This window comes from Xyrauchen texanus, chromosome 36, assembly GCF_025860055.1.
Source record: "Xyrauchen texanus isolate HMW12.3.18 chromosome 36, RBS_HiC_50CHRs, whole genome shotgun sequence".
Classification (NCBI taxonomy): domain Eukaryota; kingdom Metazoa; phylum Chordata; class Actinopteri; order Cypriniformes; family Catostomidae; genus Xyrauchen; species Xyrauchen texanus.
The window spans coordinates 15,953,315-16,232,814 of NC_068311.1; the positions used below are offsets into that span (position 1 = coordinate 15,953,315).

Here is a 279,500-nt window from a genome sequence, read left to right on the forward strand (position 1 = left end):
TTTATTTTATTTTTTTTACTTTCCTGAATACTGAACCAATCCTGAAATGATATACCATTTGAAGGCATAAATCAAACTATACTGTCCATAAACATAAAAAAAACAAAAAAAAAAACAAGATGAAATTACAAGTATAAACACTAGATGGCTGCAAAGAGCAACTTATTCATCCCTGGTTGAAGAATTGAACTTTAGCATATTGTTTGAGGTTATTGTTGTCAGTTTTTGCATACCCGAGTAGAACACATAATAACCTAAGGTATACCTGGTTGTAACAAGATGAGTGTGTGTTCAGCATCGTAGCTGTTATGGTCTCACCAATTAATTTTGGTGTTTGTTCTGCATTGTGGCTGATTTGTTACTATGGTGGCATGCTATACTGAACATGGCCATGCACTCCATTTGTACCATAAAGGCCCACATAGCATCACGGACATCATCATATGGCAGCATTACAATTGCTCAGAGTAAATTATGGGTGCTATGCATTTGCTCACCAGCGATAATCATTACTCCTCGTTGCCAGCAATTCTGAACTATGACAGCCAGAGGACAGCAAAGATTGCAGTTGTTGTTGTGAAGCCATCCTTGAGGGAGATAATATTCCAGAGTGAGGTTTGGTTTGAGTTGAATGATGAGAAGTAAAAGGTCGCAATGACAGTATTTACTAGAAGTGTTTAGATGCGGGTTTACGCCACTGCCTGCCTCATAAAAACGAGAATGCTCTCACTTGGGGTTTAGGCAGGAATTTAGTTTAGTTCACACAATTTTCCTTTTCTGCTAAACAAACAATATAATAAATAGTGTGCACACTGCTTAAGGACCTGGATGTGTTCACTGGCAAACAAACAAAACTTGTTTTTGTCTCTCAGAAGTCAATTGAAGTCACATTTTCAACTTGAGGCTATAAACCAGTGGTTCTCAACCTTTTTTTAGATGAATGTTCCCCTAACATCCCCCCACACAAAACTCAATATTTGTGTTATTTGGTTAATTTGCTCGATGCATTACATCATTTTAAAGTTTTAATAAATTCAGCAGGCTTACGTGTTATGAATGTGAGATCAATTGCATTCTTGAATTCAAGCAGATGGAGGGCTATATCTGGGGCCTGAAATGAAAATGCGAAGACAGAAACTAATAATAAATGTGATATTGTTAATATATTTCAAAAATAAGTGAAGACCAATAATATTGCATATTTTGTCCCACTGAAATGCTCGTTCTACATTACAGCATTGATTTTGAGTTGGATGTAGATGTAAATGTACTCGTATCAACAACAGTAAGGTTATCTATAACATCTATAAAAAGTAAATCAGTTAGTTACCAGTTAAAAATATTTTAGCCAATTTCTTAAGATTTACACATTTCTATTTCATCTTAAAAACAAGTGTATTTTGAATTTGCCCTTTTGAAAGTTTTTATTCATAGTAGGCAAGCACATAGAAGCATGAATCTTCACTACCATGGTTAGATGTAATATGATTTCTATAACACAAATTATGGCATTTTTGTAATTATAAACAGTAGACCTACTCTAAACACATGTAAAAACTATAGTTACCATATATATTTAGAAGTTGTATCAAAAACGTATTCAAATGGTTTCAACTTCTCATGCCTTGCTTCTCACAGATTCTTGCAAAGCTGCGCATTTAAGAGCTCGAGACCGCTCCGAGAGTAAAAACGCACCTTTGCGCTCGACCTGCTCTGTCCATTGCGCCATATCCATCTACAGAGCCATACAGGTGCATTAGCAGAGGTTGTGCCTCTGCCTGTGTATTTGACGCTGCTAAACCAGATACTTCAGATGATTCGCTAGACATCAAAATCAGATGAACCAGTACAAATATATACAAACCCATATAATTGAGAATAAACTGATTTAATCTAAGTCTAGATAAACATTTTAATGTAAAGAGGAACTTGATGATAGATTTGATAATTATGACTGAAAAATGCCCCCCCATTTGTAAGCAAACCCCCCAACTAAGTTGCTCTCAGGGCCCCCTGGCATCCTTATGTTCCCATTGAAAACCCCTGCTGTAAATAATAGTTTGCACTGACATTTGTTTAAAAAAAAAAAAATCCAAGACTTGCAGTCAGATTGCCTTAAAAATAAATTTACCATTGGATGTTAAACCCTCACACACTGGAAGAAACCATTTTCACTTTAGTGCATGTTTGCCATCTAGTGGCCTCTAGAGTAACTTCACTAGATCTTTCTGGAGTTTCATAAACCCTTTTTGGAAAATGTTGTTTTAAAAAAAAAAACTTTACAAGCACAGAAATTATAAAGAGATGTTTAATTCTGTCAATTAAATACAGTTTTAATATCAGAGTAACCTGTGGCAAGCAGTGAGTTTCATATAGTTTTCAGTTCATTCATTTCCTATCTCTACTCCATGTCGATGTCATGGAGGCCCTCAGGCTCCTCTCTCTTGACCCAGGGTAGAGGGACAGGGACATAGGGGTCGTAGGTCCAGTGAGGAAACACCCTCTTATATAGGTTCATCAGCACAGTGTCCTGAGAGCGCAGTTGATCGTCAAATATACACTTCATGTGACCGTGAGTACCTGCAAATTCACAAATAGACAAGCAAGTCAAATGTATGTCATAAGACACCCCACGAGGCCATTATATTTTGGCTTCGCTATAGACTATGCATAATTCCATTTTATTTAAACCAACTGATTTCAGTTCAGAAGATTCTGATAAATTGGTTAAACTTTCGACGCAAAAAATCATGTGATAAAACAACATGGCACTGATCTCACCGAAGTTTGTCTTTAGGAGAAACAGCAACAAAGTTTTGTTTTATCACATGATTTTATCACAAGTCTTGCTGTTTCTACATCCAGCAAGAAACCTAATTTTTGTGATTAACATTTGATAGATTTTTCAAAGCAAAGAAAACACACACACACACACACACACTAAACATACAACTCTAAACTATACCTCATAGACCCCCTCCGAGAGCCCCCCAAAACATCAAAAATCTACCCCATTTCCCATTAAAAGAATAGCATATCCCCAGCCTTTTACACGTTACCTCTTCAAAGGCTGCCACCCTTCCAATCTCCTCGCACCACTCCTGAATCGAGGGTGCTCCCACAGACTTCAAACAGCTTATAACAATCTGCCTGCCTATCATTGCACTGGTGAGGACCCAATCTTTTATGTATTTGTCACCTACGTTGTTGACTGCCCCTTCACCCAAGACACAGAGTCTGAGGCAAAACGCAATCCAAATGCCCAACACACAAAACACTGTACCTTCAACCAAAATTCTTGAATCTCAGCACACCACCAGAAAACATGGGCTATGTCTCCATCCTCCAATTGGCAATGCCAGCAAGTCATCCATCCATAATTTCTAATTCCTTTTCATAGTCTAAAGGGGGTCCAATAGAATGTATGTAGAAACTTGAATTGTACAAGTTTGCATCTCTAGATACAGACTTGACATATTTTAGAATCCCAGCCCACACTCAATCGTCCAATACTAAATTAAAATCTCCATCCCCCAGACTCCGAATTAGCAGGGAATAATACACTACAGCTTTTGGAAAAGGTCATGAGGCATCAATCACCTCTCCCAAAGTATCTGCTGCTTTAGGGGGGTGTATGCTACTCTAAAAAATATTACAGAGCAGGTGGCGCAAATGTAAATACCTAAAAAACTAAGATCTGGGAATCCCAAAATGTTGAGCCAAATTACCAAAGGATCTCAATACTCCACTCTCATATAGGTCACCAAGTGTAGTAACCCCCCTCCCAATCCACTCTGACCAGCAAAAGGGACTTCTCAATACATAATTTTGGGTTCAGCCATATGCTCAAGGCAGCATTCAAATAAATGTCTGAATTAAACACGCTGGACACTTTTGTCCATAACGAGTGCAAATGCGATATAACAGTGTGTAAAACTTAGCTTCTCAGGTTAGTTTGATAGAAAAATGTTGCAATGGCGAAATAGGGGCAAGGACTTCTTGTTCAATACGAAAGCAGGGAGGGCTCTTTCAGGTAGAAGCGACCAATGGGCCAAATGCCCGAGATGCATAATAATAAAACAAAATCTTGAGAAGGCCTAGCCCACCTTTGTCCATCGGCCTATGCAATTTGTTGAAATGTAGTCTGGGACATTTACCATTCAAATAAAAGCCTTCGCTATTTTATCAAATTGCTTGAAATAAGAGACGGGGATATCTATATGGAGTGACTGTAGCAGGTAGTTGAATTTTGGAATGCAATTAATTTTAATAACATGGACCTTCTCAATCATTGATAAAGGTAATGAAGCCCACATCGATCGAAAATATTTTTATTAATAGGGTCAAAATTAACTAAATCAGACAAATTTGCTGGAAATAAAATACCTTAATACTTAAAGCCCTGTTTGGGCCACTGGAAGACACCCGATTGGATGGCCGCTACTGGACAGTATGCTGTCAGAGCCAAAGCTTCAGATTTAGCCCAATTTACTTTGTATCCTGAGAACTTGGAAAAGGAATTAATAAATCTGTGGAGGCAAGGTATAGATCTAATAGGGTCAGAAACAAATAATAAAATATCGTCTGCATAAAGCAGCAGCTTATGCGCCACACCTCCCACCATCACCCCGGAAAACCATCCTACTTCAGTAGGCTAATGGTTCCAGGGCAAGACAGAACAATAAAAGGGAATGTGGGCAACTGTGCCGAGTGCCCCTATTCAGAGTAAAATAATCTGAAATTAGACACTGTTTTATATATCTAGCCAAATGCTTCCCTGCTTTGTATGACTGTCTCTCCCTGAATAACCAAAATGTCCAACTTCACAAGTTCTCGCGCTTTGGATTTTTTTTAATGAATGATGCATGCTGTATGATCCGACCCCTAAGAACCGCCTTAAGTGCCTCACAATCCACGCTCACAGAGGATACTGAGGACCAGTTGGTCTCAATATAAACATCGATTTCAGTCTTTAACATTTGCTGGAAATCAGGTTTTTGCAAAAGGTATACATTTAAGTGCCGACTATATGATTTATATTTCTCTGTATGTGGCAACATCTCTAAACTCACCACTGCGTGATCCGAGACAAAGATGTTTCCAATTGAGCAATCCAGAACAGATGAAATGAGGGACTTGGATATAAAAAGAAAATCCATTCTAGAATATATTTTATGGACTGATGAAACAAAATGTATAATCCCTACCAGATGGGTTCAAAAGTTGCCAAATGTCTGCAAGACCAAGATTTTTACACATCCCATGAAGCGTCAATGTTGCTCTAGGGAGCTTACACAATTTTTGATTCACTATGATCAAGGACAGTGTCCATCAAAAGATTAAAGTTTTCTCCCAATATTATATCATGAGGGGTGCCAGCGGCTTGCAACATCCCTTAAATATCAAATAAAATAGCCCTGGTTATCAGCGTTAGGTGCATTTACATTAGCTAAAATCAACCTTTGACCTGAATGTCTGCTTAAACAATAATGACTCATCCTAATTTATCTTCAATCTGTTTGAGATATTTGCATTGTAGAGGTTTATTTATCAATATAATGACTCCCCTGAACTTACTTGAGCCAGCACTAAAGAAAACATGTCCACCCCATATTGCTCACATTTCAGCTTCCTGTGAGGAAAGACATGTTTCTTTTCTCACGCTTAAGAAATAGCCTTCCACCTTTTTATGGTGTGCCCAACCCGTTCACATTCCACATGGATATAGATAACCCACTCATATTAACATTTTGATATAATAGAAAAAAATAAATTGTGTGTCAAAAACAAGACTATACAGACCAAATTCCCCACTAGTGAAACAATCAAACCCCGACCTGACCTCTAAATAATACACCATGATTTAATCCATCAACTTTATAAAAAGACATGCTTTGTGTGGGCATGTAGATATTTTGCGGTCATCCATAGTGTCAATTCTCAACCTGGCTGGGAACTTCAGTGTAAAAGCGACATTCCGTCAATGCAAAAGTTTTTCTTTAAGGAAAAGTGTTATTCCACAAAAAACTCCAGCCGCTAGTCGGAGCCAACACAAAAAGAAAGAAAAATGGCACCTAGCTTCCATAGACAGTCGAGTCAATGTACAGTGAGTCAATCCACTCACATGAGAAACCCCCAATGGTTTACACACCCATTGTTTCTATGAAGGACAGTGCTTATTTGGGGCATAAAAATACTTTGCGGCCATCCTTGGTGTCCATTCTCAGTTTGGCCGCAAACATCAGTGCAAAAGCGATCTTCTGTTGATGCAAGAGTTTCTTGCATTCCTTGAACCGATTGGCAATCCTCTCGTCGATTTCACAAAGTCTGGGAACAAGAAAATATTGAGATTCTTCCAAGAAAGCTTTCCTTTGCTCCTTGCCTGGCGCAACATGAAATCTTTATCGGATGATCTCAGAAATTTGGCCAGAATTGATCGGGGCCTGTCTCCCTCAGCATATCTGCGAGCCAGGACTCTGTGAGCTTGCTCGATTTCCAGCTTTGGCCAGTTATGTCGAGCAGACTTGGAAAGAGCTCGTCCAGGAATTTCATCATATTTCGGCCTTCATGCTCAGGAATCCCAACAAAATCTACATTGTTCTTTCGGCTCCTATTTTCACGTATTACAGCGAGATCCTCCAAGTCAGCAACAACCTTCGTCAGCATCACCGACATGGACAGTCAATGCTGAATTTCCCTGGCCATGTGGACTATAGGCTCTTTTTTAATATATACAGTATATTCGATTATCACTGTGCATTATCATATTGAGAATCAATGGATGCTTCAGAAAGCTAGAAAATTTTGCTTCCAGAGGCCGTTTACAGAGTTAGGATGAAAATAAGGTGCATTTCAAACTGTTCTGAGACCAGTACAGACTAATTAGGGAGCAAGGAAGCATTGTATAGCTTTCCTATGCAATCAAGTGCATTCACTACTAACATCTGGTCAAATGTTCAGTTTCAGGCTGCAGATGATGTTCAGACCACTCAACATGTTTAGCAGACAAGGGACAGCGGTAATCAGTACATAAAGAATTTTTCATTTAAAAATGTATTTTAACATGGTTGGCAGTGATTGGATGATGCTGGACATTACATTAAATAAGAATTATTTATACTACTTTCTGATGTAATGTCTCAAATACATGATTAACCAACACTCCTGGAAACAATTTGATAAAAAGACAAATCTGACTTTCTATATGGTATTACTGTCCACATATGTTGCCATACATTTGTATTTTAATTATATTTATTTTTTTCATGTATCTTAGGGGCTACTAGTTACAAATAAAAAAGGGGAATGGTAAATGCACACAGCAGTCACGCTTGGGTCTCAGCACTCGTTTAAGTAATATTTCAGAAGCATGTTTTTTTAACAATATACTCTCTTCTAGCTCATTACTCTACCAGTACAGTAATCAAGTCTTCCTCAAATTAAAATGTTTAATTAAACCCCAGGATTTTGTTCCATTTATAAAATAAATTGTCACCCAGATTGAAAGCCCTTTAAATGTATTTCCAGTAGTGTTTGTTTTTCTACCTAAAGCCTCCTTGATATGTCCTCTTCGTCCCCATTTTGAACGCAGTTCCACTGGTTTAAACCACAGAATATCATCTGCAAAAGAGAAATGTTTTAATGTCGGCTCTCAATAGTATGATTCTTTTGAAACACTACAAACGCATTTGCAGGAAATCAGAGGATATAACAAAGGCTTTCTCACTCACCCCTGTTGAAGAACATGTAGCGGACCACAACGGAGCGGCGGTTTATTTTAAAGGGGTGTCCACTCAGTACAATTCTCTTCAACACAACACGCCGAGGATCACATCTCAACAGACTGCCTGTGGCCACTAAGTCCTGCATACCTGCAGTACAAGTAAACCAAAAAACCTCAACACACTGGTCTTTTTTCCAAATTGAACATTGTGTCAGTTTGCCATTTCACCCCACCATTGCCTCTCTGTTTGAAGACCAGGACACCAGCTGTGGGGAAGGTAATGGGGGCATAGACAGACATCACTGTGGGGGCATCAGAACGCAGGAACCGCTCCATCTTGTGTTTATCAGCTGAGGAAACAAAATCTCAATATAATACATTCAATGGCCTTTAATGAGACTGAACCCTGTCAGGCACATCATGTGGAACTGCTGGACAGAGTAAAAAGGGTATCATGGTCTGTCACTCAGTCACAGATAAACCCTAGTCCTGGACTTGATAGTGCATTCCTTTTAAATTGACTAATCCATGTATTCATTTAGAACACTCTTCTATTCAAAGCAACTAACAAATTAATAAAACAAAAGTGAATCATTCTAAGGAGGTATTAACATGAGAAGTGCTGCAATACAGTTTAAGACTTTTTTTCTTCTTTAGAAAGAGTTTGAGAAAGTGCAAGTGTTCTCTATGGGCTGAAAATACCAGAGGTGTGCTGTGAGAAGATGGCTGAAGCTCTGAAGCGTCTAAATCCGCATTGAAACACCAGCTCTTCTTTAGCCTTGATTGGTTCTGTGTTACTTGGATGTTGTCGCACCAACATGTGCATCACTGACATCTGCAAAGAGATTAGGATAGTGATTTTACCAAAGCTGAACTTCCAATTAGCAGCTTAATTACAGCTAAAATTCTCTCATCATTTACTCACCCTTTTGCCGTCTCAAACTCATATGACTTTCTTCCACAGATCACAAATGAAGATATTGTAATGGAGATATGATGTCCGTTTGTCCATACAATGCAAGTGAATGGTGACCAAATTTTCAAGCTCCAAAAAGCAAATAAAGCCAGCACAAAATTAATCCATATGACTCCAGTGGTTTAATTAATGTCTTCTGAAGCAATCCAATCAAATTTGTGAGAGAACAGACTAAACTCCTTTTTCACTGTTAATTTTCTCATTGTGGTATCCTTGGCTATCAGGATTTTAGGCTAGTTTACACTTCCTATAGCAGCATCTAGCACTCGGCGCATCAGTCAAGCACTAGAAAGTGTAATCAAGCTTGATATCATGATACTGCCTAGAGACTGCAATGACAAGATAAACAGTGAGAAATGAGGTATATTATGGTCTGTTCTCACCCAAAATTGATTAGATTGCTTAAGACAACATGGATTTAACTACTGGAGTCTGCTTTTATGCCACTTTTATGCTGCCTTTATTTTCCTTTTTGGAGCTTAAACAATTTGGTCACCATTCACTTGCATTGTATGGACAAAGAGACATATCTCCATTAAAATATCTTTGTGTTCTGCAGAAGAAAGTCATACAAGTTTGAGACAACATACGGCTGAGTAAATAATGAGAATTATAATTTTTAGGTCAAGTCAATTTTATTTGTATAGCGCCTTTCACAACACACATCGTTTCAAAGCAGCTTTACAGAATATCAGCATTAACAGACGATAAAACTGTAATGTCTATAAAGTTGATTAATCATCATTGTGTAATTTAGATAAAATAAAATTTTTAATAGGTGTTTAAAAATAATTAAATGATAATTGTATTAATAACCCCAGTGAGCAAGCTGTAGGCGACTAGGTGAACGGTTCACTTAAAGGTAGTTCACCCAAAAAATGAAAATACTCTCATTCACTTACCCTGATGCCATGCCAGATGTGGATGACTATCTCTGCTTCTGGATCTCTGTCAGGTTCTTATAATGCAAGTAAACGGGTGCCAGCACTTTGACGGTAAAAAAGTCATATTTACGCAGCATAAAAGTAATCCTCACAACTCCAGTCGATCAACGAATGCCTTCTGAAGCAAATAGATATGTTTGTGTAAAACATATCAATAACTAAAACGTTATTACATTTTTAAAAGCGCTTCCTGCCAGCAGCTGACGCAAGCATATCAGAGAGTTCACGTGAGAACTCGGAAGCAGTGCTTATTTACAACAGAAGAACTAAAGTCATGCAAGTGTTTGGCCATTTCAAACAGCATCAGAACCCTGGATGAAAGCCCAGATTTAAAGTAAATAAAAACCTTTTAATTATCAACTTGTTTCTTACATAAACCTATCAATTCGCTTCAGAAGACATTCATTGATCAACTGGAGTTGTGTGGATTACTTTTATGCTGCCAAAAAGTAACTGTTGGACAGTTAAAGTGCTGGCACACATGTACTTCCATTATAAGGACCTGACAGAGATCCATCTTCTAAAAATCTTCATTTGTGTTCTGCTGAAGACAGTCATATCTCTGGGATGGCAGAGAAAGTGAATGAGAGAATTTTCATTTTTGTGTGAACTATCCCTTTAAGAAGTGACTGAATTGGAATAGAACCATTTAAAATGAGCAGTACAACATTTTTAAAAAACAACTCCCTGTTAAGCATAGCACATTTGGAACAACATATTAATGATCCTATAACTTGTGTTTTCTAGAATGTTCTAATTACCTTCTGTTCGTGTGGTAGGAGGGACACCAGCACTAATGGTTTGCCAGCCTGGAAGCTCTCCATTACTGAGGGAGGAACATCCACAATATGAAGAGTTACATACCAGCCCACCTGCATGGAGAAAAGAGGAATGACATGAGTGAGCCTGACACAATTATAAAAAAAAACAAAATCCTAAATAGATTCCTTGGTTGCACAGTAAAATGCCACAGTCTCTGTGATAATATGAAGATATTCAAGAGAATTTTGCAACTCTTTTTACCATTGCTCCTTCCTCCTCGCTCATAGCCTCTGCCAGTATTCGCCGACGCATGCGATCAAAGTTCTGGAACTGGTAGATGCGGGAGTAGTTGGGAGGCAGGTTCTCCATGGGGTCCCATGGTGAGGAGCGGAAACTCTTCAGACCTCTGTACCTCTGGAACCTGAACATACAGAACAGACCACTGAAGCCATCAGCAAGAAAACAGTGAGCACAGTAGAACAAATCTGTAGGAACTTTTTCCTACAGAAAATTGCGAACAAAGTTCGCAATTTTGTAATAAAAAATTAAATTCTTTAAATTACAAGGTTTTAACAAAACCACACAATTACATTCAGTAAAACTGAAAGAATGGTGATTAGGGCTGGTAAAACAAATCTTGATATTTTTTAATCTTTTGATGATAGTACATTTTATAACAGTGCGATAACAAATTTCAATCCTTTAAGGATCCGCAGCCATACCATTTCAAATGACAAATGAAAGACCATTTGGCCTAGAAGAGCAATCTAGTAATTACAGCCACATTGCTGAGCACTTGTCCTTTATCTTACCGTGTCTTGGCTGGTACATCTAAGGGAGTGTCCACCTCATCTGGGAACATCTCATTGGCACGTGCCTCTCGATATCTCCTCAGCCCTTCTCCCTCCTCAGCCTCATCCAAGCCTTCGTCATACTTCTGATCGGCTCCAGTACGTCCGGTGGAACCGATCTCCTCCTCTTCCTCTTTGTCATCATCTCTTTCAGAAGCACATTCAGACCCAGCATCCTTCGTGAGGAAGACGCATAATGAAAACATTTCTCTAGACATACATCCACATAAGAGTCAGGCAAATCCAAACAAAACACTCCATTTCTTTGAAGTCCACTAAATAGACAGTGCAGTGACCGAGATGGGAAAAGGACAAGACATACCGCTGGGGTGCATTAACCCCCCCGTGGGTTCAACCTGTAGAACAATCGCAGGTGCCGTAATAAAAATAATCTCAGTAATCATCTGTAGTACCACTTCCCCCATTGTTAACATCTCGCATTGAAAACTCCGCTTTGGTGCTCACCAAGACATCAAACACATCCTAATTATGATTCAAGAAAATAAATGGACCACAGCTTCCATGCATGTCCAGTTTCCCCTTGCTCCTTCAAGCCCAGCTGGTATAAATAAATGGCCGCCCACTCTGCAAGTCTCGACAGGAAGTTCTGTCCAAAGAGCAGGAAGATGGGAGGCTTCTCTCGGGACTCCCTCTCCAAACACTATTGTTGCGTTGAGATGCCTGGCACTGAGGCCAAGCAGCAGACATTGAGAAAACAAACAGTGCCTCTCCACAACACCGTGCACAAACCACCAGTCACGTATGCACTGTTCCGCCCGCTCCATGTCCACCTCCATCTCCACCAATCAAGCCATCCATTACTTCATTTAGACCTTCAATCAGTATGACAATGCTCAGAGCATATGCTGTAGAATGTATTGCATTCTGGATTTCACAAAGGTAACCTATTTTTGCAAGGCTCACTTCTGATTGGTCACTTCTGCTGCCATCTTGTGGGGTGCCATAGCAAAACTTAAAACAATCCACATTCCTCCCCGGGTGTGAGATGTAATTAAAGATATATAAAACCTTTGTTTTTATTCTAAATTATTTTCAAGGTCATATTTGTTCACAATCCCCTTGTGATTTGTTGTAGTGCACCACACCTAACAGTTTCCTGCTCATAAGCATTTGGTTATAGCAGGGGATGATACAACTAAAAGGAAATGCTTTATCAAAAACTATAAATAGTGGTAAACTTTTAGAATGAGACAGCATGCTCAAAAAAAAAAAAAAAAGAGGCAAAACTCACCTGAGATTCATTATCACCATCCTCTGCATCCATTCCACCTTCCATTATTTCATCTTCATCATCACAGGTGTCCACATCATCATCATCCTCCTCCTCCTCCTCCTCCGCATCATCAATGATCCATGTGGCCTGGTAGTCAGATGTACCCTTTGGCACTTTCATTACTTTCTGGTTCTTTCTGGCCTCTGAACATGCCAAAAATTAATTATGTGATGATCCTTCTATTTTGCAGAATATCATTACTATCTTTCCAATATTGAAGGATTTGTTTACCCAAAAATGAAATTTTTTTTTCATCATTTACTCACCCTCTTGTCATCCCAGATGTGTATGACTTTCTTCTGCTGAACACAAATGAAGATTTTTAGAAGAATATTTCAGCTCTGTAAGTCCTTACAATGCAAGTGAATGGTGACAGAACTTTGAAGCTCCAACTATACTTTTTTACCTTTATTTCCACGTTCATTTTCAAAATGTGAAAGAATGTGAGAGTGGAGATATATAGTAAAAAAGGACTTAAATATTGATCTTCTCACCCACACCTATCATATTGCTTCTGAAGGCAAGGATTAAACACTGGAGTCTTATGAATTACTTGTATGATGCCTTTATCTGAATTTTGGAGCTTAAAAGTTCTGGCCACCATTTAATTTAATTGCAAGGACCTACACAGAGGAGATATTCTTCTAAAAACAAAACTTCATTTGTGTTTAACAGAAGAAAATCATACACGTCTGGGACAACATGAGAGTAAATTAGAAAACTTTTAATTTGGGTGAACAATCCATTTAAATGTCTCTTTCTGGCTGTATGATAGTGGCAGCACATTAATCTAAGAGTCAGTACCTTCCGCCTCTTCCAGCTCGGCTTCTGTGGGCCACGTCTGCTCCCCGTCCATGGGATCTACTTCTGCTTCTGCCTGCAGGCTCTCCCTCGCTACAGGGTCTGCTTTCATCAACACCCGTACTCCACTGTCCCCATTCATACCTCCATCACCACCATCCTACAGGACGCATACCCAGTCAAAGGCATAACACTCAATTTTGTAGTTAAGTCCTACAGAGATCCTGTTTCCGTCTCACATTTTAAAAATAGTGACATTTCTATTGTCACAATTATATTCAAGGAACTCCTCTACCTGTATGGTAGAGAATCTACATAGATTAGGTAAAATACCTTTTACTTTGTTCAAAAACATTTTTATTTTTCTTATGCATAAAATTCCCCGATATTGTCAAGTTTTTCTTGACCGTGGAAACCCGGTGTATAAATTAACAATAATGAATCCTCCTAACCATCATCTCAACATCTCCTCCTCGTCCTGGCTTAACTGAGTGGGGGGCTGCTGTTATGATAGGCAGAGGGTCTGCAGGAGCATCAATCTGGCTGAGCTGAAAGTCTCCATAACCTGCTATATGCACAAGCCTGTTCACTTGCAGTGGACAGCCTCGAACATATCCAGACACACAGAGAGTCCCTAACCCAGTGGCTGGGCCCTCTGTTCCTTTCTGGCTGGTGTTCGGGATGTAAGTGGCTTTTTGAGCAAACAGATGTGAGCGGCGAGAGCGGAAGGCCAGTCGCCTCTGTTTCTGTGCCGACAGGTGCCGAAGTAACATTGCGGCATTCTGCTCGCTGTCTACAGGAAAGAGACGTGCATCTGGGAAACGAGACTCCACCAAGCGGGACAGCGCTCTCCGAGATTCTGTGCGTTTCTTCACCACTAGATCAGCCACTCCTTGACACACCAGTGCTGCAAAGCACAGAGGGAGAAGCAAGCAAAAAATGTTTTTATTTTTTTTGTTATGGCTAGAATTATCTGATTTGTCAAAAAATAAATTAATATTTTGCATAAACTGATTTCCTACAAAGTTGTTCTAGTTTCATGTCTCTCACTCTAGTCTCTTCTCCCATAACAATTTAAACCATTTAAATAACTTTTTTTGTTTGCGGTTTACAGTCTAGTGTGGTCACAGACACCAGTGGGATATCTCATAACAATTATTTCAAATCACGTTATTTATCAAATAAATTCTTGTCCATTATTGTTTAGTTTGGCAAGTAGCCATTTAATAAGCAAAATAAACATGTATTAAAGGGGATAAAGTACATTCAGCCAGTCTTTATCGCAAAACAAACCCCTTCAGTTTTATATAAGACGCAATGTAGTTGATTTGGCTTGAACATTTACATGTTACATGATGCATTTACATGTTTCCATTGATCATGGTATAAATATTGGGTGTTATACTTGCTTGTTTTGATTACTGGGGGGGGTATGCCCCTGACAAGACCCATTCACCATGTTGAGGGTTATTTTTCTATAACAAATGGTTAACTGTCCATTATCCCTTATCTACTTAAATATGTTCTCACCATGACTTGGTAACCCCTGGGCAAAGAGACAGGACAGGCAGTAGTCTCCATAACCGTCCCAGCCTTCAGTTGACTCCAACACAAACACCAAACTGTCAGCAATCTTTGCCACATCCAGTAGGGAATGCAAATCAGCTGAAATTGGAGTCAAAACGAGAGACAACAGTACTATTAATAGGTAAACTTTTTCTTTCCAATTTTACAAATAGTGGCCAAATAAGCATTTGGACACTTAACTCTAAGCTGCCAGGCCAGCAAGAAAAAATTGTCAAAATATGAATAACTACAGTTCTGACCAACACAAAATGTGTATCATTTGTAAGTATAGAAGCTGTACTTTCCAATACATGTAGGCATTATGACCAAAACTGAACAAGTCCTTGGAAATTGCAATAAAGTGTTCCGTTTTTAGAATTTATGAAAAAGTTTGCTTATAACTTCACAAAAAATAAACAAAACATAACATCACATACCATTACTTGTGGTATGTGATGTTATGGTGGATAATCTTTCAAATGAGCCCACACACACACACGCATGCATACACAAGGTTCTCAGATGCATTGATCATTATATAATTGACACAAAACACAATGTGCAATCAGCATCTGGCATCTAGCAATCTGGCTGAAAACACATTAGCTTTCCTGGATCAGATAACGTCACTGGAAATAATGTAGCATCATGGAATGCCTAACCAATCGAAGATGTCTGCATGCTATGCAAACCTTTAGTTGTAGTGTTTGCATGTGTAATTAGTTCTTATGTACAACTAATACAGGGGTTATCCAATCAGAATAGGCTTTCTACCACCTCAATCACCGCGTGCATGATTCATTAGTAGCTTTAAACCACTAAGGGGCACCATTACCATATAATTTCAACAGTCCAGAGCTGAATGCCTCAATGCTCTTTCCCCCAACATTACCATTAAGTTACAGGTGGTAAAGGCAAGTTAAGTTTGTTTTGCCAACCGACATGAAGAAAAGAAAAAGAACAATAAACAAAAACATTTATTTTCTGGCTAAACGTTGTAATGGAGACGCATGATAACGTTTTTACTGCAGCAATCAGTGTTCATAAGGACGTCCACTCATGGAAGAGTAATTTGTTTGCATTTATTCATTCATATTTCATTAGTTATGATTTTATATTTATACATTTGCACAGACGTTATGAGCAGGCATAATTAGACTGCATATTCAAACAATTGTGACTTCCAAAAACTGATTAGACTCTAAAACCTGTGCTCTCTTTTAATGCCTATAAATGAAACATTTGAAAAATAATCGCAATCTTCTATTACATGAATTAGGGAGGAAGTTATTACTGTGACCAATATACACTGGGGGCAGTGGTGGCTCAGTGGTTGAGGCTCAGGGTTACTGACCAGAAGGTTGGGAGTTCAAGCCCCAGCACCACCAAGATGACACTGTTGGGCCCTTGAGCAAGGCACTTAACTCCAGGTTGCTCCGGGGGGATTGTCCCTGTAATAAGTGCACTGTAAGTCGCTTTGGATAAAAGCGTCTGCCAAATGCATAAATGTAAATGTAAATGTAAATGTATATATGTTAGGAGTTTAACGCTACATGACATAACCAGAAACGCTACGCAGTTCAAACCTGCAGGTAACGTGCTTTGTTATGCATTATCTGTCCTAGTATTTTATATTTGCTATTAACCAATGTTGCCCCAAAACTTGATACCAGTGATTATTTTTCGGAGTGACTATTTGGGTTCAGATGTAACCCCAATTGTCTACAGGCAACATACACTCACCTAAAGGATTATTAGGAACACCATACTAATACTGTGTTTGACCCCCTTTCGCCTTCAGAACTGCCTTAATTCTACGTGGCATTGATTCAACAAGGTGCTGAAAGAAATGTTGGCCCATATTGCTAGGATAGCATCTTGCAGTTGATGGAGATTTGTGGGATGCACATCCAGGGCACGAAGCTCCCGTTCCACCACATCCCAAAGATGCTCTATTAGGTTGAGATCTGGTGACTGTGGGGGCCATTTTAGTACAGTGAACTCATTGTCATGTTCAAGAAACCAATTTGAAATGATTCGAGCTTTGTGACATGGTGCATTATCCTGCTGGAAGTAGCCATCAGAGGATGGGTACATGGTGGCCATAAAGGGATGGACATGGTCAGAAACAATGCTCAGTTAGGCCGTGGCATTTAAACGATGCCCAATTGGCACTAAGGGGCCTAAAGTGTGCCAAGAAAACATCCCCCACACCATTACACCACCACCACCACCAGCCTGCACAGTGGTAACAAAGCATGATGGATCCATGTTCTCATTCGGTTTACGCCAAATTCTGACTCTACCATCTGAATGTCTCAACAGAAATCGAGACTCATCAGACCAGGCAACATTTTTCCAGTCTTCAACTGTCCAATTTTGGTGAGCTCTTGCAAATTGTAGCCTCTTTTTCTTATTTGTAGTGGAGATGAGTGGTACCCGGTGGGGTCTTCTGCTGTTGTAGCCCATCCGCCTCAAGGTTGTGCGTGTTGTGGCTTCACAAATGCTTTGCTGCATACCTCGGTTGTAACGAGTGGTTATTTCAGGCAAAGTTGCTCTTCTATCAGCTTGAATCAGTCGGCCCATTCTCCTCTGACCTCTAGCATCAACAAGGCATTTTCAGCCCACAGGACTGCCGCATACTGGATGTTTTTCCCTTTTCACACCATTCTTTGTAAACCCTAGAAATGGTTGTGCGTGAAAATTCCAGTAACTGAGCAGATTGTGAAATACTCAGACCGGCCCGTCTGGCACCAACAACCATGCCACGCTCAGAATTGCTTAAATCACCTTTCTTTCCCATTCTGACATTCAGTTTGGAGTTCAGGAGATTGTCTTGACCAGGACCACACCCCTAAATCAAGTCAAGTCAAGTGGTTTTTATTGTCGTTTCAACCATATACAGTTAGTACAGTACACAGCAAAACGAGACAACGTTCCTCCAGGACCATGGTGCTACATAAAAAAACAACAAAGGTCCAACATAGGACTACATGAGACAACACAACGAAATAAAATACCTATATAAACTACCTATATATACCTATATAAAGTGCACGTGCAAACATGTGCAAAAAGTACAGGACAGTACAACAAATTACTGACAATGAACAGGACAATAGACAGTGCAGCACCGACCAGTACTCAGTAGTGCAAAAAGATGACAGTTTCTAAAAATGTAAACATAACATACTATGAGATAGTGTTCTATGCACATAGCAGTTATTGAGGTAGCAGACAGTTATAAAGCGACAGTTATTAAAGTGCAACTCAGGACACGTGTGTGTCAAACCAGTCTCTGAGTATTGAGAAGTCTGATGGCTTGGGGAAGAAGCTGTTACACAGTCTGGCCGTGAGGGCCCGAATGCTTCGGTACCTCTTGCCAGACGGAAGGAGGGTAAAGAGTTTGCGTGAGGGGTGTGTGGGGTCAGTCCACAATGCTGGTTGCTTTATGGATACAGTGTTTTTTGTAAATGTCTTTGATGGAGGGAAGAGAGACCCCAATGATCTTCTCAGCTGTCCTCACTATCCTCTGCAGGGCTTTGCGGTCCGAAACGGTGCAAGTCCCAAACCAGGCAGTGATGCAGCTGCTCAGGATGCTCTCAATAGTCCCTCTATAGAATGTAGTGAGGATGGGGGTTGGGAGATGTGCTTTCCTCAGCCTTCGAAGAAAGTAGAGACGCTGCTGGGCTTTCTTGGTGATTGAGCTGGTGTTGAGGGACCAGGTGAGGTTCTCCGCCAGGTGAACACCAAGAAATTTGGTGCTCTTGACGATCTCCACAGAGGAGCCGTCGATGTTCAGCGGAGTGTGTTCACCTTGTGCTCTCCTAAAGTCAACAACCATCTCTTTTGTTTTGTCGACATTCAGGGACAGGTTGTTGGCTCTACACCAGTTCGTCAGCCGCTGCACCTCCTCTCTGTATGCTGACTCGTTGTTCTTGCTGATGAGACCCACCACGGTCGTGTCATCGGCGAACTTGATGATGTGATTCGAGCTGTGCATTGCTGCACAGTCGTGAGTCAGCAGAGTGAACAGCAGTGGACTGAGCACACAGCCCTGGGGGCCCCAGTGCTCAGTGTGGTGGTGGTGGAGATGCTGTTCCCGATCCGGACTGACTGAGGTCTCCCAGTCAGGAAGTCCAGGATCCAGTTGCAGAGGGAGGTGTCCAGGCCCAGCAGGTTCAGCTTTCCAATCAGGTGCTGGGGAATGATTGTGTTGAATGCTGAACTGAAATCTATGAACAGCATTCGAACGTATGAGTCCTTATTGTCTAGGTGGGTGAGGGCCAGATGGAGGGTTGTGGTGATGGCATCGTCCGTTGAACGGTTTGAACGATACGCAAACTGCAGTGGGTCTAGTGAGGGGGGCAGCTGGGTCTTAATCTGCCTCATGACGAGCCTCTCGAAGCACTTCATGATGATGGGTGTGCAATGCATTGAAGCAACTGCCATGTGATTGGTTGATTAAATAATTGCATTAATGAGAAATTAAACAGGTGTTCCTAATAATCCTTTAGGTGAGTGTAGAAGTGCGTTGAGTTTCGCACCAATTGCCGTGGAGTGTAATGTCTAGGGCTGCCCCTGACCAAAGATTTTCCTAATAGACTAGTAGTCATTAATTTAAGCCATTAGTAGACTAGTCGTTTTAGACATTTATGATATTAATTGAATTGCTTATATGTTTGGGGGCATCAGAAAATGGTTTGAGTTCCAGGGCTGAGAATGTTATAACACTGCTACACACAACATTGCTAACACTGTTCTACATTACAGAGAAATACTAAACTGTAATAATGAGCCTTTAAAATATATGTTTTACAAGCGCACGCATGAAGCGAGCCGCAGTGACACCGGCAAAAGCTGTAATGATCCTGAATGTTTCGGAAAATACAGCAAGAGACTGTCTGAACATTTTGTAAATTTATAGAGAGAAATGCACATTCGGGTTGATCAAACTGACGATGATCTCGGGGATCGACGATGGTAAGAGTGATTGTCAATAGCTGATGCCTTTGACGATGTCAATATGATATTTGGCTCGTTTTCCCATTAATCTATTAAATTATTATTATTAGACCATTATTATTATTATTATTATTATTATTATTATTATCATCATTATCAACATCAAGTTAATATTACAATAATTTGCCCGTAGACACACTTGAAGAAACAATTTATTATATTAAGTACAGATGACCGAAAATCCGTCTATGCGCATATACGACAAGCCAATACGAGGCATCTAACGGTCTCACTCTTTGTTTGTCTTCTGATTTGTTTTATTTTTTTAGGAGTGTTGCAAATGACCTCAGACATCTCACCTCAGGAGGTGCTTTGAGTTCATTTCACTTTATTTCCACAGAACAGTTTATTGTGAACGCAACTCAGCCTGTAAAATAACACAAACTATATAAAATACATTCACCTCGAACCATGATTTATATTTCAGTGATTATTATAATAATAATGATTATTTTTACATTTATAATTGTTTTTGTGTCTTAATTTGTGCAAGTAATTTTCCGCCTGCATGTTTAGAAGGATTCTTGCCTGATGGTAAATGGAAAGGTGTATACATATATATATATATTTAAGTGTTATCACTTTATTTATTAGCTTTTCGTTTTGAGTGTAATTTGAATTTAGAAATTTAGAATTTAGAAATGTATTTGATTCAAGTTTTTCATTTTTTTTATTATAAATTATAAAATTTTCAATGCAAAATCACCAAAGCAAGAATATTCACCGATCTCTCAGCCCCAAGGTTTCCGATGCAATTGTGTGTGTGTGTCTAATATATATATACATAGAGATTGAGAATGCACAGATGAAGCTTCTTTGCCAGAGAGATGCCACTATTGTAAAGCCATCTTTCAAAAAGTTGAACATTTTAAATGCACATTTTTTTTTCCAGTTTCATTTGAAATAAAGGTGTCTTGCTTTATTGTGTAGGCTTAACCCAAACCCTGCTTAACAAAAATTACACCATAGCGTCCAACCAGCAGTAAAACTGGTGTTCGTCGTTTTCCTGCATTTTAATTTTTTTCCTCGACCAACCAACCAATCAAAACTTCGCAACCATGACTCTTCTCATCGACTAATGGTTAGTCGACTATCAGAGGGAAGCCCTATTAATGTGGGTGTGCCGGTATCTGTACGACCAGGGTTCAGTTCTGCATTTGGCATATTATTTTTCCCATTACGTTTCTTGACTCTACTCTTTATATTTTTTTATTATAAATGGTAATAAAGAAACTATTTAAAAGGTGTTTTACTATAGTAATATTTTAGTAACCATGGTTTTATGGCAGAAAACACATGTTTGACGATATTAACAATGGTGTTACTGCAGTAATATTGTGTTAATATAGTAACCATGCTTAATTTTTAGTTTGAATTATTTTACTACAAAAAACCATGGTGATATTTAAAACATTTATCTGTTAAAAATAGCCTCTTGAAAAATGACCCTAGAAAGTTCAGAGCAACATAGCAGTCATGTCTCATCACTGTCATGACTGCTATGTTGCTCAGAACTGCACCCAAGACCCACTGTTGCACTTGTGCATATGGTTGTGTGACAATAAAAGTGATTTGATTTAATACTATGGTTATATTATCTGTAGAGGATGTCAGGACAGATCGGAGTTCCAATCGGTTTAGTGCATTATTCAGAACCATTTTAATATTTGTAATATAGTTAGAAATGACTTCGCATAGCAAGAGTGAGTCTGATAAAACATGTTCTATTTTACAATTTGCAGCGTTGGGGAACATCATTTTTAAAGTGTTCTTACGTTACTGATATTGCTGGATGAGAGCATCAGCGCACGTCCGGCGAATGGCGATCTCTTACCCACACTCACAGCACAGGCGTGTGGGCAAGACAGTTAAAAAAAGCACTTTGAAAGAATGCACGCTGCTGCTCTCAGCCAGAATAAATCACATGCAGGGACATATATGTGTGAAAACTAATCTGCAGAATATCAAACGCACAGAATGTATGATAGTACAAACTGTAGAGAGCACATCATTATGAAGACAAAGACAAATCCCAGACATTTAGAGGCAATTTTAAAAACCCGGTCGGAGGCTTTTTTCAGGTCTGAAAAAGATGACATATCTGGGGAAAAGTGGATGTATGGTCACCCTATGTAAAGATGGTTTCTGATTTGTTTGTTTTTCATTGCATAACAAATGCTATGGACTCGGCCATACTCTGAAAAAAATCCCAAGTCTGAAAGGCTTGAGTCAGAGTCATGTCTGAGTAAAAATGCATCAAAGTCTGTGACAAGTCCAAGTCCATTAAAATTGGACACGTGACTCAGATTCAAACTAACAATACACAACTAACAATGTAACATGGTCCATGGATGATGTTGCAGCCCCTCCCCCTAATGAGGGTGAGGAGCGCGCACTGGTCATTGATACATGAGTTACTCGGTGACACTGTGCGGCGGTCCTGTACACTGACCACTATCAAAAAAAGACCACGGTTTGGAAAGCAGTGTCGTTCTTCCCTGAGGTTCACACAGAGCTTAACGAGACCTGGTGCGCGCCCTGGGGGGGCTGAATTCCTAAGGCATATTTTAGCATCATTGTACTGTTACGCAAATAGCGCCGTTAGTCCCCAGAAGAATCCCCTGGAAGAAAAGTTTATAGGAATCTAGAGCTCCTGGCTTTCAATTATGTTTCGACTCGCCCTTCCCTGCTATTCTTGCTGGGAACAAGTCAGTTTTTATTGCACTTCCTTGCATTGCCTGAATAGCGTGCGTACCTCATAGTAGCTGGTCGACATGCACTGAAGGCTGAAAAAGCCATTTCTTCCTCGCCAACCAAACTCACTCACCATAATAATCACGAGAGATTGGTGTCTATTGTTAGCTTGCTTGAGCCTTTACACTATTAGCGCTGTGCACGGATGTGTGACACGCTCTAATTGAGAAGCTCCCATCTGATAATTGGCATAATCTTCTCAAGAGAAAAATCATCCCCCACTCCACACAAAACATGTCCATTCTGCACTGAAAGGTAGTAAATATCCTAGTGAGAGATGCAATGGGGTCGTTCCCCATACAGTGCACAGAAAGAATGTCACAGCCGTTATTTTCTCATCAAAATGCAGAAAGTCGGTGGCCTCTGGCCTATCTGCATCTGTGACATTTCAATTAAGATCTCTTTGGGATTTGTTCATAATGATCACATACAAACAATTCTCTCTCTTCTGTTTTCACACTCATAAACCAAACCTCAGTGTACTTATTAACTTTGGCTTAGGCCATTCTTTTTTCTTTTTGAAATTCTCCCCAATTTGGAATGCCCAATTCCCAATGCACTCTTAGGTCCTCGTGGTGGCGTAATGACTTGCCTCAACTTACCACTTGGTTTGACATTTTGTTATCTAGTGCGATACAATTCATGCATTTGTAATGTGGCTTATGTGTCTAAATATTTTTGGGACCACTGTAAATAGTATTAAAATTTAAATTCCCTTCATTAGAATTGATTCCTTTTCTGAAAGTGTTACCCGTGTCTGGCCTGTAGAAGGTGAATCTCTGTTTAAAGCGAGGGAGAACTAGACCAAAACTGTCCTTGGCACCAGTGACTCCCTGTTGTTCGTGCATCACACCACCAGCTCCTTCTCTTATTATCTTTGTCACAGCTCCAGCATCTACTCTTGAGTGCAGTGCTATGACAGCCACCAGATGAGGAGGTCCATCTCTGCTGCCCAGCTTCCGTTTTTCTGTAAGCACCTGTTAAGAACATCCCAAAGGAGATGGAATAAGTCACCTAATAAATAATCTGTTAAACCTATAAAAGACTATGTTACTTTACCAAGTCTTTTTTGTTGCGGCGCAACTGGTTGGCTTTGTTCTTGCGGTCCATTTTCCTCAGCTCTCTTCTCTGTTTCTTGGTGAGAGCCATGACAGCAACCCTACCTAATATAAATTATAAGATGTACGGTTATTTGTCATGTTTAAACCCCTGCTGAAAGAAAAATGGATAGCTAGTTTTAGTTGGGTTTTGGGCACTTTTTAGCTGGTCATCTAGGTGACAATCTTAAACCAGCTAAGGAATGTTTTAGCCTTTTTTTCACAGCTATTTATTATTTGAAATGTTACAGGTGAGGCTTTCGTGAACAAATGCAATGCATGGCGATTATGGCGTAAACATGTAAATACTTTTAAGTATTTCAAATATTTTAAACGATAAAGCTTTAGAGCGCTACTTGGCAAAATTAAATGTATCATTCGTGAACATGTTTATAAAGATTTATAATATTTTGTTCATTAATGCCTCGTTGATCACTTGTGTCAACACGTGTTCAGTAAGACAGGCATTGCCCACGTGACGGTGTATCTGTTTCTGAATAAAGCGATCAGACGTACCCTTGTTTTCCCGGCCAACCTCGCCTTTAGTTCGATGTTTTCCATGCTTGTGGTGCTTGTTTTTCTGTTTATAAACACCAGGTCTGTGCGCTTGCTGCTGTTCACCTTCTGCAGCCATTTTCTGTCAATCCGCACATGTACGCTTTAAAAACGTCATATTCCTGCGTCTGCCTTTCCTTCTTCAGAATCAATAGTGCGTAATAAAGTGCGCGGCTGCCACCTACTGTTCAACTCCGAAGTCATATTTTATTTGGCTTTGGAAAATTACTGAAGCAGACAAAAACTGTCTAAATATTTTAGATAAAATTCCGTGGTGGTGTTGTAGTGGACTAAAGCACATAACTGGTAATCAGAAGATTGCTGGTTTGATCCCCACAGCCACCACCATTGTGTCCTTGAGCAAGGCACTTAAGTCCAGGTTGCTCCAGGGGGATTGTCCCTGTAATAATTGCACTGTAAGTCGTTTTGTATAAAAGAATCTGCCAAATGAATAAAATGTACAATTAAATTAGTTTCATGTCAATTAGTACCACCCCCATTCTCTGTTATCTACTATGATGCACAATTCTTATTTCTGTAATGCGATTTAAAAAAATAAATCAAATTAAAAACGCTTTATGCATTGTAATAAATATTATGATGTAAATATTATATATTTCAATGTTTAATTACATTTTTGAAGTGCGACTGTGAGTACACATCATGGTTGTATTTTTTATTCTAAGCTTAATTTCTGCTAAATGTATTTATTTAAAAAGATATGTGTCTAGACAAGATTTTCAGTAATACGAATGAAATTTTTGGAATTATGGTAATGATTGAATTCTGTAATTTGCAGAAGAAATGTACTTCAAAGGATAGTTCAAAAATAAAAATTCTCTCATCATTTACTAAATTAAAAGCATAAAAGTAATCCATAAGACTGGTTAAATCTTTCTCTTCAGAAGCGATATGATAGTTGTGGGTGAGAAACAGATCAATATTTAGTTATTTTTTACAATAAATTCTACCTAATGCCCAATAAGAGGCAATGTGCATGAAGAATGTGAATCAAAAACAAAAGGAGAAGAAAGTGAAAGTGGAGATTGATAGAAAAAAGGACTTACATTTTTATCTGTTTCTCACCCACTCTTATCATGTCACTTTTGAAGATATGCATTTAACCTCTGGAGTCAGATGGATTACTTTTATGCTGTCTTTATGTGCTTTTGGAGCTTCAAAACTTTGGTACCCATTTACTTGCATTATATGGCCCTACAGAGCTGGGAAATACTTCTAAAAATCTTAATTTGTGTTTTGTGGAGGAAAGAAAGTCATGCATCGTGGGTGGCATGAGGGTGAGTAAATTAAATTAGTATGGCACAAGGATAAAGAGTAGCATTTTTTGTTCTATAATAGACAGACAAATGTAAATGTACACATGCTTGTTTACATATTAAAATGTAATTGTGAGCTGTCAGAACTTGTTCCAGCTTTTGTTTTAACCTGATTCTATTTCACACTTCTCTCTCTCTCTCTCTCTCTCTCTCTCTCTCTCTCTCTCTCTCTCTCTCTCTCTCGCTCTCTCTCTCTCTCTCTCTCTCTCTCTCTCTCTCGCTCTCTCGCTCTCTCTCTCTCTCTCTCGCTCTCTCGCTCTCTCTCTCTCCTGCTTTGTCTCACTATACATGTTTCTATAAATAAAATGCACAAAAAAAATAAATAAATCTGACTGTAAGCTGGGTAGAAGGGCTAATTCTCTAATTTCCCCAGGAAATGGTAGAGACAAAGCACAAATGAACTTCTCATTACCCTCTGGGCAGGACAGGCTTGCCTCACATTTGCACTATTTAAATTTAGCACTTTCTGGTGCAAGCTTATGAACATTATTGTCTTATATTTTCATTTCAATAAACCCATAAAACAAACAAATCTGCCCTCCAATGAGGTCTAGCTAAGAGTCTGTTTTAAAAAAAATAATTATATGAGGAGATCATAAATCATTCCCTCCACAAAAAGCCTATTTTAAATGTTCCATATCCATATTCAATGAGATGTCAACTGGGTCATGCAGCCCCTAGACAATTTCTTTGTTGTTGTGTTAAATCATTATACCACAGTGACTCTTTAATGAAATCAACCAAATGAAGCATGGCTCTTTAAATCCCATTCATAAAACAGGCTCCATAAGCCTCAAAACCCTCTGTTCGCCTGGATACAGTGACAGCCTCCTGTTCTCCCATTGGCTGGGAAAGATGGTGGCTTCTGAACCAACCCAGAGCTCTGATTCTCTGCTCTGTTTACCAATTGGTTGCTTGCAGGCTTGTTGACATCACAGTAATAAATTTGCCCAGGGATCCCCTTTAACCTCTGGTCCATAGCAGTGGTGATTACAATACTGAACAATACCAAGAAAACCTACTGCTTTGTTCATTTTAGGCTTAAATTCTGCTGATATGCATTGTTATGCAAGAGGCAAGCTTTTTTTATTTGAATTTTGAGTTCTGCTCCACTTGTCATCTTCATGTCCATCCAGTCAATCTGAGTGTATGTTGGTGGGTTTTCAAACTTTAGACTGTAATAAATAAATAATCATTACAATTTATTTGAGAAGAAATCATCAAATGGTGACATTGTTTATTTTAAGTGTCAATTTAACTTAAAATGGGTGCATTTAACAATTTAAAATAATGCACAGCCACTTATATTCCAGGAATCATGTTCAATTACATTTTCTCTCTGATTTCATCTGTGTTTACCTCTTCAAAACAGCCATATGGCAGTTAACATTATAATGTATCAAATATTTTCATGGAATATCACAATACTAATACTTCTCCAAGAAAATAAGAATGGCATTCAGTGAAAGTGCTCAACTTTGCCTTTTTGGTTTTGGCAGCCCAACAAAAATGGATACACCCAGCAATGGTGCAGAGAAGTCTTCAACATTGCTACACCGCATATATATATATATATATATATATATATATATATATATATATATATATATATATATATATATATATATATATATATATCTTAATAGATATTTATTATAGTCTCTTGTGGCCAGTGGGAGTTTTTCACATTTGGAAGAGCGGAACTGGCGTTCCAGGAACCAGGACGAGAGGCGAAGGGCAGCGAATCATTTTAGCGAATCGGTTTGGTTTAATGAACCGGTTCAAGAAGACGATTTATCGAATCGTTTGAGCAGTAAAGCTGCGTTCACACTGCCAGCTACTTTGTCGTGTAGTGGTGTGTATGGAGAGTCTAAATAGCACTGTTTCTTTACAATTAATATTATTATTAAAATATTAGGATCACATGAGCTCTACCATCTTCTTTCATGTTGGCTGTCGCTCCTGAAAGTCGCTCTTGATTTGCATAAAGTTAAACATTTTTCAACTTTGTCACGTTGCTGTACACGCCCACATCCGGTCACCGTCGTTTTTGTTGCTGCGTGTCGCTGCAGTGTGAACTTAACACATGGAGCCGTTTGATTCCATAAGTGCTGTTTTTCAATTGTTTTTCTATGGTGAGCTAGACGGACGACTTTGACTTTTGTCTCGTGCAGGACAGCGTAACGTTTTTAGATGCTGTGTCAAGTTTAAAAGGAGATTTAGTCGTTCTGGAACTTCTACGAGATTGAGCCATTAAATTAGACACGCCCCCTTCTTACAGAAGAGTTGAGATTTCACCAAAAACTTGAGCAGCAGCGCATTGTCTCATGGTTATCAAACATAACAATAGAAAAATAGCTCCCTCAGTTGACAGCTGATGAATCTGAATATGAAATTAAAATGTAACGTTCCGATTCAACTACAACACTATGAGACCTCACAAAATGATCGACAGTCAGAAAGCCCATCAATGTGTTCTGATTGGCTGATCAAATATATGTCTGTGTCAGCGGACACATTTTTATTTGCTGTTTACACAGCTGTAACAGAGACCTGTGGGATGTCATAGAACATTTATTTCAATGTTACCTTTCAGGGAGAATGAGCATTTTATGCATACCATTCCATTAAAAATCGCTTACTGCACCTTTAACATTAAAAACAACATGTATCAATACACCTGCACACAGTGCCAATCGTTGTTACATTTATTTTTGTGTGTGTTTACAAAAGCACCCCTCGCTGCATTTTCCACCTTTTGTACTAAAATCTTTTTTTATATATATTTTTTAAATTATATAGATTAAATCAAATGCTTTTTTTAAACATGAACAAGCTTTTTCTCACAGTCGAGTGATTCATAAACGCTTTGCGAATCGGTTCGAATGAATCATACATAGAATCTTTTCACATGAATGACTCGATTGCGAATCGGACATCAGTAGAGGAGGGCATAGAGAAAAAAAAAATCACAGCCACCACCACAACATGATCATCACCCAACTGCTCAAACACACTGAATCAAAAACAACAGCGTTCAACGTTTCACACAGAATTTGATGTGCGATCTCGGTGTATGTTCGGGTACGGCGTTTTAAGGGATAGTGTTGTAACTCTGTTTTTAAGCCGTCAGGGAGTGGATCTGTCTCGGACGCCATCTTTATCAAGCAGCAGCAGCCCGGGAGGGTGAAGATCTGCGGGGCCACCGTTAACCAACACCGGGCTGGAGGAGTTTCTACACCGAACACTCATGCTTGACAGAGACCGATAAGTTGTTTTGGGACTGATTCTGGTTCGATAGGCGTGTTTCTGTCTTCTGGGTTTGTTGTTGTTGTGCTAGGAGGAGTTTGCTCTGGCTGGCTGCTCATTCTGGCCTATTGGAAGGGTAAGTGAGCTGTTAGCGCATCTGCTAACTTTAAAGTTCATGTCAAAATAAACAGTTCGTGTCTTTAATAACACAACCGAACTTTATGTTAGCTGTTATCTGTAGGGTGTCACCCATTTCAGTTAGTAAACATTAAACATGGTGGCACAGTTTTGAGACAAGTTAGTTTCCACCCAAGTTGTAGAAGTTTCGGCTGCAGGTGATGCAACTTCATGAACCCACTGTTAACAGCTAATCCTTATATTTCATCTTGTAGAAAGGCACTTGTGTATGTTGTTTAAGTATTTATTTATTTATTTATTTTAGCGCTGAGATTATTTAGTGTTAATAAGGGCTCACCCCTGCTGTCAAATCTAGAGTTGGTCATAACACTCATTTACATTATGATCATTTATGTCACTAAGATTATATCGATTTAATGGTCTTAGACTACTTAAAAGCACACTCATCCTGTACAGTGTGACGTACCTGGTTGTACACTATGCTGATGTATTGGTGTAAACAGCTATTTAATTAGATGATGTATTTGTACAGTTGAGTCATGCAGTTGAGATGTATAGACAATGATTATGATGGATAGCCCTGTTGTTTAATGTCAGGAAGTTTCCTTGTTGTAGGAAACCTGTCTTTCAATTGCATGCTGCATTTATTGTTGTCGATATGGTGATTCATTAAAGGCTCACATTGACATTAATTGCCATTGCTTTATCTCTGGTCTTGTACATTATTTTAGGTCTACATTTTCCTGCTGTCATTCTGAGCTTGCGCTCCCACGAAGGAAATGGCTGCAGTGATTCGAATGCAATGAAGCTCTGCCACAGTGGCCTGTTGCATTTGTTTATGGCTTTGAATTGCGCATAAACATGCAAACTGGTGGTATGTGAACGAGAGCCTGAATAGTGCTTCTGTTGTTGAGAGACACTGACTGCTTTCTCCACCGTGATTGTCTTTCTCTGACCTCATTGCTGCCACTTAAATCTGGGCCTCTGTCCTCTCGCCACATAGCATCCTTTACGCTGAGCCCTTGGGGTCTCCACTCCCACGTCCATCTGTTATCAGACTTCTGATTATCACTGATGTCATCAAGTGACTAACACAAGTTTGTCTCCAGCATTGTGTTTTCTCCGGTCTATCACTTTTGGTGCTTTCCATGCATCCCATTCTCTTGCAGGATGGTGATTGGCTCAGATTTCTTAATATATAGCTGGTTAGGGAGAGCATTAAAATAAGCAATAGCGCATTCGCAATCGTGTTGTTGTATTGAATATCAGCAGTGCCGTTCACAGAAGGGGGGCTGCAGGGGAGCTAGCCTTTGGACACTGGGGGTGCCTGTTACAGTGCGCACTATAGCATGTAGGGGTGAATTCCAATTGAAAGTGAACATCCCTATTCCGTACTCACTCCCAAGGACAGAGCCTTTGAAGTAGCTACTATAAAAGAAATATGTCACCATTACTGGCTTCGTTTACATGGACAGAATGCAGCGTTCCTGTATACATGCACTATTTAAGTAGTGTACTCTTTACTACCAAATACATGTGGGTCGGTAAGTAAGCAGCTTTCTCCACAGCAATGGAATTTCTCCACAACGCTTGTGTAAATAACAAACATGGCATCTGGGGAAGACTTCGCTATTTCATTCTCCGTTGCTTCGCTTCATTTCCAGAGTTGTTGCTGTGTTTGTTTCCGTAACTTTCTATCACAACCTGCAGCGGAATTGCGCTGCAATAGTTGGGTTTCCCTCTTAGGAAAAGTCTGGGATACCTAATGTACAAGCGAACGTGACGGACAGTAGATATTTTACATTGGTGTCTATAATTGGCTATTATTTGTGATGATAATGAAAAAATTAGGAAATGGAAATAATAAAAGAAAATGCTTGAATACCAATAAGTACTACTAATAAAAAAGATCAGTTTAATTTGTATCCTCCTTCCCCTGCTGATGGCTGTGCATGTCATTGAATATCAGCACAGCTGATTTGTACCCATGGCCGAATCACAACTGTGCTGATATTCAGTACAACAGCATCGTTTTGAGTGTGATATTGATTTTATAACTTAAAATCGATAACTTGCACTATAGACACCATGTAGACAGTTATTTGGTCTATTTTCTTTTCTCTGCTATGAAAATAGTTCCATAACAGATCCAAAACTGTAGTGTAATTATGATTATTAATATTTAATGATTATAAATATAACAAAATAGCCAACTTGTATCTTTTTAACACGATACATACATAAACTTCCTGATTTCCAAATGTGGGAAAGTCAAAATTTGAATATGGAAAACTACACGGTTTAAATAGATTTTTTAATAATTTTATTAATTACTTGACTTCATAAACATTATATTAATTACAAAGAACAATTGCTGTTTGAATGGTCAGCTAAATTGTCTGTGGTACTATTTAGGATTAAATTATCTACACAGGTGCAGCAGCTAGAACACAGGGCCTAATCACTAACAAGGTCATATTCTGTGTTTATAAATACACAGCAGTGCACTGGCAACACAGGACAGCATCTTTAAAGCTCTGTCCTCATAAAGGGTCTGGGTCAAAGCTCTGCTGTTGTTTGTCTAGCAAATGAAGGAACTCCCTGCTTGGACAGTGGAGTTTCCCAAGACATTCCTCCCATGTACATTCTAAATGTAAAGTGTGATGTAATACTTGATTAAAGAGAGCATAAGTTATTTCCTAAGAATAATTCCATAATCATCATTCCTAGTCAAAGCCATAGTCTAGTACTTATAGTCTTAATTGTAATATAAATGTCTCTCGAAATATTTAGTGTAGGATAATAATAGGTTGGCCATCAATACTGACTATGTTTACATGGACACCAGAAAGCGGCGTATTGCAGGACAGTGGCATTCCTGTTTACATGCACTGTTGAAGCGGTGTACTCTTTACTCCATTATACATGTGGCACGGTCAGTAAGCAGCTTTCTCCACAACAAGTAATTTCCCCATGATGCTTGTGTAAATGGCAAACATGGCATCTGAGGAAGAGTTTACTATTTTATTCCCCTGTTGCAGTGTTTGTTTCTGTAACATTCTATCACAACTTGCAGTGTAATTGCGCTTCAACAGTGGAATTTCCCTTTTGTGTAAAACTCCAGGATTCCCCAATGTACTAATGCATATAATCAGATGTGAGGGACCATCTAACATTGCTGTGTATAGTTTATAGTGCAAGTGCTTTTCCCACTGTACTCCCAGAAATGTTGAATTCTTTCCAGTGTGTTAACTTGTTGGGCTCCATCCTATGACGTTGTTATCCGGTCTGTTCATGCACATGCACACTCCTTAAAAACCTGTTAGAACGGTGCTTATGTGTTTACATTACATAGTGTCTCTTGGAGAAACCAGGGGGTGTAAAAACGCTTTCTCTTAATCCCTTAAATGGCGTGAAGAAATAGCCATTCTTGTTTACTATGTATTTCCTTATTTCACCGTAACAAACACAGGTTGTAGTACAGCTTTTCATACATTCCTGATTCTAAAATTGCTTTGTTCGCCTTGCTTGGCTTTTGTAGTTTTTTTTAAACTTGTCAGAGCATTGGAAAATAAGAAATTCTAATGCTGAAGGAAATGAAGAAAGGAGTTAATAATGTATATGTTATCTTAAAGAGCTGATTAGCACTGGAATAAGTTCATCAGAGATTTGAAGCACAATTAGCACACAAACAGAGTGAACAGGAACTACATAATCACTGAACAAAGCAAAAGATGCATTGGGAATTCCTGGCCTCCTGTTGTGTTGTCCTGTCCTGCCACATTCCTGCTGTTTGTGTCTGTTGAATGGCATGATGGGGTGTCATCTTGTTCCTTCTTTCAAAGTCCTGCCCTTAACAGTCTCTCGTCATGTGTCACATGCTAAGGATCTGGCAGCTAGTAGCATCAAGAAAGGCTGTACTGTCAGAAGCAAAGCTTTGTAATGTGTTTCAATATAGAGGAAACGCCTTGCATTCCGATCTGTGTTTCTTTATTAGTTAACAGCATCAAACTATAGAGTGACTTTGGAAGCCACAAAGTTAATTTCAAGCCCTGCTTCCTGAAAAAGCAGTGTCCTATTTGGCTTAATGTGCCTTTTCAAATCATGTCCAATCAACTGAATTTACCGCAGGTGTGCTCCAATCAAGTTGTCGAAACATCTCAAGGATTATCAGTGGAAACAGGATGCACCTGAGCTCAATTTTGAGTGTCATGGCAAAGGCTGTGAATACTTATGTACATGTGATTTTTATAGTTTTTTATTTTTAATATAAAGATTTCAAACAAACTTCTTTCACATTGTCATTATGGGGTATTGTTTGTAGAATTTTGAGGAAAATAATGAATTTAATCAATTTTGGAATAAGGCTGTAACATAACAAAATGTGGAAAAAGTGAAGCGCTTTGAATACTTTCCGGATGCACTGTGTATGTGTGTTTGTGTGTGTGTATATATATATATATATATATATTAGTCTGGATGTGCTGCATGCTTCACAGTAAATACGTGCTCTGCTCTTTGTCATCTACACATTCACAGAACGTGAGTGATGTTTATAATGATGTGTTATAAGTGTATAAGCGGCCGGCTTCACGCTTCACTTTAAAACATGCAGACTGTATATTTAATTAAATCTTCTGTGGTTTAATCATCATACTAGGGCATATCATGATTTTATTTTTTTATTTTTATTTATTTTAAATTGATTTTATGACTGGATTTCATGATTCCTTCCATGCTTTCCACATCGCGGAAATCATAGGGCCCTAAATGTCTGGGGTTGGAGATAGAGAACCAGTTCTTTCCGCTTCCTGAACAAATGAATATTATTAGCCGGTTCCTTTTAATCTATTGTACGAAACACACAGTGTGAACAGTGTAGTTTGTTTCCCGAACTAATGACTCTTATGAGCCGGTTCCTTTTGAATCTATTGCACAAAACACACAGCATGACCAGTTCAGTCTTGACCGATTCTTAATATATTGCCTTTTATGACCTTTTTTTGTGTGTGTGAATCAAAAACACTTCAATCAGAGCAGTTACTGAATTAATCTCACTGACCTGGAAGTTATGACTTCCATCATGCTGAGCTTGTAATGAAACCATTCAGAACCACTATTGTTAAATTCCTTATTTGACCTCTAAACTGTAACTGTAATAATGATCACTAAACCTTATAATTCACTGTCCTATACTGTTCAAGTTTCATGTCTCTCATAACAATCTAATAAAAAGCACTCTCTAAAGGCCTTTTCACACCAATTGTGAAGCTATTATGAGAGGTGAATCACAGACGAATGTTCCTTTCCCATAGAAAGCCAAGCGAATGTTTGCCATTGCCATCCCTCCCCCTTAGATTGGGACATTCACGCAACTCATAGAAGAGTCACTGATCACACAGAAAAATACCAGTTTCGGAGTTTGTATTTATTTGCATGATCTGCTTCCGTATTGTTTGAACTTTAACGCTATAACTGCATTTAAGATGTAACGTCGGGGTGTTTCCTTTAAAGACGGTCGACACTCAAGTTTTGCTTCAGGTCCACTTATTCCACAACAAGAGTGCTTCTGTGTTTACTTACTTTCTATTTTTGCATTATAATTCCCTCATAATTTGCGATCTACATCACTTGAAGCTGTTTGGAAAGTTTAGAATGCATCTGGACTGTGAACTGTAATTCTTGCTCTCCTCATTCAGGTGTGAGCTGCAGTGCTGCTCTCTTCATTAGAGTTTAATGTGATCTCATGTTACATGAAATTTTATCAAACGACTATTCGACAACGAAAATTTTTGTTGACAATATTTTTATTGTCAACGTTGTTGACTAATCATTTCAGCCCTAAAAAAAAACATTTAAGTTTTTAAGGCATTTGATGCAAATGAGCTTAAAATGCACATCCACACTGTTTGAGTTACTGCAACGTTTAATGCTGTTGGTCAAAAAATCTTTCTGTGCTTTATTGGCACCAGTTGCTCTGGGTCTGGTAACTGTAACGTTTTCTGACACATGTTCTAAAGCTTATATATTATTGGTCAGGGTTTTTCTTATCGACACTTTCACCTTAAAAAAAAGCTTTGTTTTGTCACCTGACCAATGGTTGCTCCAGGTGTGAATTGCTTGTTAGGTCCTATTGTTTCAATTCAAAATGATGATCACGGCGAGGAAATTAAAGGCCTTAAAGCTAGGTCAGACCTCTGCTATTGTTTGACTTGCAAATGAGGGAACTACCTGCTTGGACACAGGACTTACCTTAGAAATTCCTTGTAATGCTTAAAGGAGACCTATTATGCCCCTTTTTACGAGATGTAATATAAGTCTTAGGTGTCCCCAAAATGTGTCTGTGAAATTTCAGCTCAAAATACCCCATGGATCATTTATTATACCATGTTGTAAATGCCTCTTTTTGGGTGGAATCAAAAACACAGATTATTTTATTTTTATATTTTTATTTTTTTGTCTCTTTTTTTTTTACCGCCCCTTTCTGAAAGAGGGCTGTGCCTTTACAGCTAGGGCTTCTGATATTACAGCAACAACAAATCAGAACAAATATTACTGACAGCGTAAATACCGGAGTTCATCCATATATGTATGAATACCTGGACTCTGTGAATACAATCAGAGACAATGGTAACTTTAGCTGCATTAGCCGTGGAATCAGCAAACAAGGACTTTCAAAAAGGCAATTTGCAAACATTCACAAAATATTAAGTGTGATACTTACATCTTCAGGATATAAAGCTGGAACACAAAAACTTGGTACTGATCCATGCTTGAGAAACATTTTTTTAAAATCCTGCTTTATTTTGACCCTCGTTCACAAAGCAGTCTGGTGTAAGATGATTTGCACAAACACACAGATTTTGGTATGTTTTGGGGCACATTTCCTTCAAAAACAAAACTTGTCCACAGCATCTTCAGTGGCTCTTATGCAGAGAGTACATGAAGACTCTTATGTTCACTTTTACAGCCAACAACACTTATGTCGCTTACGAAGCTGAGACATTTTTCTTCTCACTGTATCTGCTCCAGCATGGAAAAAAATGCTGGACTGTGTATAGATCACTCAGGGGAGGATCAATGATAATAGGGTGGAGTCCGTCACCAGTCGTGGGTCGAGGCCTGCTCTAACGTGACATCACTTTAGAGCAGAAACAAAAACCATTCATTTTGACACACTGTTTTTGATTAATAGAAATATAAGAAAGAGGAGTGGGTGGACTTTTTACATTGTAGGGTGGTTGTGTACACACACATTTATGTTCAAACACCATGTAAAAGTGAATTTTGCATAATAAGTCCCCTTTAAAATAAAGAAAGATTAATTAAATGAACGTTTATTTTTACATCAGAATTATCTCAAATAATATTTATAAACATCCATTACCAAGGTCAGAACCTTTTGGAACTGGCACGAAGGCCAACTACCATTTCTAGTAATCAGCCAAGCTGGCATTGTTATCAACGATGCTAATAATCCCAAAATGGCCAAACACTTGGCTAATATGTCTGTCTACAGCCACTACAGTTATTGCACAATGCACAAGTGCATTGAATGTAATTAGTGTCAGAATATATAGACCTACATATAGACATTTTCCAAGAGTCCAGACAACCCTTAAAAGTGCCTGACACCCAAAATAGTGCACGATTTTGCATACATGCAGAGCAATTTCAGATATAGTTGTTGGCACTTTATTTATAGTCCTGAAGTGTGTGTAAAGGTGTACGGCTTGGTGTGATTTGAGTGGGTTTACTGGTGCATGTTTGTGCAGGCAGAGAGAGTGTAGTGGTTGTGTGTGAAGCAGCTGGTATGGTGGGAGGCCGGAGCTCTGGCCAGTCTTGTGACTGAGACATCAGCCCTGTGCTTTCAGCATTGTGTCTGTGCAGCCGATCATCTGAGCAGTGCTCTGAGGGGGGAGCAGCAAGCTCAAGCAACAAACAAAGCACTATTTTAGAATGAGGTCATTCCTGCGTGGCTATAGTTTGATGCTGCTTACTAATAAAGAAGCAGCTCGGAATGCAGGGCAGTTGCATTAATTAATTATAAAAAATAGGTTGTGTCATTGTAGAGTTCAAGTTAAGTTGTAATGCTGTGATGTTTAGTGTTATCATTATAACTGGCTCAAGCATGGACAAATTTGTGTGTAATATCCATTTCGTGGATCCCAATCCAGTCTTTTGTTTGAGCCGGCCATTCTTTTGCTCAATTATGTCTAATCTCACTTAACCAACAGATGTAATCATTGTGTTTTATGATGGTGGCGTATAGCTTCTTAAAGTTTGTTATTTTTGCACCACTAGTGTCACCAAACGAAATTGCTAAGGTAATAACTGTTATCAGACAGGTTTCCCAGGTATTCCGGCATCTCTCATTGTTCAGAAAAACGGCTAGCCCACACTAAGCTCATGCCATTGGCTGAGCCAATGTTGCTATGTCAGGCAAGTTGGGATGCTTAAAAAAAAAATAAAAATTTTTTTGATAGTTCCACAGTGTTTACATTTTCTAGAAAATCAAACTACGAATCTCTTGCTCAATGTTTCCCAACCACTGTGTGCCGCGAAAGTTTGTCAGGTGTGCCGTGGAAAATAATCAAATTCCACAAAATATTTAAATTAACAGAAAGGTGAGAGAGGGTAGATATAAGTATTTAAAACTCCTTTAACAAGGTACATTTTAAATAGAAAACAAGACAAAAACATTCGATAATAACAAGATTTTTTGCAATTAATTTCTTTACTGAATTAAACTTAATTCCTTTAGCCCTTTAAATTAGTGAATGTCATTTAGAGCTATTTTTGTCCTCTTTATTGTTAGTAAGCACGTTTAATACAACCTTTTATGTCAGGGCACAAGCTGAATAATCGGTTAAGAGCTAATAATTAATCGTTGCAATAACCAATGAATGGTCGAATAATCGTTCTAACAATCGATTATCAAAATAATCGTTAGTTGCAGCCCTACTCTGCATATTACACTGGAAAAGGGAATAAGTATTTTAATGCCCAAATAATTACACATTACTTTCAAGTTTAGATTTTAGTCTTTCACTTTGTCTGTGTGTCAATCCAGGAGTCTTGCTAACTCCAGTGAAGGTGACATAGTTATGCAAACTCATTGGGTTTGCATTTGGAATAGTAATGGGGCCAAATAAATCCACAGCACAAATGCAGAGAGATTTCAAGGCATGTGGCTCTTATCTCAGTCTGAAATGCTTCGTCCAGATCTGTACAGCTGTGGACCAGTTGTCATGATATATCTCATTATATTGCTCTGTCAGATAGTCAGTCATGCACGTAAGCCGATAAATATCTTTTGAGAGTGCATTCTGAGAGGGTAGTTTGTCAGCCTTATGGCCATTGGCTCAGAGATGCTGTTGTCATGGAAACTCATGTGCAAGTTGTTGCTGGGCTTCAGATGGTAACCAGTGCTGGAAGCGATCACTCTTCTGAGTTTTGGCCGCTTATTTCTTAAACCACCCCACCTACATCAATGAAGGACATTCCAGCCTATTTTTTATCCATATACTGTATAACATCATCTGTATTAGACATGAAATCTAAACATAAAATGTTGAATCTTTGGTTGGTGCATTTATCCAAAGTCCCATACAGTAGATGTTTTTAACTGGGACAGTCCCTCTGGAGTAACATGAGGTGCTAAGGATTACTCAAGTCAAGGGTATAGTGCCTCTTCTTGGGTTTGGGGTAGTGGTTGACCGATATGTGTATTTCAACGACTGATGCCGATATCTAGAAAGCATGATTGCCGGTATAAATGACAGGATGGTTACTGAGATTAAGCGAGTATTATTTGGCTTGTCATGAGATTCTTACATGGCAGCCCCCATGTGCGGACCATTTTATAAACGGCTGCAGTCATCATCCACCAAATTTAGCTAACAGTAGGGCTGAAACGATTAGTCGACATTAGCGGCAACGCCGAAAATAAAAAAATGTCGATTTTCATTGTCGAATAGTCGTTTGATCTCATTTAACGTCAAATGTCCTGATCTAAGGGGGAGAGATTGAAACTGCACCCGGCTGAGAGAGACTCTGCCTCGGGGTCGCTCATCCCTCGAGCGCGGACGCTTGATGCAGCTAGATTAGAACGTCGATTGCTCGCAATTTATTTAATCATAATATAAGCCACTGTGCATTTCTTATCGTGAAGAAAAATGGCAATATGCAGTTTTATTAATACGAGAGCACTTTGCACATTAGTTTGGAAATTGTTTTTTATTCTTTCTATTGTATGCTTGTTTATTTCGGGTTTATTTTTTAGTACTTGGTAAAAACTTAAAGTAATAGTTGCAAAAGTTGAAGCAAATCTTATATAAGTGTTCAAAAATACTTTAAGCATACATTGTACAGTTTTGTTATAATTCAAAAATTATTCAATGGCATATTTATTTTCTTAGTTCTGCTGCTAATGTTAATGATGTATATTTAAGATACATTCTCTTAAAGCAAGTCTAAATATCTTATATGCTGCTTCTAAAGTGAATGCATCTTTTTATTTTTTTTTTAAATTTTTAGACAATTGTAAATGGAAAACAAGACAAAAACACTTGATAACATTAGTTGTTTTTTTCTTTACTGAATTAAACTTAAAGTATTTTTCCCTTTAATGCAGTGAATGTCATTTAAAGGTACTTTTAAAAGATAATTTTGTCATCTATATTGTTAGTAAGCACATTTAATACAACCTTTTAAGTCGGGCACAAGCTGAATAATCGGTTAAGAGCTAATGATTAATTGTTGCAATAATCGCCGAATAGGCGAATAATCGATCTAATAATCGTTAGATTAATTAATTATAAAAATAATCATTAGTTGCAGCCATAGCTAACAGCTATTGATAAAGCTGGCTAACTAGCTAATGCCGACATAGGCTGTCGTATAAATGCAGTCAATGTATCATGCAAAGAAAAGTGATTACTTCAAACTACAGTCTCGAACAGTCAGCCTATATCCACACTTTGTTTTAACCCTGTTCCAGCACTGGAGAGTCAAATATAATACAATTATATTATATTTAATTATCTGTATAATATACAGTCTTAACAATCATAACTTTGTAATTTTAATTATGGTACCTCATCTGTCAGCATGATGCCGGTGAAACACGTTCAGCCTCTTTGTACGTTACGTCATTGTTTTGGTCGATGCTCGTGTCCCTATGGAGTGTGTGCACGAGCACTAGATAGCTGGCTGCAGTTCACTTAATGAACTTACATACTGCACCTTTAAGCAGCACTTTTGTAACAAATGTATTGTCTTTGAGCAATACATTTTGAGTCTTCTTTCAGCCTTCAGATTGCCTGCTCTGAACAATGTGGGGACAATGATTGATTTGTGAAATAAAACGTTTTTTAAATGTTGGTACACATACAGAAAGACATATTTGGCCATTGTGTTGTGTCTTGGATAGTGTCTTGTGCCATAAGCATGGTGTGTGAAGTTTTAGCCTAATAATCGTTAACAACACTTAAACATTTAATAATGTGGCTCAAAACCACTATGTTTTGAACCATTTTATTTTTTTTGCTATGTGAAAGAATGCCCCATTAGAAAACCTACCAACAAGATGATTATGAAAATATATCTAGATTTGCACATCCCTTGTCCCTGTATCCTGTGACACTAAAAGAATAGCCTGGATAGGGTTCTGGATAGGACATGTCTGGACATGGTCAGAGTCATTTTGAGTAAAGCAGAAGACTTGACCACAGGAAGCTGTGGGCTGTGGAGACAGAGCTGGAGTTGTGAGATTGGGAGGGCCAGTGGTGTTGTGACTGCAGCTCCCAGGTGTCTCCTGACACTTCCTTTCTCCCTCTCTCTGAGTAACAGAAGAGGAACTTGCTGTTCTGCACAGTGACCACATATGCTGTAATGCACAACGCCAGTGCATCAGCCTGGGCAGTTTTGCTGCATACAGCACTTTGAGCAAGTCATTTCTTGTGAACAGAATATTTCTCCCACTGTCAGTAAGTCATAGCAGAGTGTTAAAGATGACATGTGTTACTTTATATACAGTACTGTGCAAAATTTTAGGCACATAAGATGTTTCACAAAAGCATTTGTCTTAAGATGGTTATTTATATCTTCAGCTTTAGTGTGTCAATAGGAAATATAAATGTTAGACTCCCAAACAGAACATTGTGTCTGTCTGAGATTACATAAAGAGACAGAAGCAATTGAGACAGCCTAAATTGATAGAAGAACTATGGCAAATTCTCAAGAAGGTTTGGTTTTGAAGGCAAATGTGGTCACACTGAATATTGATTTAGCTTTTGTTTATGTTTACTGGACTTTGTATGACATTAAGTGATAAATTAAAACTATTTATTTCATTTTATTTGAAGACATCCTCACTATGCAACATTTTTCAAAAGTGCCTAAAACCTTTGAAAAGTACTGTGTGTGTGTGTGTGTGTGTGTGTGTGTGTATATATATATATATATATATATATATATATATATATAAATATATATATATATATATATATATATATATATATATATATATATATATATATATATATGCACGCACACTACGCAGAGACAACTATAATAACCTGTCTACACCAGACATGTCCGTTGATGGGACTTGAGGCTGTCTACACTGGATACGATGACACAAACGTTATAAACTGTTTATTTGTGGTATTGGCAGTAGTAGCGCCAGCGCGTGCAGTAGGTCTGGACAAAAAGCAAATATTTTTCTATTAGTCTTTTTTTTTTTTTATTAATTGTCCATTCGATATCGATTCTCAAAAGCAATTGACCGAGAGCAAATAACTCTCATTTCCAACCAAATTTTGCTTTGTGACTAAAAATCATATATTTGGCAACTGGCAGGGAAATGTCTTCACGCATCGCTAATTGATTAGTATAGTGGTTGTGATTGGTTAATGTTCTACCTATACTGTACACCTATATACACAGAATGGCAAAAGGTCCGGGAGTTTATTAATTCTTTCTTTTATGAAGTTATTTTTTTTTAGCTTACTTGCATGTAGACATATAATTTGTAGTGTTCTATAGGTTCGGTTTGAATAATTTTGGTTTGCTTTTGTGTCTTTTCTATAATCTCCTGATCATTTTAGTGTTGTACTGCACCCAGAGCCACTGAGCTCAGCATGAGCTGTGTGGCAAAAATAAATAAACTATCTGCTCACTACCGCGTCTGGGATTTTTCTGAGACACGTCAGCTCGCACCTCACGCAGTGGGAACAGAGTAATCGGACCAAAACGAAAACGCGCCGCTCACGGCCCCCTCACAGAGAATATGTGAACACACCGTAATCCACACAACACATGTAAACTATATATTTATATAATTAAATCCCAGTATTTGTGTTTTAATCTCAACTTTATTTATATAGCATTTAAAACAACAGAGTTGATCAAAGTGCTTCACAGTAATACAATTTAAAACATAAAATGTATAGATAACCATATACACAAACACCAGTAAATCACCAAATACAAACACTCCAAAACCTTTGTCCTACATTTCATTTGTCAGACTCAAAGGCCAGTTTAAAGAGATGAGATTCCAGACATGACTGAAGTCTTCATTGATCACACTGGACCATGTCTCGAACTGTTTATCCAGAAAAAGCTTCCGTCAAAAAACACACATCTTAATAAAAGCACAGATTCAAAATAAAAGCTAGAAACCTGAAATTGAAGAAACTGTGTGAGAAATATATTACAACTGTATAGTAAAATGTAATAATAATAATAATAATAACAAAGAAATATATCACAAATAAGACTGCTGTTGAATTAAAGTTTTGCACCAAAAAAAATCTATGACATGTTGAAAAGTTATGTTTTCACTTCTTGTTAAAAATGTAAGAATTAATTGATTAGACACATTTTGATTTTGCAATTAAATTAAACTTAAATATGGAGTTCTAAAAAATAATCATAATAATAAAAAGGAAAAGATAATTTGGGAAACAATGAAAACAGATATCAGTAGGGTGCTTCTTAAAAACATTTAAGCAATGCATACTTGATTGAGAAACACTTGAAGGAAACGTGCATTACTTTTACTTTATTATTGTCATTGAAATGTAACATTTAAATATGCTAAACGGATGTGATTAATAGCACAATATCATATTAGCATATTTTTGCTGTGAAATCGAAATTGGTATTGAGAACTGTGAAATTTCACTGGTATCGGGACCGACTACTTAAATAAATTTTGGGTCTGTGACAACACTTCTGTGTTAGTAATCAATTTATTGTACGTTTCTTCAAGACTGTAAACATTGTCTATATGGTGCTATAAAAATATACTTTGTTTGAGCATCCCGACCATCTGACAGAGTAACATTTGTTCGACCAATAGTTTGGGGTAGAAATATATGTTTTTTTTGATAAATAAAAGAGGGTGGAGTATTCGAGAAATCTGTTTGAAAACAATGTCGTTTTTTTACAGTTCCATTTGGTGGCATTATTGGCATAGAATTTTTCTCACCCACATTTATCCATGACAATTAATCTCTCTCTTTCTCTCTCCCTCTCTCTCCGGTCAGGTGTTGGTCCATATGAGGCCGCTGTCTTGCAGATGAGCCATCAGTGGGGGCTGTCACGTCGCAGACCCAGATAGTGACTGGCGGCTGCGGCTCAGGCCCTGCCCCCTCCCAGCATGCCCAACGCTGTTCGCGCGGGGAGTCTGAAGGACCCCGATATCGCTGAGCTCTTCTTTAAAGAAGACCCGGAAAAGCTCTTCTCAGACCTGAGGGAGATCGGTCATGGCAGTTTTGGCGCTGTATACTTTGTGAGTGTCATTGCATCTTATTCATACCTTTTGAAGTACATTTAAGCATTAAACAGCAGCTATTATCTAAGGCAACATGCAGTGCATTGAAGGTATACATTTGATCAGTTTGTGTCTTCCCTGGGAATCAAACCCATGATCCTGGAGTTGCTTGCACCATGCTCTACCAGTTGAGCTATTTTAGTAAGCATGAATACAATGCATTGTAGAGTTAAACAAGAACCTACTTATTTTCTCTTTATTTCAAGGTATTACTTTTATCTCTTGTTCCTTTGGGAATCGAACCCATGACTTTGGCATTGCTAGTGCCATGCCTCTTCCATTTAAGCTATTTACAGATTAAAGTATGATCAAATGAATTGTTTAGCAGTAGCAGAACCCACTTATTTTCCTCTTCATGCCATAAAGAACTGAGTGAACAAGTTTGAGAACTTCATACAAAAAATATTCACTCTTCTCTTAATGTTTGTATATCTGCTCTTCAACCATTAATTTAACCACCAGTTCACATTTTTAGAATGGACAGCAGATATAATAACAACACTTTATTCTTCCAAAACAAACAAATACCATTTGTGTACTTCAATATGTAAAGAAATCTTCACTTTGGAAAAGACTGAATCATTTGGATAATTTTTAGGCTGTGAGAAAACACTACATATGAGAAAACTTAATAATTCTTTACTTATTTACGTTTTTACAGGCACGGGATGTGCGGACCTCAGAGGTGGTGGCCATCAAGAAAATGTCATACAGCGGGAAACAGTCCAATGAGGTAAAAATAAAAAGTTCCCCATAAAATTTCTCATGTTATTGCACAATCACTCTTTTTTTATTTATTTGATTGTGTCTTCCTTCAGACTGCTGCCTGATGCATATATCCCATGATTCATTATTTAATCAGAGCTCTGACGCACTATGTCTTTTTCTATACACCAATGGGTGTGTTAAAGGTTTAGTGAGGTGACCGCAGAGGACCATAACTATCTTTCGTCTTCGAGGCAAAGAAGAAAAATGAGGCTCAATTGATTGTTTATACGAGCCTCATCTTTACATAATAAGACTGGCAACTTTTTAAAGTTGTTTGATGATAAATTGCCTTATGTCTTTGTAACCTGATCTTCTAATCAGGGTTCAAGTATTTTTCATGTTCATGCCAATCAAAAAGGGAGTTTTCTTTGCGTAGCTGAATGCAGGTCTTGTTGTATTGTGATGTGTTCCATATGTGGAACTTATTCTGTTCTAATGAATTCTGCCTTGAATTTTTACAGAAATGGCAAGATATAATAAAGGAGGTGAAATTCCTTCAGAGGATAAAACATCCAAACAGTATAGAGTATAAAGGATGCTACCTGCGAGAGCACACAGCATGGGTAAGAAATCCAACTCTTCCAGCAACATTCATGATCACACAAACTTATGTAAACAGAGTAAATCACAGGCAATCCTGAAAATAATGTGTTTTATTTTTTTGTTTCCTGTATTTATTACATGGCACTAAGGAATACTTGATTCTGATTGTTGCAGCATTCTGCAGTCAAATACACTGCCTGGCCCAAAGAAAGTTGCCGTTTGGATTTAAACAAGCAGATACTTAAGAGCCTATGATAGAACTCACGGCTATGTTTAATAGTGAAAGTAAGAGCATTTCCACTTGCACAGTACGATGAGAATTTACAGGACTGGGACTAAACGGCTTTGTGGCCACAAGAAATCCACTTGTTAGTGAGGCTAATTGGAAAAAACTACATAAATTCACTAGGGAGCATAAAGATTGGACTGTGGAGCAATGGAAAAAGGTCATGTGGTCTGATGAGTCCAGATTTACCCTATTCCAAAGCGGTGGGCGCATCAGGTTAAGAAGGGAAGCGCATGAAATGAAGCACCCTTCATGCATAGTGCCCACTGTCCAAGCCTCTCGAGGCAGTGTTATGATCTGGGGTTGCTGCAGTTGGTCAGGTCTTGGCTCAGCAACATTGTGTGCTAGGCAGTCATATCACCCTGTAGCTCAAGACTGGTTGCCTACTGAAGCTAATCAGGGTTGAGCCTGGTGAGTACCTGGATGGGAGACTTCCTGGGGAAACTAGGTTGCTGCTGGAAGAGGTATTAGGGAGTCCAGCAGGGGTGCTCACCCTGTAGACTGTGTAGGCCCTAATGCGCCAGTATAGTGATGGGTACACTATACTGTAAAAAGGCACCATCCTTCGGATGAGATGCTAAACCAAGGTTCTGATTCTCTGTGGTCATTAAAATCCCAGGACACTTCTCGAAAAGATTATGGGTGTAACCCTGGTGTCCTGGACAAATTCCCCCATTGGCCCTTATCAGTCATGGCTTCCTAATAATCCCCATCTATTAATTGGCTCTATCACTCCACTCTCTCCTCTCCACCAATAGCTGGTGTGTGGTGAGCATACTGGCGCACTATGGCTGCCGTCACATTATCCATGTGGATGCTGCACACTGGTGGTGGGTGAGGGGAGTCCCCTGTTCACTGTGTAAAGTGTTTTGAGTGTAGTGTCAGAAAAGCACTTTATAAATATGATGTTCATTCATTCAGTGAAATGAAGTCATCTGACTACCTGAATGTACTGAATGAACGGGTTATCCCATCAATGGCTTTTTTCTTCCCTAACTGCATGGGCTTATTCCAGGATGACAACGCCAAGATTCATCAGGCTCAAATTGTGAAAGAGTGGTTCAGGGAGCATGAGGAGTCATTTTCACACATGAATTGGCCACCACAGAGTCCTGACCTTAACCCTATTGTAAGTCTTTGGGATGTGCTGGAGAAGACTTTACGGAGTGATTCGACTCTCCCATCAACAATATCTTGGCCAAAAATGTATGCAACTCTGGAGGGAAATAAATGTTGTGACGTTGCGTAACGTTGTCGAAACAATTCCACAACGAATGCGTGCTGTAATCAAAGCTATAGGTGGTCCAAAGTAATATTAGAGATTGCAACGTTTTTTTTTTTTGGTCAGGCAGTGTATTTTGTGTGATGGCCGCTAAACTGTAGAATTGACTGTTGTCCTTGGCTGTACTAGTTTTATGTCTCTCGTGGACAAGAAGTAATGATTTGAGTTTGTTATTTTATGCGAGAAAAAAGTCCACAGATTGATTTCTGTGGCCTTTTCACATTACATAATTTAAACTCTTCACTACTTCTTGTCCATTTATTTTATGACAAGTAACCAACTAGTAATTAGAAGAGGTAGAATGATATATCTGTTTTACCGATTTAATTGTTGCAGATAATTCAAGGAACTATCAGCTATCTGCAAAATTCTGTGCCAATCTATTACCCCACTGACAAACAGATTTTTCTAGATTTAAGCATAAATCTCACAGACTTGATTAGATTTCTCTCAAAACAAGACTTAAAATCTTATGCCAGTTTGCTTGTCAAGTAAATAAATCATGTTTTAAGAATTTCTTGATATTTTTACTGGAAAACAAGACACATTTTTTTTTGCAGTGAGCTACATTTGGTAAATACTTGCATTTAGTGCATTACAACGGAGCCAATTCTCTGTCATTTCAAAATAAGATTCCCTGGTGTATTTTAAGCTTGTTTATAGTTAAAAGTCCCACATTATGCACCAGATCTTAATTTAAAATAAATAAACCCCTTCGGGGATATAAGACTTTGTGGTTTATTTTGCGATAATGACCAGCAGGCTGTACATTATTCCTTACATGTACTGTATTTAAAATGTACTCATCTCACGATTCTGTTCAGTTCACAATACTGAACTCACAGTTCGTTTTGTTTCACATTTCTTTAAACTAAGCCTGAATCAAGAAAAGTTACATTTGAAAGTCACGCTGACAATGCGTGTCACTCCCGCTCCTGGTTTCACTTTCAGCCGAACTCATGGTACAACACCTGTGGATGCTAGTGTGCAATCGTATTTTAGAGCTCCTTGTGTCCAGTGTAGGACGTTTCGCGCATTGGATAGAACAGACGCATTTACATTTAGAAAAAAACAAAAAACAGCCCATGTCCACATTATGCATCTTCACATTTTTGTACCACGATGCATCGCGCCACGATAAACCGTTACACCCCTAGTACAAAACGTACTGAAACACATCTCTCACTATTTTTCTAGCTGGTTATGGAGTACTGTCTGGGGTCCGCTTCAGATCTTCTAGAGGGTGAGCTTTGATGTTTTTGATGCTTACTAAATGTGCTCATTAGCTGTAAAAATATGTGGACCACATACACGGCCCCTGGTTACAAACACAAAGTAGCATTTGTTTATGGAAGTATTTGTTGACAGAGTTTATCTCCTGAGAGGCATCTAGAAACCCTGTTTTTGCTTTTCAACTCTGCTTCTCATAGTACACAAGAAACCTTTACAAGAGATGGAGATAGCAGCGATTACTCATGGTGCTTTGCTGGGGTTGGCGTACCTCCACTCCCACAACATGATTCACAGGTGAGTGTTAGTGTAGTGTTTCCAATATTAGTACCAAACCTGGCCTTTGATCTCACTCTTTTCTTTGCCAATTGCACTTGTATTAAGTGTACAGAACTAAGACTTGATTTGATTTTGTTGGTGATATAAAATTAAGCAATATTGTGAATATCCTGATGATTGTAGTGTGCTTTTTATTTGGCCACTACGTTTCCTAAAGAGTGCATCTTTAGACTAATTTAATGTTTCTTCAGGGCTGCACAATTATTAAATTACATAAACTCTCAGTATTGTCATATCTCATTATTAAACCGCAAAAGGCTGCAATTTTATTCAATGACTATATGGTCTGTGGGGAACCATTGACATGCTGTTTTGTTCATGCAGTAATCATGATATAAACTTTAAAGTTCTCTCAGAGAATTTTATGTGCATTGTGAAAGTGTGTGAACCTGCATCGTATTATTCACGCATCTCCAAACATTTGAACTGCTACATAGTTTTTATACAAATTTTAAAAGGGGCATGGTATCAAAAAATAAAAGGTGATCAATAAAAGGTGATTTTAATGAGCAACAAACTGTTAAATACACAATGCACTTTCAGCTTTCCACCAAAATAAAGGCTCCAGGGTAGGGTTGGACCAGCTGTGTGTAAGGTCTCACTTAACTTGAAATGTAAAGTTCACACTAAGGGTTAAGTCAGTGCTTAATTTAATGTGGTTACACCACCTGTTCTTAAGGCAAGACTTAACTAGTAGGTCATAAGCTCTCCGTAAAGTGAAGCGTAGTTGCATAATATGATTATCAAATAAACAGCCTTCAAATTTGTACACAGAAGTGTTAAAAAGCTGTGAATTTAAGTTTGATCATGTTACAGTTGATGTTGAAACCTTGTTTGCTCATGTAACTGTCAGCTGTAATAAATTATATGAAATATAAATATAACGCTCAAATATTTAGTGGTGCGTAAATTGCAACTTGTGCCCATTTACGCCACAACTAAGGCTAAGTTGAATCTTGCGTATAGCTGGTGCAATCGGCCTTTCAGCTTTTCGCAAAAGTAAAGCTCCAGGTGAAGTACATATGACAAAAATATTGCTATTGTACAAAACATATATATAATCCTCATAATAATAATAATAATAATAAATCATTAAGGATTACTTATCATAATAAAGTTTAATGGGGTTCCAAAAATGTTGTGAACTTGTGGTTTTTGCAGACCTTGTTCATTATGCAAAAAAAGTATGTAAGTATAAGTAAATATGACTTTTTATTGTTTTATTAGTACATCTAAATGAAAATGATTGAAAATCGTTCTTCTGCTGAAAAGCAAACTGTTACAAGTTGACTGAAAAGCTATTTATGTGTTTGTCTAAAATAAAAAGACCTACCATTTGAGTTAATGACACAAGTTTCCCATTTCCTCCTTTTCCACCCAATGAACCCCTTTACACATAGTAAAGTCTTAACTTGCATCTGTGGATGCAGTGAAGAGTTGTGTTGTCTAAAAAAGGTTTACTTAAGTTATCCCAAACCCATATTCGTGATATCCATTTCAGATGAATGATGTTTTTTAAAACCGTGATGTCTGAAGGATCGGAGATCACGTGCATTCAGAAGCGGTTTTCGTCTTGCCCTTTACGCATCAAGATTTGACCAGATTCCTTGAATCTGTTATCTATATTGTGCACTGTAGAGTGTGAAATGCCCAAAATCTTTTCAATTTGTCTTTGGGGAACATTGTTCTCAAAGTGCTGGATTATTTGCTGAAGCATCTGTTGGCAAATTGACAAGTTTCGAATGATCCTTGCTCTTGAAGGAATAGGCTGTTTTAGGAGGCTCCTTATATACCATGACACGATTACCTCACCTGTATAACATCTCCTGTTTCACATAGCCTTGTTATTTTAACTCGTCAAAATGTTTTTAGTCTTAAACTCTGCCTGTCCCAACTTTTTTGGAGTGTGTTGAAATTACTGTACCAAAAAAAAGATCACCAGGTAAAACATCATATAATGTGTAGTTGTGGTGCTTTCGATATTGCAAAGGGTGAATATAATGTACATACACGTCACATTTTTCATACTGTCCCAACTTTTTCGTAATTGGAGTTGCATATTAATTTATAAGGGGGAAGCATATATCTCTTGATAACATTTTGCATTATTAATACATGCATTGCATATAAAACAGGGCATTCTGTGCTATATATTGTAGCTTCTATGAATGTGTCAGTAGGATTTTGTAAACTCACCTTTCTATCTGTTTGACAGGGATATCAAGGCTGGAAACATCCTGCTCACTGAGCCTGGACAGGTGAAGCTTGCAGACTTTGGTTCTGCTTCCATTGCCTCTCCTGCTAATTCTTTTGTCGGGACTCCTTATTGGTGAGTTACGCAACAGAAAAGCTACAGTCTGTTGCTGAATAGCTTATTACAGGTTGTCCCACCCCAAACATGACAGAACGCTCAAACAAACCATGCCTTGTTTAAAAAGCCACAATGTTCACATTCTTCCAGAAAATCAACTTATGAATGAATTGCTCATTGTTGTCATATCGAAAAATTACATATTTCACCTTTAATCAATCATATTTTAGGCTGTGAAGTCCAATTATTGATATTTATGATTGAAATAATTTACAGTTGAATAACATGATTCTAAATCCCATTAATTTCTCTCAGGATGGCTCCAGAGGTGATCCTGGCTATGGATGAGGGCCAGTATGATGGAAAGGTTGACATCTGGTCTCTAGGAATAACCTGTATTGAATTAGGTGAGATGGATTGATATGATTTATAGAGTATATTTTGCTCAGTTTTCCTTTCTCTTTTTCTGATGAACCTTTTCCTCCTCTAGCTGAAAGGAAACCTCCGCTCTTTAACATGAATGCAATGAGTGCCTTATACCACATCGCGCAGAATGAGAGTCCGACCCTGCAGTTCAGTGAATGGTGAGTGCAGTACTGGAGTAATGGCTTTTCTCTAGTGTTTTCTTTAGCTCCCTACAACTACAAGCTGAATATTGTTTGCAATCCTCCTCCTCCTCCCCTCTCTCTCTCTCTCTCTCTCTCTCTCTCTCTCTCTCTCTCTCTCTCTCTCTCTCTCTCTCTCTCTCTCTCACTCTCACTGAAGGACGGACTACTTCAGAAACTTTGTGGACTCATGCTTACAAAAGTTGCCTCATGACAGGCCCAACTCTGAGGAACTGCTGAAGGTAAGTCAAATAACATGTACTGCTCAAACAGACCGTGCCTTTGCGGTTGACCGTGCCTTTGCGGTTGCTGGACCAAAGCTATGGTACAGTTTGTCTATGTCTTACTGACTCTTTATACGAATTCAAGTCTAAATTAAAGACTTTTTTATTTTCTCCCCAATTTGGAATGCCTAATTCCCAATGTGCTTTTAATTCCTTGTGGTGGCGTATTGACTCACCTCAATCCGGGTGGCGGAGAATGAGTCTCAGTTGCCTCCGCGTCTGAGACCATCAATCTGCGCATCTTATCACTTGACTTGTTGAGCACGTTACCGCAGAGTCATTGCGCATGTGGAGGCATCATGCTATTCTCCACGGCATCCTCATACAACTCACCACGTAGCCCACCGAGAGCGACCATGAGGAGGTTACCCCATGTGACTACCCTCCTTAGCAACTGGGCCAATTTGGTTGCTTAGGAGACCTGGCTGGAGTCACTTAGCACGCCCTGGGATTCGAACTTGCGACTCCAGGGGTGGTAGCCAGTGGGCATATAACTATATTTTATATTTATATTTTGCTGGAAAGTGATTGCATATGATGCAAAATATTACTGTTTGGTTTGAAATATTCAACCCATTCTTTCTGATGCTTTCAAGATTATATTAAGTCAGTCTCGCAATTACAACAAAACTGCATTCATGCCAGCCAGCTAGATAACATTATCTTGGTGATGACAAATTTAAATCTGTAGAATTTGCAACAACAATTTTCAATGCATCATCAGAAAACCAAATATGTATTGTTTCTAAAACAAAATCACATGTACAAGATCGATAAACGCAAGATGTGGTGATAATGGAGCACTGGCCTGTAACAGTTCCATCAACTGGCTTGAAACACTCTCACATTGGCCCTGGATCAGTGGGACATTAGCTGTTTTTCCATTATCAGGCCAGGACTTTCAACTGGCCAGACGAGGCCAATTGCCTCAGACCTCGAGCCACGAGACCAAAATCTATCTACATTCCCATTGGTCAATAGACACGCAGTGTTACCCTAAAACCTGCCCTTAACATGTCGCCCTGGTGCCAACGTCATACACCCCCGCCAATTTCACAAGCAACAGGGAAGCTTAAACTTGAGGTATCATGTTATCTAGTTACCTAGAATATCTAGTTTATATCGTTTGTAAACACTAGCTAGCTAGAGAGATAAGTTGACATTGACAGCTCACCAACTGTAACTGCCATGGTGTCCCGAGTGGTCTCTCCATAGCAGCGGGACAATGTCCCAGCACACCATCCATGATCTCGAACCATGGAAGGTTTTTCTTTGGGCACCGCTTTTTTGCAACTGGCCCTGGCACACACTAGCACGCCCTCATTTCTTTAGCCTTGTAATGCGTGAACCCAATTTGCTCAAAAGTAACCTGGTATTATATTGAAGTAAACATTCTCACTTAGTTTGTTTTAGAGGATATTATCTTTTTATGTTCACCTCTGTAACTTTCTCTTGCTGTGTGCAGCATGCATTTGTCCAGCGCGAGCGACCAGAGTCGGTGCTTATTGACCTGATCCAGCGCACCAAAGATGCAGTGAGAGAGCTTGACAACCTGCAGTACCGCAAGATGAAAAAGCTCCTATTCCACGAGGCCCACAATGGCCCTGCAACAGAGGTCCCAGATGACGAAGAGGTCAGTTATTATAATTGTATCTTGACCTGTTTTGACCCTTGCTGCATGGCCAAATGTGTTTTACAGTCTCCCTGCAGGAGGAAGTGGTGTTTTGTCCGGCTTTACAGAAACACACTGCCTCAACACTTAGATATTTTACTAAAAACATTGTATCTAGTCCACACTGCTAACTTCTACCATATAAGCCCTACTGATGTCATTTTTATTCATTTAGTGTATATACTGTATATAGTGTATTTACACTATAAATAAACCTTCATGATAAGGTTATTGTGTCAGGTGTGATCTTAATCTTGGTTATTTTTTTTACAATTAATTGTGCAGCTCTATATTGGCCCATCACTAGTCTCATTAATGTGTTGTAGGAGGTGGAGCACAGTGTTGGCCATACAGGCACAGTGAACAGTGTGGGTAGTAATCAGTCCATCCCTAGCATGTCCATCAGTGCCAGCTCACAGAGCAGCTCAGTCAACAGTCTGCCTGACGCCACAGACGCCACTGACGACAACAAGAGTGAAGTGGATCTCATGGAGAAAGACCAAACCATCATACCTAACAGCTCCATAATTCACGTCAAACCGGTTTGTGCATTTCTGGTGTATTTACATTTATTTTCTTGCCAGATTCCAAAGCTAATTGCTTAGTAATGTATGCAAAGTGCATTTATTATGTTTGTGACAGTTATTTAATCAGGTAGACCACAAGTTGATTGCCAACACAAAACTTCAGTGTGCTAATGATTAAATTAACTCTTGGGTGCATTCATTATTGAATGTAATGCATATTAATTATCTATATATATAATTTTTTCATATTTAAAGATAAATATGTATAATTATTTCATCATCATATATTGAATTATTGTTATATGAGGGGCTTTCTCAGCAAATATTTGTATATACGATTAATTGCGATTAATCGGGACACTGTGTAATTAATTTGATTAAAAAAATGTAATTGATTGACAGCCCTACTTCATACATATTTCTCAACACAACTTTGGTAATGTTTGAGAGGCAGGGTAGCTTAAAGGGGGTCACAAACTGAACACGTCTGGCAGACGACATGGTGCGTTTTAAAATTTGAAACAATTATAGTCTTTGAAGGTATGCACTCTGCCAACAGACAGCCCCACTGTGTCTCTGGACGCTATTAACATTTCTAACTTGCATAGTTTTCCATTAAATTAGACCCAAATCATTATCAAATGACATGGATTGTTTACTCTATGAAATATTGTGTATATGTATTTATATCAGTTACATATGTCTTTTTGTGGTTTGAGAGCTTGAATAAAACCTATTCAAAATTACATACTGAGAAATTGCATAATAAACGTTGCATTACTACTCGTTCAGTTTCCAAAGTTAAACCGTTTCATACACTAACCTGCAAACTCGAAAAAATTTATTAATAACTTTGTTCATTCTTGTGGTACAAAAACCTTTGTAATTTTTGTATGTATTGTGACTAGACTAACAAATTTGAACTGTCCCCTGCACCGCACTGAGTGTGATACCTGTGCCTTGCCCTATCCGTGACATGGAGCTACTTGTTTGGTGTCTGACTGGCTACAGTGTTGAGTACAGTAAATGTTATATCATACCTGTGGTCTCCCAAAGCAACTACGCCAGACTACATTAAACGGAATACCAACTAACAGTGAATTGGAAAGCACACAAATTAATTATATTTTAAATGTTGGATAATGTTAATATATTGATGCCTCAAAAATGTATCAATATAAAAATTTACTTGCAACAAGTGTTACAAGTTAAAAATTGCTTTTTAATGTCTGTGTCAAGCATAGCATAAGTGTTCTTAATGTTTTGTCTTTGTTTGCTGAAGGAGGAAGAGAGGTATCCAGAAGACACAGAAGCTCAAAGACAGCCATCAGAACCCCAGTCTCCCCCAGCACAGACACCACGCCGTCAATACCGTAACAGAGAGCACTTTGCCACCATCCGCACAGCCTCCCTGGTGAGAACCAGATCACCACCCCAGTTGAAGGGTAAAAGCTGTTGTCTGTTTTGTTACATTGGTCAAAAGTGTGCTTGTTTGTATGTGTCCTAGGTTACTCGGCAGATTCAGGAGCATGAGCAGGACTCTGAGGTGCGAGAGCAGATGTCTGGATACAAACGTATGCGCAGACAGCACCAGAAACACCTTCTGGCCCTGGAGAACAAGCTGAAGGGTGAGATGGATGAGCACAGACTCAAACTGGACAAGGAACTGGAGAACCAGAGGAACAGCTTTGCTGCAGAGATGGACAAACTCATTAAGAAGCACCAAGCAACCATGGATAAAGATGTACTGTAACATTATCATATAAAACCAAAAAGCTAATTCTAACAATATAGCTTGCAAGTTAAGATGTAATGTAAAGTCTGTTATTTCATTTTTCATGAATTATTATTGTTTGATGCTAAGACTAAAGGCATTTGCCATTTAACAGTTCAGGGTACCCATGGTCATGGAAAACCTGAAAATATGAGGGAATTTTAAAATGGTGTTTTCCAGATCTGGAAATGTCATGTAAACTTCTATAGTGAATATACATTTTTCTAGTTATGCTCTGCTCTTAAATATTTAATCACCTAAATATTGCTCTTGGTTAGAGCTTGTATAGAGTAGAACTTGCTCGCAAGCCATAGTGATGTCCGTTTTGTGAGCAAATCCTTTTTTGAGTGGGTTGAGTAAGTTAATTGGTCAAAATGATTCTCAAATTGGATTCACAAACGACTAGAAAGTCCTAGAAATTCATTGGTCAAAAATATTTTTTTATGTTTGTGCATGTCTAGTGTTGAAGTTTTGCATCACTCTGTGTTGCAGGCCAAGACTTTTACCAATGATGAGAAGAAGTTCCTGCAGCACATTCAGAGTCAGCAAAAGAAGGAGCTCAACAGCTTTGTGGAGTCTCAGAAACGCGAGTATAAACTGCGCAAAGAGCAACTCAAAGAGGTCAGAAAGTCATTCAATCATAATCCAGTCTGGACTATTCTTAACATGCTGGTTTTCATTTCACAAAATCTCACTTTTTAGACTGGATCAAAAACTGGTGAATATTCATATCCCAGTCTACATAGATAGAGCATGTTCCTCTCAATAATATTCTATTACACATTCACATGATTTGCTTCTTCTCCATATGTGCAGGAACTGAATGAGAATCAGTCCACACCAAAGAAGGAGAAGCAGGAGTGGCTGTCCAAGCAGAAAGAGAACTTCCAGCACTTTCAGGCAGAGGAGGAGGCCAACCTTCTACGCCGGCAGAGACAGTACCTGGAGCTCGAGTGCCGTAGGTTCAAACGACGTATTCTCCTCGCACGTCACAATGTGGAGCAAGATCTTATGAGAGAGGTTAGCAGACCGCGAGCTTACATGTACACTAAATATAAAAACTGTGTGTTTTTCGCTCAATAATAGACATGTTGACTAGTTTATCTAAATTTTTTTACATATATTTTTTATTTAATTTGAGATTTGTAGCTACAGCACTTTATTTAATCTCCCTTTAAGGGTTGGTTCTCCCAAAAATGTAAATTCTCTCACCATTCAACAGAATTTACAGATTGTCATGCTAAATATATCAGTCAGCTGAACCCAAATACAGCCTGTGAGTTTAAGCAAACCACCCACCATTTTTAAAATGGTTTTCTACATTCCTAGTATGTTCAATTGTTGTTGATTATGGACCATTATAGATTATGAACATGATTGATTTTGTTCTAGGTGATACTGTACTATGACCTCAGTTTTTTTTGGCATTTAAACTTAACCTAAAATGAAATTGAATTGGTCCTTATCTACATTATCCTAGCTTAGTACCGTCAGTGTAATGCAATTTGTTCCTGTGTATGTGATCTCAGGAGCTGAACAAGCGTCAGACACAGAAGGATCTGGAGCATGCCATGCTGCTTCGACACCACGAGTCCATGCAGGAGCTGGAATTCAGACACCAGAGCAACATCCAGAAGATGCGTGCAGAGCAGATTCGCCTGCAGCACCAGACCGAGCTTACCAACCAGCTTGAGTACAACAAGCGCAGGGAGAGGGAGCTCAGACGCAAACACGTCATGGAGGTCCGACAGCAGCCCAAGAGCCTCAAGGTAACACCATGCAGGTTATTCCATTTCCAGAGTTGTAGTTTAGTATTAAGTAGTTTAAAACTGGCTGCTCAATGACAAATGAGAAATTAGGTTTCAGATTAATTAGGGCATGAAAAATTAGTCTCGGCTCATTGCATTATTTATTCACACTGCTCATCTGTGTTTCTTGCACAATTACAATTACTGATCTTCCTGCCCTTTCATTGATTTCTGACAGTCCAAAGAGCTTCAGATCAAGAAACAGTTTCAGGATACATGTAAGATCCAGACCCGACAGTACAAAGCCCTGCGGAACCACCTGCTGGAGAGCACACCAAAACCTGACCACAAGACCATGCTGAAGAGACTGAAGGAGGAACAGACGAGAAAACTAGCCATCCTAGCCGAGCAGTACGACCACACCATCAACAACATGCTGTCCACACAGGCAGTGAGTGCTTGGTAGAAATAAGACACAAAGTTTTGTCACCTTCAATGCCTGATTATATGATAAATAATGATCTCCATCTTTCTGTCTATCAGTTGCGTCTGGATGAGGCACAGGAGGCCGAGTGTCAGGTGCTACGAATGCAGCTGCAGCAGGAGTTGGAGCTGTTAAATGCATATCAGAGTAAGATAAAGATGCAGACAGATGCACAGCAGGAGCGAGAGAGAAAGGAGCTGGAGCAGAGAGTATCCCTGAGGAGAGCCCTGCTGGAGACCAAGGTCCTGGAAGTCACTTAAAGGGACAATTGACTCAAAAATGAAAATTCTGTCATCATTTACTAACAGCCATGTTGTTCCAAACCCATATGACTTTCTACCTTGGAACACAAAAAAAGAGATGTAAGGCAGAAGGATATTTTAGAAGAATATCTTATCTCTGTTGGTCCATACAATGCAAGTTAATAGTGGCCAGAACTTTGAAGGTCCAAAAAGCTTATAAAGGCATCATAAAATAATCCATATGACTCCAGTGGTTAAATCCATATCTTTAGAAGCGATATGATGGGTGTGGGTGAGAAACAGATCAATATTTAAGTCCTTTTTACTATCAATCTCCACTTTCACTTCCACATTCTTCTTCTTTTGTTTTTGGCGATTTGCATTCTTCATGCATATCACCACCTATTGTGCAGGGAGGAGAATTTATAGTAAAAAAGGACATAAATATTGATCTGTTTTTCACCCACACCTATTATATTGCGTCTGAAGATATAGATACAGGAGTCATATTGATACATTTTATGCTACCTTTATATGCTTTTTGATCATTCCAAGTTCTGGCCACCATTCACTTGCATTGTATTCTTTTAAATTGTAGCCTACAGAGCTGAGATTTTCTTCTAAAAATCTTAATTTGTGTTCTGCAGAAGAAAGTAAGTCATACACACCTTGGATGGTATTGTGGAGAGTGAAAAATTAGAGGATTTAATTTTTGGGTGAACCATCCCTTTAATCATTAATGGTAAAGTAAAATTACTTAATGATGTGGCCCTCTGATTTGTATCTCACAGATTGAGGAGGAGATGTTGACCTTGCAGAATGAACGCACAGAGAGGATCCGCAGCTTGCTGGAGCGTCAGGCCCGAGAGATCGAGACCTTTGACTCTGAGAGCATGCGCTTGGGCTTCAGCAACATGGTGTTGGCTAATATCTCTCCTGAGGGCCTCAGCCACAGCTTTCCGGGGGCCCCAGGCAGTTGGATCCCTCATCAGCACCACTCTGATAGCTCTCAGGGTGCACAATGGGGCAGCAGCACTGGTTCAGGATCCATTCACCACTACAACTCCAGTCAGGGAGGATCACAGGCGCAGCAGGGCTGGGGCCAAGCCATCCCAGGAGGTGGACTTCCACCGTGGGGCCACTCCTCCTCAGGCCCTCCAGGGGCCATGCCAAAAAGCAGTGTGGGGATGCGTAACAGCCCCCAGGTGCTTAGGAGGACCACCTCAGGGGGGCGCACTGAGCAGGGCATGAGTAGGAGCACCAGCATCACATCTCAGATATCCAATGGTTCACACCTGTCCTTTACATAGATACCAGTGCATTTGTGCCAACCCTGCACACAAAAACAAACACAAACAGGGTTGGGGAACGCACTGGCCCAGACTAAAGAGTGGCACAGAGAGCAGAATTAACTGCACTTGTCTATCTCTCCTCCAACTCGTCTTTTTTTTCTCTATATCTCTTCCCCTTTTCTCTCTCATTTCACTCTCTTTCTTGCAGATATTTAAACTAGTAAATATTGCTCAGGTCAAAAGGTAGTCTAACTTTGCATGAAACATTTTTGACAACCATGCAGAGCTAGAGTCAAAAACACTAGTCTAATAATTCAAAGCTCACTTGAGGAGATCTATGTAGTGCTAATATTATAAATATAAATATAAAATAGATGTTTATTTAGCTTTAGTCCGCTTAATGTGTGGATTCATAAACCAAACTGATGGAGAAGTTGGCCATAATTCTCAATATTTGCAAATAAATGAAATACTAGATGTTTATTTAAGAATGCAAGGGATATGGATAACTAGACACAGTTACAAATGCTCCTGAACTATCAGCCTGCTGTCATGCTCTAGGAAAAAGAATGGTTTAGGGTTTTAAAAAAGAAAGAAATCAAGATGACTTGTGTGCAGTGAAGGACTGTGTTAGGAAGAGAGTCAGCCGAGTAAATGTTTTTTAAGTATTTAATTTGTCTGATTTTAAAGTTGGTTGATTTAATTGCAGTAAGAATCTGAACGTTTAAGCACTACATTTTCCACCCAGAATTTTCTTGCGACTCAAAATAAATTGTATTCTGGTGTTTTTTTTTTGTTTGGTTGTTTTTTATGTGAAAAAAACAATCAAACTTGACCTTTTATAGACCTTTTGGTTACATGTTTATTGGGCCGTTAAAGATCAATGGGGCTGTGTTGCCCAAGCAGTGTGTCTTTGCAGAGTTTAGCAAGTAAGCACTGAACTGTTCAAAGGCATTATAGAAGTAATCCATACGACTCCAGTGCTTAAATCTATCTCTTAAGAAGAGATATGCTATTTGTAAAAATTTTTTACTATAAATCTCTACTTTCACTTTCAGAATGTGACAATGTGAAAGTCGAAGTGGAGATTTATAGTGAAAAGGGACTTAAAAATGTTTCTGTTTCTCACCCACACTTATCATATTGCTTCTGAAGACATGGATTAAACCAGTGGAGTCTTATGGGTTACTTTTATGCTGCATTTATATGCTTGTTGGACCTTAAAATTTATGATATTCTTCTAAAAATCTTACACAAAGAAAGTCTTACACATCTGGGATGGCATGAGAGTAATGAGAGAATTTTCATTTTTGGGTGAAAAATTACTTTTAAGCAACATTGTTTTAGACAGGAAGTCTTTCTTTATTCTTCTCAGCATTTGAATTCAAATTAATTGTATTATGTAAGCTAGAATTCATCTGGGTTGTGTGTCCAGACATATGATATAACAAAAAGGCAGTATATTTTCAGTATATATTTTTTACATAAAATATGTTCAGGTTATATGTATCAGTTAAGCAGTGTCACTACAAAACTAAAGAGTTAAAGGATGTCAGATGTGTTTTCCGTGCCTTCATAGTTTTAGTTTGAATACTTAGTATAGATATGCCAAGATATGTTTTAATGTACATGAAAAAAAACAGTCCCACATTTAGATTTATCTAATACTAATCTCCTGTCACGACAGGATGTAAATAATCAAAAATAAAGACGTATATATATCATACTAGAACAAAAAGAGTGTGTGTTGGTATAGGAGTGTGTGCTTGCCTCCTACATGCATGTAGTGTGCGATAGGCTTATATTTTCCCACAATGTAATACTAAACACTTATGCTAATATTCTTTTGAGGTGCCTTTTAATATCTGCAAAGCAGCAGCACTTTATGTAGAGTGTCATATTTTGAGGGATATTTTTACAAAGGTTTGTAACTATGGAAATGACTGATGCAGTGTGTGATGGGGCTTGGGGAGTGACTGAGCTGGAGTTCTCCAGAATATTTGTTGTTCATGGTTCAGTCTATTAAAAGAGATAAATTCAATTCAAAGTGCTTAATTGGCATGACAAAATAGTTTTGTATTGCCAAAGCAATTACATAGGGAAAAGGAATAACAGAAATTGAACAAGGACTAGACCATACACAGGAATAACTATGACTCCGTTTCCACCTGGTCACTTAAATGCATCAACTTTAACCAATTGTGTTCGGATTAAGAGGGGAGGGTCTGTATGGCGTACATCAATCACTATGTCAGTGTGTTACTGCGTGATAATAAAGCGCAACAAAATCAGAAAAGAAAAAGTGTGAAAAAACTGCCAGATTCGGTTGAAATATAATCCAAACACAAATGCAACATGTCAAGCAGAATTATCTGTTATTTTAGCGGATTACCTGTATTAAAGGAGCTTCAGGTGTTCGTGCTTGTCATCTGTGTTGATATCAGACATGTTAGAAGATCCGTGAAGCTCTCGTAATTGTGTATGCATTTTACGCTTTTTTTAAATTTTCCATTCGGATGGTAATTTCCTTTTTAAAGCCACTGATAAACGTCAAAGTTTAAACACTTGTCTTAGTGCAACTGTTGATTGACAGGTGAGGGGTGGCACTTCACCGCTGCCGGGATGCATACAGGACGGATTAGCATTTACACCTCAAATGCGATGTGGTCACATGTGTTCTTGAGCACATTCGTATGTGGTTTTAGTGATCCGATCACAAATCGTTTTGGACGACGTTTAGATCTGTATTTAGGGCTGACCACATGTGATCGGATCACCCGAAACTCATCTTAATACCTGGTGGAAATTGAGTCTATAAAGAAATAAATATATAATAATAAACAATACACTATTATTGCAACATTATCTATATGATCACTTTCAGGAAGAGAAGATATGAAAGTGCAGACTTGTTTCGGGGTCAGTGATTTTTCAGCCGTATCTTTATGATGTCTCAAAGGAAATCAATGAAAATGCAGAACCTTTTTTAATGTACTTTGTCCCCCATCGGGTTTGAGTCATGTTTCTTTGGCACTTTGGGACTATTAAAACTGAAGGAGCTTAAACGGCTCTCTTTTTTTCTTAAGGCCATGACAGCAGGCTTTGTTATGGGATTCAAAACAGGCTCTTGTGGAGCAGACAAACACTTTTATTTGGTACTATGTCCTCCACATTAACATTTTGGACACACCTAATCATTCTTTATTTGTATTTTCCACATACAAGAAAATAGTATAGTCATCTAAAGAATGAAATATATGGATGTGATTTTCTTTTTTTCTTTTTACTTTTTACAAATAATGCTAAAACGTCAAAATCTTATATTTTAAATTCATCAAAATAGCTAAACTTCTGCAATCTCTTAACCAGCTTCATGAGGTATCCACCTGAAATGCTCTTAAAATAGCATTGAACGAGTCAAAAACACACTTTAGTCAAGTACCAAACTTTTTAATGGAATTGACGGTTTATGAAGTGCAGAAGATGTATTTAATAACTCAATAGCTGCCCCAAAGATGTAACAGCCAAAAGATGTAATAGTATTTTTTACGTTAAAGCAACTAAGAAGACCAAGCACATTAGTGGAATTTCCTCTTTAACTGACAGGGAATCTTTTGATCTCTTTATCCCTGCTCTCTGTCTGTCCTCTGCGCCAACCGTACCGCAGGTGTCAGTGCCTAGTATTGAGAGGATATGAGATGTGCTGCCGATGCCCCTGCCTGCCCTCACTCTCCCCCACTGCTTTAGCTGCCTCTTTGCCATCACTCCACGCCAAGCTCTACCTGGATCCAGCGTTTGAAAGGATTGATGCCTGAATGCACTTTTTGGCGTGGGGGTATTTTTTTCAAGCTATCTTTTCTTCCAAGTGAGATAGTCTAGTTGGTTTTGCTTTACAGCACTTTGACTCCAGGAATCACAAACCATTGACTTATCCTTGTGATATTTTACTCACATTTTAACACTTCTGATGGAGTATGTTTCCCCCCTTTTCCCTTGTGCAATCATTGGTGAAGACAAGTATCATCAGGTGGAACATGTCTCTCCCTTTACGTTCCACTATCCCAAAAGAGCTTGTGTGACTGCTGACCTAAACACCTATTATTATTATTATTATTAAATGGATCCAGCTCTAATGTGAAAGAGCAAGTAGAAAGTGTACCTAACTAAACTCTAGTTGTCTGGGGAGAGTGTTCATATTGTATATTTGATTAAAATAAAGATTTTAAATGCATAGAAATTAACATTGATGGCGGTTTTCCCCCCATCAAGAAAACTAAAAAGAAAAAAAAAGAAAACTATTTAGAAATGTAACTATTTTCCTTGAGCTTTTAAAGGGATAGTTCACCCAAAAACGAAAATTCTGTAATGGTCTCACATTCATGTTATTCCAAACCCATATAATTTTCTTCTGTGGAATAAAAAAAGATGTTAGGCAGGATGTTGGGGACTGAAAGCCTGTCACCATTCACTGTTATTGCATCTGTTTTCTATACAATAGCTGTTTTTCCACTATTGGGCCAGTGCAAGCCAGGACTATCAACTGGCCAGCTGGGGCCAATAGCCTCGGACCTGCAAGCCACAAGACCAAAATCGATCTGCGTTCCCACCATCGGGCCAATAGCCCCACAGTGTTGGTCTAAAACCTGCCCTTAATATGCTGCCCTGGTGCCAACATCACACACCTTGCCCATTTCACAAGCAAGAGGGAAGCTCAAGCTGAGGTTTCATGCTATCTAGAATATTGAGTTTATATTGAATTTAAACATTAGCTAGCTAGCAAGATAAATGAGCGATAACAACTCACCGACTGTAACTGGCATGATGTCTCAAGTGGTCTTTTTACTAACAGTGAGATGATGTCCCAGCACACCGTCTATAAAAGTTCACCGACCCATGGAAAGTAATTACTTTGGGCACCGATTTGCCCATTGGCCATTTTAACGGATTTGTACTGTGAACAATTTTTTTTTATTATTATTATTTTTCCTGAACGTGTATCATTGTGCGCTGGATACATATCCTGACAAGTTTGGCGAAACTTGGCCATTGGCCCCATGAAAGCCCAGAGGAAGCACAATTAAGTGACTGTGGAATGCAATTGGCTCTGGCACGCACTAGCACTCCCCCATTTGGCCCGATAGTGGAAACGCAGCTAATGAAAGTGAATGGTGACTGAGGCAATAATTCTGCCAAGCATCCCTTTTTGTTGTTCCAGAGACAAAGAGTGTCAGACGGGTTTGGACGTGAGGGTGAGTAAATGATAAAATAATTTTCATTTTTTGGTTAATTATGCCTTTAAGGGGTTTTTGGCCTGTGTACAATGAGACTCACTCTGGGACCTCAGAGTTGAACTTCAGGGAGTAGTGTGTGTTTACATGTCACCTCTGCACACTTTCTGTTTTCCATTTGTATTTGAACATTTGTCTGTTGATCACAGGAAAGCTTCTGTACATGCCATGGTCCACTGTATTCTCAAACGCCTTTATTCTGAACCCTACATTCATGTGAATGTCAGAAGGTGCAGTATCATCCAGTATATATATCCTACCATGAATTCAGTTTAAAGGCACAAATGTGCAAAACAGAGCTGTTAATGGACACAGTCAATTTTTTTCTATTTTATTCCTCTCATTGGTCTACATTTTGATATCAAGGTAAACCTTTTGTTTTTAACCAACAAATGATCGGTTTAGTCCAATTATCATGTTTTTTAATCATTGCTTTTGTTTATAAGAATACATTTTGGGTGAGGTCTGTTTGAATTAGGTTGGCATTACTGATAATTGTGATAACCGTTTATTTGTCATCCCTGCCACCAATATAGATTTAAACATTATATTTTTATCCTAGTTTTAAACTCTTGTCCTACTGACTGAATTGGGGGATATGTAAGTAATACTGATAGATGAGAAATACTAGTTTGAAATGCAAATGTTTTTTCTAATGGAGGTTTAACCTCTTGTCAAACACTGTGCCATCCCACAGCTGCCAAGCCCGGTCACTACTGCAATGTCTCCTCTCCAGAGGAACCCCATTGACAGGCTATAATGGAGTGGTGATTATTTTAGTTCTACTGGGCCTAAACACTCCTATCGCCAACACTACAAACAAATGAAATGGGGAGCGATAGAGAGGGGCTGGCCGAAGGGGAAGGGCTACATTTCTGTAAGGAACATAAGTATTAATTTGCTGTGTTTGAAATTGCATACTAACACACTGCATACTGAATTCTTTAAAAAAAAAAATAGTACTAGTAGTGTGATAGTATGCCATTTCCAACACACCCATTGTCCTCTGGCTCAGCATCACCACTATAACTCATATGTAACCTGTATCAAAATGTATAGATTGTGTATCATGTTACTGAATGTCTAAAAAATTATACAAAAAGTTTAAAAATACAGAATAAATGGCTTGAAATTGTATTAAAGTATTCCTGAATCAGAGAAAACAAGCTAAGGATAAATTAACTTTTTCTTCTGTAATTACTATTGTTTTGATGGAGGAACACTGGTCAGAGGATCCGCTGTAATAAAATTAAATTTAGTACATTTAGTCTGGCTTTTTATTTTTAAAAAAATATGAAGTTTTAACTGTTCTTTCAGCAGAGATATTAAATGTGCTCTCAGTAATTTTTTGTTTATGTTGTGCTGGTCATTATTGCAGTCCTCTTGGACTTACACTGAAACCTATGGGTGTGGATTCAGCATCATTCAAATGCAATAGTTTTCAGTTTCTATTGTTGTAGAAATGTACTCTTCACAGTCAGTTATAATCCATGAGTGAAAGTGTCCAATAATATGGCAGTTACTGAGATTAAGCGAGTAGTATTCGACTGGTCATGTGATCCTAACATGGCGGCCCCCATGAGGGGACCCTCTCAATGAAGGAAAAAACATATTTTACATTCTTTGTGCATATCGCCACCTACTGGGCAGGGAGGAGAATTTATATTAAAAGAAGGACTTAAATATTGATTGGTTTCTTGGGGGCTGGGTAGCTCAGTGAGTATTGAAGCTGACTAACTCCCCTGGAGTCACAAGTTCGAATCCAGAGTGTGTTGAGTGACTCCAGCCAGGTCTCCTAAGCAACCAAATTGACCCTGTTGCTAGGGAGGGAAGAGTCACATGGGGTAACCTCCTTGTGGTCGTGATTAGGGGTTCTCTCACTCTCAATGGTGCATGTGGTAAATTATGCATTGATCGCGGAGAGTAGCATGAGCCGCCACGTGCTGGGAGTCCGCTGTGTCTTGCGCTTTCAATGCCTATCGCAAGTGAGGGACCATCAGCAGGTTCCACCCACTACACTAAAACAGTTTAATTGCGTTGATATGCATGTTATACAGTAAAAAGCATTTTCACATTCCAAAGGTTGCAGTAAGCTGTTATTGGACAGAATGACAAACTCCAAGTGAAATTATTACAGTATGCTTGATCGTGTGAGTACAGTAATCAAATGTATTATATATTATATAATTATATTTTTCTAAAATAATTGATTAGTACTGTACTCATATAAGGTATTCTGTAATATTTTCACCTGTAGTAGGCCTAAGTCAGTCTATCCAATTTCAGCTTACTACAACCTTTGAAATATTAAAATAATATTTTGGGCATTTCTAAAATAGTTGATTACTGTACTCATACGAAAGAACATACTGTCTTAATTTAACCTGTATTAAGCCTCGATAGCAGTGTTTTTCACGATAGAACATGCAAGTCCAGTGACTGAATGCGCAGACGCCCGTGACGTTTTAGCAGTGTGTGGAGTTTTCAGACGGTCCCTTAAACACCATAGGGATTATCCAACGAATATCGAATTTACAACCAACTTTACCTCGCTAAGACTTCCTATTTGGCAAATGACGTGACGGAGTCCGAAAGGGTGAAAACTACTTTCGATCCATCTGAGCCACCGTAGACAAAAACACTCGTATGTGTTTTCTGAACGCTACCATATTAAATATTTACAGTACATGTGAGTTTAGATTGTACTCAACTATTGTGTATATAACAGCAAATTATACGTGCCACGGAGGGTGTACATGATGTTTGGCATTGATGGCTCGTAACAGATCCACAAAGAAACTCCGCTGTTTACCAAGTGGCACCTTGGATTTAAAACATCCCTGATTATTCAGACCTGTTTTAATATGAAGACTTTTTTATGACCAAACGCGACCGTTAAAATTTGGTTTTGTGTTTCTTTGAACAAACTTTCCAGTGGTAGTTGTAAAGATTGTATTCCTCAGATGAGCATGGATCATGAGGCGTGTGTAAACACAGATATTTCTAAACTCGTACGAGGTGATTTGAGGCGCAGGTGTCCGATGATCTGGCAGAGATACAGTAAACCTTACCGTATTACATTTTGAATGTATTTTGAATGTATTTAACTACGCCTCGTGGAAACAGTGATGACTCGACAAGTGAGCGTCCTGTCAGGACTGATTTGGCTCGGGCTGACACAATGTTGTCACTCCAGATTAACGCACAACTGCGACAATGGCAAGGTAAACACTTTCGTTTTGTTGTACTCAATCTAAACCATTGATCATACATGTTAGTATCTTAACTCCTACAATAAAGGTTACTTGGTTTTTGCACTTACTGTCATAATAGTTTGTGTTTTGAAATTCAGACTTCGGTGTTGCATATTCTTCATGTATGTGAATTCAGGTGACATCATCCTCTGCAACGCAATCAGTCGTTTTAACGTTGTGACTATTTTATAATGCAAATATCTCCATAGGTTGAACACCCTGAAGAGTGAAGCCACTCTCATCTTGACAAGTCTGATTTGTGAAAAGTTTTCACAGCTGTTTTTTGTTGTTGTTTGTCAACTGGTGCAGGCTGATCCAGCAGATGGACAATAACTCCTTGTAGAAGGAATAACAATTTGAATTGGTAAAATTTAATTAATTACATAAAATCAGTTATACTGAAAACTGAATAAATGCAAAATAATAAAACACATTTAGAATATTTAGTAAATTGTTCTTAAAGGGGACTTATTATGCAAAATTCACTTTTACAAGGTGTTTGAACATAAATGTGAGTCGGCATTGTGTGTACACAACCACCCTACAATGTTAAAAGTCCACCCACTCCTCTTTCTTATATTTCTATTAATCAAAAACAGTGTCAAAATGAATGGTTTTTGTTTCTGCTCTAAAGTGATGTCACGTTAGAGCAGGCCTCGCCCACGACTGGTAATCCTCAGCAGTACAAACACAACCAATGCCAGATGTTCAAGTCAGTTATTTAATTTCAATTAAACAAGCAGTCTGGTTTCATTCAAATTCACTTGTTTTAGATAGAGCCTGATTTGTGAAAACTTTTACGGAAGACCTTCATGATCTGTGAAATGTTTCACAGTTCAGCTTATGCCTCTTAACCCTTGTTTAGGTTCATGTTTCAACAGTTTACCTGAAAAATCAGTGTCATAGGCCTTGGGAGGAATAACTTATGACAGAAAATATTAGTGTCAGACAAAACTGGATTTGTTTCACAAATGGATTTTACTTTTCACACCAGGTTTAAATAGACCATCCTGATCTGTGAATTCTTTCACAGTACAGTTTTTTTCATTTAACCCTTTTTTGAGTGCGTGAGTCAGCAGTATGAGAAGCCAGTGTTACATGTTTGATAGGGCATATTCTTGAAACACATGATAATTATGAAAGAAAAACACTAGTTTCACACAAAATTTAACAAATTGAGTTTACTAATTTCATTGGCTTCTCACATATTGGCATTGTGAAATATGAATGATCTAAGCCCTAAAATGAATGAAATTCTTATCAATGACAGCACACAGGCTCAAATTGACCTTTATGATTTGTGATTTTGTTTTTCACATTTAACAAATTTTATTAGTTCTTTGGTCAAGAGTGGAAAGGGTGTTTTTTCCATCATATTTATCAAGTGTTTCAAGAATATGACCTCTCAAAGACTGTAACACTGATTTTCAGGTAAACTGTTGACTCAAGAGCTCAAATTCACAAATCACCTGAGCTCAATTTTTAGTGTCATGGCAAAGGCTGTTATTAAACAGTTATGTGCTTTAGCCCACTACACCACCACCACTGGCATAGGGGGCTAAAAGCACATAACTGTTAATCAGAAGGTCGCTGGTTCGATCCCCACTGACACCACCATTGTGTCCTTGAGCAAGGCACTTAACTCCAGGTTGCCACGGGGGGGATTGTCCCTGTAATAATGCACTTTGGATAAAATAATAAATGTAAGAAAGACATTCGCTGAGTGCTCGACGGGAAGAAAATGCTGGATTTTCGTGAGGTTTGTGAATTACATCTGTTTATAGGAGATATTTGCAAATGGTATATTTGAATATACCATTTGCATTATTATACCATACCATTATTAAAAATAATTATTTAATTTTTTTAATAAATTTGCAAAGATTTCAAACAAACTTCTTTCACATTATCATTATGGGGTATTGTTTGTAGATTTTGAGGAAAATAATGAATTTAATCAATTTTGGAAGAAGGCTGTACCATAACAAAATGTGGAAAAGTGAAGCGCTTTCAATACTTTCCGGATGCACTCTATATATATATATTAGGGCTGTCGATCGATTAACATTTTTAATCAAATTAATTACATGGTGTCCTGATTAATATATATATATATATATATATATATATATATATATATATATATATATATATATATATAAAATACAAAATATTCAGAAAATTTTAAAGCATTACATTCTTGTGGCAGAAGTTCATCATTGATAAGACAATATAAAAAGCGGCTTTAGAATACAATGTATTGTTTACTACCATATTATTGATCATAAGTCAATCATTGGCACAGTTCACAGCGATCCATTTCACAAGTGAATTTGTCAATCAGTTGGAGATTTATTATGAGGGCTTCTTTAAGAGCCTGTCAATGTACACCTATAAGGTGTTGGAAAATAGAAAAAACACCAATGTTGTTGCTTGGCTCTTAGCGTTAAAGGTGATAATCAATTGTGAAAAAGCACCTAAAATATACACTCCCAATCATACATTTATATACATTTTAACCTCAAATCTTGTTGATGTTAAGAAAAAATTTCTAGTTCATGTTATTTGTTAACTTCTTAAAGATTCTAAATGTTTCTTCCACTGTTTAAAGGAGATCCCATATTAATATTCTCATGGTTTTATGGTAATAACAATAATTGCAATATCTATGGTAATTTGGTACTTTGTGACAAAGTAATAAGATTACAGTAACAATTACTTTGTAATCAGATTACATCCAACTCTGGTTGTGTATTTCATTGTGTCCAAAAGACAAATCTTGTGACAGACCTACCAGAACCTGATAAGCTCATCTGTCAAGAGCTCTGGCCACAGTCACAGATGGTAAGTGAGGTTGTCTTTTTTATACAGTGCAGAAGTCATTGCAGATGGAACTTCTCTGCACAAAATATCCACTGCTGAAACATTTATTATTATATAATGTTTACATGTGATTTGAGCAAATACAGGTGTGACAGGTGTTCCTTTTCTTGTTGTTGCAGCATATACCTGATATTGACACAAAATATCCCATAAAGGTAAAGGAGTCCTTTTTAAATCAATATTCCAGGTTCAATATAAGTTAAGCTCAATCAACAGTATTTGTGGTGTAATGTTGATTTACAAGAAACATTTCTTAATAAAATAAAAAAGCAAAAATCTGAGTTACAACGAGGCACTTATAATGGAGATGAATAGGGCCAGTCCATAAATATTAAAATACTCACTGTTTCAAAAGTATAGCCACAAGACTTAAATCATATATGCACATTAACATGATTATAGGGTGATTAAAACACTTGTTAAACCTTTTCTGTTTAAATTACAAGTCACAGCTCCGGTGAGTTTGTTGGTTTGTTCTATGTGTTTTGTTATATTCTCTCCCTCATGTCTCGCAGGCGTTGCCGGCATGCACAGTGTTCAGCTGGTCCTGCGCCATGACCCTTCCTCCTCATTGCCCATACAAATGTGCGATTTAATTGCTTTCTGGCACCTTGCCTCCTCAGGGATGGCTGTATTCGCTCTCGGCTCCTGAGAGGGAGGCCATGAACCGGTATATCAATGATTCTCTGGAAACAGGTCTCATCTGCCCTTACTCATCACCGGCATGGTTCTTCTACATCTATGGCTCTCTTAGGCCCTGTATAGATTATGGGGGCATTGATTGTCCCCAGGGGAACGCTGATCATGCCACTAATTAGCATGCTAGCAGCACCTGGTTCTCCACTAAATCACTCCCTTCTTATGCCCTTCATGTTCTCAGTATCTTTGCTAGATTGTTGTTTGATGTGAAGTAACTTACCTCACTATCTCTGCGTAGTTGGTCCTGTTTTGTGTATCGGCTTGGTTGCCCATCTCTGCCCACGTGTTGGGAGATTGATTCCCTTCTAGTCTGCTGGGTGTTGTTCTCTGCACCTCACTACGCTTCAACATAGGATTCCTCCAAATCTGCTCCTGACTTCCACAACGCACACACTCGCCTACGAACACACACTTCATGGATTTTCCCATTGCGTGGCCATCGCATCCTCAAACCCCTCCCCACAACTGCAGTCGGTGCCTTTATCATCCGTTTTCGCCAGCACAGTGATAGTTCATATGTATTGTTAATAAATCCTTTGAACTGTTCCCCTGCTCTTGGGACTCTTTGTCTCGCTCTGTGACATTGCATTAAATTTTACAACTTTGTTGCCATGACAACACTAAAACGACTGCAAAAAACACTTTACAGCTCAATTAATTCACAAGTTTGAACAGAAGATATAATGTAAGTGCTTTTATAAAATTATAAGATTCACATTTCTGCCCTCCATAAATTGGCCCCATTCCATTGTAAGTGACTCACTGTAACTTCAATTTTGGCTTTTTTTTTTTTTTTTATGAAAAGGAGGAACGAGTCAAATTATTTTGAGGTAATCAACATTATGCTACAAATGATGTCAATTGATTTGAACCTTCCTATGGTCTTCTGTCATTTTTGACCAGAATCACTTTTGCTGATTTAATAAAAAATGGCTTCCTTTATCCGAGTGATACAAGACTTAGTGACTTTTACTCTGCTTGAAATATGAAGATTTGAAAATCTAAGTGGTCGTGTAAAAAAAAAAAGAAAAAAAAAAAAAAAGCAACATCTATGGTCTTTGCGGTCGAAATTAACCGACCATTGAAAATGAATGGGAAAGACCTGTTTGTTCTTTATGCATTTATTGTTCATTTTTGCTGTTCACCTCACTGACTTGAAAATGTTTTCAAAATAAATTGTTAGTATAGAAAGTAAAGATTCTTCTGTTTTACAATCTTAATTCAGTGTTCACAATTTTGCAGTTAATTCCTGTTCCAAATGCATAACTTGTGATAGAATATAAAATTAGGTTACATCAAGCAATCAAGGCGGTCACACTCTGGATGAGAAGTGCCACGTCATGTCGTGGCTAGGACATGGCACAGGCATCAAACACCGGGTACACTGATGCGGTTCAGTTGGCAGACAGCGAGCGACGGTGCACATACATTCATATAAAACAATTGTTTCGAATTTTAGAATGCACAATGTTGTCTGCCAGAAGCGTCCGGTTTGTGACGCCCTTCAGACTACATAGAACACTGCAGCCATCTACTGGTTGTTATTGTCACGACATGATTTTCAAGTCATGTTATTTATATTTTGTTCACCAGATGGTAGCAATCTGCCTCTAATATACTGTGTCACATTCTCATATTTTCTAATAGAAATTTTTCATAAATTTTGAATATGCAAATTAAGGATAAAATTGATACATTTACATGTGAATAAGATCAAAATATCATAAAATCCCAAAAGAGGTGCATCATTTTGTTGTTTTTAATTCAGGGAAGTAGAAATGATATCATTATCATAATAAAAAAATTACACCTTTGCTCTTTCTGGTCAAAAATGACGGGAGGACCAAATGTAAAGCACATTTATGAAGACCATAGGAGGGTTAACTTGTATTTCTTTAACCATGTTGACAACAGCTGTCACTTTCATTAATATTATTTTTCCCATGAGCATTTCACTCGCATTGTAATGATGAATTTGGTTGAAATAGCAGGGTATTTTTTGTTGTTGTTGTTATTCTGCATTAGATCCAAAGCAGAAGAATAAAATGAAACTCGCTTGCTTGCAAAACTCATTTTCACTGTCATTTTTGCCTTGTTTAGCCTGCTGATTATATCTGCATGGACACACCTATTATATACAGTGACCGTATACCCACCATGTAAGCAATGGCACTCTCTTATACATAATTCTTTATCTTTGTGATTCCTTATCTGGTTTTACTTGTAATATGTGTAGAGTTGCCTTTTCCATTCTACTTGTTTTATTTGTTGTCTTTCTTGTTTTCTTTCCAGTGGTCCTTATAGGCCAGTTGAGGTAGAGAGTGGAGAGTACCTGTATTGTCCTCCTCAGCGCTGGCTAAACAACCTCAAAGTAATGGACAGTCTCCATATACCTGTAGTTAAGCTTGTTACTGAAGCCAATCTCCAAAATTAATCATGAACTTGTTATCTTTGGCAGAAAGGAGCACTGGTGCTTCTGTACCACCCGTGTGTCTCAGCGGAAGCTCGCAGGAGTCTGGCAATGTTGGCTCACTCTTGCCTGCCTCATTTCATCCTCACATCTTACCCCTGGCTAAGCCGACATAGAGTGAGTCATGCGACAGTCACGATTCACATAATTAACTTGTGTACCACTTCTTTCCCTTTTGAGCACTGGATGATTGTTTTCTCACCTGTGTTGTCAAAAGTAAATGTTCTTCGGTACCAATTCGATACTAAAATAAAAAAAATATTTTCAAAAGAAAAGTCTGCTGTACCGAGTCAAGTCGGCATGCTATCTGTTTGACGAGCAGCCTGAATGTCAAAGCACTTATAAATGAGGTCATTTGGTCTGAATGAGGCAATGTTAGCACGGTTGTTTCTTTCTTAACCCTTTTGCGCTGTTCAGGTAACTTTGGACTTAATCCTTTAACTTTTCCTTTAATAAAAAATGGTATCCTTTATCTGAGTGGTACAAGACTTGGTGACTTTTGCCCCACTAGCTATCTGAACAAACAAAATAAAATCTGGACATGATTCGATAAGTCTAAGGCAGGGGTCGGCAACCTTTTTGATTTGAGTGTCATTTTTTTATTGTCCTGGTCAATGGCTGTGCCAAAAAAATAAAACATTCTCACCTGTGTTGTGATGTATGTGATTTTCTGAAGTTTGAGTACACTTGTGAAAATGTTTCTATTTTGCATTTTTCAAATTTAATTGCTTATTTTTCATTACAAATGATATTATCAGCATAACAGTTAGTGAAAACTTTATACACAAACCAATGATTATGATATGTGAATTTTCACAAAGCATCTTGTGAAAGTTCTTTAATGAAAGAAAACCTGTCCTTTTGTACAAAACGAGTTAACACAGTTAATGTCACAAATTTGCTTATTTGATTACTGATCACGAAATTGTGTGGAATCTTAAATAATTTTTATATCATGTCATTGTAATCATGTAATCACTAGCATGCAAGCAACAGTGAGAGAGGAGCAGGCTGTTTTATTTATATGAAGTTTTTCGCACAAACATTCCAATCTACATCTTGATGTAATCCTTCCTCATGATCACTCAGCGTGTTTTTATCAGCTGAATGGGAGACTAAAACACTATTAAAGTGTGAGGAGTGAAAAGTGAAGCGCTGCCGGCTCATGATATGCGAATGGCTTGCATGTGCTGCACAAGTCTGTTGGGTATACTGCAGTCTCGTCACATTTAAAAAATGTGTTAGCCTCCCATTCAGCTCATGAAAACAGGCTGTGTGATCATGAGGAAGGATTACATAAATATGTAGATTGGAATGCAGGTGTAGAATTTCATATGAATAAAAGAGTCTACTCCTCTCTCGCCGTTGCTGATGTGCCAGTGATTACTCCTCCGTGTGGCACTCTGGGTCATTTTTGACCCGCCATGGAAAATGAATGGGAAATACTAAAATACAGAGATTTTTATTTTTATAGAAAAAAAACAATTAAATAAATAAAAACCAATAAATCAGACACAATGCAGAACACAACCATACATAAATGTAGGAGTGAGACTACAAAACATTCACAATGCAGAAAACACCCACCCATATACAGGTTTGATTTTATTAGTGATCTCTCATTGACTTCCATTGATTTCATATCAGACAAACAGTCATTTCTATTTCCAAACTCTACCCCTAACCCTAACCATCACACAAACACTTGCACGTCAGTAGATTTGAAGATCAAAATCATCTGACCAATTCAAGATTTTTTTTTAATTATTTTTTCTTTTTTTTTTTTTAATACTGATGAAGACATTTGGCCCTCACGGGTGTAGACAAACGTGTTTATATATACCAAACAGGTCTGTGTGACAAAGTTTCTTCTAGAATTTTGATGTTTGGAATAAATGACAAGTAACAAAATAATATCTCTGCCTTTTCTTTGTTGCACTGTCATGTTTGACAGCATATTGGAGCGTCATTGCAAAATCTGATACTTCAACAGAAGCGGTTTAGAAAAATGCTGCAATTTGAGATAAAAGTTTTTTATAATGTCTAAATATATATCAAATACATAACTTGTGATAAGAAATTAAGTTTGTAATAATATGAGCCAATGCATGGAGCACTGGAGCCATCTACTGAAAATAGTAATTTCATTTAATATATATTTTTTTTATTCCAGCAGATGTCACCAGAGACCCCCAATGCTTGACAAATTGTGATGTTTTGACTTCAATTTACTAAAATGAAGTTTTTTATTGAAGTGAAAATAACATAAAATACCCCCTCTCCCAAAATGCACAACTTAAGTATTGTTACTTAAGTAAAATGAGTGTTATAATATATCTTTAAAAGAAAAGGATTATGTTTATTATGTAATGGTAGCAAGTATTTTACCTTTTACATTTTGGCCCCATTCACTTTCATTGTAAGCGCCTCACTGTAACCCAGATTTTTGCCTTTTTCTTTTAAGAAAAGCGACAAGTCAGAGTTTTTGCTGTCGATTGAGCTTAACTTGTATTGAACCCGGAATATTCCTTAAAGAAATTAGTATTTGTTTTACTGTGGTATTGGTATTGAAAATTGGTATTGAGAATCATTACATTTCGACTAATTACATTTTGGTAACATGACAGCACATTCTGTTGGAAATTAGATGAAGGCCCACAGGAAGTAACGAAAATGTAAAATTGATTTCACTGACAGAGCACCATTTTTAACAAATATTTTATGTCTGTTATCTGTCTTTCTCAAAGCCTTTAGCTGTGGTCTCTTTGGGTCGCTCACTTGAGATGTCTCACATTACACTTGGGCTTTGTGATTGGTTGGTTTCCATTTCCTCCAACATTAGTCAATACAGCACAAGCCAAAGAGCAAAGTACAGTCTGTATTTGACAAAACCAGCACCCGTGGACAGACTCATGAATATCAGTCAAGAGATGTCCAAAGTAGAGAGATCAAAGGTAAAGTAATTGCACACTGACCTCTTTCTTTCTTTCTTTCTTTCTTTCTTTCTTTCTTTCTTTTTATTTACTTTTTTTATGATGATGATGCAGTAATTTTATGTACATTTAAATGTTAATGACAACCTTCATTCTCATCTCTGAATGCTAGTCTCTAAAACACTGCTGCATGGAGGCTCTCAGTCTCAGTGTGGTACAGAGGACCAGAGGAAGAACCAGAAAGACCAGAATGGCCACCCAACAAACATCAGAGCAAGTGGAACTGAAAACTGAAGTCAAACAAGACAAACTTGACAGCACAGAGAGTGCAAACCTGACAAATACAGACACACTACCACAAAATGTTACAAAGGAGATGGCCTCCTTGGCGGCAGTTAATGCTACCCAATCTCTCAGTTTAGTTAAGGACTCTGAGGAACCAGAAGTGAATGCTAAGGACAAAGATAAGAAGATAATCGATGCAGAGAAGCAATTTGTACAGAATAAAGTGGTTAACCGGCATAATGACCAGACCGACAGCAAGTCACTGAAGAACACTATAGTAGAAGGGAGGAGGCATCGCATTAAGTCTGACACAAAGGCACAGAGGTCTGGATCAGAATGTGGAGAGCTTGGACAGTGTGGTGTTACAGACCTAAAGTCTCTACATTTAGAGGGACCCATGAGGGGGGAAAGAATCCCCATTCCACGCACTGACGAGGCTGTGTGGGCAGCAGCCGCTCTGGGCTTCCTGTTGGTGCTGCTCACCCTGTCTGTGCTTCACACGCGCCTCTATCGGCACTGTCGATCTTCACCCAGTCTTTACTGGCATGATAGCCAGCAAGATTATGAGAACGTGGGTGGTGTGTACATCTAAATTCTTCAAGTTGCATTGACAGATTATTATGTCACTTTTCCATAGATTTAGACATTTGCTCAGTTCCAAAACATTGTGAGGCTGAATAGATCACATATGTGCTCCGATGCTAATGATTCATTAAGGGGTCGCAAACTGTCCTATATTAGCCAGAATGTCTCGTATGTTGGCCAAAATAATACCCAAAATGCTTGAGGGTGACCTATAACCTGGTCTGACAATACAACCTTTATCAAAGCAAAAAAAATTGGCAGTATTAGTTTCATTCACTACTAAAAAGTAGGTTTTAATCGAAGAATGGATTTTATACTTAATATTTTTGTGTGCAATGAATGCTTATTAGAGTGTTGTATTGTTAACAACATGCTAAAGTCAAACCAAAGTCCCTTTAAGACAAGTCCGGTCACTCTGCTGCCGTTTTCGATACGCTTCCCAGTAGTTATTTTCTGTGAATAGAAGTACAGCTTTAATCAACTTAATTGGGGAAAGAATCTCCAAAATATTTGGTCAAGATTACTGTCAAATAATCTTTTTTGGGGGCTTCTTTAGCTCAGATCACAAAAACAAAATCAGGCTGCTCTAGGTAATGCACATCTCGTGTCGTTGCGATGTCACAATTAAAATGGCGATTGGCTCTTTTAACAGTAAGGCAGCACTTCATTGAGTGCCGCCATATTGAGCGTTACAATTTTTCCCATTTCCCATATATCAGTGGACCCGTCTTATCTCATACGGCCTCTGGCCAAACTGTATTTCAATTGCGAGTCGAGTCTACCATGCAGTGAGCTACTTGTGTGGGGCACTACTGCCTACGTTGCTGCTTATGTAGAGCGTTAAACATCAGTCACCTATGAGGTTCCGTGACCGTTAGGATGCTACCTATGTAGGCAGTAAGCAGCAAGGCAGCTCACTAGGTTTCAAAACAGAACTGTTGTTGGAAAAGACTTACCAGCGATGTCATGTGTGTTCTAGATATCATCCGGCGGAGGCTGAGGATTGTTGGCCGGAGAAAGAGGAGGAGCAGCCAGAGCAGGAGACAGGAATGTGCGTTGTTGTCCTTCTCCAGCACTGAAGAGAACTCTGAGTAACTGTCAAGATTGTTGAACACTATAAATCATGACGATTGACTCCAGTGTATGCACACTTGGATACTTGTTAGAGGATCTACCTAATCATATGGTACCACTCAAATCAACTATTATGGAAAACTTTAATCTTTTATATACTGTACAGACACTGCTAGGTAGCACAAAAAAAAGACAATGTTTCATTATTCCCTGGTGTCCTGTACTGAGACATAATTAAGTGATAATACTTTTTTTCCACAGTCTTGTGTACCAGTTAATATAAAATGTCAGTATAAACCTTTTACACAATATCTATCTGTGGTATGTCAAGAAATTAGCTGTTTGCTGTTCCCTGATCTGCTAGGTTGTTATAGGTTTTTAGTAGTAAGTGTAATTAATTTAGTCAGAAGCCTCTTGTTAGGGAAGATGCTTTTTCACTTTATAGCCTCATCTGTTGGTCTGAGTGCAAGTTTGTTTATCTCATGACCTGACACATTGAGATAGATGGCAGCAGAGAGCTCTCCAGTTCCATTGGCTCTTTATGAATACCAGTAGTTTTATGCAACTTTAGCAGCACTTTAACTGAACTGATGCTTTTTCATCCAAGAATAAACTTATTGCAGGGTCAGTATCCTTGCAATCTCTGGTCATCCCAAGTAGAGGTGGAGCAAATAAGGACTAAGATTATGATCGTGTTTGGATTTTAACCCATAAACGTTTTCTGAAAAGCCCTGATTCCTAACCTTTATGGCAGTGATTTTCAACTGGTTTTGCTTCAGGACCCAGAATTTACATTGGACATCAAGTGGCAATCCAATGCATTAAAAACCTTTTATATGATGTAGGCTTGGTCACATTTTATTTGATTTTGTATGGTTTTCAATTATAAGGGCATGTATCAAGTGGCATTATTTTTGTAGTTGATGTAAACAACAAAAGATATGGGAATTTTATTTCCCTATAAGTTGATAAGCCTATTATATTTTGTATCCTGTGTATTTTCTAATATTATACATCTTTCAAACAGAAAGTGAGACAAAGTGACCCAAGAGCAGAGGAACAGTTCAAAGGATTTATTAACAATAAATTGTAACTTCAACTGGGCTGGCAAAGAGTGTAGAACTCAGCACCGGCTGCAGGTGTTTGTTGATTAGTGCATGCCATGGCCACACAGTGAGCAGATCCGTGAGGAATCCTCAGTGAAGAGTGTGTTAGTTGAGTGTATGCGTTGTGGTAGTCAGGAGCAGATCCATGAGGAATCCTCTGTTGAAGAGTTATGGGTGCAGAGAACAAATGCACAGCAGACTGGAAGGTAACTGCACTCCCGACACATAGGCAGAGAAGATGAATCCTCCGTTGATAAGTCGTGAGTGCAGAGAATAAGCGTACTGCAAACTGGAAGGTAACCACACTCCCAATACGTGGGCAGAGTCAGAACAGATGGCTGTACAGACTGTACCAAACAGGTACATTACACGAGACAGGACCAAGTAGGCAGAGAGACTGAGGTAAGTTACTTCACACCAAACAACAATCTAGCAAAGATACTGACACAATGAAGGGATTAAGCAGGCAGAGAACCAGGTGCTGCTAGGATGCTAATTAGTGACATAATCAGCGTTCCCATGGAAACACTGATCATGCATGCCAGCAGTGCCTGAGACACAAGAGGGAGAGAAATAACAAAACAAACAGATCAAATCCATGAACTCATCTGAACCATGACAGTACCCTCCCTACGTCGGGCTCTTTGGTGTGGAACAGAGGGGGCTGGTAACTGAGGCTACACTGGAAGGGTGGCAACCCATTAGACGACGACTGCAAGGAGTTGTGGACATACTCGACCCAGACTAAATGATCATTCCAAAAAGACGCCTTACGGGAGGCCACAAAGCAAAGGGTCTTTTCAGTTCCTGATTTGCCCGCTCCGCCTGCCAATTGGTCAGGAGATGGAGCCAAGAGGACAAACTCACCATAGCCCCCAGCTGTCAGGTGAATTCAGCCCAAAAATTAGACACAAATTGGGGGCGTCTGTCAGAAACCACATCGACCGGGAAGCTGTGAATGCAGAAGACATGATTTATGACTGCCACCGCTGCCTTCCTCGCTGTGGATAATTTGGGCATGGGAATGAAGTGAGCTGCCTTCGAGAACCGGTCCACAATAGTCAAAATGATTGTGTTGCCATGGGAGGAGGGAGACCAGTTATAAAACCCATGGCTATGTGCAACCAGGGTCTAGAAGGGACAGACAGCGGCCCGGCCAGGGGGTTACAAGAGGTCTTATTAGTCGCTCAAATGGGGCAAGCGGCTACGAACCGGCATACATCCTGCGCTAGCGATGGCCACGAGAATTGCTGTCTAATGAGCATCCGGTACATGTCGCCCCTGGATGACAAGCGACGTTGGATGAGTGACCACTGTATTGATCTGATATGATTTGATCCTGTTGATATCCCAGTAAAGATTTTTTTCCTGCTGTCTGCGAACCAATCTGAACAGACCAGTTGAGAAACACTGCTTAAGGGTATCATCACTCCAAGTTTGAACACAGAGTCTGTATATTAGGTGCTCAGATTATATGAGTGGTTTCAGCAAACAATATACAATAACAATGCTTAGAATAATTTTTCACATTTGTTCATTTAATTTCTTTTTATTACAAATTTCAGATTTAAAAAAGAAACACAGTAACCACAATTTCTGGCCCCCGCCCCCTTGTAATCAAGTTACAGTGGTTTTATTGTAGGAACAATAGCTGTAGTAACTGTAGTGTTTTAACTGAAACTATGGTCACCATGGTAAATATTTATGTATTTTGTGTATTTTTATGTATTTATTCCTTTCAGTGCTGTATTCAAATGACATTCTGTAATCACATAAAGAGTGCAATAATTTTTCACTAAGGATTAAGAGAGTCATTGTCCAGATCATGTTTTGGATATAGTCTTTTGAAATGCTTATCCATGCAGTCACTGTGAGAAAAGGGCCTGGTGTTATAAAAACATAATATAACAAGTTCCAACAAACAATTTGCCAATTCTTAATCCTATCATGACGAATGTTGTTGTCGTTACAGGTTCTGACTCTGCTACAATTACGAGAAAGAGCTAACCTGACTTTTTACAGATTTTTGAGTCTTGTTGAATCCAATTGTCTTTCCATACTGTATGTTCTTCTTAAACCTCTTAATACGAGACTAGAATTAGTTTTTGTTTTGTCTTTACTCTTTTTTTCTTTTATTTTTCTTTTTTCTTCAAAGAGTCACCATGAATTGCTCACTGTTCAAAAGAATTAACTGTATGATTACCTCAGTGACAATTTGGCTCCTCTTTTGCAAGTGTGAGTGGTTGTTAGTTGTGCAAAGGTAGTAATTTGAAAGCCTAATAATGAATACAGTGCAATCTATGGATCATTGGCCCGTGGATATACATTGTGAAACCATAGCAGAAAGCAAATAATACCACAGTGACATACGATGCCAGTTGTTATTTGTGTATATTTGCAGAATGCAAAATGTAAATTTACAAACTAAAATCTGGAACAAAAAAAGATTTGTTATGAATGTTCATGTTGATTTAAAGAGGTTGTAGACCATTACTGATTGGTGTATTAAAGGGATACAGTATTCAGACCCCTTCATTTTTTAGCCTTAGGCTAAAATAATTTAAATAATAATAATAAAACAAAAATTCACATCAATCTACACTCCATACCCTATAATGACAAAGCAAAAACAATTTTTTTGATAACTTTGCAAATTTATTCAAAAGAAAAAACTGAAATATCACATTGACATAAGTATTCAGACCCTTAACTCAGTACTTAGTTGAAGCACTTTTGGCAGCGATTACAGCCTCAAGTCTTTCGGGGTATGATGCGACAAGCTTTGCACACCTGGATTTGGGGACTTGGCCATTCTTTTCTGCAGATCCTCTCAAGCTCTGTCAGGTTGGATGGGGACCATCGGCTGACAGCCATTTTCAGGTCTCTCCTGAGATGTTTGATTGGGTTCAAGTCCGGGCTCTGGCTGGGCCACTCAAAGACATTCACAGAGTTGTCCCTAAGCCTCTCTTGTGTTGTCTTGGCTGTGTGCTTAGGGTCATTGTCCTGTTGGAATGTGAACCTTTGGCCCAGTCTAAGGTCCTGAGTGCTCTGGACCAGGTTTTCATTAAAGATATCTCTGCTGCGTTCAGCTTCTCCAGTATCATTTTCACATTCTTCTTTTGTTTTTAGCGATTTGCATTATTTGTGCATATTGCCACCTACAGGGCAGGGAGGAGCATTTTAATGGTAAAAAGGACTTAAATATGAATCTGTTTCTCACCCACACCAATCATATCACTTCTGAAGACATTGATTTAACCACTGTTACAAAAAGATGTAATACCACTGTTATTATGGATCACTTTTATGCTGCCTTTCTGTGCTTTTTGGACCTTCAAACTTCTGGTCACCATTCACTTGCATTGTGAGGAACTACATAGCGGAGACATTTTTCTAAAAATCTTTATTTGTGTTCAGCAGAAGAAAGAAAGTCATGCACATCTGGCATGTCATGAGGGTGAGTAAATGATGAGAGATTTTTCATTTACTCACCCTCATGTCTTTCAAAACCTGTAGGACTTTATTTCTTTCATGGAACACAAAAGGAGAAATTTATAGCAGAATGTCAAAGCTGAACGTTTCAATTCAATGAATGGTGGCCATGGCTTTTGAGCCATGATTTTGAAGTCAAGATTTTCAGTGAATACATTTCAGTTTATTTCTATCTCATAAATATCACATGGCTTTGTGTAATGTGTTTTTATGATGCTTTTATAGTGCTTGTTACCTTTCTGGCATGTTTGACATACTCTAGTCCCATCCCCTTTCACTCTATGGAAGAGAGCAGCTCAGACATTCTGCTAAACTTCTTTGGAATGACATGAGAGTAAGTAAATGATGACAGATTTTTGGAATGAACTATCCCTTTAAATGTTAGATCTGGTCAAACAGGTGACGCTTGATGGGTTATTAAAGATATTTGTAAAAGCTTTGAGGTGTTAAACAATCTGTTTGAAATTACATGAGCTACTTCCTTTTGCTTTAAGAAACCTTGGCAGGGCTCTTGGCAAGCAAATGAGGTTTAGTGCGTACAAGAAGGGCAATGCTGCTGCATGTTTCAAGATGTGTTTTCTTTTCCCTTTTTGGCCTTTATGTTTGATGAACGTGAGAAACATATTCCACCCCGCTACACCATCCCTCTGCGGGTTGTCTGGGGTCCATTTGTGTTGTACTTTTTCTTGCTACACATCAAGTCTGACTGTACAAAGAACGTTTTATTTGCCTCACCACAAACAATTTTTCAATTAGCCACTTTAGCATTTTACGACAGAAAGACAGTGAGAGCACAATTACATCTACTTGAAAAATTCCTTTGCTGCTATTTTTCGGACCATAACTTGAAATTACATGTATCTTTAAAACTATCATCCTACTCATTGAGTCACCCATTTTAAGCACTACACTCTAAAAAAGCAATTTTACAGGGGTTTATGCAATGTCTGCCCTTTGCAGAATCCTACACCACAGGATGTTTTGTGACGAAGAAACTAATTTAATTTCACTTGAAAGTTATGTTGACCAAAGGCGTCAAATATTGAGTATTGTTGCAGTTGATATAATAATAACAATTTGGTCATTGGAACATTGAATGTACAACATGAAATATGTTACACTTTGCTGAAACTCATTGTCTATTGCATCAGAAAGAAAAAAGTGAACACTTGGAAATCAAATTCCTGTCGCTTAAAAATATTTACACAAATGGTCTTGCAATAAATCATCCACTGTATAGTATTATGCTCCATTCCCAAGTTAGGAAAGGACATACTTTTGCACTCTTGAGTAAGTGGTGCAGATCTCAGATATAAGTAGCAATGCACAATTTAAAACAGTGCAGACATTAGTGTTTTTTATTTGGGTGAATGGGGGGGGGGGGTTCTCCAGATGCTTTTCAAGTCTAATTCTATTCTCTCTAACACAAGGGCAAGATAATAGAAGAGACATTTCACTGGCCAATGAGTACAGAATGAAATATGATAAATACCACTCAGACAATCCCATGTGAAATTTAGGAATTGCTTTTTGAGGTAAATGTCTTTGCATATAATTTGACACATCTTACACAGGATACCTCTTTTCGTGTGACCAGAGCAAACCACTCCCTAAGCTTGAGGTTTTCCTGGTCTTGGCAACGTCTGAGTCATAATAACACGTTAAAAAGCATTCCCATCAGCTTAGACTTTCAACTCTATGTCTCCTTGGACTGGCCATTTTCAGAAGCTGCAGTGGTCTGCAAAGAGGAGATGCAGGTTTTGCTCTGTCTCGTTTGTGCCTTTGGTCTTTTTGGTCAGTTTAGGCAAACACCTTTACCAGATATCAGGGAAGATAATGGATCAGTCCATCCAACAACACCTGCTCAGAATGACCTGTCTCTGGCAACTGTAAGTCCTTCAAATGTTCATACCTGTCTGCCATTACTGGGGTCGTACATACACTGTCGTCACAATCTACTGTATTCACTGTTACTATCATAATATGATATTTGAATTGCTCTAATGAGGAAAATTCCAGAGATATGTCTTTGTTGGTGAAACTTTTACAGTCATCTTCTAATCTCACTATCAAATATTTCATTAGTAGTAACCTTAGTATTTTATTTTCTATATTTATTCAGTCTTCTTTACTTACATGAGTGAATATATATATATATGGTACAAATGATAATTAAGTACAAAATAACAAATATCAGTTGTCTGTTATCGTGTCAAGCAACATATCTTTGAACTACTGGCATTATAAAATGAAAATTATATCAGACAAATCCAATGTTTCTGCAACCAAAATTATTAGTTCACCCTCATGCAATTCCAAAAAGCTGAGTGACTTTCTTCTGTGAAACACAAAAATAGACATTGCGCTCAGTCACTATTGAAATTATCTCATCATTTATTCATCCTCATTACATCTCCGATGTGTATGAATTTCTTTCTTCTGCAGATCACAAACTAAGATTTTTTGAATATTTCAGCTCTGTAGGTCAAATGCATTGAATGCGAATGGTGGCCAGAACTTTGAAGGTCCAAAAAGCAGCATAAAAGTATTCCATTAGACTCCAGTGGTTAAATCCATATCTTCAGAAGTGATATGATATTTAAGTCCTTTTACTATAAATTGTCCTTTCTGCCAGTAGGTGGCGACAGGCACAAAGAATGTGAATTGGCAAACAATAAATGTAGTAAAACAAGACTTGAATATTGATCTATGTCTCACTGAATGGTGACAAGCTTACATTACATCTCTTTTTGTGTTCTACTGAAGAAAGGAAGTCATACAGGTTTTGAACAACATGAAGGTGAGTAAATAATTTTTGTGTGAACTATCCCTTTTAAACAGATGACTTTCTTTTGAAAAGCAAACAGATGACAGGGCTAAGCTTATCCAGCCTACCAGGTGGATTAAACACAGGATGGAGGGAAAGCTGCAAATTGATACTTACTGTGGTGGTTCCTGCTTTTTTTTTTTTTTTTTTTAGAAATACCTGCAGCGATTCTACAGTTTCCAGGCAGATCCCACAGGCCGCAGGAGGAGAAGTCGTCCCTCTTTCTCTTCCAAACTGAAGGACATGCAGAGTTTTTTTGGGCTCAATAGAACAGGTACCCTTAACCCGGAGACGCTTTTAGTGATGAGGACACCCAGATGTGGTGTCTCAGATGTGGAAGATTACAGTCACAGACGTGGTAACAGGTGGAGGAAAAACCTCATCACTTATGGGTAATTACTATATTTATATTTAATGAGTTAATTAAGCAATATCACACATCAAGAGTGCTGTTGTATTGACAGTGTTAGGAGGTTTACTTTTAAAATGTATTCCGTTACAGATTACTGAATACTGAATACATGCTGTATAATGGCATTTGTAAAGTATTCTGTTTATTACGCAAGGTAAGTAACCCAATAACAAGTTAATAACAAGTGAAATAAAAGTCAGTACAGTAAGACTCCATACACATATATTAAAAATATACTCTCTGAAAAAAGCCCCAAAATCTTATGCAGTGTTGCTTATAGAACAAGTTCATGAAAATGTATCTTGTTTTGAGGATTTTTATAACTTTTTACAGGAAAGCAATACAACAATTATCATCAAGAATATAATATATTTTTGTAGTACATCTGTGCCCTAATATCAAAGGTCTCTTCATTAATCAAAATACTTTTTGAACATAACTGTATTCTGATTACCAATTTTCATTGTAACTGTAATGGAAAACAGCTACTACAATTTAGCATTTTAAATACTCAATCCTGTTACTTGAATTCAGTTACTCCTCAACCCTGTATTGATAGTCAGCACAACAGCACAACTGAAGATGTTACTATTGAGTCATTTACATTTCAGACACAATATAATCAGTTACCTTGCCTTTTTTTTCCTCCTAATGAAAATAGTTCCAAATAAAGCCAACCAGGATCAACAGCAAGCGGAGTGACAAAGAATCATCATAGCTGTTATATTAAATGATTTTTTAATAAAATGACAAGCAGAAAATTGCCTTTCTGAACGATATGAATGAAATAGGTGCAATGAAATATCACAGCTGTCTACTGTTGCTTTTTGCAATGTAAAGTTCTAGAACTGTTAAAATCACTTACAGCGCCTATAAATTTCAGCATTCTTGGAAAATCAAATAAGAGCAACAGAAGTAACAGTAACTGTTGTATAAACCATATGAAATACTCATATTTGTGATGATGACTCACCATGTACGGTAATGTGAGGGCTGCATTCTTACAGTGTTGGGAGGTATACCAGTGACTTACCAGTGAATACAGTGGACACTCTGATAGCATTGGCTTTGGATGTATGGGCAAAGGCCAGCCCTCTTACCTTCCTCAGGTCATACTCTCACCAGGCAGATATCATGGTGGAGTTTGTCAGTAATGGTAAGCTAGCGTCTCTGTTGTGTGCACATTCTTACTTGTAGGAGATTGTTTTTCATGTGTTTATTTGGCCATGTTCCATACATATAGAACATGGTGACTCCTTCCCTTTTGATGGTCCTGAAGGCACACTGGCTCACGCTTTCGGCCCAGGGGAAGGCATTGGTGGGGACGTTCACTTTGACGAAGCTGAAGTGTGGACAGCTGGGCCTAAAGGTTGTATTTTTTATAATTTTTCAAAGTTAATAACTAACATTTATTGTACAAAAGTAACCAAAATGCCTTTTAAATGCATTAATATTGCCATGAACTGCATAATGCATATAATGCTAAACTACTAACACTACAATGGCTGAATTGGAAAATTGACAATTTCGGTTTTTTTTTTACAATTTTCATGGTCTCGTCAGTCAATAATTCACTGTGCAATACACATTGTAGTTAGGACAAACCATGTCTACCCTCGGAGCAAAGTAGTCTGGGTCGTATTTTCTTCCCTACTTTTTGTAGTTCTACAGTCATGGTTTTTAAGAATAAGGGGATGTCAGGGGGCCCTGGGTAGCTTAGCGAGTATTGACGCTGACTACCACACTTGGAGTCGTGAGTTCGAATCCAGGGCATGCTGAGTGACTCCAGCTATGTCTCCTAAGCAACCAAATTGGCCCGATTGCTAGGGAGGGTGGAGTCACATGGGGTAACCTCCTCTTGGTCGCGATTGGGGGTTCTCTCTCTCAATGGGGAACATGGTAATTCGTGCGCGGTTTGCGGAGAGTAGCATGAGCCTCCCGTGCTGTGAGACTCCATGTTGTCATGCATAATGAGCCACGTGATAAGATGTGTGGATTGGCTGTCTCAGAGGCAGAGGCAACTGAGACTTGTCCTCCGCCACACGGATTTAGGTGAGTAATCGCGCCACCATGAGGACCTACTAAGTAGAGGGAACTGGGCATTCCAAATTGGGAAAAAAGGGGATAAAATAAAAGAATGAGTGGATGTCATGCAGCCTGTTCATGTTGGCATCTGACTAATTTTGCTAGCTGCTACCAAGTTACCGATGCATTTAAGGCAAAATACCATAGATAATACCATATCATCTTCTCACTTTTAAAGGGGTCATGACATGGGGAATACAATTTTCCTTGATCTTTTGACATACTAGATGTCATTGTTCTATAAAAACATACTGCAAATTTCATAACTGAAAACGTCCTCCTTAATAGAAAAAGACGATTTATTTAAACCATGGGTGTCAAACTCATTTTTGCTCACATGCCGGTTTGGACCTTGCAACATTGCTTGGGGGTCGTAAATTATATATAGAAATTATATACAGTACTGTGCAAAAGTCTTAGGCACATAAGATGTCTCACAAAAGCATTTGTCTTAAGATGGTTATTTGTATCTTCAGCTTTAGTGTGTTAGACTCCCAAACATACTTTTGCAAATAGAAATGATTAGAATAGAAGAACAGGGAGCCCTGCAACAGATGTCATGGCCCCCACAAAGCCCCCCACTGAGCATAATATCAGTCTGAGATTACATTAAGTGACAGAAGCAGTTGAGACAGCCTAAATAAATATAAGAACTGTGGTGAATTCTCCAAGAAGCTTGGAACACCTTATCTGCCAACAACCAAGAAAACCCGTGTCCTGTTGTATTTAGGAGAATTGGTGCTGTTTTAAAGGCAAAGATGGTCACACCGAATATTGATTTAGATTTTTTATGTTTACTGGACTTTGTATGACATTAAGTGATTAATGAAAATTATTTATGGCATTATTTTTGAAGACATCCTCACAATGCCTAAAACCTTTGCACAGTACTGTATACCGTATATATATATATATATATTTACTTTAACTTTGTTGATATCACTTTAAATAATACACTTTATGAATTAAAATGATTATCTTTAACAAAAGACATGACATGGGTGCAACTTACAGAAAATCATATTCATTCTGCCCCTCTGAGTAATTCATTAAGTTCATTGACCATTCACTGATTTATAACAAGAACCCGTGAGCTGGTGAATAACTGTTTTAAAAGTACCGGCTCATAAATGTAACTTAGTCATGAATCGGACCAAACCAGTCACCATGTTTGTTGTTGAGTACAGTAACACAACGCTATAGAAAGGTGCACTGTTCGTCCTCCACCACCTGTATTGAGGCACGTCACTACGCCACCATGAGGACTTAGAGCACATCGGGAATTGGGAAGAAAAGAGGAGAAAATCCTATTTTCATATGTCATGACTGTGTTGACACCGGGCATGTTGAGTTTGTTTACACCGGGCAGGTTGACACAAAATTTCTAAACCATTTATTTGCGTTGTTGGCAGTAGTAGTGCCACTGTGTGCAGTGCAAAATGGAACGGGACATCCGTTTGCTGTTGACGCAACACAACGTGCCGCAACGGATGCTTCCATTTGTAGACAGCATCATTGATTATAATGGGTTCTATTAATTTTGACGTGACTCTTGCATCTGGTGTAGACAGAGTGTTAACAGTTGTGCTAATATATTCAGATGCAATGTGTTGGATGTGAGTTGTGTGTAAACTCTGACATTTAGTTTTATAATGTTGTTGAGCTGGTTCATCTCTTCCAATTTAGTTTAAAAAATGGCTGTATTCAAGCGGCTGCATGATGCTATCCAATCATTACAGTGGCCGTTTACATTGAAGTTTTAAGGAGGCGCTTATGCCAAAACCAAGCATTTCAGACAGAGGGCCAAAAAACAGGGTGGAAACAGGGTAGATAATAAAACTATATAAAAAAAGAGCATAATATGTATAAGAATTGCTTATTTATAAGTCTATTTTTCTTAGCTATGCATGATTGTATGGGTTATTTGCATTTTATTACTTGCATTTAGCATTGTTTTTTCCATGCTGTCCAAGTCCCTATAAGATCAGACCTGTCACTCATTATTGGGTTGTGACCAACCAGTTGAAAACAGTTGATGGACAAGTCAATAACAAAGGTTTTCTCACTTTTATCTGCAGGATTTGACCTGTATCTGGTAGCCGCACATGAGTTTGGTCATGCACTTGGTTTGAAACACTCGCAAAGCCCAGAATCAGTGATGTATCCAAAATACAAACATAGAAAAACATACAATCTTCTCTCCAGTGAAGATATCATAAATATCAACACACTCTATGGTAATACATAAATCACATCTCACAGTCTATGACCGTGAATTATTATAATGTCACAGTTTTCCACATTTCTGTGGGAGATCACATTGATATGTTCTTTGTGTTCAACAGGTCCAAGGAACAAACAGCCCTCTCCATCTTCAAGATTTAGTTGGAGTTATCCCAGTAACCCCTGGTACAGTGGTTCTTATTTCCCTGTACCATTAAAGGACATGTGCAATCCCGACTTGACTTTTGATGCCGTAACTACTGTAGGAGAAGCTATTTTCTTTTTCAGGGACAAGTAAGTTCATTTCTTACTTGAGTTGGCTGCTTTTACAACTATATTGAAGACAAAAATAAGATCAATTATATAGAAGCTTTTGAAACAGTTATTTGAAATCAGTTTTTGTCTGTGAAGATTCTAAGTTATGATCATCGTTAAAGGTCTTCTAGTATTAATTTAGAAGCAACTGGTTGTGTTGCTATGAGTAGCATTTTATTATTATTGTTTTGTTTAGAAACTTATTGTCCAAAATGTGTGCATCTTTTACACTTCAAAACAAACATGTGTTATTAACTAGGCAAACATACAAACACAACAGTATGAAAAACATAAAAAGTGTCAAATATATAAAACAGGAATATTAATGAAATTATTGCTCTTGAATAAATGCCATTAGACTCTCACTTATCACATGCAAAGACATTATGATACTGTATTATAATATAAAATATAAATATAAACTCTAATTGTACTCTTTCAGGTACTTGTGGATCAAGCACAATAACCAAAATGATATAAAGGAAGGTCCCATCAGCAATTTTATGCCAAATATTGATCGTAAGATCGACGCTGCTTATTGGGTGCCACAGCGATCAACAGCCTATCTGTTCAATGGTACAGAGATTGTTAAAGTAATGCACTTCAAGATTACTTTCAAGATTTTAAACAATACATGAGTCTTTTATTGTCTTCAACACAGGGACCAATTTCTGGACTGTTAAAGGATCCCAAGTAAAATGCAGAGCAAAAAACATCAGCAGCTTGGGATTCCCATCATGGGTACAGCAGATAGATGCTGCGGTCCACATTCACAAAACTGTGCACACTCTGTTCTTCACTGAGCACTTGTACTGGAGGTGATCTATAAAGATTCAACAGCAAATTATAGCTTAAATCACTTCTAATTGCATGACTTATATTGGAGATGTTTTACCCCAGGTATAATGAACACTACAAGACTATGAACGACTCAAGCCCTCGTAACATTTCTGATGATTTCCCAGGAATTAATGGACCCATAAGTGCAGCGCTTTATAAAGATGGTGGGTACTAGATTAGGGTTCATATTGCTATACATTATTATAATCAGTGAAGGTTTATTTAAAGGTGCACTCAATCATTTTTTGTTTATGTTCCACTGGCAAATATGCCGCCTTCAGCTTGTATTAATACTAAGCAGGATGTGGATGCATCATTATGCTAGAGCAGGAGTTCTCAACAGGGGCATTCAAAGGATGCCAGGGGGTGCTGAGAGCAATTTAGTAAAGAGGGGGGCGTTATGTTACAAATGGGGGCGTTTATCAGTCATAATAATCAAATCTATTATCAAGTTCCTCTTTGCATTAAAACATTTATCTAGGCTTGGAGTATATCAGTTGGTTCTCAATTATATGGGTTTGTATATATTTGTACTGGTTCATCTGATTTTGATGTCTAGCGACTCATCTGAAGTATCTGGTTTAGCAGCGTCAAATACACAGGCAGAGGCACAACCTCTGCTAATGCACCTGTATGGCTCTGTAGATGGATATGGCTCAATGTACAGACCAGTGCGAGGGCAAAGAAGGTGCGTTTTTACTCGCAGACCGGTCTTACTGTTGTTGATACGAGTAAATTTACATCTACATCCAACTCAATATCAGTGATGTAATGTAGAACGAGCATTTCAGTGGAGCAAAATATGCAATATTATTGGTCTATTGGTAAGGGAATGAAGTAGGGGCAATTGATCAAAAAAGTTCACCACTGTGAAAAGCAAACTTTTTCAGTTACCAATGCCATTATATAGAAATGCACTATAAGCATTTCAGCTAATGAAAGGGTCAAATAACAGGGGATTTACCGAGATAATGTGAATAGTTTTTGGCTGGTCATGTGATCCCAACATGGCGACTCCAATGAGGTGACTCACTCCATGTAAAATAAAACAGTTTTTATGAAGCTATTGTTATGACTGGAGCCTTCTACTCATGTAAGTGTATTTTATTATAAAACAAAATCGAAATTCCTGTTCATTTTGTGTAAAATGTTATTAAATGAATAGTTCACCCAAAAATGAAAATTATCTCATCATTTACTCACCCTCATGCCACCCTAGATGTGGATGATTTTTTTCTTCTTCTGACGAACACAAAGAAAGATATCAGCTCTGTAGGTCCATACAATGCAAGAAAATGGTGATCAAAACTTTGAAGCTCCAAAAAGCATATAAAGGTAGCATAAATGTAAATCATAAGACTCCAGTGGTTTAATCCATGTCTTCTGAAGCATTCCAATTGATTTTGCTAATCTTGTAGGCTCCCTTGATAGAAGGGCTCTGCGCATGCACTTGATGGTGCTAGGAAGTGTAATCAAGCTTGAAATCAAGATTGCGAGGAGACTCTTGTTGTCAAGATTTATAGTAAAAAAAAATATATATATATATATATATATATATATATATATATATATATATATATATATATATTACGAGTTATATTTTGCTCTGTTCTCACCCAAAACTGATTGGATTGCTTCAGAAAACATACAGTAGATTAAACCAATGTTTCACATGGAGTCACATGGATTACTTTTATGCTGCCTTTATGTGCTTTTTGAAGCTTCAAAGTTTGTGTTGCACAGAAGAAAGAAAGTCCTACACATCTGGGATAGCATGAGGGTGAGTAAATGATGAGAGTATTTTCAGTTTTGTGTGAACTATTCCTTTAATTAGGTGCACCTTTAACACATCTTCTTTCCTTGACCTTTTATTTATGTAGTTTAAGTTAAATCACAACTTTATTTTAAGATTTTTTCCATAATCCTGTTTTCTTTTGTTTTGTTTTTTTTTAGGCTCTCTTCATTTCTTTGTTGGTTCAGATGTGTACAAATATGACTTCAAACAAAAGGAAATTATTGGAGCTGATAAAACCACTTCCTGGCTTGGATGTTAATAGACATTCTTTAGACTAATAGCTGCTGAACCTAACTCCTTTTTAATGGTGCATTGAGTAATTGTTCAACGTAATAAATGCTGATGTGTTGACTTCCTTGAGTGTAAACACTGTGTCTCTGTGGTGCTTTCAAAACATTGCACTGGTTTAGCCAATAATGTCTGTAATGTGTGTTTGAGAGGTCAGACGTGGCTTCTGGCACAATTGACTTCTGGCTCAGCCAATGGCATGAGTTTGGGACAGGTCTACCTCAGGAAACCTGTTTGGAAACAATCTTTTTTGTACAGTATATACAAATTTCAAACATGCCACATGTGTTTGTATTTCTCATGATAACTGCTATCCTCTTTAGAATGCTGACTGTATGCAAATATAGCCGATGTGCCAAAATATGATGCAGATTAAAATAAAGATTTTTCAACCAACAATAAAACATTTGTTTAGATTTTGATCTCCCTGTGTGTAACATTACTTCTAATGAAAATGACTTGTTTGGCATTCAGTTCAGTACTTGCATGACTGAGGTAAACCAAAGAACTTCAACCTGAATACGCACTATATGATGTACTGTATATTCATGATTATAATAAAGAAAAGCACAGAGGAAATGTAAACTCCTTTTCATGCAAAATAAAACCTATGCATTACACTAAAGCTTATTAAGGTAAACTCAATTCAGAATATAAAATAATTTCAATTAAAACATGACACATTCATTACTCTTTCTATAACCCCCAATGACTTATGATGAAAGGCAAGACATGAGCTCATATGGGTTTTTGTGGATATAGTAACCACTAAATGCATGTCAGTAAATTCTGGGTTGGGGCACGTGATCACTTATTATCATAAAGTATGCAAAGCTGTATAAGCCACAGGTAGCATAAAAACAAGAACGTGATTGTGAGATGTTAATAATGAGCTGGTTGTGGCCTTGGATCTTGTTGTGTTGGACCGTGAATACAGACAGCGTAAGGACTTCATCCGTGACTCTTGAGAGCGCAAGCCTAGAGGACATCCAACATGCTCAGGTTTGTCTGTTTCTCTACATTTTCTACATATTTTATTTTATTCGGCTCCTTTGATTTGTATTAGATGGCATTTATAGCTATTTTAAAGATCTTCTGCTTATACAGTTATATAAGATGTTCAACGTCTATCTGCTTGTCCATCAAGAATATGTCATCAGACTCTGTCATTTATGTTGAATGTCCATTAGAGTCCACATTGAAAATCTGGGGTTCAAAATGTAATTAAACATAGAAATAAACAAAGTTGAGAAATATTCTGCCGTATGTTATGACATTAATCAAATAATCAAATATGTGACATTAAATACCTGATCTACGTAGTATGAAATGTCAGATTTCCTGCCAAATGCTAGAAGAAATTCTGAAATTCATGTGCATTTTTCAATTCAACTTTTCTCTCAAATTGTAATGCTGATGATATACTTTGCAATAATACATAAAAAAATTTTTTTAAATAAAGCTATATAAAATAATTTCACAAGTGTACTCTTGAACCTCCAAATATGTTTGGAAAGTAGACACTGTTACAAAAAGGGAATTTAAAAAAAATCATTCATTGACTGTCAGAAAACAGCATATTCCATTGAAAACCATTGTAACTTTACGTTTAGAAAAGTCCATGTTAATTTGAAACTTTTTTCCACTGATTTAAGCAAATATTAATGCTTCCTAAAATTGATCTCCTTATTGACAGGAATACCTGCAGCAGTTCTATCGACTGAAACTGAGCGGAAGCCGTCGCATTAAGAGGCATGCTGATCTCATGAAGGAGAAGATCAGAGAAATGCAACATTTCTTTGGCTTGAAGAAAAGTGGTCTTCTGGATCAGGAAACCTTGGCTGTTATAAAAAAAGAAAGATGCGGCATTCCTGATGTGGAGAATTTCAGCTTGTATCTTGGACGTCCAAAATGGAAAAGCAACACCATAACTTACAGGTCAAGCCGAGATACATTTTACACCTTGATGGATTTTGCAGCGATATCGTCCCTTAATAACTTATTATTCCTTTAATTTTAATGATAGTTTCTTAAGTTAGAATAAGAGTATTATCCTTAATGAGCTTATCCTTCCAGTTTGTCTTTGTTTTATTGGGTATTAGTGTGTTTAGTTGACTAAGAAAAGCCTCAGGCGTTTGTTTGTTTGTTTGTTATTCCTCCCACTAAAGCTCTCAGGTTACTACATGTCTTTTTAAGGTGTGGCTTTCATTAATCCTACAGGATTGCGAGGTATACCCCTGATCTCAGTCGTGAAGAGGTGGAGAAGTCCTTGCGTATGGCCCTAAAAGTATGGAGTGATGCAGCTCCTTTGAGGTTTGTCCAAGTAAACGACAGCAAAGCAGATATTACATTATCCTTCAACTCCAAAGGTACATTTTAATCTTCAGTTTCTTACTTGGAAAACAACTTTCTTGAGGTTTTTGAAAACCTTTTCAACCTCCTGAGACCCGAGGATGCTGCTGTGTGCATTTTCCATTCCCCCTTTTAATTTGTAAGTAGTAGCTCCTAAGAAACATGCAAAAAAGAGTGTTGGTAATTAATGTTTTTGAGATGTTACAGACATCAGAAATTTGCATAATTAATTATAATTCAAAGTAATGGTCAGCATAAAAATTCTGAATAGAATTTCTGAATCTATGTACTGATTAAGTACTGATTATCATTGTCCCATGTCTGCCAAACATGTTGAGCAATAAAAACATCATCTGCAGCCTGAAACTGAACTTTTGTCTGGATGTTAATAGGAAAGCTATAGGATGCTACCTTGCTTCCTAATTAGTGAATGACTTAACCTCCAGTGTGCAGTTTGAAATGCACCTTATTTTCATCCTATCTCTTTATAAAGCATCTGAAAGCAAAATTGTCCAGATTTTGAATAAACACATTGATTCTCACATAATATAGTGAATATATGGTATTTTAAGGAAAAAGAGCCTATATTACATGTACGTGGTCATTGGGTTTAACAGTGTGCTGTTTTGCTGATGACATTTTTAATGTTATGGTTAGGTTTAGATAAGGGGTTTGGGTAAGGGCATAATATTAATAAGCATATCCTTAACACCTCGTGCGTGAAACTAACAAATATTTCTGCATTAGACATCCGGCCATTTGCACGTGATGAAAACGTACAAATTTATACAACAAACTCGTACGAAATCATCCGAAAAAGCCAACTCATAAAATATGTCAAACTTTTCATAATATACATATTTTCATAATTTCAAAACATAATGTCCACACATGTGGACTCAGGGTCTCAGGAGGTTAAAACACAATAGGCAACTGCTCAAGAACGTCTAAAATTTGCCATCTTGTTCTTTTGTAGCTCATGGAGACTTCTTCCCTTTTGATGGCCCAAGCGGGGTGCTAGCTCATGCCTTCGAGCCTGGAGACGACATTGGAGGAGATGTACACTTTGATGATGATGAAAGGTGGACAGTGGGATGTAGCAGGCCAGGTAAAGCAACATTGAATCATGTACATGATGCAACACCTTTATTAGTTAAATGGAACCATTTCAATTAATAAGTGCATGGGAGTAACCTGATTTAGTAGTCCATATTTGTAATTCATAATGCTGTTTATTAATTTTGATGATTTGGATGACACTACAGGTTATAATCTGTTCTCTGTGGCTGCACATGAGCTTGGTCACTCTTTAGGACTGGCACACTCAAGGGACCCAACTGCTCTTATGTATCCAATGTACAAGTTCATCAATGCTGCCACATTCAAACTTCCAAGAGACGACACACTGGGGATCCAAGCTCTTTATGGTGAGTTGCTTCACTAATTGTCTCTAAGTGCAGTACTTTGAGGTGTCATGGTCAAGTGTCCTTTTTGTAATGACAAACGTTTATTGTTGATAGGAAAGAAAACAAGACAACAGAAGCCACTTGAAATTCTAAATAAGTGTGATCCAAACTTTTCTCTTGATGCAGTGACGGTACTCGGAAAAGAAATAATTTTCTTTAAAAACAGGTAATTGTAATATTGCAACAATAACTGTAGTTCATGTAGAAAAGTTCAAGTAAAGTTCTTGAGCTTCCCCTCATTAAGTGTAAGGACATCTTGTACTTGTAACCTCACTAGTTACATGTGGATGAGAACAATTTGGAAGACATATTGGAACAGGCTGAAAGAAGGTCCTCAGAGTGTTTTTCTGCCAGGCATCCCATCACATGTAGATGCGGCCTATGACATTCCATCTAAAGGGGTGGTTTATATCTTCACAGGTAAGAAAAAAGTAAATAAAAAACTGTTCTAACATTACATAGTTCATATTATCACATACATATTAGTGTATGCTGATTTAATTTTATGGGTAATAAATGCTCAATACAATTATTCAGATTGAGGAGTTGTTAAAGGGATATTTCACCCAAAAAGGAAAATTCTCTCATCATTTACTCACCCTCATGACATCCCAGACGTGTATGACTTACTTTCTTCTGCTGAACACAAACAAATATTTTTAGAAGAATATCTCAGCTCTGCAGTTCCATACCATGCAAATGAATGGTGACCAGGCATTTGAAGCTCCAAAAAGGAGATGAAGTCTGCATTAACATAATCCATCTCACTTCAGTGGTTTAATCAATGTCTTCTGAAAGGATCCATTTGGTTTTGGATGAGCACAGACCAAAATGTAACACATTTTTCATCAGTCCATATCAGTCCTTTGCAGTCTCTAGGCATGATCATTATTTCAAGCTTGATTACACTTCTTAGTGCTTTATGCATGCACAGAGCTCTAGATGGCGCTATTGGAAGTGTAATTGAGCTTGAAATCATGATCGCAAAGGAGACTGCTGTCAAGATGTACAGAGAAAAGGGAGTTACTTTTTGGTCTGTTCTCGCCCAAAACCAACAGGATCACTTTAGAAGACTTTGATTAAACCACTAAAGTCTTAATGATTACTTTTATGCAGACTTCATCTCCTTTTTGTAGCTTCAAAGGCCTGATCACCATTCACTTGCATGGAATGGACCTACAGATCGGAGATATTCTTCTAAATAGCTTTGTGTTCAGTAGAAGTAAGTCATACACATCTAGGATGTCATCAGGGTGAGTAAATGATGAGAAATTTTCAGTTTTGGGTGAACTATCCTTTTAATGAATTGATTAAATTAGACAATTCGACAAACAAGGATGAAAACATTTATTTGAATGAAAAAAAAAAAACACTTTTTTACCCTCATAAAAAACTGAAAATCAAATCCATGAGCGCAATCGGATTATGAAAATGTCATTTTCAGCATGTCCATCACTTTTGTATTTGCCAGGTCCTAAATATTGGGTGGTTCAGAAACTGGGAGCCAAGAGCTTTCATTACGGTTCTATTTATGAGTATGGATTTCCAAAAACATTGAAACACATAGATGCTGCTGTTCATATCAGTGAATATGGAAAGACCTACTTTTTCACAGGAGACTACTATTTCAGGTAATACCATATATTTTTTGTTTCAAAACTGCAAAAGAAGCTTGTTGAAAATCCTTACTGAGTAGTCTCAGTGAGGATAGAACTTATTTCAGACATTGCCACAAAGACTCAAATTCCCTTTTTTATAGTTTTAATGAGAAAAGTGGTGTGATGGATCTTGGATTTCCAAGGAAAATTCGTAAGGACTGGCCCGGTGTTGTTGGGAAAGTGGTTGCAGCTTTTGAACTCACAGGTAATAAAATACTTTTTATGTTGTATTTTCTTTTTAAATCTCTTTCTCCTGGAATGATATATGTGTTCTCCAACAGGAAATATTCATCTCTTCTGTAAATCAAAAGCATTTATCTTCAGTCATGAGAAGAGACGTTTGCTGCACACTATGAATACAAATATTTGGCTTGGCTGCAGAGCTGAAAAATGAACATTTACACCTGTGATAAACAAGCACAGGAAGGATATGTGTACATGACTTTGTTCCCCAACCCTGTAGCTGTACAACTTCAAGAGCTGGAGATTTGAATCTGTTATGTGGTTATAAAATTATATCAATGACCCAGTTTTATACAAAAAACTGCAGCCACAACATTAAAATCACTTGCCTAATATTGTGTAGGTCCCCCTCATGCCACCAAAACAGCACCAGGAATAGCTGAGATGATATTCCTCTCACCACAATTGTATAGAGCGGTTATCTGAGTTACCATCAACTCTGTCAGTTGAAACCAGTCTGGCCATTCTCTGTTGACCTCTCTCATCAAAATCGGAATCAGAAAATATTCAGACCAGCCCGTCTGGCACCAACAATCATCCAAGTGATCTAATCAGCCGATCATGTGGCAGCAGTGCAGTGCAGTGCATAACATCATGCAGATACGGGTCAGAAGCTTCAGTTATTGTTCACATCAACCATCAAATTGGGAAAAATGTGATCCCTGTGATTTGGAGCGTGGCATAATTGTTGGTGCCAGACGGGCTGGTTTGAGTATTACTGTAACTGCTGATCTCCTTGGATTTTCACACACAACAGTCTCTATAATTAACTCAGAATGATGCCAAAAACAAAAAACATCCAGTGAGCAGCAGTTCTTGTTGATGAGAAAGGTCATAAATGAATGGACAGACTGGTTCAAACTGACAGAGTCTATGGTAAATCAGATAAACGCTCTGTACAATTGTATCAGCTATTCTGAGATGCAGGTTGGTGTTGTTTTGGCAGCACGAAGGGAACCTACACAATATTAAACAGGTGTTTTTAATGTTGTGGCTGATCAGTGTATATTCAAATTCTATGAAAACAATCCCTGCATATGCAATATATATATATATATATATATATAATCTCAATGCACTATGAAACCTCCTATACATGGTTCTTTTAAAATATATTTTAACATCAAGCAACAATTATTCAACTGCTGATTACAATGAACTATTGTATGTATTTTTTTTTTTAAATATGAACATATAGCTAAGCATTTTCAAATGAACACCTTAGAAAAATACATTGAAAGGTTGAAGTCCTCATATGGCCTGGAAATCACTTGAAAAAAGACAAAAAGAGGTAAAAGCCCTACTAAGCAAAACTGTGTTGATATGGCTAAGACATTGTGTCTCTGATTTAAGCTGATATGGCTATAGATGTTATATATTGTGTAATTACCTAAATAGTTGGGATTAGCAATCAAAACAAGATTGGTTGGCAACAAATAAAAACATGAAAAGTCTAGCCGGCTCATTCTCAAAATTACTGTTGTTAACATGTCATTATAACTCTGTATACATGTATAATGCGAAGCAGTTGGGCTGAATGATTTATCGTAGCCTGCAGCCTTGACAGGACTTTGCTTGTCCTGATTTCAATCTAAATGCCCTCATTTTACTTTAAAAGACACAAGACATTTCAAATATGTTTACGAATGCATTCTCTTGTGGAATCACAAATTTATTTGGCTTTCATGAAAATATATTTCTAATTAGTTTCTGAAGTCTGTAATGAAAATTTCTACAATGACTTCAGTCATTAATGATGCGATGACAAAAATATAATGGGTAATATGTTTTGGGAGCTGTGAATAAAAGGTAAAGGTGTTTATAAATGTATACCAGTGAAGTTGGTCATAATGTATGTGCAGTAACTGTAGCAAGACTTTTTGAACTTAAAATGCTCCAAATAAATCACTTGTGTGTGTGTGTTTGATTAGAGCACTTTCACATTAATCAAAAATACATTCAATATTCAAACACTGATTTATTAAAACAAGTCATAAAATATAAACCATCTAATGGACAATATAAATCCCTCCTCCTGACTGTAAAGGAAGAATGCCACCTAGAGGCTGTACAAAGTAAATCACAATGGTGCAGTTGATATTAACAAGGTCCAATTAAAGAAAAAGATGCAATTAACTGAATAACAGCTGTTGCAATGGAGCAGCTGAACTGACACTCTTCACATATACAATGGACATTACAGTTATGTTTAAATTATTTCGCTTTTTTATTTGCTGTGAAGAGTGCTAAATTAGTCTTTACATGTTTAAAAGCATGTTAAAAAGTGACACTTTCAGCATGAATATGACTACTAGGTAGGTTAATCAGGATTGGTATTCTTCTGAATAGATGGTATCTCTCCGATTTATCACTCTCAGTAGCGCACCTGGCTTGATATGTCCCTGATATGGAGGCTGTCTTAGCTTTATTACTCATCATAGTGCAGGGATGAGAGAAATTTATCCACGTCCAAGTCATCCGGAAAGGAGTCCAGCAGCTGCTTCGGTTTCTAAAAAATAAAAAAAGGAATTCAGCTGGACAATGTCAGCAATATATGGACAAGGGTGGTCGATTAATAGACTACAGCCATGGCCAAAAGTATATTTGGCAGTGACATAAATTTTGTGTTTTGCAGTTTGCCGCTTCAGTATTTGTAGATTATTTTTTCACATGTTTCTATGGTATACTGGAAAACAATTATAAGTCTTTTATTGGCAAAAACATTAAATATATGCGGAGACAATATTTACAGTGTTGACCCTTGTTCTTCATAACCTCTGCATTCACTCTGGCATGCTGGATATCAGCTTCTGGGACAATTCCTGAATGATGGCAATCCATTCTTGCCTTATTAGTGCTCGGAGTTGAGGATTGACCACAGGTTCTCTATGGGATTAAGATCCAGGGAGTTGCCTGGCCACGGATCCAAAATTTAAACGTAATGATCTCCGAGCCACTTCATTATCACTCTTGCCTTGTGACATGATGCTCCGTCATGCTGGAAAAGATCATCACGGATCATCACCAAATTGCTCCTGGATCGTTGGGAGAAGTTGCTCTTGCAGGACATTTTGATACTATTCTTTATTTATAGCAGTGTTTTTGGGCAGAATTGTGAGAAAGCCCAATCTCTTGTATGAAAAGAAACCCCACACATGGATGGTCTCAGGATGCTTCACTGTTGGGACGACACAGGACTCATGGTAGCGTTCACCTTTTCTTCTACAGACTATCAATTTTCCAGATGTCCCAAACAGTCAGAAGGGGGCTTCGTCAGAGAAAATAACTTTGCACCAGGCTTTGCATAAGGCTGTCCAATCCTTGTACTTCCTGCAGAATTTCAGTCTGTCCTTGATTTTTTCTTGAAGAGAAGTAGCTTCTTTGCTGCCCTTCTTGACACCAGGCCATTCTCCAAAAGTCTTCGCCTCACTGTGCACTCACACCAAACTGTTGCCAATATTGAGCAAGCTCTGCACTGGTGGTGACACGATTCCGTAGCTGACTCCTCAGGAGGAGATAGTCCTGGCGCTTGCTGGACACTTTGGGACTGCAGTTGAACCACTCTCCTTGAAGTTCTTGATGATCTGATAAATGATTGTTTCAGGTGTAATATTCTTTCCAGCAATTTCTTTGCATGTGAGGCCATTTTAATGCAAAGCGATGATGGCTGCACGTCTTTCTTTAGAGGTAACCATTGCTAACAAGAACACAATGATTGGAAGCACTTCTTCCCTCCTTTTATAGCAAACAGTCTGCTCTTATAATGATTTGATTTCACCTGACTAGTACTTGTTCACACTTTCCCAGGTGCTGCTGATATGATTAGTGAAGTGATGTTGGCGGGTCATTTTGTGCCAGGACCAAAAAACTGTGAAATTTGGGTTTTTGTGATAAAGTTCATTTTTTTTGTTTTGGCCGATGAAGCTTTTTGCAATTATTTAAAATGCATCTGATCATTCTGCACAATAATCTAGAAACAATGTGAATCAACACCACAACAATTGAAGCAGAATCATTTGCGAAACACAAAATTTACATCACTGCCAATACTTTTGGCCACGGCTGTAGACTTTAATATTTTTAGTAGTGGTGATGGTTCTCAAATTAATTGTGAAACAACCCTTCTTGGAAAGCATTTTTTGTGTTATGAAAGCTTGCTGTGCTTTAGAATAACAGTCACATTAAAGCACATTAAAACACTCTTCAAGTTTAGTAAGTTTAGTCCTGTAGTGATGTTGAACCCATCTGCTCCAGGGGCGCTGTATCATGGCTGACCCTGCACTCTGACCCCAGTTTAGCTTAGCTGGGATATGTGAAAAATAAATAATTTCATGTATAATGAAATGTATAATGTGTGACAATTGATCAATTAAATTAAATTAATGCGCTGTTGTGCAAAGTGCCGCATTAACAATAAATTTCAAGACAAGCACTGTCGGACATTAAATTATCTAATGTGAGTTACACTCCCGTATTTGTGAGGTGCGGTGGAGAGTTTAAAGTCTTTTGCCGATTCTGTCTGACACTGCTTAAATAAATAGATTGCTTGATGTGATGAACTGTTTACATACTATTAGGGTTCCCACTCTTTTCAAGGTACAATTTTCCAGTACATTTCCAGGACATTTTATGCACCAAACAAGTGTAATATTTAAGTAAAAACACAAGCGTCTATTTAAACTGAGCTTTATTTTGGCGTTTCTGTGTATTTTGACGGTAGTTTCACACCTCCAGATAAGCAGTTCACTACATGGTGTGTTCACTACACTGGGTGTGATTATTAATCCCTGTAAAGCTGTAATTCAATTAAATAAATACATAGTCTGTATGTGCTGCTCACTTCATAGTGCTCTCTGTCTGTCATCTCACTCACACACACACACACACACACACACACACACACACACACACACACACGAGCACGCATGATGATCATGATGAGGTATCTGCCGGCTCTACACATTCATTTTGATGAACGCATCACTTGCATTTTATTTATTTATTCAGTCAAATCTGCTACTTTTTAATTTAATTATCACACTAGGACATCTAAAACATGCATTTTATTGCTAATGCAATTTGTATGACTAGATTCCGTGTTTCAGATAATTGAATTATTGAAAATTAATTCACATCCCTTAGTATTAAGGCCGAATCACCATGTTACCAACTCAGTATGAATTAATAAAATAGTTTTAAATGTAGTCCAACCCTCGTTGTAGTCTTAAGTTTATAACTTTCTGGGATGCAAACTCATGAGGGTCGAAAAAGTAAAATAAATAATATTTTAAAAAAAAAATTGATCCATGAACACGGTTTTTTTTTTTTTTTAAGCAGAAGATAAAAGCACCAACTATAGCTATTTTAATGATTCAAATATAGAAAATTATCTGCACAATTAGCTGCAAAAATAAAGGGTGTTTTGGTGTGGCTTGTGTAACGGGAGCCAGCTGGTAGATAGCTGTGCAGTGTGTAAACCTCACTCTCCTGACCTCATGAGGTGCACTAGCAACTGACGCTAGAGGCTGTAGCCTTTAGCCTCCTTGTTAGCGCACCCGCCTCCCACGCCGGTTCGAGTCCCGTTTGGAGTGGTGATTAGTTCAGTGACCACTTGTCACTAGGTGGCAAAAAATGAAAGTCTAATGTGCTAAGAGCGAGTCATTGAATAATTTTGAGATGTTCACGAATTTAATCTGCCAAGAGACTTTATTTTATAATGCTTTAAGCATTATAAGAACAAATCAGATCTATAATTTCTATTCAGTTTGTGAACTGCATGAGCATCCAAAATACAACAATAGTAGTCTAATAATGCTTATCAGAAATGTCCATACATTCTACATGATTAAAATTTGCATGTCAAATTTACTGACTTCAGTTGAATGTTTAAGCATTATAAGAACAAAGCAGATCTACTGTATCATTTTCCTACAGTGTTAAACTACTGAGCATGACTTATCAGAAAATATGATAATAATAGCCAAATAATAATAATTTTGAGTTTCAATGATGTCCTTTCATCATTGTTAAGCACATCTCACATGATTTGAGTCAAGCGGTGCTTTGCCCTCCACATGACAAGCATTGTAGGAAACAACGTGGAGGGGTGAATTTACTAGATTGCCACGCAAGAAAACAGGAGGTGTGCAGAATAAACATTGAAAACATTTATTTGGAAGGATAAAAAATAGAAATTGTTTTGATTGCAGAAAGTAAAAACAGGACTCGCTTATGTTTAGGTCTTAGCATTTGCGTGTGTGTGTGAATTGATTTACTGTAGTTCAATAACTGGGGTCTCTGGATACTCGTAAGTGATAAGGTAATAAATAATTCATTAAAATAAATTGGTCGGTACATGTACCAGGTCATTCAGTTTGTTTATGAATAAGAAGTTTCATGAGTGCCGCTTCTCACTGTGGGGTGCTGTAGCTGACACAGATTTGGCCCGTTTTATTATACTGAAATATTTTCCAGGACATTTAAGTGCTTTTCTAATTTTCCATGACTGGAAAACTGCACAGCAAAATTCCAGGTTTTCCAGGATGCGTGAAAACCTTAGCAGCTCTGCGATTTTGAAAGTGCAGCGAAGATCTCCTTGAAGTCAGTCCATCTCAATTGGTCCAATAACTGTAAAGTTGGTAGCATGATCATTTTTAATTTTTGTGATTACCTCTATGTATTGGTATTGCAAAACCACCAGTTTTTTATTTTACTTGGTTTACCCACGACGGCCATCTTTGTGACAGCACATGACAAATTTAGGTTATTCAGGTGTTTACATAAACCTCAACATCTCGGCTCAGGATGGTCCTAGCTCCTTGAAACAAACACTGATCTCTAGAGCACATTACAAGGCACATGGAGATATAAAAATCATTTTGCACATTCTTGTTCCTTAGACATAGAACTTAAGTCCTAATGTAATGCTCAAGATTGTTCAAAGTTCCACTTTTAAAGGTCAATTTATTATGAGATGGTTCGAGTCTCAGTCTTAATTTTTTAGGGGGTACCTAGGTAAGTATAGTGTGCATGCAGAACATTTCATGTTTGAGACTTCTCTCTCTCTTTTTTATTATGGGGATGAGAAAGTGCCATTTTTAATTTTTAATTTCTCTCACTTTTGGGTTGAGTATCTCTGGTGGGGGACCAGATAGGAAACAGACATAAGTCCTCTATAGTAGCATTCTGCTGATTTATGGGCAAGAGCCTATACATTCAAACTGAATGGAAACTCATAAGTAACTGATTTGAGATGCTATTAATAGGTGTCACTATATGACTCAAAAAATGGTCAAAAGTTGATATGTAGCAATGAGATCAATTCCATAGAGACAATAGGAAACATAAATACATAAACATATTAGGTGAAATAAAACATTAAAATTAACTATCCCCTATCAGTACCAAATAAAATGACCAATGAAAGATACATGCAATCGTGAAATTTGGCGAGTCATCTAAAGGCTAGGGTATACTTCATTTTTCCGCATACCATTCCGTCTTGTGTGAGCACTCAGACATTCAAAGTACACCATTTGAGCTGCAAGCCCATATGGACACGTTTGCATTATCACTACAGCGGCTTTGTGATACTCTTTATTACGGCAGGCACATACAACGCGCACATACGCATATGGTCTAGAAAAATTGTGCTGAATGCAGACAGTCCACGTTTACAGCACTGATGACGAAATCTGCATAATGGGCAATGTGCACAATACATAGCAACACCCGGAAAAACTGAGTATACTTTGGCCTTAAGAGGCTAGTATAATTTTGCTACCTACGATTTAGGTCTTCACGTTGTGAATGTGCTAATGTTGCGCAAAACGAACGCTATTGAGGTAAACAGCACACTGGGTGTTGACACTGCCAATCTTGGTTTTGCACAAGATAGATTCGATAAGATATAGCTACACACTCTCTAGATAAGATAAGAGATAGATAAGATAGAGCCGATACCATTATCAGACAGACAGACTGAGTGATAATACTTGCTCACCTTCGATTTCTTTTTACTGTCCGAGGAGCCAGAAAGCTGTAACCCATTCTTTGCAGGAGGGCTTGGTTCAATGTGCTTACGCTTCTTTCCTTTAGGGGCAGAAGATTTCCCAGCACTGGCCTCTTCCTGACGCAAACTGTCTTTTAGAGGACCTCCTGTCCTAGCAGCACGAGACAAGATCATGAGAGTGTGGGCAGCCATGTTAATGCTGTTCTCACTGCCCGCCTCACTGGCCGGACTGCAGGAGGGGATATCTGGTGTAGCAGGAAGGGCGAGACACCTTGGCGTACCTTCACACTCCCGTATGAGCCTCTGTCGAGAAGGGGTTCTCAATCCAGCTGTCAGCTCCTCTGTGGCCCGCCCTTGTCCAGGTGTTCTTGGGATTGAGAGATCTGGACAACTGGGCCCCTGCCTCTTTGGAGGAGTAGCCATGGGAGCCTGGCACTGTATGTCCTGCAGCATCTCAACTGCCCGTTTCATTAATGGGCTCGTCTTGCATAAAGGTTTATTGGAAGTGCCTGATATGGGTGCAGCAGATTTAACTGTAGAAGCTACAAGATCTTCAGTTGGTGGGCAAGAAGTTGCCTGACGCTGCTCTCGCTGAAGGCCCTCCAACTCATTTTCCTTGTTTGCAGTGACACCAGGAGACTCTTGTGAGGAGATCTTCTCGGAGGATTGGTCGGATGGCTTTGTCAACCTCCTTTCATGAGATTCTTCTTGTGTACTATTCTTTGTGTTGTCTAGTGGTTTCTGCTTTTGCCTCCGTGCAGACAATTTTGTACTCTTTGAAACCACTCTACCATCAACCTTGTCTGAAGATTTTTTATGTAAATCTGATCTATAGAAAGACTCTGGCTTAGTGGGTGATTTGTTAGCAGTTAGATCTGTTCCCTTTTCAGACATTTTACTTTTTGGGGCTTCTTTTTGCTGTTGAGATATGGTAATTGTTGCAGAGTCCTTTATACCTGCACTGTGATTTACTTGAGGCAGCCTAATCGTTTCTATCCGTCTTTTACTGGTGTCAGAAACTAAAGGTGGGTTCGGTTCAGTCCGTTTGATTTCCTTATCAGCCTGTTGAGTGGGGGAAGATGTAGTAACAGAGGATGTGAAAGTGCTTGTCTCTGTAGAACTCTGGCCAGCTGCAGTGTTTTCAGGTGTGACATCAAAGCAAAGTATCCTCCGATGGCTGGGGCTTGTTCCACTGCCACTCTTTTGCAGGTCAGAGGTCTGGGGATGTACTTTTGAAACTTGGCTGGGTCCAGATGTGTCAGGTTTGCCTGAAAATCAGTAATTACACTGAAACACTGATGCATAATCCACAAAAAAAAAATGTATGATAGAAACTGTAAACTTATTATAGAATGTTAAGGATTTCTTTAGATGTTTGAAAAACATAGTAACACATGGTAGAATATAAGAAATTTAGAAGAGCACAAATCTACTGAAAAGTTTAAAAACTCTTTAAGGACATTCATTAACATAATTTTGTGTTTTGATTTATTCCGAACTTTCAGAAAATATTAAAGGAATATTCCGTGTTCAATACAAGTTAAGATCAATCTACAGCACTTGTGGCATAATGTTGCTGACCACAAATTTGTTTTGTAAAATTACAGCGAGGCACTTACAATGGAAGTGAATGGGGCCAATTTCTGGAACAAAATGTGAAGCTTATAATTTTACAAAAGCACTTACATTAATTCTTCTGTTAAAACTCATGTATTAGTTGAGTTGTAAAGTTGTTTAAATATATTTTTTATATATTTGTTTAAGGCTTTGTTGACATTACATCGTCTTGGCCAAAATTGGCTATAACTTTACACAAAAAATTTTAGTAAATGATGTTATCACACTAAAATCATGTTTTCACACATATTGTTCATGTCTTGTGGCTATACTTTTGAAATAGTGAGTATTTTAATGTTTACGGATTGGCCCAATTTAATTCCATTGTAAGTGCCTCACTGGAACAGATTTTTGCTTTTTTTAAATGAGGGATTTGTCAAATACAATTTTTATGGTAATCAATATTATGGCACAAATGCTGTTAATTAATCTTAACTTGTATTGAACCCGAAATATTCCTTTAAGAAATAGAAAAAATATATTTTTATTTTCAAATAAAATAAATACATAAATCAAGGACTATATGCATCGGATTGAAAAAGCTGTCTTACCCATGTCAGTGTTTTCCTTAGGTGCCAATTTAGGTTGAGATATAACTTTTGCAGGTTGTCTTACAGTAGTTGAACATGGCAAAGACAACATCTGTATAAAAAAACAGAAAAAAAAAAAAAAAAACATCTTAAATTGTGTTTTCTCGGTGAACTTTGACAGAGCTTGTACGTTTAATTACAAAAGTTCAAAAATACTAGATATCTCTAACCTGATTGGGACGGACCACATGTTTTCCAGTATTTTGCCCCATAACTGACACTGGAACCATCACATTTTGTAACATGGTCTGAACTGGTGAAGATATAATGATTGTGGATCCTAATTAAAAATAGAAGTGAAATTTCAAACAGTGCCATATTTCAACAGTCCCTGAGAAAACTATAAGCATTGAAAAAGACACATGCTATGAGTATTTTAACAAACTAACCATAGCAACATACCAAAGTAAAATATTCACCCCAAATAAAGGTATAAAATATCTTCTATAATCTGACTATACACTCACCAGTCGAGTAGGCCTGAGAGACATTTGGACTCATGGACACAACAGTCCTCTGGCGAGGTGGCGTTGCTACCACATGTGGCATAGAAGACACAGTTCCTTGAGGCATGTTACTTGGAAGCAGCACTACATTTGACTGCTGATCACCAGCAGCAGGATCAGTTAAAACAAAATAGCCACCTGACGACCCAAAGGTTGGGGTAGTAGGCAAAAGCTGAATAAAACCAGTTTCTTGACCTGTGGGACATGCCGGCGTAGTCTGAGCTTTACTCTGAACAATCATTGTAGGTATTCCGAATGACCCAACATCTTCTGGCCCCTGCAAGCTGCTCACCACCTGAGCTGTTTTCTCCTGCGTTATGACTGATGTAGGCAGAGTCGTGGCAGGAGATTTGGCAGGGGAGGACAGGAAGATGGAAGGGATGTGGTCACCTGTGATGCTTGAAACAGCCTGGTTCAATGCCACATCATTGGATTGCTCATCCTGTTCATTACTGATGATGATGTTCAGAGACACAAACTTACTGGGGTCAGGATCCTTGGCTTGGGCATGAGAAACACCTGAGGTAGATAGTGTAATGCTGGCTGCAGATGAAGCACTTGCTGTAGAGGGATTGCTCCTGACATTGTTATGCTCAGTGTGTTTGAGGGCTGAATCTTTCTGCGGTGTGCATGATGGGGTTAAATAAGATTTGTTTGAGGTTTGTGAAGCCATTCTGGCAGATATGTCCATGTCAGGTTGGGGTAGATGAGGTGAGGGCAAAGCCTTACTTTGAATAGTGGATACAGAGATTTTTGTCATATCCAAATTCAATCCAGAATGTCCACCAGGCATTCCTGCTAACCTCCCAGTCTCATTTATGGATTTATTAACTTTAGCTGTGGAAGTGGTTTGTGGTGGCTTATCTGAAACAGTAACGTGTTGGCTGCTTTTATCATTAAGAATTTCAGTAGTGTCAGAGCAACCTGGAGGGGTCAGCAATGGATGCTGAATATTTAAGGTATCTGAGGTTTCGATTTGTGGTTTATCTATCTCCATGATTGCTCCATCCTCCAAGAAAGATGAGCTTGATACGGTTTGGTCGGGTGCAAGTGAATCTGCTTCACCGTTCAACTTTGGAGTTGAAATGGCTCCTCTGGTTTGTTGATTTCCAGATAAAACTCTGGTCCTAAGTAGCCCTCGCTTGGCAATTGAGGATCCTTGTCCAGTGGATGTTTGTTTGGTTACTGAACATGGCTGTGGAGTTATGGCAGCAGATTTTGACACACTACAAACGGATGAAGATTTTTTGCTATTTGTCTCAGATGCATTTCCATTCCTTAATTTGCTTGCACTTCCTTCTCCCCCTGATGTGGAACCCTCATGTCCAGTGCCTTGTATTAAAATAATAAATGTCAAAATCAACACTTCAGTTATAATCTAAAATAATAAAACACAGGAGAAGCCAAAAGCAAAGTAACTAACTGAGGCTGGCCAATATCACCTGTCTCAGAGACACTATCAACATGGCCCATTTCGTCACTCTCCAGTGTGCTTGAGCTGAAACTCCTATCAGCCTGTTCACTGCCCTCAGGTGTCTTACTTTTCTCTTCAAAAGAGATGAAAGGTTATCTATTAGACTTATTCCAATAAAGCACCAGTTGGACTTGCTTATACAACATCAGAAAGCCGCCAACAAAATGGATAATGCATTTGATATATTTCAATAGTTAAGAATTCTCCTTTTCTATTTGATCAATAATGATCTATCACTCAAATTTACCATAATCAAAGAGATCAAAGAGTGCTTGAAATGCCGGGTCTGATTCCGTCTGTACCAGAATGTCTTGAATGGTATCATCTGTCATATGAATTTCCCCCTAAACACAGATGTGGCACAGCTCGATAATGACAGTCTCATGAAGAACGGAAACATGGCTGGCAAGATTAAATTTGCTCCAAAAACAAAATGAACTGTAAAAGATGATTGAAAATACCTGGAGGCCCAGGATTTCTTCGATCGACTGTTCTTGTTCCACAGTACTGCAGGCAGCTTTTGATGTCTGGGGACTATTATCACTGTTAAAGTGATATTACAATATTATGAACTCAACTGTCATGTGCAAGGTTGTCTCAGTTTTATTTTTTGTTAATTTAAGTTGATGGTTGCTTGATATTAAACATTTACCTTGCCAAGATTTTGTTGATGTTTTCAGCAAGTTTTTCTTGTAAGGATCTATCATTCAGAATTTTATCTCTGGCATTTTCTATGACTATTTGCTACAAAAAGAAAATTGACATGATCTTGATTATGCATGCGCATAGAAACGTATAACATAGAAAACCATTTAAAGCATAAAACAGGCAAAGGAATGCATCAGTCTGACTTACAGATAAGTTCTCAGCCACCGTCTCATCACACTGAGTTTCCACAATAAGAGTGCTGGCCACTACCATACTTCTGCTGGTCCCACTGGCACCCAACTGACCACCTCCCCTTCGTCTTGGTGAGTCACTACAACACAGAACATGGCATTTTATTTAAACATACTATATTAGAAGTCCTATTTAGTCTTAAGGTGGAAAGATCTTTTAAATCTAAAATGTGTCATTTCTGTGCCACCAGCTTTTCCATCTTCCATTGATCAGGCAAACAGATAGTTTTGGTCCAAACTCATGCCATTAGTCAATGTTGCGGTGTCTGGCTGGTCAGGATGCTTAAACAAACAAATCAAATTGATTCCGACACAGAACCTGTCTTTATAGTTTTCAGGGTAAACAACCAACAAATGGCTTACTTACAGTTGTGTCTGCATAGTAAGCCAGGACAGTAGAAAGTATTACAGTATAACATGGAAAATATTATCAGCTTTAACTTACATTTCTTTTAAAAGATACAACTTATGACATACTACCGAGACATCAGCTTTTTAGCCTTACCATTTTCTGCGGGCAGGAGACAAAGGTCCTGGATTCAGTCTTTGATCGGGGACCAATATCTGCAATGATGACTCTCCTATACAGATGCAAGATGCCAGAATGTAAAGCAGCTACTTACAAATCTCACAATGCAATCAACCAATCTAACTGCATAGATAGTTGATAGTGCTTGAATTCAGGTCTCACCTGACTGAGCAAGGCAGAGAGTGGAGGGTCTGGTATGGTGGGAAGTGTAAGACACTGGGGTGGAATGTCCCAGCATACCTTGAGGGGTTGATACAGGACTGGGGAGACACTGGCCTGCTTGAGTCACTGGCAGATTCCCAGACAAGGTAGACTGCGATGCCGACAAGAGTCTCTGCTGTGGTCTCATGCTTTGAATGCTATTTATAGTCCGCACTTTTAATGACAAAAAATAAAGTAAATGTATGCTAGAGGCTTTTTAAATGTTTTATATTTCATATATTAATGTTAAACTAGTTAATTGAAATGTAAATTTTTACTTGTGCATTAATTACAATTTTATGCCAAAAAAATGTATCCAAGTGAAGCACTAACACTCCTGTTTAATCCATCGAGATCGCAATTTCTCTTTAAAATTATGCACAAAACTCACATCGCTGATTAATTTGCACGGTGGGAGAGTTCTGCAAAGACCTGTGTAAAATACAGCAAGATTTTCATAAGGAGGGTTTTATTCAATATTTTTATTAGATTACATTTTATCCAGAAATGAAACACTCGTGTAAGTGTAAAAACATATGCATTCACTTGATCTGGTTGAGTGTGAATTCAAGCTTTTTCCATAATGATGTCATCACTGCTGGTATTTGATTTTCTTGATTTGTCTCTGCAGCAGAAAAGACAAAAGCATGTTACAGTATAATGGAAACAGCTTGATATTTCAACCAAAATGTTTCATTTACTGTCTATTTACTGTATATGGCTCTCACCTTTTGTCTTACCAGCAACATATTCATTTAAAATCGTGTTCAGGTTTTTTCCAAAAAGAGACTGGAAAAGAATGTAGATAAATACATCAACAACAACATAATACATGTTAATAACATGTTTTGTTAATAATAATAATAATAATAATAATAATAATAAAGAAGAGAAGGGTGAAAAAGAGCATAACGTATTCATAGCAGAAGTAGCAGTATAAATATAAAACTTAGCAATGAAAAAGTTAAACTAGTTTTAGGACAGTCACTATGAAGTGCACTTACAAACACACAGGCAGGGATTGGCCCATCCTCTGAACTGTGCTCTGCATACTCTTTCAGGTTTGGACTTTCAAAGATGAAACATCGACTTGTGGCAGTGTGCCCTTCTTGCTGCAGATAGCCTAAAATTGAAAGAGGGCCACGAATAATTTCAGAGATAAACATGTTATTTTCAGAATAGTTATTGTCCTTCTATTACAGATCCATCAGTTCACTTAAACACACGACTCCCTCACATAACAGCACAATTTAATAAGAAAGATGTCTCTAAGCCATACTGGTCGAACAATGTATAACTACAGAGCAGTTTTGGAGATGAAACACATAGAAGTAGAAATATTAATTCAAACAAATTAATTTTGCACATACTATTAGCTCGCTAGCTGCAGCAGAAATACCAAAACAAATGTCTGAGAACTTACCCAGGACAAGTCTAGCAACGTCAGACGGAAGCAACATAATTCTTGATCTTTATCCTTTGTCACCAAGTCTTCTACATTTGAAGTACAAACGTTAAAGTTGAGTTTAGTCCATGATTTGGTAGTACTGTTGAAGTCTCTTGCAGCTTGTTTAGCTCTCAGGTCTATTCCGACAGCGAAAAGGCGCGGAAATTCGCCTCCTCTGACCCGGATATAGTTTGTGTAATATTGGAGAGGAAATTCAGGGAAATGTAGTTTTATCAGAATCCCTCTAACAAGCGAGAACCTTCAAGGTTAGCTAGACAGAGCGGTATACTGGCGAGGAGACCACAGTTGCCGTTCTTTTGAATGAATGTGAATGATGGTACAAATCTGGTACACAAGATGTGAGTTTTCCTAGTGCTCTCCCTCCCATTACTGCTACATCTGCCTGTAGAGCACTCAAGACTTTAGTTCAGTGATTATGAGACAATTGAACTATGGCTTGGTTTGTAAAGCATCTCTTTTTTTTTTATTGTTTGATAATTATACATAATCACATAATTTTGTCATGTGTCCCCCTGTCATCCCACTGTGGTATATTACATGCTCTAATTAAAACATACTCATAGATTTTATAATTTAAAATGTTTAAACATGTCAATTTAGAAACTAACCAGAGAAGTTAAGTTACACCCCTTTTTCTTGCATTTGCACGCGGTATATGTTTATGTTTAAGTCTAAGCATTTTCTTGGTGAATTTAAATTAGTTCAATAACTGGGGTCTCTGATATTCATAAAGGATAAGGTAATATTTAATTCAAATAAATTATTAGACACTCAGTGTCTCTTCACAAATTTGGACAGTTTTTAAATTATTCGTGTTGCTTGTTAGTACTCTCAAAGACATTATTGTTTTTTTTTTTGTTTTTTTTTTCTCAAAGACATTATTGGTGAAGCAGAAACGTGTGTGTGACGTCACTTCATAGACTTCGATTTATTCATTCTGCAGTTCTGATGAGAGTCAAGTGAAAGACCCTTAATGCGTATAAATATCACTCACTTTTGCACATTATTTTTTTCCTGCATTTATTTATTTTGTGGAATTTTATAATTTTCCATGGCACACCTGACAATATGACAAGAGTTTGTGTGTGTGTGTCTGTGTCTCTATAATCATGTATGACCACTGGGATGTTGTTGAGGGCCAGGTTGGGGATTGGGAGGGGGAGGAGTAATAGTAGGGGTTACAGTGAGGCCTGTAAAATTAAAGTCAATGGGGAAAAGGTGGAGGGTTTAAAGGCAGAAATGTGAAGCTTATAATTTTATAAAAGCACTAGCATTAATTCAGTTTAAACTTGTGTATTATTTCAGCTGTAAAGTTGTTTAAATGATCATTTTTACAGTCGTTTTAGGGTTAACAGTGTTACGTTGTCATGGTAACAAAGTTGTTAAAATTGGATAGAACTTTACATAGAAAAGGTTAGTAAGTGATTTTATATATGTTAACATGCATATTGTTTATGTCTTGTGACTATACTTTTGAAACAGTGATTATTTTAACATTTACGGATTGGCCCCATTCACTTCCATTGTACATGCCTCACTGTTATACAAGTTTTTGCTTCTTTGAAAGAAAAGTAAAAATATTTTTTTTTGGTAATCATCATTATGCCACAAATGCTGTCGATTGACCTTAACTTGAATTGAACCCATAATATTCCTTTAAAGTGTCCCACTTTACCTTTATTTGTCCTATTATTTTTCCACATATTTTAAAAATACATGTATAATACAAATACAGGGGAAAACACTATGTTACTTGTTTTAAACATTTCTGATTTCAGACATAAGTGGTGCTTTCTGTTCATTATGGTTGATAATGCCCGCAGGGACTCTTATTTTGACATCAAACGTTCATATAAAGGTTTCATTCGAACCCCCTTTTTTAGACCTGACTGACACAAACAACCAGTAGACGAGAGTTTATTCTACAGGCGATTCAAAGATTGGAGATACTATATTCGGTTTGCAGCGATTTCAGTGGGGCAATGGTGAACTCTTCGGGTAAAGGGTAAGGCATTGTATCTTTCTAGAGTATTTTGAAGAGACATGATGTATGGAACGCATTATATTAGCAAAGGTGGTAAGCGAGTAAAGCAATAAAGGGGGAAGAAGATCCTCAGACGTCGGTCGACATGTGGCCTTAAAGTGCTGTCTGTGATCAATATTGCCATTGACTTTGGTTCATAATTGATAATGGCATTTTCTTTTAACGTCTGTTTTCATATTAGGTGTTGCTTGGATTGGAGAGAACCGAATCACCCATATATATATATATATTAGACTATTGACCATGGAAAATAGGCCATGTCTATCAGTTTTCTTGTAGGCAGCTTGCAAACATAACATTTACAATAATGTGTCTCAACTAAATATCTTTCTCTTCACAAGAGCCACTATGAAATAATGTTAGTAGTTAACTATTAACTAACTATTAATAATGTTGTTGTATCTGAGATGCAGTGAAGTCTAAAAAAGTAAAAAAAAAAAAAATATACTAATATCAATATAAATATTAATAAACTGCTTGAAGTGTAGGGAATGCTCTTGGTTTTGTTTTGCACAAGTCAGAAGAACGACAATGTCCTTTAAAGGCACAGCACCTTTGTTTTTGGAGAGTATAAGCATTTGCAATCCATGTCATGGGCTATTTGTTTATTATAGTTGTCATTTTCTAGATAAACATGGTAAACACTCACATTTTCAAGTGTGCTAGTCAATGAAAATAAATGATAATGAGTTTTAGATACTGTCATTTACTGTTTAAAAACACATTTTACATTATATTTTAATGATTTATTTATTTGTAAGATGGCATAGTAGGTTATGAAAAGTGCATAAAATATGCTGATAATGCAAATAAACATATTTTGGATTTTGAACACTTTAAGGTGTTTTAAAGCCTCACTAGGGTAAAGGGTGAATATTGATATGATATTAGTAAAAATGTTGTTTGAATAACCAAGAAACATACAATTTCCATCTATCTTCATCCTCTTCTTTATCTATGCCAAAGCTGTTAGTTAATTCCCTGCTGAAAAAAAGCTTAAACCAGCCTAACCCGGCTTCATTGTCAGATCATTGTTTCTTCTTTACTCAACAACAATAGATAACGTACTGTACGTATCTGAAATATGTGAAGTAAACACTTTCAAAATTAAGTAAATAGGTCGGAGTACATTTTGTTCTCTATTGTCTTTATATAGCAGAGACTCCTACCTTGAATCTCATTGTTGGCACAGTTTCCACAGTCTCCCCCTCCCGTCACCGTGCAAACGGACTTAGCTGAACCTCACTCACACAGACAGGAAACGTTGTATGTCTGAGCAAAGAAACTGTAGCGGGTCCAAGAGCCTCAAATAATCATCCCTATAGGAAACAAAGATCCCACAGCATTCGCTTGACACACCAACCTTAACTGCGGTTTCGACGATTGATGATAGTACAATTATTCTGCCTATCCAAAAAGAATTCAGAGAACACCATGTCCCTTCAAACGATCAACAGCACTAGAGAAGTTAAGCTTTCTTTTGCTCAATGGATGTGCACGAGCATGCGAAATTCCAGGACCTTTTCTCAAACGAGTGAACGCTTTCAGTATCAATTGGTAGACTGAATGTTGTCATGTATGGTTAAAATACTATTTTTATGGAAATTTTGGGTTAACTGGAGTTCAACACGGATTAAGACTCACATACTTTTAAAGAAAAGGTTAGGTGTCCTGCCTATTTGTTTGTGTATTTTGTAAACTACCTACTCCCTATTACAGCAGCCAAAGCCTGTCATGATGCCATTTGAACTGTGTGGTTCAGATCAGTTAATTTAAATGGGCTGGAAGGGTTGATATTTAACCAGAATACATAATAATCTTGGTGAATTCTCAACCGTGCAAACAGCATAGAAGTTGGGCGTGACTGCCGTGACAAAGCTCAAGGACAGTGTTTCTGCAGTAGTTTATATTTACAATAAAGGAAATTTAGCACAAGACTGCAGGCGCTCTTTAAACAAGTTTACATTGTTTTAATTTTTACCTAAGGTTTACACTATTTTTATTTAAGGTTTACATATATATTTTAAAGTATGTTTAAGCCACAAATGTATATAAAAAAAATTAAACATTTGAAAATTGCACTTAATATAAATCTGACAAATTGTTTATAATAAAAATAAAAAAGCACTTACTATGGGGCCAGTCCATAAGTAATAAAATAAAATATATGCTGACCACTTAAGAAAATGGTTTATTCCAGGTTTTTTGCAGTAAGCGGCATTCTGAAACGTTATGTAAACAAGAATGCGATTTCCTTACGCCATTTAAGTGATTCAGAGAAAGCGGTTTAACACACCCAGTATTTTCCTGAAAAATGCAGCTTATGTGGCCATGTAAACACATTAAGCACTGTTCTAACAGGTTTTTAAAGAATGTGCATGTGCGTGAACAGACCGGATAAAACACGTCATAGAATGGCGCCCAACAAGTCAACCTAGCGGAAAGAATAAAACCATTCTAGGAGTACAGTGGGAAAAGAAAATACACACCTATGTGAAATATCGACGTGCCTCTGCATATATAGTACATTGGGGGAATACCATAGTTTTATGTAAGAGGGACACCCCACTATTGCAGCGCAATTCCGCTGCAGGTCGTGATAGGAAGTTACGGGAAAAAAACAGCAGCAACTTCGGAATATCTGGACATAAAGCGAAGCAATGTAGAATGAAATGGGTAATTCTTCTTCATGGATGCCATGTTTGATATTTACATAAGTGTTGTGAGGAAATTATGTTGCTGTGGAGAAAGCTGCTTACTTACCAAGCTGCATGTATATGGCAGGAAAGAGTACGCCGCTTATACAGTGCATGTAAATGGGAATGCTGCTTTCTTGCAATAAGCCGCTTTCTGGTGTCCATGTTAATGTAGTCACTGTTTCAAAAGTATTGACACAAGACATAGACGTTATACATGATCATCATGATTTAAGTGTTATAAAATCGCTTACTAACCTTATCTGTGTAAAGTTATACATTTAATATTACAAATATTTTCATGTTGACGTATCGCCGATAAACCCTGTAATCTGTTAAGTGCTCTAACATCAGTAAATCCCTGACTATAGCACACTTGAATCATGTTAAAAATGTATGTTTATGTCTTGTTGCTATACTTCTTAAACTGTGTGTATTTTAACACTTATGGACTGGACCCTAAACTTCCATTTTATTATTATAGTTTTTGCCCTATTTTTATATAAATAAGGGGTGAGTCAAAATAATTTTTGTGGGAATCAACATTATGCCACAAATGCTGTCTATTAAGCTTGAGCTTGACCTAACATTCCTTAAAGGCAGAGGCTCTCAACCTCTTTTTTTTGATGAACGCCCCCCACTTAATTCCGAATTTAAATGGTTTCCACTTCTCGCGCCTTGCTTCTCACTGATTCATGCAAAGCTGTGTGTTTAAGAGCTCCAGACTGACTGGTCTGCGAGTAAACGCAGTAATGCACATTTGCGCTCACGCTGCTCTGTTTATTGAGCCATATCCAGCTACAGAGCCATACAGGTGCATTAGCAGAGATTGTGCCTCTGCCTGTGTATTTGACGCTGCTATACCAGATACTTCATGCGCCGCTAGACTTCAAAATCAGATGAACTGCGGTACAAATACGTACCAACCCATATCATTGAGAACCAACTGATATACATTAGATGTCTAGATAAACATTTTAATGCAGAGAGGAACTTGATGATAGATTTGATTATTATGACTGATTAACGCAGCCATTTGTAACCTAATGCCCCCTCTCTACTAATTTGCTCTCAGTGCCCCCTGGCATCCTTTGAATGCCCCCATTGAGAACCCCTGCTTTAAGGCATTTTATAAAGCCCCTTCATTTACACTCGGCAACCTGTTGACTGCCGACTTAAAGCCATCATTACTTGTTTAAGATGTTGTTACTATTGTATTATGTGTTAACATGCATCTGGGTTTATCTCTTTGGATAAGGGACATTTGAGTCACCCCTTGATCTCCTTATGTAACAAATTGGATTATAGTGTCAAGTACAAAAATAACCTAGTCTGTTCTCATGTTATGACTTAGGAAAAGTAAAATATATATAATTCATATAATGAATTCCCATATCCCAGTTGACCTCTTTCATGTTATCATTGTTATCATACATAACTCTATGTACCACAAAACAATAACTGATTGTGTTGTTTGGAAAATGCTATTTGTGCCCTTTTTATATACTATTTTGGAAGGGTTTGTGGAAGGTGTTTTGTAATGGTCATTCTAGGCAAGTTTCTCCCACAATGAACAATGGCTGAGAGCAGATTATAGTGTAAACTGACATGGTCGCCTGGGGCTTTAAATTGGATACAGTGGCTTGCTTCAGCTTGTCTTAAACATTTAACTTTTTGTTCTGACCTGAAACGTGTTGTGGCTTTGTGCTATCTTGAATTTTTTTTTATTTGATATTACTGTACATGGTTATCATAATTGGATTAATTGTCTCCGAGCTAAAAAAGATGGACCAGTTTTTTGTTATTATAAGTTAAGGTAATTGCTGGTTGCAAAATAAAAAACATGTTTTTCTGCATGTAATTGAGAATTACAAAATGTTAAAAGCTTGTTAAATTTGTTATGGGTACTTTAAACTACAAATTTGCTTTGGCAATTTTCCATTGGCTGTTCTTCTCAAGGACTTTGTATTGCCATTTCAACTTTTCACTGATTGGCTATATATCATATACACTCACCTAAAGGATTATTAGGAACACCTGTTCAATTTCTCATTAATGCAATTATCTAATCAACCAATCACATGGCAGTTGCTTCAATGCATTTAGGGGTGTGGTCCTGGTCAAGACAATCTCCTGAACTCCAAACTGAATGTCAGAATGGGAAAGAAAGGTGATTTAAGCAATTTTGAGAGTGGCATGGTTGTTGGTGCCAGACGGGTCGGTCTGAGTATTTCACAATCTGCTCAGTTACTGGGATTTTCACGCACAACCATTTCTAGGGTTTACAAAGAATGGTGTGAAAAGGAAAAACATCCAGTATGCGGCAGTCCTGTGGGCTGAAAATGCCTTGTTGATGCTAGAGGTCAGAGGAGAATGGGCCGACTGATTCAAGCTGATAGAAGAGCAACTTTGCCTGAAATAACCACTCGTTACAACCGAGGTATGCAGCAAAGCATTTGTGAAGCCACAACACGCACAACCTTGAGGCGGATGGGCTACAACAGCAGAAGACCTCACCGGGTACCACTCATCTCCACTACAAATAGGAAAAAGAGGCTACAATTTGCAAGAGCCCACCAAAATTGGACAGTTGAAGACTGGAAAAATGTTGCCTGGTCTGATGAGTCTCGATTTCTGTTGAGACATTCAGATGGTAGAGTCAGAATTTGGTGTAAACAGAATGAGAACATGGATCCATCATGCCTTGTTACCACTGTGCAGGCTGGTGGTGGTGGTGTAATGGTGTGGGGGATGTTTTCTTGGCACACTTTAGGCCCCTTAGTGCCAATTGGACATCGTTTAAATGCCACAGCCTACCTGAGCATTGTTTCTGACCATGTCCATCCCTTTATGGCCACCATGTACCCATCCTCTGATGGCTACTTCCAGCAGGATAATGCACCATGTCACAAAGCTCGAATCATTTCAAATTGGTTTCTTGAACATGACAATGAGTTCACTGTACTGAGATCACCAGATCTCAACCCAATAGAGCATCTTTGGGATGTGGTGGAACGGGAGCTTCGTGCCCTGGATGTGCATCCCACAAATCTCCATCAACTGCAAGATGCTATCCTATCAATATGGGCCAACATTTCTAAAGAATGCTTTCAGCACCTTGTTGAATCAATGCCACGTAGAATTAAGGCAGTTCTGAAGGCGAAAGGGGGTCAAGCACAGTATTAGTATGGTGTTCCTAATAATACTTTAGGTGAGTGTATATATATATATATATATATGCCATGCCATTTTTTTTATGCTGAACACAAACAAATCTTCTATACTAGAATATTTCAGCTCTGTAGATCCTTTCAATGCAAGTAAATAGTGACCAGAACTTTGAAGCTCCAAAAATCAGAAAGGCTGCATAAATTAATTAATATGACTCCAGTGGTGTGTACTCTATGTCTTCTGAAGCGATGCAATCACTTTGGGTGAGAAACAGATTGATATTTAATTCCTTTTTTACTATAAATCTCAACTTTCACATTCACAGAATGTGAAATAGTTTAAGACACTACAGCAAATGGATCTGCACACATACAGTAAGCACAGCAAGCTACACGTGCAGGATATTTATTTAAATAAATCGCAGCCCTTGCAGTTTAAAAATGGCACCAAGTAAAATTGCGAATTCAATCTTATTTTGATTAGTTGTTCAGCAAAATATGACATTAAAAGCAGCCATTTAGCACTTTAAAGTTGCTCTCTAGTACGGATCCAGCGATAGCAACTGACCGCTTCCAGTTTACATTTGCTACACTAATCGGTGGGAAATGGGAAAATGTATCGACCGATGCTGATAATGAAAAAATACCAGATATCTGCTGCTGTGATCTATCGTTCAAACTCTAGTTTAATGCCCTGTTCTCTAGCTGATTTTATGTGGTTACAGATTATAATTCAGCCTAGATCTAGATCGGTGATGCATAACATTTTTGTTTATGTTTTATGTTTATTTTAACAAATATCAGTCCTTATACTTATGACCACGGGATGTGTTCTTCAGTTGGCTACACACCATTTGAGTTGATGTTTGTCTTTACTAAAGTACACAGAGCTTAAGCAGACATTCTGTGTCTGCTTCTTTCCTGTTTACTGTACCGTAAGTACAATAAAGCAATAAATCAATGCTGTTAAGCATAGTAATTAAGATCTCTTAGAAAAGCAGATTCTGTAATGTTTATCCTGATATGACATCTAAAGAAATTTTCAAAAACTCTTTAAAGAAAAAGTATGGCAACTCTTCATTAGGTCATTTTGGAATTTTAGAGGTCACCAGAGTTTAGTCATGTTTTAAGCACAAAGGAGGTCAGAGACTCTGAGGGAGGGAACTCTATCAGAAACCAAGCAATGGGAGGGGGAGCATGCTGTGGGACATGCTTTAATGTCATAAATGGCTCCAGATCTCCTCTGAATGCTTCAGGCAAGTGGAGGAGGGGAAGTAAAGCTTTCCCCCAGTTACTTTATGAAGTTTATCTGGCTCTCATTATTTGGCAACACTAGGATACACCAAGCATTAGAGCAATAGAAATACTGCTCGGAGACGTTGAAGCAACAGAGAGAAACATGTAAGAATTTTTCTGTTGTCGTCTTGATTTCTCTTATGGACAAAAGTAGTTTGAGAAAACAAAAGACAGAGGAGAGCAGGAATGTAATTGCTTCTTTTTGCCTTTTACTAGATTTCTTCTGAAACTCCTTATGTGTGAAGAACTTGATCTTGTTGTTATTACTCTCTCTATTCTCCATGCTTAGATATTCTTTTAGCCAAGCCTGGCTACTGTTTCATAGGCCTAAACTGCTCTTTTCTCTCTCTCTCCTGCTCTCTCTCTCTCATTTCATTACAATTAGGCCCAGTTTGGAGCAGAGGAAGGTGCGTTCGCGAGATGCTGCGCGCTGTAGGAGGAGTCAGGAAACGGAGGTGTTCTATGAGCTGGCCCATTCTTTACCCCTGCCACGACGTATCGCCTCCCACCTGGACAAAGCTGCCATCATGAGGTTGACTCTCAGCTATCTGCAAATGAACCGCCTGATCCATTCCGGTGGGTTCAGCTGAAATCAAGCAAGAGACTGAATGATATTTAGCAGTAGTTCTCAACTGATGGGTCATAGGTCAGTTCTGAAGGGTCACAGACAGCAGGGGCAAAATGCAAATAATAAAATGCAGCTAACCGTATAATCTTGCATAGTTTGGATAGCAAACTGAATGCGTCTCAACTTTTAAAATAGAGGATGAAACGCTTCCCATACCTTTTTGTTGTTGATGTCAAAGGTCATGTTTCCAAACAAACTCAATATTTTGGCACTAAAGCTGGTTAGGCAGATACCAACATGGACCGGTTTTGAAACATCTTTGAAAACCATTAAACTGCACAAAACAAAAACGTTTTCCTTTGGGTAATGCTAATATTTGATTAATGTCACATCCAGCAGGTTCTACCAAAACACTATCTCACGAGGAAACCGAAAATCCCACTGATGGGTTTTATCAGCAGGCATTAGCTGGTTTTGTTATGGTGATGACCGAGGAAGGGGACATGGTCTTCCTCTCAGAGACCGTCAACAAATATATTGGCATAACACAGGTGAGTGCAACACCTATATGTTAAAGTACTTCATAAAACCTGATGTAAATTTCATACAGTGGTGAAATTGAATCATGCTGGTCACAGTATTCAATGAATTGTACAGCAACATGTGGTGTCCCACTTTATATTAGGTGTCTTTAATTGCTATATACTAACATTAAAACACATGCAATACAATGTACTTTTTGTGTAACTACATGTTGTCCTGCAAAATTCTCACAAGATTCACATTTGGTGCTGCTACTGAGGTTAAGGTATAGTTAGGGTTAGGTTAAGTGTTAGGTTTAGAAGTAAGGTTAACTGAGTAACTACAGATGTAATTAAATGTAGGTTAATTAAATGTAAGTATTATTATGTACATAATAAGTGCATTGTATAATATGCTTAAGAGTATAGTAGTTAAATACATCTAATATAAAGTGAATCCACATGTGGTCTGAAATTTGCATCTCTGTGGATGTTATTGGGCATAATGTTCATGTTACATTTGTCACCAGACCCTCTTAGAATAGGTCAGTATCTGAGGGTACACATCGCAGTCTACTATGTGTTCTATAATTAGCCAGGATGTATGATGTATTTTTGTAGTTTACCATTGAGTCATCGAAGTTTAGTAGATAGACTGACAGATTGGTTGTTTGATGGATTCAATAAATATGACATTTAACATTGTTGTTTTTGTATTCATTTATCTGTTAATGAAGTTTTCGTAATTGTTTGATGTTTGAGTGAAGGCATCTGAAGAATGGTGGTGGGTTGATGGAAAGGGCATGAAATCCCATACACATGACCTACACTAACATGCTTTGAATAGCAATTTTAAATAGTTATTATACAGTATCTATTCTAGTTCTACTATAGCAGTAAGGTTATCACCATGTTCAGGTGACTCATTCCTAAGAGGCATTCAAATGTATGTGGGGGTGTGTTTGTGTGTGAAATCAATTATATGGTTTTGAAGGTATGTTGATATTATTTAATGCCTGATTATTTGTGTTGGTTTGTACAGCTGGAGCTGCTAGGACAGAGTGTGTATGAGTTTGTTCATCCCTGTGATCAAGAAGAATTGCGAGACATCCTCACCACTAGACCAGGTTAAAAAAAAAAATACAAAATTACTAGCACAAGATTTTCACTGGTACAGTCAGTTATCGACCTCTAAGTGAATATCCAACTACTTATTGAGCTCTGTACGATGTTTGATATGTTGCTGAACAAGTTTGAGACTTAACAGAATAATTGCTTTTTCATCCTCAGGGCTTTCAAAGAAAAAGGCTGAAAAGTTGACCGGACATAATTTCTTCCTTCGTATGAAGAGCACTCTCACGCACACAGGAAGAACCGTTAATATCAAGTCTGCCACCTGGAAGGTATACATAAACTACATTGGCATATATCATGGGCTGTTTGCCTTTATTTGGGCAGTCAGGAGGGACAATAAATGTTAGGAGGGGGTGTAGAATCATGAAATGACACAAACAGTATTCATGCAATGTGTTGGAGCAAACCTGCTAGGCCACACCTCAGACTAAAATCATTTTATTTTTACAAAACATTTGTTGGCATAGCAAGGTTTAATCAATACTTGTGTAGGACCTCCTTTGCTATTTTTACATGCAACACCTGTTAACTCATCTTTAGAGGGTGTAGATGGCTCTGAGGGGTATGCAGGACTGTATCAGCATTACCACTTCCCATCAGCTTGGCTCTTTGTTTAGTTATGTGGTCAAGTCCCATGAGTACATTAATCAGGACACAAATACGCACAAACTTTATTCAGTGCCAAAACACGAGGCACTGGTCCAGCTTGACCGCTTCCAGATTAGTTTGCACGTTGTGTTGCGCAAGAGTGTGTTTGCATCTCAGTCAGCTGTATTATGGTGAGAAACGAACGGTCTGTACGAAACTTGATTAGGTTGTTGAACTTGAAAAAATACAGATTTATAAGTTGTTTTATTTTTATAATTAAAAATGTATTGTTTGTTAGATTTATTCAAACTGCCAACATCTACACTGGTTCCTTTTTTCTGTAAAATGTTTGCATTTTCTTTTCCCAGGTCCTTCATTGCACAGGACATTTACAGACTCTCAGCAGTGAGGATGAGAGTTCGCCGTCTGGTGGCAGCTTCCTTACATTGCTGTGCGAGCCCATTCCCCACCCCTCCAGTGTTGAGTTCCCGCTAGATAGCAGCACATTCCTCACACGCCATAATATGGACCTGACTTTCACACAGTGCGATGGCCGGTAAGACCATAAATTCATGTTCATACATTTTTTTTGGTGAAAATGCATACATGCTTCTACACACTGAAAGGCTGCTATATCCTGAGTCAAATTCCTCGTATGTGTACACATACCTGGCAATAAAGCTGATTCTGATAAGTTAACATTTATTCATTTCAAATGAAAGTTCAAGATGAAGTGTGTATTTTGTAAGAAGTCTGCCCCACTAGCTTCACCAAACAGTTTTCCTGAACTCTCCTCTATGCCTTCCATTGATCAGACAAATAGTCCTGACCCAAATTAATGATATTGTTGCTGTGTCAGGATGCCAAAACAAACAGAGCAATTTTAGAGATTCCAATAGCCTAATAACTTTAGAGTGTTGTTTACATATTGTAGGAAAATCAACCTATAAATGGCTTGCTTATAGCTGGCTCTGCATATTAAGCTAGGATAAAGTGTTTTAACATTGAAAAAATTACATCACATTTAAAATACAGTTGTGTCCAAAAATATTGCCCTTGGTAAAGGATGTGAAAATGTGTCTGTTTATCCTTTTGACCTTTTCTTCAAAATATTCACAGAAATCTCAACTTTAATTGAAGGAAACTAATTGAAAGGGTGGGGGGTCTCATAATTAAATATTTATATTATATTTTTATAACAGGTGTATAAATATGAGGTAACGCACAAGCCAAATTCCCTTAGTCATCCATCACAAGGGGTAAGACCAAAGAATAAAGTTATGATGTGTGGCAAAAGGTTTTTGAGCTTCACAAAATGGAAAGTGGCTATAAGTAAATAGCTAAAGCATTGAAAACACCCATTTCCACCATTAGGGCAATAATTAAGAAGTTGCAATCAATTGGAGATGTTTAGAATCAGCCATGTCTCCACGCACGGTGAGGAGGATGGTTCACATGGCCAAAAATTCTCCAAGGATCACAGCAGGAGAGTTGCAGAAATTAGAAAGTCAGAACTACAATCAGACATCACCTACATCACAACAATTTGTTTGGGAGTGTTTCAAGAAAAAAGCCTATTCTCATTCAACAACAAACACCAGTATCTTCAGTTGAAAACTACTGGAACTTCAAATGGGACCGGGTTCTATGGTCGGATAAAACAAAAATAGAGTTTTTTTGGAAGCAATCACCAGAGATGGGTTTTGCGCACACAGAGAGGAGGAAGCCATTTGGAAAAGTACCTCATGTCCACTGTTAAATATGGTGGTGAATCTTTAACCTTGTGGCGCTGTTTTTGTGGCAGAGGTCCTGGACATCTTGTTCGGATACATGCACCATGGACAAATAAAAACCTGACTGCCTCTGCCAGGAAGCTTAAAATGGGCCCTGGTTGGATCTTCCAGCAGGACAATGATCCAAAACACACATCAAAATCAACACAAAAATGGTTCACTGAACACAAAATCAAGGTTCTGCCATGGCCATCCCAGTCCCCTGACCTGAACCCCATAGAAAACCTGTGGGGTGAACTGAAGAAGAGTGTCCACCAGCGTGGACCTCAGAATTTGAAGGATCTGGAGAGATTCTGTATGAAGGAATGGTCTCAGATCCCATGCCTTGTGTTCTCCAACCTCATAATGCATTGTAGGAGAAGACTCTGAGCCGTTATCGTGGCAAAGGAAGGTTGCACAAAATATTGAATAAAAGGGTGCCAATAATTGTTACACATATATATTTGACAAAAGATATTGGGATATTTGTTTTTTGATAAAACTTTTGTGTTTGCAATTGTTTGATATCCATTAATGGATAGATTTTTGTGAAATATTTTGAATTAAAGATGTAAAAACATAGTTTTCACAGACATCTTTGCTCATATATACCAAGGGTTCCAATATTTTTGACCACAACTGTGTATCAAGACAGCACAGTGCCAGATATTTAACTCAGAAGGTTAAGAAGGTTAACTCAGATTCTCTATACAAGAGCACACTTCACAACTGAGCTGTAACGTAATCTACCTAAACCAACACGCAGATAACATCACTCAGGGCTGCAAGAGCCTGAAAAACTTGTAGCTTTTGACGTGTTTTGTGCAAGTGTGTGCATGTGCACGTTTGACAGTTAAAGACAGATTTCATTCAAGGTGTACGAATTCCTGCGACTCAGGTTTCCTGCTCTTTACTCACTGGTTGTAATTAGAGCATGAGATATTTATAGTATCTCACCATTGGGGTTGAATGCATTACAACAATCACATTTCCATCAGTAAAGATCTTCATAAGCAACATTTGAAATAGATGCAAATATAAATAAACTTCAAGTGTTGATTGTTTGCATTCTGTGTCCACAGATTCACTGAGCTTGTTGGATATGAACCAGATGATCTGATTGGCCGGTCAGCCTATGAGTTTTACCACGCCCTTGATTTTGATCATGTGACCAGGAGTTTACACATCTGTAAGTATTTTTTCCCCCGATTCATTCTATTCTTTGACAAAGTTAACTCTCTTTCTCTCTCTGTCTGACTCTGTAGCATGAGACTGACTCCAAGACTATTTTAACCATAATGGTTGACATCACCTGCTGTTTTCTTTTAGAATAAAAACTTGCCATTGGCATACTGGAGTAGACATGCAAATGCAGTCTTTCTAAACTTTCACATTTGTTACAATTAGCTTTTCGTTATTATTTGTAACTAGGATTGGCAACTTTCTAAAAGCCAAATATGGAACATTCCAACTCTAAATATGGGAATTTTTTCCAGCGGGGTTCTGACGTGAGACAAGCGCACCGGTTAAAGAGGTCCACCTAGGGCTTGTTTACATGTATTTTTTTTTTCTTCTTTTTTATTTTTACACCATTAATGGACACAAAAACGCTTGAAATGAAAACTGCTTTAATACAATGACCAAGAAGAATCACATTTCTATCTATTTTCACTTTTAATAAACAGTACTATTTGCCTAATAACGAAACTGCAATCAATGGAGGAAGACCATATTTTTTTTGTCTAACGCTTTTTTCCCCTCCTATAATTAAGCTAAGCTTAAGCCTTTTCCATTTTGTTTTTAAAGCTCAACGAAGCGGCTTTCTGTTTAAAAGGGGCGTCACCAGTTTATAGATCGCAGTGTTTCCCCTAAGATTTTTTTCAACCGCAGTGCTGCTGTGCACGTGTTCATGAGCCCGCAACGCCTGGCATGTATTAACATGCATTGGTGGAGAAATAGTTTAAAATGTGTGTCAAAACTCAATTTCAGCCTGGGCCACGTCAGGGTTCATTTATGCCCTTAAAGGGCAGAACATATTTTACACAGAAAGAAAAACTGATTGCTTGGTCCAAATTTTTGAAAATGTAACATAGTTCTTCATAGTGTTGTCACGGTACCAAAATTTCAGTAGTCGGTACCAGTACTATTGAAATTTCACGGTACTCGATACCATTTTCGGTACCAAAGCAAAAATGGGTTACTAAACAACACTCTTTTATTAACAAAGTCTAAGAAATATGCCATTGAGCAACACTTTAATTTAAATATTATTTTTGAATTATAACAAAACTGTACAATGTATGCTTAAAGTATTTTTGAACACTTATATAAGATTTGCTTCAACTTTTGCAACTTTTACTTTAAGTGTTTACCAAGTACTAAAAAAAAAACTAAATAAACAAGCATACAATAGAAAGAATAAAAAACTATTTCCAAACTAATGTGCAAAGTGCTCTCGTATTAATAACAAGCTTCACAATAAGAAATGCACAGTGACAAATATTATGATTTAAATATGTCGCGAGCGATCGCGTTCTAATCTAGCTGCATTAAGCGTCCACGCTTGAGGGATGAGCAACCCCGAGGCAGAGACTCTCTCAGCCGGGTGCAGTTTCAATCTCCCCTTACCACACAGAGAAATGCCAGTTTCTGAGTTTAAAGTTATTAACATGAGTTGCTTCTGTATTATTTGAAGTTTAATAAAGCTATAACACATTAAATATAATTGATTTGTAATGCCGGGATGTTTCCTTTTAAAGAGCTCCGGCTCTGCTTCTTCCACAACGAGACTGCTTCTGAATTTACTTTTTATTTATTTATTTTTATATATAATTCCCTAATACTTTGGGATCTACATTAAATGAAGCTGTGAAAGTTTAGAGTGCATCTGGACTGTGATCTGTGTAATTCTTCTCCTCCGTCAGGCGTGAACTGCAGTGCTGCTCACGCGTCATTACAGTTTAATATGATTTCATTTTACGTTAAATGAGATCAAACGACTATTAGTAATTTTTTTTATTTTCGACGTTGTCGATAATGTCGACTAATTGTTTCAGCTCTAATGCAAATGATAATATGCTTTTAAACTAACCTGCTTTGGTTGCTTGAATCAATCCGGGTGTCTTGTCTTTCAGGTTATTAAGTTTGATTTTTGTTTTTCTCCTTTTGTCAGAAAATTGCGAAAGCAGCGTTTACAAATAGGTTTTTGCTGATCTATGATGTTTCCCTTTTCTTCAGCTTCAAATTCAAAGAATTTCCAAACCTGTCTTTTTCCACTTTTCTTTTCGACAAGATTCAGTTGAGACACCGCAGCAGCAGCAGCTTTGCTTGTCATGAGAGTTCAAAAGTTCCCGACTCTGCATGGGTACCATGTAGACCCAGTACTCCGGTACCTTCAGAAATTCTGGTATCATAAAAAAAATTGTTTCAGTACCGACTTGGTACCGGAGTACCGGTATTTTTGACAACACTAGTTCTTTAATAATATCCATATTTTTAACAATAAGATGATCATGGCTCCTCACTACCATGATTATTAACACTGGTTTCTATATAAAGAACCATGGCATAATAGTCTAAATACATTTAGAAACATTTTCTTCCACAACTACCATAGTTATACAGTACAATTAGTGTTAATACAGTAAATCCATTTTTGTAGTGAGCTGAGAATTAAAAAGACTTATTTATGTTTTCACCTGTTATGTTTGTCAGTGCCATTTAGAATGTGGGGGCTGTTTGTTTTAAATTAGTTTAATCACCGAGACAAGAGTTTTGCAACAGACAATTCTGTACCGCATTCAAATGGGTTTCGCAATCCCCGCTGCGCATCTCACTGCTTCACAAGCGCGCTTAAAATGGTCTGTTCTTAGTAGTCCATTGAGTAGTCCATCTATCCATTGAGCAGTGTTGATAAATGGTAAATATGTAGTGCTGTCATTCCGCTTTTGAAGTGAGCAAAATGCACTCCAAAACATAATAGGCTTGTTTGAGATGCCAAACTTCTTCCCTTGAAAGTAGACGAGGGTAGGCGGCTGCAGTCAGAGCAGGAGTGAAATAAGTGCTGTCAAGTCAGACAGTTCTCACTCCTCGTACTGGCGCAGACACCTTCGGGATCAGAGGCGGATATCACGGGATTCACGTTCATGTGCTGTTGCTGCTTCTGCTTTATAGTGCCACTGCAAAATGCATATAGGAGAAACACTGGACCGTATATGACTAATGTGTTAAAAATAGTATATATCACAAAAAATGTATTTGGCCTTCCAGGGCCAATGTCTTAGTTCTACTATTGGTGCTGTTTTAAGCAATCATGCATTACAATAGATTTTATGGGAGAGAAAACGCTTAACCTAACATTACAGTGTAGTTATTTTGGCAGTAAATAATGTTTATCACCAGGGAAATTTTAATTTGAGCATTTTAACTAAACCTGTACTGTACTAAAACTGCTGTCTCCTAAAACAAGCGCTGACATATGCAATGTACTGTAATGTCAATAGTAGTTGCATTTACTGGTGTTTTGGAATCACAATGGTGAGAAACAATTATCATGCACACGAATGCTGTGTTAATAATGCTATATATTTAACAAAATTCGGCTGCTTCTGACCAAAAACCTGAAAGAAAATGTGCACTAGTTGTTATTTCTCTTTTTCCCCACTTTTGTCAAGTGTGGCACCCGTGTATCAGCCAATGTCTCGCATACTCATGCGAAAGGTCTGTGTTTCAGGTCCATTTTTCTCCATTTGTAAAATGTTCTCATCCCATATTGATTTCATACGGAACACAATTTTGTTCCCTTAAATATGGAACGATTCTGTATTATACGGGATGATTACCCACTCTATTTGTAACAAAATTCATAAAACAAAACAAATACATTGCCTGGCCAAAAAAAATTATATTATATTTTAATTAAATTATAAATATTATATTTAGTTTGACCGCCTTTAGCTTTGATTATGGTGCACATTTGTCATGGCATTGTTTCGTCAACCTTATGCAATGTTACAACATTTATTTCCCTCCAGAGTTGCACTTTTTTTTTTTTTGGCCAAGATCTTGTATTGTAGACAGCAGAGTCGAACCACTTCGTAAAGTGTTCTCCAGCACATCCCAAAGACTTTCAATGGGGTTAAGGTCAGGACTCTGTGATGGGGTTAAGGTCAGGATTCTGTGGTGGCCAATTCATGTGTGAAAAGGATTTCTCATTCTCCCTGAACCACTCTTTCACAATTTGAGCTGGATATATCTTGGCATTGTCATTGTTTTCCACGACCATGGGATACGTCTTCAGACATGGTTGTTTAAAAAAACGAGATGCTACACACTGCATCCGTTAGGGTTAAAAGAATTGTTGCCAGCTGAAACATATTAATCACTGCAATAATTAATCCAATCATAGGCTCTTAACCATCTGCTTATTCAAATCCAAACTGCAACTCTTTTCTTTTTTTTTTTTGTTTCTTTTTTTTTGTTAAATGTTTAAAATGTTAAAATATAATGACATTAATTTGTTACAATAAACATCATCTGTCCCTTTTATTGACAGTGTTCTCCAAAGGCCAGGTGTGCACCAGTCACTACCGCTTCCTGGCTAAGAATGGAGGGTTCGTCTGGACCGAGACCCAAGCCACTGTCCTCTACAATAGCAGAACTTCTAAGCCTGAAGCTGTGGTCTGCCTCAACTTTATTCTCAGGTTACACAAACTGGCTCAGTTTGACGTATTTCTTGTTTTCTTTTTGCTAATCAAAAGATTTTCTAATCAATAGATTTTCTTTTCTATTGTAGTGAGTGAGAAGTAACTTCTTTCTCTCTCTTTGGCAGTGGAGTGGAACAGGCAGATGTCGTGTTCTCATTAGAACAGACCAGTGATAAACCAAAGCCCAAAACTGTGAAGCAGAGCTTGTTTGAAGAAGAGGACTTGGACAAGGAGGTGAGCAGTACTGCTAAGCTCTTCCTCCAGATGAAGAAGAATCCCGAGGAATTACTGCAGCTGGCACCTCACTCTGGAGACACCATCATTTCCCTGAAAGGTACTTGCAGTCAAACTTGCATCATGGCTCATAACTTTTTACAAAGCATAAGCATTTGTGATTTCTTAAAGGTGCACTTGGTAATCTTTTAGGTATGTTGCACTGACACTTAGTGCCATAGATTCGGCATCATGCAAGAGCAAACCTTTTCAGTTACCAATGCCATTGATGTGCTATTTGCAGTCAGTCATGATTAATTTAATTGGAATAAAAAAACGTCTGATTACGTTGAATATCAAGATAACGCGAGTAATATTCGGCTGGTGATATGATCTCGACATGGTGGTGCTCCTGAATGTGCATCCAGCACCGTATGAAAAATAAAGCAGGTTTTAAGGGCCCTATATTAAGAGCGCTATGCCTTAATTGCAGCGCTCTGTGATACGTCCGATGTGTAAAGTCTGTGGGCATGGCCGTGAAGTTGTTATTTTTGTGTAGGCGCAAGTGGGTTTGGCAAAATCACGCTTGCAAATTGCTAATGGGCTGGGTCAAGTGCAGTATAAGTCTGAGGATCTTTCATCATCTGCATCCTATTATATATGTCAAGCAACAATGAAATAAATTAAGACAGCCCATTCATAAGACGTAATTAGTGTAAATGGGCTGTATGCGTTGCTCCGGGATGTGATGTGTATATTGTATGTTTTCTGTCAGCGTATTTGGGATTGTTGGCTATTGTTAATTGTTTTTTAATGTATATTTGCTATATATTTCTTTATTTTTTTAGAAGCTTGAGTTTTGGAAAGGCGTGATACAAAATATACATTATTAGTATTTTTGTTATTAATAATTGTATTGATCAAATAATGCACAAATCATTGCTAGTTTTAAAAGGTATTAATCACTATTTAATATCGTCTGCTGGTGGAATCCCCATACTGCAAATGCAGGGACTTATTTTGACTTTGCACTGAGATAATACGTGCTTCTCAAAGGTCTTATCGCAGTTACCTATTTTCTCAAAATGGCAACATTAGCAAATTGTGCTTTGCACCACTTCATTAACACCCACATTAACACCCACAGATTATTAACACAAACATTGCCACTTGCAGTTTTTACATTAGAAATAATACTATTCTACTATTCCTATTTCTTGCTTTTTAAAAGTTTAGCACTTAGCAAAAATCTTGACTGTCTTAATCTAAAATAACACTTACTAGTGTTGTGTATTGTTGCAGGTTGTTGAATCTTGCTGATTCTTGCAAAAATCTATAAAATAAAATGTTTCATGTCATTCACAGAGGATGTGGATTTGTCATTTGGCTGTCCAACTAGTCCCAACAGTATCCCAGAATGCCCTCAGGACTTCTGTACACCTGAACTCCACCAGCTCCTTTCTCCAATATTCGACAAACCTTCCAATTCCCCACCTGCTGCGGTGAGCATAAAAGAGTCTGTTGATCTTTGTTAGATTTAAATGGTTTAACTGACATCAAGGATTTGTTTGTTTAGAGCCCTGCTGAAGAGCTGCCTATGGAGATGGATGGGGTGGAGAAGTTCTTCGCCCTTAAACCTGAGGAAAGCATAACGATGAAAGGCCAGACAGAGGTACTAAAACAATAGCACACAAGCGAGAATATATTTGCACAGCTTTTATTTAGTTGTAGGCATGAGGCCACTGGCTGAGGTAGCCTATGTTTCAGACAAAATTTGGCCAGTAAGTTATTATTTTCCTTTCTCTGCCAATGACAATTGTTTCAAAAGAAGCTTGCACCAAGGAACCCACAGACTGAAAGTCTGAATGCCTCAAATACGTACTACATAATACATACAACAATCAGCCACAACATTAAAACCACCTGCCTAATATTGTCTAGGTCCCCCTTGTGCCGCCAAAACAGCGCCAACCCCAGCTATTCCTCTAACCAAAGTTGTACAGAGTTGTTATCTGAATTATCATAGACTTTGTAAGTTCAAACCAGTCTGGCCATTCTCTGTTGAACTCTCTCATCAACAAAGCATTTCCAAGGTGCCTGGGTAGCTGACTACCACCCCTGGAGTCACCACAAGGACTTTGAGTGCATTGGGAATTGGGCATTACAAATTGGGAGAGAAAGGGGGAGAAAAAAAACAAGGCGTTTCCATCCGCAGAACGTTCCAACTGTTAATCTGACATTACACATTCTTAAAATAGTGATCCTAACTAATCCAAGACAGGGAATGATTTCTACGATTAAAGGAATTGTGGAAAACTGAGTTTATATGTATTTGGCTGAGGTGTATGTAAACTTCAGACTTCAACTGTAAACCAGCAAGTGGTTTTAATGTTGAGGCTGATCGGTGTAAATAATGCAGAGATTTAACATTTTAAAAATTAGAATTTTCAGTGATGTCAGTATTATGAGAAGTTAAAGTTTTAGAGACATGTGTTTTCTATCTCTCGTTCTCTGCCAGAATATGGATGAACTTGATCTGGAAATGCTGGCTCCATATATCTCCATGGATGATGACTTCCAGTTGACCTTCCTGCCCCAGTGTCCTGAGACCATTACATCTTCTTCAGAAATTCTAACTTATACTTCAAGGAAACGGTAGGCTGATGCACAGGCTTTCAGTTGATCATTGGGATCTACTGTTTGTGTATTATCTTTAAAATACACAGTTAACTGAGTGTAGGTGGCAATTTGTTTACGTTTCTCAAAATATGAGAACTATTGAAGAGCAGCAAGCAGGACTTAAAGATCTGGCATATTTAATGTCCCATTTTGGGTCCTCCACGACAGATGTCTAGAAGATAAAGAAGATGATGACATTCCTGTTCTGGCTGCCAAGGTGGAGAAGAGAGAGATGAGTAGCTCCATAGAGAAACAGCTTTTGCTCAGCCACACCTTGCTGGTAAGTATTAAGGGCAAATTTGCCACTTTTGGACCAGCTCTAAATGCAGCTTTGGCTTTTTAAACTTTACTTGCAGAAAGACATCTTAGACCATATGTTTCAGTATGAGATTTATTTATTTTGCAGAATGGCCTGTCCGATAGTGATGGTTCAGAAGAGTTTGAGTCGCCACCTCAAAAGCGAAGTCAGCTTTTGACCGACAGAGACCCTTTGCTGGGGGCAGCTCAGGCTTTGTGTGATACAGCAGGTACACAACTAATGGGAAATTTGTCTTTTTGTAGTTGTTACATGATGTAGTGCATATAACATTCATTAAAGCATTGAAAGTCAACATTAATCCAAATTTAACCTACTTGCATTCCTAAAGGAATATTCTAGGTTCAATACAAGTTAAGCTTAATCAGCAGCATTTATGGCATAATGATGATTGCCACATAAAATACATTTTGACTTCTCCCATCATTTTCTTTAAAAAAGCAACAGTGAGGCACTTACAATGGAAGTGAATGGGGCCAATCCATAAATGTTAAAATATTCACTGTTTCAAAAGTATAATCACAAGTAGTAAAAAATTTGTGTGTAGAGGATTACGTAGTGAGGACACGGGAGGCAGGTTTCTCCAAACAAAGGTAACACTCTTTATTTCGTCAACTCAAATTCGGCTCTTTCAGTCTCTGACTCTCTTCCCGTCTGGAGGTTCTGTGGCTGTTTATATGCCGCTCTCCCCATGCTCACTGAAATTAGAGACAGGTGTTAGACGTAATTTAGCACAGGTGCAAGCGCCCTTACCGCTTTCTCTCCCCGGACGGCGCTTGACCATGCCCCCGCTGCCACAGTGTGTTAACATGATCTTAGTGTGATAAATTCTGTAAGCAGCAGGGTACATTAAAGGGACAACAGATGTGTCTGGTGAACGACATGGCGCATTCTAAAATTTGAAACGATTATTTTCTAGGAAGGTACACATACACCGCCAACTCTCAGCGTCAAAATTCTGAAGTGCCATGGAGCACAACTCGCATAGTTTTCCATTAAATTCGACCTAAAGTGTTATCAAAGGATGAAGATTATTTACTCTAGCCATCACTGTGTGATATAGTTTGTATATGTACACTGATCAGCCACAACATTAGAACCACCTGCATCATATTGTGTAGGTCCCCCTCGTGCTTCCAAATCCGTGTCAACCTGCATCTCAGAATAGGATTCTGAGATGTTATTCTTCTCACCACAATTGTACAGAGCGTTTATCTGAATTATCATCGACTTTGTCAATTCGAACCAGTCTGGCCATTCTCTGTGACCTCTCTTATCAACAAGACATTTCCATCCCCAGAACTGCTGCTCACTGGATGTTTTTGGTAGGTCTACAGAGATTGGCCACACTGGTTTGAACTGACAAAGTCTACGATAACTCAGATAACCACTCTGTACAATTGTGGTGAGAAGAATATCTATTCTGAGATGCAAGGCAAGGCAAGGCAAGGCAAGTTTATTTATATAGCACATTTCATACACAATGGTAATTCAAAGTGCTTTACATAGAAGAGATTAAAATAAGAATAAAAAAATAAGAATAATTGAAACAGTTTAGAATAAAATAAAATACAGTACAAACAGTTGGACACACAGTGGCACAGTGCTCATTCAGTAAATGCACAGCTAAACAGATGTGTTTTGAGTCTGGATTTGAATGTGACTACTGTAGGAGCACATCTGATCTCTTCTGGAAGCTGGTTCCAGCTGCGGCTGGCATAAAAGCTAAAAGCAGACTCTCCTTGCTTAGAGTGAACCCTTGGTATTTCTAGCTGATGTGATCCTAATGATCTGAGTGATCTGTTGGGTTTATATTCAGTGAGCATATCTGCAATATATTGAGGTCCTAGCCCATTGAGTGATTTATATACCAGTAATAATACTTTAAAATCAATCCTAAATGTAACTGGGAGCCAGTGTAAAGACCTGAGGACTGGTGTGATATGTTCATATTTTCTGGTTCTGCTCAGAATCCTGGCAGCAGCGTTCTGTATGAGCTGCAACTGTCTTATGGTCTTTTTGGGAAGGCCAGTGAGGAGTCCATTACAATAATCCACCCTGCTGGTGATGAAAGCATGCACAAGTTTCTCTAGGTCTTGACTGGAAACAAAGCATCTAATTCTTGCAATATTTTTCAGATGATAGTATGCTGATTTAGTTATTGCTTTGACATGACTACTGAAACTAAGGTCTGACTGTAGAGACACACCAAGATTCCTGACTTGATTTTTAGTTGTTTGACCCCTAGCGTCAAGGTATGCATTCACCTTGAGAACGTCATCTTTGTTTCCAAACACAATGACTTCAGTTTTGTCTTTGTTTAACTGAAGAAAGTTTTGGCACATCCAACTGTTAACTTCATCAATGCATTGGCACAGGGAGTCAATGGGGCTGTAATCGTTAGGTAATAGGGTTAAGTAGATCTGTGTGTCGTCTGCATAGCTGTGGTAAGCAATTTGGTTCTTTCTCATTATTTGGCTCATTGGGAGCATATACAGGTTGAACAGGAGTGGCGCAAGAATTGAGCCTTGAGGGACTCTGCATGTCATGGACGTCCACTCAGACTTATGGTCTCCTATACTCACATAATAACCTCTCCCTTCTAAGTATGACCTGAACCATTTTAGGACCATCCCAGAAAGCCCCACCCAGTTTTCCAGCCTGTCAAGAAGTATGTTGTGATCAACAGTGTCAAATGCAGCACTGAGGTCGAGTAGTACCAGTACTGATAATTTGCCTGTATCAGTATTTAAGCGAATATCGTTTATTATCTTTATGAGCGCTGTCTCTGTGCTGTGATGCGATCGGAAACCAGATTGAAAATTGTCAAAGTATCCATTTGAGTTCAAGAATTTGTTCAGCTGATTGAAGACAACTTTTTCAATGATCTTGCCTATGAAAGGAAGATTTGAGATCGGTCTATAGTTGCTTAATATGGTCTTATCCAGATTGCTCTTTTTCAAGAGGGGCTTGACAACTGCAGTTTTCAGGGAGTTTGGAAAACTCCCAGAGAGAAGTGAGGAGTTTATCACTTCTAGGAGATCTGCTTCTAAACAGTTGAACACACTTTTGAAAAAAGATGTGGGAAGTGCATCAAGGGCGCAGGTTGATGTTTTAAGGTGCTGTACGGTTTCTTCCAAAATTTTGCCATCAATTTCTTTGAAATCAGACATAGTAACTACTTTCTCAGGTTGTGGTTTGATTTGTTTGACCCCAGCACAACTCAAGGATGTGCTGATCACCTTTCTGATATTATTGATTTTTTCAGAGAAGAAAGAAGCAAACTCATTGCACTTGCTGTCTGAGAGCAGTTCACTGGGAATCTGGCTTGGGGGGTTTGTCAGTCTCTCTACAGTCGCAAAAAGAGTGCGTGTGTTGTTTAAGTTGCTGTTTATAATATTCGAGAAGAAAGTCTGTCTAGCTTTGCCTAGTTCCATATTAAAAGCATGGATGCCGTCTTTGTAGATGTTATAATGGACTACAAGTTTTGTCTTCCGCCACATGCGCTCTGCTTTTCTGCATTGTCTTTTCATATTTTGCACTGCTGTTGAGTTTCTCCAAGGTGCTTTTTGTCTGCCACTCTTCTTCCTGACTTTCGCAGGAGCAATATCATCATATCATCTGGTCAGGAGATGCGGGTTGGCGCTGTTTTGGCGGCACAAGGGAAACCTACACAATATTAGGCAGGTGGTTTTAATGGTGTGGCTGATCGGTGTGTATATAGCCTACACAATGTATTTTCAGTTAGAAGTATGTATTTTTGTGGTTTGACAGCTTGAATGCTACATACAGAGAAATTGCATAATAAACGTTGCAATATCTAATCGTTCAGTTTGCGCAGATAAACTATTTTCATACACTAACCTGCAAACTCATTAATGTCACTGTTCGTTCTTGAAGTACAAAATATTTTGTACCTTTGGACTGCCATCTGCTGCGACGCATCAGCTCGGTGTGAGTGTGTGTGATAGTAACCGAACTGGCTTCAGTACGTTGTACCTCTTGTGGTCTCCCAATGTTATTACGCCACACTGTTAAACAGAGGCCACTAAAGCATGCAAATTAGACTTCTAATTGAATTGTCAGCAATTTGAATATATTGATTGATGCCTCCAAAAACCATTGTTTATGTGCCAATCAATAATATATACATTGATATTTTATGACATCCCTATCTACAAAACCTTTCTGTTAAAAGTCCAAGTTTACAACTCCATTGCCATGATTGCGTAGTGCCGTAAACCCTGTTATCCCGCAAAAACAGCGATTCAAACAACTTTAAAGCTCAAAAAATAAACTGATTTTAACAGAAGAAATAATTAGTGCTTTTGAAAATGGTACGCTTCCCATTTCTGCCTTTTTCAAACCCTCAAAATTTGGCCCCATTCAATTCCATTGTAAGTGTTTCACTGTAACCTTGATTTTTGATTTAAGAAAAGGACAGATGAGTCTAAATACATTTTTCTGGTAATCAACATTATGCCACAAATGCTGTTGATTTGAGCTTTTGTATTGAACCTGAAATATTCCTTTTAATACATGTTCCTAGTTTATTGTGCACAATTCATTTAATGACATTATTCCAAAGGGAATTTTTTTTTTACCTATGTAAACTTTTATTAAAATATATGTAATAACTTGCTCTGCCTCGTCACTAATCCCGCTTATATGTCAACCACGTGGCTCCATTCTGGAACAACTTTTAACTCTCTAATAAATTCACAATGGGTAACATTAAGTCCCGCCCTTGTTTTGTTTTTTCACGGAATATCCAGTTTCTCTCAGCAATATGTCCGATCATGGAAATTAAATGGGTTGCGAATGCTGTTTCATGTTGACTTGAACAAGTCAGGATCTTTGGTATTTTAAAAGCTTTTCATGATGTGTACAAAGATCAGGTTCATGATTATTTCAAGCCAACTCATGTATTAACTGATTTGTTTTATTTTATATTAACAGCGCTAATGAGAAACACCTGTTTGTCACGCCCACCTGATTTATTGAGGCCAGTTGCTGAGATCATGTCATCCCTTACTTGAGGAGGAGACGATACAGATTACCACACAGCTTTCAGCGAGTATAATGACTGGTAACTGGGAGGAAAATGAATAATCCACATACTCTTCAAACTCAACATGTGTCAGTGTAACATGTATAACATAAAGTGATGATTTACACACAAAGATAATTGGCCTAAATATTCTGTATACTATATACTCATACTTTTTTTTTTTCTTAGCTGATTCTTTAGCAAAAAGTGTAGTTGAAATGGACCCTTGTTTGTAACCTAATAGAATTAGAGTAACGTAGTCAAATAAAACTTTTGGGTATGGGATCTGCCCCATCCTCGGCAGAGATCTTGATTTTAGAATGGACATAGTTAGAGGTTAGCAACTTTTCTAAACATAATTTTGGTGCTTTGATCACCATTTGTCTTCAGCCGTTAGGTTTGAATTCGTCCAAAGCACAAATGCGGCCAAAGGAGTTTGAAATAAATCGAAGATAAACTGGTCAGGATATGTTAGGAATAGAGTAAACGCACTGTACCACACTTAGCCTTAATCGAAATCTATAATTCTAGAAATCTTCAAGCATAACCTAACTTCACTGTAAGTTTATCTGAAAGATTTTACTAGACAATCCTCTACCAACTCATTTCTTTAAAAAATGAGTGGTTCTGTCTGTTAGAATTATGGGTGCGAGTGGAAAAGGGCTTATTATAAGTGAATGTAATCATGCTCTCACGTTAATGGATATATCACTGAGGCCATAGCTGACAAACGCAACAAATTCTCTCAGTGACATTTTTTTATATAGCATTTTATATTCTTGTAAGTGACTCTATACTTGGGTCTTTTGGTGTTCAATTATAAATATTAATGTTTTCTGTTCTTGTTTCACTTTGAATTACTTCTGTAATGGTTTTCAAAGTAGCTGTGGTGGTTATGCTGAAAGCCTTGTCTCATGTCTTTTGAATCCTACAGTGACATGCTAACATGGCAGCTGTATTGATCAATCGATTAAAAGGATTGCAGTAAATGATCATCATTGTCTCTAAATTTTGATCTTGTTTGTTGATATTACAGTCTGTTTCAAGATCAACTTTTTTGGAACATTTAAGGAACATTATTTTTAAATGGTGACAAAGGACTAGTTGTGGTGCTTTTCAGTTGACTGTGAATCAAATATGTTCCCCTGATGTCTGTAAGTAGTACAGATGTGATTCAAGGAGCCTTATTCAAATGGTGTTACGTTAAAAAAAAAACTCATGCCTTTCTCAAATGGCTAACCATTCTTTGAGTACTCCATAGACTTTCTGTATATTACCTTGTGTATTTTTGAATGTATTTCCTATGTACCTTGTATTGACTGATACAGAAATAAAACATGGTAAATGTATCCAAGAGAAGTGTGTCCTGTTGTAACCATACAATGAATATCATGGAAATAAAACATCCTGCCAAACACAGGATATTTTTTGAATGCAAGGCCAGTCAGGGTCTATTCCTTGATTATTTAAAAGCTTTACTTGTTTTTCACAAATGGTTTTAAGCCATTGTAAAACCCTATTTGTTGCGTAAATTTGTTCTTTAGATAGATGGAAATGCTTATCTAAAGGTTTAGAAGTATTTGTTGCCATCAGCTGCTATTGTCTGATGAGAAAATTACCAATGTTCAATTGCTATTAAAAAAAAAAACATCAACACGCATCCAATAAGAACATTTGGGTTGAATACAAATTAAGCTCGACTGACAGCATTTGTGGCATAATGTTGATTACCACAAAAACGTATTTCATCCCTGCTTTAAAGAAAATGTTTTTGTGATATTATAGGCTTTATGGCATTATATTGTCACAATATTAGTTCAAATTGGTTAAACTTTGCACAGAAATGGTTAGTTAGCAATTTTATGACACCATAATCATGTTAACACATTGTTTATGTCTTGTGGCTATACTTTTGAAACAGTGAGTATTTTAATGTTTACAGATTGGCCCTATTCACGTCCGTTGGATCATAGTTCAAGTGTGCATGTCCTTTAAAAGCAAACACAACAATGCTTTAAATATTAACCACAAATTTGATTATAACAGACAATTATTTGTTGTTTAAAATAGTTGAATTAAAAGAAATATTTTGGGTTAAACTCAATTGACCGCATTTGTGGCATAATCTTGATTACCACACAAATTAATTTTGACATGTCTGTCCTTTTATTAAAATAGATATACAAATTTATAAATTAATTCTGTGTTTGATTTATGCCAGATATAACAGGACCCTTGTCTTCCAAACAGTTCCACTATCGACTCATCAGTCCACAGAACATTCTCCCAGAAGGTTTGAGGATCATCAACGTGTGTTTTGAAAAAATTCAGAGAAGCCTTAATGTTCTTCTGGGTTAGTAGTGGTTTTCACCTTGTCACTCTTCCATGGATGCAATTTTTGGCCGGTGTCTTTCTGATCCTGGAGTCATGAACAGTGACCTTTATTGATGCAAGAGAGGCCTGCAGTTCCTTGAATGTTGTCCTTTTTTGTGACATTCTGGATGAATCATTGATGTGCTCTTGGAGGAATTTTGTGCCAAGTTTTTCCCATTTGGAGATAATGGCTCTCACTGCAGTTCTTTGGAGTCCCAGAGCCTTTGACATAGCTTTGTAACCCTTCCCAGACGGATTTAATTCAATCACCTTTTTCCTCATCATTTCTGGAAATTCTTTCAACCTTGGCACAGGGTGCTACAGGGTGAGACTTTTTAGCCAACTTCATGCTGCTGAAAAGTTCTATTTAGGTGTTTATTTCTTTGAACAGAGCTGGCATTAATCAGGCCTGTGTGTGTCTAGTCCAGCTGAGCCCCGTTATGAATGCTGTTTCATAGATTTGGGGATTTAGTAACTAAGGGGCAAATACTTTTTCATACAGGCCCAGTTGGTATTGGATTACTTTTTTTGTTTAGTTTTAGTTTAGCTGATAACATGATTCCTTAGACTGATTCTTGACCTGCAATATAATTCATTTCTTAGAATGGTCTAGTATTTCCGCTCAGCCTTTCACCCCATTCAATGTTTTGCCAAGGATTTAGCTGGAATTAATGTGTTCCCCATGGCATGAAGCCAGACTGAAATTGTGCCTATTGATAAATGGTTTATGATTTTAAACTTAAAAGGCATAGTTCACCCAAAAATATAATTTAGGTTTTCATTTACTCAATCTTATGTTGCTCCAAACACGTTTCTGGGTGAACTATTCTACTATGTAGAACAGGACTTGAAGTATGTTTGCTGAATTGACGTTGAATGTGTTTTTTATGTTCTTGATTTTACTTTCTTTTTCCAGATGAAAACTATCTTTCATTTTATTTATTTGTTCATTTGTTCATTTTTCTTCCATCTGTCGATTGCATTTAACCCAAAATATTGCTTTCAATTCAACACTTTTAAACAACAAATAATTGTCTGTTATAATCTAATTTGTGGTTAATATTAAAGCATTGTTGTGTTTGCTTTTAAAGGACATGCACACTTGAACTATGATCCAATGGACTTCATGTAGATTAATATTAAACAAAACATAAACAGTGTTTTCCCACTACATATGTGCAGTACTCAAACTGACCTCAGGCCGGGGAAAGATTTTTTCAAACATCTGTGAAGTTGGTACCCCAGTTGGTTCGGTGTTTGAGATATTGGACACAATTTTTTGGCACAAACGATGGAGACATTTCACGGCTCCCAAAAGCTATCTTGTTAAATGCAAAGAAAGAAAACACTTTATGATGTTTCTTTTAACAGCACAAACCGGCACAAAAGAACGACAAAGGTTCGGAGCTATTTGGAGTGAAGTCACTACTCTACACTAATCCCGAAATGTTTCAGGCTATCAAATTGATTTTTCAGGCAATTTTTATCAAATTGTTTATTATGTTTCCATGAGTGTTGGTTATTCATGTTTTTCTATTTACTGATTACCATTGTCCCATGACTGCCAAATATGTTGAGTGATTCAAACATCATCTGCAGCATGAAATGGCATATCAGATGAAACTAAAGACTCTACTCTTTTCACTCAAACAGGTTTTAATGTAAAAACTTGATTAGGTTTCTTACCAGATGTAGTTTTTTTGGCATTTCCCCCAAAGACAAACTCAGCTGAGATCAGCACCATGTTGTTTTGCTACATGACTCATTGTGTTGAATGTTTAAACCTATGATGACAGCCCAGCCTTCTGAACTGAGATCAGTCTGTTAAAATGAAATTAAATTATGCATAACCTATAGGGAAGCAAAAACGGAATGTCCACGCATGTGGACACGTGGTCTCAGGAGGTTAAAATCATGCACACTCATATATGATGACTCCAGCCTTATCAGCAGCCTATTAAAAGCTGCTTCATTTTACATGAAGCATGTAGTTTCATTTGGCCGATACTGAGATCACATGATCAGCCAAATACTTTTCATTTTATCTCAGCAAACCCTCTGGTACTGAGCATATATGTATACATATATATATATACATATATATATATATATATATATATATATATATATATATATATATATATATATATATATTGAGCACAATTTTAAAGACCACATGAAATCAAAATTAGAGGCTTTGATGGTGTGTTCAAGTCATATTGGAATTATCGTATTTATGAGTTGAATGCAAATGAACACCACCACAAAGTCTTAGCTACAAGTGGGAAAAGGGATTTTCTTCTATTTAAGAATCATGGTGAATTGTTATTGGTAGTAATTCAGTTTTACTTGAGTAAACTGTGCAGTTTAGATTGTAGGCAATAAAGTTTTATTTAGTTTGCAATAAAACTACATTTCCCATCATTATATGTGGCCACACAAGAATGATAAAATACACAAAGCATTCATTATTCACCTAATGCATGGCTTTGGTCTTCATTTTGTTGCATTGGTGCTTAAAAAGCCACCTGCCTTTGCTAGTAAATGAAAAATAGAAAAAGGAATATGAAAATGGAAAACAGGTCTGTTCTTTTCAACTAAAATTGCTTAAATACACATCACATCATGTTTAAGATTTTTACATATATATTTTTTAAACATGTCTTTCTTTTTTTATTCGAACTTCTATACTACTTCAGCTATGATCAGAATCTAGTTGTTGGCTTTATATGACAAGTATTGTGAATGTTTCTCATTTTGTAAATTGCTTTGGCTAAAAGCTTCTGCTAAATGATTAAATGTAAATGAAAAATGAAACCAGCTTACCATTGCATGATCATGTCCAATGAAAAAAAGCACAAAGCAAGCCTATTCACAAAGGGTGTGTATGTAGGTCAAATGTGAGTGTGTAGGTGTCATGTTCTCTGTAAATAAATAACTCCTCATAGATATTATAATATCCCTCTTATAGGTCATGGCTTCTAACCAGCATTAATCTGTCTGCTCAAACTAGTGTGAAAACAACTTTAAACAAACTTGACACTGTATAAGAACACACATTGGCCTCTTTAATGAACATTTGAAAGTCTGACTACACTATTACACCATTAGACTAAACATTTGGAAATGTTGGTTTAAGCAGGGATCATCCTGTGAAGGAAAACGGGTGTGTGACCAGCTCAGAAAAAAACACCACTTGTAAACACATTGGTGCAGATTAAAATGAGTTTTAATAGCAAATATTTCATTTATAAAGTAACATTTTTATTTTTATTTTTTTGCATTATTACTTATATATATATATATATACTCTATGTGCACAGTTCTATATATGATATAAGAATGTAAATATTACATATCATAAAATGAAAGATAGTTTTCATCTGGAAAAAGAAAGTAAAATCAAGTACACAAAAACACATTCAGTGTCAATTCAGCAAGTCAGCAAGTATACTTCAAGTCCTGTTCTACATAGTAGAATAGTTCACCCAGAAACGTGTTTGGAGCAACATAAGATTGAGTAAATGAAAACCTAAATTATATTTTTGGGTGAATTATACCTTTTAAGTGAAAGTAACTTGCAGATTAAGAATCAGTATTATCAGCTAAACTGGTTTCAAGGATCAGAGTCTGCTCAAGGTCAAATAAAAAGTATTGTTAGAGAAATTATCACCCACAATCAGCATCTCATCTTCACTGATGTTCTCGTTAAAATTAAAAGGCTGTAAAGTGACTATAAAAGCTTGCATCCCCTAATGTAATACCTACGTCTTTAAATAAAAGTCATTCAAAAAATTCCCTTGAACATTATGATCTAATTCCCATCACTGAGGGAAGATAATAGCTATATTTCCAGCTTATCATTAATTGACATAAGATAATCAATATTGCAGCACTTTACCTAAAAAAAAAGACAATTTCTGACCATTTAGGTCAATAAGACACCCTTTCAGTTGCAGAATTTAACTAAAACCCTATGTAAGAAAATTAACAGTCAAAAGTCAAAGGGTGAGTTAAAGTCCAGTAATTAGTTGCATTTATCAACAGAAAGTGCACTTTGCAAGGTCTGCTCATCACTGTCAGTTGTACGGTCTCTCGATTGTGATTGGACCTCTTCGTAAGGAGGCGGCATAGCTTCTGTGCTCTGATTGGCTGTATCGGTGCAACGATTGGAGTCCGAGTGTATGAGGGATGTAAGTGGACTGTGCTCTGATGCATCCTGGGCCAACAGGAGCTGAGTGGGTCCACAGAAGGGTGAGAGTCGCTGGCCCCAACTGCTGTAGATTGCCTCCTCATATGTGGGAAGGGACACAGGTAAGCCATCTACCATTAGGTCCAACTGATCCGAGGATCGCCTGATGAGAGAGCAAGATGAACCAGTCAACATATTTTCTCATGTATGCAATGCATCGTTTCTAGTCTTTGCAACATACACTACATTGCCAAAATATGTGGACACTTTGTGCACAGGAGAATTAAAATGCTAGATCAGAATAGGTACGCACATTTTATCAAACATATATTAGTCTTGGGAGATTTCAGAGAAGTATGCTTGATTTTATGCATATTCTAGTAATTAGTGTAGATAAAATATTCAAAACTTGGGGTGTCCATATCATTTTGGCCACTCTTTATCCACCCTTTTCCTGAACACGGAATTGTTCCAATGGTTAGTCAGGAAAACTGTGGGTAATGTAGTTCATTCCATATGATAAAGCGAGCAAACTGCAAACCTTTGTGTATGACAGGTGAATAGACGGGATTTGATAACCAAACAGGCTGTTGTGGTAAGAAGGAAGATGGACACCCCAATAGCTGTCGTAGCCACACTTGGGATAGAGTTGACTATATTCTCACGATGTTCGGCATGGCCCTCTGTTAAGAAAAGAATGCACACCATTTAAAGACTTTTAAAGAGTGGGTTAGTTTGTCAAAGAACTTGAAAACTAATTGAACTACAAATTACAGCCAAAAGACAAGCAAGTTTTTGGAATAAGTGTTTGGGTAGTGGTTTACATCCTGTAATTTTGATTCAATTACGCAACTGTTTTCAGAGGCGTTTACATGCATTACAGAAACAGTAAGATTGGTTAGTTTGGTGACTTTGCTAACTTCCTGCTCAAGCTGTTGGTTTCCTCTTGTGACAGGTTTGAGCTTAAATGAGGAAGTGAGCAGCCTGAATGTGAGCTGTCTAAGTTTATAGTTCTCTACTGGGGCCTGGGGTTTAAGTAGATCATTTATTAATGGTAATGCTTGAGAAATCCAGGCATCCTGCACAGTTTCTTCAATCAAAATGTAGAACTATCTAAATGACTGATGCAAGAAGAGAAAATTTGAGTTGTCTGGACAGTAAGTACCTTCAGAATTTCACATCAATGTCTTACTGTGTATGACAGTAAATTATTGCAATATCAATGGAGAATTACGATCGGAAAACCCACATTTTCCCATTGAAACAAACATCTTACTCTTTTTACATTTAACATTTTTCAACCTGGCAGACTATACATTTTACCATTTTCCATGTACCCTGGGAAACAAACCCATGATTTCGCCATTGGTAGTACCATGATCTACAAGTTGAGCTATAGGAAAATTATGACACTCTCAATGATGCCAAGCATCGAACTACAAACCAAATGTAAATCAGTTTTGTTCCCTTCTCTTACCTGGTTGAGGTATACAGGTGGGAATGCTTGGTCGCCATTGCCCACGAAGACATCTAGACCGATGGTGGCGGAAGAGTAGAGTGTAGCCCGGCTCGCAGAAGAAGCGAATGGTGCTCTTTTGAGGGAAACCACGACAAGGAGAGGGATCACAGTGGAAACCTCCATGTTCTGGTACAATTGGGTGTGAGCAATTTTGACCTTAAAACAAAAAAGAACAGAGATATGAACCTCAATAGAGCTAATCAGTTTGACCGATTTTTAATCAGTTATTCACACATTTCCACTTCATTGGTTAGCAGTACTTAAAGGTGCACTTTTCATAGTTGTACTATTTTAATTCCGATCAAGAAATTCATTGCGGATATAAAATCATGACCACTCACATAGGATGAAGACTCCAGTCATATTAGTAACCTTATAAATTTGTTTTTTTTTCTACATGAGGGTCCCCTCATGGGAGCCGCCATGTTAGGATCACATGACCAGTCGAATACTACTTGCTTAATCTCAGTAACCGTACTGTTATTGGACACTTACACATGGATTCAATTAATCATGGCTTATTGTGAATATGGAGTTTATTCAATAATTCACTTTGAGGTATGAAAATGTGTAATTCATGTTGTAAAACAGAACGTCTATGTATTTTCAAGTTATGTTTACCACAGATCTTATTTTACACACAAGTTCAAAAAAAACATTATAAAAGCCAATTGGAAAAGAGGGAAATCATGGCGAATTAGACTTCCTGATTTGCCTACAAATTGACGTCACGGCTGAACAGGTCTCCTACATAACTTCAGGTTTAATTGCACAGACTTTTGAAGGTAACTATCGCCCCCTTGATTACCATTAACATGTTCAATGCGTTGGCTAAATTCATCAAATCTGCATTTGCATATTTGCGTAAAGTATGTTTTTGGCAGGCCATTCACGTTCAAGGGGTTAGTGATAAATCATTTATTTACTATTGTGTCAAAATGCAGACATAAAACAGCAAATTAAATATTGGTTACTCATGTCAATTATTGGAGCCTTTAACATAAAAATAATCTGAAACCATCAGTTGATCTCTTATTAGAAATTACATTGAGGGAAAGATAACTTTCAGACCTGGCACATCAGCTAAATATTGTCAAAACTGGCACCTTTACAAGTCCTTGTGGCAGATTAAAGATTATGGCTAGTGTGATCATTAGCAAAATTGTAAGCAAACACACACACGTTTTATTATTGTGCTTGACAAAAAGGGAAAAACAATTCAACAAGTCGGCACACCATTACTTCAAAAATAGATAATTTATTGTATTCATACCTTGGTGGCGTTTCAACAAACTATCTAGTTTTGAGCAGTGGTTTGCCGACTTTTATTCTTGTTCTACTGAGATACGGTAATGAAACAATATTTTCTTAGTGGGTTTCAGAGGAAGCTGGTGGCAAGTTATCTGGAAGAGGAAGATGTGGCATGCTGAAAGGAAGCTTTCATACTTGTGGTTTTGACTGGCAGAGCTGCCAGCACGAGAACACCATAGCTCAGGGCAGTTTGCAGACATGGCCAGAGAGACAATCGCTGTGCAGACATCAAAACACCTGTCCTGCTGACACAATGAACAAAACAAACAGACAGACAGAACTCATTATGGCCAATGGCATAGCAGCAGTTTGCATATATCTAAGCAGTGGGTCAATTACAGAATAGATCTACAGGCTTGGGTCAAGACTCCTAATGCACTTTTCTGATAGGGAGCTTTACGTCAGATGTGTTGACACAGGCTATTAAAGCATGACTCAAGAATAGGAAATAGATGCATTTCTTAAGTGCATTACATGGTGTGAGTACATGGGTGTTTTAAAACATTAACCACATATTGGTTTGGTTTACAGCAAGCATAGGAGCGCATCCACAGCTGGCATACACCACACCCAACCCCTGACCCCAGAATAATGCACCTGCACTACACGCCCGTTCAAAGGGAGTTAATTAAATGTCAGGGCGTCGATCATTTCAATAGTGGTCCAAAAATGACTGTTGGCATCCGCAAACTGGAGCAAAGAGAACAGAAAGTTGTAGCAAAACATCTCAGAAACCATGAACTCTGAATGCTCGCTTTGATTGCTGCAATAATTTAGTCATCAAACATGCTGGATAGTCCCACCTTTGCATCTTGACATTTTCACACATACGCTTAGAACAGAACTGACCGCAATGTAGGCTGCTCCCTGTCACCTTTACTACAGACAGTACATTATTATACATTGTACAATTGTTGTGCAACTAAAAAAAAAAAAAAGGTCACTATTACGTGCACTTTGCAAAAGGAATATGTGTCCTGCAATCATCTTCCATTAGAAGTAATGACAACAGGCAAACCAAACAATGGAGATATTAGAATAAATTGATGTTTTAATATTATGCACTTTTCCAATTAGACAGCTAATAATGGGTATGATGGTGAACATGACTCATACACATACACACTCATTGGTATTATCATGATCATCACTTCCAATTGACTTTTACAGTTTTTTAATGAGTTAACAATATCCCAAGTCTCACAGAATCCTTTTGGAATTTGAACTGAATTAAATCCTAATTTAGTGAAGAAAGACAGTTGGGATGTCCATAGAAATAGGTGATTTCAGGTTATCCTTCATTATGATGACATCAAAATTTAGTTCTCACTATGTAGGACCACACACACACACACACACACACACACACACACACACACACACACACCCTAAAAGACAAATTATCTCTGAAATGATGCTATGTTAATAAAGCCATTAATTTATTAATCAACTATGCTGATTCTGTTCGTCAGTGCGCTTGACATTGGGATATAAATATACCACATACAGGCATGTAGCCAGAAAAGACTGTACAAAACCCAAACGGGATTAATTGATGGCTCGTGTAAAGGACTATTCACATGCATACTTCGGCCATAAAGCGTTTGTGAACAACAGAACAGGTGTACACAAGCTCTATTGTGTCATTATATTCTGCGTTCACTTAAAAAATGTGTAATGTAACACTGATGGAGTGCATGAGATCATGCACGTGTCTAAAATGAAACTCACCTGACAATTCAGCTTGCCTTGATGTAAGATCAGAAATCAGCCGGTTTTAACACAGTCGGTCTTTGGTGTGTTCTCTTTTACAAACGGGACAGTCAAAAGCTATTTCAGATGACTTAGCACGCAACCCTGCCGTCTGACCTTAAGCTGATTCAACAAGTGCATCTATTCTATAGCAGCTGTCAGATGACTCACCGCACAGCTGAGTTATCATGCGTTCTGATTGGTCGCACGAGCTGCGCGTGCACGATAGCTCCGCCCGCAGCACGAAGTCATATTCTGGAAACCAAAATGGTATTGTCAGTGCAATTTTTTGTTATTTTTTTTTTTTTGCTGTATAACAGTAATAGTATGGTAGTAAGGCATTTAGTACATGGTTCATTTGATCCGTGGGAGGCGCCACAGCACATCATCGGAACGACACAGACTGAACACATACAGTGGATCGGCGCCCCCCAAGTAATGCCGCCCTAAACGCTCGCCTTTTTCGCCTAATGGGTTGACCAGCCCCCTGGGTATGATTTATTCAAATACTTTTTACGACCCCACCTATGGAACCGCTTCCCCATTTAGATTAAGAGGAAAACGAAACGGCAGACAAACACAAAGTAACCATTAGTGACAAACTAAAGATGGATTAATATAGCTAAAGTGTATATAAGAGCCAAAAAGCCAAATACTACTGGAGTGAAGGAGGTTGTCTCAAAGCCTAGTTTTGGGGCATCACATAGGTGGACATTGTGTGTCAAACGTTTAAAGGAATATTTTGGGTTCAGGTCATGTATTGACACTGCCCACCACCCCTGGAGTGGCGAGTTGAAAGGTAGAGTCACACGGGGTAACCTCCTCGTCCTGGGAGTCTATGCAGTTTGGATCACATCATTTATATGTATAAATGTTTACCATCTGAAAGGACTAAATATTAAATGAAACAAATGACAATAAAATGCAAAGTTATCTCTTCAGTAATCAAAATAATTTTTGAAATGTAACTGTATTCTAAATATCAATGATTTATATTGTAACTAGTGGAATAGTTACTTATATTGTGTATTTTAAATATGTAGAGAGCCAGGTGAAAAGATGTGTGGATTGACTGTCTCAGAAGCGGAGGCAACTGAGACTTGTCCTCCGCCACCCGGATTGAGGAGAGTAACCGCGCCAACACAAAGACCTACTAAGTAGTGGGAATTGAGCATTCCAAATAAGGGAGAAAAGGGGATAAAGAAACAGAAACTTTCAATTATCACAAGCCTACGAAGAATTATCACACATCATCAAGAAATATGCCCACAGAGGCGAAAAGGATTGTGACACCATATTCAAATTTGACAGTTCTGCTTGTCTCAAGTGAAATAAAAAGGCAACATTTCAAGCTCCATTTTTTTGTACTACAATTGGCCTAAGAGTGAAACAAGGAGTCGAACAAGAATGTGTTTGAAAACTGTATTTGAAAAATCTTTTTAAAGTCCATTTTACCACCAGTAAAAATTCACATATCGTAGAGATAACTGACAATTGGTTGTCCGTTAAAATGACTAATGAACAGGCAAAGAGCTAAACAAGGGCAAAACAGTTTTACAAAGATGCTGGCCTGTCAGTAGCAGTTGTATATTCAAAAAGATGATGATATTTTTAATATATTAGTCCAAAATGATGTTTGTCAGGTTTTTGAGAGCGCAGCATCCATGTCAGATTGCCAGCAGTGCTTCTTTTTCACCTTTAATACAAAAACAATGTCTCTTTAAAACTATCCACATGCTGACAGAGTAAATAACGGTTACAGACAAAGTTTGTTTACAGTGCAAGATTAATTCGAAACAAATAAGACTTCAAAACAGCATGAAGTCAACAGCAGAATATGGGAGATCCATTAGGTTCAATGCAGTGACAATAAGAAATGGAGCTAAAGTAGAAAAAACAAATGAAAGCCACATGTACCCTTCCAGAGCGCATTTGCTAACATTACTCTAATTCAGTACTACATGCGAGCACCAAATGAAGAACAATCAGAAACATTAAACAAAAAAGCAGATTATATCTTGCCACACAAGAGATAAAGCTCACATCTGTACTGGGAATGATACATCTTCAATTGTGAAAGAAGGAAATATGTTCTGAAATCTATTCAATACAACAAAATCATGCAAACCAAGTTGTTTTGTTTACAGTACAGCATTTTCCAACCACACATCCAATTAAGGTTTCTGGTAACATGCAGACATCCTCTTTCTAAAGTGAAGTCAACTACCATTTAACATATAGCAAGTGTATCAAAAGATATGACCCAAAAATATGAGAGGCTGGTCACAAACACTTGGCATACACTGTGCATTGCCCAAACAGCCCATTCCTGTAAGTAATGTTGTTGAAAAGATATTCATGCATTAAGGCTGTTTTTTTTTTTTGTAAGATGCTACCAATAATGATCTCTAGATTCAACCTCATTCTTTGCTTCAGTGCACTGGTCTTGCTTAACCACAATCAACACCTACAATATCTCACAGGTCTACTTTATTGTGACTATGAACACTATTAGCTCTTTGAAGAGTACATTTCAATTATTCATCTTTAAATAGACATTTAAATGTTATTAGTGTATAACCAACTCTGTTCCAATGCCTGATTGTCATGTTTTTTTTTTTTTACCTCCTGAAAAAGTAACACTCCTGTATGAAGAGCAATGGTGCTTACAAAAAAGTTTTTTACTGGTGGAAACAAACAAATAACTAGCAGTGTTTTTTTTAATATTAATCACATCTGTCATTAATTTGTTCATACCTTCACATCTACAATTAGAGTTATGATTGCTGTGTTACAGTTTAAACCTTCTGCAGAAGAAATTGATTTTTAGAATAACTCAAAATAGATACATAAACTACTGCTACAGTCTAGGATTAATTGACCGATCGCTACATCTTCAAACGGTCAGTAAATTACCCAATGTACACGTGAACTAAATCTTCAAAGAACTGTGCAGTCACTTGAATCAAATTAATGATTTAGTCTGTATTCATGCGGCGTCACTACAACGAATGCCAATGGGAGTAATTTTTTTTAACAGCCTTTTGATTAAAGTTAATATTTTTGTCAGTACTCGCTTCAAATTTGGTGACCAAACAAAACATAAGATACACAAGACACTAAATGTGTGGGTCATTATAAACCTACTCTCTGCTTTCAAAGTTCATACTCTCTTTGGTTGCTCTCTAGGTGCAAGCTACTACTCATTTCTTAAATCCTTGAATATGATAGGGCTCTAGTAATGGAAAGCCATAGTGTGCATCACCAATAGTATTAGTGTTTGTGCACAAACACATGTGTGCCTATACACGAGTTTGTGTGCTTTGTGGAAGCTCTAGGAGGGGCATGGTGGGATCAAGCAAGATCTATAGAGTCCACTTTCTATTGCCAAAATGCTCTCATAAACTAGAGCATACATAATGCTCAGCTATACATTTGTATAGTCCAACCTTGTCTCTCCTACAAAACATAACACAAATGAATCCTTCAGAAAAGGCCATGATATTTCAAAGATACGAGCTACTTAGCTAAAGGATTTGGGAGCACATGAGAGGACATTCTCCCACAGACTGCCCTACATTGAAAACAACTACATCGCTTCTGGTAATGTGGCGTGGAGCCGTAGTGAAAGTTTCGGATCAATTAAAAAATCCGGAACAATGAATTATAGGAAGTTTCTGTGTGGTAATCATATTGGAGTGCAGCTTCCATCTCAGAACAATGCGTAAAAGCACTCAAAATAAATCATTCCAACGTAACATGAAAACAAATCTGATATCGCTCGCTCTCTTTCTCTACGTTCATTAAAACAAAAATTAAAAACTGTCTGAAACAAGACACCTCCAGTGTTTATCTTTGCTTAGTGTTGTAACAGGAACCTAGTTTATTTTCTTTTTCCTTTTAAAAAAAAAAAAAAAGTTCATCTTCAGTAGTTGTTTTCCTGTTTAAAAACTGATTAATGAGTAGTGTGATCCAGGTGCAAAAGATGAAGTCCAATCACTGACAATGTGTTGCTTTATATTGAGGGCAGATTAGAATCAAAGTGGTTCATTTCATAACGTCTTAACCTCTTTAACATACTCAGTTTACCCAAAACGCATCGTTAAAAGGTCAAGCTTAAAACCACTGCGATGTGATTTTTCGTAAGCCAGAACACTGTGACTATTTCATGTTGCAAAATACAGTGTAATCTATGGGTTTATAAAAACAGTGGTAAAAGGTTTTGTTTCAAAAAGCCCTCTCAATGTGTAGAGTCCAAAGCAACTGTGGCCTTTTATCCTTAAATGCTTGACCTGTACAACCATTTAAAATGTTAAAAACATGCTCTCTTCAGACTCCATTTTTGCTTTTGCGTCTTTGCATTGAGCTCAGTAGAGGGCCTGACAGATTCCGCCCTGATTGCTTCTCTCATCTCATGCGGTTCTGCCTCATGAGAGGAACAATGCAAGAGGGAGGACCTGCTTTACTCAGGAAGGGATGCTTTAGCAGCTCTTGAGCTGTAGCCCTCTGGGAAAGATCTCGTACAAGCATCCTGTCTAAAAATCCCTTTAGAATTGGTGAGACCTAAGGATACAGAAAAACAACTTAATAGAGTGTGACAAACAGGTCAGAGCACAAAGGTTTAGATATTCATTTGTATTGCACCCTCATGGTTAACCAAGTGGAAACAGAAAAGGAATTGGTTACCTTGTGGAGGTTTTTGAGCTTGGGTGGCAGATTGTCTCGAATCATCTTCATTGCCTTGAGTGGAGGCTCATTAAAGTATGGTGGCTCTCCATCCACCATTTCGATCACCATAATTCCAAGTGACCAAATATCCACCTATAAAAAAAAAAAATTTTGTTGGATTTGATAGATTTAATATTAATTCTGTTTTCAGAACAGTCAGTAGTATTACAACATCAGGGAATTGTCTTGCCTCTTGTCCATATGGAAGTCTTGAGATGAGCTCAGGGGCCATCCAATAGGGCGTCCCTACAAGGGACTTCCTACGTTGCACTTCTTTTGAGACCTGGGCACAAAATCCAAAGTCTGACAGCTTCACCTGCAAATGAGGACAAAGAATTAAAAAAATAACCCACATAAACAGGAAGTAATATGGCTTGCCAAAATAAATGGGATAGCACAATGTCATCATTGTTATATGTGTGCATATTAATGATTCACGTTTAGGGTTGGTAACATAAGGGATGCAACGATATGGAATTTCTGGGCCTATACCGATAATTCACAGCTAATTGTTTCCATACCAATAACTGATATTTTAATAAAATGTTTTAATTGTTAATCCTTTAACCTAAAACTGTTAACTAATTCATTACAATCTTATAATTTGAAAAATGTGTCATTTAAAAGTTTGGAATTTTGACTTGCTATTATTTAAGGTTTGGTGGATGTAACATGAACCAGAAATGTTCCTATATTACAGATGTATGCTGATTTGAATTTTCATTTATTTCTCATTCACTTGCATAAAATGTATGGTGCCCATTTATATGCGCGTTTACGGTAATCCTGATGACTCTCTAATAGTAAGAGCATAATGAATTTCCAGTCATTTATCATTGCTCATCATTTTGATTCAGACTGATTTGTGAACCCGTTGTCCCAATTCATTGAAAATAATGAGGCAGTGTTGGATCAGTGGTTGAGGCTCAGGGTTACTGACCAGAAGGTCGGGGGTTCAAGCCCCAGCACCACCAAGATGCCACTGTTGGGCCCTTGAGCAAGGCACTTAACTCCAGGTTGCTCCGGGGGGATTGTCCCTGAAATAAGTGCACTGTAAGTCGCTTTGGATAAAAGCGTCTGCCAAATGCATAAATGTAAATGTAAATGTACTCTACTGCTCTAAATATTTATTCGGCTAGATTTTGCTCATATGCAATGCATAACATGAAAAATGTACACTCTTGGAGCACTTTATTAGGAACAACTGTACACCTACTTATTCATGCGATTATCTAACCAGCCAATTGTGTGGCAACAGTGTAATGTATCAAATACGCAGATACGGGTCAGGAGCTTCAGTATATGTTCACATCAACCATCAGAGTGGGGGAAAAATTTGATCTCAGTGATTTTGACCGTTGCATGATTGTTGGTGCAAGATGGGCTGGATTGAGTACACAGTGTTCCTAATAAAGTGCTCAGTGAGTGTATATCACTACAGGAATTTAGAAGATTTTATGACTAGATGATATTAACTGCCATGAATTTTCCCTGATATTTCCAGGATTTCCATTTCCATCATTGGAACCATGTTATAAATATGGGAATAAATATCTTCTGGTGGTTTAAATAGTTCAAATCTTAAGCACATGGCTTACCATCTAAAACATTGACACATCAAGTTTCATAACAGAAAAGCATGAGAAAGTGATGAGTTCTCTTTTTCAATCACAAACTATGACTCAATTTAGTTTTAAAGAAGCCCATTACATTTTCTGCCATACTTGTTTGATTAACTATTTAAGAAGCGATGCCCCTGGGGATATTCTTTGAGAAGCAGTGTCAGAAACATGCCAAGAGGAAATAAAACCTGTAAGGTCAAACACATACAAGCATACCCTGCCGAGAAACAGCTGAGGGTGGCTGAAAGAACTTCCGCCTATTTTAACCACAGACAAAGTCTGTGTTTGACTGTTTAACAAACCACTGTCTATTTCAACACCATTAAAATAAGGTTTATGTTTGGTATCGTGGCCGGAAAAGCAATTTATATTTCTACTAACACATTGAGAAATTTGTGCTGACAGAAAAGGAACAGTGTGTATCACAAGTAAATGTCACTGCTTTGAGGGACTGATTGTTATGTTCTTGAGGGTCAGTGCTTAGTTAAAACTTTACCAACGCACTCCTGCCTTTAGTTCACTGCTAACATAAAATTAGTGCTCATGCTTCTCGTGATAACACCCTTAGACCATCTCAAAGAACTGGTGGAATCGCAAAAGAACAGTTCTGCCAAAATCCTGTTTAAACATCAACACACAAGTTCTAAGGAAAGAATAGAATAGAGCAGGGGAAGTTTTCTTAACTCACAAATTAAAATGTGTCAACTAATTTTAAGAGATAGTATAAAAATAATAAAAAATAATAAATAACATACAAAAATTCAGTCATCACTCACTTGCTCTAATGTTTTTACAAACCCGTATGACTTTCTTCCATGGGAACACAAAAGGAGAAGCCACAGTCACCATTCACTTTCATCTTTTTTCCAAACAATGAGTGAATGATGACTGAGACTAACATTCTGCCCAAACAAATACTATCCTTTTAAGACCATAAAACCATCCAGTTGTAAAAAAAAAAAAAACATTTGAGGTAAAAGTCATTAAAAAAAAATAATTATATATATATATATGTGTGTTTTGGATAGACAAGATTGACAAATGCTCATCAATAATACTCTTATGGCTAAAATGTTTATGTTTATTGTATCGCAATATTAACCTCAATAATCGCAATATGACATTTTCCCCAAATCGCGCATCCCTACTTTACATTTTATGTCATGAATATTATGATTTTTTTTGGTGGGTTGTTCCATTGACAATTTACATCCTGCTGAGACTTGCCAAATATCTCTGTTTTTTCAGGGATTTACGACATGTTTCTAGAGAGGACATGTTATGTGCAAAGGTGTGGGGTTGTTGATTAATTTTCGTATGTTGATATATCTTCAATCTTGATAATAGTGCAGTTATGTTATTTGTCAATGACCCACATACAGTATTAAATAAATATGGTACTTTCTCAGGATTCGTTAGAAATGTAATGACTTGGTTAACATTAAACAGCCAATTTTACAGCTAATATTAGAAAACTCTGACAAGAAACTTTTTTACTCAGACAAGTGAATGACCAATTTACTTGTCCAAAGGACAAGCACATCGCAATGCTTAATGTCGAGCCCTGTAATCTAAAAGCTCATCTAAATCATAACCATTCCATCCAGTTTTCCGAGCTGGGTACAAAAACCACAATTGGAGATGAAGAGGGGCCTTCCCGACTTAAATTGTTTTTGACATTTGGATTCCAATGTCTGAATATTTTTAAGAATTAAAAAGGTTCTGGCCTGGGTAGCTCAGCGAGTAAAGATGCTGACTACCACCCCTAGAGTGGTGAGTTCGAATCCAAGGGTGTACTGTGTAACTCCAGCCAGGTCTCCTAAGCCCCCAAATTCCCCTGTTGCTAGGGAGGGTAGAGTCACATGAGGTAACATCTTCGTGGTCGCTATAATGTGGTTCGCTCTCGGTGGGGCACGTGGCGAGTTGTGCGTGGATGCCGTGGTGGAAGGCGTGAAGCCTCCAAACTCGCCATGTCTCCGCGGTAACGCACTCAACAAGCCACATGATAAGATGCACAGGTTGATGGTGATGGTGACAGTGAACTGAGATTCGTCCTCCACCACCCGGATTGAGGCGAGTCACTACGCCACCACGAGGACTTAGTGTATTGGGAATTGAGCATTCCAAATATAAAAATACAAAATAAAAAAAAAATAATTAAAATTTCATTGCTATTTGAAAGGGTGTACTTGGCACTATTATGCCATTATATTATCATTATACAAGTGGCATAAAATGGCCTTAAAATGACAAAAATACAGTTTAATCGCAATTATTTCTGGGACAATATATCGTCCAACAAAAGTAATTATCATGACATGCCTATTTAAGACTTACTCTATTTTATCCTATGGCAGAGAGGACTAAAGGACTGGGCATCACCTGACATAATAAAATTAAACTTGTCCTTGAAGAGAGGTGAGGGACTTACCCTGCCATCGTGTGTGAGAAGAATAGAATCACTTTTAATGTCTCTGTGAATGACCCCCTGGGAGTGAAGAACAGAGAGCGCCTTCAGAACAGACAGACACACTGTGGCGATTTGCTCCTCATTCATCCTGCAAACAACATAACTCAAAATGAAATCCTTGAAACTCTACCTAAAAATTTGAAAATGCAGACTGAATGACAGGTCATAAAGGACTGCTGTGATACCCTGCCATCTAGTGGTAATGCACTATTGCAGTAACAGGTGGTCGGGTTACACCTTGGTAATAATGCCTGTAAATACAGTGTAATTAAACAGTCCTGTCCATATTAAAAATCTGGGATTTGAGATGTAAATCTGAAATTAATGTTTTAGTATTTAGAGAAATGTCAAACAAAAGAATCATTATGACTAGAGCTGGCAAAGTTAGTGTTAACCCTTGCGATTATTTAATTCAGTGTCAGTAATCAAATCGATGGAGAAAGGACCTCTTAACGCTATTTGTTGTTCAAAGGAAACCCAGATGGGACTTCACGTACTGCAGGCTCTGTAATGTACAATTTAATTACCACAGAAGCATGCCTAGTCTTAACAATCACGAAAATGCAGAACGAGACGTTGTTTGCAAAAGCATTTAATGTGAAGTTCAAAGTGCCGCTTGACGCTGGTGTTGATGCAAATCATGACCGCTACTTCACGATTGCTGCATAGTGGATAGCCACAGTCTGCCGGCTGATTAATATTGTGGAGGATGAAAGTTAAAGAGATCTAATGTGCATTGCAATGCACATGCAACCTATGGGGAAACAAGATCTTTAAATTAGTCAAACTCCCACATAGACTTAGGGAAACTTTTATTGTTACTTGAATTGGTGCTATTTTAGTGCATTTCTATCTTAATACAGTGGAAGACTTTGTTTGGGAAATGATAATAAAGCATTATATTGTTACATATAGTTTAGTTTTCTTTCCCAAGAAGGAAATAAATAGATTTTGACAGGAAAAGTAGGAGTCGTCAAATTTCAGCACTGTCAAAATCTGTGATTAATTGCGATTAAACATTTGAATCGACTTAAAAGCACTAGTTATTCACACCAAATTCAAAAAGCGCTGCTGTATGAGAGAGGGAAGAAGGACGTGCAAAATTCGTATTCGTGCAGATTCTGGAATTAATACAAAGACAATACTACGAATCCTGTGCAGAATTTCAGACACTGTAGATTTATTTTCACCAACGGTGAAGCATGGTGGTGGTAGCATCATGCTGTGGGGGTGTTTTTCAGCAGCAGGGACTGGGGGACTGGTCAGGGTTGAAGGAAAGCTGAACACAGCAAAATACAGAGACATCTCCAGAGCCCTCAGGACCTCAGACTGGGCCAAAGGGTCACCTTCAAACAGGACAACGACCCTAAGCACACAGCTAAGACAATGCAAGAGTGGCTTAGGGACAACTCTGTGAATGTCCTTGAGTGGCCCAGCAAGAGCCCAATCGAACATCTCTGGAGAGACCTGAAAATGGCTGTTCACCGCCAGTCCCCATCAAACTTGACAGAACTTGAGGATCTGCAGAGAAGAATGGCAGAAAATCCCCAAATCCAGGTGTGCAAAGCTTGTCGCATCATACCCAAAAAGACTTTAGGCTATGATTGCTGCCAAAAGTGCTTCAACTAAGTACTGAGTTAAGTACTGACATTTCTGCTATTTCTTTTTAATACATTTGCAGTTATCAAAATGTTTTTGCTTTGTCATTATGTGGTATGGAGTGTAGATTGATGTGAAAAAAAGAAAATAATTTTAAGCATTTTTGCATAAGGCATAACAAAATGTGAAAAAAATTAAGTGGTCTGAACACTCTCTGAATGCATTGTACATGTGACATTGACTAAGACAACTTGAAAACAAGAAAATCTGGCCTATTGTACAACAATGTTAATGTTGTACAAAAGGCCAGATTTTCTTGCTTCAACTGAAACATACAAGCTGGTCTTCAGAACATTCCAAAATCATGCTGGGATACCATGGATCATCAGGTTTTGCACAAACATGGAGTCCATGCTGCTAAAGGGGGATCAAAATCAAAGCATTTTTGTTTCAGAATTTTAGCCCCCACTGTATATTAAAAACAAAATTTGGTGATGATTTAAAAAAATAAATACATTTGAAAACAAATGTGACTAAAAACATAACTGAAAATAATTTGTGATTGCACTTCTGAGAAATACTTGCCTGGTATGCGTAACAATGTCAGTCAAAGCTCCGCCCTCAAGGAACTCCATGACAACCCAGAGTTCATCTTCAACCAAGTAACTGTTGTACATCTCCACCACGTTTTCATGGTGATAGTCCCGCATGATTACCACCTTAGAAACAAGAAACAAAGCCATCAGATGCCATTTATTTAAAAACATCATTAAGTGGTTAAAGACGAAAAGATTGAGGAAAATCAACCAGCAACACAAATATCACACTGTCTTCACCATTTATAGTCCCACCTACACGCATACAAATGGATAAAGTGTATCACAATATAATAACTTTTGCTTCTCTTTTGTTGATTGGCATTTCAGTGTTAGACTTTAGGAAATATTATGAATCATCCATTTACTTATTAATGTGCTGCATACACATCTAAACAGCCTATTAATACAGAGTAATCTCCTGTGAGATTTGTACTCACCTCGTTAAAAAGCAATTCTCGTCGCTGCTGTTTTCGCAGGTCCATCTTCTTCACAGCCACCAGCTTGCCTGTGGTCTTAACAGTGCCGATACACACAATACCAGTTGAACCTTCACCGATCTTGATATAGTGGTCCAGATAAGTGCGTGGATCCCCAGGGTCAACTACCATCTGAAGCGCAGCACGAAACTGCTCGTGGGAAACCCGCTGTGGCTCCCTCTGAGGTGAGCGTGTCTGCTGGGGTGGTGCAACAGGGCCTGATGGTTTTGGTGCAGGGGGCATCAGTTGGCCGTGAGGGGGTTCGGGCCCTAAGGCTGGGTGGGAGGTGTGATGCTGGGGCTCTGCTCTGTGCTGCCCCTGAGAGACACTTTTACCTCCACTGCTGCCACCCCGGATTGGCCCAGTGGAGGGGCCGTTGTGGTGGGGAATCTCAGATTTGCCTGGTTTTAAGTCCTACAAGAACAACACGGATAGATTAAAATTTACGAGAGTATAAAAGAACAAGTCACTGCTTATGAGCAGGTTTTACTCTACACAAAACCAATATCTATCTGAAATAATTTAGAGCAGAGGATAACAGTCCATAAGATTAAAATAAATAAATAAATACATAATTCCCGATTTCCAGGTTTTCTATGACCGTGGGAGCACTGTATAATACAAATATTCTCAATAATATTCTCTTGAATATTAATTTTTTTTTTTTTACATCCTCCTATGTCTTTATAAATTAGCTTTATATTCGAGAAACAAATAATATCTAGTTAGATCTTTCTCTGTACCTGACCACTGGGGTTTCTTCCAGAGTCGCTTTCGGAGCGTGGGTAAGTGTTGAAAGGTCGGCCAGTCTGCTGGGTAGTTTTTACAACTCCCTCTGTAACAGGTAGGTTGGGGGTGCGAATATTTGGCCCAGAGAGTGGTCTCTTCTCACGGGGCGACTGTGGGCTACTGTCCTGCCCAGTGTAGCTGGATTTGGGCCTCTTATCATTTGCCCCCTCTCTCCTTACCACCTGATCATGATATTCACGTGGTTCTCTTTCTCGGTCTCGGAACTGGGGAGGTTCTGACCCTCCTGACCAATCAGGTTCTTTGTATCTGCTGGGTTCCTGACCACGAGGCTGCTGGTGAAGTCGGCTATCCTCTCTGGATGAGCGGGGTGGGCGCTGGGCCTGTCTGTGATCGGCACCTGAATGCTCCTGACGTGGTTTCTCCCTACACAGACAAAGAGGAAAAGTAAAGAGCACCCTAGTGTCAATATTGCCATTGTAATCTATATAAACGGAACATTCAGTTTGGAACTACGCAGTGACCTTTCTTTGCTGTCTCCATAGCGTTCAGGGTGTCTGTATTGCTGGTGGAAGTAATCTCCGATCTCCTGACCCCCTCCTGATGATCCAGAATCTCTGCGAGGCTGTGGTGGTGGGCTGTCTCGCCGTAGGGAGTTAGAGCGAATCACCGACATGGTCTCAAACTCATCCAGTAGCCAAGTGAGCGAGCCATCGTCACCAATCTTACGACCCCGTACGATTGCCTGTGCCACAGACACATAGGTTGTGAGGTATTGAGGGTGGCTAGGCAGGATGTGTGGAGTTCTCTTTTCTATGTTGACGCATTTCCAAATGAAACAGGGTGTTGGGGTGTGACATATGGAAGATGTGCTACTTGCTACTCAGAAACAGGAGGTATTATATGGAGGAACATTCTCATTATAGAGAGCATTTGATTGTACAAATTTAGATATGTTGTGAGTGCAGGATGAGTTATCAACATCTTTGGTCTGCTTTTCCAGAAGAGCAAGACGAAACCAAGAGAAAGTGTTTAGATCTGCTTAAAGATAACTGTCAACTTTTAGGAGTACACTAGCATATAGGCTAGATGACCTAAAAATAAACAGACTAAAATTCACAAAACTCCATTTTGTTTTTGTCTTGTAAACCTCACAAAAAAAACAGAAAAAAAAACATAAAATAGCTCCACTTATTATCAATCAATCAGCTCTCAGAGTAGGGGTGGGCGATATGACCAATCTTCTATCACTGAATGAATAATTGTATATCAAATTCTGGAAAAATCTTAAATTGGTTAATATATTAAATAACCATTTTGCAATGTATATTTTTGGGTAATCCAGTCAGTGAATTAAATACATTACAAATCTCTAATATAATTTTATTTGGAAATTGACAAGCATAATCAATGTAAAAAACCAAAAAACAAACAAACAAACAACTTAACTTGGTTTTAAATTAGCCTTACCATAATGCAAAATTTCACATTATGCCACATTTAAGTCTGATATATTGTTGAACAACATTATTTTATTTGAATTTCCTAAAGATCTCAAAGCAATGCAACAAAGAAAATACATATTTAAAAAAAAAAAAAAATCTGGCCAAAAAGAAGGTGTTTTCGCGTTCGTTTTGGTGGTTCGTAGCAGCTCGCCTCGACAAACTTTTAAGAAATCTTCTAACCGGCTGCTAAACATCTACTCGCTGCCATTGGTCAACATCATCTGTAGGTGTGACTTCAAGCTCCAACTGCTTTTTTGTTTACGTTTTCAGTCAGAATTCACACAGGCATGCAAGACCACGTCATGCAATTTTTTTGTTTACCTGGTCTACAAAAGTAATCAAATCAAATCACACTCAAGTGCCAATTTACTCATTTGCCATCTGCAGCGAAAGCCATTCACACATCTGCCCAAAGTAACATATGCCCCCATCACTATTTTTTGTCTTCATTCTGAACATTCACACTTAGCAATTTCATAATGTTTTCTTTGCGGTAGTATCGGTGTCATCATAAATTACAATAACAGAGTGTAACCGACACATATTATGGCCATGTACAGCATGTTAGTGCATTAGAGTCATGAATTCAGCATCTAAAGAAGAAAAATAAAAATTTTCTACTGCATACATATTACTTTAACTCATCATTGAGTGGTTAAAACTGCTTTTACTGACCTCATGTGAATTCTACTCATATAATGAGGCATAAAGTCATTGATAACATTTTAATGTCACATTAATTTAGGTTTTACTGTGCATCCTCATGTTTAAATGCTCCTCTAAATGCCTCACACAGCAGTGCGGAGGGTGTGTTAATATTCGGAAACAGTATACCATTGTTCACAGTAACAGTAGAATTCAAATGGGAAGTTATGTGGTCTGTGCCGCGATTTTGAGTAGCATGAGTGATTCCACTCTGCATTTTCTGGTCTCTGGAGCACAAATACTGGAAAGCCTGCTAGACTTGAAGATAGCACACACACAACACTCACGTGAAAAACAGATGTGCGTGTCACATGAGAATCATATTTAGCGCCCCAAAAGATGAATGTCGTTGAATTTGCTGAATTTCATTGAAGTTTTCAATGCTGGAAAAACCCTTCCATGTCTCTTCGATTTTCCAAGGGCGAGTTCGGAATGGCATACTTCTAAACTATTCTTACTATTCCTGCCATAGACATATGGCAGAAGTAGTATGAGTAGTATAGGTGGTATGTCATTCAGAACTCAGCATAAAGTCATTGATAACGTGGCTCTGACGTGAAACGCTGACCACAGATAGATATGCACACACTACACACACGGATATTTAGATATTGCGATATATACGCTATAGCAAAATCTCTATCAATTAACATTTTATATCGTCAACACAATATATATTGTAATATCGCCCAGCCCGATCTTAGAGTAAATCCAAAACCTGCTCCTGCAACTCACATTCACACACTAATCAGCCCATAGCTCCACGTAAAAACATGTTACATAAAAGATGCTTAAATCAGAATCAAGGGGAACAAACAGACTGTTTCTCTCCTTCTGACCTTGCGTGGCTCTACAGTAGTGATGACCGAGGCATCAATGAAGGGTTTGGGCCTCTTGGCCGTGTCCTCAATGAGGCTCTGCCATTGCCGTGGAAGACCCACAAACTTCTGCTCTTGCTCATCAAAATCAGTGTGGACACGATGCTCAAAGTTAGAGGGACCCGAGATCTGGATGCGTTGCTTTTTCTTCTTGCTGAACATGGCTGCGGCAGAGCATCAGACCTAAAAGCAGGAAAGATGTTGAATAATTATTCACAAAATCACCAAACATTTAAAAACATTTTTATGTCAAAACGTGAACAAACATGCGCACATTGCATACGCTGCCAGAATGCCATATACATGCAGAGCAAACTGGTGTTATGGGTAAAAGCCTAATTAGGTTTTGGATGAACAATTAAGGCATTTACATGGCCTGACACATTGTTGGATTAAGCATATTTGGTGTAAGATCATCCATGTACATACATTGAATCACATGCCGTTTTTGTTATTAACAGTTTTTATTAATTCCACACATAACTCATACAAACATAACATAAAATACGGAATCAATTATGTACATTAAACGGCTTGCAACATCCCTTCAATATCTATAAAAAAAAAAAAGCCCTTATCAACATTAGGCGCACAAATATTAGCCAAAATAAGATTTTGCCCCTGAATTTCTGCTAAAACAATAATGACTATTCCTAATTTATCTTTACACTGTTTGAGATATCTGAATTGTAGATGTTTACTTATCAATGAAATGACTCCCCAGCTCTAACTTGAGCCAGCACTAAAGAAAAGCATGTCCACCCCATATCTTCCCAAATTGTTCAGCTTCCTGCGAGGAAAGATGCATTTCTTGAAGAAACACTATATCATATTTCTTACGTTTAAGAATAGAAATAACCTTTTTATGGGGCGCCCCAACCATTCACATTCCATTTGGAGAGAGACAATCCATTCATATTACCATTTGACATGTTAGAAAAATAGATTATATAACAAAAATACAATTATAACGACCACATTCCAACATTAGAGCAACAATCAAATCCAAAACATCCCCCAGAACCAAACAAACAGAAAAAAGAAAAAAAAAAGTGCACATTAACCCCACACACATGTCCATCCCTCTAAACAGTCCATGTACACCTACGAGAGTCCCTGCAATAATTTTGCTGTTGGATTGCTTAAGTTTGGTGCTGCTATACAAATTTTGTGAGGCAAAATTACAAACAGAAAATAATGACTGTTATTCCACAAAACAATCTCCAGCCACTAGGTGGAAAGAACACTAAAAGAAACAAAAAAAAGCACCCATTTTCTTGGACGGTCAAGTGTGTTCAGTGATTCAGGCCCACAAGACAGCAACATGAAAATCACCAAATGGCTTACTCACTCGATTGTATTTATGAAAGACATCGCTTGCTGTGGACATGTAAATATTTTGTGGCCATCCTTAGTATCTATTCTCAGTTTGCCGGAAACATCAGAGCAAAAGCGACCTTCCGTTGATGTAAGAGTTTCTTGCATTTCCTGAATCATTCATGTTTCACTCTTCACAAGTCTGGGAACAATAAAATGCTGTGGTTCTTCAAAGAAAGCCTTCCTTTACTCCTGGCCTCATGTAACACAAGTTCTTTATCGGATGATCTCAGAGATTTGGCAAGAATTGATTGGGGCCCGTCTCCCTCAGCAGACCTCGGAGCTCACTCAATTTACAGCTTATGGCCTGTTATGTCGAGCAGACTCGGAAAGAGTTTGTCTAGGAATTTCACCATATCTCTGCCTTGTTTTATCGATTATGATTCTCCAAATCCTCCAGTTTCTCCTAGACACATTCCAAATCCACCTTGGTCACTAGCAGATAAGCAGCTACATTCCTTCTCCGATGACTCCAGATAATCAATCAGTTTCTCAACATCCGCAACTCTTGTAACCATCTCAGTGAATTTTGCCTTCATGGAAGTTATCGATCGACATATTACAGCAAGATCCTCCAAGTTTGCAAAGACCTTCGTCAGCATTGCCGACAAATTCATTTATTCATGTCAGATTTCTTTCAGTTCACTATCCGAATGGAGTCTGGGGCTTCTGGCCCATCACTGAGGGGAATCAGCCAGAGCACGTAAGTGTCTTTTAATATCTCCAGAGCTCAGGGATTTTTAATTCTTTGTCATATTGTCTTCCCAAAACAATTAAGGATCAGGGTGTATCTAATCTCACCGGTTTGTGACAAATATTATTAAAACTAGCAAAGTGAGCAGAGCTCGCAGTTCACACATCTGAACCTCGCATGGCGCCATAAACCACATGCTGGTTTTAAACCTCATCTGTCGTTATCAAATTCACAACAATAACCTATTATCCATTTAAAACTTGAGTTCAATTACCACTTAGCCCCATTCATTTACAAAACATGGTAGATACATAGTCAGCTGTTCAAATGACAATGAAAGCTCTCTCAATTCACCTTTGAGCATTAACAGTCCCTTTATGCAGTACAATGCAAAGCTGTCAGGCTTTCCTGTACCTCACCGTCTCGCCATTGGCCCTGCCTAGGGTTGGGCGATGTCCCCTAAATTGGCAGTTGACGATGTTGACAGTAAAACATCGCGATGGACGATGATATCGTCTGTGGGGTGGGGCGGGGGATTATATAATTTCATATAATTTTCAAAAATTATATGAAAAATTATAATTTCGTTATTTTACTAACCCAACTAATGACTCGTCGGCGCTTTATCAGTAGGTTGCACGGCACGTGAAGCATTTTTTTTTTTTAGCACAGAAATATCTGTGCATATGTGCTACCAGTTCTCCATCAGAGCAGGTCTTCAGCACAGCGGGTAGTGTAGTTACTCCAATCCGCAGCTTATTAAAACCAGATAAAGTGAATATGTTGGTATTTCTGGCCAGAAACATAGAAATTTAAACATGGTCTATGGTGAAAGATATTAGACTTCTTTACGCATTTTTCGCCATCCGTTGCGGAGCTATTCGATTTTGCATATTATTTTTTAAACGTTCATTTGTGTAGTTCATATGACCACTTTACAATATTTCAATAACATAATTTATTTTGTAGCCTGTGCTGAAGTTAATTGTGCTGCTAATTATAAGTGAAATGTTAATGCCGAGTTTCGGTTTGAGTGTTGTTCCCGTTTTCTTTTTATTTATTTGTTGTTCTTCTATGTTTTAATAAATGTGTGTTATTCATATTCACCTTGTTTCTTTCATTTGATTTGACATTATGGATTTATGGCCAAGGAAATTTTTCTTTAAAAGTATTAACCAGACAAAAGTTATTTGACGTCGCTGGTCTGGGTTTATCTTAAACTGCCGCTTCAGTGTATACAAGAGCTATGTGACACTGAGCAAGATTTTCTGACACTACAACTACTAATAATTAATTAATAAAGGCTATTTTCTTGTAGCCTACAACATAAAATATTTTAATCTAAATGTACAGTGTAAGACATGTAAAAAAAAAAAAGACAAGAAGCTAACAATGTCAAGATCAATATTTGTGTAGCCTGCCTGACAAGGTATTTTCACAGACTAACACATCACGTCTCTGGCATATACTACAGTATTTAAAATAGCATATATGCATTAGTTATATTCTCAATTTAATTTACAGAGCAATCCCTCCAAAGTTTTTAGGTTAACTATAGAAGAGACTAGGATTAGTGAGTCACACTAGCAAGACTCGCAAAAGGGGGCGTGGCATCACGATGGTGGCTCTACATCGTGATGTTGGTCAGCCATCACCGTCCATCGGCACAACCCTAGCCCTGCCCATTCTCTCTCTGTGGGTATCAGACACTCCCACTCTGATATGTGCAGGCCGAAACCCTCTCCCACACCTGCCTGACTAAAGCCTGGGAAAACTCTTCCTGGGATGACACCGCAGCAAGACACATTTCTCAAAAGTGCATTTAAAATACTCTGGCATTTTATGAAGTGCTAATGTGAATTGATTTCCAACCCCAACTGAGGGTAATGAAAAAGGCTATGTGCCAGTTACAGGTTTAGAGTGAGCACAGCACTGAAGACAGTCAGCTTATGTCATAGTGATCCCAAACAAAAGCCGTAGAAAGTTAATTAATCAGTCGATTTTTCAGTCGACCTCTATTCCCAAGTACTAACAGCAATGATCAAGCAAATTACACAATAATTGGATTTTTTCCCCACACCGATAAAAATCCAGACAACTATATGCAATAGAGACAAATAGGGCCACAATTCAAATTTCCAGCTCTACTTTAAGCTCTGACAGACAGCAATGTGCATCAACACTGTATAGGTTGATGGTTTAGGGCAACAAAAAGTGCTCAACAAATTAGAGGGCATTCAAACACAAGAGGCATTCTCCCTTTCAAACAGCTAGACTGAATGGAACAAAGCAGTGTTTTTTAAAAGTTTAACTTGACAACTTAAAAGCACAAGATTCATGGCATGACATGCTAAAAGTACCAAGATGAGATGCAGTAGCCAAAGATCAGCCCTCCCCAAAATGGCCCAAAATCCCATCCCCAGTGCTGGGGAAACATTACGGTTTAAAACACGTGATGTGATAATTCACATTTAACATTTTGACAACAGTGCAAATAATTCCACACTCAGAGACTGTGATAAGAGGAGCAAATTATGTCATGAATCCTGAAGCAACTTACTGTGCAGAAGCTGTGAAGATGCACCCTGGAGCAACCTGGCACTGACGGCCTTCCTCAAGAGCACAATGGTGACAGATCAACACTGTGCTGTCATTAACTCACTAGCTTCTACATCACTCCTCATCTAGGTGGAACTGATCTAGCAACTTTTACTCAGGCAGTAAATGAAAGGGATTCAACAGAGTATATAGTAAGGCTGTCAAATATAAATTGAAAATTCAAAGAATTTCCACATTCGAACGCTATGATGTGCATTCAAATTTTGGATGTGTGCCAAGCACTGACAATGACTTACAGACCGATCCAATTCTTGGGCTAAAACAGACACAGTGCAACAAATAAAACAAATTGAAATTGACAGTGTCTAAAAAAAGCACATCGTTCCTGTATGAGATGCGGAAAAACAGTGAGATACAATGCAACAGTCAAAGACACCTGTCTAGTGCAGGGGTGTCCAAACTATTAGGGGCCAAATGCACAAACAAATAGGAGTCACAGGCTGCATCGATGTAATAACTTTAAAAAAAGGCCAACATTTTATTAGGTTGCCACATTATATCACATTTAAATGCTTAATGTGTGATTTTCAAGTCACTTTTCCTCTGCGGTATGCTTCAAAAGTAAATGTGTTTATTAATTATATTTCACTCACCAAGAGCAATAGGAATGGAACAATGTCTTCTATACATTCAAATACAGTGGGTACGGAAAGTATTCAGACCCCCTTACATTTTTCACTCTTTGTTATATTGTAGCCATTTGCTAAAATCATTCAAGTTCATTTTTTTTCCTCATTATTGTACACACAGCACACCATATTGACAGAAAAACACAGAATTGTTGACATTTTTGCACGTTTATTAAAAAAGAAAAACTGAAATATCACATGGTCCTAAGTATTCAGACCCTTTGTTCAGTATTTAGTAGAATCACCCTTTTGATCTAATACAGCCATGAGTCTTTTTGGGAAAGATGCAACAAGTTTTTCACATCTGGATTTGGGTATTCTCTGCCATACATCCTTGCAGATCCTCTCCAGTTCTGTCAGGTTGGATGGTAAACGTTGGTGGACAGCCATTTTCAGGTCTCTCCAGAGATGCTCAATTGGGTTTAAGTCAGGGCTCTGGCTGGGCCATTCAAGAACAGTCACGGAGTTGTTGTGAAGCCACTCCTTCGTTATTTTAGCGGTGTGCTTAGGGTCATTGTCTTGTTGGAAGGTGAACCTTCGGCCCAGTCTGAGGTCCAGAGAACTCTGGAGAAGGTTTTCGTCCAGGATATCCCTATCCCTGGCCGCATTCATCTTTCCCTCGATTGCAACCAGTCGTCCTATCCCTGCAGCTGAAAAACACCCCCACAGCATGATGCTGCCACCACCATGCTTCACTGTTGAGACTGTATTGGACAGGTGATGAGCAGTGCCTGGTTTTCTCCACACATACCGCTTAGAATTAAGGCCAAAAAGTTCTATCTTGGTCTCATCAGACCAGAGAATCTTATTTATCACCATCTTGGAGTCCTTCAGGTGTTCTTTCATGTGTCTTGCACTGAGGAGAGGCTTCCGTCGGGCCACTCTGCCATAAAGCCCCGACTGGTGGATGGCTGCAGTGATGGTTGACTTACTACAACTTTCTCCCATCTCCCAACTGCATCTCTGGAGCTCAGCCACAGTGATCTTTGGGTTCTTCTTTACCTCTCTCACCAAGGCTCTTCTCTCCCGATAGCTCAGTTTGGCCGGACGGCCAGCTCTAGGAAGGGTTCTGGTCGTCCCAAACGTCTTCCATTTAAGGATTATGGAGGCCACTGTGCTCTTATGAACCTTAAGGGCAGCAGAAATGTTTTTGTAACCTTGGCCAGATCTGTGCCTTGCCACAATTCTGTCTCTGAGCTCTTCAGGCAGTTCCTTTGACCTCATGATTCTCATTTGCTCTGACATGCACTGTGAGCTGTAAGGTCTTATATAGACAGGTGTGTGGCTTTCCTAATCAAGTCCAATCAGTATAATCAAACACAGCTGGACTCAATTGAAGGTGTAGAACCATCTCAAGGATGATCAGAAGAAATGGACAGCACCTGAGTTAAATATATGAGTGTCACAGCAAAGGGTCTGAATACTTAGGACCATGTGATATTTCAGTTTTTCTTTTTTAATAAATGTGCAAAAATGTCAACAATTCTGTGTTTTTCTGTCAATATGGGTTGCTGTGTGTACAATATTGAGGAAAAAAAATGAACTTAAATGATTTTAGCAAATGGCTGAAATATAACAAAGAGTGAAAAATTTAAGGGGGTCTGAATAATTTCCGTACCCACTGTATGTATACTATCTTATTTGAAATAATGTGCTGGTTAAGAGCTTATTTCACTGACTATCAGGTTATGTGATAGTCAATGGTATAAAAAAAAAAAAAACTTAGTTTTTCAGTAAACAAATTTAGTTTGTTAGCCCCGTTGACAACCATAGCACCGAGTAAGACTACAGGCTAGACAAGAAAAGTCAAAAAGAGACTGTCAACTTGCACCTGTGAGAGGGTGTCTTTAGAACAGATGAGGTTCATATATGAGTAATACGAGCAGGTGATCTAGCAGAAATCTAGTATACAGCTGGATTCCACCACACACACGCTTACTTAGCCATATAGGCTATATGGGGAAATAACTTATATTGTTTTGATTTAAAGCCAATTACAATTACTTAACGCAAACCATTAAAGAAATGTGGCATAATATTGATACCACAGAAAATCTATGACTCGTCCCGCATTTATTTAAAATTATTGGTTAAAGCAAGGTACTTGACAATGAAAGTGAAAGAGGCTAGTCCATAAACAATAAAATACACAGTTTCAAAAGTATTTCTACAAGAATAAACATTATATGAATTAACATGACTCCAATGTAATAAAAATCTCTGTTTTACATTACTTTGGTTCGATAACTGCTTACCGGTGTTGCATCATCATGGCAACAAAGTTATAATATTGTATATAAATTTAAAATGATATGGTAGGCAATTTTATCAAGCTAAAATATCGTTAACATGTAGAAAGTTTACATCTTGTTGCTATACTTTTGAAACAGTGTATTTTAATGCTTATGGACTGGACCAAAAAACTACTGTGATTGTTACATCTTTTTATTTTATATAAATGATGACCTTTTTTTTGTGGTAAGCAATATTATACCACAAATGCTGATGATAAAGCTCAAGTTAAATTGCACCTGTGAAATTTCTTTTAAGGACTACTTTATTTTATATGCTTCATTTTGAGGTGGTAAAACAGATTGCTTTTATTACAAGTGATTATCTTCATCATGCAAAACAGTTTGCAGATTACATCGTTCTGATCTGTCTGCTTTTGTGAACCCACACCACAGATGTCACCCCTCTCTTTATAATGCGCTCTTCATTTTCATTACTTGTTTGATAGTCATCCCGTTCTGTGGAGGCTTCTTTCTCTATTAGGGTTTTTACTGGGTCAAAAATAATTCAGTAGCACGAATGAGTCGGCTGTGACCTCTCCTGTCTGTTGAGCACAAATATCAGGAAGCACAGTGTGGAGATAAGCATACTTGCGAGCTCCAGAGATAGCGGGCACCACGTTCACGTGAAATACAGATGCGCACGTCACATGAGCAGCATATTTAGCACTTTTGAATGTCATTGCGGGCAGCCGCAGAACATTTTTCAATGTTGGAAAAACCCATGTTTCTTCAATTCTCTCAAACTCACGTGAAGTCCAGCCCACTGACAGATAAGCCCACACCGTGCATATGGAAAATGTACATATTGAAATATACACAATATGGCAAAATCTCTTTTGTTGTCACCATGATATATATTGTAATATTGCCCATCCCTATTTGTAATACTCAATACCACAATTGACAAACAATTTCACCCCTTAGAATGACTCTCTTGTCCACATTCCACATTTGTAAGTCACTTTAGATAAGTGTTTGTTACAATAAATGTAAATGAATCACCTTTCCGTGGTCACTTCCTTCCTGTGCTACAAGCATCAGTGGCATCAGCAAAAGGTTTGTGTTGAAAAAACTTAAATCAATCAGGCTTTGTGGCTGACATTAAAAGTGTAAAGTAGTTAAACTTGAAGAGTGAAACAACTGTCTGGCATTCCAGCCACATACCATTATGCACTGGTGAACAGTGAGAAAGACATCTCTGTTGTCAACAGTGCATGAGATGGTCCCTGGCCAGAAGACTGTCTCTGCAGCTTGGGTTGTAATACTGATTTTATTTAGGCCTCCTCAAAATGTCCCAAATTGTTTGGGAAATAATGTAACAGGTGAGGAATTATACTTTTTTTACTTGTAGGATAACGCTAGCATTGCAGAAACATGTTTGTTTTAACAAGATCACGTCATATCCGTAAAGAGAGAAAATAAGCTCTGGCTATTTATAAGGACACAGCAGAGAAACTTGTGGAAGCTTACTGCGAATATCAGGGGTTCAAGACACTTATCCAATTCTGAGTATCTTCGTGCAAGAACTTACGAATCATGTTTTTCAGGGTTTTATTAAACCGTGCGACCGAGCAGTCCATTTATGGGTTGTAAACACTTGTCCGAATCGATTTAATTCCCAATAATTCATACAGCTTGTGTAGTGTGCGTGACATGAAAGTAGTGCCTTGATCAGTGAGGATTTCTTTCGGAAACCCCACTCGGGAGATAATTCTGAAGAGTGCCTCCGCAACAATACTGGTTGAAATGTTGCGTAGAGGCACTGCTTCCAGATATTGCATTGCATAGCCCACCAGAACCAACACAAGCAATGTCCGTGTGCCATCAGCTCTAATGGCCCGACGAGGTCCATACCAATTCTTTCGAAGGGGACCTCAAATGGAAGCAGGTGCAAAGGCCCTCTTGGGGTGGCCGGCGGATTCAAAAGCTGACAATCACGGCATGCCGCACACCACCTGCGAAACATCCCCGTGAATGCATGGCCGCTGAAAACAGGCCATTAGATGGTTTAGTTTTTTTTCCTTGTATCTACTTTTGTCTGAGCATCCTGCATCAATCGATACAATTGATAATTTACAATAGAAAAATACGAGTGCGAAGTCTAGCTGAAGACGTTGACCATCAATCTCTTTTATTTAGTCGAAGGCGTGCCTAAGGGTCTCGTCTCGTGTCTGCTCCAGAGGGAAATCCCAGGCTGGGAATCCTCCAAGTGCTAGGGTAGAGGAAACATCCCCCTCCCTTACGTTACACTGATGCAGAGCTGATGTAGGCAGCCCCAGCTCCGACCTTCCCAGCCAGCATTTCACAAATGCCACAAAGAGACGCTTTGTTGCAGGAGCCACCTGCACAAATTTCCCATAATAACGTGGTAAACACTGGCCAATTCGTACCCAGGATTAGTGGATGGGTGAGTCGGGAACTAACCGCTGCCTCGACACTATGCTTTTGCCCCCGGAATTGAATAATTACGGTCATTACATGACCTTACCTTCACCTTGTGACTCACACCCAAAACATTGTATTGAACCAGGCATTAATGGATGAAGCATTGGCTGCATCCCGAATCCACCACATCCTGGTATGTACACCCCTTAATACACACAGGTATGTCCCAGCTCGATCAGGGGTGGCCAGTGGTGCCTGGGGGACTCAAACCAATGTCCCCACCTCCATCACAGCTCCAGCAAACCGGTTTAGATTTCACACCATGGCAGCGGGTCCATCAACCTGGGAGCAGGAAGACTGGGCAAACCCCGAAGCAGAGGAAGCTGCTTCCGGGGAGTGGGAATTGGATGGGAGGAAGGGGAGAGAAAGAGAAGAGAGGGATGACGTCATCCAACATTGCCTCGGAAGGAGAGTTATGAATTGCTCCAACACCATCAGATCTATCACCGCCTTGGCGTCACACTCTTCCCCAGCCCGAACCCACTTCCGGCAGGCATCACAGAGCAGCTGGGCATAAACAAACAGGCTGCCAACCTCGCAGAGCGTGAGGGAGCGAAACCGCTGGTGGTGTTGTTCTGGAGTGTGGCCATTCGGTGTTTGTGGGGAGCTGCTGGGCTTCTATGGAAAGCAGTGGAAGTAGCAGAATAGCCCACTCGGCTTTCGGCCATCTGGAGGCAGTCGCAGTCTGTTCAAAGTGCTCCACGAATGCCCCAGAGTTGTCCTGAGGCCCCATCTTAGTCAATATAAGCTGGGACATGGTCATCGCTTCCTCCAGGATCGCAGGTGAGGACTTCTGGTGTACCAGGCTCCGTAATGCTTGCAATCCTCAATTTGAGCTTGGAGGAGCTCCTGGAAGTGCTGCTAATCCTTTTGGACACTTGGAGAAATGTTGGACAATAGGATAAATTACTTCTGTAATACTCTACCTTTTGATTGCTTTGTCATATCAGCACACTCAATTTTAATCAGTTACAGGTGACATGATTAGGAACAAAACAAAAACTTTGAGATAAGAGACACCCTGAGATATATAATGTCAAATCTAATAAATGCAGTTTCTTAGGTTGGGTGTCTAAGACTTTATCACAATTTATATCATTAAAAATATTAAAGTTTTCTTTAAAATGATACCAAACATTTGATCCAGCTTGTTTTTTGGTTTTGATTTCTTTCTTCGAGTTAAGTGCCTTTAATTCTGGGTATGCCACTGAAACAGGAAATCTTTAAAAAAAAAAACAGAACTTAAAGGGTTAAAGTGTATTATTTTATTTCATATATTGGCCATCCAGCTGTCTAGATATAGTATCAGTTATCAAATTTCTTATTCGTCAACCACTCCACAAATATATATTTTTGCATGAATTCTACACCAAACAAGCTTAAAGGTGCAATTTAACCACATGACTGCCGGTCTCAGAGAAAGTTACAGTTTTCACACTAAATAGACATGGATCTTTTTATGTTTCAGCCCATTCTTTAGAGAAAAAACATGGAGTCTCCTTTTGAAAATACTAGGTAACATCAATAATGCAACGAACACAACAGCACTTTGCTAGTAGGCCAACAACAATTATCTGTTATTCATTTCATTCATTCATTGTGCAACTCTATAGGCAGTAACTGTTTGTGGTGCAAGCGCTACATACACAAGTTCTTTATGTGCAATTGACTGCAGGTCCAAGCCTGATAGAGGGTCTTCTGAAGGAACAGATTACACATTTCTCTCACCAAAACAACAATACAGTGTTCAGTATAAAGGCTCACAAAACAGGCACAAAAGTTCAACAATTGCATCAGTTTGCAGCTGATGGCTAAAATTAGGTAATGCACAACTAAACAACAACAAGCTCCAACAATAACTCAAAGTGTCAATCCACTTAAAAAAAAAGGACCACAGAGCACAAGAAGCATCCACTACAAACCAAAATACTATTACCAAATATTAGGGCTGTAACGATATGCGAACCGCAACTGAAATCGCGATTCAAACATCCACGATCCTGTGTCACGGTTCCTGAAGACCGAACCGTGACACACGCCCCTCTCCATCCCCAGAAGCCTGCCAACAGTTACAGATGCAGCCCCTTGAGCTCTTTACACACACTACAATAGAATTCCACTACAACAAAATGTATTTTCTCATTTCACAATAAACTTTACATGAAAATATTATGGAGGTGGCAGTGAGAGGAGCTGGGTTGTCTCCTCATATTAAGGGTTTTGCACACATTGAATCTTGCTTCACAAGCAGGATTGCATGCTCCGTGTCAGTCGCTTGCTTTGTCACGTGAGAAAAATCGTGACTTTCTTTCACCGCAGTGCCACAGCAACAGCTGCTGCTCAAAAGATGCTTGAGATCGCATCACATAATCTTATCATGGATGTTGTTACACGATGGAACAGCTCAATGGAAATGCTGGAAAGTTATCTCGAGCAACAAGCGACTACAACGTCAGCCCTCTTGAGCACAGAGGTGCGCAAAAATGCCCGTCGACACGATACGCTGGATATCACAGACATCAGTGATGCCGAAGAAATAGTAAACCTTCTTAAACACTTAAAAAAAATAATTAGAATAATAATAATAATAATTCACCACCGTCCCGTCTAATGAACAGAGCGCCACTGTCACTCATTTTGCCCTTGAAATCCACGATCGAACAGAGCATGACGAGAAACTCTACAACTATAGCTAACATGAAGACATCCGAACATCCTGCAAAACCTCTCAAGCTGATACACAGAGGAACAGAATTATCTGTTATAGTACACTTCCTTGGACCCCAGATTTTGATCGTTGCCCCACTTACACCCTGAACAACGCGAAGAGGTTTTCCTCCAGTTGAAGAACAAATCGAACCAGTTACAGCACGTATGTATGCATTACTAATTGTGTGAGAACCTGTGTATTTGCATTTGTGTGCATGTTTGTCACTCCATTTGCATGTTGGTGTACTGTAATTAACCTAAACAAACCCACAAGCTGTTTGTGTTGAGTTAAACTTACTTGAACAGAACAATATTTGTTTTAATGTTTTGTTTTTTATTTTTGCACTTTTACTGCTTTAAGAATTTCTCTCTTAGGTGTCAGCTATCTTAATTCTAATTCCATGTTAAAATTCAGTTTTATTGTTCAGTGACACCTAGTCAATTGTTAATTTACAAACAGACAGTTAAAATACAACAAAGAAAGTTATTGAAAATTGTTAATGCTTTGGAAATAAATCTGTTATTTTAATTGGTTTCATTTTTCGTCATGCGTATTGTACGGACAGACTGCACCCCTACCAAACATGCTAAAGATAAACATGTTTTCAATTAGCGTAACACTTATCACTAAAATGCATAGTCCTAAACAACAAGGGCTAAAAAAGGGCATCCAGCTTTTACCCAAAATGCTCAACTACAGCGAGATAAGTTTTAGGAACTAATGCATGCTTCTGAATGGTTTTCAATAGCCTAAAACTTTCGGAGAAGTATAACTTATATATATTTTCCCCCAATCCGATTATTCAAACAAACGGCAGCATAATCAGAACTAGATTTGAAAGACAACATTTAATGCTGGGCTAGAGTAAACAGTAGCATGGGAGATTGCACGTTATGAGTGACCCTGTCCTGCACTGAAGTATTTAAGGAATGTTTGGAGTGCCCGGTACAGACTGCACCCCTGTCTGAATCTCCCATCATACCTCCTCGAAGCATATCCTGAGATGGCCAAAACTGCTGAAAGGGGTACATGCACAAAGACAGTGAAATTACAGTCAGCAAGGAGTAAGGTAGGACAAGGGCAAGAGAGATGCTAAATGACAACACCCATCTTTTAGTTAACTTGCACACAATGGAAAATACTATATCAATCTTTCTAGTAGTTAATCATCAGAATTATTATATTTTATATTACACACAAACTTAAACTGGCAATGTGTAGATAAACAATCCAAAATAGATATATCTGCTACGTAATCCATCTTTTAAAATTATAGTCAAACTTAGTGAACTATTCTGGATATTTTAATAAATAGTTCAACATAAATACATTGAACAGGAAAATGTAAACAGTGAATCACTCTCATTAAAAAGAAACATATTTAATTAACCAGTATCGATATTACAGGTGCCACCATTCATCCTGACCACTCAACATCCGATACCAGACATAAAAGGACTTTTATTAAAAAACCTCACATTTATACATTTCTATGTCAAAGGCACCCTTATCTATGACTGTACTAACGTTACATTTTATATAACATCCCTATAAAAAATAAGTTACTTAAGTGAGATTGACAGCATCCTAACTTTGATGTCCCGTTAAAAATCGCTCGCTAGTTGGTGTATCACGATCGTGTATTTTTACTAATTTCTAATTTATTATCTCCAGCAGTAAGGCATGAGCAGTTCGGTCAAACTTTCAATCAGTTTTATGGGCCTTCTGACACTGCTATACTGGAAGTATGTACGACTTTTATTGAGCCATTGAGTTGTACCTTACAAATCCCTCTCTTGATTGGAGTCTGAGTGACAACAGTGTTGTAAACTGGCTGGTTTGGTGGCAGTATTTGAAAACTCATAAATTATAAACCATTCCCTTCTTTCCAAAGCTGAGAAGCATAGATACAAAATCTAATGACAGCACCCTCTCTGCATGAGAGGCAGAACACTTTGTAGTTTGTATCTTTACTTACTTTAATTAAATGTTTTGATAAGACACCCAGTAGCCTAAAGCTACTCAGCTAGCTTGTGAGGAATTAGCTAAATGAGCACGACGAACAAACTCACCGAAACTACAGTGTGCCACCAAAACAACCTGCGCTAACACACAAACGGCATTCGGTTATAATACAAATAGCTTTAAAGAAGTCCTACCTGTAGTGTAAAGTGTGTCCGAAGAGAAATAAACTTCATGGAGTCCGTAAAGTTTCTTATGTGTAAAGTTAGCTTAAGCTGGCTAAGTGCACGTATCAGTCACAGAAACCCTCACGAGCGCGCTGCTCGTGCTCTCTGCGCCATACTCACGCTGAAGCTCATCATCCGGGGAACTAAGGGCTTAGAGCTCTGCCCTCAGGCTGCAGTGCGCGCTGTTACTACTGTAATCATTTCAGTAAAATTATATATAATTTTTAAAATTATTATTATTATTAATATTCGTTTATAAACAGTTAATAAAGTCTTTGGTGATAATTATGTCATTATTAAACAAGTAAAATTATTTTTAATGACAGTTTTGAAAGCAGGCATAGTAAACAAATCATTCAAAATGATTAGTGAAGATCATTACTTGTGTTAAAACATCAACAACTACAGTACATATTCTGATATGTCATGTGTGTGACTTTCTTCTACTAAACACAAACAATGATTTGAGATTTTAGCTCTGTAGGCCCATGCAATGCAAGTGAATTGTGACCAAAATGTTGAAACTCCATATGCATATACAGGCAGCATAAAAGTAATCCATAAGAATCCAGAGGTTAAATGAGTGGTCATAATGTTTTGGCACATCTGTATGTATATAATAGATAGTTATGTATATCTTTAGCTTTAGTGTGTCAATAGGAAATACATTTTAGACTCCCAAACATTACTTTTGTAAATAGAAAATATTAGAATAGAAGATCATGGAGCCCTACAACAAATAGTATGGCCCCCACAGACCCCCTACAGAACACTGAGTCAGTCCGAGATTACATTTAGAGACAGCCTAAACAAATAGTAGAACTGTGGTGAATTCTCCAAGAAGCTTGGAACATCCTATCTGCCAACAACCAAGAAAAACTGTGTCCAGGTATATCTAGGAGAATTGGTGCTGTTTTGAAGACAAAGGTTGTCACACCGAATATTGATTTAGCTTTTTAGGTTTACTGGACTTTGCATGACATTAATTGATAAATGAAAACTAGTTATAGCATTATAGCATATTCTACATACTTTGGATTACTTCTTCAGCACTGGTAGATTTTTTCACTTGTTTTGCCTATAAAAACTCTGCCAGTACAGTAAGACAAAATACACATGTTAAAAATACATTCTCTGAAAACCTAAATATCTTATGCAGTGTTGTTTCTAAAACAAGATAAATCAAACTGATCTCGTTTTAAGGATTTTTAGAAATTTTTACAGGAAAACTATGATCAAGAATATGATTTTTGCCCTAATATCAAAGGTCTTACTAATGTATTTCTGTGAATTTTCTTGAAAATAAAATTATGATCATGTCTGGTAACGTGTGCATGTAAAATGGCTAGAAATTACATTTTAGTTTAGCGTAAAGCTGACAATTTACACAAGGTTTATTTCTATTTCTTCCAAACTTACTTCAAACTTACTTCTCTGTCTGCTCGTATGAATGTAACACATCATAAGAAAGTGTTTCACCGCAGTTCAAATGCACTTTGGATCGCATCATTTATATGTATAAATTTTTTCCATCTGAAAGGACTAAATATTAAATGAAACAAATGACAATAAAATGCAAAGTAATCTCTTCAGTAATCAAAATACTTTTTGAATGTAACTGTATTCTAATTACAATTTAAATTGTAACTGTAGTGGAATACAGTTACTTATATTTTGTATTTTAAATACATATTCCTGTTACTTGTATTCCGTTACTCCCCAACCCTGTGAATGTATATATCTATGTATATGTATATATATCCCATCACATATATCTCATCAAATATATGTATGCGTATATATATATATATATATACACACACACACTATAGACATACACAGATCAGCCACAACATTAAAACCTCCTGCCCAATATTGTGTAGGTCCCCCTTGTTTTTGGCAACATTCGGTGTAAACTCTAGACACTGTTGTGGGTGAAAATCCCTGAAGATCAGCAGTTACAGAAATAATCAAACCAGCCCGTCTGGCACCAACAATCATGTCATGCTCTAAATCACAGAGATCACATTTTTCCCTATTCTGATGGTTGATGTGAACATTAACTGAAGCTCCTGACTCGTATCTGCATGATTTTATGCACTACTGCCACATGATTGGCAGATTAGATAATAGCTTGGATAACTGTTGGTGCCAGACGGTCTGGTTTGAGTATTTCTGTAACTGCTGATCTCTTGGGATTTTCACACTCAACAGTCTCTAGAATTTACTTTGAATGGTGCCAAAAACAATTAAACATCCAGTGAGCGGCAGTTCTGCTTATGGAAATGCCTTGTTGATGAGAGAGGTCAATGGCCAGACTGGTTAGAACTGACAAAGTGTACAGTAACTCAAATAACCACTCTGTAGAATTGTGGTGAGAAGAATAGCTACCACCCCTGGAGTTCGTAAGTTCGAATCCCAAAAATGAAATTTGCAGATAATTGACTCACCTTCAGGCCATCCAAGATGTATCCGAGTTTCTTTCTTCATCAAAACAGAATTTATTTTTAGAATTTCATTTCAGGCCTCCTCCTTTGAACAATGCAAGTGACTGTACTCATAGAAACATAGTAAAATTAAGAAAGATATAGTGAATGTACAAAAAACTGCTTAAGATCATGATTTCATTAGAAAATATTACTATTGTAATTAAGTGATTAGACAGATTAATTTAATATTTAACTGCACAATAGAAATACATCCAGAAAAACATATTTTGGCTAAAATATCATTGTCCTTAAGAAATAAAACTGATCAAAATATATTTAGGGTAATCAGAATAGCAGCACTGAAATAGATTACAAAAGAAATGGCTTAAGAGAAAGTAACAATTAACTTACAGACTGTTTCCTTCAGATTATTGATCTTTGAACAACATTTGTTAAAATATGCGGTATGATATCCTATCTCATATATATATATATATATATATATATATATATATTTTTTTTTAAAGAATGTGATGCCTTAACTTTCTTTCCACTTTATTTGAAATAAAATATAACATGTACATGAATGAATTACTCATGTTATTTATAGAATATGTTGTGAATTGATATTTGATATGGTTTTTCAAAATAACATTGTGTTTTTTGCTCTCTCTCGCTCTCTCTCTCTCTCTCTCTGTCTCGATGTACAGTACTATTTGTACATTGGCTTTAGTAAAAAAAAAGCTAAATTAAAAAGCAGAAAAAAGAATACTATTGATTAATTAAAATGTGAGCACTTGGAATAGTGTATGCAAATAATTGGTATGCAATAATAAGATGTATTTATTCCTTTTATAAGATTTTGTTTATAAAGTGTGCTTTAAGAGACACGGGGGAGTGACTTGATAGCGTCAGAGATGTCATTTTACTCACAGCTGATTAGTTCAGCATCTGATAGCGATCAGTAATCCAGAACAAATCCTGCTGCGGAGCAGGTTAGCCGAGAAGTGTAAGTTACCAACTTTCATGGTACCTAAAAACTGGGGTTGAGGCAAACTACACTAAAACTTACCTAGCTAGCCACCATAGCCAGCTTCATGGTACAGGTCTCTGGCCACCAAATTTTCCAGATCTCAATCTATGGTATGTGCTGCACCAACAAGTCCGATTCATGGAGTCCCCATCTCTCAACTTACAGGACTTAAAGTATCTGCTTCTAACGTCTTGGTGCCAGATACCACAGGACACCTTCAGAGGTCTTGTGGAGTCCATGCCTCGACAGTTTCTCAACTATAGACTATAGACAAACAAAATGTGCTTAAGCTGACAACAAACAAGTCATTATAATATTTCATGTCTTTATTGAACACATCCCATTAAACATTCACAGTGCAGTGGAAAAAGTTAGTGAATCCTTGGTTTTAATAACTGGCCAATCCTCATTTGGCAGCATTAACCTCAACCAGCCATTTCTGGTTGCTGTACAGAATTCAGAAGGAATTTTGGACCATTTTGTCTGGTCAGCTCAGCCATTTCTTAGGATGTCTTGTGTGAACAGCTCTCTTGAGCTCATTCCACAGCATCTCTATTGGGTTAAGGTCTGGGCTCTAACTGGGCTAATCCAAAAGTTGGAATAAATTTTTTTGAAGCCATTCTGTAGTGGATTTACTTCGATGTTAAGGGTCATTGTCCTGCTGCATCACCTAACCTCTATTGAGCTTCAGTTGGTGCACAGCCTCCCTGATATTATCCTGTAGGATATCTTTGGGTATTTGGGAATTCATTTTCCCCCAATGATGGCAAGAGGTCCCGAAGAAGCAAAGCAACCCCAAATAATGATACTCTGTCCACTGTACTTCACTTTTGGGAAAAAAAAATTCAAGTTCATTTGCGGTGCCCTATTTGTGCCAAACGTAGTGCAGCGTGTTCTTCCTTAGCAATTCAACCTTAGTTTCATCAGTCTACAAAACATTTTCCCTGTAGCATTGTGGAGTGTCAAGGTGGTCTTTGGCAAACTTCAGGAGCTCAGCAACATGTTTGTTAGAAAGCAGCGGTATCCTTCATAGTGTCCTGATATGGACACTATGCCTGTTTAATGTTTTTTTGTATAGTAGACTGATGAACTGAGATGTTTACCAGTTCCAATGATTCCTTCATGTCTTTAGCTGTCATTCTAGGGTTCTTTTTTTACCTCAGTGAGCATTCTGCGATGTGCCCCTTGAGTCGTTTTGGCTGGACGGCCACTTCTAGGGAGAGTAGCCACAGTACTAAATCGTCTCCATTTATAGATAATTTGTCAAACTGTTGTCAGATGAATATCTAAGCTCTTCGGGGTAACTTTGTAATGCTTTCCAGCTTCATGTAGAGCAACAATCCTTGATCATAGCTCCATCATGGCCTGGTCATGCCCTCCTCCTCGTCACAAGTTATTTTTTACCTTTCCATTCTGACGTTGAATTTCAGTCATGCCTCAGTTACTCATTCAGTTACTCATTTAGAACATAAATTTTTTCTCCACGAGTGTCTTTAATAGAGGATAAGTACTGTATTGTGACGGGTATCATATGGCATTAAATAAATAGTCCTGAAAATATCACAATGCTCACTGACCTGCATTGTCACTTTTCTGATATTTGGACACAGGGATGCCTGATAAGGTAACTTACTGTTGCCAATAATCGTGACACTGGCTGCTTTGTCAGAGAGATAAGCCACTGCCTCCATTCCTGGTTGACAATTGAATGACAAAATGTGTGATAGTGCCATTAGCTTAATGATAATTCACCCAAAAATAAAAAATTCTCTCATCATTTACTCTCATGCCATCTCAGATGTTTATGACTTTCTTTCTTCTGCTGACCACAAACAAAGATTTTTAGAAGAATTACTCCACTCTTTAGGTTCATACAATGCAAGTGAATGCTGGCCAGAACTTTGAAGGTCCAAAAAGCAAACAAAGTCAGCATAAAACAATCCTTAAATTGTTAAATCCACAGTTGAAGTTAGACGTTTAGGCTGAAGTCATTAAAATCACTCCACAGAACTATAGTTTTGGCAAGTCCTTTAGGACATATACTTTGTGCATGACATGAGTAATTTTTCCAACAATTGTTTAGAGACAGATTGTTTCACTTTTAATGGACTATATCACAATTCCAGTGGGTCAGAAGTTTACATACACAATGTTAACTGTGCCTTTAAGCAGCTTGGAAAATTCCAGAAAATGATGTCAAGAAAATGATGTCAAGAAAATGATGTCAAAAATTTTACTGTTTGGCCATAATGACCATCGTTATGTTTGGAGGAAAAAGGGTGAGGCTTGCAAGCCGAAGAACACCATCCCAACCGGGAAGCATGGGAGTGGCAGGCAGCATCATGTTGTGGGGGTGCTTTGCTGCAGGAGGGACTGGTGCACTTCACAAAATAGATGGCATCAAGAGGAAGGTAAATGATGTGGATATATTGAAGCAATATCTCAAGACATCAGCCAGAAGGTTAAAGCTCATCGCAAATGGGTCTTACAAATGGACAATGACCCCAAGCATACCTCCAATTTTGTGGCAAAATGGCTTAAAGACAATAAAGTGAAGGTATTGGAGTGGCCATCTCTAAGCCCTGACTTTAATCCGATTCAAAATTTGTGAGTAGAACTGAAAAAGCGTGTGCGAGCAAGGAGGCCTACAAACCTGACTCATTTACAGCAGTTTTGTCTGGAGGAATGGGCAAAAATTCCAGCAACTTATTGTGAGAAGCTTGTGGAAGGCTACCCAAAACGTTTGACCCAAATTAAACAATTTAAAGGTAATGCTACTAAATACTAACAAAGTGTATGCGAACTTCTGACCCACTGGGAATGTGATGAAAGAAAAGCTGAAATAAATAATTCTCTATTCCATTATTCTGACATTTCACATTCTAAAAATAAAGTAGTGATCATATCTGACCTAAGACAGGGAATGTTTTCTATGATAAAATGTCAGGAGTTGTGAAAAACTGAGTTTAAATGTATGTAAACTTCTGACTTCAACTATACATCTTTAGAAGCAATATGATAAATGTGGACCCAAAACTGAAAATTCTTTCATCACTTACTCACCCTCATGCCATCCCAGATGTGTATGACTTTCTTCTGCTGAGAACAAATGAAGATGTTAAGTAGAATGTTTCCGCTCTGTAGGTCCATTGAATGCAAGTGAATGGTGACCAAACTTTGACGCTCCACAAAGCAAATAAAGGCAGCATAAATGTAATCCATCAGACTTCAGTGGTTTAATCCATGTCTTCTGAAGCAACCCACTTATAATAAAACTCCTTTTACACTATAAACTTTGACATCTCCAGTCTCCATGGCGATCATGATTTCAAGCTCGATTACATTTCCAGCGCCATCTCGAGCTCTGCGCATGCTTCAAGCACTAGGAAGTGTAATCAATCTTGAAATCATGATTGTGCATAGAGACTGCAATTGCAAGATGCACAGTAAAAAATGTGTCATATTTTGGTCTGTTCTCACACAAAACTGATTGGATTGCTTCTGAAGTCCTTGATTAAACCATGGATTACTTTTATGTTGCCGGTGTGTTTTTGGAGCTTCAAAGTTTTGGCCACCAATCACTTGCAATGTATGGACCTACAGAGCTGAGATATCCTTCTGAAAATCCTTCTTTGTGTTCTGTAGAAGAAAGTAAGTCAAACACATCTGGGATGGCATGAGGGGGAGTGATGGTAACAGACTAACCTGTTTATCAGCATCCTCAACATTGACCTTTAATGAAAATTGAGATTTTTTATAATACTGTATATAGAAAATTCTTGTAAAATACAATATATATAGGCAAACAACACAACAAAAATATTTAATTCCTAAAGTCATATATCAGATTCCTGCAGCATTTAAAAATACCCTGAACCTTGGCAAAGAGTCCAGTCCAGGGAACTCTTCAATTTATCCAGTTTTAGTATTAAAACATGCCCCATGAAATGGCATCGGACTCGATTTCCAAGCAATGCACCCATACGAAGACAGTAATATTCACACCTACACAAACCTGCTTTATGATTGTTAGAAACTCAAAACCATTGTAGACTTGAAAGAGATATGGACAATGCAACCTGATAGCTCATAAATAAGAATGACAAAAAAAGGGAAGTGAACAATGAATGAAAGAAGCAAAGCCTGCTTGTCATTTTACATACAGAAGTTAAACCTGAACAGGATAATCTATTGTTCTGCTTGTGCCTGTGTCATTGCATAGGAGAGCACACATTACCTTTCATAATTGGGGCACCATAATGAGTGCACAGACCAGCTGTAAATTCTCCCTTGTTGAGCACCAACAAGATGTTATGGCAGTCCAGCTCAACCTCCTTCATTCTGTACGACAAACATGTAAGTGGCATGGCGTGAGAAACTGTACATGGCTTAAATCATTAGAAACACTTAGATAAGCCTGTATTTATATGTCTACATGTTGTATGTCGAACATTCTTAACTCTTAACACACATCTCTTCTGAAGTTTGCAGACAACAACATGGTCATTGGCCTCATCCGCGACAGTGACGAGTCTGCATGCAGATGGGAGGTTGATCATCTGGCTGTATGGTGCGGTCACAACAACCTTGAGCTGAACACACGCAAAACAGTAGAGATGATAGTGGACTTCAAGAGAAACCTGCCACAGGAGCTGCTGACTCAGTTCTACTCAGCTGTCATTGAGTCTGTCCTGTATACATCTATAACTGTCTGGTTTGGTTCAGCCACCAAAGTCAGGACTGCTGAGAGGAAAAAATTAAGATAGTATACCAACAACACAATGTTTCTAAAGTTCCCATCTGTCAATCGATATCAGTTCCAGTCTCCTGGTGCGCCATACTACCTTTAAACAGTTATTTCCCTAGAAGGTTTGAAGGTTGATATTGATACACAGTAATAACCACCTTGTGACACATCAATGCATTAGTATAAGGATAACTGTGCATGGCACCATCACAATCAGGTAAACAAACTAAGGAAAACGAGCTCTTTGTGCATTACCAGCTGTCATGGCATGGAATATTACATTTGCATTTATTCATTTAGCAGATGCTTTTATCCAAAGTGACTTACAAATGAGAAATGCAACAGTATCGTACAATTACGGATCATACAAAATACCTCAATCATACTGTAATAACAATAGTGTTTCGCACTCACTTACTTTTGGATGTTCCTCATTTCTTACCTGTCTAGACGAAAATTGGCAGAAATTCTCCGGTTCTCATACAAGACGTGTGCTTCTTTGCACCCAATTCAGAACAAACTAAGGGAATTGTTGGCACTCCAGCTGCGATGCTGTGAGCCGATCAGAGCAAGTGGCAGAGACATCAAACTGTGTATTGTTCATAAAGCAAACACTATGTTTCAAAACCAGCCACTTCTTTTAACTGTAACTTAACATCCTTAAAGTAAACATTTTCTTAAAATAAAAAAGATAAGACAATTAAATTGGTAATGCTTTACAATAATGTTCCATTTGTAAACATTATTTAAAGAAATATTCCATGTTCAATACAAGTTAAGATTAATCGACAGAATCTGTGGCATAATATTGGTTACCCTCAAAGACATTTTTGACTCGCCCCTCCTTTACTTAAAAAGATAAAGCCAAAATCTGGGTTCCAGTGAGGCACTTACAATGGAAGTGAATGGGGCCAATCTGTAAATGTGAAAATATGAACTGTTTTAAAAGTAGCCACAAGACATAAACAATATGTGTTTTAACATGATTTTAGTGTGATCAAATCACTTGCTAACTTTTTCTGTGTAAAGTTATATCCAATTTTAAAACTTTGTTTCAACGGTGATGTAAAGTCACCAAACCCTAAAACCCCAAAACGACTGTAATAATTATGATTTAAATAACTTTACAGCTTCAACTTTACTTTTAAGTAATAATGAGATTTAACAGAGGAATTAATTTATAAAATGATAAGCTTCAGATTTCAGAATCAGATAAGTGCATCATTGTAACCTCGATTTTTCCTTCTTTTAAAGAAAAGAACAGACGAGTTAAAATAATTTTTTGGTGAATCAATATTATGCCACTAATACTTGTCGAATGAGCTTAACTTGTAGTGAACCAAGAATATTCCTGTAACAACATTAGTTAACATGAACTCACAATGATCAATAATTTTACAGCATTTATTAATCTTGGTTGATTTTAATTTCAACATAGTAATGCCTTTTTTGGTAACACTTTGTTGACATTAGTTATCATGAATATTAGTTAACATGATCTTACAATGAGCAATTGTATTTTTATTAACTAACATTAACAAAGATGAATAAATGCTGTAAAATATATATCGTTCACTGTTAGTTCATGATACCCAATGCATTAACTAATGTAAATGAATGGAACCTTATTGTAAAGTATTACAACGTTCTTTTCTGATTTGACAATAACTTGTTAGAAATTGGACACTTGATAAATGCACTTATAATAAGCAACAAAGGGTTTTGTGTTTGTATAGTTTGTATTTGGTTTTTATTATGTTTGATTAAACAATTCCTTGTACACAATTGTTGAATGATAGTGTTTTAAAATGATAACATAATGAGGCAAAGAACAGTGAGTTAATGATGCCACTTTTTTCAGACAATATTAATATAGGGTAGACCGAGTTGAAACAATGTGAAAGTTTCCCTTCTAATGCAAGTTTTAACTTTCATTTTCTGTTTGCATAATCACATTAGCTTCCTCTCTGTGTGGAAAATTTGAAGAACATGGTCCTCAATGATGAGAAACTAATAGAGACCATCAGTTTTGGGGGGTAATTTTTTGATTTTCTTACTATTCTATAATTGTGAATAAATCATTATTTCTGAATGACCATGACAGAAAACATCTCTTGTTGTAATTATTGATCAGTTTACCTTCAATTAATGAATTTTGGGACAACCCAGGATGTAAGGTCATGGAGAAAATCAGGCAAACATGCAAGGTGATCATTGGAGGACAGATGAAACGCTGTATTACAACTGTACTCGCTATAAGAAACATGGTTGCCAATGATCCTTCTAGAGTTTTGTTATATTTTATTCAGTCAGAAAGCTTAGATAAGCTAAATTAATTAATGAACATAGACAGACAGACAGACAGACAGACAGACAGACAGACAGACAGAAAGACAGACAGACAGACATTAATAGTAGAAAAGAGTAACAATGTATGGAGGTTTTGGCATTCATTTTATTAGTAGTCAGATAAAGATAAGCTATCTCATGTGACATGTCGGTTCATTCAGCTCTGTATTTGTGCAGTACAGCAAAAAGGATAACAACTGTACTCTTCTATAGTGTATCAAAACGCCGTACATAAATAGCTCATGGTTTAGGTATGTTATACAAAGTGTTTATGTTACAAAATAGCTTACATAAAGAAAACATTTTTATCAACAGTACCACAAGATGTCGCTGTAGGCCACCGATAAGACGACAGAAACATCGAGCCCTATACTTCGAAACATCTGGAATGTGCGTAAATTATTTGGACTAATTGCCTATTAAAATGTTAAATCCTACGGCTCTATTTCTCAAAATAACCATCATCCTCGTTAGACGACATGAACAGAAGATTCATTCTGTCAACCACTGATTTTATTTCTATTAGGCTACTTGTCTTTAAACACAAAGGTAGTTATTTTCTTTCTTTCTTTCTTTTTCTTCTTTTTCTTTTGTTCTTTCATTCTTTTTTCTTTCTTTCTTTGTTCATTTTCTTATTTCTTTCTTTCTTTTTCTTTTCTTCTTTCTTCTTTCTTCCTTCTTTTTCTTTTTTTCCTTTTCTTCTTTCTTTCTTTCTTTCTTTTCTTCTTTCTTTCAAACACATAATTAATAGTAAATTATGAGATCAATGCTTGTACTACGTATCCCATAAGTCCACCCTGGTGTAAGGGGCGGGGTTATTTGTAAGGGAAACACGCCCGTAGCGCTCATTTGTTCAGCCGCGCCTCACGATGTCTAGGCGGGGATTCTGTTGTTTGGTTGTCGTAAAAGCGAAAAAGTTACACAAGCATTTCATCGTTTTGTAACGCACACAATAGCTATTAATATTCAACAGCCACCACCTGAATTTGACTCAGCAGTGTCATCTTGGCTTTACATCTGAACGCGCAAACTCAGCACTGAAAAACCATCTTTGTTTTCTTTATTTTGAGGATAAAATAATCGAGACGTTTTAGTTTAAAAGGGCTCTGCCAACACAGGCAACGTAATTGTATAGTATAGACTAATCGAAAATCAAAATGAAATAAACATCCGGGATGTATTTTTTTGTTTTTATGTAAACTAAATAAATAAAGCGCAACGGGTTTTTCCAAAGGTCTAGACGCGCAGGCGAGTCTCGGGTGCTTGGAGTGACAAGAGAGAGAGGCGCGCGAGGAAAAATATGGAGTTGAATTCAGTCATTTTAACCGCTGGAGCCTCAGTCGGGGTTTTCAAATGTGTAAACTATGGAATCGGCAAACTTCCTATCCCCGAGACTGCTAAGAGGAACGCGTGGAAATGGAAAAACATCTCAACGTCTTTCGTGCACAGCCTGATAACCGGAGTGTGGTCTGTGCTTTGGTGAGTATCAGAATTCCTCCACACGTGCACGGGGAATGCACACCCATATATGTACATTTACTCATGTGTGTACCGTCTTTTTAATGTCTTGATCAGATGCTTGAGAATTTGATCGAAGCTAGATCTTTTGAGATACCACCCAGACAGTTATTGACACATTGCAATTAATGCATATAGTAATTCATGTATTGACTTTTAATTCAATAATATGCGATCAGACCTTTTTTTATTTTTTTTTAAGAAGTGCTATCTAACTTTGATGTGATTTATCCACGCTCTGTGTTTCTAGTTTTTGCATACATCCCCAGATGGCTGAGGATTTGATAGCAACATACTCTGTTTTCTCACACGCCCTGGTATCTGTTTCAATTGGTGAGTATAATGAAGCACTGTGCATATAAAGTGTTACATGGATAAGAGGGGGCGTGGAAACAATATTTCATGCCCACGAGTTACATACAATCTGACGCCTCTGTCATGAGCAGCAGGGCCAGTTTAGTAATTTGATGTAACTGGACAGACTTCACGTGTGACCTTAACTACCTGCTTCTTATGACCTGTACTTGGGTGATTGACATGTCAAGTAGTAACAGCAGTATCCTAATGCTTTTTTTGGTAAAATATTTTATAATCTTTGTATAATTTGTATACATTTTATGAGCTCATAATAATTGAGAAACTAAATAGAATATTTGTAATTTTTTAATTAATTTGTTACATTGCAGTACTATTTATGTAAACTGCAAAAGGTGATTTAAAGTGGTGAAATCCTTAAAGGGATAATTCACCCAAAAATGAAAATTCTCTCAACATTTACTCACCCTCATACCATTCCAGATGTGTTTGACTTACTTTCTTCTGCTGAAAAATAAAGGGAAGAATATCTCTGCTTTGTTAAAATTTCTTTTTTGGCAATCATAATTTCAAGCTTGATTACACTTCCTAGCGCCATCTAGTGCTCAGCACATTTCTCAAGCATTAGGAAGTGCAAGGGCAAGTGTAGGAGTTATATTTTGATCTGTTCTCACCCAAAAATCGATTGGATCTCTTCAGAAGATATTGATTAAACCACTGGAGTCCTATTGATGACTTTTACTTGTGTTTATGAGCTTTTTGGAGCTTCAAGTTCTGAACACCATTAATTTGCATTGTATGGACCTACAGAGCTGAGATATTAATTAAAAAATCTTCGTTTGTGTTCAGCAGAAGAAAGTCATACACATCTGGGATGGAATGAGGGTGCCTAAATAATGGAGGATATACATTTTTTGGAGAATTATCCCTTTAAATGAAATGGTGACTGGTCATCATTTACCCACTCTTATGTTGTTCCTCAACTATGACTTCCTTTCCTGCATGGAACTAAAAGTTAGGCAGAATGTTAGGGCCAGCCTGCTTCAGTCACCATTCACTTTCATTGTATATGTTTTCCCATACTGCCGTTGTTCGTCATTCTGCCTAGCAACTTATTTTGTGTTCCACAGAAGAAAGTATCCCATTATTGTTTAATTATAAATTGTGTTAGTTATAAATAAATAAATATATAAAAAAGTCAAACTTTAAATTCTGTAGCTTTAGCAGGTGTTAACATAAAACGTACCATAAGAAATCAAGTGTCATAGAAATAAATATTATATGCATTTTCATTTTGGCATTGCTCTTAAAAATCACTGTTGACTGCAATAAGTTAAGTCTATAATTCTTGTTCAAACTGCCAAATATCAGAGATATTTGAGATCATGCTGTTGGCAGAGATGTTAGCTGTAGCTACAGAATCAATGGCTGGCTTTATGATCCGTCCTAGGCACCACTACAACCCCATTGAGTCACATGACACTTCATGAATGGGCCTTTACTGGTGGCTTTACATTTTTTATATCCACCCACAATTTATGGTATTTTTCACTGAACATGTATCTCAGTTTGTGCAAAGCCCTGTTATCTCTGTAGACTATATTCTCATAAAATGTTAACTGCATGCAGGTTTGACATGTACTTGACCATCTGTCAATTTACAACTTGGCAGCTCTTCAAATTGTGTACAAAACTTTTCTGTTATCCTCTAATGGCAAAACATGAAGATCTGAGCTCATAAAAGACTAATATACTGCACAAATCATATTCTTACAGAGTATTTTTGTCTTGTTTTTCATAAAAAATTAGATTTTCCTGAGAAGCAAAACTGTGTAAATACGTAATTGCTGGGATTCTGTAATATTTTAACTTTTGGGGGGGGGAAATGTTAACTACATTTCATAAATTTTCTGAATACTCCACAACATTAGGCACTCATTAAGCCTCCAAAAAAGCTCATTATACACATATATTAAGGCTTGTTTCTTGAATACATGTGAATTTTGTCTTGTGTCACTGCCTGGCATAAACATGTGAAAAACAACAGTAAAAATCTAACATCTGCCTGTGCCACAAGAAAAAAATCCACTTATATTCAAGATACGTTCTCTGAAACCAAGCCTTAATATGTAAAAGTTAGTTATCTGATTGTACAAATGGCATTTCAAGAGTGCTGATATTTATTATAATGCCTCACTCTTTTTATCTGTTGGCGGCATTCCATTCAGGCTGCCAGTCTATAACTGCATCTAAACCTGCTGGTGCGTGCTTCTACTTTCACATGTGTAATGTAATCAAAGCAAAAAGATTGAAACAATGGTGTATAACAATTACACTTGTGTATTATAAAAAAAGCCAATCAGTGCATTTATATTAATGAGGTATCATATGTTGTGCTCCATTTGTTGGGTTGATCCTCCATCACTCTAAAATGCTGTCTCCATGGATACACTCATATTGTGAGATGGATGTAAATAGCACTCTGGAACTGACATCTTGGTAACCAACACAGTTGTTGTCATGGGATCTTGAAAAGCATGTTGTTTTAAGGTCTGTCTTGTTAACAGTTCCAATCTTTGAAAGATGTGTTTTTTGTGTTTAGGGTACTTCATTTATGACTTCTTTGATATGGTTCTGAATCAGAAGATTGGTCAATCATGGGAGCTCCTTTTCCATCATATAGTGGTAAGTAGACATAGAACCAAGTACATATAAAATCCCTGTATAGCTGGTCACCAGCATATAATGTTGTGTTTTGAAAGCTAGTCCACTAGCTAGACCAGCACCAAACCAGCATGGGAAATGTTCAACAGGGATATGTTTGGTGAAAAGTAAAGCCACTGACATTGTTTTGTAAGTGAATGAGTCTTTGGTGGTAAACAGTAACATATTTCTAAAAGCAGTTTCTGTATTACTCACCTTCCTAATAAAACAGCACAGGCCTGATAAGGCTCCTTTTAGGTGTACACAAATAGTCCAACCTGTCTGACTACTTTGTCTTTGTAAAGAGTGCCAGTCTCTCAATGTGTCCTTTTGAAAAGCTTTTTGGAAAAGGGTAGATGATAACTGTAACGAGTTTCCACTGAGGAAGGGACGGAAACAGCAACAGGATTCAGGTAAGGTTGTTTTTAATTCACACACTAATTCACACACTACTACAACACACTAGCTTCTTGGCCTTCATGTCGGGCTCTCCCCTGGGCTCTGTTGCTGCTGCTTTTTATGCCGCTCCCCTCAAGCTACTGCAATTAGAGACAGGTGTTAGACATAATTTAGCTCAGGTGTGAGTGCCCTTACCGCTTTTCTCTCCCGGACGGGCACTTGACCACGCCCCCGCTGCCACATACCCCCACCGCCCGACTCAGGCCAGGGCGTCATCCGGCCTGCCTACCACTCCCCCCCCCCATTTCTGGAGAGGAAGTCAGCGGCAGCCATCTGCACCCCCGGTCTGTGGACCACCTTGAACTTAAAAGGCTGGAGGGCCAGATACCAACGGGTGATCCGGGCGTTAGTATCTTTCATGCGGTGGAGCCACTGCAGTGGGGCGTGATCCGAGCAGAGGGTGAAGGCCCGCCCCAGCAGGTAGTATCGGCGGGTGAGGACCGCCCACTTGATGGCCAGACACTCCTTCTCTACGGTGCTGTACTTAGTCTCCCTCAAGGAGAGCTTCCGGCTAATGTACAGCACCGGGCGTTCCTCTCCCTCCACCACCTGCGAGAGTACGGCCCCCAGCCCTCTGTCTGAAGCGTCCGTCTGCAAAACAAAAGGGAGAGAGAAGTCAGGTGCATGCAAAAGCAGCCCCCCCACAAAGTGCAGCTTTAATCTGTATAAACGCCTGTTGGCACTGCTCCGACCATTGGACCGGATCTGGAGCCCCCTTTTTAGTGAGGTCAGTCAGCGGGCTGGTGACATCCGAATAATTAGGCACAAATCTTCTGTAATAGCCAGCCAGCCCCAGGAACTGCCTCACCCCCTTTTTGGTCTTGGGTCTAGGGCAAGTCGCAATCACCGCGGTCTTGTCAATTTGGGGATGCACCTGGCCATGACCCAAGTGGAACCCCAGATACCGTACCTCCACACGCCCAACCGCGCACTTTTTTGGGTTTGCCGTGAGCCCCGCCCGCCGCAGCGATCTCAGGACGGCCCTCAGATGTTGCATGTGCCGCTGCCAATTCATGGCATAAGCAGTGTGCGGTCTGAGGATCCTATCCATGAGGCGCTGAAACGTGGCTGGTGCCCCGAACAAACCGAAAGGATGCGTCACGAATTGGTGTAATCCGAACGGCGTGGTGAAGGCCGTTTTTTCACGGGAAATTGGTGTCAAGGGGATCTGCCAATAACCCTTCGTTAGATCCAAGGTCGAATAAAATCGAGCCGTACCTAACCGATCGAGCAGTTCATCAACACAGGGCATTGGGTACGCGTCAAATTTAGACACCGCGTTGACTTTCCTATAATCCACACAGAAACGTACAGACCCATCGCTCTTGGGAACAAGGACGACCGGGCTGGACCAATCGCTGTGGGATTCTTCTATTACTCCCATCTCAAGCATCGCGTCCAATTCTTCTCAAACTACTTTCTTTTTATGTTCGGGCAAGCGATAGGGGCGGCAACGTACCACCACGCCCGGCTCGGTCTCGATATGGTGATGTATGATGTTTGTGCGGCCCGGTAGAGGAGAAAACACGTCTGCAAACTCCTTTTGTAATTCAGAAACATCCGCGAGTTGGCGCGGTGAGAGGTGGTCTCCACAAGGAACCGGGGTGTTGAGATTGCGGGCTTTGTTTACCTCCGGTCCGAGCTCCGCCCTCTCCAGAACTACCGTTGCCAACATCACAGAGGCCGCCTCTTCTCTCCACAATTTCAGGAGGTTGAGGTGATATATTTGATGCGCGCCCCCCCTATCGGTACGTTTAACCTCATAATCGAGATCCCCTACTCGTCGTGTGACCTCAAAGGGTCCTTGCCACTTGGCGAGTAATTTCGAGCTCGATGTTGGGAGTAATACAAGCACTTTATCTCCCGGTGCGAATTCCGTAGCTGGGCACCCCTGTCATACAGCCGGCGTTGGCGTTCTTGAGCCTGGAGCAAATTCTCCTGTGTTAATTTCCCCAGTGTGTGGAGTTTTGCTCTAAGATCAAGAACGTATTGAATTTCGTTTTTACTATTAGAAGGTCCCTCCTCCCAAGCTTCGCGGATGACGTCGAGGACCCCGCGTGGGCGTCGCCCGTACAGCAGCTCGAACGGTGAGAACCCCGTGGAGGCTTGTGGGACCTCCCGTACTCGCGAATAACAGGGGTCGAGCCACCTATCCCAATTCCTAGCGTCTTCGTAGTACGAACTTACGAATCATATTTTTTAGTGTTTTATTAAATCGCTCCACTAGGCCATCAGTCTGCGGATGGTAAATGCTAGTGCGAATCGACTTAATGCCCAATAGTTCGTAAAGCTCGCGAAGTGTACGTGACATAAACGTTGTGCCCTGATCGGTGAGGATTTCTTTCGGAATCCCCACCCGGGAGATTATTTTGAAGAGTGCCCCTGCAACACTACGTGCGGAGATGTTGCTCAGGGGCACTGCTTCCGGATATCGCGTTGCATAATCCACTAGGACTAACACAAAGCGATGTCCGCGTGCTGTCTGTTCTAATGGCCCGACGAGGTCCATTCCAATTCTTTCGAAGGGGACCTCGATCAATGGAAGGGGGCGCAAAGGCGCTTTTGGGGTGGCCGGTGGGTTTACCAACTGACATTCACGGCACGCCGCACACCACCTGCAGACGTCACCGCCAATGCCCGGCCAATAGAAACGGGCTATTAGACGGAGAAGTGTCTTTCTTTCCCCTAGGTGCCCGGCCATAGGATTATAGTGAGCCGCCTGGAAAACCATTTCCCGGCGGCTCCGTGGAATCAATAATTGTGTCACTTCCTCCTTTGTTTGAGCGTCCTGCGTCACTCTGTACAACTGATCTTTAATAAGTGAAAAATATGGGTATGCAATGGCGATGCCCAGCCGGAGCTGTTGACCATCAATTACTCTCACTTGGCCAAGAGCATGTTTAAGGGTTTCGTCCCGCGACTGCTCCAGAGGGAAGTCCCCCTCAGGGAATTCCCTGAGAGGAGGGGCGGGCACCTCGCCCCTTCCCTCGTCATTCCGAGCAGCCGAGGACGGCCCCGGCTCCGCCTCCCCTGCCAAAGCATCGCACACCGCACACCTCTTAATGCAGGACCCATCCGCACAAATACCCTCTAAAATATCTTTGAAATTCGGCCAATCAGTACCAAAGATTAGCGGATGGGTGAGGCGGGAACTAACCGCTGCCTCCACACTATGGTTTTTTCCCTTGAATTTAATCGCCAAAGTCACCATGGGATACTTGTGAACATCCCCATGCACACACCTCACCCTCACCAGTTTAGCTAATCCCAAAGCCCCGGGTTGAACCAAGCGTTGGTGGATGATGGTCTGGTTACAGCCGGTATCCAACAATGCTTGGTATGTACCCCCCTGGATCCTTACCGGAATACGGTATGCTCCAGCCCGATCGGGGGCAGCCTGCGGGAAGTCGGAGACCCGCACCACCGTCCCTATTTCCATCAGCGGACACTGATCCCGGAAGTGGTCCGGGTCTCCGCACCTCCAGCAGACCGGCCCAGGCGCCACGGCCGCACCCGTGCTGGTGGGCGTCCCCACCTGAGGAGGAGAGCGGCTGAAGGACGGGGAAGGGGTAGGCGGGTTCTCCCACTGCCGGGAAGTTGGTCTCATGAATCCTCCGCGCCTGCGGGGGGCAGGAACGGACCCTGGGGAGAGGGTAGAGCGAGAGGGAAGAGGGGAGGGGAGAAAAACAGGGAAGACACAGGGAAAGGGGAGAGAGAGAGAGAGGGCTCATCCGCCCTTGGAATCGCCGCCATGTGGTCCTCCGCGAGACGTACGGCTTCCTCCAGCAACGCCGGGCGGTGGCACTGGACCCACTCCGCCGTTTTCCGGGGCAAGCGCTGGACAAACTGCTCCAGTACCACTTGATCGACGAGCTCCTCGACGTCGCGGTCCCCCGCAAGCAGCCACCTCCGACAGGCATCACGGAGTCGTTGGGCGAACGCAAACGGGCGGTCGGATTTATCCAGTTTCATGGCCCGGAAGAGCTGGCGACTTTCTTCCGGGGTCCGACCAACCCGTTGCAGGATGGCTCTTCTCAAGTCGGTATAAGCCAGGAGGCTTGTTGCCAGAAGTTGTTGTGCCGCGAGTTGGGCTTCCCCGGACAAGAGAGGGACGAGGCGGGCTGCCCACTGGTCGCGTGGCCAACCACAAATTTCCGCCGTGAGCTCAAAGAGGTTTAGGAACGCCTCTGGATCATCTGCCGGCCCCATCTTCTGTAGCGCGGGTGGGGGCAGTGTGGCGCGGGTGTCCGGGGTCGCGGCTGCGTCTGGAGCAGCCTCCTGGCTGAGGAGGCTCCGGATGGCAAGCCGGTCCTCTGCTTGAGCCCGCATGATCTCAAAGAACCGACGATCCTGGTCCTGTCGGAGCTCAAGCAGAGACTGTTGGTGGCCCTGATGGAGCGTAGCGAGGGACTGGAGGACTTCCGCCAGCTGGGAGGACTCTATGGGGCGACTCTATTCCATAGCTTTGGACCACTGTTCCTGCCAGTCCCGGGTTTCGGCACCAGTGTAACGAGTTTCCACTGAGGAAGGGACGGAAACAGCAACAGGATTCAGGTAAGGTTGTTTTTAATTCACACACTAATTCACACCCTACTACAACACACTAGCTTCTTGGCCTTCATGTCAGGCTCTCCCCTGGGCTCTGTTGCTGCTGCTTTTTATGCCGCTCCCCTCAAGCTACTGCAATTAGAGACAGGTGTTAGACATAATTTAGCTCAGGTGTGAGCACCCTTACCGCTTTTCTCTCCCGGACGGGCGCTTGACCACGCCCCCGCTGCCACAATAACAAAAGTTCAGCAGAGATAGCGGGAGAAGTTAAACTTGTGAAATATCCTAGACTCTTAAACAAATTCACAGTAGGGCTGGGTGATTATATTAGATATTTATAATATATTGGCACTGATTCTGCTGACAATATAATATTTAGCAACATTTTGAATACTGCAATGATTTTAATGTGCTTTTCATTTGGCCATTAAGTTTCCAAAACACACTGTCAGACTAATCGCTCTAAACTGTCCATTTTAATGAAACAGTTCAAAACTGTTCAGATTCAATCGTCATTACTTACAATAATAATAAAAAAAAAATATATATATATATATATATATATATATACATATATACATACACCGATCAGCCACAACATTAAAACCACCAGCCCAATATTGTGCCGCCAAAACAGTGCCAACCCGCAATCTCAGAATAACTGAGATTATATTGTTCTCACCACAATTGTACAGAGCGGTTATCTGAGTTATCATAGACTTCATCAGTTCGAACCAGTCTGGCCATTCTCTGTTGACTTCTCTCATCAACAAGATGTTTCCATCTGCAGAACTGCTGCTCACTGGATGTTTTTTGTTTTTGGCACCATTCAGAGTAAATTCTAGAGACTGTTGTGTGTGAAAACCCCAGAAGATCAGCAGTTACAGAAATACTCACACCAGCCCGTCTGATACCAACAAACATCCATGTGATTATCTAATCAGCCAATCATGTGACCGTAGTGCATAAAATTGTGCAAATATGGGTCAGGAGCTTCAGTTAATGTTTACATCAACATCAGTTGTATAAATAACAATATACAATATAAATATATATATATATATATATATATATATATATATATATATATATATATATATATATATATTGTGTTACTAAAAGATCAAGAAAACATCATAAACTGAATTCAGCAAGCATTTTTAGTGATGACGCAATTAATCATTGAATCAGAATATACACTGGCAGCCAAAAGTTTGGAATAATATACAGATTTTGCTCTTATGGAAAGAAATTTGTACTTTTATTCACTAAAGTGGCATTCAACTGATCACAATGTATAGTCAGGACATAAATAACATGAAAAATCTCTATTACAATTTGAAAAAATAATCAAAACTTCTTAAACTATGAAGAGTTCTCATTTGACTCAGTGTTCTCATCAAAAATCCTCCACTTGCAGCAATGACAGCTTTGCAGATCCTTGTTATTCTTCTTTTCATGAATAACATTTTATGTTATTTCTTTAATGAAAGAAAACCTGTCCTTTTGTACAAAACTAGTTAACACAGCAAATGTCACACATTTTCTTATTTGATTACTGATCAGGAAATTGTGTGGAATCTTAAATATTTATTAGATTATGAATGTATATTTTTCACAATTACACAGAGAGGTAATCATAATACGCAAGCAACAGTGAGAGAGGAGCAGGTTATTTTATGTATATGAAGTTTTCTCACCTGCACTCCAAGCTACATCTTGATGTAATCCTTCCTCATGATCACACAGCGTGTTTTTGTCAGCTGAATGGGAGACTAAAACACTATTAATGTGTGACAAGACTGCAGTATACCCAACAGATTCGTGCAGCATGTGCAAGCCATTCGCACATCACAAGCCGATCAACTTTTTCGCCCTTTTCGGTGAATCGCACCTGCAAAATCCTAAAACGTTATTTCCAGGTTTAATTTATAGATTTAATAGACTCCGTTTTTGCGCACGATGTAGGTTTATGTTTTCTCTTTTAATCATTTAATGCAAAAAAATAAAAATAAAAAATCACATACAGTTCTTGGCTAGACTTTCATCGTATGTAATTTTGACGGACAGGGTCAAAAATTGCTTATAGCAAAATATGCCTTTATTTTTTTATGAAGAGAACAGATGAACAACAGAGACACCACTAAAAGCAGATGAATGTTTGGCCACTAAAACACGACATATGAGCAACGCAATATTACAAAAAACACATACGATTAAAATATGAACAAAAAACGTAAAAAATTAACTGGACAGATTACAAATTTGGACCATTTTTAAATATTTCTTGTTGCTTAGTACTCTCAAAGACATTATTGGTAGAATTGGCAGAAACGTGTGTGTGAAAAGCACTTTGGTGTAAAGTGACGTCATTTTATAGACTTCAATGTATTCTGCATTACTGATGTGTGTCGTGTGAAAGACCCTTAATGCGTATAAATATCACTCACTTTTGCACATTAATCATTGATCTTCACAATCACAAAAGTGACCGATTGTGGTTTCAAAATGCAGAATTTCTCAGAAGGTGAGGAGTTTGGATCCTTGAAATTATTATTTTTTTTTATCATGCATTTATTTATTTTGTGGAATTTGATAATTTTATACAGCACACCTGACAAACACTAGTGTGCCGCGGCACAGTGGTTGGGGAACACTGCCATAAGCCACAGCACCATCACTATTTGAAAAAAGTCATTTTTGATGAAACTTTATCCTTGAGTAATCATGCTAAATTGCTAATATGGTGCTAGAAATTCACATGCCATTATATTAAATGCAGTTGAAAGCTATTTGGTATGTCTTAAGACTGGCATGTCTTAAGGTCAATATTAGGTAAAAAATGTGAAAAAAAGAAACTGCTTTTTCTAGAAACTCGTCAGTCAATCCTGGTCTAGCTGATCCCACAAAAGCTCAATGGGATTAAGATCAATAACACTTGGGGGTCCTGGGTAGTTCACTGAGTATTGTGCTGACTACTACCCTGGAGTAGCGAGTTTGGATCCAGATTGTGCTGAGAGAATCCAGCCAGGTTTCCTAATCAACCAAATTGGCCTGGTTGCTAGGGAGGGTAGAGTCACATGGGGTAACCTCCTCATGGTCGTGATTAAGTGGTACGTAGTGGCAATTGGGCATTCCAAATTGGGGAGAAAACGGTATAAATAAATATAAAATATCCATAACACTCTTTTCCAATTACCTGTTGTCCAATGTCTGTGTTTCTTTGCCCACTCTAACCTTTTCTTTTAGTTTTTCTGTTTCAAAAGTGGCTTTTTCTTTGCAATTCTTCCCATAAGGCCTGCACCCCTGAGTCTTCTCTTTACTGTTGTACATGAAACTGGGGTTGAGCAAGTAGAATTCAATGTTGTCACCTGAGCACATGTGAGGCGTCTATTTCTCAAACTAGAGACTCTGATGTACTTATTCTCTTGTTTAGTTGTACATCTGGCCTTCCACATCTCTTTCTGTCCTTGTTAGAGCCTGTTGTCCTTTGTCTTTGAGGATTGTAGTGTACGCCTTCGTTTGAAAAGGTTTCAGTTTTTTGACAATTTCAAGCATAGTATAGACTTTATTCCTCAAACAATGATTTTCTTTTTTCCAAATTTTTTTTACCTAATATTGACCTGAAGACATGCCAGTCTTAAGACATACAACTGTGTTTAATATAATGGCAAGTGATTTTCTAGCACCATATTAGCAATTTAGCATGATTACTCAAGGATAATGTTTCATAAAAAATTACTTTTTCAAATAGTGATGGTGTTGTTTTATTTCATCATTTATTTCGCAATGTCCTGACTATACTTAGTGATCAGTTGAATGCCACATAGGTGAATAAAAGTATCAATTTCCTTCCTAAACAGCTAAATCTGTACATTATTCCAAACATTTGGCGTGCGTGCGTGCACGCGTGTGTGTGTGTGTGTGCGCTTTGTCGAAATGGTGGCTCCTCTGGGGTAAAATATATTATACATATGACAATATATTTTGATTGTTGTAAAAAGGCTGTAAAATATAGTTGTTTTTTTTAGCTATATCTCCCAGCCACAATCCATAGTGATGTAAAATTAATTCAGCCCCTTTCAATAAATCAGTTTATTTGCTCACTAAACAAACTGCCATGTGTTAAAATGGATAGAGGAAGAACGTTGAGTTCAGTGGGTTTGATGTCATGCCATGTCGGATCACCACAGCGCTTTGGTTCTTTTGGGATTCTGTGGCGTCACCACCACTTGGCAGAAGGGAAAGTTGCCAGCTTCATTCTGTGGTTCTGTTGTTGGTGTTGTTCCCTCTTTTCTTGGGATCTCATTCACTGAAATGGCCGGAGGGAACATGTTGTCAGATTCTTAACAGCAGTGTGAGAAACTGTCAGACCTTACCCACTGTATACCTCATGGACAAAACTGTAACAATGTTTTGGTTGTACCCAAAGTTTTAAATGAATGCTGTTTGTCAACAGACAAAACCTTCGATTGTCATTGGTTTGGTTTGACTGATCATTTGTCAGGTCAAATGAAAAAAATGACATAACAATGTTTTCTTTTCAAACTAAGCAAAACATCTACAGACAATTGCCTTGTTTGAGAAGGCAATAGAGCTGTTCAGTCATGACATCAATTTGTAGGTCAACTCTTAAGGCTAATTCGGCATTGGCTCCCCTGGAATTTCTAATTGGTCTTTTAGAATAGCAGTTTTCATTTAATGACTAAAATAATGTGTGGTTACAGGTACTACAGAATTTTGGGCTCTCTAGATACATATATGGTTGAAACATAAAATTGCAAGTTACTTGCAGAGGAACATATTTATTTAAAAAAAATTATTTGGCATCTGAGCAAGCACATAGCAGCCGGACCTTCCTCCTTTTCTGTGCAAAGACATACGATCCAAGCATGAAGTTTTCCACAAAATCAAATCCGACAGCTCTGAATGTAAAATCATTTTTGTAGTCTTAAGGCCCTGGTATTCTTAGTTTTTCCAGTTGACAGTTTTCCTTTCAAAGTATACTGTTTTGACCACAGGCTATCTATAATAGGGGCGGCTGTGTCTCAGGTGGTAGAGTGGGTCGACTGCCAATCGCAGGATTGGCGGTTCGATTCCCGGCCCACACGACTCCACATGCTGAAGTGTCCTTGAGCAAGACACTGGACGCCAAGTTGCTCCCAGTGGCAGGCTAGCGCCTTGCATGGCAGCTCTGCCGCCTTTGGTGTTTGAGTGTGAATGTGAATGTGAATGTGTGTGTGATTGGGACACAGTGTAAAGCGCTTTGGTAATTTCTAAGGATAAAAAGGCGCTATATAAGTGCGGACCATTTAATCTTATAAGAATGCGTTCGACGCATGTGTACAGATGAGAAAATCGCGAATAGATAAAATTTGGGCTGTGCGAGAATAGTCCACGCAGACTGTGCTGATATTTGCATCACTCATACTGTGCGCAGAGCGATCTGCAACATGGACTACCGATGTGTACTTTAGCCTTTACCCTAGTGACTCAGGGTAAAGCAAGGACACAGATATTTATAGACTAGCTTGAATACTGTATTGCTATTTTCTATTGAAAAATGAATATAGAAATCCTCAGTAGTGTAACTTTATTATTACTTGTAGAAAATTTCCGAATTTGTTTTACAACATAAATTAAGCAGTCATACTTCAAACGTGAATTTTGAAAACTGTTTAAAATGTATGTTGCTGGCAAGTATGCTTCATGAGAACTACAGCAATTTGTCCAATGAATTACACAACATTCGTATCAACTTATGTGCTTGACCAACTGTGTAATTAATCGGATAACTGTTGAAAACCACTTTTCTGAAAACCCATTAGAAATTCCTGAGGGAAGCTCAAGCTCGAAAATTTTAACTTCTGGATTTTTGGACTACAAACTTAACAGCTCTTGTTTGTCACTCTTCAAGAGTGTATGGAAAGTCTGATTTAATGGAATTCTTATTTGTAGCTCAAGATCAAGGAGCTCAACAGGATCAGTGACCCACAGTAGGGGTGTGTGTTCATGACAGCTTGTAGCATTTCCCTTCCTCTATGGAAAAAAGAAGTCTTGTTGGGCCTGAAATAGCAGGTTGATGTACCGCTATAGAGTAGACCATCTATACATACAAATTAACCTGATTTGGGGTGAAGTCCACATATAGAAACAGTCATACCTCTTGGAGTCAGCCATTTGCTGTTGAAAAACATGCATGTTCCAGCTCTTAATAGAAGAGGAATGGTGAGCGCCCCACTATCAACCCAGTTGTGTCATTATTAAATACTAACAAAGTAAATGGTAAGAGAGAATAGTGGACTTGTAAAAATGGTTTGCTTGGTTTGTGGGTATTACTGCTTGACAATCACTTTTAGGAATGTAAGTTTCCAGAGGTGGTTCTGTGAAAAGGAACACACTAACCCAATAACATTTTTGGCATTTGGACTACCACAACCCTCCTTATTTAAAATGGTTTCTTACAAATTGTTCTTCTGAGAGCAAATGTCTCTCATCCCCCATTTATTTAGTAGAATTGAGTTTGCTAATTAAAGCCTGCTGATCTCAGTAGAGACATGATCTTTGAGATTAGTATTAGCGCTAATTTATTCTCAAGACACACCCTGTAAGTGCGTTAAACTCACTAAGGTGGTATGTGTGATGCAGTCATCAGTGACAAAATATATAAACAGGTGGTGCTCTCTGAGCCTGCTGGTTTGGCAAGTGTCAAGGGTGATTTGTAGTTCACCTGTAGTGTAAGAAGCCTGTGGTGACTGTATTTACTCAATAAGATATTTTTCTGTCTGAAGTGATGCCTTTAAAGCAGTGCCGTTCCAGTAAACTCAGTTACAGGCATTTATGCATAACTTGATAATCCAGCTCTACAGTGTCTTTCTTTGACTCGTTAAAGTTGGATGAATGCTGAATAAAAGTGTCAACGGCATGTGTGTTAATAAACAAGTCAAGTGTAGTGAAAAATCCGCCCATCACATGCTTGAAATTCTCAAACGGAAGTTTCTTGGAAAAGAAGGATTAGTATAAGAATTGTTTTTGATGATATCAGTAGGCGACTTAAAAATGGAAATGTTTTTTTTGGATTGATTGGTATAATTACAGTACAGTATAATTATCTCATCAGGTCAAATTTGCTATCGTGCAGAATAAAACTTGTTTGCAAGCCGTAGTGATTTTTTATTTGTGGGAGAATCATTCTTTTGTGTCAATGAATGGATCAAAATGGTACACAAAATGGTATGAATTATGAATTCATTAATTTGTCTAAATCAAAATGATTTTTAAAAATCCACACCCAGCAATCCAAAATGACTGGAAAGCTGGAAAGGTCATGGAATTTATTTAGTCAAAAGGGTGGGAACCCTGAAAGAAAGCAATACAAAAATGGAGAAGTGAAGATGAGACCATATAAAGTTCTAAAGCAAATTTGCATTTTGTCTTTGTCTTTGCACGTGTATGTGCATTTACGTGCCCTAATCCCTTATGATTTGTTTCAAACCCCTATGACTTTCTTCCTTCCATGGAAGACAAACAGAGATGTTTCCATAGAGATGGCTTGCAGACAAAACGGAGATTGCAGAATCTTATTCAATGAAGATGCAATACAGAATTACAATGAAGGTGAAGGGTGACTAGGTTCCGAAATGAATGGGGGCTTGGAGCAAAAATGACCCAAAAATGCAAAATATGGGGGCAAAAATGGCCCTGTAATGAGTTTCTGTTTTTATATTTTAGCTAGTCACCTTTAATGCTAAACATGGGGGTAAAAATGGCCCTGTAATGAGTTTCTGTTTTTATATTTTAGCTAGTCACCTTTAATGCTAAACATGGGGGTAAAAATGGCCCTGTAATGAGTTTCTGTTTTTATATTTTAGGTAGTCACCTTTAATGCTAAACATGGGGGCAAAAATGGCCCTGTAATGAGTTTCTGTTTTTATATTTTAGCTAGTCACCTTTTCTGAAGCTAATTTGCCAGAATGGTTCAGGTAAAATGTTCTAATTTTACTTTAAGCTTAAACACTTACAACAAGCTTTAAAAATAACAAAAAGCTTTAAATACAAAAAACATATCAACAGAAACATGCTTTGACTTGTTCATTAGTTTGCATCCCTGATTAATAACCTCTGATTTAGTTCTTAAAATACTATTCAAGGCGTAGTTACAAATACTGTATAAGCATCAAAACCTTCATTTGAATGATTTGATATGGGTTCTTAAAATCCCAAGATCAATCTTTTAATCTATGCCTCTTTTCAGAGGACAAATGAAAATTTTGCCGAACATTATTGTAGAGCGCCACTTGTATTGAGTTCTCCCTTGGGTTAATTGCTTGTATTCTTCTCATTTGTACGTTCCTTTGAATAGTGTTGGTTAAATGAATAACAGCAAATATTCCAAAATATATCAGTTCATGAGGGAATGATTATGTATAGGATAGTGTAACTGCTGATAGTAGGTCAAAGGTCACAACCAGTTCTGTTGTGAAATAAGGAGCATGAGTAGCAGAAGAGGAATGAGAGGGAAGAATGTGTGTGAGCCACGGAACCACTTTTGGCTCAGGAATGAGTTGTATTTGTGGCTGGAGGCCTTCCCCATTTTCAGCATGCATTCAGCATTTTCCAGACGGAAGCAGAGACATCTGGTCCACATATGTTCATGCTTATAGAATAAACCTTCTCAAGATATCCTCTGAAAATGGTAAACTTTGAAAATGCACGCTCTCAGTTCGACTTCTCCCCCCACTCTCTCTCTTATAGACCCCTTCCCATATATTTAGTATTCCCATTCCTTTTGTATTCACACCATCACCACCCACACACTACAGCAACGTGCTGTCTGGGCCAAAACAACCCACTCAGAAATAAGACCTCACTCTTACTAGCAACAAATGGATGTGATATTCTTTCTGGCTCCTTTAATTGAACTTCCTTGAACATTTAAAGGGTTAGTTCAACCAAAAATTTAAATTGTGTTGTCATTTACTTATCATCATGTCGTTCCATTCCCATATTACTTTTTTCCCTCTATTGTACACAAAAGGAGATATTAAGCAGAATGTTAGCCGAGTGAGCAAATAATGATATAATATAAATTTTGGACTGAACTATCACTTTAACGCATTAAGTAGCTTCACTCGATAAGTTTATTCTTCTGTAATATGACAGCTTCACTTCAGACAAGAAATGTAGGTGAATCTGACAGTGAGAGGAGTCATGAATGCTTACGTGGGAATGCTGCTGGCCAAGGAGCACTTTTGTATTTTTTGGAGTAGTGGGTTCATTATACACCATAATGAGTTTATGGACTGAGGGAAACCCATTCTTGTTCAATTCGGCACATTTCAATGCTCCACCCTTGAGTCTGAGTACTAAAAGTATATTTGGAGCTCGACTAACAGACTCAAGTGGCCCTACGAATCTGGTTGCTACGGCAACTGTGTTGTGCATGTGCATATGCATGATGCTATGCATGATTCTCAGTTGATGACTGCTGATTCCATTCTTCATTCATCGTCGGTGACCAAGGGGGTAAACCCCATTGTACTTACATTTAGCTTGGACTATTGTGTGGTCCTTTCATCCACAGCACATTTGATCAGATTTATCATTCAGTACTGAGGGGTATGGTTTATCTTTAGTAGGGATGCACCGATGTATCAACTGCAGATATTTATCGGCCAATTTTTGTCAAAATTAAAAAACATCAGAATATCGCAAGTAAGCATGAAAATGCTGATATGAAAAGCCAATGGTTTATTTGTAATTATTTAGTAACACACTTTGTAACAACTCTCTGAATTCATATGTACCATCCAGAAATTATAATAGCCACAATATCTAGAAGGGTTTGCACTCCTAAGAACATGTCATATTTAATTTTTATACTTTCTCGTCCTCATGATAATGTAGAAAACACCATAAACGGAGGTGACGGTTGTGAACGCAGCACTTACCTATAGGCTACATCCATGTTACACTTTTTGTGGCCCACGTGATGTCATCACATAAAATCAGTGAATGTGTATACATTTTTTGGTGTCAATTGTCAAAGAGTATCTACGGTAATTCTGTACTGATAAACTGCTGAAACATTATTGAGGGAAATAATGATAAAATTATTTAAAAATAAATTTACAAATCTGCGAATATAAATCTATTTATAAGCTACTTTATACAACATAAGTGCGGGGTCAGAGTATGTCATTACAAACTTTGACAGTGCCAACAGAACAGATCATCATCTTTCTAAATATGGCAAAACATTTTGACATTTCTCAACTTTTTAAGTGTACATTGTCATTTTTTAGAGTGGTGAATCTTTTCAAATAAACCAGCAAAAAACATATTTGCCTACGGTTTCTATTTTTTAATGAACCACACTTTTACAAGAATTTTTATATATATATACTGTATATATATATATAACTAGTGAAGATGATGCTGTCTTTCTTCTGTCTTGGTTACACTAAAGTGTTTCCCTCCACTGAAAACTAAATGTTTTGAAAATGCACTCCATTCCCGCATACTTTGGAAATTGACAAATGATGGTGTAAGAAAAACAGCATGTGCCGATACAATCATATACTGATATATCATGATTTTTCTAATGTTATTGTATTGATACGTGAACTCACCATCAAGGTCTATCTGGGCAGGGTGTGTGTGGACTTTGTCCTGACCACGGTTGGGTAAACATCTCCACCTCGCTTCTCATTATCATTTACAAGAAGAGAGAGGGTGCAAACAGAATTTGGGTCTTCTTCACTCATTTTCAGTGCATATACCTATTTATATTTTAGATTAATTAATTTTAGAACTTCTCATTAAAGCAATTTAACACATTTTTATCAGGCCACCGGCGGCTATCTAGATCGCAGAGATTAATGGATATCATACATTTTTTCTCAGTAGGTGGATTAGGTTTGTTATTTATATTTAGCTGGAATGTTGTCCACTTGTTTGCTTTCAAAACTGGTTGTGACAGAGCACTCATGATGCACACATGATGTTTTGAATTACAAGGAAGTTGTTGTGGTATGGCCATTTGTGGTCATAGAGATTTCATGTGTCTCCGTCACTCAACACTATTCATGGCTTTGATGGTTCAGAAACCCTTATTGACTCCTCCCCCTCTGAAACCCCTTCACTTAGAAATCATCAGTGATCTCTGGGGTGCTGTCCTCTTAAAAACAATCTCTCTCTCACACACACATTCACTCGCCTTATATCCTTTTGTTCCATGACACAGTCGCACCTTACCACACTTCTAGAGTTCAGCTCTCTCAACACACTCTTTTTACTTGGATACATCTCTACATAGTGTACATACACAACCTCCACCACCATCTCACAGCCCAGTTTCACTCTCTCTCCAACACACCATCTGACACCTACTCTGTCTTAAACAGTATAGCTTGGACTGGGAGGATCTACTTCGTTTATCTGTCTGCTCTTTTACTGTGATTGGAATCTGGAGGATGCAGCATGCGAGGCCCGCAGCACTGTATTTGTTTATATACAACATACTTAAAGGGATAGTTCGCCCAAAAACTACAAATATTTTGTCATTATACACTCACCCTCATGTTTTTCCGAACGTATTTTTATGCTGCCATTTTCTTCCATGGAAGTCAAAATGATCTTTATTATGGATGAGCATTTTCAAAAAAGTTTGTAGTGGAGTACTCTTTTTGTTTTGTTTTATTCACAAACATTACCAAGAATGGTTTTAAAACAAGTTAACTTTAACAATGCTGAAATGAACAATATGCATAAATAAAAGAAGAAAAAACATTTGCACTCACCCAGAGCGTTGAAACATAGAAAGCAATGCTGATGGCATTAGGGTCACACACACACACACACACACACACACACACACACACACACACACACACACACACACACACATATATATATAATATAACATGTGTAATTATAAAAATGTGATGGCCTTAATGTAGAGTTTATATAAATATAAACTCTACATTAAGGCCATCACATGTTTATAATTACACATGTTATTATTCAGAAAAACAAGTGGTGAAAGTTATAAAACGCACTCTGCCCTTGTTAAGAGATTTAGCGTACATACACAAATACTGATCTGACAATCTTCCAAGTTTCTTGTACGCGCAGTTTCAACCATAATTGCAGAATCTCATCCGTTGGTTTGCATGACAACAAGAACAAATTATCAGTGGAATAGATTTCAATAAGAATCTAAATATTACAAGTATAGCTTTCAAAAGCACAGATGCCATCATATCATCTCCCATCCAACACCCTGACACCCCACCCACTCAGTGGACTCAATTGTAACTGTGAGATTTGGTGAGAGATTCAGAGGAAAAGTACAGTATTAAGCTCTGCTCACAGCAGGCAAACACGCATACACAAATCAATTAGCTGGTGCAGAATATGCACTCGATTAGTCAATTACTCGTGCACATCCCTAAGCTTTATGCAGTTCATTTTCATATTCAACTTCACAGTGACCAGGGATATCAATCTCCAAAAAGGACCAAAAAACACCATAATCTTAGACTTCTGAAGCCAAAAGATAGCTTTTGGGGGAGTAACAGAGGGAAATTCTTCCATGTTATCTACTGCAGCCTGCAAATCGCTGCACATTTTTGAACTGCCATGTCTCATTCAGTTACGACACTATTGAGAATGAATGAATCAAACCTGATGTTACATGTCAAGATACCATTTTTGAATCTTAGCACGATTGCAAATAAGATTTTAAAGCTTCGTTGAAGGGTAGGGTTAGGAACTGAAAACTGGTCATTTTCAGAACCAGTTCCACTTCTTCCAAATGACCAGAACCATTTCTTTACTATTTCATTCTAAGTTAACATTTCTAAAACGTGCATTCTTCAACACAATAGATAACACCCTGCTTTTTTTTTTTTTAGTGAATCAAAATCTTATTGAACTGCAAGTCATTCATTTCATCAGATGATGTAGGATTTTGTAATATGATGTCTGACAAAAATGATTACTGTGGTATGTGTACATAAGGCTTGTTAGGCTTAAATCAGAGTAATTAACTGAATAGTTGTCGATATGATAATGTACACTTAAAGATACACGTGAGTTTTGTTGTAGTGGACTTTGTGAATGAATAAAATGAGTTTATTAAATGCCTGTGTATACACAACATTTGCAAGAATGTGTTCTGTTAAAGTACATCCGATAAGAATTGCATTTCTCATTTCCACATATTTCTTACTCGAGAGATAAAAGAATGATCAATGGAACCATTAAGGAACCGCAGTCTTTAAGAGGAAACAGAACCGTCATTAAATTCCTTTCAATTCCCATCCCTATTTGAGGGGTAAGATTATCAGTGACTTAAATTTCAGATACTTCACACAAAGCTAGTGTATGACTTCAATTGAGTGCAAAAGTCAAATGGACCGCTTTTATGGTGTTTTTGTCCTTTTATGAAGCTTGACAAACATGGTCACTATTAACAGTCATTGTATGGAAAAGAGCTACATAAAGTTTCTTCAAAATTTCTTTTGTTTAACATTGAAAAAATGAATAAATAACTATTTGGAATGACATTTAGGGTGAGTAAATGATGACAGAATTTGCATGATTCATGAATTTTTGCATGAATTATTCCTGTACTGCTTCCAGGTGTGTGTGTGTGTGTGTGTGTGTGTGTGTGTGTGTGTGTGCACTAAGAGAGCATGTGTCCACACTGTTAGTCCACCTGTCAACCCTTCTTTCATCCCCTCATGTGGCCCTGAAGCCATTGGCATCTCTGCTTTATTTCTCACTGAGCTGTAGCATTCATCACAAGCTGCTCGAATGGACCTGCTGGCAAAAGCTTTTTAAATAGGTTTCACCTGTAACCAGGTTAACTGGTTTTCAACGCCTCTACTGCCAACCCCCTCACTGAATTCCCCTGCAGGAGCCTTTTAATCTCAAATGGCAATTGCCATTTGTATGTCTCCTGTGTTTTTTATATTATACAGTGAAGAAAATAGCGACCTTTGCTGTGATAATTGACCCCACAGGGAGAGGTTCATGAAACCAAACACATAGACCTAGAGGCTAACTCTTTCTCTTCTCTCTCTCTCTCTCTCTCTCTCTCTCTCTCTCTCTCTCTCTCTGTCTCTCCCTTTTCACTAGTTGAACCACAGGACTTTTTTCATGACAAGAAGGGAGCACTAATGTAATGTTATTACTATATCAACTTCTTATGCATAATTCTACTTAAAAAAATTAAAAAACTAAATAGAAGAACAATATTTGATTTGAATCAACAAAAAAGTTTCAAGACTTAAGTGTCCAAAATACTTTTGGGGGCCACTATACATCACATGAAGACTTTGCTCTTTTTCTGTTAATGATTGCTGCATGTTCCGGAGGACGTTATAGAATGTTTTAGCCCTTTATGACCGTTGCCATTCAAATATGTTTATATATAAAGTGATCCATTTAAGCTTTTATTACTCTAATATGTTGAACTAATCTGCTTGTTATGTTTAGAAGACTTCAAGCAGAGATAGAGTCTCATGAAGATAACAGGTTGATTGTGATGCTCAGAGCTTTATCCAGCTCAAGGATTGTGTAAGGATCCTTGCTGACCTGGGAAAGGGAAAGACAAAGTGTCAACCAAAGGTCAACACCCTTCCAGTCAGACACTATTTAATAATCACCTGTTTTTATGTTAAGCACTCAAACTGTCTTTTCACTGCAATCAGAGAAGATTAGTTAGATTAGATTAGTTGTTTTTACAGTAGAAATCATATAGCTAGCAGTTCCACTGAACCAAGTCATACACCTTTTTGCACATTTGATTGCTTAAAGTTACAATTGTTTTTCAATCATCCTTGTTTACTGCAACCTGTGGTTTGAGAGCTAAAGCCGGGCATACTCAGTGCGAGTTCATACTCTCGGGAGCAGAGGTGGAAAGTAACTAATTACAACTACTCTCAGTACAGTACTTGAGTACATTTTCCAAATATAAATAAATAATAGTACTTTTACTTGGGTTGATTAAAAATGAAATATTCCGCTTCGCTACAATTATTTTTCATCACAATTACAAAGTACAAAAAAATACATAACATTTCTGAAAGTAAATCTGTTTATAAACTAAAACGTGCTGTCCGCAGCACTATGGAAGCCCGCAGGGCACAGCATCATGAGCACAGCAGCTTGCATAAACTGCTGCCAGTGTCATCTCTTCTCTAGCTGATCAAACTTCACTTTGTTTTAAGGTAGGCAATGTTTTGACAGTGTCAAACATTAACACAATGTAGTTTGACATAAATGTGGGGATACCTTGTTTAACTTAGATTAAAGATACAATGCCATATGTGAAAATATGAAATATTGTTATATTATATGAAAATATAAAATATGTTAAATAACCATAATGTTAATTAAGACTTTATTATTACAACTGTAATACAATAATACATATACTGAACCACTTTTAGTATTTAAATCAATCAAATCTCTCACAACATTTTTTATTTTTGCCTTTTTTTATCCAGTTGGCATGTAAGAGTTGATAACAGTTTGTTTAATAATCTCATTCCATATCAGGATAATTTCTGCAATATCATAGAGTATAAATTTCCTCTATAATATTGCATTATATTAGATTTGTACAGTATGTTAACCTTAATAGCCAGAATACTTGGACATATGTGAATGAGAATAAACCTGAAATAGGAAAGTGTTTCAGTCACAATGCACATTATGTAGTTTAGAGACATTTAGAATTTTACGTCTGGCTGTTTCTATTTAAATAAATATTGTATTCTTTAAATGTTCTGTTAGTCCAAGAATCCTCTTGCAGCAATGCTGGTCTTTGTCATTAAGAAGCTGCTAGTTTAGGACCTGTGAGGAGCCTGTTACTCAAACTAGAGACTGTGATTTACTTGTCTTTTTGTTTTGCATCTGGCCGTCCACCTCCCTCTCTATCCAGGTTAGAGATTATTTTTTTATTTTTTTTCAAAACAGTAATGCATGGAATAGTCATTATCTCTCTAAAACTATAGACTTTAGGAGAAAATTGAATTTCAGGAGAAATATTTATTTTTGCTTATTTTTAAAACCAAAATTTGACTTGCAAGTGTAAGAACTCAATACCTGAATTGTGATTTACATTTCCAATTGTTCTAATAATACATTTAGCACTTTAGAATGCTTTTGTAAGGAATAGGTGACACAATATATGTTTGCCATCATGAGTAAAGAAACAATTGATTAAATACCACTTAAAACATTTATTTCAAACTAATAATATTGGCTATTAATGATTTCAGCAGAATTGTTGATCAATTTAATGCATCCTTGGTGAAAGGAAGTTTCTTTCAAGAACACAAATGTCTTCTACAAATGGAAGCGTATATACCATATATAATAACATTTTCATAAAGTAACTTGTAAAGTAATTACTTGTAGTTTTTCAGCAAACTACTTATTTACTCTTACTTGAGTCATAATATTTCTAAGTACTTCTACTTGTACTGAAGTAAATAATTTCTTCAGTAGCAAAATCAGCCACCACTGCTCGGGAGGTCGTGAGCCCCTGCACACATTACAAGTCAGTTTATCTGATAATCGTACAGGTGTAATCATATACGACTTCACGACCTGGAGAAATCGTATGACTTCCCGTGCTATTTATCATTATAAGACATAAAGCCAGATGAGGATAATGTTTTATTTCCTTGTAGCTTGCACTTTACAGAAAATAAAATGAGACTGATGGCCAGGGGCTGCATTAGCTGAAAACTCATCTGCAGATTTTAAAAATATATAATAATAAATATTGATAATTATTACAAATGCTTTCCAAAATTTGACAGATTCAAAATGTACAAGATTAAAAAGAAAGTGCGGAAAATTTGCGCACCGTTTCTGTTGGTTATACTTGGACTTAATTTAAGCGCAAACATGATTAGTGCAGAATTCTGAGTTTGTTTTAGTGGAGTAGGCTACCTGAACTATTCGGCTTTAGTCCTTCTCATCTGTGTCACTGCTTGCATGTTGATAGCAGACATGCTGAAGAAGATCGATGAGGTCTTGTACACGTAAATACGCTTTAAAGCCACACACAGCAAAGTAAAAAAAAAATCTTGTTTTAGCTCAGCGGTTGATTGACAGTTAAAACTTTCAACCTAGAAGTCCTTTGTTTCACCAGACATGCGTGTGGATCACATATCCACTATTGTGTGCATATGCAATTATAACTATAATGCTATATCCCCATAAATGTAGCCCTAGAACGGAAGCAAGTATGACGAATAAAAATAGACCATGACGGAAATGTGAAAACTTTGTCCATCAGAGTGATAATGTTTTCTAGCGCAAACCCGTATGGCAAATGATTTGTTTGAAGAGCAGAGAACAGCATGGGATTTCTTTAGAATCTGTGAAACAGGGATGTGGTTGTGAATAATATGGGAAAACACAGTTTTAACATGACCATTTTCTCCAAATGTGTAAAAGCTTCATGAACAATCCGTTTTTATTAATTGTGTGAGTTGTAACACCTTCTCCTGATTGGTCAACTTCGGGTAGATCGGAAAATCGTCACCTTCAACTGCGCACACCTCACGATTTTAAGCCGACAAGGAGGTAGTGAGCTGCTCGTTGGCTGCTCGGCTCCGCTCGTAATTCCTCTCACACGATGCAAGCTGCAACCACACTAGCTCCAACGATTTCCACGTGATCTCTCTCCAAAAATCTCACCGTGTACGCCCGCCTTAACTGTCGCCTCTTTTGTTAGCCACTGTAAAGCAAACTTTTTTACAGTCCACATTGATGCAAACATGGTTGGCAGTTTATTATTTCTCTATTTATTTTTATTTATTTATTTTGAGAACTTTGTGAAAGGAGCAGTCCTCAAGCATTAATATGCACTATTTCCATAAAGAGAGGTATGTTGGACTTGATAAATTGCAGGCCGGCTTTTGGGAGAGTAATGTGTCAAGGGAATAGCCCAGCCTGTGCTGTAATGGTAACCAGAGGCATAGTTGTAATGTGAATAACATTACTGACCACAAGGACCAGTTGTGTGTCACGTGTCATTGTGGAAAGGGCTGCATTACAGACTCATCTAAGCAAGATGGGCAACCAATGAATTTATGCCCTCTTACAAAAGCAGTTATATCACAGGGAAAGGAAATGGGACATTGTTATGAACACAGTAACTGTACATGACGTCAAATACTGCACCTTTGTCCTCTATGTAAGACTCTTCACACTTGACAATTACAATAGCGGTTTTGTCAATGTACACGTTTCATAAATGTTGAAAGTTTATAGAACATCAGAATAAAAACTGTCATAGTTAAATATATCATAGTTTAGATAATACTGTATACTACTTTTTATATATTTATCCATTAAAACTATGCAATTCCATGCTGATTTTTAAACCGTTTCTTTAGTTTAAATTTAATGGATAATGGTAGATATAGAAACAGCATATTTTAAAAAAGTGTCCTGAGTTGCACTGTAGAAAATGTTTCCACAAATGTGTCACAATTGTGAAAATGTGTCACAATTATTTCTCTCATTTCTACTCGATTTTAGGAGTTTTCTTGGATTCCAACTCTATTTTCTTCATCAAGTGGTTTGAAAAGGTGCAATTAACTTTTTACTGCAGGTTTAAACACTGGCACCACTTTCTTTTTTTCATTTTTTTTTTTTAGCTGAAAGTGGGTTTGACCATTTTTACAGTGTACTTCTGCATTTATAACTTTGAATGGGAGCTGTCTGATGCCAAATACTTTAGATAATTTGTGTTTTGCAATGATAGACACACAGACTGCCATCTAGTGGAAGATCATGAAAGTCTTCCTTTTGATCTTTCATCTGAAACTAACAACAAAAAAAAACTTATATAAGTGCCTCAGATGTGAATTTGAAATGGGATGCAGTATTTCAAGTCTGTAAGTATTAATATTAATATTGACCAAATCCATTACTATAATTTGTGTAAACTCTAGTCACTCATGGTGATCACTGTAGCTATTGTCATGCCAGGTTTATGATAGATCAACAGTGTTCTTGTCTTCAGGCATCACCTGGTGTCATTAGATGTAACAGAAGAAGCATTCACTTATTTCTTTTCACCTCACATACACTCAAAAAAAAATAGTTTTAGGATTTAAGCATTTAAATTTAATAACAAAATTCTATCAAATTCAGTTGAGTAATCTTTAACAAAAAAAAAAAATATTTAAAGTTTATTCATTTTAGATACATTTATGACACAATTCAATTGGATGGAATTTTGTTATGAAATTGAAATGCGTAAATATTTCCATACATTGAAAGTCAATAGTGACCGAGGCTAACAGTCTGCCTAACATCTCCTTTTGTGTTCCAAACCCATCTAACCCGTGTTTCTTTTTTCCATGAAACACCTAAAGACAATTTTAGCAAAATAAGGACCAAGGGGCAGTCAATTTCCAAAAGGGAATCATAAAAGTATTTCAAATTTAAAATCTAAAGCCATATGATAGTTTGTGCGAGAACAGATTTAAAAAAATGTAATCGTTAGTCATGGAAAATTTAGCTTGAAAACTGTGGTTACTATACACTTTCATTGTTTGGAAAAGAGCAGCTTTAACATTCTGCTATAAATATCTTTTTTTTTTTTTGTTCCATGGAAGAAAGTTATAGAAAGTGAGTAAATTATCCTAGAATTTTTATTTTGGGTGAACCATTCCATTAAGGTTTGTATTTTAAAAGTGTAATCAAACATGTCAATCCCCTCTCTTTGCAGGTGATCACCTGTTTTGGGATCTCTGTGCTGAGCTGTCGGTATGTGGGCTTTGCAGTGGTGGCACTGCTGGTGGAGATCAATTCCATCTTTCTGCACCTGAGACAAGTGTTGCGTATGGCCAACCTGGCCAAAAATACATTCTACCGTGTCAACAGCATGATAAACCTGGGCACCTACGTGGTGTTCCGCATCAACACTTTGGCTTGGATGACCCGCTGGCTGGTGCTCAACCGTGAACACATCCCCCTGTTCAGCTACACCATGGGCAGCGTAGGTCTGGCCATCATGACTGCCATGAACATTGTGCTTTTTTACCGCCTTATGAGAAGTGACTTCATGAAGTCCAGCCGTGAGAAGGAGGTCAAGAAGGAGAAGGAGATCCAGGAATAGGTCAGACGACTCGTACTCCAGCTCGAACCAAATCCACTCTCTCCTCCACTATTCCTTGACTTTTAATTGCCAGCATCTGATGCTCATGGTACAAGTTTCAAACAGTTTCTGTGGTTAGAAAAACAACCTTTTATTGACTTTATTTCTAGTAGACCGGTTTGATGTCTTGATCAAACTCTGTTATTATGAGCTAAATCACTCATGTAGACCTCAAGCTGTGCAAAGGCATTATTTTGGTGGCAGTTGTCACAGGTTTACAGATGTCTAAAAACAGAAAACATATATTTACACATGAAACTTCACTCATAAATACTCCTGCATGATTTACACAATGACTCTTGTGGATTTGAGTGGATGACTCTCATTATTAAATGGATAGTTCACATAAAATAGAAGTCTGTCATAATTTAGTCACCCTCACACCTGTATGACTTTCCTTCATCTTCAATGTAACATAAAAAGTGATGTTAGGCAGAATGTTAGCCTTAGCCACAATTCACTTTCATTGTATTGAAAAAAGATAGCAGTGAATGGTGACTGGGGCAACATTCAGCTTAGCATCATCTTTTTGTGTGTGTTTCACATAAGAAATAAAGTCATACTGGTTTGGAACAACATGTAATGTTGTATGAATGTAAATGATGACAGATATTCAGTTTTGGGTGAACTATCCTAAAGGAACTGGATCTGTTCATATCATATGCTAATGCTAATCTACCGCATTCAACTGATCTACTAATAATTAACAAAGATTCAACTTAAATAGGAACTGCTAGCATGATATTATAAAAATAATTAAATATATATATATATATGACAGTTTTTATCCGTCTTGCAAAGACTTTAAAAGTTGGTTTATTTATTAAAACTAGCATTAAGCTAAAATGTGTTGTCCGGCCTCATTACGCCTATACCTGCTACCTCAAGAGCTTGTAGCGGTTAGCATCAAAGTATTTCTGTAGTATGCTGATATTGAATTTGCTAGAATGTCTCAGAGCTGGTTTTTATTTTCAATGTTTCTGTACTGACAATGAAATAATGCAGTTCAATTGTGTGATCACTAATATGAAGTGCCCAGCATTCAGTACTGTATTCCATCTTGTGGAAAAATATCACTTGTACACGGTTGATGTACTATTTTTTTAAAAGGAGGACCTGAATGAGGACCTGCTGCTGGAGCCATCAACACAGTCATCAGAATTAAAAACACTCCTGCTCATTCTTTTGGAAATGACATGAAGCATCTGAAATCTGACAGCCTCAGACTGTCATTGCAGAAATCATGCCGTAGGTGGCACTACATTCACACACAACGGTGACCTCATGCTAGTGTTTGCTAATATTTAGTGTATAGAGAGGCAACAGCTAAAGCAGCAGCATCTATATTGTTTAAAATGTGCTGAACATTGTTTTGATAAAGCTTTGTTATTTCTTTTTGTTGTATTTTGTATATTTGTAATTTATTTTTACTTAATGTCATTAATGGTTTGTGGTTGACTGTTTCTTGCAAAACAAATCCCTTTTAAAAACAATGCGAAATGGTGAAACACTGTCTTGTACTAAAGAGGGTTTTGATTACGTTAGAGGAGAACATGGAAAACAGCCAAGTTTATGACATGGAAAACAGCCAAGTTTATGACTTGGAAACAGGTCAGACTTACTAGTGAAGGCATTTATACATGTGGGAACTTTGTTTAGCCTTATTTTATACAACCAGTGCCACTGAGATTGTAGAAGGAAGTCTGACTGGGCAAGTGTGGCCTGTCTTTGCGGTGGGAAAGATGACACAATGTAACCACATGTAGCATCACCAACAAGTGCCACAAAACTATTGTTCTCGTTGAACCAAAGTTTATTCGTAATGATGTTTCATTCAGATGTAATTTACAATAATCATCCCTGTTTTTTTTATTACTGATTGAAGGAGTTATAAACAATCAAGGAAGTAAAGAGCAGCTAATGTTTATGTTTGAATAAATGAAACCTTTACAGGAACTTGACTGCAAGTATATAAAACATTTAGTGCTCAATGAAAGGTTTTAGTTGAAATTGCAATTTACTTGTAAGTTTTTATTTAAGCTGTCGGCAGCTTCAGAGACTAGGAATTGTGTTTGTGCTCCTTTAATGAGATGACTGGTATTGTATGTATTTAAATAGGAAAATGTGTAACTGTTAGTGATTTGAGAGAATGTGACTTTTTGACTTTAAAAAACATATAATTACAGCAATGTGGTTCTTTATTTGAGAGTGCAATTCTGTGATGTGTTTGGTGAATGGTTGCTACTTTTATATTGTGGATCAGATTTATGAGCATGGTCTTGCCGTGTCAGTTTTCCAAAGCCATAGGTTATTAGATTTAAACATTGCCAATTGTACTGAATTAATAAAAAATCCCAGTTGGAAAAAAAATGTATATCCATACCCAAACCACAGTCCCAGTTTGCCTAATATACGAGTCAGGTTTCATTCAATAATAAAATGTATATAGCTTAAAATGTTTAATTTTTTGTTTGAACAAATTCATATTTTGTCATTAATATTAAAACAATTTGTATATGATCTTTGTATTATTAAATGTAAAATAAAACAAGTTATTAAAAGTTTTTTGAGGTTTCCCTTTTGTTAAGTTGAGAAATATTTGGATACTACTAATACACCATTCAAAATGCCCCATGGGGAAAAGGCACATTTGATTTTCTCCCAAAACACTTAATAACAAATACACCCACAGTACTTTCCTTAACACCTGTTTGTCACAATGCACTGCAAAATATTCCTGATCCATGAGATCATTGCGTGCAATGTCTAAAGTTTGATTTGATCTGTTTAAAAAAATGCTAAATGTTGCAAATTTGTGTAGCTAATGAGAATCGTTGAAATTATCACATTTCATTTTAGACAAATAATAATTTTCTGTTTTGTTCAAGGTGATTAAATCAAAGGTTTTTTAATTACTGTCCAATAAGTGAAAAGATCATATTTGAGGTAAAAAATAAATAAAAATAAAAACCCTGATGAAAGGGCTAAAAGTCCATATAAAATACATAGTTTTTCTTAAGTGGTGGAAATAGATTTTTTATGAAAAATATTCAAAGTGGGCTCATGTTGACTTGTCCAATCACAGTGGAGATTAATTTGATTATAAAATACCTGAGATGTTCTGAAATACCAAATATTATTAAATTAATAAGAAATGGACCATCCGTGGCTGTTTTGAATAAGCATTATCTTATTATCTTAAACATTTTTTAACCAACATCACTCCTGATCATAACTACCAAATATTCATTAATTTTCATGATTTTAACCCTTTAAATGCCAGTTTGTTTATAGAATGCCACTGTTGTTTTTACACACACACAAAACACACTCTGACATCCATACCAACACACCCACACAATTTTAGCTGTATCCGTGCTCTATAACACAGCAAACAGAAAATAGGGGAAAAGGATGTATTTGCTCCATAGGCCAAACATGAGAAAAATGGCGCCATCTGTTGGAAAATGTAAAAAATGCAAATTTTGAAGTCAGGGCTCCGGAATGAAAGCATAATTTCATAGAATTCCTGATTTTATGCTTGAATGGCACTGGGATCAAATATTGCCATTTTAATGGGTTTCAATGTGGAAATTTTGGTCCTGAGTGTAACTATTTTGTGTACACAGTGTACTATAAATTTATTATAAGAACTGAGGCTGAAATGTTAAAATTCCCCCAAAAATACACACCTTTGGCAAAATGTATGCCATTGGCATTAAAAAAAATGAAAAAGACACAAACGTCCCGAAGGTCACACAAGGGTTAAAAAATATATATTTGAATCAAAACAACCTTTCAATATTATTTCTTTTAAAACGAATTATGTTGCTCCGTTAATATTAAATAAAAATAAACTTTGATACACTTTGTGACAAGACAAAAAACAAATGTTCCTTAAGATGCGCCATTAGCCCCTGATAGTCTGATCATCACTGTTTCCTCCATCAGTTGCATCATTTCACTGGTAGGCTACTGAAGGAGCGCCTCTATCTCCTGCTGTCATCACGCGTGTTCCGGTCACGATGACGATGATGCTCTTCTTCAGTATCTTCAACAGTCGCGGAACACGCGAGGATGCTCCGGCAAGCAAAACGTCGGAATTCTCACTTTAATCGACCGTGACATTGTCGGGTAAAGCGATATATCCTGTAATAGTGGACGTTGTGCATTGCGAAGGTAACGAGGGATTCAAATGTCTTCTTTCATACCGTTATTTTGGGATATATTCCTCCTTAATTCTTCCTTTGAGATATGTATTGATCTTCTTTCAATGTGCAGCCTGGGTCGGTTCGTTGAAGGACAGAGATGTAAAAGCGAAGGAGAGCACAGCAAATCACTTGATTACAAAGCCTGATGTTCATCTCTGGATACTAATTTAAACAGCTCTAATGGAGAACACGGTGAGTAGCTACTGTAAATAATTATGCTCTGCTTTATCTGAGGCGTTTATTTTATATATATAAAGAGTGACCAGTGAGTGTGTCATGTGTAGCATTTCCAAGATCTTGACAAAATCGTAATATAAAAATGAGCCCATACCCTGTACTTGAAACTACTAAAATCAAGGAAAATGTATGAAATGAAAGTTTGAAACTTATTTTGCAGTAGCACGTCTGGTTCATGATAATATAATTAGGCTAATATAGGCCTATTTTTAGGTCAATACACCTATACTGAGATTAGCATGTTTTTCATTTTAATTTGTGGTTTAAAGTCAAGTGGTGCAACCAAGAAAGTAAATAAAGAAAAAATAAAATAAAAGTCTTATTAAAAACTTTTAAAAAAATCTTGACATTTTTGCTGAAAGTAAAAAAATAAATCTTTTATTTATTTTTTCAGAAAAATAAAATAGTGAAACAATAATAAAAAAAAAAAATACAAAAATGTAATATTATAAAAACTTTTATCCACCAAATTAAAGTCAGGTGTAACCAGCAGGTAGCCGTTCTGTTGTCATGTCACAAACAATAGAGAAATCCCCTTTAGACCCCTTTTGACTCTGTTTGAATTTATATATATATATATATTTATATATATGTGTGTGTGTGTGTGTGTGTGTGTGTGTGTGCAATTATCTAATCAGCCAATTGTGTGGCAGCAGTTTAATGTATAAAATCATGCAGATACGGGTCAGGAGCTTCAGGAAATGTTCACATCAACCATTAGAACAGGGAAAAATGGGATCTCAGTGATTTGGACCCTGGTTTTTTGAGTATTTCTGTAACTGCTGATCTTCTGGGATTTTCACACACAACAGTCTCTAGAATTTACTCAGAATGGTGGCAAAAACAAAACACATACAGTGAGCGGTTCTGTGGGTAAAAACAGCTTGTTATTGGCAGTGGTCAACAGAGAATGGCCAGACTGGTTAGAGCTGACAGAAAGGCTACAGTAACACAGATAACCGCTCTTTACTATTGTAGTGAGCAGAATAGCATCTCAGAATGCACAACATGTCGAACTTTGTGGCGGATGGGCTACAACGGCAGAAGACCACATTGGGTTCCGCTTCTGTCAGCCAAGAGAAGAAAACTTTTGTCATTTTCAAGTCATTTTTGCCACTGCCACTCACTGGATGTTTTTACACCATTCTGAGTAAACTCTTGAGACTGTTGTGCATGAAAACCTCAGGAGATCAGCAGTTACAGAAATACTAAAACAGCCCATATGGCACCAACAATCATGCCAGTGGAACGGGAGCCAGCTGGTAGATAGCTGTGCAGTGTGTAAACCTCACTCTCCTGACCTGCACTAGCGACTGACGCTAGAGGCTGTAGGCTTTAGCCTCCTTGTTAGAGCACCTGCCTCCCACGCCGGAGACCTAGGTTTGAGTCCCGTACGGAGTGGGTAGAACAAGAATGTCACACCATGGTCGAAATCACTGAGATCACTTTTCCCCCATTCTGATGGTTGATGTGAACATTAACTGAAGATGTACAGGTGAACCTAATAAAGAGACCGGGGCGGCTGTGGCTCAGTTGGAAGAGCAAGTCGGCCACAAATCGCAGGGTTGGTGGTTCGAATCCTGGCATGACCCCACATGCTGAAGTGTCCTTGGGCAAGACACTGAACCCCAAGATGCTCCCAATGGCAGGCTAGCACCTTGCATGAGCAGAGCTGCCATTGGTGTATGAATGAATGTGTGAATGAATCACAGTGTAAAGGGCTTTGAATACCGTTAAGGTTAAAAAGGTGCTAAATAAGTGCAGACCATTTACTGGTGAGTGTGTATATATATTTAATCTCAGTTTTTCACAATTCTTGACATTTAATCATAGAAAACATTCCCTGTCTTAGGTCAGATATGATCACTATTTTATTTTAAGAATGTGAAATGTCAAAATAATAGTAGAGAGAATTATTTATTTCAGCATTTATTTCTTTCATAACATTCCCAGTGGGACGGAAGTTTGCATACACTTTGTTAGTATTTGGAAGCATTACCTTTATTGTTTAATTTGGGTCAAACGTTTTGGGTAGCCTTCCACAAGCTTCTCACAATAAGTTGCTGGAATTTTTGCCCATTCCTCCAGACAAAACTGGTGTAAATGAGCACATGCTTTTTCAGTTCTGCCCACAATTTTTTTTATCGGATTGTGGTCAGGGCTTTGTGATGGCCTCTCCAATACCTCGACTTTGTTGTCCTTTTTGCCACAACTTTGGAGCTATTCTTGGGGTCATTGTCCATTGGGAAGACCCATGTTGCTTCAATATATCCATATAATTTTTCTTCCTCTTGATACCATCTATTTTGTGAATTGCACCAGTCCCTCCTGCAGCAAAGCACCCCCCACAATAAGATGCTGCCACCCACATGTTGTAGTGGGATGTGTTCTTTGGCTTGCAAGCCTCACCCTTTTTCCTCCAAATATAACAATGGTCATTATGGCTAAACAGTTGCATTTTTGTTTCATCAAACCAGAGGACATTTCTCCAAAAAGAAAGATCTTTGTCCCCATGTGCACTTGCAAATTGTATTCTGGCTTTTTTATGGCGGTGTTGGAGCAGTGGCTTCTTCCTTGCGGAGCAGCCTTTTGGGTTATGTTGATATAGGACTTGTTTTACTGTGGATATAGATACTTGTCTACCTGTTCCTCCAGCATCTTCACAAGATCCTTTGCTGTTGTTCAGGGATTGATTTGCACTTTTCACACCAAACTACGTTCATCTCTAGGGAAAAGAATGCGTCTCCGTCCTGAGCGGTATGATGGCTGAATGGTGTTTGTACTTGCTTACTATTGTTTGTACAGATACATGTGGTACCTTCAGGCATTTGGAAATTGCTCCCATGGATGAACCAGTCTTGTGGAGGTACACAAATGTTTTTCTGAGGTCTTGGCTGATTTCTTTTGATTTTCCCATGATGTCAAGCAAAGAGGCACTGAGCTCGAAGGCCATAAAAAACATCCACAGGTACACCTCAAAATCAGTACACCTCATATCAAAAGCTAATTGTCTAATTGTCTAAAGGCTTGACATAATTTTCTGGAATTTTCCAAGCTGCTTAACTTAGTGTATGTAAACCTTTGACCAACTGGAATTGTGATATAGTAAATTAAAAGTGAAACATTCTGTCTGTAAACATTTGTTGAAAAAATTTGCCAAAACTATAGTTTGCTAATATTAAATCTATGCAGTGGTTAGAAAATTAGTTTTAAGGACTTCAACTTATAGTTGAAGTCAAAAGTTTACATAAACTTAGGTTGAAATCATTAAAACAAATTTTTAGGGGGTCGTGTGATGGCATTCGAGGAGCAGATGTGTAAACAGCAAGTTTTTAAATTATTTTCATGTTATAATCTAACGAGAATCGATACACCCAGCTACATATTAGTTCTTTGAGGTAAACATGGCAAAGAAGTCAAAATCTTCTGGCTCTGGAGACATTAAAAGACACTTACATGCTCAAGCTGTAACCTCTGAGGGGCCTGCGGACCAGGGACTCGGTTTGGAAGGTGCGGCAGGAGAAATCCAGCATCAAGTGTCCAACATGCCTGTGGTGCTGACGAAAGTTGTTGCTGACTTGGAGGATCTCGCTGTAATACGTTGATCGATTACGGCAATGGAAACAAAATTCTCTGAGTTGGTTATAAGATTGACGATCGATTATCTGGAGTCATCGGAAAGGGAATTATCTGCTAATGCTCTAGCAACCAAGATAGACTAGGAAAGCATTTTGGAAAAACTGAAAGATCTTGAAAATAGGAGCCGATGAAATTACGTACGGATTGTTGGAATTCCTGAGCATGAAGAAGGTAGAGATGTGGTGAAATTCCAAGACGAGCTCTTCCTGAGTCTGCCTGACATAACAGGCCATAATCTGGAAATTGAGCAAGCTCACAGAGTCACTGCTCGCAGATCTGCTGAGGGAGACAGGCCCCGATCAGTTCTGGCTAGCTTCAATTTCTGAGATCATCCAATAAAAATCTTTTGTTGCGCCAGGCGAGGAGCAAAGGAAAGCTTTCTTTGAAGAATCACAATATTTTATTGTTCCCAGACTTTGCAAATTCGATAAGAGAGAAACGTGATCGATTCAAGGAATGTAAGAAACTCTTACATCAACGGAAATCGCTTTTGCACTGATGTTTCCGGCCAAACTGAGAATAGATACTAAGGATGGCCACAAAGTATTTGCATGTCCCAAGCAAGCACTGTCCTTTAAAGAAATAAATAACATAGGCTGATTGACCAAGGTGGTGACCCAAGATTTTGTTTTATTCGGTCTCAGGCATTTGGCTCATTGGTCGCTTCCACCTGAAAGAGCCCCTCCCTGGTTTTCTATTGAACAGGAAGTTCTTGCCCCTATTTTGCCATTGCAAAGCCTTTCTATTAAACTAACAGAGAAGTTATATCACACCCTGTTATTTCACATTTGCACTCGGTATGGACAAAAGTGTCCAGAGTGTTTAATTCTAATATTTATCTAAATGTTGCCTAAGTCCCCTTTCTGCTGGACAGACTGGATTATGAGGGGAGCGGGGTTAATACACTCGGTGACCTGTGTGAGAGTGGAGTATTGAAATCTTTTAAAAATTGTATTCAACATTTTGGGATTCCCTGATCTCAGTTCTATATGTATTTGAAGCTGCGCCACCTGCTCTGCTCTGTTTTTGTGGCAGATACTCTGGAAGTGGTGCTTACTGCCTTTGGAAAATGTCATGAGGTATCAGTGTATTATTCCCTGTTAATTCAGAGTCTGGGTGACTTCTCTTAAGAGATTATGGGAGAAAGATTTAAATTTGGTATTGGAAGAGGGAGAGTGGGCTAGGATTATAAAAAACATCAAGTCTACATCTAGAGATGCAAGGGTGCGTCTGATGCAATTTAACATTTTACGCCCTCTAGTTTGTATAGACTTGGCAATGCCAATCAGAAGATGGGGACATAACCCATGTTTTTCATGGGGGGTAAAGATTCAAGATTTTTGGTTGAGGGTTCAGAATTGTATCTGTGAGGTTTTGGCTGCTCAGGTTTCATTTTTCCCCAGGCTCTGTATTCTAGGCGATGGGACGGTCATTGATGTAGGAGATGGGTTCATGAAGAGTTGGGTGACATGACATTAATGAAACACCTAATGTTATCAGAAGAGTTATGGCCCTGAATAAACCCCACCTGATCTATATGTATAAGAGATGTCATAACCTTACTGAATCGGTTAGCTGAAAGTTTTGGCAATATTTTAACATCTAGCTGGATCAGGGAAATTGGACAGTAACTCTTAGACTCGCTTGGATCTTTGTCCTTTTTAAGAATCAGACAGAACCGGGCTTGTGTCATGGTTGGCAAAAGCTTTCCATTCTTTAATGATACCTTAAAACTTTGAACAAAAGTGGAGCCAGTTCTGTAGCATAAGATCTAAAAAATTCAGCGGCTAAACCATCTAGCCTCGGAGTCTTGCCTGTAGGTAAGTCCATAATTACCTTGTCAAGCTCCCCCAAGGTTATCTCAGAATCAAGAGAATATTTTTGCTCAGTCGTCAATTTAGGGAGTTCTAATGGTTCCACAAATGTTCTAATATCTTCATCAGTAGACAAAGATGTGGCATTATAAAGATAAGATAGAACACTTTAAATGGATTATTAATATCATTAGCCGAGGAAAAATTTCCCCACCAGCAGATTTCACTGAAGGAATGGTAGAAAAAGACTCTCTCTGCTTTATATATATAGCCAAAAGATTCCCTGCTTTTTTCCTCTTTTTTTCCTGTCTTGACCTGAATAACCAAAACTCCACTTTCCACAACAAAATAGTATTATATCTGTATTTCAATCTGGCCATCAGACAACATTCGGCACTTCAGTTCTTCCTCTGCACTTTTAATATTCTCTTCTAACTCCACGAGTTCTCGTACTTTGGATTTTTTGATGAATGAGGCATACTGTATAATCTGACCCCTAAGAACCGCCTTAAGTGCCTCACAAGCCCGCCCACAGAGGATACTGAGGACCAGTTGGTCTCCATATAGACATTGATTTCAGTCTTTAGCATTTGTTGAAATTCAGGATTTTGCAAAAGGGACACATTAAAGCACCAACTATATGATTTATTTTTCTCTGTATGTGGCAACACCTCTAAACTCACCAGGGTGTGATCTGAGACTAAGATGTTTCCAATTGAGAAATACACAACAGATGAAATGAGGGACTTAGATAAATAAAATAAAATAAAAATCTATTCTAGAATAAATCTTATGGACTGATGAAAAAAATGTATAGTCCCAACCAGATGGGTTCAAAAGTCTCCAAATATCTGTAAGACCAAGATTTTTACACATCCTGTGAAGCGTCAATGTGTCCAGTATTATATCATGAGGGGTGCCTCGTAACATCCCTTCAAGAGCTATAAAAAAAAGCCCTGATAATCTACGTTAGGTGCATAAATAAATGTATTATCTTAAAAAAAATAAAATCTATAAAACAAACTCCAGATCGAATCTCACCGGTTTATGTTTATGTCGGTTTATGCGCAGAGCTCGCCGTTCACATGTCCGATACTCGTATGGTGTCACGTAACACCACCTATTAATTTGCAGTATATCAATTGATTAATTATTATAATACCTCAGACAACTTAATTTGTCAATTACTCATTTGTGTTTATTTTGGTAAAGGGCTCACCGGTGGTCTCGCTGGAGCAGCAGGTGGAGAGTGTGGAGAGGAGCATCATGTTTCTGAGACAGGAGCAACTGTCTCTGCTTCATGGACTACACCTGGAGATTCTGTCCCTTCAGAAACGCTGTACAGGTGTGTGTCATCACCATTTAGAATAAAACGTATTAATTTAGACTTGAATAAAACAAGGTCATTTAGATGTATCCATGATGCACACTTTTGGGTAAACATTTTTCTTTCATTGCACGTAATACCACTGGGCAATGCCCCAAACCACTGTGCCCCTGTGCATAGCAGAAGAGGGTTACCTTGATCTCTATGATGGCACAGGCGCCACAGAGGCAACCACAGGTCAATAGCTTCCAGTCATTGCAGGGTTTGTGTTTTTCCTCTCAGTAGTACATGTCCTTTCTACCTGAACATTTGTGTGGATGTGCTGAGCCAGCGCATAAAGCAGCACATTGCATATTAATCTCTCTGCTCTTCTGCCCTGTAGAGCAATTGAGCATGCCAGTGTCCTAAGAACTCATAGTTCTTCTCTTGCAACATTTTGATATCTTTCAAACATAAACAAAAATAAAAATGTTACATTTTTGGCTAATTTAAGTCAGTAACTGTGTAATGTCTACAATAGCATGAATAAATAATATCATTGCAAAGAAAACGGAAAGACTGTTATGTAATATTTTGTGATGTATCTATTTCAAAAGGATGTGCAAAAAGCTGTTCACTAATGGGCTATATCTTTCCAAAGAATCTTCATGTCATCCTATTTTCCAAATCTTGCACTGTAAAAACATTCTGTTTAATTTACGGTAAAATACTGGTAGCTGTGGTTGACAGAAGTGTAAATAAATAAAATATGGTAGACATGTTTAGGCTTTACGGTAGGTCATTTAAATGCCTGCTTATTTTACTGTTCACTACCATTTATATTATTAAATTATATTAACAATTATATATACTATATATATATTTTACTTTACTTTAAAATGGATTGATAATCAATGTAGTAATTACATAAGGCCACATGATGACTTAAAGTTCATAGAGAGTTGCCCTTCCATGTGTATTAATTAAAGGGATAGTTCACCCACAAATGACAGTTTACTCACTTTCATGTCATCCCAGATGTGTATGTCTTTCTTTCTTCTGCAGTACATAAAGAATTTTAGAAGAATATTTCTCCTCTGTAGGTCCACACAATGCAAGTTAATGGTGACCAGAAATTTGAAGGTTCAAAAAGCACATAAAGGCAGCATAAAATTCTCAATTGTTCTCAAAAAGACTCAATTGGTTAAATCCATATCTTCAGATGATAGGTGTGGGTGAGAAAAATAACTATATTTAAGTCATTTTTTACTATAAATCTCCACTTTCACTTTTGTGTAAGTGAAAATGGAGATTTATGGTAAAAAAAGGATTAAAATATTGATCTGTTTATCACCTAAAGTGATTGTATCTCTTCAGGAGACAGATTTAACCACTGGAGTCATATGGACTGAGCTGAGATATTCTTCTAAAAATCTTTGTTTGCAATCAGCAGAAAAAAACGTCCTACAAATCTAGGATGGCATGAAAGTGAGTAAATGATGAGAGAATTTTCATTTTTGGGTGAACTATCCCTTTAATACACATGTAGAGATAAACAAAAAAACACCATTAGGGTAACTTTAAATAACCTACTTAAAATAAGAAAAAGAAAAACACCATTCCCATAAAATATAATGAAATGTGATTGATCACACAGAGACTTCCGGGATTATTGTTTTTTACCGTAATTTTTACAATATTTTACCGTAAATGTAATGTCTTGTTAAATATATTATACATTTTGACTGTATATGTTAAGGTAACTACCCATTAAGCAATTAAAACAATTTTCACTGTAGCATTTTTACATTCTTTTTTTTTTTACAGTGTGGTGACCACTCTTATTTTGTAATAACAATATAAAACACAGTGGGAATTAACTTTCTGACTATTACTGTGTTACAGGGCTTACACAAGAACTCAACATCAAGTCCTCAGGCAGGAGTGGAGCAGGTGAGCTCGCTTTATCACATACACACAATTTTATACACCTGTAAGAAATTTTGCTTCATGTTCTTGTGAGGAGAGATGCTCATTATATACAATGATGAAATGTTAGCCTAAAAATATGCTTCATGTGGTAAAAGCAAAATAACCCAATTTAAATTTGAAGGGTCAGATCAGATTGAAATAGCTCCTGAAGGTTACAATAGCAGGCAGGGCCGGCCCTGGCCAATTTGCTGCCCTAGGCAAGATTTCACCTGGTGCCCCTGGAATCACAGACAGTTCCAACACTGGTCATTGTGTTTGTGCAGCGGCGGTAACAGGTAGAGTGGCAGAGATTCTCAGAGCGACCCACATATTGGGGTAAATTTCCGTCAGCTTCTTCTTGTGCAGGAAAGTCAGGAGCTCAATGTTTGTCATGTTTTTTGATTGCAGATGTGGAAAGTTTTGCATTTCCAATACAAGTTCCCTGCCATCAATATCTGGCTGTCCATCATGACTTAAAGCTGTGCTCAGGGTCTGACAGTGCTCTACCAACTCTTCTTTGGACATGTTGGGAAAGTTGAGGAGCACTCCAAATTTAACAACAATAATATCTTAATAAAAACCTAAAGTAATATTGACAAACTATATATCATTTGAAACCTCATGTTTGTTTTCATGCCAAGAGTTCAAAAGATAACACCAATTCAATTTTATGAGGAAAAAAAGGTCTGAAAATGTTTTAAATATAAAGAAAGATATTATGTATTCTCGATTTGTGATGTGGTTATGAGCTATAACGCACATATGTGCTCTTTTATGCATTTATTAGAGGTTGAATTCAAATCAAATACTAAATACTACAATTAAACACACAAACAGCAAGAATAATTACATCTGGTATTCATGCACAAAACTGTATTGAGCACTTCTCTAGCATACATACAGTAGTTACATTTTCAAAAAATTAATTTTGAAAGTGTTTGTTTTCCAGTAACAGTTAGATGGTAGCAATGTCCCACTAACTACACATTACTAATTTAGCCAATTCAAATAAAAATACCATAAAATAGTGCTCAAGTTCAACTAACTGTTATGATAAGCTATTTCAAATTAGCAAACGTTACAAACAGATTCAGAGGCCATTCATAAGTCTCTGCTCTGTTCTGCAGATCGTCCCTCTCTCCTCCACCCCAGCACAGTTTCATCCTCCCACAAATTGATCATCCCTGTTTTGTTTTTTCCTCTGCTCTTGGTGCACATTCCCAGAGGGGGTGTCCAATTGCAGCTTTTTTTTTTTGTTTTTTGCTGAGAAAAAGTTGAGCAAGGAGGCAGAGTGGAAGAGCACTAGAAAGCTAAGAATAGGAGAATACGCGAAAAGCTACTAATAGGAGCCTATGTTCATGATAACTTGTTAAATTGTTATTAGTCTTAAATTGGCTCTATCTCAGAGCTTTCAATATAGCAAAGGGCGAGTATAATTTACTAATCACTCATTTTTGACCGGGAACACCACAAGTGTGACTTTGCACCATTTGTACAAGATAAAAGCATTTAAAAATAAACTTCCTGGTTAAACATTAAAGCATCCAAGTGTGATAAATAGAATAGAATGTTTTCATATTTTATTTAATATTGCCAAAATTATTCACAAATAAGGATTTTTTTCACTCAAAAACAGAGGTGCATAAGCTCAGTTCAATGAGGTTGAACTAGCCCACATTTGTCGAACGGCCTATGTAACTTAATGAAATGTAACCTGGGACACTTACCATTCCAAATGACGGACTTCGCTATGCTATCAAATTGCTTGAAATAAGAGAAGAAGACATTTGCAGGGAGAGACTGTAGCAGGTAGTTTAATTTTGGAATACAATTAATCTAATAACATTAACCTTCCCAATCATAGATAAATGTAATGAATCCCTCCTGCCCACATCGCTCAAAGCTTTTTATTAAAGGATCAAAATGAACTCTAAAAAAAAATCTCAAAATTTGCTGGGAATAAAATGCCCAACTACTTAATGCCCTGTTTGGGCCACTGGAAGGTGCCTGGCTGGAAAGCTGTTACTGGGCAGTATGCTTTTAGAGACAAAGCTTTGGAATAAAACCAATTCACTCTGTATCCTGCGAACTTAGAAAAGGAATGAATAATTCTATGGAGGCAAGGTATAGATGTAGTGGAGTCAGAGATGAATAATAAAATATCATCTGTATAAAGCAAAAGCTTATGCACCATACCTCCCACCACCACCCCTGGAAAATCATCTTCCCTTCTTATCGCAATTGCTAATGTACCAGTGGATGACAGAACAATAATGGGGAAAGAGGGCAACCCTGCCGGGTGCTCCTATCCAGAGTAAAATAATCTGAAATTAATCAATTTGTTTGTACCGCCGCTAGTAATTTAATTAATCCAATAAAGGTATTCCTGAACCCATATATTTCCAAAATCTTATAAAGATATTCCCATTCTACCATATCAAATGCCTTTTTGGCGTCAAGTGAGATGGACGAGTCTGATCATCCGCCACTGACCACATGACATTAATGAAATGCCTAATGTTATCAGAAGAACTGCAGCCCAGAATAAACCCCACCTGATCCAAAATGTTTTACAATATTTTAACATCTAGCTGGATCAGGGAAATTGTACAGTAACTCTTACACTCGCTTGGATCTTTGTCCTTTTTAAGAATCAGACTGATATGGGCTTGTGTCATGGTTTGAGGAAGCTTTCCATTCTTTAATGATTACATTCAAACTTCTAGCAATAATGAAGCCAGTTCTGTAGCATAAATGTGTGAGAGTGATTTAAAGAAATAGCTCACTCAAAAAAAAAAAAAAAAACTTCAGAATTTACCTTTTGTATTCTATGGAAAACAGAAAGTCATACGGGTGTGGAATAAATGGGTAAATGTGTAAATAATGACAGAATAATTTTTTTCTGGGTGAAATATGCCTTAAAAGGTGTTATGTCTGAAATAAAAATCCCTTTGCCCTGCTTTGTTGCAGTAAAGCATACTCATGGAGGTCTTGTCCTAGACAATCAATGTGTCAAATAGCCCTGAACAGATGGCACACCCTGCCAGTAGCCAGAGCAATGTTGAGATTAGTTGGTTTGGATTTGCTCAGAGTCTGTAATCCTTAGGCACAGAACAGCCTTTTGTCTGCTTTCTCCATCTACATCCACCCACATTAAAGAACTCAGATTAGTTACAAATTTGCTTTTTACAGCTAAAATCTAATTTAAATTGGAGGGGCATGCTCATGTTAGACATGCCTGTTTTATATCACTTAGATAACGGATCATACATGAGATCATACACTGTCATTTCAGACAGGGTTGTGCACCTTACTGAATTGAGTTGAGAATGTCTTTCTGCAAAAATGATGCAGAACACAGCATTTCACTAATATTTGTACTATTTTTTTACTATCCGAGTTTAAAGGGTTTACACTTAAAAACTTAAGTCTATGGATTTTTAACATAAATACGTTTAATGAATTTAAATATTTGACTTTTGAGCCCAAAACCTGACATTTCAAGTAATACTTAATTAAGACAACCTGATATGTCCAGTAATGACAAATTTTGGTTTTCAGTGTGTGACTGTTGAATTTCTTTGAACTGCAGTTCAATAAGTACTTCTGCCTGACATTTAAATTCATTCAGAATAGTGTGCAATTTGAAATGCTCCTGATGTGCTATTATATAATAATGTAGAAAAATTTACAAAAAGATTTATTACAATGGCTGTGTCTGCTCAATATGTGTGTGTATCAGAGGTGCAGGAGGAAGAGGAGCTGCTGGCAGCTCGTTGTCAGGAAGTTGAGGAGCATTTGCAGGATCAGCAGCAAATGCATAGTGACTTGCAATGGGAGCTGAGCCAGAAGGCAGTGCTGGTGGGCTCTCTTCGTGCCTGTCTGAAGGAGAAGGAGCGTAGTTTCCTGGAGGAACTCAAACACCGCAGCCACAGGACCACTACACTCAACACCGAGCTGCAGAAGCAGACGGAGACAGCTGCATTTCTTTCCTTTCAGCTGCATTCCGCAAAACAGAAACTGCAGCAGCAGCGCAGGAGGCCGGTCCCGGATATGCCCCCCCTTCACCCCTGCCCTCAGGCCAGTACCAGCAGCCCGATTGTCGTCAAACCCAAACGCCGTAGCTCAAGCCGGCCATCCTCAAATCTCCGATCCGAGCGCAGTAGGGAGTGTATTCCACGTGAGATGGTGACGGGCCCAGTTGAGCCCATGGCAATGCCTGACCCCGCCGTCTTCCTCTATCACTACAGACACAGAGCTCGGCTCCGCCCACCGCACAGACACGCCCTGCAGGAGGAAGAGGGAGGGAAGGAATCAGAGGAGCTTGATCAGGGAGCTTCAGTGAGCAGACTGGCAACAAGTGTAGTGAAATCCACAGCAACTATGGCATCTACTACAAAGAATAATGCAGAATGAGCATTTCTTGTGTCCCTTGAGACAACCTTGCTTTATTTACGAAAGTGACAGGTGTTTATTTTTGCAATACTGTTTGTTTTTTTACAATTTGCACTGCAATGATGAATAGACTGAGGAGAAACTTTTGCTAATGTTCTTGTTGAACAAAAATCGACTTGTGTTTATGTTGCTCGAAAGCATTTTTGTTATCAGGTGTCCCAAGGGCCTCAGTAAGCAAACAAGTGCTCCATAATAACATATCCTAACCAGGCACAATGTGACAACTTTGCAGCGACATTGCATGTCCACACTTAATGCAAAACTGCAATGGGGAGCAGAATTTTGTACCAATGAGATTTCACCAGTGTTGAGTGTAATCTGATTACAAAGTAATTAGTTACTTTAATCTAATTGCTTTTTAAAGTCGAATATTGTGGAACACGTTACATTTTAAATCTTGTAATCAGATTACAGTTACTTTATGACTTACAAGTAAGTTCATTTTAAGGACATTACGTGGGTTATACATATATCTAAAATAATATTATGTAGAATGCCTCACATTATGTGCATACTGTATTTACATCTGTTGGCATTTATGTGAGTGAGAAATAAGTAGTGCTAAGTGTATGATTTGCATGCAACAATGAACAAGAAGAAAATATAGACATTATTTTGAATTTGTTGAGCAGAAAAACACACATTTGAAAATTGAAAAGGGTTTGTGAATAATGTTTTAAATAGTAACTTAAAAGTGAAGTAATTAGTATTGGATTTTACACTAGGTGGAGCTACCCAGCCCATTGCAGGAATAGAAAGCAAGCTATCCACAAAATGTCCTGCTGCTTGTTGTTTGTTGCATTTATGGCTGGTTAGGACAAACACTCAGATTTAGGCCGCATTCTTTTGAAAAAGCATTGATTTTGCTGCGTTTGTGCCTCTCACAGTAGAATGTAATTTATCGAAAACAAAGCATTCTGAAAATTCTCTCCATTACCGCAAACTTCGGAAAATTAGGAAGATATTTTTTTTCTGAAATAGTTTTTCATGCTCTCGCAGTAAGCTTTGCATTCCCTCACAGTAAGTTTTGCATTCCCTCACAGTAAGTTTTGCATGCCTTTGCATTAATTTGTGTTCCATCGCAATAAGTTTTGCATGCCCTCGCAATAGTTAGTGTTCCCTCAGTTAGTGTTCCCTCGCAGTAATTTTTGCATGCCCTTGCAATAGTTTGCTTTCCCTCGCAATAGTATGCATTCCCTCACAATACGTTTTGCATTCCCTCGCATTAGTTTGCGTTCCATTGCAGTAAGTTTTGCGTGCCCTCGCAATAGTATGCATTCCCTCACAATAAGTTTTGCGTTCCCTCGCAGTAATTTTTGAATTCCCTAACAATAAGTTTTGCTTTTCCTCACAATAGTTTGCGTTCCCTCGCAGTAATTTTTGCATTCCCTCGCAATAAGTTTTGCGTTCCCTCGCTATAAGTTTTTTGTGCCCTTGCAATAGTTTTGTGTTCCCTCGCAATAGTTTGCGTTCCCTCGCTATAAGTTTTTTGTGCCCTTGCAATAGTTTTGTGTTCCCTCGCAATAGTTTTGCATTCCCTCACAGTAATTTTGCATTCTCTTGCAATAGTTTGCTTTCCTTCACAGTATGTTTTGCATTCCCTCACAATAGTTTTGCATTCCCCCGTATTAGTTTGCATTTCCTCACAATACATTTTGCTTTACCTCGCAATCGTTTTGCATATCCTTGCAATAGTTTGCGTTGCCTCGCAATAAGTTTTGCATGCCCTCACAATAGTTTTGCATTCCTTCGCAATAGTTTGTGTTCCCTCACAATAAGTTTTGTTTCCCTTGCAATATTTTTGCATTCCCTTGCAAGAGTCTGTGTTCCCTCGCAATAGTATGCATTCCCTCACAATAAGTTTTGCGTTCCCTCGCAGTAATTTTTGAATTCCCTAACAATAAGTTTTGCTTTTCCTCACAATAGTTTGCGTTCCCTCGCAGTAATTTTTGCATTCCCTCGCAATAAGTTTTGCGTTCCCTCGCTATAAGTTTTTTGTGCCCTTGCAATAGTTTTGTGTTCCCTCGCAATAGTTTTGCATTCCCTCACAGTAATTTTGCATTCTCTTGCAATAGTTTGCTATCCTTCACAGTATGTTTTGCATTCCCTCACAATAGTTTTGCATTCCCCCGTATTAGTTTGCATTTCCTCACAATACATTTTGCTTTACCTCGCAATCGTTTTGCATATCCTTGCAATAGTTTGCGTTGCCTCGCAATAAGTTTTGCATGCCCTCACAATAGTTTTGCATTCCTTCGCAATAGTTTGTGTTCCCTCACAATAAGTTTTGTTTCCCTTGCAATATTTTTGCATTCCCTTGCAAGAGTCTGTGTTCCCTCGCAATAAGTTGCATTCCCTCGTAATAGCTTGCAGTCCCTCACAATAAGTTTTGCATACCCTTGCAATAGTTTTGCATTCCATCACGATACGTTTTTCATGCCCTCGCAATAGTTTTTCGTTCCCTTGCTATAGTTTTGCATTCCCTCACAGTAATTTTGCATTCCATCGCAAATGTTTGCATTCCCTCACAATAAGTTGTGCTTTCCCTCGTAATAGTTTTGCATTCCCTTGCAATAGTTTGCGTTCCCGCGCAATAAGTTTTGCGTGCCCTCGCAATAGTTTGCGTCCCTTAACAATGAGTTTTGCGTTCCCTGGAAATAGTTTGTATTTCCTCACAATAAGTTTTGTGTACCCTTGCAATAGTTTTGCTTTCCCTCTCAAGAAGTTTTGCATGCCATGGTTTTACTACAGTAACCATATTTTAATCTTGATATTCATAGTTAAACCTGCATTAAGTGATAATGCAGGAAAATTTATTTTTTGTAGTTATTATAGTATTAAGTTTTTAAGTACTATGGTTTTACTATAGTAATATTGTAAACTGTAGTAACCATAATTTGTGGAAATATTTTTTTTCTATAGTAATATTGTAGTAACCATGACTGCTAACCATTTTTTTTTTTGAGTAACTATGAAAAGTAATTTAAATAACCATGTTTTTGTGGTGTAAACAATGGTTTTAATACAGGATTTTTTTTAGATTAACCATGTTAATTCTTGTGGTTACTACAGTTTTACTACAAATACTGTGTTATTTGTAGTAAAACCATAATAACCACAAATTATTTTTATTACCATAGTTTTCATTTTCCTGCATTATTACTATGGTTTTACTATGAATATCAAGGTTAAAATATGGTTGCAAGGGAATGCCAACCATTGCAAAGGTACACAAAACTATTTCAGAAAAATAATTTATATTTGCCCTTTAAGGGTCTCCGTATATGTGAACTTGGATGATAGCTTTCGTTGCTTGTAAGAAAGTGTCCTTGTCAACATTATACTGCTGAGCCTTTTTTCAAATGAGTTTTTTAATCTTTGCGCTTGCTGTGGTAAACCTATCTCAGCTATTTGCCAGGTTTGCTGAATGATATGTTGTCTGTTTGGTGTCACCACAAGTGCACTTTTTTTGAAATTCTGTTTGAATCGTGAACACTGGAGATATATTTAACAAATATAACCTGAATCATTTGATTAAGTGCTTTATATGGTGTTTGTACACAGAGTGTGTTTATGTGTGAGCTTGTTGACTAGAAGAGAGTGGGCTCATGGGTCAACACAACATTGTACTTCCATCATTAAATGAGCCAGTGATGTGCAAAGGACTGATTCGTTTTATGCTGCTTAATCCATAGTCTGTGATTCACAATGTTTTAGTTTGGTGTTGCTGGTCACATGATTGCATATGTAATATTAGTATCAGAATATTATTTTTTTCATTCTGTTTGGCCAGGTATATGTGTTTAAACCAGCGTTGGTAATTAATGGCAATGAAATACACATTCAAAATTATTTAAAGTTTGTATCACATAAAATCAAGTACATTTGTAATATGTAACATCAGATCTAGCACCAGGGAGGTACATATTTGAGCTGAACATGTACAGTATGTATAACTAGGTGCTTTGTATAATGAGGGTCATGGTAATGTAAAATGTCAAATTCTTTACATTTAGCTTTTCTAAAGATGTTTACAATGGTACATGTTGGATTTCTCTTTGACAAATAACACAAGCAGCCCTGTTTATATCACAAGGCTTGTATCTGAATTCTTAAACATTTTTCCTTTTATTTTAAGATTGTGTCGAATTTGAAGCCCTAACAAAGTGATTTCAGCTTCATTCAGGGTCCTAAATACTTTATTTAGTAAATGTACATACATGTCTAACACTATTTAAAGGGCCTATAACCAGTTTTTGTATTGTAAGTGCTGAGATAGAGAGGCTTTAGGACATAGGTAGGTTGAGCTAGACATGTCATAAATTATATTGCTTATAATCACATTCACTAGATTATTAATAGGTTTTTCAGAGTAATAGGTGTTCATTTATTATTTACTTTTCTAATTTATAAGTTCTTTATAATACCATTGTGATTATCCTGACACGTTTGTTAAAAAGAGATAAGCAATATGCCTCGTGATGAGTTCTACATAATCATTTTAAAATGTACATTCTGGATTGTATTGGATGTTTTGTTTTGAGGAGAACAGTTTTTTATTCTTAAATGTGTAATCCCTTTATTATAAGGTACAAAATCTGACTGTTATATTGTATCCAAAAGATTTTAAAACTGATTTTAAGATTTCTCAATCTGAAAGGGCATGTTGAGAGAGATATGACAGGGATGTGTAAACTGAACCAAATTTCATGGAAAACTGCAGTAATCCTAACAGGCTGTATGTTGCATGTTGGGTCAATACCAGACACCAGTGTCCATTTTCACAACCGTTTGGAAATATAGAACTGACTGTCCAAAAAACATTGTGAAACAATATTATTGCAATAAAAAAACTCTAAAAAAAAGAGTTGTGTCCTTCATTTTTACAGTCTTAATCTTAGTCCTTATTCATGGTAGGAATGTCAGCAACAACATTTAAAAAACTGTAGGCAAAAGATGAAGAAGAATGTGGAAGTGAAAGTGTAGATTTATAGTAAAATAAAAGGAGCTTAAAGGGGCACTTAAAAAAGTTTAACTCTTAAAGACATGAATTATAATTTTGCAATATATGTAGGAAATCATGAGCACTCACATTAAAATGAAGACTGCACTCACATGCAAAAAATTAATCTGTTTTACTCTACCTGGAGAGGGTCCGCACATGGGGGCTGCCATGTTAGAAACACATGACTAGCCGAATACTGCTCACATAATCTCAGTAACCGTCCTGTTATTGGACACTTTCACACATTATTTAAAGTATTCGTGGCTGACTGTGAATGCTACATTTCTACAATGGCATCTGAAACTGAAAACTATTGAGTTTAAATGAAGCTGCATCCAAACCGCTAGGTGTCAGTGTAAGTCCTAGATGACACAAAGACAAAAGTTACTATGTGCACCTTAAAATATTTTTCTGTTTCTTACCCACACCAATAATATCACTTCTGAAGATATGGATTTAAACACTGAATTACTTTTAAAAGGGCATCAGCTTACTTCCTAAAGTGTCATACAGGATAATGGAAAATGTTTCAGTAAAGTTTACTGACAAAAATGTCCGGTAAGTTAATTAGCCTAATGGTTTAATCAAGACCTTTGTCTAGAATTGTTTTACATTACATTTTAAGTAAAAATAAGAATACTTCACAGGGGCTAAAATATAATTTTAAGAAATATATGAAATACTACAGATAATCCCCACAAATATTCATTAATAGCCTACATTACATTTTTGTAATATGAACAAGTTAGTAAATGGGTATTTGATTTTATTTGATTTCTTGTACAGATGGTTGAATCACAAGACTCACTTAGTTCACCCAAAAATGTAAATCCTCTCATCATTGACTCACCTTCATATGATCCTAGATGTGTATGACTTTCTTTCATGTGCTGAACACAAAAAAATATGTTTAGTAGAATATTTCAGTTCAGAAGGTCCATACCATGCAAGTGAATGGTGGACAGAACTTGATGGGCCAAAAAGCATTTAAGGCCATATAAAAGTATTTCATGAAACATCAGTGGTTCAATCCATGTCTTCTGAAAAGATCCAGTTGATTTTGGATGAGAACCTACTATAAATCTTGTCATCAGCAGTTTCCTTTTCTACCATGATTTCAAGTTAGATTACACTTGCTAGCGCCATTGTGCGCTCTGTGCATGCGACAAGCACTAGGAAGTGTAACCGAGTTTGAAATCATGATCGTGCAATGACAAGATACAGTATCTCACAAGCGTGAGTACACCCTAACATTTATGTAAATTTGATTATATCTTTTCATGTGACAACACTGAAGAAATGACACTTTGCTACAATGTAAAGTAGTGAGTGTACAACTTGTATAATGGTGTAAATTTGCTGTCCCCCCAAAATAACTCAAAACACAGCCATTAATGTCTAAACCTCTGGCAACAAAAGTGAGTACACCCCTAAGTGAAAATGTCCAAATTGTATTTTGTGTGGCCACCATTATTTTCCAGCACTGCTTTAACCCTCTTGGGGATGGAGTTCACCAGAGCTTCACAGGTTGCCACTGGAGTCCTCCATGATGACATCACGGAGCTGGTGGATGTTAGAGACCTTGTGCTCCTCCACCTTTCGTTTGAGGATGACCCACAGATGCTCAATAGGGTTTAGGTCTGGAGACATGCTTGGCCAGTCCATCACCATCACCATCAGCATATTTAGCAAGGCAGTGGTCGTCTTGGAGGTGTGTTTGGGGTCGTTATCATGCTGGAATACTGCCCTGCGGTCCAGTCTCCGAAGGGAGGGGATCATGCTCTGCTTCAGTATGTCAAAGTACATGTTGGCATTCATGGTTCCCTCAATGAACTGTAGCTCCCCAGTGCCGGCAGCACTCATGCAGCCCCAGACCATGACACTCCCACCACCATGCTTGACTGTAGGCAAGACACACTTGTCTTTGTACTCCTCACCTGGTTTCCGCCACAGACGCTTGACACCATCTGAACCAAATAAGTTTATCTAGGTCTCATCAGACCACAGGACATGGTTCCAGTAATCCATGTCCTTAGTCTGCTTGTCTTCAGCAAACAGTTTGCTGGCTTTCTTGTGCATCATCTTTAGAAGAGGCTTCCTTCTGGGATGACAGCAATGCAAACCAATTTGATGCAGTGTGCGTTGTATGGTCTGAGCCCTGACAGGCTGACCCCCCCACCCCTTCAACCTCTGCAGCAATGCTGGCAGAACTCATACGTCTATTTCCCAAAGATAACCTCTGGATATGATGCTGAGCACGTGCACTCAACTTCTTTGGTCAACCATGGCGAGGCCTGTTTTGAGTGGAACCTGTCCTGTTAAACTGCTGTATGGTCTTGGCCACCATGCTGCAGCTCAGTGTCAGGGTCTTGGAAATCTTCTTATAGCCTAGGCCATCTTTATATAGAGCAACAATAATTTTTTCAGATCCTCAGAGAATTCTTTGCCATGAGGTGCCATGTTGAACTTCCAGTGACCGGTTTGAGGAAGCGTGAGAGCGATGACACTTAATTTAACACACCTGCTCCCCATTCATGAGACCTTGAGACCTTGTAACACTAACAAGTCACATGACACCGGGGAGGGAAAATGGCTAATTCGGCCCAATTTGGACATTTTCACTTAGGGGTGTACTCACTTTTGTTGCAAGCACTTTAGACATTAATGGCTGTGTGTTGAGTTATTTTGAGGGGACACTGTTATACAAGCTGTACACTCACTACTTTACATTGTAGCAAAGTGTCATTTTTTCAGTGTTGTCACATGAAAAGGTATAATCAAATATTTACAAAAATGTGAGGGGTGTATATGTAAAAATACAATTGTTACATTGTTGTCTGTTCTCAACCAAAATCGATCATATCACTTCAGAAGACATATTCTTCTAAAAATCTTCGTTTATGTTAAGTAAAAAAAGAAAGAAAGTGATACACATTTGGGATGGCATGAGTGTAAATAATGAGAGAATTTTCTTTTTTGGGTGAACTGTCCCTTTAATATAAGTAGTAAAACCGCGCTTCTTCCACATGTTGAAATGGAGCTATGGGCTTGCCGTAGTAGTATGTTTGGTGGGTGGGACAAATACAAAGGCAAACAGGTCAAGAGGAGGAGAAACCACGTGTGACAGCCTGCCTGAGAACTGTCCTTCGGAAGTTAAGTTGTTTTTGTAATATCTTTGCATGTAACCAGCAAACCATTTGGTGTAACGGAGAAGGTCATTCAACAGACCCACATCGCAGCCCTCAGCAACGGATATCTGTTGCTAACCCTTATAGCAAGTTAGTCTTCTGGGGAAACGAACCATGGTTAGCAAGACGGATGGCATCCCAGAATCAGTGCCGAACTGCAACACTGTTGGTCTTGCCCGGGACAGCGGGACAGCGAGCAGCAAAGAGAGCAGCAAGACAGCCTTGAAGGATCCATGTGCTTGCGGTATACGAATCTCACTGTTTTCATATGACAATGGAGGAGCAACGGAGAGATAATATGATGTATTACAACATAGCACTGCACGTGACCCGGCTTTGTTATAAATCAGTGTTGAAACCTGATTTGTATTTGACTGGCTAGAGGTCAACGTAAAGTAGGACGAAGACAGACACAGTCATAAATGTTTTTTTTTTTTTTACTTTAAATTCTTAAGACTACATTATGTGTCTTATATGTGTGAGGTACAAACCAGTGCCTTCAGTGTGTAAGGATATTAGCCTACAACCTTGCCTTGTGCTCTAGTGACTATAAGGGATATGCATGCCATGTATTTTGAGTCTTGATTAATGCATTCAAATCTAAAAGACAGGTTTTGCTCTAGGTTTCCTCTTGGCACATGCAGACAAACTCTGTTCTATATTCAGAGATACACAATAAACACTGAAGATTAGCAGACCCAGTGTGCAATCTTAAAGACGTAACATGGTCAAAAGATGTGCTGTGATCCCATCAGTCTGACAATTCATGGTAATGAGAGATCAGACTAATGTAGCAGGATGCTAAAATGTATCCAAGGTGAACGTAAGCTGATGTCTGGTGACTTCCCCCCCCCGTGCTGAATCAAAGTCACAGCATGCAAATTATTTTTGTGAGATCACATTAAGCTTTTAAACCTGAACCTTGAAGATTAACAAGATGTACAATTAGCTAGTGATTGCCTCATATTTGATCTGCATGCTGCTGCTGTGTGAGCGCTTGACGCACATGTTCTGTAACCTCGCACTTGAACGCGTATGAACTGAAGGTCACCTTCATTTCATCCGTGTGAGGGGAGAGCCGGTGTGTTAGTACAGTTACGTTTCAAATGCCTCTTTATTGAATAGTCTTTTCGGCCAAGAGAACGTCTAATATCAAGTGCTATATAAAATGTATTTAGCATAGATTGCTGTATCAGACTTATGTAGCTCGTTTTAACGCGTGGCTGTATTTCTCTCCCCCTCCTGGTGTGATTCAGCAAGGTGTGGGGGCCGTTCACACCAAATGTGTCTTTGCCTTTGTAAACATGCGCTAGACGGACGCCTTTGACCATTGCGCCGCAGCGGTTTTTAGTCGCATGTCATTAAAAAAAAAAATAGAGTTCTTTGTGCTTAAAAGCTATTCCTGCGTTCCAAACGTGATAAATTATCCTCCGAAGGGCACTTTGAAAGGGGAACGAGTTATAATATCGATCCAAACAGAATATCCAATAAAAATGACTTAAGAATTACCTTTATTTTGAAGCCCCACACCTTTTAGCACTTACAGTGGATGTTAAAGTCTTCGTAGGGAACATTACTTAGGGATGAACACTCCTGAATGGAACGCACCCTGTAACAGAACGCTGTTGTCACGAGACGCTATATTAAAAACGGTTTGAAGTTCTTTTCAAGTTCTATTTAACTTGACACGGCGTGGACGATGTGAGGAAAAAAAAAAAAGAGACGTCCGTCTAGCGCTTGTTTACATAGAATGGCAATTAAAAACAGAAATGTGTCAAAAATGTGTTTGGTGCGAACAGCCCCTTACGCTCTTCGACCGGGAAGCGGAAGGACACACACACACACACACACACACACACACACACACACACACACACACACACACACACACACACACACACACACACACACACACACGGAAAGTCATGGCGCATGTATGCCAATAGAAGGTTATTGCTACCTGTTTGGTAAGTTTTGGGTTTCGCTTACAACATAGGGGCAGTTCTGTACATAAAGACTTATTTTCGAGCTATAAGGTGAGGCATTGCCGCCTCTCAGAGGATCCGTTTTACAGCAAATACCGGGTGAATGTGTTCACAGTGAGTTAGCTAGCTGCAGCAGACCTTGGAAGAGACTGACTGTCATTGTGGCTGTGAGAGTAGAGCAACTCAGTTGTGGTGTGGGTCACTCGGACATGCTTGATAGGTTGGATATGATGCATGAGATGACATCTGTTTGTCACTGTGTGGTCATTATGCTTTGAGCTCATCAGGAGCTGTCATTGATTGGAAAATATATAGTTTTTGAACATTTTAAATGATGTACCTGCTTGGTGATGAATGTAATAAAACTAAATATGAGGCAAACTAGTTAGTCCATGCTTGGTTTTCTTAGCAGGTCAGAAGTTTTCTAATTTATCAATTGATGACAAGAGTCACTTTATGTACCTTCTGCTTGATGTGCTACTCAGACTGCTAGAGATTAAAGGTGGGAGTTTTTTTGCATTGCTTGTGCCAAATGTCCCGACAGCACATCCTGCTGTCCCAACACATCACATCAATCAGCAGGTGGTCTGAGAGGGCTGCTGTCTTGACTGTTGTCCTGAATAGCCGGCCACACTTGCCTCTCAGACCATACTTAAGTCTGGCAGGTGTCTTTAGCACTTGTATTGTTGCATGTGACTTCAAGTTTAGCTGCTTCCATTTCGTAAGGTTGCTTCTTTTATCATAATGTTGTTAAAGCGGTTTGGTTAGTCTATGACCGTTTTGGTTGTCTATTGCATTGGGAATGGGAATGCCGATGGATTATCATGTTAATAATATGCAGGAAGAGGAAAAAGTAACATTTCTGCTGGTTGGTAGCATAAAAATACTGTTTAACAGATGCTCTGTAGCATTGTTATGGCCTCTATTAAATGTTTTCCAGTGTGTTAACTGAGACACTCTGTGATTGTTTCGACTTTATCTCTGCTTTGGTCACTTTAAATTATTTACCAGTAAAATCACAGCAGAGGGTTGTAAATAAATCTTATTTATTCAGGACTGTTCCCTTGCAGTAGGGATGCATATCTCTGTGAAAATATATTAATAAAACAAACACTAAATTAATTATTTGTCAGAGAGCAAATTATTTAAATAAGCAGCAGCTTGTATATGTGTATATATATATATATATATATAATATATATATATATATATATATATATAACACTAAATTAATTATATGTCAGAGAGCAAATTATTTAAATAAGCAGCAGCTTGTTATATATATATATATATATATATATATATATTTTTTTTAATTATTTAATTTTGGAGTGGGGTTTACTTAAAAATATGGTCTGTTAAAAATGTATTAGCAAATTCTGCATGCAAAATATTTCCTAGGTTGTATTTTTAAATGAATGCTTTTTTTAAATGCTTTAAATTGCAAAGTACATTTTACTCACTCCATACATGTTACTCATGCAGTGTGTAGCACTAAACTAAGCTGTGCTTTTAAAAGTGTACTAGCATTAAAAACATTTTTAACATACTAAGTCATGTACCACATGACACCTGGAAGCCTTCCACAGGGAAACTTAGTGCATGCTATGTAGTCTTATTAGACAACATCACCTTGGATTAAAAACAACAGAGAGCTGCGCACCGAGACCTGAACATTAGGTGCACAAAAGACGATGACGGTAACAATCGACAGATAATATTTTTTGATCATGAATGGATCATTTTGATTTATGACAAAACAAGAAGTTACCAAACAAAACAACAAAATCAACAATAAAAACGGTGTAAATCAACTTACAAACAGTGAAACCATGGAAGCTCATTAATTATTTAAGCCCTGTGCATGCTGGGAACACCAGCTTCAAATAGTGAAATTTTATTTACCTGTGAAATTCTCTCAAATAAGCAGATAAATATGACATTTTCTATTTCAGGATTAATACAGGATGATGATGAATTCTAAAGATAATAAACAATCATAAGTAATATTTACTTAATTCAAACATGAAAAATTCAAGTTCTAAGTTTCTGAGTACTTGCTATAATTAATTCACCGCATAATCATTATTTTCCAGCTGTGGAGTATTTTTAAAGGATGGAGTAAGATGAACATACCCGGCTATAGATTAGCAAATCGGTATAGCAGAGATGTAAAACGTTTGGGTTGGATCCCCCAGCTCTCAAATTCACTTAATGTGACAGATGGCTGGACTTCACCCAAGGCAAGGGATTGACTTTAGATTGTGCAATGTCCAGGGTATAACCTGCTTGATGCAATTCTCTGGCTGGTTTTCGGGTGTAGTTTGTTAAGGATTTCAGGAAGGTATTGTCAGTTCTTCTATTGGAAAACAGAAATAAATAGGCCTACATTTAATTAAAGAGTGTAAGCTCCTATGAATTTATTTAAGTTTGTAATTTTTGAAGAAAAAAAAAACTTGTTTGCTATTTAACAATTCAGATTCCTCTTATTGATTCTGATTTATTTATTGTATTATTATTATTTATTATGCATTTTTTTAAACGTGCCTTTAATCTTAAATGTGCATTATATAAATTATGCTTTCAAGTCACTGTATGTGGGGATTTTCAAAATGTGTTTGATCTCCCTCCCCGGTGTTCCTCAGTGTCTGTACTGTGAGACCAGCTGTTTGTTGCAATGGCCATGACACGTTGTTACCATTGAGGAGAACCAAGGACAAGCTGCAGTTGTCTAAAAGCAAACAGTGTCTTATTCGCTGTTCCATGCTGAATTATGGCAGAGACAGCTGTGGCATCAGAAAACATTTCAGCTTGGGCTGGAGTCTTTGTCTTGTTATTCAAGTTCAGTATATAACCAGACATGCAGCTTCAGCAAAACTGCCTAGAATCTGAGTGAACCAATAAGACTGAAGGGAGCATCTCAGACAATGCTTGATTGAGTCATATGATATTGCACCACTGGTCAGGCTGCATTCAACCAAAGAGCATGCCTGAAATAATTGTCCCCCGAGATCTGGGACTTAAATGGTTGCCCTGGAGATCTCTGTGCAGCTTGGCACTGCTTTGTGGGAGCTGTATTGTGTATAAAAGTGTCACAGTCTCTCTGAAGCTGACATACAGGTGAAACTCGAAAAATTAGAATATCGTGCAAAAGTTAATTAATTTCAGTAATTCAACTTAAAAGGTGAAACTAATATATTATATAGACTCATTACAAGCAAAGTAAGATATTTCAAGCCTTTATTTGATATAATTTTGATGATTATGGCTTACAGCTTATGAAAACCCCAAATTCAGAATCTCAGAAAATTAGAATATTACATGAAATCAATAAAAAAAGGATTTTAAATACAGAAATGTCGGCCCTCTGAAAAGTATAATCATGCATATGTACTCAGTACTTGGTTTGGGCCCCTTTTGCATTAATTACTGCCTCAATGCGGCGTGGCATGGATGCTATCAGCCTGTGGCACTGCTGAGGTGTTATGGAAGACCAAGATGCTTCAATAGCGACCTTCAGCTCTTCTGCATTGTTTGGTCTCATGTCTCTCATCTTTCTCTTGGCAATGCCCCATAGATTCTCTATGGGGTTCAGGTCAGGCGAGTTTGCTGGCCAATCAAGCACAGTAATTCCATGGTCATTGAACCAGGTTTTGGTACTTTTGGCAGTGTGGGCAGGTGCCAAGTCCTGCTGGAAAATGAAGTCAGCATCTCCATAAAGCTTGTCTGCTGAAGGAAGCATGAAGTGCTCTAAAATGTCCCGGTAGACGGCTGCGTTGACTCTGGACTTAATAAAGCACAGTGGACCAACACCAGCCGATGACATGGCTCCCCAAACCAACACAGACTGTGGAAACTTCACACTGGACTTCAAGCATCTTGGATTGTGTGCCTCTCCATTCTTCCTCCAGACTCTGGGACCTTGGTTTCCAAATGAGATGCAAAATTTGCTCTCATCAGAAAAGAGGACTTTGGACCACTGAGCAACAGACCAGTTCTTTTTTTCTTTAGCCCAGGTAAGACGTTTGACATTTGAAGCCCATGTCCAGGACCCGTCTGTGTGTGGTGGCTCTTGATGCAGTAACTCCAGCCTCAGTCCACTCCTTGTGAAGCTCCCCACGCATTTGAATGGCCTATTCCTGACAATCCTCTCCAGGCTACGGTCATCCCTGCTGCTTGTGCACCTTTTTCTTCCACACTTTTCCCTTCCACTTAACTTTCTATTAATGTGCTTTGATACAGCACTTTGAGAACATCCAACTTCTTTTGCAATTACCTTTTGAGGCTTTCCCTCCTTGTGGAGGGTGTCAATGATGGTTTTCTGCACAACTGTCAGGTCAGCAGTCTTCCCCATGATTGTGAATTCAACTGAACCAGACTGAGAGACCATTTAAAGGCTCAGGAACCCTTTGCAGGTGTTTAGCTGATTAGAGTGTGACACTTTGAGCCTACAATACTGAACCTTTTCACAATATTCTAATTTTCTGAGATTCTGAATTTGGGGTTTTCATAATCATCAAAATTATATCAAATAAAGGCTTGAAATATCTTGCTTTGCTTGTAATGAGTCTATGTAATATATTAGTTTCACCTTTTTAAGTTGAATTACTGAAATTAATGAACTTTTGCACGATATTCTAATTTTTCGAGTTTCACCTGTATGAGCTAGTTGGCTGACCTACTGGTAAAAATCCACTAGCCTTTATGTAACTCCTACTTTAGTCTAAGCAATACCTGTGGCAACAGTAGCCAAAGTGACCTCATGGACTTAATTTTAGTGTGAAATAGTTCCATTTATTTTGGGGAATCTTTTTTTTACAATATGCATTAATACAACAAAACAAAAAAAAAAAAGTAAAAAAAAGGATTTGCACTCAGTCTGAGCTTAGAAACATTGAAACCAATGCTGACGGCATTAGTGTAACGCACATACACCAGTCATACCATGCTCCAAATCACTGAGATCGTATTTTCCCCATTCTGATGGTTGATGTGAACATTTACTGAAGCTTCTGATTCGTGATCTGCATGATTTTATCCACTGTAATGCTGACACGATTGGCTGATTAGATAGTCACATGGATGATTGTTAGTGTCAGACAGGCTGGTTCAAGTATTTCTGTAACTGCTGATCTTCTGGGGTTTTCACACAAAATAGCCTCTAGAATTTACTCTGATTGGTGCCAAAAACCAAAACCATCCAGTGAGTGGCAGTTCTGTGGATGGAAAGGTCTTGTTGATGCGAGAGGTCAACAGAGAATGGCCAGACTGGTTCAAACTGACAAAGTCTACAGTAACTCAGATAACCGCTCTGTACAATTGTAGTGAGAAGAATATCATCTCCAAATGCTATTCTGAGATGCGGGTTGGTGCTGTTTTGGCAGCACGAGGGGGACCTACACAATATTAGGCTGGTGGTTTTAATGTTGTGGCTGATCGATGTAAATGAACTCAGGCCATCACATATTTATAATTTCACATGTTATTATTCAGAAAAACAAGAGGTGACATTTTTCTTTTTATAAAATGCTCTCTGCCTGAGTTCAGAGATTAAATGACATACTGGTCTGATAAGCTTCTGAGTTTCTCATAACACTTCACAGTTTCTTTTCACCATAAAAGCAGATCCTCGTCCAATGGTTTGCATGACTCCAACAAGAATGAATATCAAGAGAGTAAAATTTTACAAAGTATTGCTAGTGCAACATCAGGCTTTGCTTTTAAAAGCACAGATACCATAATTTGTTCTTGAATATTTTACGTTATTAGTCGATTACTTATGCTGCACATCCCTAGGCTCATTCTTTGGCCCATTGACCAAAAAAAAATATTTTAATTTTGGCAACATTATGTGTTAGAAATATATATTTTATAATTTTCATTAAATGTTAAGTTTTCTTTACAAATAATTGTTTTATTAAAACAAATGATTTATAAGATTTTTAATTTAGATAATAGCTTGAAAGAATGCAGCTTTAATTTAACTCAAAGCTAGTTTAAAATTTTTGAACGAACAAAGGCAGTTATTATAATTTTAAACCCAGTCTAACTCACGCTTCCAATATAATCCCAAATCATTCTGATACAAAACTATTATTGTAAGCCAGCTTGATGACTTGATCTTGGTGACATCCAATTCAGCCGAACAACAATGTTCATCACATCACAATACAGAAAGCTCAATGTTTAACTTTGAAGGCATAAAAACGCATTTACATGATCAACAAAAGTAAAATATAGTGTATCAGTGATTAAATGCCTCCATTTGATCTTTTATTTGGTCACTGGCTTTCCACATGTGATCAGTTTGTCATCCTCATCTGAACATTCTCCATATGTCTCTTCATCTAGCCACAGGGCATAACGGTGACACAGCAGTAATGAACGGGCACGGTGGTCATGATCAGGCTGAGGAGGCCAACTCCAAGCAGGATGGTAGTGCTGATGCAGAATCTCTAGATGACTCAAATGAACAAGAAGTGATTGTAATTCAGGACACTGGCTTCACTGTGAAGATCCAAGCACCAGGAACTGAGCCTTTTGACCTGCAGGTAGGCCACTTGAGCCCTGTTCCTGCACTGACCACCCGTCATTTCAGGGTGAGTTGTAACATTGTAACAATCTCTGGTTCCCACTCAGGTGTCACCACAAGAGATGGTGCAGGAGATCCACCAAGTGCTGATGGACCGTGAAGACACCTGTCACCGCACCTGCTTTTCCTTGCAGCTCGATGGCAATGTACTCGACAACTTTGCCGAGCTCAAGTCCATTGAGGGCCTGCAAGAAGGATCCCTTCTCAAAGTGGTCGAAGGTATATATTAAAGATAGTGTATATAGTTCACACAAAAGTGAAAATTCTCTCATTATTCACTTTTCCTGATGCCATCCCTGATGTGTATGACTGTCTGTCTTCAGCAGATCACAAATGAAGATTTTTAGAAGATGGATCTCTGTCAGGTTCTTATAATGCAAGTAAAACGGGTGCCTGCACTTTGAAGGTCCAAAAGTCACATTTAGGCAGCATAAAAGTAATCGATCAAAGAATGCCTTCTGAAGCATTGATATGTTTGTGTATAATGTTTTATTTATAATTAAAACATTATTAACTTTTAAAAAGCCTTTCCTGCCAGCACCTGACACGAAGCGTGACGTAAGCGCATCAGAGAGTTCGCGTGAGAATTCGGAAGCAGTGCTTATTTACAACAGAAGAACTAAAGTAATGCGAGTGTTTGGCCATTTCAAACAGCATTGGAGCCCTGGATGAAAGCCCCGATTTCAAGTTTAAAAACATTTTTATTTATCATGTTGTTTCTTAAGTACACTTGTCAGTTCGCTTCAGAAGACATTCTTTGAATGACTGGAGTTGTGTGGATTACTTTTATGCTGCCAAAATGTGATTTTGGACCGTTAAAGTGCTGGCACACGTGTACTTCCATTATAAGGACCTGACAGAGATCCATCTTCTAAAAATCTTCATTTGTGTTCTGCTGAAGACAGTCATATCTCTGGGATGCCATCAGTGAAAGTGAATGAGAGAATTTTCATTTTGTGTGAACTATCCCTTTAAGAAGTTCTGTCTGAAGTATAGACCAACAGTCAAATGTTTGGACACATCTACTCATTATTTCTACTGCTTGCTGCATTTTAGAATATTAATCATTGAAACAATGAAATGACACAGATATGAAAGTAAATTTGGAAGTTATTTAGTGACCAAAAATGTTAAACAAATCAAAACTGTCTTCAAAACAGCCACCTTTTACCTAGATTATAGCATTGCATACTCTTCAAACAGTTACATTCTCTCAAAAACCTTCATATCAAAGGTTTGAAGATCAGGTGAAACGTAAATTCAGTTACCGGTAAGTTTGTCCTAACTTTTGACTGCTATTGTAAGGTACTGAGCTTTCAAATTTATGTTTCTGTTTAGAACCATACACAGTGCGTGAAGCTCGCATTCATGTTCGTCACATCAGAGACCTGCTGAAGAGCCTGGACCCATCAGACGCCTACAATGGAGTGGACTGCAACTCGCTCTCCTTCCTCAGTGTTTTCACGGATGGCGACCTTGGAGGTGTGTAATAGGAAGAGGTCTTAAAGGGAAAGTTCTTCTCCCATGTTTTACTTCACCTCATTTTGTATCAAATCCGTATGACTTTCTTTATTCTGCAGAATGACTATGAAGATTTTTAGAAGAATGTCTCAGCTCCTTAGGTCCATACAATGCAATTGAAGGGTGACCAAATCTTTGAAGCAAAAAAAAAAAAGCACAATGGCAGCATAAAAGTAATCCATAAAACTCCAGTGGTTTAATCCATGCCGAATGAAGCGAATCTAGTTCTCTGCACATGCATTAAGCAATAGAAAGTATAATCAAGCTTAAAATCATGATCATGCCTAGAGACTACAATGGCAAGATGTAAATAATCTGAAACATTTTGGTCTTTTCTTACATAAAATCGATTGGATCACTTCAGAAGATATTGATTTAACCACTGAAGTCTTTTGGTTACCTTTATTTGCTTTTTTGAGCTTCATGATTCACAACATTTTTCACGATTCATTTGCATTATACTGACCTACAGAGCTGAGATATTCATCCAAAAATCATAATTTGTGTTCCGCAGAAGAAAGTAAGTCATGCACATCTGGGATGGCATGAGGGTGAAGTAAATGATGAGAGAATTTTCATTTTTGGGTGAACTATTCCTTTAAGCAGTATGTTCCCTCTGTCACCATTCACTTTCATTGTATGGAAAATAAGATGCAATGGAAGTGAATGGAGACTAAGGCTAACATTTTGCCTAACTTCTCTTTTTGTGTTTCATGTAAGATAAAAAGGCATTCAGATTTTGAATAACATGAGGGAGAGGAACTATCATTTTAAGTGCTTTGTAGGTTGGAGATTTGTATTTGATGACTTCTTTATTCTTGCCCCAACAGATACTGGGAAACGCAAGAAGAAGGGCAGTGAACTTGAGCAGATCGATTGCACACCACCTGAACATATTTTGCCAGGCAGCAAAGAGTGTCCTTTAACTCCCATCCAGCCACAGAACAAAGACTGGAAGGTCTGGAGCAGATATTTATAGAATAACATTGTTACTACATTATATCACTATGATGTTTTATTTTTTTTTTTAAACTCATGTTTAAGTTCATAGAATGTTTTAAGTCCACTGTATGCTCATCATATTACTTGAGTTCCTTATCCTTTTCTTTTTTTCTGTCTGCAGCCTATGCAGTGCCTGAAGCTCTTGACCATGAGTGGATGGAACCCACCACCTGGCAACAGGAAGATGCACGGAGACCTCATGTACCTGTACATTGTGACTGTAGAGGATAGACACATCAGCATCACTGCCTCAACCCGTGGATTCTACCTCAATCAGTAAGTGCTTAAGGAGTAGTTAACAAAACAATGAAAATAATGTCATCATTTACTCACCCTCATGTTGTTTTCAAACCCTTATGAGTTTCTTCCACTGAACACTTAAGATCTTAAGCAGTAGGTTAGTCTCAATCACTTTTATTACTTCTTTTTCCATACTATAAAAGTGAATGGTGACCGTGAACATTCTACCTATATCTCTTTTTGTTTCATGGAAGAAAATTAATTTGGTTTGGAACAACATAAAGGTGAGTTAATGTTTTCATTTTAGCTTGAACTTTTCCTTTAAAGACTTTGCTTCCACAACCATCAGCCATTTGTCTTAAGTTTTTGTCTTAAGAAATATGGCTGTATATTAAAGTTGTACATTGACTTTCAGGTCCACCACTTATATCTTCAACCCCAAACCAGCCAACCCCAGCTTCCTCAGCCACTCTCTGGTGGAACTGCTGAGCCAGATTAGCCCTGCCTTCAAGAAGAACTTCACCACTCTGCAAAAGAAGAGGCAATTATTATAACCCTATCTTTAGAACTTGATAATACCGATAAAGACCACCTCAACTGGCTGTAGCTTGCTTTTTTTTTTTTTTTTTATCTCTGCCAAGGTGTTTTACTCCCTGTTTGTTTCAGAGGTTTAGAGCACTGTCTTCATTATTATTATCTTGTGGAAGGAGTGCAGAAACCATTAATTAATGGTGTCTGTTTTTGTCCTTTTTGGAAAAGAATTGATACCAATGTTTTAGCGAGTCCCCAACACACAGTTTTCAAAGCATTCTTACACCACTTTATTGGAGTTAAGTAATATTGACAGTAAATGTGGATCATACTTCAGGGTTCAGAGACATCCGTTTGAGAGAATAGCCACTCCCTTCCAAGTGTACAGCTGGACTGCACCACAGATTGACCATGCCATGGATTGTGTGAGAGCGGAAGATGCCTATACCTCCCGCCTGGGTTACGAGGAGCACATACCCGGCCAAGTATGTCTTTAAATCTTCCTTTTTGTATTTGGAATGTTTTTTTTAAACACTTGTATTAAAGTAATTTTTTTATTTCTGTGACAGACAAGAGACTGGAATGAGGAACTCCAGACGACTAGAGAACTTTCTCGTAAGAACCTCCCTGAGCGCCTGCTAAGAGAGAGAGCCATATTCAAGGTGAGCATATCAACTTTGCAAGAACTTCGAAACAAACACTGATATAGGGTTGTGCTGATAAAGGGCTGTATTTCTGTACCTGTGTAAGGTGCAGTGCTGTGCACTATGACCGTGCGCACATCTTATCCAATTTTGTTTTTTAAGGTGTAATTTGCATACTTGTGGAATGCACAACTAGGTGTGTGTGGAAGTTTTTGCACTATTTGTGGGCAGTAAATGTATGGGAGGTCCATGTAAATGAACCCACCCACATACCCCTAGACTTGGTGCATGCTTGCGCGAAAATATCAAAGTTCCTTGGTCACCCCTACTGACTTTGAACACATGACTTATCACATACCACTGCACTTAACATGTAGTGGTCTTAAAATAGAGCCCAAAATCTTATTTCGATATATTAAGATTCTTTTTATTTCAATATTGCATCAGTACTTTAGTTTTACATTTTTCAGTGCAGTGAGAGCAGAGGCTTCTATGAGGAGCCATACTTACAAAATTAAACAATGTCTCTTCACATTTTTAGCTCAGTTTCAACTAGGGATGCACCGATACCAATGTTTCTCTTCCGATATCAGAAATCTCAGTATCGGCCGATACCTATCCCAAGCCAATACCAGTGTTTTTTGCATAAGCAGTTTAGAATATCTTTACATTATTATGTGGAACTAATTGGGAGTACTCTTTAATATGTAAAGAAACACAAACCTGTAACTACACATTATTTGAATATAAATGTAAAGCTTATTAAGAAACCCTTTATTATTAACTAGTATACTAGATAATTTAGCAGCAAAATTAACAGTAATCCCAGATTTCTAGTCTTCAGTAGAAAAGAAAAGTGTTTTTTTAAATGTTTCAACTTGCGTCTGGACCAATTTTCATTCACACAGTTATTTTTTGGAACCCATTTAACTTAAATATTGTTATAAATTGTAAACAAATATAATATATAATATTAATAACAATTTATTATTATTGAATTTTAATTTTAAATACAACAGTAATATATTTAATATATTATTTTTTAATATATTAAATATATCACGTGCACTTTTTAAACCCTCATGCTTTTATTTTGACATTCTGAACTCTCCAGGAAATCCTGTATGTGTCCGTTTGTAGGCAAGTTCATAGTAGTTTAATTAGCTTCTTATTTATATTCTGGTAAAATGCACCTCTGGGGCTGTTCTAAATGCATATTATAAGTGAACTGAACTATTGATCTGAGATGCTATTCTTGAGTAGCACTCAAATATTGCACATGGCTGTGATGGCTAAAAATAGCAGTGAGTGCATCACCAGTCTGTGCGTGTGTTTGTCAACAGCAGCACCATTCACTAACACGCTGGCACAGCGCATACTATGTATTTACTTATTAAACACAGCCTTTTGTGAATAACAGAGCTATCGTACGTCTTCAATTGGGTTTGAATAAAATGCACGAGTCATATGAACTGCTTTAATGATGTTTTTATGGTTCTTATGTCATTTTTGGAGCTTGACAGTAACGAACATGACTAACACACAGTATCTGATTTGAATCTGGCTCGTCGGACCTATACCCAATCCGTCTAAAAGCTTCAGTGTCTGAGCCGATACCGATCCAGATTGGTGAATCCCTATTTTCAACCATGACCCTATTATTATATCGTGATGCATTGCAATGTATTGAATCGTGACATTTATCACAGGATGCATCATATCACCAGGTAGTTGCTGACATCCAGCCCTACACTTTTAGAACCTTTCATTAGATGAACATTGTCGAGCTCTCAAACAATCTTCTGCTCTGCAGGTTCATAGCGACTTTGCTGCTGCAGCAACACGGGGAGCGATGGCAGTGATCGATGGCAACGTCATGGCCATCAACCCTGGAGAGGAGACACGTATGCAAATGTTCATCTGGAACAACATTTTCTTCAGCTTGGGCTTTGACGTACGCGACCACTACAGGGAGCTGGGTGGAGATGCTGCCGCCCATGCTGCCCCGACAAATGACCTGAATGGGGTGAGAGCATACAGTGCTGTAGATGTGGAGGGGCTGTACACCCTGGGCACAGTGGTAGTAGACTACCGAGGTTACCGTGTAACCGCACAGTCCATCATTCCCGGCATCCTGGAGCGGGAACAGGAGCAGAGTGTTATATATGGATCCATTGACTTTGGCAAGACTGTAGTGTCTCACCCTAAGTATCTGGAGCTGCTGGAGAAGACTAGTCGGCCACTAAAGGTGCATCGCCATGATGTGCTCAATGAGAAAGATGCTCCTGTGGACCTATGCTCCTCAGTGGAATGTAAGGGTATTATTGGTAATGATGGCCGTCATTACATCCTGGACCTTTTGCGTACCTTCCCTCCTGACCTTAACTTCCTGCCGGTGGAAGGAGAAGAGCTCACCCCTGAGAGCCAGAAGCTGGGTTTCCCTCGGCAACATCGCCATCGCCTGGCTTGCTTGCGCCAGGAACTCATTGAGGCCTTTGTAGAGCACAGGTGTGTTTCTACCAGTTTACACAGCATGCTATAACACAACATGTACAGCATTACAACATTCTAATTAGAGTAAAATTCTCTGTCAGGCAATTCATCTTCTATTCACCTAATACGTCTGTTGAAATTATAATTTGTGATGTTACAGGAATAGGTCACCCATAATGAAAATAGTCACCTTTTAACCATTATGTCGTTCCAAACCTGTATGACTTTCTTTATTTCCGTTAAACACTAAAAGATACGTTTTTCAAGAATGAAACCAAAATGGGCTTTGTTCATCATGAAACACAAGCAGACTTTTCAAGACATGACCAGTTGTACATGTAAACATAAATGTCTGAATTGTTTATGAACAATTTACAAAGAATGTTTTTACTCGTGCTATAGTAAACAGATGTTGATAATCACAAACTGGCCAAATATCGGCTGATATATCAGCCTGACTAATTGGAACCTCTTCTGCCTCAGATATGTCCTTTTCATGAAGATGGCAGCACTCCAGCTTATGCAGCAGAAAGCATACAAAGACAACAAGACTGCAGCCCTGCAGGACACAAGTGCTGAAGATGTGCATTCTGGAAGCAAACCAAAGGCTCCTGAAGCATCTGAGAAAGTTCCTGAAACTACTGCAGCTTCTCCAACCTCCTCTGAATCCCTTATAACTCCTGAAGAACCAGTTAAACCAAATGCAGCAACTGCATCTGACAACTCTGCTCCAGCGACCCCAGCCAGTCAGAATGCAGAGATTCCTACGGGAATCACTAATGGTACTCATGAGCCTTCACCCACAGAGAGGCAGAATGGAGAGTGTGATAGTCCTTTGGAGGGTAAGGAAGCTGAAGAAAACATGCCTGGACTTGCCCAAGCTAAAGAGCTGGCTGAGTCCTTAGCAGCCGAAGATGGATCCGGTATTGGTATGTCCTGTGAGCAGCCAAAAAAAAAGCATTAGAAGGGAACAAGAGCATGAGCTGGCAGAGACATGCACACATGGCTGCCTCTGTCACTTCTTCTTAGTTTAGTTCCATCTGGTTTCTATCATCACCTCATTAGATATCCTGCTTTTGTCTTCTTTGTTTGCTGTCAGTGTTTTTTCAGTGCATCTCTCTATTGTGCTGTATGCTCTTGTTCTCTCCGGTGCTCATTTGAGGAGCAAATTATCTTCTTGATTGGTTTTTGTAATAACACGACTCCTCCTCAGGACTTAAGTTCATACCCCCAATCTTAGACGTTGCAACACTCTCACTTCCTTCTGTCTAATCTTTTACTGTGGTATGATTTGCAAATGTATGATTTTGCAGTGAATAAATTAATTTACTGTGTGCAGGCTTAAATTGCTGTGATTGTGGTCCTGTAATGTTAGCACTAGAAATGCTGCTACTAATTGAATGTTTAAATTAGGGCTGTCGATTTAATGTTAATTCAGTGCAATTTAATTTTACAAAAAATAACGCGTTAAAAAAAATGAACGAAGATAAGGAAGGTTCCTGAGAGATTCAAGCTTGTAGTACCACCTGTTTACTCCAGAGGGCAGTAATTGAAATGTCAGCTGTCTGAGCAAAACGCAGTTAATACAGTGAACAAAACAAATCTTCAGCAGACAGAACAACACAAACATGCATTACGTTCTTGCGTTCAAAACACTTGGAGCGCAAATCCGAATTAAGGGATCTCAAGATGTGTTTAATGATTGAGTATTAAACTATATTTAACTTGACACAGTGACCTAAACATTTTATGTTTATGACGCAATGCACCCGAGACGCTACACAAGCATATCTGATGCAGGTGTAAATTGACATTATTTATTTATATATATATATATATATAATTATTTCATCATTATATATTGAATATACTGATTCAATATATAATGATTAGATAATCGTATGAATGAGTAGCTGTACAGGTGTTCCTAAAGTACTCAGTGAGTATAAATTTCACGAAATGAGGTTTAATGCAGTAAGGTTAAGCCTATTATTATTATTATTATTATTAATAATAATATATGAAGTAGAAGACAGAGGTGCAGAAACCATATATGCTATGTATGCAAAGCATAGGGGCGCAGTCTCCCCCACTCCCCTCCTTATAGTGGATGACAGTTTGCAATAATTTTTTTTATTTTTTATAGTGATGATCATGAATTAAGTTTCTCATTCACAACAATTCTATTTGACATTTTATGGAACATGTTCTTTTCACAGACCCCAAAAGTCGAGAGGTGGTCCTCAATGCCTGTAAAGCTGTGGGCTCAATCAGTAATGCCTCTTTCGACATTCGCTTCAACCCAGATATCTTCTCTCCAGGTATGGAGTTTGTGCTGGGATTGTGATTTAGGTTTATGACTATATAAGCAGATCACATGTCCACATTCATCTGTTACAGGAGTGCGCTTCCCAGATGACAATACTGAGGACATCCAGAAACAAAAGCAGCTTCTCAAAGATTCTGCGGCATACTTGGTGTCCTGCCAGATCCCCTCATTTGTGAGTGGGCTTAAGCAACACCCATAGTCTCAGAGATGTTTATTACATACTCAACCTCAGCTGTTTGTAAATATATGATTGTTGTTATGCTGTGTGTAGGTAAAAGACTGTTTAGAGCACAGCTCTCTGCCTATGGATGGAGCCACATTAACAGAGGCCCTTCATCAGCGTGGTATTAATGTGCGCTACCTTGGTACTATGTTGGAGTTTGTGAACAACATGCCTGCAAAAGCACAGCTTGAACACATCTATGTAAGTAAAGATGTTTTTGTGGAAAATTTTGTAATTAATCATAAAATCTAATCTTAATGTATTGTTTATTTATTATAATTATATTATTTGTTTTGTTTTATAGTATTTAATGTATTACTTTATATTATAAAATAGACTATGGATATAATTTATTTTATTTGTACATACAGAGAATAGGAATCAGTGAGCTGATCACCAGGTGTGCAAAACATATCTTCAAGACGTATCTTCAGGTAAGATTTTGCTTTAATATTCCAGGACTTAATTTACCAAAAAGTGCTGCTGCAGTACCATGGTACAGTGATGGTAATACTGATGATTACCATGCCCACGTACCATGGTACTCCCAAGATACTTAAAGAATAGTGAGGCACCACCATGCTTTTTGGTACTTGCTAGTTGCTAGTATTTGTAGTTTATTATACTAACTGAAGCACTAACCTATGCGTTAATACTTGTGCTTGTGATATGCAGGGTGTGGAGCTCTCTGCTCTATCCGCAGCGGTAAGCCACTTCCTGAACTGCCTCTTGAGCTCTTTCCCAGATGCTGTTGCTCACCTCCCTGTGGATGAGCTGGTGTCACGCAAAAAGAGCCGCAAGAGACGTAACAGGGTCCCTGGTGGAGGAGACAACACAGCCTGGGCCAACCTGACTTCCAGTGAGCTCTGGAAAAACATCGTGTCTGAGGCACAGAACTACTATCACTTTAACCTGCAATGGTGAGAACGGTTGTAAGGGTAGTTGATGCATAATGTGTCCATATACTTTTTTATAAACATTAAGATTTAAAGTTAGCTTATATTAATGCATCAGGAAAAGTGTATATCTTGTCTTGGTCCTGTGACTGGACACCATTTCTCTTAAGTTGTTCTCTTCTGGTCTTGCGGTGTGACATTCATTTTTAAAAGTGCAAATACAGTGGCAAGAAAAAGTATGTTAACCCTTTGGAATTACCTGTATTTATATATAGATTGTCTTTTATAATCTGGTTTGATCTAAGTTACAAATATGAACAAACTCAATCTGTTTGAACGAACACACCAGTATTATAATGTTATTGTGCATATTGAATACGTCATTCAAAGAGTAGGTTGGGAAAAAGTATGTGAACCCCATACGCAAATTACGTCAACAAATCTAATAAGAGTCTGGAGTTGATAAACCTGGCATCCAATTAATGAAACACGATTAGTGGTGTGGGTTAGAGATACATTGAGTTTTTGAGTTGCTATTCACAAGAAGCATCTGCTGATGTTGATCTTGCCTCACAAAAAAGAGATCTCAGAAGACCTACGATCAAGAATTGTTGCTTTGCATAATGCTGGAAAGGGTTACAAGGTTATCGAAGAGGTTATATATTCATCTGTCCACAGACAAATTGTCTGTAAATGGAGACCATTTAGTACTGTGGCTTCCCTCCCTAGAAGTGGACAAACAACCAAGATGACACCACAGAATGCTCAATAAAGTAAAAAAAGAACCCTGGAATGACAGTTAAAGACTTGAAAGGATCTTTGGAACTGGATAACATCTCTGTTCATGAGTCTTCTTTATGGAAAACATTAAACAGTTTCCATGGTAGGACACAACAAAGAAAGCCGCTGCTTTCCATCCAAAACATTGCTGCTGTTCTGAAGTTTGCCAAAGACCACCGTGACACTCCACAACGCTACTTGGAAAATGTATTGAGGACTAATGAAACTAAGGTTGAATTGTTTGGGAAGAACTCACAGCACTGTTTTGTGTAAAAATGGCACCGCATACCAATGTGAAATCTTAATCCCAACAGTGAAGTACGTTGGAGGGAACATCGTGATTTGTGGCTGCTTTGGGGCCTGGACCGCTTGCCATCATCGAGGGGAAAAATTTGTTCCCAAATTTTTAAAGATATCCTACAGGAGAATGTCAGGGCGGCTGTGTGTCACCTGAAGCTCAGTGGATGTTGGGTGATGTAGCTGGACAATGCACTACAGAATGGTTTCAAATAAAGAAAATCCAACTTTTGGAGTGGCCAAATCAGAGCCCAGACCTTAACCCAATAGAGATACTGTGGAATGATCTCAAGAGAGCTGCTCACACCAGACATCCTAAGAAAATGGCTGTGCTGAAGCAGTTCTGCAAGGAAGAAAGGTCAAATCCCTTCTGAACGTTGTACAGGTCTAATCCGCAATTACCGGAAACACTTGGTTGAGGTTATTGCTGCTAAAGGAGGATCAACCAGTTATTAAATCCAAGGTTTCACTTACTTTTCCACAGCACAGTGAATGGTTAATGGGATGTGTTCAAAAAGGCATAAAAGATTATAATTATTTGTTTTGTTAGCTTTAGGACATTGTGTTTGTCTATGCTTGTGACTTTGAAGATGAGATCACATTTTATGACCAATTATTGCAGAAAACCAGCTTATTAGCAAAATGCTGTTGTAAATAGTTTTAGATGGACTATGGCATGTCACCCTGCAAGACATGTCAACTTTCCAAATGTATTTCTTGCCAACCACCCTTGGCCAAATAAATGCTTCCCATTTCACAAACAAACAAATGTAGGTATTACAAATGATTGCAAAATTTGAATGGCATGTTATATGAAAAAAAAAAAAAAAAGTCATTTTGGGACATTGACCTGATATATCCAGAGACCAATGGTGGTGTTTTTTTTTGTGTGTGTGAGACTAAATGTTTTAAAAAAAATAATAATATTGATTCATATATTAAACAAAGAAAAGAAAAACATAAACCGAATCAAGACCGGAAATAAGAGGAAGAACAGTGGGAGTGGGATCGGGAAATGATCTCACGAGCCGGGACTTGAACTCTTGTCACCTGTGATTCATCAGCACCACATATCATGAGCGGGCTGCGGCACTGACAATGTTTTGCTTTTAATAAAGTCTCTCTGGCTATTAGCAGTGAAAGTGTGGACCAAGCAGTAGAAAAATACGGCTTGCAGAAGATCACCTTGCTGAGGGAAATTTCCATCAAAACTGGCATTCAGGTAGTGCTTTTATTGATCTCTCTCTCTCTCCATGTCTCTGAGGTGCTCCGTCAGGTCCTGTAGTGACAGGACTTCTTTTTGTGCTTGCCCTGCAGATCTTGATAAAGGAGTACAACTTCGACAGCCGCCACAAGCCGTCCTTCACTGAGGAAGACATCCTGAACATCTTCCCCATTGTGAAGCACGTGAACCCTAAAGCCTCAGATGCTTTCCAATTCTTCCAGAGCGGACAAGCCAAGGTTCAGCAAGGTACATTTGGCGCAAGAACATTTTGTCGCCCAACATATACCTCATTTCAATACTAAATTTCCATGTTTTGCTACCAGTTTTGATCTGCTGATCAGAATATGTCCTCTGTTTTTAGGGTTCCTTAAGGAGGGCTGTGAGCTTATTAATGAGGCCTTGAACCTCTTCAACAATGTATATGGAGCCATGCATGTGGAGATCTGTGCCTGTCTTCGCCTACTGGCTCGACTCAACTACATCATGGGTGATCATCCTGAGGTACAGCCTAAAATTAAAAGCATGTTCGGAAGGGAATGCTTTTCTCACCTATGCATACACTCAATTGTTAATTGTTCTTTTAGGTCATTGTGATACTGATTTATATTCAATTTTTAAGGCTCTCAGCAACCAGCAGAAGGCTGTCCTAATGAGTGAGAGAGCATTGGGTATTGAACACCCCAACACTATTCAAGAATATGTAAGGATCTATCCTTGTACACTTCTGTACTACAAATAAAAATAATAAATGAGCCTGACTGTGCTGTTTTTTTTCTTCCAAAATCCATCAAACCAGTCTCTGTTTTCTCTTAAGGTTTTGTATGTCTTTGTTGTGTGTTCTCCACAGATGCACTTAGCTCTGTACTGCTTTGCCAATGGCCAGCTGTCCACTGCCCTGAAACTGCTGTACCGTGCACGCTACCTCATGCTTGTGGTGTGTGGGGAGGACCATCCTGAAATGGCTTTGCTCGATGTAAGTCATAAACATATAAATTGAAACATTTATTTTACCTCCTATATTTTGCTTTGGTGCAGAACCTGTGGTTGTCCTCTTGGTGGTTCTGAGGTAAAAAAAAAATCTTGACTTTGGCTCTGAGGTTCGAGGGGTGATATTTGAATTTCTGTGCAACAATGATTGCCTTTTTCTCTGATGTAGAGCAATATTGGTTTGGTGCTTCATGGTGTGATGGAGTATGACCTGTCTCTGCGTTTCCTGGAGAATGCCTTGACCATCAATTCAAAGTACCATGGGCCCCGGTCCCTTAAAGTAGCACTCAGGTACATATTTTTAAGTACACACTAGTACATCCTTTAAAAGTGTTTGAATCCCAAGTGTTTTTACACAAACGTAAGAGAACCAAAAAGTGTTAGTTTGTGCCCTACTCTCTCCGTGAACATCATTCCACAGAATTTGCGAAGATGAATGTAGGCTTAGTGAAAATACTGAAAAAAATATCTCATTAACTATTTATAAAAGGAGGCCTAACTGCCGGAATAAAATCTAAATAAAATGGTAATCTTGAAAATCTCATACCGCGCGATCATACTCGCCATCTGTGCAGATGATTAAATTAACCATTAGTTTTGTTTTTCAGTACCAATTTATTGGTTTACTAGGTGAAGAACGAGCGGGCTTCTTGAGAGAAAAGACGCAGTCATCAGTAAACTCAAGACGCTTTACATTAGGCGTCACATAGTGATGTCACTTTGGTCTTTACGATTGTCCCGGAATGTGTGTGAATGGGAGCACAGATTACGGGAAATCTCTTGTAGTGTGTATTAAATAATTTTGCAGTCCCAGAACAGTTGCCGGAACGACATTTTGATCCATTAATTAACAATCGCATTTGTTTAATGCATTTAAGCAACATTGTCAAAATAGTACAATCCAAATACGTGTGACATCAAATAAACAAGAATTGTGTCAGAGGTAATCCAAAAGAAATCAGATTATTATTTTAAATGTAATCCGATAGATTGCATTTGCATTTAATCATTTGGCAGATGCTTTTATCCAAATCGACTTACAAAATTGGAATCTTAAGGAGGCAGATGTACGAAAAGTGCTGCATTACAAAGTTTCAATTGCATCAGAATAATAGTATCCAAGATAGAATAGAGTGCAACAAGAATATATTTTTTTATTTTATGAGTGCATGGTCAAGTGCTCAAATGATTACATTACCAACTACAATTTTCTTCATGTAATTTGAAATCAGCACCATATTTCAATTCAGAAGTAATCTACCCAGCACTGTATATGCTAAGGAGAATTTTACATGCTCAAAGTCAATCCCACATATTTGGGTGACTAAATATGCAGTAATTGTTATTGCTCATCTGCAGTCTTATTACTTGTGTTGTTCTGCAGTCATCACCTGGTGGCAAGAGTATATGAGAGCAAGGCTGATTTCCGCTCAGCACTGCAGCATGAGAAGGAGGGATATACAATTTACAAGAATCAGGTACACCCAAACAGCATGCCTGGAGTCTGGACCCACTAATAGTATTTAGAGATGACTTGGTCTCTGGAAAACTTGTAATAGGTCTTAAACCTAATTCTTTACAAATAACCAATAATAAATGTTTGTATACACATACTGGACTAAAGTACTAAAAAGAAAAATTATGTATAGAATATAATCATGATGTTTCGTTTTATTTTCAAGATGATATCTCTTGTGTTTTTAGGTTGGTGAAGCTCATGAGAAGACGAAGGAGAGCTCAGAGTATCTGAAGTACCTCACGCAGCAGGCTGTTGCACTGCAGAGAACCATGAATGAGATCTACAAGAACGGATCCAACGCTAGCATAATGCCACTCAAGGTCAGTCACTCATCCATCCCCCTGTCCCTCACACAGTCAGACATTTTGACCTTGTCAGGATATTTGTTGATGGTTTCTTTCTCTGCCTGTAGTTCACCGCACCAAGCATGGCAAGTGTTCTGGAACAGCTTAATGTTATCAACGGCATCATTTTTATTCCTCTCAGGTGAGTTATGGAGTAATGATATACAACTTGGTTGCAAAACCTAGTGAGCTTCCAACTCCCTACTTGTATGAAGCATTTTGTCACTGAACCTCATAAGTGACACCACACAACACAACTAGGGCTCCTAACTGATGTTAGCATGTTGCTAATCTAATTCTTAATAGTCACAAAATACTTAAAATACACATCTATTCTGTAAAATAGATTTATTTTTCAGTATTTAATGAAATTTGCATTCATTTAATTATATATATATATATATATATAACATACTCAAAGCAAGAATGTGGACGCATCTTGCTAAGCAAGCTCTATTTCAAGCGTCGTTGTGTTTTGAGATGTGTCAGACCTCAATTCATAACACAACCCAAGCACGCGTTGCATTCTCAGTGTTGCCGCAGGGGGTACTATAGAGAGATTAATGTGAATTGGCTGCTTCTACGGTGAGGTTTCTTTTTCAAGCTTACTTCTGTCATTGCGGAGCAACAGTTTGAAAGGAATTAAGCTGAGCAAGTAAGTGTATTAATAAGGAGCATTTTTAGGGTTGGAAGAGGTATGGGGCTTAGCACAAGAATGATAGTGTACACTACAACAATGCATTTGACATTCTTCATTTATTTAATTTGGAACATTTTGAATGAACAAAAACACAATTATGGCTGCCAGTACTCTTATTGTCTGTATTAGTTTAAGCAATAGTTCACCCAAAAATGCCACCCCAGATGTTAATGACTTTCTTCTGCTTAACACAAAGATTTTTAAAAGAATATATCCGCTCTGTAGTTTTATACAATGCAAGTGAATAGTGACCAGAAATTTGAAGGTCCAAAAATCATAAAAAGTGGTTAAATCCATGTCTTCATAAGTGATATGAACGGTGTGGGTGAGAAACAGATCAATATTTAAGTCCTTTTTTTTTACTATCAATCTTCATTTTCATTTCACTTTATTTTTGGTGATTCACATTCCCTGTGCATATCGCCACCTACAGGGCAGGGAGAAGAACTTGTTGTTTCTCTCACACACCTATATCACTTCTGAAGCCATGGATTAAACCACTGGAGTCTTATGGATTACTTTTATGCTTCCTCTATGTGCTTTCTGGGGCTTCAAAGTTCTGGTCGCCATTAATTTGCATTGTATGGACCAACAGAGCTGTGATATTCTTCTAAAAATCTTTGTTTGTGTACAGCAGAAGTCATAAACATCTGGGACAGCATTTTTGGGTGAACTATCCCTTAAACTAATACAGACAACAAGAGTACTGGCAGTCATAATTGTGTTGCATGTATTGGTGTAGTGTAGAGTAAATGATGACAGAACCCCCCTCTTGCAATGCCACTAGGATTAAGAGCAAATTACCAGAATTGTAATGCAACCAGATTAATGGTACAGACATTTCAAGGTAACTGTTACCCCCTTGAGTATGGAGTTTGTCAGTCACATTATCGCAAGAACTCACGTTAAGCTTGTTCAACCGGATCGCGTGTTGAAAATTTGGAATTTGCGTAGATTATGTTTCAGCCTTTAAAGTGATTTGTTAATTTAGTCATCTTTTACCCTTTTTGTCCCTTTTAAAACACAGCCTCTGTTTGCAGCTCACTAAGTTTTGGAACAGATCTGTTGCTTCTTTTTAAAATCTGAAATAAAATCAAGTCATTGATTCATTTCTGCAATGGTTTCACACAGCCAAAAGGACCTAGAGAACCTAAAGGCGGAGGTGCAGAGACGACAGCAGCTTCAGGATTCTTCGAAAAATGAGGAACAGCAGGCCAATCAGTTAGAGCTGGATGACAAGCTGCCTGTGGATGATTAACAGCCCCCACCCATACAACCCCTTTCCATACGAGGAGGAAAAGATGCAGCAGCCATCTGTTTGAATCTGTGGACCTGAGAACTGTGCTGTCTAATTCAACCTATCAAATTTGAGCAAAATTGGGAGGGGAGGCCCACGAACAGGCATAAATGTGTACAGAGTGTAGTTTGTAACTGTGAAGAGAACAAAAGCAGATGTTTTTCACGTGCAATTCAACAACAAGGTCTACCAGACGAGCTAGAGGGAATGTAGTTCTTTCTCTCTGAGTTTGCACCTAAAGAGGCTGGAGGTGACCAAGGTTGATCATGACATTTTATACCAGAGCCTTATTCATCGATCATCCCTCTCTCGCTCGCTCCCATCTGTTACCTACTCACCTGACCGCAGGTGAAGTCCATTTATAGAGAGATCCCCCCACACACACACTCCCTCCCAACTCACAGTCTGAAAACTCAGGTGATTTCTACACTGTATGTGATGAGACCGGAGACATTCAGATAATACAAATAGACAAAATAACCTTGGATTTAAGAATGTAGACTTTAAAGGTCTAGTTTGGACCGAATTGTCATATTGTGTCCAACATATTATTTCTGTGGCTGCTGTCTTTGGGCAAAACCAGAATATTTTTCCAATCATTTAGAATTGGTCACATTTTCTGTAAATCAACTCATATTTTTGTAATAGTAAATGGGAAAGGTATAGAAGTCATTAGAACTTTCATGTACACATTAATTTAAGCCATGACTGTTTTATAGAAATGCATTGGAAGTGGAAATTGTATAAAGCTATGTCATTGGGATTAGACAGGTACTTGATTCATGTTGATTTGAAATGTCCAGCTCAAATAAGGTGTGTTCAAATTATTGTTTTTCTTTTTGTTTTTTGTTTTTTTAATTTTGAAAGCGTTTGTGTGCATGTGTTTGTATGTATGTAAACCTGTCTCTTTATGCTTGTCTATGCTAGTGCAGAGATGCAGAAATGGATTCAGAGGACTCCTCCAAAGCTGCTCTAACAGAATAATATTGTGGTGGTATTTTTAAACATACAGCATTGATAATTGATGGACTCATGGAAACTATTTGGTGAAAATGTGCTATTAATATAGTGGTTTTCGAGATCTGATCGGTATATGTGATAATACCATCGGTTTAGCCTCTCCGACATTTGACGTCTTAGATGAGAATAATTTTAGCACAATATTCAGGAACTTGCCATTTAAAGGGTAAGTTCACCCAAAAATGAAAATTCTCTCATCATTTACACCCTCATACCATCCCACATGTGTATGACTTGCGTTCTTCTACAGAACACAAATATTTTGTTGGTCTATACAAGTGAATAGTGGCCAGAACTTTGAAGGTCCTAAAAGCATGCAAATGCAGCATAAAATTAATCCATATATTCAGAAGTGATCTGATAGGTTTGGGTGAGAGAAACGGATCAATATTTAAGTCCGTTCGTACTATAAATCTCCACTTTCACTTTCTCATTCTTTTGAGCATATCGCCACCTACTGGGCAGGGAGGAGAATTTATAGTAAAAAAGGACTCCAATTTTTATCTGACACCTATCATATCGCTTTTGAATATTTGGATTTAAACACTCGAGTTGTGTGGATTACTTTTATGCTGCTTTTATCTGCTTTTTGGGCTTAAAAGTTCTGGCCACCATTTTCTTGCAATGTATGGACCTACAGAAATCTTCTTTTTGGTTCTGAAGGAGAAAGTAAGTCATATACATCTGGGATGGCATGAGAGAGTATATTATTTGAGAATTTTCATTTTTGGGTTAACAAACCCTTTAACACCCAGCAGTTTATGTGGCTTTTGTTCTGTTCCTCCATAGTATTTACTGCACTATCCAGTGCTGTTTTTTTGTCTCACACGGCACCATCAAATGACGATTAAGATGTGGCTACTTCAGTATAACTTACCAAAAAATGAAGACTTGAGGAAAACATGTTTGCTCGTATACATGCTTTGTGTGTCCTACAAATGTCATAATTGTTGCTGTGCTCAAACTGTTTGTTGCAAAATGCTGGAACTAAGTGCACCTTGGATTATGCACATGAATGCAAGAAAACTGCTAGCCTGGTTGTGTTTTTCCTATAAAACAAAAAAGTAAAATTGTTTAAAAGAAAAATGGGTTGTCTCTGAAAATTGGGAAAAAATTATCTTAATATTTATGAAGAAAAATGTGTGTACGAAATATCATGTGTGATATTTGTGCTTTGTTGTTTGTCCCCCAAAAGGCTGGACAACTTTCTTTAATATCTCTTTTATTGGACATGATTTGGAATTGGAATACTTGGATGTGTATACAGGCCCTTCACAACTTTTGAATTTCATTGAAGTCTACTGCAGTACCTGTAGATGCCACGTGGGTGTGCTGTAGTCAATATATTAAAACAAATCAATTTATGATATATTGCATATTAGAATATATTAACTTGATTAATTGTTTCCGGACAATTGCTGGAGATGAAACAGGAGATTAATAGATTCTTGTGAGCAAAATTTGCTCAAACTATTTACCAATAGGTTACTTTTGTAAGCACTTAGAAGCAATCCTATGGGGTTTAGGAATGAGGTGGTGTTGGTAACTGATATGTCACAGGTCCAATGCAGTGTGACCCTTGAACTGGAGGGTTAATGAGAAATTTCTCCATTATGCCATTGAGCAAAGCATTTAACCCCAAGTTGCATCTGGTTCACAGTTCCTGCAAATAATGATCTATTTGAATGAAAATCGTGAATGTTACATATGATCTCAATCGAATATTATCAAGCGTCTTCAATTTCAAACATTATCAAACTGTTTTTTGTTTTCATTTCAAACTGAAGTAGGCCTACGTAACTTTTTCCTGTGTTATAATAGCCTACTTTTTATTATCCCAGCTTAATATTTAGAGACAACTATATTTAAGCCATTCATAGGTTAATGTTCTCAAAAACTGTTAAAACGCTGTGTTTCGGTTGCACTATGAAAATGGCTATATTTGTTTTGAACGACCCGCCCCATCAACGTTACTCAACCAAATGCGTGAGAAATCCATTATCACATTTTTATTTTACTTTCCAGAAGAGTTAAAAAACAGAGAGGCAGATTAAGAGAGTAAAATGAGAGAAGATGCCAAATTTACTGTCACTCTCTCAGCAGCTGTTGTAATTCAGTTTTTAAAACTAATTCCTGGGAAATATAACTCAAAGCATAATGTTATAAATTTACACTCAATATGTAAAAAAAAAAAAAATAGAATATTAAAAAATTGCCAGGTTTACGTTGCTAAATAAGGCGGAAACGCGTCATCACAGTCTGCAAAACGGTCTATTCCGTTTGGTGGCGCAAGTAGCGCAGAAATTACATACTGCAGCTTTAACTGTTAAATTGAAATAGTCATTGTTTTATATAACGAATAGCATTCAGCAACCCTTAGATGTGTTCATA

At 38.1% G+C, this 279,500-nt stretch overlaps 12 protein-coding genes across 21 annotated transcripts; 8 read left to right on the forward strand and 4 right to left on the reverse strand.

The window, feature by feature from the left end:
- Positions 1-2,290: 2,290 nt before the first annotated feature.
- Positions 2,291-24,451, reverse strand: tsr1 (TSR1 ribosome maturation factor). The gene is made up of 15 exons (XM_052107083.1): positions 24,310-24,451; positions 23,756-23,859; positions 23,448-23,673; positions 14,882-15,016; positions 13,804-14,258; positions 13,355-13,511; positions 12,509-12,693; positions 11,218-11,432; positions 10,667-10,826; positions 10,405-10,515; positions 8,426-8,558; positions 7,957-8,073; positions 7,731-7,871; positions 7,546-7,620; positions 2,291-2,580 (listed from the first exon to the last, which is right to left on the reverse strand). Exons 1-15 carry the CDS (start codon positions 24,425-24,427, stop codon positions 2,402-2,404), a joined length of 2,511 nt encoding a protein of 836 aa, XP_051963043.1. The 5' UTR covers positions 24,428-24,451; the 3' UTR covers positions 2,291-2,401.
- Positions 24,452-28,674: 4,223 nt separating this feature from the next.
- On the forward strand, positions 28,675-65,902 carry taok1a (TAO kinase 1a). Its single transcript, XM_052107082.1, has 20 exons — positions 28,675-29,070; positions 43,631-43,875; positions 44,579-44,650; positions 45,147-45,248; positions 47,994-48,039; positions 48,227-48,323; positions 50,581-50,694; positions 50,992-51,083; positions 51,167-51,260; positions 51,442-51,523; positions 53,031-53,198; positions 53,564-53,779; positions 55,047-55,178; positions 55,272-55,508; positions 56,031-56,159; positions 56,355-56,558; positions 57,068-57,307; positions 57,525-57,737; positions 57,830-58,012; positions 58,804-65,902. The coding sequence occupies exons 2-20, from the start codon at positions 43,744-43,746 to the stop codon at positions 59,320-59,322; spliced, it is 3,072 nt and encodes a 1,023-aa protein (XP_051963042.1). The 5' UTR covers positions 28,675-29,070; positions 43,631-43,743; the 3' UTR covers positions 59,323-65,902.
- Positions 65,903-67,194: 1,292 nt separating this feature from the next.
- Positions 67,195-82,386, forward strand: tp53i13 (tumor protein p53 inducible protein 13). Of its 2 annotated transcripts, none has more exons than XM_052107089.1 (9): positions 67,195-67,816; positions 70,619-70,690; positions 70,849-70,884; positions 73,529-73,587; positions 73,721-73,799; positions 73,887-74,015; positions 76,646-76,852; positions 77,004-77,687; positions 78,681-82,386. In XM_052107089.1, the coding sequence occupies exons 1-9, from the start codon at positions 67,721-67,723 to the stop codon at positions 78,699-78,701; spliced, it is 1,383 nt and encodes a 460-aa protein (XP_051963049.1). In that variant the 5' UTR covers positions 67,195-67,720; the 3' UTR covers positions 78,702-82,386. The 2 variants fall into 2 exon arrangements, with proteins under 2 accessions (XP_051963049.1, XP_051963048.1); XM_052107088.1 differs by having other exon boundaries at positions 77,004-77,694; positions 78,681-82,385.
- A 2,670-nt stretch (positions 82,387-85,056) lies between these two features.
- Positions 85,057-94,653, forward strand: mmp20b (matrix metallopeptidase 20b (enamelysin)). Its single transcript, XM_052107090.1, has 10 exons — positions 85,057-85,262; positions 86,354-86,592; positions 87,620-87,768; positions 87,856-87,981; positions 90,776-90,934; positions 91,043-91,214; positions 91,678-91,811; positions 91,897-92,053; positions 92,136-92,239; positions 94,029-94,653. The coding sequence occupies exons 1-10, from the start codon at positions 85,125-85,127 to the stop codon at positions 94,127-94,129; spliced, it is 1,479 nt and encodes a 492-aa protein (XP_051963050.1). The 5' UTR covers positions 85,057-85,124; the 3' UTR covers positions 94,130-94,653.
- A 393-nt stretch (positions 94,654-95,046) lies between these two features.
- On the forward strand, positions 95,047-100,210 carry mmp20a (matrix metallopeptidase 20a (enamelysin)). The gene is made up of 10 exons (XM_052106593.1): positions 95,047-95,160; positions 95,855-96,096; positions 96,379-96,527; positions 97,487-97,618; positions 97,776-97,937; positions 98,031-98,142; positions 98,254-98,396; positions 99,448-99,607; positions 99,736-99,839; positions 99,916-100,210. Exons 1-10 carry the CDS (start codon positions 95,047-95,049, stop codon positions 100,026-100,028), a joined length of 1,431 nt encoding a protein of 476 aa, XP_051962553.1. The 3' UTR covers positions 100,029-100,210.
- Positions 100,211-101,487: 1,277 nt separating this feature from the next.
- Positions 101,488-118,914, reverse strand: LOC127629821 (protein NPAT-like). 2 transcript variants are annotated; one of them, XM_052107081.1, is made up of 18 exons: positions 118,386-118,914; positions 115,128-115,198; positions 114,709-114,827; positions 114,433-114,493; positions 114,251-114,329; positions 114,096-114,136; positions 113,666-113,878; positions 113,480-113,555; positions 112,931-113,054; positions 112,728-112,819; positions 112,537-112,618; positions 112,323-112,419; positions 112,044-112,148; positions 110,563-111,933; positions 110,266-110,375; positions 110,057-110,147; positions 107,880-109,156; positions 101,488-102,386 (listed from the first exon to the last, which is right to left on the reverse strand). In XM_052107081.1, the coding sequence occupies exons 2-18, from the start codon at positions 115,162-115,164 to the stop codon at positions 102,306-102,308; spliced, it is 4,056 nt and encodes a 1,351-aa protein (XP_051963041.1). In that variant the 5' UTR covers positions 115,165-115,198; positions 118,386-118,914; the 3' UTR covers positions 101,488-102,305. The 2 variants fall into 2 exon arrangements, with proteins under 2 accessions (XP_051963041.1, XP_051963039.1); XM_052107079.1 differs by having other exon boundaries at positions 101,489-102,386; positions 115,128-115,554; positions 118,386-118,913.
- Positions 117,047-144,273, forward strand: LOC127629825 (hypoxia-inducible factor 1-alpha-like). 2 transcript variants are annotated; one of them, XM_052107086.1, is made up of 15 exons: positions 117,047-117,177; positions 124,764-124,954; positions 125,343-125,497; positions 126,510-126,594; positions 126,758-126,870; positions 127,558-127,745; positions 130,044-130,150; positions 134,516-134,663; positions 134,792-135,000; positions 136,245-136,381; positions 136,456-136,551; positions 137,398-137,534; positions 137,727-137,838; positions 137,965-138,085; positions 142,834-144,273. In XM_052107086.1, the coding sequence occupies exons 1-15, from the start codon at positions 117,155-117,157 to the stop codon at positions 142,911-142,913; spliced, it is 1,902 nt and encodes a 633-aa protein (XP_051963046.1). In that variant the 5' UTR covers positions 117,047-117,154; the 3' UTR covers positions 142,914-144,273. The 2 variants fall into 2 exon arrangements, with proteins under 2 accessions (XP_051963046.1, XP_051963047.1); XM_052107087.1 differs by having other exon boundaries at positions 125,346-125,497.
- An 875-nt stretch (positions 144,274-145,148) lies between these two features.
- On the reverse strand, positions 145,149-154,199 carry LOC127629831 (sushi domain-containing protein 6-like). 2 transcript variants are annotated; one of them, XM_052107094.1, is made up of 5 exons: positions 154,051-154,199; positions 152,455-152,561; positions 150,967-151,164; positions 150,031-150,172; positions 145,149-149,652 (listed from the first exon to the last, which is right to left on the reverse strand). In XM_052107094.1, exons 2-5 carry the CDS (start codon positions 152,546-152,548, stop codon positions 149,325-149,327), a joined length of 762 nt encoding a protein of 253 aa, XP_051963054.1. In that variant the 5' UTR covers positions 152,549-152,561; positions 154,051-154,199; the 3' UTR covers positions 145,149-149,324. The 2 variants fall into 2 exon arrangements, with proteins under 2 accessions (XP_051963054.1, XP_051963055.1); XM_052107095.1 differs by having other exon boundaries at positions 152,455-152,564; positions 154,051-154,190.
- A 1,286-nt stretch (positions 154,200-155,485) lies between these two features.
- On the reverse strand, positions 155,486-184,467 carry LOC127629824 (serine/threonine-protein kinase PAK 4-like). 3 transcript variants are annotated; one of them, XM_052107085.1, is made up of 10 exons: positions 184,328-184,467; positions 169,362-169,583; positions 166,837-167,057; positions 166,309-166,738; positions 165,527-165,979; positions 165,076-165,209; positions 162,853-162,979; positions 158,990-159,115; positions 158,758-158,892; positions 155,486-158,634 (listed from the first exon to the last, which is right to left on the reverse strand). In XM_052107085.1, exons 2-10 carry the CDS (start codon positions 169,560-169,562, stop codon positions 158,479-158,481), a joined length of 1,983 nt encoding a protein of 660 aa, XP_051963045.1. In that variant the 5' UTR covers positions 169,563-169,583; positions 184,328-184,467; the 3' UTR covers positions 155,486-158,478. The 3 variants fall into 3 exon arrangements, 2 of the variants coding, with proteins under 2 accessions (XP_051963045.1, XP_051963044.1); XM_052107084.1 differs by lacking the exon at positions 184,328-184,467 and adding an exon at positions 183,151-183,166; XR_007968803.1 differs by lacking the exons at positions 155,486-158,634; positions 184,328-184,467 and adding exons at positions 159,740-159,836; positions 183,151-183,170.
- Positions 184,468-195,846: 11,379 nt separating this feature from the next.
- Positions 195,847-227,222, forward strand: tlcd2 (TLC domain containing 2). The gene is made up of 4 exons (XM_052107096.1): positions 195,847-196,394; positions 196,684-196,766; positions 199,351-199,433; positions 224,230-227,222. The coding sequence occupies exons 1-4, from the start codon at positions 196,216-196,218 to the stop codon at positions 224,617-224,619; spliced, it is 735 nt and encodes a 244-aa protein (XP_051963056.1). The 5' UTR covers positions 195,847-196,215; the 3' UTR covers positions 224,620-227,222.
- Positions 227,223-228,728: 1,506 nt separating this feature from the next.
- On the forward strand, positions 228,729-242,662 carry LOC127629830 (coiled-coil domain-containing protein 92-like). Its single transcript, XM_052107093.1, has 5 exons — positions 228,729-228,837; positions 228,940-229,061; positions 235,772-235,904; positions 237,771-237,818; positions 241,579-242,662. Exons 2-5 carry the CDS (start codon positions 229,050-229,052, stop codon positions 242,250-242,252), a joined length of 867 nt encoding a protein of 288 aa, XP_051963053.1. The 5' UTR covers positions 228,729-228,837; positions 228,940-229,049; the 3' UTR covers positions 242,253-242,662.
- Positions 242,663-250,409: 7,747 nt separating this feature from the next.
- Positions 250,410-276,470, forward strand: LOC127629820 (clustered mitochondria protein homolog). Of its 4 annotated transcripts, none has more exons than XM_052107076.1 (26): positions 250,410-250,728; positions 258,821-259,020; positions 259,109-259,280; positions 260,400-260,543; positions 261,413-261,540; positions 261,706-261,860; positions 262,240-262,365; positions 262,693-262,840; positions 262,925-263,017; positions 264,813-265,507; positions 265,976-266,421; positions 267,712-267,813; positions 267,893-267,993; positions 268,093-268,245; positions 268,416-268,478; positions 268,720-268,964; positions 271,152-271,239; positions 271,335-271,488; positions 271,604-271,743; positions 271,862-271,942; positions 272,090-272,215; positions 272,399-272,520; positions 273,614-273,707; positions 273,934-274,068; positions 274,161-274,234; positions 275,924-276,470. In XM_052107076.1, exons 1-26 carry the CDS (start codon positions 250,599-250,601, stop codon positions 276,048-276,050), a joined length of 4,242 nt encoding a protein of 1,413 aa, XP_051963036.1. In that variant the 5' UTR covers positions 250,410-250,598; the 3' UTR covers positions 276,051-276,470. The 4 variants fall into 4 exon arrangements, with proteins under 4 accessions (XP_051963036.1, XP_051963038.1, XP_051963035.1 ...); XM_052107078.1 differs by having other exon boundaries at positions 258,827-259,020; XM_052107075.1 differs by lacking the exon at positions 250,410-250,728 and adding an exon at positions 251,458-252,451.
- The last annotated feature ends 3,030 nt before the right edge of the window (positions 276,471-279,500 follow it).

Bases quoted from the DNA above. Each gene is read 5' to 3' on its own strand.
- tsr1 (XM_052107083.1), bottom strand. From the start codon at position 24,427: ATGGCTGCAGAAGGTGAACAGCAGCAAGCGCACAGACCTGGTGTTTAT. The intron at 12,694-13,354 runs GTACTGACTCTT...TGGCATGTTCAG, and splicing joins CGAGCTGGAAGAGGCGGAAG to AGGCCAGAAAGAACCAGAAA. The intron at 10,516-10,666 runs GTAAAAAGAGTT...TTCTCCATGCAG, and splicing joins GCGAGGAGGAAGGAGCAATG to GTGGGCTGGTATGTAACTCT.
- taok1a (XM_052107082.1), top strand. From the start codon at position 43,744: ATGCCCAACGCTGTTCGCGCGGGGAGTCTGAAGGACCCCGATATCGCT. The intron at 51,084-51,166 runs GTGAGATGGATT...TTCCTCCTCTAG, and splicing joins AATAACCTGTATTGAATTAG to CTGAAAGGAAACCTCCGCTC. The intron at 53,199-53,563 runs GTCAGTTATTAT...AATGTGTTGTAG, and splicing joins AGGTCCCAGATGACGAAGAG to GAGGTGGAGCACAGTGTTGG.
- tp53i13 (XM_052107088.1), top strand. From the start codon at position 67,721: ATGACTCGACAAGTGAGCGTCCTGTCAGGACTGATTTGGCTCGGGCTG. The intron at 70,691-70,848 runs GTAAGTGAGGTT...TTGTTGTTGCAG, and splicing joins TCTGGCCACAGTCACAGATG to CATATACCTGATATTGACAC. The intron at 70,885-73,528 runs GTAAAGGAGTCC...TGCCTTGTTTAG, and splicing joins ACACAAAATATCCCATAAAG to CCTGCTGATTATATCTGCAT.
- mmp20b (XM_052107090.1), top strand. From the start codon at position 85,125: ATGCAGGTTTTGCTCTGTCTCGTTTGTGCCTTTGGTCTTTTTGGTCAG. The intron at 85,263-86,353 runs GTAAGTCCTTCA...TTTTTTTTTTAG, and splicing joins ATGACCTGTCTCTGGCAACT to AAATACCTGCAGCGATTCTA. The intron at 86,593-87,619 runs GTAATTACTATA...GCATTCTTACAG, and splicing joins AAAAACCTCATCACTTATGG to TGTTGGGAGGTATACCAGTG.
- mmp20a (XM_052106593.1), top strand. From the start codon at position 95,047: ATGAGCTGGTTGTGGCCTTGGATCTTGTTGTGTTGGACCGTGAATACA. The intron at 95,161-95,854 runs GTTTGTCTGTTT...CCTTATTGACAG, and splicing joins AGGACATCCAACATGCTCAG to GAATACCTGCAGCAGTTCTA. The intron at 97,938-98,030 runs GTGAGTTGCTTC...TATTGTTGATAG, and splicing joins GGGGATCCAAGCTCTTTATG to GAAAGAAAACAAGACAACAG.
- LOC127629821 (XM_052107081.1), bottom strand. From the start codon at position 115,164: ATGTTGCTTCCGTCTGACGTTGCTAGACTTGTCCTGG. The intron at 112,149-112,322 runs GTAAATTTGAGT...TCTCTTTTGAAG, and splicing joins CTTTGATCTCTTTGATTATG to AGAAAAGTAAGACACCTGAG. The intron at 110,376-110,562 runs GTGAGTGTATAG...ATTTTTAATTAG, and splicing joins CTCTCAGGCCTACTCGACTG to GATCCACAATCATTATATCT.
- LOC127629825 (XM_052107086.1), top strand. From the start codon at position 117,155: ATGGTGAACTCTTCGGGTAAAGG. The intron at 127,746-130,043 runs GTAAGACCATAA...CTGTGTCCACAG, and splicing joins TTCACACAGTGCGATGGCCG to ATTCACTGAGCTTGTTGGAT. The intron at 137,839-137,964 runs GTAAGTATTAAG...TTTATTTTGCAG, and splicing joins TGCTCAGCCACACCTTGCTG to AATGGCCTGTCCGATAGTGA.
- LOC127629831 (XM_052107094.1), bottom strand. From the start codon at position 152,548: ATGTCTGCACAGCGATTGTCTCTCTGGCCATGTCTGCAAACTGCCCTG. The intron at 151,165-152,454 runs GTATGAAAGCTT...TTTTGTTTTAAG, and splicing joins TCTGCCAGTCAAAACCACAA to GTCAAAATTGCTCACACCCA. The intron at 150,173-150,966 runs GTAAGAGAAGGG...TTTTCTTAACAG, and splicing joins CACCTGTATACCTCAACCAG to AGGGCCATGCCGAACATCGT.
- LOC127629824 (XM_052107085.1), bottom strand. From the start codon at position 169,562: ATGTTCAGCAAGAAGAAAAAGCAACGCATCCAGATCTCGGGTCCCTCT. The intron at 162,980-165,075 runs GCAAGTATTTCT...TGTTGTTTGCAG, and splicing joins GACATTGTTACGCATACCAG to GATGAATGAGGAGCAAATCG. The intron at 159,116-162,852 runs GTAAGTCCCTCA...CCTCATTTGCAG, and splicing joins TTCTCACACACGATGGCAGG to GTGAAGCTGTCAGACTTTGG.
- tlcd2 (XM_052107096.1), top strand. From the start codon at position 196,216: ATGGAGTTGAATTCAGTCATTTTAACCGCTGGAGCCTCAGTCGGGGTT. The intron at 196,395-196,683 runs GTGAGTATCAGA...CTGTGTTTCTAG, and splicing joins GGAGTGTGGTCTGTGCTTTG to TTTTTGCATACATCCCCAGA. The intron at 196,767-199,350 runs GTGAGTATAATG...TTTTGTGTTTAG, and splicing joins CCTGGTATCTGTTTCAATTG to GGTACTTCATTTATGACTTC.
- LOC127629830 (XM_052107093.1), top strand. The intron at 235,905-237,770 runs GTGTGTGTCATC...ACTGTGTTACAG, and splicing joins CCTTCAGAAACGCTGTACAG to GGCTTACACAAGAACTCAAC. The intron at 237,819-241,578 runs GTGAGCTCGCTT...TGTGTGTATCAG, and splicing joins CTCAGGCAGGAGTGGAGCAG to AGGTGCAGGAGGAAGAGGAG.
- LOC127629820 (XM_052107075.1), top strand. From the start codon at position 252,235: ATGGCAATTAAAAACAGAAATGTGTCAAAAATGTGTTTGGTGCGAACA. The intron at 252,452-258,820 runs GTAAGTTTTGGG...CTCTTCATCTAG, and splicing joins AGGTTATTGCTACCTGTTTG to CCACAGGGCATAACGGTGAC. The intron at 268,965-271,151 runs GTGAGAACGGTT...TCTGGCTATTAG, and splicing joins TATCACTTTAACCTGCAATG to CAGTGAAAGTGTGGACCAAG.